The sequence below is a fragment of the Lissotriton vulgaris genome, chromosome 8, assembly GCF_964263255.1.
Source record: "Lissotriton vulgaris chromosome 8, aLisVul1.2, whole genome shotgun sequence".
Classification (NCBI taxonomy): domain Eukaryota; kingdom Metazoa; phylum Chordata; class Amphibia; order Caudata; family Salamandridae; genus Lissotriton; species Lissotriton vulgaris.
Window position 1 is genome coordinate 1,576,188,709 of NC_141696.1, and position 210,267 is coordinate 1,576,398,975.

The window sequence follows — 210,267 nt, forward strand, 5'->3', positions numbered from 1 at the left end:
TTAAGACCAGAATCAAACACAGAAGCACAATACACTATAAACATCCAACAACCAAACGTATCAACCGCTTTTAGAGAAGCCCAATGATCTGCAAAGGCTGAGCCTAAAAAAACTGCCTGATGATCCAAAATTGCAAAAAAGGTTGTTCCACAGGGACCAACGCTGGATATATGAACCAAAAACTGACCAAGTCTTAACGACGAAATCCCATGCACAGCACCGGATGAGTTGGTCTGCATGGCAGGAACCCTTAAACAACATTAGACATAACTTGATGAATGTGCTATGCTCCTGCGGCGGTTACATGAATCCGATTTCATTCTGCCGGTTTTTTTCTTTAAATAACCTTTTTTTTTTTACTTTTTTCCAAAATGCTTTTTTCATTTGTTGACATCCATGCATTAAATACCACCCATACAGCTATCTTATATCTTGCTAGATGTTTCCCCAAATAAACTCTTAAACATTATGTAAGTCTCTTTTATTACTAAGTAACGCATGGGATTTTTCCTGGCACAAAAGATTTCTTACATTTCACTCTTACTACAATATGATGTCGCCCAGAGATAGCTTCAACATCACACCTCCTATTGGTAAAACGTCTGCATATTCATATCTCTTCAGGTAAAGAGGATGCCCAGTTTAAGATCCTGGATACGTTGGACCGATTCACAAACGTAAATTACACTTTTGAGAACGTTTACTCTTCTGAGTAAGTATACAAGTTCTCGGTATTCACAAACTCAATGTAAATTACTACAAAACAAAAATGCTGTAGTAAATCCAGCACTACACGTGGTCAACTTCTCGTACTACAACAATCTCCCATAAAATGTAATGGAGGTAGGGACTTAAAATAAGATCCTACAGGAAATGTTAAATTAAAAAAATGAAATAGTTAAAAATATAAATAAATATAACTAAAGTTGAACAAAAAATCTAAAAAAGGCTACATATTAGTTCATTATAAAATATGTATAAACCTATTTTAATTAAAAAATATTAAATACTTAATAACATTTATTTAATAAACTATTTTGAATGTCTAAATATGACATGTATTGTTACATATTTAAATAAAACAATGTTATTAATTATTTTATTTAAAAAAAATATTAATTGTATATATTAACATTTTATATTTATTTATATTTTAAACTATTTTAAATATTTTAAGTTAACATTATTTCTTATGGGGTTTTAAGTTCCCTTCTCCATTATTATCTATGGGAGGGTGTTGCAGTACCAGTGGTTGGTCATGGGTTGTACTGGAATTGCTACATATGCCTAAATTACTTCAAAAGTGTAAGTTACTGCAAATGTGCAGTTTGTGAATACTCAGTGTATTCTTACTAAAAAGGTGCAAGTTACTTTTGTGAATCAGGCCCGTTATATGTTGTGGATATAACTGTTATATTAGCGGGACTGCCTAAAACGAAACAATCTGAAATGGAATTACCTTATTAGAACTTCAACAATATTTCTACCTTGTTTTCCACTTATTGTTTTTCTGCTGTGGTGTTTTATTTTGTTTAAAAATGTTTTAGCACACAGTATTGAACATGAGCAAATTTACTTTCTAAAGAAAGTGCCATGTCCTAAATCAGGTTTGTCGGTGATGAAATCTGTGTCGGCACTAATCGGAGTACAAAAGCGGACTGGGCACTGTGGACAAATCTTGATTCAATAGCATGGATGCCGTTAGGTAAAATGAAGTCTCTCTCCCAAATAGCAAGTGCACAAGCACATGCGAAGCCCACCTGGCTAAAGACAGTTATTTAATTATTTATAACTACGAGGCATAATCCGTTTTACATTCCCAAGTCGGCTATAAGGAAAGTCCTCCGTCCATGTCATCCTATGGCGGCCCGACCAAGTAAAGCCAAGATAAGCTGCATCTGACCTACAACTATGAGCGTCAGGCACGGTCAATCATGGCATGCAGTGTTGCTGAAGTTGCATTTTCGCATACCATGTGTGGGTGCAATCCAGTGCCCATTTCTCATGTGGGGATGATATGAAAATATATACAACTTGTTTATATTGATATGTTGTCTGTTTTGTCCATTTTTATTTTAACCCTCTGATTAGAGGAGCAAATATACTATGCAAGTACTTTCTCTTCTGCACCATTTGCATGTATTCACACCGGTACATTTTGGAATTGCTCACTACAAGAATCGTCGTTGTAGATTAGAGCACTAGAAATGGTCCTGGTGAATCTCCACTAACCCAACTGGCACCAGAGGCAACAAACATGTTGCACACTGCAGGACCATTAATATCCCAGAATACGAATAAGGAAACTGTTACTATTCATGTAAGCATCTGCTTGAGTCCTGTTGTGCTGTAGATTCACATGCTGAGCATACTCTCTCAATCTAGTGTTGGTAATGTGCAAGGGTATCAGCACCATTGTTAGAGTATTTTCCACTTGGCCGGTGAGGACAGAGAGCGTAGAGATACACAAGAGAGGGGCTATAAAGGATAGAAAAGTGAAAGGACATTTGCAACAACCAAGGCTTCCGGGGAGGAGGGTGGGCGCATGTGCATTTACAGTACTACACGAAACAGATGCTTACATAGTGAGCAACATTTTCCGTTTACAGCATGGTTGGCTGGAGATACACATGCTGTGCATAGATTGTAAATCAGTCCTCCCATAAGCTAGGGCTAGCCAGAGGATTGAAAAAGTGTACAGAGTACAGCTTTGCCAACATTAGATTGTTGGCGTGCAAGTACATCCACACAATAGTGTTCAGTGAAGGTGTGTGGTGTGGATCAGGTAACTCCTCTCCAGATATCAACTATAGGAATGCTTCCTAGGAAGGCCATAGAGACCTATTTTCACGTGTGGAGTGGGCCCAGAGAGGGCAAAGATCTTTTGCATAACATGTTTTAATACATTTACCTATCCACGTTCTATGCCCAACCTGGCAAAAGCCTGCCCTTTGTGCAGCTTTAAGAAGGCAGCAAAGAGCTGTTGAGTTTTGCAGAAGCGTTTGGTTTCATCCATAAAGTACATAAAGGTTTGCTTAACAACTTGAGTATGGAGAGCCCTTTCTACAACTAAATCAGGTTGCAGAAAGGAAACTGGCAGCTATATAGATTGGTTAACCCCTTCCCAGAATGTTCTGTGGTTTGGTACAAGAGGCATCCCAACAGGCCGGACGTTTTCGCAAAGAACCATGAAGTAATCTGCCACCCGACCTCAGGATGCTTAACCATGCGATGTGGCTCCTGAGGTCTTAGAATGTGGGTAATCTAAACCTTCCTCCAGAAAGCATGAACATTGTTAAGGAGGCACACTGGCCACTACCCACGCCTGATATGCAGCAAAGCTGAAACTAGTTGTCCTTGTTAGATTGGGCAGTCTCGGGTGGGCAGGGTGAGTACATCTGGCCCAGCCGGGACCTGCCTGCTCTAGTTAGGATTGGGGGCTATCCCCTTAGTAGTATCACCAAGCAGTCAGACTGAACCTCGAGGGTCAGTGTAAAGCATTTATGATCATATACTGTAATATCTTGCCACAATACAAACGGACACCACACCAGTGTTCTATGAAAATATAGTATCCTTTATATATTGATTTATCACAAGGCCCAATGACAGTACAATTCCACAATAAGTCAGTTTGGGTTGGGTTTGAGTAGCTAGGGCGGCTCGGATACTCACAGTCCAAGGGTAGGGGTGCGATTCTCGAGGTACGAGCCGCGACGAAGTCAGCAGGGCTTGTGATGGTAAAATGCTTTGCATACAGGGGGTACGATTCTCAAGGTACGAGCCGCGACGAAGTCAGCAGGGCTCGTGATGAGGAAAGGCTTGGCGCACAGGAGGTGCGTTTCTCAAGGTACAAGCCGCAACCAAGTCAGCAGGGCTCATGGTGGTGAAATGCTTTGCTCCCAGGCGGTGCGTTTCTTAAGGTACGAACCGCGACAAAGTCAGCAGGGCTTGTGATGGTGAAATGCTTTGCATACAGGGGGTACGATTCTCAAGGTACGAGCCGCAACGAAGTCAGCAGGGCTTGTGATGAGGAAAGGCTTGGCGCACAGGAGGTGCGTTTCTCAAGGTACGAGCCGCAACTAAGTCAGCAGGGCTCATGGTGGTGAAATGCTTTGCACCCAGGCGGTGCGTTTCTCAAGCTACGAGCCGCAACGAAGTCAGCAGGGCTTGTGATGGTGAAAGGCTTCGAGTACAGGAAGAACGATTCTCAAGGTACGAGCCACAACGAAGTCAGCAGGGCTCATGGTGGTGAAACGCTTTGCGCACAGGAGGTGCGTTTCTCAAGGTACGAGCCGCGACAAAGTCAGCAGGGCTCGTGATGGTGAAATGCTTTGAATACAGGCGGTACGTTTCTCAAGGTACGAGCCATGACGGCGTCAGCAGGGCTCGGGATGGTGAAATGCTTTGTGTACAGGAAGTACGATTCTCAAGGCACGGGCCGCAACAAAGTCAGCAGGGACCCTTATGATGAAATGCTTTGCGTACAGGAGGTACGATTCTTAAGGTCCGAGCCGCAACAAAGTCAGCAGGTCCCGGGATGGTGAGATGCTTTGCGTACATGAGGTACAAAACGTGAGCCGTGACCAAGTCAGCAGGGGTCTCGTGTCCAAAAAACGATCTGCACTCCAGTTCAAGGGTTTCCTAGTTGTATCCCAGAAGGTCTTTGAAGTCTTTGATCAGGTAGGGTGTTCCCCTCCAGCCAGGTTTCCATTTTGGGTCTTTTCGGCCAGATGGCACCCCCGTACTTTGAAGGAGGGATGCCGGGGTGTCAGACGCTCTGCGGGAAGTGGGGCCGGCATTGTTGCAAGCAGGACACTTGCCAGAGCTACCCCGCCTCTCTTATCTGGTGGCAGTCAGCTACCCCCAGGCTGTGGGAGACAGCCCAGACATTTAACTACACATCTGGGGCCCACTACGAGGTTAGGAATCTGGACATTTCTCTGCAGGTAATTTCTATGCTCCGGGTCTAACCTTCATTCCCCGACAAGAATGTCTCCTATACCCCTCATGTTAGGGACACTAATTTGGAGTTCCTACCATTTACTCTGGGTCATATACACTGTTCGTGGTTATACTTTGAAAGGGAGCACTTGCACAGTGGCCCTGGTTAGTAGGGGTGCAGTACTCAGCACATCTTAGTCCAGCACAAAAAAGGGGTCATACATAAAGAGGGCACAAAAGTGGATGGGGGACCCATGCCAAGGATGTCAGGTCTAACAGTCCTTTACTGCCGAGCAAGTCACAGTGACCCTTTAACAGCAACTGTCCAGGACCTTGTTTGTTCCCTCTTACACTTAAAAACCTCTGACCTAGCCTACACTTCCATTTGGTTCACTGAGATTCAGTGGTAGCCCACTTTCAAAACAGAGAACGTGCATCTCTTTTCAGGATCCGTGTCATCAAATTTTTAATAAAAGGTCTCAAGAGTTATTCTTCCACAGGTCCCCTCCGGCATGGAATTTAAACATTGTTCTCACCAGACTCATGGGCCCTCCTTTTGGGCCCCTCCATTTGTGTCTCCTTCAACTCCTCTCCTGGAAGGTGACCTTCCTTGTCACTTTCAGCTCTTAGATGTGTCAGTGAGCTCCAAGCTTTAACACTGGAATAACCTTTCTTTCAAGCTCACAGATATAGGGTTATCCTCTGTATGAACCCTCTGTTCATGCCAAAAGTTGTTTCATTCTTCCATATTAACCCCTTGCATGCTTATGACGAGCCCAGCTCGTCATGACACACAGTGGAGCTGTGCTCATGACGAGCTAAGCTTGTCATAACAGCCTCGGCCCGCCCACGCGAAATTGATTCCCCGCCTGTGCGGGAGAATCAGTGAGTGGGCGGAGTCGTGGCGAGCTCCGCTCTTCATGAGCACAGCTCCAATGTGCCTCATGACAAGCTGGGGTCGTCACTAGCACCGCGGTGCCGTGCGCGGTTCCCCACCTGCCACCCCCACCCCGCGCACCGCTATGGTTCTATGAAGTGAAGCCCCCCATGACCCACAGCATGAGACCATTGTTGTACTAAACATTCTTGCAACGGGGCATGTGTAACCTGGCAAGGGGACTATGGCAATGCAAAAGACCTTCATGCCGAGGAAGCGCATGACTATTCTGACCGTGATCTGGCTGAAAAAGAGCAAGCAATGCCGGTAAGGCTTGCACCCTTACAGGATTGGTATAGGATCTGCCCACCAAGTTGAGGACTGCCGCTAGATAGGGCTGTATATTAAGAGGTTGGAGGTAGGACTTGGTGGAATTGATGGTGAACCTTAGGTTGTGTAGGAGATGTATGGTGGCCCAAGTGTGTTGTGCTCTTGATCAGCCCCCGTCCAGGTAAGGGAACATGTGCTGCCCGTGCACCGCAGGGTTGTGGCCACCACAGCTAAGCACTGTGTAAACACTATGAAGATGGTAGTGACACTGAAGAGCAACACTTTGAACTGATAAAGCCTACCATTCGTCACAAACTAAAAGGTAGTGACGGTGAGCTGGGTGAATTGAAATGTGAAAGTAGGAATCTTTGAGGCGAGGGCAGTCATGAAGTTGCCTTGCTGCAGTAGTGGTATGACATCCTTTAGTGTGACCATGTGGAAATGCTCTGACAAGATGTACTCGTTTAGGGGCCTCAAGGACCCTTCAATTTTGGTAATTAGAAAACTGAGGAAGTGCACCTCTGTGCCTTGCAGGCGTAATTGCAATGTGGGGCTATGGCGCCCTTGAGGAGGAGGGAGTCTACCTGTTCCCGATGGAGGCGGTGGTGTTGCAGGGAGAAGATAGGTCTGTGGGGTGGTATGTTAAAAGCTTCTTCAATAATCTCCAAACATTAAGCACGGCATACGAGGTCAAGAACCCACTGGTCCGAGTTGATTTTCTGCCATTTTTGGAGAAACCCTTGGAGTTGACACCAGATAGGTGCTGTGTGATCAGGTAGAGGGGGCATGTCACTTTTTGGCAGGGGCAATTCCCTTCGGGGAACCACTCTTGCCTCTTCCTTTGGAACAATTTTCTCTGTAGTTGCCTCACAATAGCCCATTGTGAAGGGTTGTTGGGCCTGCTGGTGTTGGGAAGAGGTGGAAGCCTCAGTGGAGTAGCCTTCGCACCACTGTAGTAGAAAGGTTGCTTAATGGACCCACAGGGGAAGAGCGTTTGGAGGGTGCCCATGGCCTTGGTAGTCTCCTCAACTTTCTTGATCTTTTCCAACATCTGATGAACCTTCTGTCCAAACAGGTGTTCACCATCAATGGGCATGCTGGAGATGCTGTTGGACATCTGGCTTGAAGCCAGAAAACATGGAGCCAGGTATAACCATGGATTAGGACGCTTGAATTAATGCCATGTGCCAGTGTTGGCAGCATCAGGGGTACAGCATATGGTGATGTTTGAGATGAGATTAGCGTCAGAGATCAAATCTTGACCTCTTTTGCTGTACCCAACAGGGTGGTGTTTGAGGAGCTCTTCCTGGTCATCCTAGTGTGCCCCGCGTAGCTGGAAAGTAAGCAGATTGAATTAGTAATGCAGCAATGGGTGGCGGATCGAGCAGCAACGCATTTGCCAGCATCAATCTTTCTTTGTCTGGTGTTGGACAGGCCTCGTGGAAGGCCCGCTCCCTCCCCGCATGATAGGGCCCAGACACCGGCTCTCCCTGTATTCCCAGAAAGAACCATCCCGGCAACCCACCGAGGCAACCCGCAACCCGTCCCCAACGGGACGCCTGCTCCCGAACACCCCAGTATCGGCTGGCCCGGGCCTCCGTCAGCACCATTGCCCCGGCCGCCATCTTTGAACACTGCATCACGAGGCCACGTGGCCTCGGCTCGACCCCAACCCTGGGCCTGGCCAGGCCCCGACATCGAGGCACCACCATCCACCCAGGAGGTGAAGAGACCACTTGGCAGGTCAATGGGAGAAAGGAGTGTCGATGGCTCTCCCCCGCCAAGTGTCGATCGCCCCCGGCCTCCCCGGGCGCTGGCTCCACCTCCCTGCTGGGTGTCTGGACTCCCTCATCCCGGACCTCCCGACCTCCAAGCGCGAGGGTCCGGACATCAAAGGAGACCAGACCTATAACTGGGGCAGCTCCAGAGCAGGAAGGCAGTTGTATCCTGGAGTCGAGAGACACCTTGAAGAACTCATCCTTGACGGACTGCTGGCGCTGCCGCAGCCCTGCCTTGTGAACCATCTCTGAAGCCTGCTGGCGCTGCCGCGGCCCTCTGCAACGTGCACCTTCGTCTTGGCCTGCTGGCGCTGCCGCGGCCCCTCCTTGTGAACCATCGCTCTGGCCTGCTGGCGCTGCCGCGGCCCCTCTGCAACGTGAACCCTCATCCTAGCTTGCTGGCGCTGCCGCGGCCCTCCTCGTTGTAAAGCATTCATCCTGGCCTGCTGGCGCTGCCGCGGCCCTCCTTGCCGAGAACGATCATCCTAGCCTGCTGGCACTGCCGCGGCCCTCCTCGTTGTAAAGTATTCATCCTGGCCTGCTGGCGCTGCCGCGGCCCTCCTTGCCGAGAACTATCATCCTAGCCTGCTGGCGCTGCCGCGGCCCGACCTTGCAGACCCCTGAGCTCGAGGATTGTGAGCTCCTTCTTGCCGCCCCTGTACCGGACCGGTACCAAGACTGTCCCGCTACCCCTTACCCCACAGAGACTAGAATTGGGAGGATCCTCGTGTCCTGACCCCACTGTATCGTTGATAACCTTGCCTCAAGAACCTTATATAAAGTGTGTAGATCTCATCCTTGTGTGGTGTCCATTTGTGGGGGGGAAGTTAATTGTCTGTACGATCGCCGGAGACGGCCCTCACCGGAGGCCTCTTCCCCTGTACTCGGCCGACCCTCCAGGTCCCCGTCTAACATCTGGTGTCGGGGTGTCACCAGTGCCCTGAGCACTGGCACGTTTGGGGGTGGTGTGGACTACCAAGGAGTCGAGTGAGAGTTGGCCTGTAATGTAGACTGGGTCTGAAAGTAATGCTTTGTATTTTTAGTCCACCCAAGGGGTAACTACCCGGACTTTAACAGGCTCCTTGAAAATAGGAGCCGGTCTGAGCATCCCTTTTAACACTGGAAGGTACAGCAGGGAACACGGAGGATGAGAGGGTTGCCATCAGAAAATCCATCTTGATGGGTTCTTATGCATCTCCACCTTGTGGAAAGAGGCCGCTCTTCTGAAGACCTCGTGATACAAGGTAATATCATCTGATGGGGAGGAGCGGGCAGGCGGGATAGAGGTCCATGTCACTGTGAATATTTACATTGTAGTCATCTGAGGGCTTACCCTTGGGTTGCAGATCGTAAGGATCCTCTAGATACCCTTGGCTACGCCTCCCAAACTCAGAGTGTGGTGAACCCTGAGTAGAGTAAGGTAGGGGGTCAGCAGTTAAGGGGGGTGAGTGAAGAGGAGGGGGAAGAGAGGGAGGAGGGAGGAGGGGGAAGAGAGGGAGGAGGCGGCAAACTAGTTGCCTTGTTTCTGAGCTTGCAGTCATGCTGGCTCCTTGGTGGTGGCTGGGCAAGGATTCGCCAAGGTTGTGGGTGGATCCTAATGTGATACTGAAGGGGGTCAAGCTATTTTTGCAGCTGCTAAAGAATTGGATCAGCAGGCAAGGCAAGGAGGCAAGGCTCGACGAATGTTTCAATACCAGGGTGTGTCATCGACACCAGAAGAGGCTTAGATGCTGAAGGCTTTGGCTCCGAGGTTGCTTCAAGGAAGCTGTTGTGCCGTGGGGGTGGTCGGCGCCGAGTGACACTGCTTCAGGATCTTTGGCAACAAGCAGAGGCTGGGGGTGGGGTCCCATGCATGCACTTGGTGCCGACCAAGGCCGAGAGGCAGTGGTGGACGGAAAGCCTGCTGGTGGGCTCCGATGCTGTATGCCTGACCCCTCCCGCTCCTGAAAGGAGTGCTTAGAATGTGATCGGAACTAGGAATGCAGGGGCGACAGGTTAGTTCTCACAGCCTGATGGGGGAGAGGCAAGTCCTCGAATTCCAGGTCAGAACCAGAGCTGGATTCAGGAGAGGCCTCTTTCTCAGTAGTCAATAGTTTCGGGTGGGGCTCCCCCTCAAGGTCCTGGACTCCGAATATGTCCAGGGTGTCGTCACTGCTTCTCCACATTTCAAGGCATCAAGGCCAATGGTAACAGAGTTTTCTTTGAGCAGAAGGAGCAGCAGTCGTAACAGGAAGCCTCATTGTGCTCTGGAGAGAGAGAGAGACAGAGGTTACAGACCGGGTGGAGATTGGCCTGGGGATTTCTGGTAGGACACAGTACAGTAGCAGAACTGCATTCATTCCATCACAGGTGAGACATGCTTACCATGGAGAAAGCAGGAAGGCCCCTACCGGGTGTGTCAAAGTCTTTACAATCGCCAAACTGAATGAGTACATGAGCGTCAAGTCGATGCAAAAAAGGGAAACAAGACTATACCACGACCGATGGAGGGGAGAAATCGAGAATCCCCAAACAAATAACCATAGCTGTGTTGAACGGGAGCTCGTTAACACACGTCAAAACCCATCATCGGAAAGAAAAAAATATAACACTGGCGGCGATCCCCACACACATTCCCAGCAATAGGTGTAGTCAGTATGCACAAGTTACTACTTGTGTAACAATATATCTGTAAGTGACATTAGTTAGTGATAGGTTCCTTACCTTAGAATATCCCCAGGCGTCAGACTGGATCCGGAATTTTTTTTGCATAGCAATACCCCTGCGCGTCGGTAGGCGTCGTCTGCGGCTCCGCGTCCGTCGTCAGCGTCGTGAGCGCCAGAATGACGTCGGAGTGCTTAGACGCCGCCCATGCGCGTTGACGTCAGTTCCGATACACAGCTTTTCCGCGCCAGATACGCAGAGCCATGATAGAACCAACACTGGTGCCATGAAACTAGGGCCCTGAAAGGGGATGACCTTAACCCTAGATATCGGTTCGCAGAACAGGGAGGATGGGTGGGTCGGTAAGGAATCTATCACTTGAAATCCCTGAACTGGCTGCCTTTTGAAGCCAGAATACATCTGCAAATCGCCTGCATGACGCACAAGGCGGTACACCTGAACTCACCCGGCTACCTCACTCAGAAGTTGACCATTTCTGGCGGCTCTAGAAACACTAGAGGCACAAACAATCTTCCGCTGAAGCCTCGAAGATTCCGGAAGGAAAAAACTTATAAACGCTTCTTCTCAGGAATGGCACCCAGGATCTGGAACTCAATCCCTCCTAAAACGAGGCTCATCTCCTCCACCACACTTTTTAAGAAAGAAGTAAAAGCTATCCTCATGGCTAAATACACTTGAACTACTATTTCGGACTCTGCACCGATATGTACTACTTGTTCGATCCCTTTGCTTATTTGTATTACTTGTATTATCGACTTACAAGATTGTCTATGCTCCCACCTATTTGTACTGTTAGCTTTATTGACTTACCTGTTTGACTATGCTCCCTCATGTACCTACCCCACCCCACTCATTACCTACAACTACGCTACGCCTAATGGCCTGTTATTCACTCTCATGTTCGTACCCCTTCTTTGTAAAGCGCTCTGATATCTGCAAAGATCTTGTTCGCGCTATATAAAACTTTCAAAATAAATAAAATAAACTAATGTCTCTTACAGATATATCGTTACACAAGTAGTAACTTGTGCATCTGAAAGACACGTTAGTGATAGATTCCTTACCTTAGAATAGATACCCCAGCAATACTAACCCCGGAGGTGGGTCTGCGTGTGGTAAATATTTGATTTACCGTCTTAATTTCTATGCAGGTAAGTACTTAAACAAAAATAACTCAATCGGAAAGAAAGAGACAGAGTCCGTGGTGTTAGAGTTCTTAGGGGTTTTATTCCTTAAAAAGGAATGGTACCAGACCGGATATCGTATTCCTGCCACCACAGGGGTGCAGGAAGGGATAGAGCAATATTTTATTGACAATACATAGCTTATATACTTAAATCATATTATAGAAACCAATACAGTAGGCGTAACAGCTGAGAGAGAGAAGATAAGACACACACGTGGTTGTGATACGTAATTAGAAGGCGTGAACTAGGCGTGAACATAGAGGTGTGTGCTAGAAACGTCACAGGTAAGTGTCATAAGTGGGTGGCAACAAAAAGCAGAATCTTGCAATGTCAGCAGAAATCTGAGGCCTGGATGCGCACGCAGCTGCATGACGTGTGAATGACGTATGACTGGAGGGTGCAGGGGACTTGACATTTACACCAGCGGAAAGAGACAGAAGTCTGGCATGTCAGATCAACTTGTACCACTATCATATCTGATATCTGATGTTTAGGAACCATATTATCTAGAAGGGAAAGGTCTATGGGGTAGAAGCTATTCCATACTGACTGTGAGTGCGTGTATAAGCGTCTAAGTGTCTGCATGAGAAGCGTGGGGGCATGGGCCTTCCATGGTAACAGAGGCTATGAATTACTTGCACGGAGACAGTGAGGCCGGGCCCTTTGCTCTGCAGCTGGGGGGATGTTTACTTAAACTAGTAGGCAGGAATGCATTTTCGAGGAGCGGAACAGATAATTTGAAGGTTGTATACAGTCTTGGCAGGCAGCAGGCTGAGCTAAGCGCCGTGGGCCGCGCAGGGAGTAAGGCAGAGGTCACGGGTACAGAGGCAGCCCAGGCTGAGGCGTTCAGAGTCAGAGGACAGAAAAAGGCTCGATGGCAGAATTCGGGGCCTGCTTCGCCAGAGCTGAAAAACGTGTAAAGTACACCACAAAAAGACGTTGGCATAGCATACTTAGGAACTGAATATTCAACCCGTTCATGGCGGGTCTGAAAGAGGACATGTTAACGTTGGACGCAAATGTATTTGCGTCCAACGTTAACATGTCCACTTTAAACTCGTACATGGAGACGGTGGGGTACACGTTAGGGAACATTTCTTGACCATAAAATATATATTTCCTCATGCGAACCAATATCACACCAGAAAGTCCTGGAGGACGGAACGGCCAAAGAAGCCATCCCTCCGGACTTGACTGTCCAGGCAGTAGTGTCTTGCGAACGTGTGCAGCGAGGCCCACGTCGCTGCCTGGCAAATGTCCTGTAAGGGGACTCCTCGGCCCAGGGCAGTTGTTGTTGCCGTGGCACGAGTGGAATGAGCCCGCAAACCAGCAGGGGGCTCCTTTTTCGCCATGGAGTAACATGCCTGAATACACAAGATGATCCACAGCGAAATGGTCCTCTTGTGTACCGCCTTTCCCATCTTCGCGCCCACGTAACCAACAAAGAGTTGGTCATCCACCCGGAATTGGCGTGTGCGATCTAGGTAATAGGAGAGCGCACGTTTTGGATCCAGACGGTGGAGCCTCTCTTCCTCTTTCGAGGGATGCAGAGGCGGAAAGAAGGTGGGCAAAGTAATGGACTGCCCGATGTGGAAGGCCGTGAGAACCTTGGGCAGAAAGGAAGGTCGTGTACGCAACACCACCTTGTCAGGATGAACAGATAGGAAAGGTGGAGTAGAAGAAAGAGCCTGGAGCTCACTCACCCTCCTGGCAGAGGTGATGGCGACCAGGAAAGCAGTCTTCAAAGTGAGAAGACGGAGAGGACAGTTATGGAGCGGCTCAAAGGGAGCACACATCAGATAAGTGAGAACAAGATTCAAGTCCCACTGGGGCATCACAAAGGGAACATGTGTGTGATGCCCTTCAGAAATCTATTTACAATGGGGGACTTGAATAAAGAAGGCTGATCAGGGAGCCTTAAGAAGGCGGAAAGAGCAGAGAGTTACCCTTTAAGAGTGCCCAGAGCAGAGCCATGCTGGGCAAGAGATAGAAGGAAGAGGAGAACCTCGGAAAGAGGGGCAGAGAGTGGATCCACAGCCTTTGCTGTGCACCATGCCACAAATCTGTTACACCTGCAGGCGTATACCGACTTTGTGGAGGGACGTCTGGCTGCCAGAATGATATCACAGACTTCAGGAGGCAAGTCAAATGGCCTCAACTGTCGCCGCTCAATCTCCAAGCTTGTAGGTGGAGACTGGACAGGTTCGGGTGCAGCACCGTCCCCTGCTGCTGCGACAGAAGGTCCTCCCGAAGAGGCAGACGAATCGGGGGATCGACTGACATGCTGAGTAGCTCGGGATACCAGTATCTTCGTGCCCAGTCTGGAGCCACAAGGATAACTTGGGCCCGGTCGCGCCTGATCTTCTTCAGCACTCTGGGCAGAAGTGGTATAGGCGGAAAGGCGTACAACAGACCCCAACTCCACTCGCGACGAAAAGCGTCTCCGAGCGAGTGGCGCCTTGGAAATTCCAACGCGCAGAACTGATGACATTGCGCGTTCTCTTCTGTGGCGAATAGATCTAACCAAGGCTCTCCCCATTGCTGAAAGAGACCTTGCGCCACGTCCGAGTTCAGACGCCATTCGTGATCCATCATGCACCGACGGCTGAGTTCATCTGCCCTGGCATTCAGAGAGCCTGCCAGGTGTTGAACCACCAGGGTCACGCTCTGACGTTCCAGCCATTGCCATAGGCGCAGAGCCTCCTGGCATAGGGTCCACGACCCCACTCCGCCCTGTTTGTTGCAGTACCACATGGCGGTGGTGTTGTCGGTGAACACTTGTACTACACTCCCCCGAACAGAGGGGAGGAATGCCTTCAGTGCTAGATGAATCGCCCGCAGCTCCAACATGTTGATATGGAGCCGGGACTCCGCCGGAGACCAGAGGCCTCTGACCTCCGCCTCTCCCATATATCCCGCCAGCCCTGGAGGGACGCGTCCATCACAACTACGTGTTCCGGGTGGGGTAGGGAGAGGGATCTGCCACTGACCCAGTCGCGGTCCGTGAGCCACCACTGCAGTTGTTTTGCAGTGCCCTCCGAGATCAAGACATGATCGGACAGGTTGCCCTGATGCTGGGCCCACTGAAACTTCAGGTCCCACTGCAGAGCCCGCATCCGCCACCTGGCGTGATGCACCAGAAGGATGCAGGAGGCCATCAGCCCCAGAAGCCGCAGCGTCAACCTGACCGAGACTCTGGATCATGGCTAGAAGATGGGAATCAGAACCTGAATATCCCGAACCCGTTGTACGGGTGGGTAAACCCGAAACTGCGCTGAGTCGAGAACCGCTACGATGAAGAGGAGCTTCTGAGAGGGGCACAGGTGTGACTTCGGCACATTGATGGAGAACCCCAGCAAGTGCAGGAGGTCGGCCGTAGTCTGGAGGTGGGTGACGACTACCTGGGGCAAGCCCGCCTTCAACAACCAGTCGTCGAGGTAGGGGAAGACTGACACCCCCTGCCTGCGCAGATGAGCTGCGACCACCGCCATCACCTTCGTGAACACCCGTGGGGCGCTGGTAAGGCCGAAGGAGAGCACGGTAAACTGAAAGTGCTCTTGGCCTACCGTGAACCGCAGGTAACGCCGGTGGGCCGGCAGGACGGGGATGTGGAAATAAGCGTCCTGCAGGTCCAACTCTACCATCCAGTCTTCCGGGTCCAGGGCAGCCAGGACCTGAGCCAAAGTCAGCATCTTGAACTTCTCCTTCCGGAGGAAGCCGTTGACGTTCCGCAGGTCCAAGATCGGGCGTAGGCCCCCTTTGCCCTTCTTGGGCACCAGAAAGTAGTGGGAGTAACAACCACACCCTAATTCTGGCCCAGGAACGCGCTCGATGGCCCTCTTGGCCAAGAGGGCTGTGACTTCCTCTTGCAGAAGTTGCAAGTGATCCCCCGACACGCGGTGGCATTGCGGTGGCATGGATGGAGGGGTCGCCTCGAAGGGGAGGGAGTAGCCCCTTCGGACGATCTGCAGCACCCACCTGTCCGATGTGACTGTACGCCAGTGGGAGAGGTGATGGCGAACCCTGCCTCCCACAGACGTCACATGGGCCTGAAAACTCGGACTAGGAAGGTTTTGAGGCAGGTGCTGCTGAGGGAGGTGTGGACTGGCCTCGCCGTGGTCCCCAACCGCCACCAGGGCGGTTTCCACGTCCGCCGCCGCGCTGTTGGACATTCTGCGGCGTGTGGCTGGCAGTACGTGTGGGGGCGCCCCTATCGTGGCCACGAAAGGAGCGAAAGGCACCCGATTGCTGGCGTGGGGCCGTGAGGCCCAAGGACTTGGCCGTAGCCCTGGAGTCCTTGAAACGTTCCAGGGCATGGTCTGCCTTGTCGCCGAAGAGGCGACGGCCATCAAACGGCATGTCCAGGAGTGTGGCCTGGACATCGGCCAAGAAGTCGGCGGACCTCAACCAGGCGTGGCGTCGAACCGCCACTGTCGTTGCCATCGCCCTGCCCAGTGAGTCCATGGTATCCAGCCCACACCGGATAGAAAAGCGTGCTGCATCTCGGCCTTCCGCAAGGGCTTGGCCGAGTTTAGCCTGGACCTCCTCCGGGCATTGTGGCAGCACCTCCGCAACCGTGTCCCACAGAGTGTGTGTGTAGCAGCCCAAGAGACAGGCGGTATTCACAGACCGCAGCCCTAAGCTAACAGACGAGAAAAGCTTCTTCCCGAACTGTTCGTATCTCTTGGATTCCCTGTCGGGCGGGGCCGACGGGAATGCGGACTGGGAGTTTGAGGCCTGGATGACCAGACTCTCGGGGTGGGGTGGGTGGACAAAAAGCATGGGTCGCCCGGGGCCGGGCAGTAGCGTCTGTCCACGTTCCTATCCACAGGCGGACCTGTGGCGGGCTTGGACCAAGTGCCCACAAGAACGTCACACAAGGCCTCATTGAACGGCAGCAGGGGCTCACTGGAGCTTGACTGCAGTTTGAGGACCTCTGTGAGGAGGTTAGTCCTCACGGCCGTGACGGGGAGCTTAAGGTTTAAGGCCTTAGCTGCCTTCGTCAACACTACATTATATGTAGAGCCCACCTCCGAAGCCACAGTCGGAGGTGAGCTAAATCCAGTGTCTGGCGAAGTGTCAAGACCACTGGCCTCCCCAAGCTCATATGTCCAGTCCTGTTGAGACTGGCAATCTAGTGCCAGAGGGTCCTCGGACCCCTCCCAATCATCCTCGTCACCTGTGTCCTGTAAACCAGGATTAGCAGACAGGGCCTCCTCGTGGAGATAAAAATCCCCAAAGGCCGAAGGAATCGGCGCCCAGCGGCGCCTGAGTCGGACCGCAGGAAACATTGGGGGCGGCAACCACAGTGGGCGCCGGGGGCGACACCCGTGGGGATGGCGCCGGTGAGGTCGTAAGGTCGACCGGCGACGTCCCGGATCCGGAGACGGATCCGGCGAGGTCCTGCGGTGCCGAGACCGAAGTCGCCGGCGGCGCCGGGGCCGAAGCACCCGACGGCGTCGGGGCCGAAGCGCCCGACCCGTTAGAACCTCCAGACGGAACCGTTGGTCCCGAAGGCGCCACGGGAACCGACTGAGGAGGGAGGGCCCTCATGGCCATGAGGTACCGCTCGACCTCCTCCGGCGTCGCGCCGTGCCGTGCCCAGGGACCCGAAGGTGTGGGGCAGGCGGCGACGCTAGCGACTCCCGCGGAGCCGCGTGGGGGTGTCGCCCGAGCCCCCGGCCCAATCGTGCGAGCGTCGGGGTGGGTCGGAGGATCGATGACGTCGCTCCGACCTCTCATGCCTCTTACTTGATGGCTTGGAACCAGACGATCGGTGTCCACTCCCGGAGCTTCGATGACTCCGACCTCGCGATCTGTCCCTCGACCTCACGTGGGACCGGGACCTGGAGCGGCGCGGGGCCTACTGCCTCGGCTCGAGTCGCTTGCGGGACCGCTCCCGCCTAGCCTTCGACGTCAGGGCCCGGCAGTCGGAGCAGGTACGATCATCATGGTCAAGGCCTAAGCACTTCAGGCACCGGCGATGGGGGTCTGTGACCGACATGAGTCGGTCGCACTTCGAGCAAGGCTTGAACCCGGGCATCCCTGGCACCGATAGAGTCACAGACTCGACAAAAAAGAGTGATCAAAAAGACCAAAAAGTTCAGTCAAAAATTGACTGGGGGTAGAGCTTCTTCCGGATCTGCGCTACCTGGCGCGGAAAAAAGAAAAACTGACGTCAGCGCGCATGGGCGGCGTCTAAGTACTCCGACGACGTCATTCCGGCGCTCACGACGCTGACGACGGACGCGGAGCCGCAGACGACGCCTACCGACGCGCAGGGGTATTGCTATGCAAAAAAAATTCCGGATCCAGTCTGACGCCTGGGGATATTCTAAGGTAAAGAATCTATCACTAACGTGTCTCTTTCAGATACCTCCTGACTCGAGAAGACTTCGTTGAAGAAAAACAACTTGCACACTTCACAGCCCAACACTAGATGGCAGGAGTATGCACAGCACGTGTATCTACAGTCACAAGAGCCTCCAACAAATTGTTTTAGGTGGTCCATAATTAATTTTAGTCCGTTCATTATTCCAATCTACTGCATACCCTCTAACAAAGATTAGAGTAGGGCTTATATGTTTTAGTGAGACTAATATCAGACATTAAGATAAAAAGAGCTCTTCAAATAGCCCATTCACCAGGCCCGTTGAGTATTGTAGTACTCACCCAACTATGACAGAGTCCAATGATGAAGCATTTCACCTAGGTGGGTGAGGGATCATGCATACTGAAAAATATTTATAGTGACTTGGTGTGGGTCAAACTCTATCCCCAGCAGCTCCGGTGTGCCGTTCGCGGTGCCACAGTCTCTCTGTCTCCGTCTGGTGAAGTTCGCGCCTGGTGCCTGCTCCACCACCGATCCTGCCTGCCTGACGTCCTGCCCGGCACTACAGACCTTGCATAATTTAATTCTTTATTTTTCGCCATTCTCCCACCTCACTTAATATTAATTTATGCTTATTAAGCTTACCTGCCCGTTCCCGCCGCTGCTACCCCTGCAGCCCCTCCCCCCAAAACCCCCTCTCCCGCCTCCCAGCCTCTCGTCCCACCCCCCTCCCTTACTTAATGACGGTCGCACAGTGGATGCGCCTGAGGCAAGCTATCTGCACCCGTCCGTGACCAGCGCCAGAGACCCTGCTTCTCGACCCCCCCCCAACCGCTACAGCACAGCCGCTAAACGCTCAACCCCAGAAGACTCAGAGGCTGCTAACAGGCCACGCCAAACACGACCCACGGACAGTTCTCTTGCCTCCACTGCCGCCAAACCTTCACCACCACTCGGCCCGCAGCAACACTGACGCAAACACCAGCAACACCCTAAGATGCATCCTCTTCTAAGTGCGTCCGTGCACAAACACACCATAGAGCTCTGGAACCTACTCAACTCTCTCTCGCCCGACACAGCCTTCTTCACAAAGACCTGGACCAACGCCTCCTCCGCCCCGACATCAACACCGCCATCCCAGATGGATAAAAGATCCAGAGGAAGGACCGCCCAACCACCTGGGAAGGGGCCTCGCCATCGCCCATAAAAACAACATCCGCCTCACCACCTCCAGCGAAACCTTCCCCTCCGTCGAACACCTGCACTTCCAGATACAGACCAGCCCCTACTCCAAACTCAGCGGAACCCTCTTCTACAGACCCCCACCCTCCTTCACGGACACCATCAGCGACCTTATCGCACCACATGCCATCGCCTCAATAAACTACATTCTCATTGGAGACCCGAACTTCCACCTCGACAACCACACTGACCCCCAACTCCACAACCCTTCGCGACAACGTCGCCAACATCGGACTCAAACAACTCGTCAGCACACCCACCCACAGAGCAGGACACCCCCTCAATTCAGTCTTCGCAGCAGGAAACCGTGTTCACTTCAGCCACACAATACAACCCCCGTGGACTGACCACCACTGTCGACAAACCCAAGGCATCCCAACCAGCCCCACGCCCACCACGAAGGAACTGCAGCAAAATTAACAACGAGCAACTGAACTCCGCCCTCCCCCAAAGCATCAGACGCCAAATCGCTGCCAGGGAACTCCACACCTGAATCTCCAACTGCGCAGACGGGCTCGCCCCGTGACGCAACTCCGACAAACAGATCCCCAAGAAAGCCACCTGGTTTACCACGACCTCAAAAAAAGCAGATGCACCTGCAGATGCCTGGAGAAGAACTGGTGTAGTGGGGATGATCCTTACATACACACAGTGTTAATTTAGTATGAGATTATTAGAAGTTTAAACGCCATTTTACCTTTCTGCTGCCTTTTGCACACAGCTCACACTTTATTTGCTCGAAGCTAGGCTGCATATTTTCGCTTCACATAAGAATAACTTGTTTTTCTATATTGTAGACATATTTTGTAAGCTTAGTCTGTACAGTGAGTGCCGAGGCCTTCAAGGTTGTTTCCACACTGTGGCTGTTGTTCGAACTGATTAGCGCACGTTCTAGACATAACACATATGCAGCTGGGGCCACCTCAGATACTGGCGCCTTTAATAATGCATTGTGTAAGCATGAATGAAAACACTTGGAGAGCATTCGTATTCTGAGCGCTCATGCAGAATTTGATGTGATCCACTTCTGCTAAATACCAGAGGTATGGGACTGCCTATGTAATCCCAAAGAGAACTTCTTTAGTTATAAAATAACCTACTAGCAAGGGAGGGTGAAATATAGGTATAGATTTAACCTGTTTCCATTTAGCATGCTTTCTCCCTTTGTATTTTATGGAGTAGTAACTATGCTGACAATCTTATTTCTTATTATATGTCTGCTTGTATTAGCTAAGATGCTGCACTTGAGATCACAGCGTTAAAAATAAACATTTTAAACTTGCTCGTGTCTCCCTTTACTCCCTGTTCTGGACTGGTATGAGAGTATAACGAAAGAGTGTCTATGTTTCCCACTTTACCTGAGGTAACCAAAGTCGAATGTTCTGGGTTGTCTAATCATTGGTTACTTTGCTATAGGACGAAGAGCTAATGAGACACTGATGCTAGTAAAGTAGGGGATTCCAGGTACTAAGGTGAGTTTTTGGCACACCCTAATTCACTGAGGTCCTGGGTCTCTGTGCACAGTTCTGTGTCTGAGCAGAATCCCTGCAACACTGGAGAAACACCAGAACACCCAAAACCTACGCCACCTACAAGGATGCCATGACAGACTACCACAACCGAATTGGAACCACAAAGAGGACTTTCATCCACAACAAAATCGTTGCCAACTCCACCAATTCCAAGGAAATCTTCAGCGTCACCCAGGACTTCAGCAACCCCCACAGCCAAGCCACAGACATCTGCCCGTCACAAGACCTCTGCGATAAGCAATGAACCTACTTCCACCTCAGGATCAAAAACCTCTAAGACCATCCACAGGACGTCACAGCCGGCCCACCCCCAGACACACTAGCCAGTCCACCTCCTCCAGGAAGCCTATCACAATCTAAGACACCGCCTCGCCCATGAAAGGCATCCACTCACGGGCCCCCACCGACCCTTGCCCTCCACACATCTACCACTGTGCTGCCGCCTCCATCGCACCCAAACTACATCGCATCATCAACACCAGCTTCGAAACAGGTACCTTCCCAGCCAATTGGAAACGCGCAGAAGTCTGGCCCCAGCTCAAGCATCCCACAGCTGACCCTACTGACTTCAAGAACTACTGGCCCATCTCGCTCCTCCCCTTCGCCGCCAAAGTCACAGAGAAAACAGTCAAGAGGGAACTGACACTTCATCGAAGACCCGTCCCAGTCCATATTCCGAAGTAACCACCGCACCAAGACTGCCCTGCTCGCCACCACAGACAACATCCGCACCCTCCTGGACCAAGACCACTCAGCAACCCTCATCCTACTCAACCTATCAGCAACCTTCAACACAGTCTCCCACCGCACACTTGTCGCTAAACTACACGACGTCGGTACCATGGATGATCTTCAAATGCGTGCAGACATAGGTCAAGCAGCAGCTTTGATTCTGCTTGACCTGTCTGGCGCGTTTGATACGGTAAACCATGAGATCCTCCCGAGAAGATTGAGAGAGGCTGGGGTGTGTGGCAGTGCCCTGCGATGGTTCAGCTCCTTTTTGCAAGATAGAATGCAGGCGGTGTCCCTCCCCCCTTTTCAATCTGCATTCTCTCTGGTGCCACAAGGGGTCCCTCAGGGTTCGGCAGTTAGCCCGATCTTATTTATGGAAGCCACGAATATGCCAAAAACCCAGTTCAATAAAGTTAAAGAACTGGCCGGCGCTCACACTATAGCTGCAGCTCCCACATTAAACACTCAACAATGCCAGGCTTTAGCATGCTTTTTCACCGAACAAATTGATAAAATTATCCTAGACATTAATGCCAACAATAAAGAACCACCCCCATCCGCTGACTCAGAATTAACTCCCTCCTGTGCCAATATACTGGAATCCTGGCCTGCCTTTTCAGTAGATAAACTGAAAGTGATTCTTAAGACCATTAAATCCGGCTCTCCCAGGGACCCTATTCCAATCAAAATCATTAAGCAACTTGATGACAGTGCCTTGGAAATCATTGCTAACCTTCTGAACACCTCTCTTGACCTTGCCACTGTCCCAGCCCTATGGAAACATGCCATGGTTACGCCTCTTCTAAAAAAACCTACAGCAAACCCGGAAATCCTTGCCAACTACAGACCCATATCCCTGCTTCCTGCCTTCTCCAAATGTCTGGAGAGACATGTGCATTCAGTTCTATCCACTTTTGCAGAAGAAAATTCACTTCTGCACCCCTCACAGTCGGGTTTCATGGCCGGTTTCTCCACAGAAACCGCCCTGCTTGGAGTTACTGAACACATTCGAAAGCTTCTTGATCAAGGTCAGACTGTCGCGCTCGTGCTATTAGATCTGAGAGCGGCCTTCGACACCATTTCCCACAAAACTCTCATCAAGGAATTGCACAAAAATGGTGTACGCGGAAAGGCCCTTGAATGGATCCGGTCTTTCCTGGCGGAACGAACCTTCCAAATTACTTCTTCAAGAGCCTCTTCGGATACCCTGCTGACACCCCACGGAGTGCCTCAGGGATCTATTCTTAGTCCTTTATTTTTTAATTTATATCTTAGACCCCTGGCCGACCTTGTTGAACAATCTGGTCTCACCCTTATGACTTACGCCGACGACTCCCAAATAATTTTTTCCCTATCCGAATCCTGTCCAAACTCCCCTTCTCTACTCAAAGCAGGACTCCAAAACATCCTGAATTGGAGGACGAGAAACCAATTAAAACTTAACGGTGATAAGACAGAGATCTTGGTTCTGGGAAAGCATCGAGATTTGTGGAATCCCCTACACTGGCCTGATCAGATGGGCGGTCTTCCTACCCCGGTGACCCATGTTCGAAATCTGGGATTTATTCTGGACAACTCCCTGTCCATGAATCAACAGGCCAGTAAAGTTACTGGTCTATGCCTCACCATAATCAAATGGTTGAGGAAAATCCTCTGGATGCTGCCTCTTCCCACGCAAAAGACCGTAGTCAACGCCCTTATAACATCGCGGCTTGACTACGGCAATATTCTGTACCTGGGCGCCAACAAAACAGTAGTCGGCCGACTACAATTGGTCCAGAACGCAGCAGTCCCTCTATTGTGCAATATTCAAAAAAACGCCGGAGTCTCGAGTCACCGCCGGGAACTCCATTGGCTCAGGGTTGAAAACAGAATCCGCTTTAAAGCCCTGAACTATATGTTCAGAATTAAAGCAGGCACAGCACCTAAATATCTCCTAGCTCTAGCCCACCCCTACACCCCCAAGCGTAACCTTCGGTCGCAATCGGCGGCCAATTTTTGTGTGCCGAGATTCAAACTGGCAAGAGTAGGTGGCAGATCTATCGCCCATCTGGGACCATCCCTCTGGAACACACTCCCTCCCTTCATCCGAAAGGAGGAAAATTACGCCAGGTTTAGAAGGCATGTCAAGACCTGGCTATTTGAACAATAATTTTCAATAGCCATTTTCCTTCTCCTGTCATTCTACTAGCTGTGTCTAGGCGCCGGGAAACCCTTTTTGGGTAGCTGTTGCGCCCTACAAGTTGAAAAAATAAAAAATAAATAAAAAATAATAAAATAATTTAACCTTTACCTGAAACCCCTGGTTGCACTGATAAAGTCTTATAAGATCAATGCAGTCAACTACGCTGATGACACCCAACTTATTCTATCTTGGGAGGTTGAGAAGTCGATCCCTCTTGAGACACTTCATGATTGTCTGCGGGACACTGCCGGCTGGTTCCATAATAACTCCTTGCAGTTTAACGCTAGCAACACTGAGGTGCTTTTCTGTGCTGGAAAAAGGATTCACCGCCCTTTCGTGACAATTTCTGGCCTCCAGAAACATCTATAAAAGTTCAACCGGTTACTACTGTCCGTAATTTGGGCGTCATTTTGGACAGTAAGTTGAGCATGGAAGCTCAGGTAGCGAAAACGGTGTCCTGTTGCTGTGCCCTTATCAGGTCCTCCGTAAGATCTTACCGCTACTTCCCTCGGAGGCCCGGGCATCAGTGGCTAGGTGTACCATCTTGAGTAGACTCGATTATTGTAACGCCCTATTGCTTGAGTCGACAAGTCTGCTGATAGACAGACTTCAAAGAATTCAGTCCGCTGCTGCCAAGCTGGTCCTGGGATGGCCTAGAAGATCTTCTGCCTCAGCGGCGCTGGCTGAACTCCACTGGCTTAGTTTTATAAACAAAAGGAATCCATTAGGAAGTGGGAAGGAGGTGTCCCTACGGTGGTTGGGAACACACTAGTTGTTTTTGGGTACCCCTCACACACCAACAGGCCTTTTGGTGTCATTTTTCATCATTGGGGTCCTCGCACCCCTCTACGGGATGCGGCGTGCTGCGACCTACGGTTGCGTGGGAGCACTTACATTGGCTATGTGTGGTGTAGGTGAGGGAATTTATAAGTGAGTGCTGTGGTGGGGTTTGAAACTGAGTGAACTTTAAAAAGTGCCTGGCTCGTGGGGTAATAAAAAAACTTTAATTGGCCCCCGGGCAGGTACTAATAAAAAGGTGAGAGAGGAGGTTTTGGCGTAACCTATGTGCGCCACCTCCTAATAGTGTGTTAACATGTTTCGGTGTAAAAATACCTTCTTCAGGACTGGGATACACAAATCCCCACCTTACTCACGTTTTTCCACTTTTTCAGAATTTTTATATGCTAAAAAAGTGTAATTTACAAGTGCAGGTAATGTAATGTACCTACTGAACAACCGCTATTTAGCTGACCTGTAAGGAAAAGGACAAAACATTTTTTTCAGGTGATCCATTCCTTAAAAAACCATAGGCGTGTTTACCCGTGGATGCAGTCATAAAAAGGTGCGGTTCGAATTTCAAGACACGTTAGTGTCATTCTACACATGAAGAACGTGCCTGTAGTGAAAATATATATATAAAAAAAGGACAAATACTAGACAGACACACATGTAACATAAAACACTCTAATTTTTAGGCGAATCTTGGGTTGTAGTCAGCCCATGTGATACTTGCTGAGTCATAAACTTATTGTGGAAATGAGAAAATTCTGTGAAGCTCACAGTGGGCATAACATACTGTTTTGTTAGGAGTTTACTACTCCAGGAGACCGTATTAACGTAGGGGTTACTCGTGCTTCCTTGCTACCAGTGAAGGAGAAACACAAATACTGCTTTGCCCGGTACTTACATATTTGTAGGGGCGGTAAGATAGTTTCTTTTGGGTTGGTTTTACTCACAAGTCTATGAGGAGAATCCCTCTTCGCTGCCCCTTACGCCGGCTCCGTTGGTTGTGCCGTGGTGTTTGCAAAGGGCCCTTTTAAGCTATCGTTGACTCGCCCCTAATTGAATTATTGGCAAACTGGAGAACCGGGTATGCCCGTATTTGGTTTGCCGGTAATTGAATCTTTCTATCTGCTCCTATTCTCAACCGCGCATGCGCGATTGTTAGTTTAACACGGGAGGTGCATGCACATTGGTCTACGGGGCCCTGATGTTCACCGCGCATGCCCGGACTGGCTTGTGCTTGCACTGATCTTGTTCCGAGTTAGGTAGGGTTCGTGCCTGCAGTGACATAGATATTATTTTACGAAAAAGGGATTTTTTTTATAAAGAGGGATTTCATAAAAACCAGGATTTCATAAAAGAACCCGGGGTAGCCTGATTACGATTAGGTAGTAGTATATTTAGTCAGTCCAGAGGGAAAGGAGTAAAATATAGTGAGATTCAGTAGAATTAATGGAATTTTTAGATAATCCTTTAGTTTACCTCATTTACCCTATGAAGTGTACTGGGCTCAGTATATTTATGATTTTTATGCGGAAATTGTTTGTATGCAGAATTTGTTCGAACTCAGAAAATGGGAGTTTTTAATGGCTTTGAATTCAGGATGATACACACGAAAGTATTTCGTCCCCGTGGGTCGCTCAAGGATATAGTTGACCCCAGGGGATGCCATCGTTCAGGCCAGACATGTGGGTACCCAGGCGGAAAACCCAGCGTTGTTATTTATCAAATAGACCCTGTTCCATGGGTAATTGCTCAATTACCGTCCAGGTGATGTCATTAATACAATGTTCCATCTCTAGGAAATGAGCCGCCATCTTGGTGGTACTCTTTTTGCAGCGGATGTTACTCTTGTGCTCACTGAGTCGTGTTTTCACGGCTCTAGTAGTCATGCCAATGTACTCCAGGTGGCAAGGGCACACAATCATGTAGATAACGTTCTTGCTGTTGCAGTTCGTAAATTTTCGTTGATCCCATCTTGTGCCATTTGCGAAGGTCAGTTGCTTACTTTTTCTGGTTAGGTGGCAGCTTGCGCAGTTGCCACAAGGAAAATGTCCTTGTATTCCTTGTATTGAAAGTTGTTGCTGTTGCGGTGGTTTCGGGCGGGTGTGGACTAGTATGTCTTTAAGGTTCTTCCCACGTCTATGGGAAAAAATTGGTTTCTCAATCTCCAGTGATCCACACGTCAAAATGCGCCAAAGTTTATTCACTATTTTTGACACCTCATTAGAATGGGGGCTGTATGTTATAACGCATATTAGTCTTGTTTGTTTGGTAATTGGTCCGCTTCTGTCCTCCAGAAGGGCAGCTCTATTATTGTTCCTGGCCCTTTCATGGCTGCATTAATTATTCTGTCTGGGTAATGTCTTGCTAGTAGTTTGACTTTGAGATCCAGGGCCTGTGATTTATAGTTGTCCACTTGGGTGCAGTTTCTCCTAAGTCGGAGGAATCGCCCATATGGGAGGTTCATCCTAGATGGCGTGGATGGAAACTGTCGTATCTGAGTAGACAGTTCCTTGCTGTCGGTTTGAAATATGTAGTGGTTTCTAGTTTTCCATTTTGGTGGTATATGTTGAGATCCAAAAAAACAAGTTTTTCATTCGAAACGGAGTGTGTGAATTTGAGAAAGCGGTCTTGGGTATTGAGCCACTCCATGAAATGGATGGCCGTCTCGTGGTTCCCCTGCCAGATCACAAAGATATAGTCAATGTATCTTTTCCAGGTTAGTATGTGTTGTCTGTAGGGATTGTTGTGATTGAGAATTTTGTTGGTTTCCATGTGGTGTACATATAGTCCGGCTAGGCTCGGCGGAAATGTGCTCCCCATGCTTGTGCCATGGCTCTGTAGACAAATTGCCATCAAATTCAAAAAAGTTTTTGGATCAAAGCCAAAGCGATACCAAACTCCAAGGGAAGTAGTAATAGAGTGTATCGCCAGAGGGGGCTGTACAAGACTTCTTCGATTATTGCTAGTGTTTCGTCGTGTGGGAGGCTAGTATATAAGCTCTCGACATCTAGACTGAGCAGGAGTTGGTTCTCTGCATTGAAGGGGAGAACTTTTAGCATTTGCAAAACTGATTTTGTGTCCTTCAGATACGTATCTGTTGCTTGGATGAGAGTATTTACAACAAAGGGTGGTGAGGGACAGAGTCTCTGAATTAAGCAGAAAGCTCTCACCCAGTCAAGAGATCAGGGCTAGATCCAACACCGTTTTTTAGCTCACTGCACCATCCCAGTTTCAGAACCTGGCTGTATGCAAATTAGTCTGTTCCTGTCCCAGTGCATGATGGGAACAGGGCAAACCAAACTACAAAAGCCAATTCTTACACTGGGAAGGAAACAAGCTCCCGGGGACCGGTTTCTGGCATTACAGCCGTCTTCGGCCCGGTTTGCTTGAATCCTGATGGTGCAATGAGCAAGGGACTCACATCTGAGTATACCCTTCCACGCTTAGGGTGGACAAAAATATTTACAACAAGGGGTGGTGAGGGACAGAGTCTCTGAATTAAGCAGAAAGCTCTCACCCAGTCAAGAGATCAGGGCTAGATCCAACACCGTTTTTTAGCTCACTGCACCATCCCAGTTTCAGAACCTGGCTGTATGCAAATTAGTCTGTTCCTGTCCCAGTGCATGATGGGAACAGGGCAAACCAAACTACAAAAGCCAATTCTTACACTGGGAAGGAAACAAGCTCCCGGGGACCGGTTTCTGGCATTACAGCCGTCTTCGGCCCGGTTTGCTTGAATCCTGATGGTGCAATGAGCAAGGGACTCACATCTGAGTATACCCTTCCACGCTTAGGGTGGACAAAAATATTTACAACAAGGGGTGGTGAGGGACAGAGTCTCTGAATTAAGCAGAAAGCTCTCACCCAGTCAAGAGATCAGGGCTAGATCCAACACCGTTTTTTAGCTCACTGCACCATCCCAGTTTCAGAACCTGGCTGTATGCAAATTAGTCTGTTCCTGTCCCAGTGCATGATGGGAACAGGGCAAACCAAACTACAAAAGCCAATTCTTACACTGGGAAGGAAACAAGCTCCCGGGGACCGGTTTCTGGCATTACAGCCGTCTTCGGCCCGGTTTGCTTGAATCCTGATGGTGCAATGAGCAAGGGACTCACATTTTTGTAAATCGATTTTGGCCACTATAGGTGTGGCAGGGTATACTCAGACATGAGTCCCTTTCTCACTGCTCCATCAGGATTCAAGCAAGCCGGGCCGAAGAGGCTGAAATGCCAGAAACCGGTCCCCGGTAGCTTGTCTCCTTTCTGGTAAAGAATTGGCTTGGTAGTTTAGTCTGCCCTGTTCCCATGATGCACTGGGCCAGGGACAGACTGATTTGCATATAGCCAGGTTCTGAGCTGGGATGGGGCAGTGAGATAAATAACGGTGATGGATCAAGCCCTGATCTTTGGACTGGGTAAGAGTGGTCTGCTCAATTCAGACACTCTGTTCATCACCACCCCCCTTTTGTAAATCGATTTTGGCCACTATAGGTGTGGCAGGGTATACTCAGACATGAGTCCCTTTCTCACTGCTCCATCAGGATTCAAGCAAGCCGGGCCGAAGAGGCTGAAATGCCAGAAACCGGTCCCCGGTAGCTTGTCTCCTTTCTGGTAAAGAATTGGCTTGGTAGTTTAGTCTGCCCTGTTCCCATGATGCACTGGGCCAGGGACAGACTGATTTGCATATAGCCAGGTTCTGAGCTGGGATGGGGCAGTGAGATAAATAACGGTGATGGATCAAGCCCTGATCTTTGGACTGGGTAAGAGTGGTCTGCTCAATTCAGACACTCTGTTCATCACCACCCCCCTTTTGTAAATCGATTTTGGCCACTATAGGTGTGGCAGGGTATACTCAGACATGAGTCCCTTTCTCACTGCTCCATCAGGATTCAAGCAAGCCGGGCCGAAGAGGCTGAAATGCCAGAAACCGGTCCCCGGTAGCTTGTCTCCTTTCTGGTAAAGAATTGGCTTGGTAGTTTAGTCTGCCCTGTTCCCATGATGCACTGGGCCAGGGACAGACTGATTTGCATATAGCCAGGTTCTGAGCTGGGATGGGGCCGTGAGATAAATAACGGTGATGGATCAAGCCCTGATCTTTGGACTGGGTAAGAGTGGTCTGCTCAATTCAGACACTCTGTTCATCACCACCCCCCTTTTGTAAATCGATTTTGGCCACTATAGGTGTGGCAGGGTATACTCAGACATGAGTCCCTTTCTCACTGCTCCATCAGGATTCAAGCAAGCCGGGCCGAAGAGGCTGAAATGCCAGAAACCGGTCCCCGGTAGCTTGTCTCCTTTCTGGTAAAGAATTGGCTTGGTAGTTTAGTCTGCCCTGTTCCCATGATGCACTGGGCCAGGGACAGACTGATTTGCATATAGCCAGGTTCTGAGCTGGGATGGGGCAGTGAGATAAATAACGGTGATGGATCAAGCCCTGATCTTTGGACTGGGTAAGAGTGGTCTGCTCAATTCAGACACTCTGTTCATCACCACCCCCCTTTTGTAAATCGATTTTGGCCACTATAGGTGTGGCAGGGTATACTCAGACATGAGTCCCTTTCTCACTGCTCCATCAGGATTCAAGCAAGCCGGGCCGAAGAGGCTGAAATGCCAGAAACCGGTCCCCGGTAGCTTGTCTCCTTTCTGGTAAAGAATTGGCTTGGTAGTTTAGTCTGCCCTGTTCCCATGATGCACTGGGCCAGGGACAGACTGATTTGCATATAGCCAGGTTCTGAGCTGGGATGGGGCAGTGAGATAAATAACGGTGATGGATCAAGCCCTGATCTTTGGACTGGGTAAGAGTGGTCTGCTCAATTCAGACACTCTGTTCATCACCACCCCCCTTTTGTAAATCGAGCTTGGATGAGAGGGCGGAGAAAACCATCTGAAAACTTTGAGAGAGGTTCTAGGATGGAACCAATACCGGAGACGATAGGTCTCCCTGGTGGATTGTCCAGGTTTTTGTGCATCTTCGGGATACAGTAGAGGTATGGTGTTTGCGGGTTTTTCTGTATTAGGTACTCAGACTTTTTTTGGAGAGCCAATTGTGTGCCAAAGCTTCCTCTACCATCCCTCCAATGGTTATTCTCAGGGATTCGGTCGGGTCAACAGTCAATATCGTGTAGTTTCGTCTATCTGAAAACAATCTTAGGCATTCCTGGTTGTATGCTGCTGTTGTTTGTACAACCGTGGCTCCGCCTTTGTCAGCGGGTTTTATAGTGATATCACAGTTGTTGGTCAGTTCACGGATGGCTTCTTGTTCCATCTTGCTTGTGTTGTGAAAGACGGCCTGGTCAGACGAGTTTAAATTGTTAAGATCAGTCATTACTGCCTTCTCGAAGGCCAAAACCTCATGGGTAGTAAGGCATCTGGTGGTGTGAAGGTCGACTTCAGTCTCAATCCTGTGTCTGTCTCTGGGACACTCTCTTTATCCTTGAAGAAGACCTGTAACTTGATCTTTCTTAGAAATTCCTGCATTTCTGTGTGGAGTTTGAAGGAGTCCAATTTGTTAGTTGGGACGAAACTTAAGCCTTTATTTAGTACAGCCCTCTGGGTGGGCGTAAGTTCCCATGGTGTGATGTTCACCACTAGGTCCCCTTGCGGCTGGTTGGCGGGTTGCTCTGTAAGGCTCCTGTCATGCTCCTGGTGTTCACCCTGGGGTCTCCCTGGTTGGGGTCTTGCCACATCACTGTGTTGCCTTTTCTGTTCCGTCCTCTGCATGTTCCTTGGCGTGTTCCTAAAAAAGGCTGGTTGTTGTAGAAGTTCGGGTCGAACTCTGTGCCCCATGGCTGGTACATAGGTCCCGTTGGTCCTTGTCCATAGTTGAATGGTGTGAAAGGTGTTGGTCCTGCGAAATGTGGAAAGTATGGTTGAGGTTGGTATCCTCGCCATCCTAGTTGTCTTGGGTATTGTTGGCCCTGTCGTCTCTGATAGCCCCTCTGTCGTTGGGTGCTGTGGGTGCTTGATCCAGAGGAACCACTGTCTGAGCCATCACTATCATGGTCACTGTTCACATTCCCTGAGGTGTAATCATCCTTAGTATATGGATATGCTGTCTTGGGAGTGAAATGATCTTTATCCATGCCCAGTTTTTTAAATTTGCTTTGTTTCAGTGTGGCTTCAAAATCAGCCATTTGTTGGTTTAGTTCATCCAACCTCCTTTTGAGTTCTGCAGGTTTTATATAGGTTTTTAGTTGTACCTCAATTTTCTGTATGTCCAATTTCAATTCTTGTGTAATTCTTGTGGCGGTCTTTACTATGAGTACCAACCAATCCCATGTACAGTGCCATGAAATCAGTGACCATTCTTTTTTGAAAACTTTGTCATTCTGGAAGATGAAGGGCTCATTTTTGACCAAGAGACCCTGTGGTGCTATCTTGTTCCTCAGGTACTTGGTCATAAGTAGGCCATGTAATTGTTATTGTTATATGTACTTCTAAAGCGCGATACTCATCCGACAAGGATATCACGGCGCTAAAAATTGAGCAGTAAACCATGAGCAATTACCAGAGACTACTGTTTATTCTATTTTAGGGAATAATGCAGTTTTTAATTTTTTCCTGAAAGTGAGGTAACAATCCGTACATTGTAGATCGATAGGCAAATCATTCCAACACTTGGCGGCAAGGTGCGAGAAGGCACGTCCACCCATCCTGGATAGTTTTATTTGTGTGGCGACTGCTTTGGCTGTGGCTTGTGAACGTAAGTTCCGAACTGGTGCATAGAGCTTGATTCTATTCGGCAGAATGTTAGGACCAGTACTATGCAAAGTTTTGTGAGCAATGCAAAGCATTTTGAAAGATGCTCTTTGCCTCATAGGCAGCCAGTGTAACACTCTCAAGCAGTTTGTAGCAGAATCGTACTTTTTCTTATCGCAGACAGCTTTGGCTGCCGCATTCTGGACCAGCTGTAGTTTTGAAAATAGATAATCCGCCATACCAACAAACAGCGAGTTGCCGTAGTCCAGCCTACTAATTAGTAAAGACTGGACTAAAATCTGTCTACATTCCAACGGAATCCAGGGAAAGACACGTTTCAGCATTTTTAATATGGAAAATCCTTTGCCACATATTGTGGTAACATGATGCTTCATAGATAAAGTAGTGTAGCAGTTATGTAGCCTATTTTTGGCGTCCTCTTCACCATTCAGGGTTACCATCAGCTGAGTATCATCAGCGTAAGAGCAGATATTGATACCCCATTGTTTGCATATAGACGCCAATGAAGAAACATAAACATTGAACAATGTTGGGCTCAATGTTGCTCCCTGTGGTACCCCATATTTGATCTTCCGAGGAGTGGAGGTAAAGTTTCCTAAACAGATGGACTGGGATCTATTCGATAGAAAAGACTCCAGCCAGTTCAGGGTTTTACCTTGTATTCCTTTAGCAGCTAGCATATTTATTAGCAGTTTGTGGGAGACTGTATCAAACGCCGCTGATAAATCAAGAAGTATCAGGGCGACAGTTTTGCCTTTATCAATCTGCATTCGAATATCGTCCATCACAGCCAGGAGCGTTGTCTCAGTACTGTTATTCGATCTAAAACCAGTTTGAGAGACGTCCAGCAGGTTATTAATTTCCAGAAAACTTGACAACTGTTTAGTTACCAATCTTTCTAAAAACCTTTGATAGGTATGGAAGCTGTAAGATGGGAAGGTAATTGGCTGGATCGTTTATATCCGCGCCAGCTTTTTTTAGTAGTGGGATTACAGCTGCATTTTTCCAGACTTCTGGGAATTCAGCTTGATCCAAAGATAAATAAGAACTTTTGTAACTGTTGGACAAATTATGGGTGTAAGTTGGGAAAAGATATAGTGTGGACAAACATCCCATGGCGATCCTGATTTAATTTCTAACATAGCATTGCTAACTTCTTCTTCAGAAAAAGGGCCGAAAGTAGAGCAGCTGGCCTGCAGAGTAGAATCAACAGGATACTCTACATGATCCTGGCTATTGTTTACAAAGGAAGCATAGATTTTATCGATTTATTCACTAAAAAAATCACTAATTTTGGAGCAGTTTTCATGTGAGGGAGTCAAGTTTGAGGTGAGACTAGGAGGGTTACAGAGTTCTTTTACTATTTTAAAAAGCTCTTTAGAAGAGTTTTTATTATCTAGTATTTTTTGGGAAAAATAGTCTTTCTTTGCTTTACGTATAGCTGTGTTGTATGCTTTCAGCTGATGTTTATAAGTAGCTCTGTCTTCGGGCGTTTTACTTAATCTCCATTTGTGTTCCAGTGTAGTACATTTTCTTTTTCCAACTTTTAGGTCTAAGCCGTAGCATTTCTCTGAGGTTTTTCGTTTAGGTCGATCTATTGCACGGGACAGTGAACAATGATCCAACGCTTTCTCAATGTTGCCAAGCAAATGACGAATTTCTTCCTCACTGGAAATTCCAGGGCTAAAATTATTATCAAAATCTTTTTAAAATTTTTCCACAGAAATTTTTTTCCAGCATTTTGTAGAGTTTGTCGACTGAACGAAAGGTCTTTTATTCTTTATAGGTAGGTTCAAATTAAATTCGATCCTATAGTGATCCGTCCAAGTCAAAGGTATTATATTTGTAATAGTAATATTTGTTATATTAGTAAAGATAAGATCTAACATATGCCCCGCTCTATGTGTGGGGTATGCTATTTTCTGCGTCAATTGCATAATTTCCATATCGGTTTTAAGGCGTTTAGTTAGGGGATTGTCATGGAGATCAAAATGTACATTGACGTCGCCAAGGACTATAATGTTTTTATGTTTGAGACAAACGGGAAGAATTTGCTCCAGGAGTTGGGTGCTAAAATCAATTGTACTACTAGGAGGGTTATAAATGATAGCACCTCCAAGGATCACCTGAGTATTAATGCTGCCCTTATTTGTGTCTTCCTCAGGTTGATTAGTTCATCCCAGTCAACGACACTGGGTCCTGGTTCAGTGTTGCTAAGCCCTTCAAATGGGTTGAGGGCTGCCAGGATCTCGTAAACAACTTCCTCGCCGAACGAGAGTCTGTGTTCTGATTCCATCTTAGTGTGGTTGAGTGTGTATTCTATGTGTGTAATGTGTTAATAGTATGTGTCTTGGTTGGGATAGGGGAACTCCCGCAGTTGTACACTGCCTGTATACAAATGTTACCAAAAGGGGGGAGAGAGAATGATCTTGAATGGATTTGTTCTCCCCGAGTTAGTTTTATAAACAAAAGGAATCCATTAGGAAGTGGGAAGGAGGTGTCCCTACGGTGGTTGGGATCACACTAGTTGTTTTTGGGTACCCTTCACACACCAACAGGCCCCTTGGTGTCATGCTTCATCATTGGGGTCCTCGCATCCCTCTACGGGATGCGGAGTGCTGCGACCTACGGTTGCGTGGGAGCACTTACATTGGCTATGTGTGGTGTAGGTGAGGGAATTTATAAGTGAGTGCTGTGGTGGGGTTTGATAGTGAATGGAGGGGTTACTCGTGCTTCCTTGCTACCGGTGAAGGAGAAACACAAATACTGCTTTGCCCGGTGCTTACATATATATACATGTTGACACACACATAGGAGGTGGCGCACATAGGTTACGCCAAAACCTCCTCTCTCACCTTTTTTATTAGTACCAGCCCGGGGGCCAATTAAAGTTTTTTTGTTACCCCACGAGCCAGGCACTTTTTAAACTTCACTCACTATCAAACCCCACCACAGTACTCACTTATACATTCCCTCACCTACACCACACATAGCCAATGTAAGTGCTCCCACGCAACCGTAGGTCGCAGCACGCCGCATCCCGTAGAGGGGTGTGAGGACCCCAATGATGAAGCATGACACCAAGGGGCCTGTTGGTGTGCGAGGGGTACCCAAAAACAACTAGTGTGTTCCCAACCACCGTAGGGACACCTCCTTCCCACTTCCTAATGGATTCCTTTTGTTTATAAAACTAACTCAGGGAGAACGAATCCATTCAAGATAATTCTCTCTCTCCCCCCTTTTGTTAACATTTGAACTCCACTGCCTCCCTCTCAGGCAGAGGGAACTTTTTAAATCCCTCTGCCTTGTTTTTAAAGCCCTTCATGGGCTTGGTCCTAGGTCACTGCAAGCTAAATTTGTCTGGTACTCCCCTACCAGAGCACTCCGCTCAGCAACGGCACGTCTGGTGAGTACCCAGATTTAAGAAAGCCAGGGCAGGCGGTAGATCCTTTGGAGTAGCCGCTGCTAAACTCTGGAACAGTCTGCCCTAGGAGATTTGACAAACTGAGGAACTTCTCCCTTTTAGGAAACGTGTTAAAACCTGGTTGTTTCCCAAGGTTTAACCTGATGTTACCCCTGTCACTTCCCTCCGTCTACCACTCTCTGTGGAGCCTCAGCGCCAGGATGCCTGCAAGGTGATAGTGCGCTTTATAAATCTTCCAAATAAATAAATACATACAAGGAACAGCCCTAGACTGGATCCGATCAGAACTCACAGGAAGAAGCAAAAGAATCAGATGGTCACCCTTCATCTCCGAGCCCACGGACATCACCTGCAGAGTCCTACAGGGGTCATCACTAAACCCAAGCCTCTTCGACATCTATTTGGCCCCCCTCACCGCCATCCTCCGACAACACAGCCTCAACATCGTATTCTACGCTGACGACACCCAGCTCATCCTCTTCCTCACCAGAGACCCCACTACTGCAAAACTCAACTTCCGAAAAGGAATGCAGAACATCGCAGTCTGGATGACCAACTGCTGCCTAAAGTGCAACGCCGAAAAGACAGAAGTTCTCGTCCTCGGAACCAACTCTTCAGCATGGGACAACACCTGGTGGCCGAACGCCCTCGGAAGCCTACCAACCCCCTCAGACCACGGCAAAAACCTTGGCACGTACTAGACTCATCACTCACCATGAACTGACAGGTCAATGCCGTCACCTCCAGCTACTTCAAACCCCTCTGCAAGACCTTCAAATGGATACCCCCCCACCGAGTCAAGAAAGACGGTCACCCACGCACTCATCACCAGCAGACTGGACTATGGAAACGCACTCTATGTCGGCATAAGCAAATCCCTACTCCACAAACTCCAGACCATACAGAACACCGCCGCCAGACTCTTCCTCGGCATCCCCCGGCATGAACACATCAGCAAACACCTATGAAGTCTCCACTGGCTCCCCGTGGAGAAAAGTGTCCCTTCAAAATACTCATCCACGCCTACAAATTCCTACACAACATCAGACCTGAATAGCTCAACGACAGAATCAACTTCCACATACCCAAAAGAAACCTTTGATCTTCCAACCTGGCACTAGCTGAAACCCTGCACATTCAGAGCCAGGGAAGGCAGAAGATCCTTCTCTCACATTGCGGCCAAGACCTGGAACGAGCTACCAGAGTAAATCAGACGTGCACCCTCCCTGAGCACCTTCAGAAACACCCTCAAGGCCTGGCTCTTCGGCCAAGCTGATCTGCGTACCCCGGCCCCCCACCCCGTTGAGACCCTCACGGGTGAGTAGTGCGCTTACAAACCCCTGATCGATTGATTGGTAATTGACCATATTCAATCAAAGTTTGGTCGAGTAGGACTTCTGGAAAAACATACCCTATTGCTATTGAATTGTAGAAAGGATTATGTGCAATTAAGATGGACATGCAGAATCATAAAATTGGCCCACATGAATATAATTACTTCTTCACCACGTGGCATGAACAAGCCCACTTCAATGGCGATTCAGCTACAATTGTGTGTGTTCATATAAAAAATTAACAACTCTCAGGTGGTGGCATTGGTGCGGCAATGAGCGAAGAGTATTTTTGAAATTGTTTGTCTGACAACCTTATGTCAACGTAAAATGTGAATACAATGTTCGACAAAAAATAAAAGAATCACCAACTCCTTACAAATGTGGTGCAAGATATATGGCAAAAGCCTGGTTCTATGTGGAGTTCCAGGAGAGATATAAAGGTTTAGAAGGTAAGTCTTAGACAGGATGGGACTAGTGTCGTCCTACTGCCTTCCGTATTGATCAATCTACGTTTGCTAGAATAAAATTGAACATTTAGTTATTTAATGTACTTCCCTCCAAATCTACAAACAGAAAGCAAAACGTTACTCTGTGGACCCCAATTCTCTCCTGAGAAAGCGTGACATCCATCCCCACATACCTGCTTATAGAGAGGAATTGATCAAATAAATGCACACCTGCCCAATACTCTTGTACAGTAACGAGCCAATCAACATGTAGCCCCACCAGTCATTCATAGTTCCAATACTTCTGAAATAGCAGTTGAGATCAAGACCTGAAGGACCCAATCTGCTGATTGAATCAAAACAAAAGTAAACCAGAAAAAGCAGGAGGAAAAGAAAGACCGACAGAAAGAGGGGATCAATCTACCTCAAGCAAATGCCTTCTTGCTATGACTAGAAGTAATGACACCCATTTCTCCATCTTGAATTACAACTAGAATCTTGTAACTTCGAGAACTGACTGCTGAGCTGCATTTCAAGATACCAGAACCAATGAAGATGTGCCGCCCCAACAGCTCTCAAGATTTATTTTTCAGTCTACTTCCATTCCTAAAATGTCAAAAATATTCTGTTGTGAGCAGAAGAACCCGACCAGGTCCCCAACCCACGAGCACTACTGGAGCGAGGCAATTAGACTTCTACGAGGAGGAGTTGTCCCCTTGACTTATTAGTGCATCTGCGTCTCGTAGAAGAACAAATGGATCACATCTTCTGTTACAGATATTCACAAAACCCAGGTGCTCTTGACTCTAGCCATCATCAAAACTTTGTTACTTGAACAGTCCCGTCAGCAGGTGTCACAGGAGATGGACCTTTTCCTCCTCAGAGGCTGTAACAGGTTTATCGGCTGCATTTCTAGTTGATGCAAATTGTACCAACAATGGCAGTACTGGATTCATCATGGAACTATTTCTTCTCATCTGGATGAACTTAAGCAAAATGTAAGAGGTGTCTCTAAAGGTCAGTGGTGTGTGGGGAAAGAGATCGGGACTGCGGAAGACCATAATCTTCAAGCTTCCGTTCATGGAGCTGCATCCTGTTTATTAGTTCCACGTGCTGTATAAAAATAACCCTGGAGTCTACCACAAAATGCTGCCAAGCGTCCAGGATGAATCCTGGATTCTGCTCTGGACAGGGCACTGGGAGACTCTAATGTCATGTAATAGGTGGCACCAGCTCCAATGATTTGGTTTGCAGATGGTCCTCTTGTTAAGTTGCAGGGGGAGTCTGACATCAAGAAGCAGCCGTCGCCGGCTGCAATGTTTGGATTTGCTGATTGTCCACTTGCAGTGTTGCAGGATAAGTCGGACATCAAGACGCAGGCGTCGCCAGCTGCAATGTTGGATTTGCAGATTGTCCACTTGCTATGATGCAGGTTAAGTCTGATATCAAGACGCAGGCGTCGCCGGCTGCAATGGTTGGATTTGCTCTTTGGCTTGTTGTTGTGCACCCTTTGCTTCCTTCCGTTTCTTCTGCTGCTGCTCAAGGATACGCTCCTCCTTCTTCCTCAAGTAGTTGGCCATATTGTCATAAGATGCCTTGTAGAGGTTGCGGTAACAGCTTTCTGTGCCCTGGCATTCTGGGGAACAAGAGCAGAAAGATAGTCAAGAACAAAGGACTGCATTACAAACCAAAGTTACCCTAATTGTAAGGAAAAAGTACTCAAAAGTAATCCTTTGAATTCATAAATATTATAACACCCACAACTAAGTGTAAAATCCTAGAACTCATTTTCATCTTATAAAAGGATCTCAACGAAAGCGCGTGTTCAAGGGAACAACATTTTCTGTTTTTAAAAAAAACGCTAGAATGTCGAAATATGCACTAAGGCATATCTTGCTGAAAAGGCCCTTTTAATTCCTCCTCAGATAAAGGGTAAACAAGGTGCACAGGGGCATAAAACTTCAAGTAGCACAATTTTGTGAATATGCATTTGGGGAATCCAGGGGTTTCACTGCCCTAAAATGCCTTGCTGTGTCAGTCATCCTAACATCAGGTTCAGACTAACGATCCCATTCAACTATACATACAGAGTATCTAAGAGTCAAAGACTGGAAAAAGAAAGAAAAAGGGGAGGCTCAATTCATCAAAGACCCATGACAAAACATACTCCACCACAATCCTATATTTGTGGGAATAGCGCCTCACCTCACCTGGCTGCAGCTCAGGTAATGAGGAGCACCGCTCTCTCAGTCGTTGTCTCCCGGCGTTCCTCTCTGCTAACTGGGGAGGCCAACGATCCCATTCACCATTTCCAGCTGTCCTCCTAGCACAGGACGGTGGATTGTTTGCCATATAAATAAAAGGAAAAGGACATTCCACATGGTGGAAAGAATGGAGCTGGATGCAAGAGTGCTTTTGGGGGAAGAGTGTCTAGCCATATTTATAATGTTTGGGGTGAGATTAGGTTCAGAGGATGCAACTATCTTCCCCTCGCTGTAATTTCTTGCTTAGAGAGTACCCAGCTCATCACTCTCTCTCACACTCACACAGACACACACCTACCAACCCACATAAAGTCAGTCTCATCTCACATACACCTGGTCAGCTCCAGGTCAGAGGTTGAGACAGACAGACACAGATCCCAGCATTTTCTCCTCTTGCAGTGCCCAAGTTATCACTTCTAAGAGACTGGCAAAGCATCTGCCATGGAACGGGTTAGCTAGGTTTTATAGGCAGTCCTGCTCATCTCAAACCCTTAATTGGGAGGTCACTCATCTCATACACCTAGTCCTTGCTTGGGGTGTAGTACTGGAGACTCACTTCAGACATCTGGCCAACTCCGGGTCTACTCAGGGTTAGAAGACATAACATTCTTAAGTTTCTCACCTTCCATCAGGGTCCAGTTATCGCGTAAGTGGTTCGACAGTCTCTTCACGCCATCATCCAAGGACCGCTGAAGGGAAAAACAAGAAGTGAATACTTTGGTACAATGACCAGGATGAAGAATGTAGGGATGGGGCAGAAAGGATAGTGGGGCACAGTGTGCTCCGAGGTGAGAGGGAAAGAAACGAGAGGGACCTTGGGACTGGGGACAAAGTTCTGTAAGAGGGCTTAAGAAGCTCCACAGCTAAGCTTCTACAAGAAGCTAAGCTTCTTGTAGAGAGGCTACGCGGCGTCAAAGAGAACCAATTCATGGTTGCAAGTCCCATTTTTATGTGCAGGACTAGACTGCATACGTGTGTTTTTACACATAAGGTCCAGAGAAGCCAGTCTTGTGCTTCGCGATCATTGCTACCTCAGCCGAAATAGATATTGGACTAATCAGCTTTTCTGTTTCTTGCGTCTGTCGGCAGTGCTTCCGGACTGTCCAATGTATTCAATATTGTTTGTGTGCATATGACGCCGAGGGGTATGATGGATGGACACTCCAAGGCCGCAACTCTTAATCCCTGGACAATGCAAAGCAGGTAAATACATCTTCTGTCCCTCTATCTTATGTGTGTGTTTCTCATACATATGGGACGCACATGGGTGTTACATACCACTACATCTTGTGATCTTCTGTCCTATACAGTGACACAATTACAATATACTGGTCTTTTGAAATGGCAACCTTCACGTACAATACTTTTGATGTTTGATGGCTCTTTTTGCACCAAACATTTTAGACTTCTATGAGCTTTCCTGTGTGTCTAATTTCTTTCACAAATACATCACACAAAGAGGACACGGAATAAAGTCTTGAACCCTGCGGTAGCACTTCACAACCGCTGATGGGCGCCAGTGGCAGCTTAAAGTTTGTGCTGCAGAGATCAATGATTGCCCATCTGGGTAACTGCAGACACAGGGGCATATGCATGAGCTGCCAGAGCATCCCTGTGTCGCTCTGGTGATGCAAACTAAAACATCATATTTATGAGGTCACTTTGCGTGGCTTTGAATAGCCTCGTAGACATGGAGTAAGGCAACGCATTGCAAATCGCTTGCGCTTACTTACTCTGTGCTAGGTAGACATCCCAAGGGTACTGCTGTGAGTGTTCCCACAGAACACCCATGGATTTTGACGCTTCCTAAGATTTACAAAACCATGTGAACCCAGGAATGCGCAAAAACCTTACACTTCTCAGTGGAGGCGCAAAGACGAGAAATAACAAGGTTTCCTCGTTTCCACTGTATGGTGTTAATCTGATGTAGCTGTTAAATCCAACACAGGAAGCCAGTGAAAAGATCACCACAGGGCTCACAATTGGTAGACATGGTTTCTGAATTGGGGGTGACACAATCTGAACCTTTACAAAGACTGATAGAAGTGCTCCTAGAAGCCCACACGTAGACTGTACAGATAGCAGCATGGATCGTGGTGATCATAAACAAGGCAAATTGACACCGGAGATTTAGAATGCCGCTACAATGGTGACTTAGGCAAAAGGTGATCCGACATGTGAACAGATGGAGATGGTCCCACCCAGGACTGACTAGGAGGTCAGAGTGCTGTTGCCTGAAATGGATCCAGACAGACAGATCACCACTTGCAGCATGCCCTCACCTGCCAGGTCTCCTCCTTCAGTCGGTACAGCAGGATCACTTCCTCTTCACTTTCCTGCAGCATCCACAGGCCCGAAGACGCATCGAAGGCGATGTCCCACACTGTGTGCTCCAGACAGATCTCCTGCTGAAGCCGGAGCTGCCGGGATGACGCGTCAAATTGGAAGATGTGAACAGCAGGGACACTGAAAAAAGGAGAATGAAAGGGACTGGTGTGCGTGGCAGGTTTTTGGTTCCAGAAAACATACAAACAGCAGCAAGACATGGAAAACACCACAAAGGTACAGTCTCCGGGCGACCCCATGTCGGCAAGGACAATGCCTCAACTCAACGAGAAAAAATAGTTTTCAGTGTTTTGTTCAATGGGATTAAATGAAGCGAACCAGGGCTTCAGCTCCCACAATGCATTATGTGGTTTAACAAAAAAAACTACAGGACTTAAGCAATAGGTTATTAGCGACATGCAATCATCTGGAAACCTTGAAAGGATACAAAACCACTGTGCAGAATGACAATGCAACACATTCAGCCTTCTCGTATTACAAGGCCTACAAGGAAGCGTGCAAGAAAAGATGTACAAGCTGTAAACCATAGTGACTGCTGTACAGCTGTGTGCAGAGTCCTAGTACAAGAGGCGATCAGAGCACAGAACAGACTCGTGTCAAATCTAAAAGGCCAGTTGCATAAGCGGCATGCCTGAAGAGATCTCTTTAAGACATCTGCAGTGCGAGCTCGAAGAACAGCAAGCATTCAGGAGTAAAGGTTGTGTGGCACTTATAGGCGACCTTAATATTTGTTCTGGTGGCAGAGGTTAACCATGTTCACATCCATTGTTATAAGTTCTGTTCAGTTAGCACTCCTATGTGTGTAGCTCTATATTCTGTCAGCACTCTGGCATAGGTTTGTAGTTCTGCATTCTGTCAGCACTCTGGCATAGGTTTGTAGTTCTATATTCTGTCAGCACTCTGGCATTGGTTTGTAGTTCTAAATTCTGTCAGCACTCTGGCATAGCTTTGTAGTTCTATATTCTGTCAGCACTCTGGCATAGGTTTGTAGTTCTATATTCTGTCAGCACTCTGGCATGGGTTTGTAGTTCTATATTCTGTCAGCACTGGCATAGGTTTGTAGTTCTGCATTCTGTCAGCACTCTAGCATAGGTTTGTAGTTCTATATTCTGTCAGCACTCTGGCATTGGTTTGTAGTTCTATATTCTGTCAGCACTCTGGCATAGGTTTGTAGTTCTATATTCTGTAAGCACTCTGGTATTGGTTTGTAGTTATATATTCTGTCAGCACTCTGGTATTGGTTTGTAGTTCTATATTCTCAGCACTCTGGCATAGGTTTGTAGTTCTATATTACGTCAGCACTCTGGCATAGGTTTGTAGTTCTATATTGTCAGCACTCTGGCATAGGTTTGTAGTTCTATATTACGTCAGCACTCTGGTATTGGTTTGTAGTTCTATATTACGTCAGCACTCTGGCATAGGTTTGTAGTTCTATATTCAGTCAGCACTCTGGCATAGGTTTGTAGTTCTATATTACGTCAGCACTCTGGTATTGGTTTGTAGTTGTATATTCTGTCAGCACTCTGGTATTGATTTGTAGTTCTATATTACGTCAGCACTCTGGCATAGGTTTGAAGTTCTATATTCTGTCAGCACTCTGGCATAGGTTTGTAGTTCTATATTCTGTTAGCACTCTGGTATTGGTTTGCAGTTCTGTGTTCAGTCAGTAGTTCTATGTTACGTCAGCACTCTGGTATAGGTTTGTGGTTCTATATTTGGTCAGCACTATGGTATAGATTTGTTGTTCTATATTTAGTCAGCACTATGGTATAGATTTGTTGTTCTGTCTTCGGTCAGCACTCTGGCATAGGTTTGTAGTTCTGTATTCTGCGAGCACTCTTGTATATATTTGTAGTTCTGCATTCTGCCAGCACTCCGGTATAGGTTTGTAGTTCTGCATTCTGTCAGCACTCTGGTATAGGTTTGTAGTTCTATATTCTGCCAGCACTTTGGTATAGATGTGTAGTTCTGCATTCTGTCAGCACTCTGGTATAGGTTTGTAGTTCTATATTCTGTTAGCACTCTGGTATTGGTTTGCAGTTCTGTGTTCAGTCAGTAGTTCTATGCTACGTCAGCACTCTGGTATAGGTTTGTAGTTCTATATTTGGTCAGCACTATGGTATAGGGTTGCAGTTCTATATTTGGTCAGCACTCTGGTATAGGTTTGTAGTTCTATACTCTCTCAGCACTCTGGCATAGTTTGTAGTTTGTATTCTGTCAGCACTCTGGTATAGGGTTGCAGTTCTATATTTGGTCAGCACTCTGGTATAGGTTTTTAGTTCTATATTTGGTCAGCACTCTGGTATAGATTTGTTGTTCTGTCTTCGGTCAGCACTATGGTATAGGTTTGTAGTTCTGTATTCTGCGAGCACTCTTGTATATATTTGTAGTTCTGCATTCTGCCAGCACTCTGGTATAGGTATGTAGTTCTATATTCTGCCAGCACTCTGGCATAGGTTTGTAGTTTGTATTCTGTCAGCACTCTGATATAGGGTTGCAGTACTGTATTTGGTCAGCACTCTGGTATAGGTTTGTAGTTCTGTATTCTGTCAGCACTCTGGTATAGGTTTGTAGTTCTGCATTCGGTCAGCACTCTGGTATAGGTTTGTAGTTCTGTATTCTGTCGGCACTCTGGTATAGGGTTGCAGTTCTATATTTGGTCAGCACCTGGTATAGGTTTGTAGTTCTATATTCTCTCAGCACTCTGGCATAGGTTTGTAGTTCTGTATTCTGTCAGCACTCTGGTATAGGTTTGTAGTTCTACATTCTGTCAGCACTCTGGTATAGGTTTGTAGTTCTGTATTCTGTCGGCACTCTGGTATAGGGTTGCAGTTCTATATTTGGTCAGCACCTGGTATAGGTTTGTAGTTCTATATTCTCTCAGCACTCTTGCATAGGTTTGTAGTTCTGTATTCTGTTGGCACTCTGGTATAGGGTTGCAGTTCTATATTTGGTCAGCACTCTGGTATAGGTTTGTAGTTCTATTTTCTGCCAGTACGCTGGTATAGATTTGTTGGTCTGTCTTCGGTCGGCACTCTGGTATAGGTTTGTCGTTATGCATTCTGTCAGTACTCTGGTATAGATTTGTAGTTCTATTTAGGTCAGTACTCTGGTATAGATTTGTAGTTTTATATTCTGCCAGCACTCTGGTATAGATTTTTAGTTCTGCATTCTGTCAGCACTCTGCTATAGGTTTGTAGTTCTGTATTCTGTCAGCACTCTGCTATAGGTTTGTAGTTCTATTTTCTGCCAGCACGCTGGTATAGATTTGTTGTTCTGTCTTCGGTCGGCACTCTGGTATAGGATTGTCATTATGCATTCTGTCAGTACTCTGGTATAGATTTGTAGTTCTATTTAGGTCAGTGCTCTGGTATAGATTTGCAGTTTTATATTTTGCCAGCACTCTGCTATAGGTTTGTAGTTCTGTATTCTGTCAGCAGTCTTCTATAGGTTTGTAGTTCTGTATTGTCAGCACTCATGCATAGGTTTGTAGTTCTGATTTCTATTTTAGTTTGCCTGGGTCCTCTGGTCTACCTGCACTCTGGTGTGTAAGGTCTTCAATAAAGACTCCAAACTCCAGCAGTTTCAGTCTTTATTACAGGTGACATATTTGAGAAATTGAATTTGATGGTGGGAGTAATTTTGAAAACATCGCCACCAGCACATTTTTTTTATAACTAAAGCAAAGTTTGCACATTCCAACTAGGCCAACAAATACAGAAACACAAAGCACAGACAGTGGCTAAAAAAAGCAGGAGCTGATGGCGTGCAAAAAAATCAAGAGCATTCCTACAGTGGATGACTGATTTACAGAAAATGATCGTTATATCCAAATGTGAAAATCTGATTTTTAAAATGGAAAAATAAATAAGAACCATGTGGCTATACTCTTCTTTAACTGGAGGTAAATTATATGGCTGACAATACATCAGGAAGTAGCTCACTCTACTTTTTAAGACCATCCTTAATGGGAGTAAGTAAACTATATACCCCTTCCAGATGGACGTAAAAATCAGCATCTCCTTCTTTTAAAAGGCAGCACAGCTTTGTTCTTTCTATGGATTAGGATTAAACCATATGTCTATTTTTCTTTTTCATACAATTCTAAAATTAACATTGGTGGCCAAACTATTTTCTGGAAGTCTTGGAACAATTAAGGGCCTGCTTCAGTTGAATGTATTTTTAATGTCTGGGGTTTTAGGGGCTTTAACTCTCAGGCATCATGGTCTTTCCTCATAAGATTCTGTTAAATGTAAGTTGCCATGCTCTGCTCTTAAGAATGCAGTGTGTTGTGGTCTTGCATGGTTCCCAGTTCCCCCAGGTTCCCTCCTGCTCAGACAGTACGTGAGGTCATCAGAATGTGGAGTGTGTTTAGAGTTGAAGGGAAAGGGCTGTGCAGCAAGAATGCTGCACCTGGTGGGATCATGTAGAAACACCACCAAAGCTAATAAACCTACTTCTTTTACATTCAACCTACGAGTTTTCATCCTTGATTAGGACACTTTTGACGACTGAAGAAAGAGCCTGTGTGTGAAAGTGGAAAGAAATTGTAGCTGCAGAGAAACTACGAGGAAGACCAAAAGAAATTGAAGCTTGGAGAGAAGTGATACACCTGGGACATAGCCCCACCAGTGTTTTCCAATATCAGACAACCTGCAGTCCTGGGCGTTTGAACAGGCCAGTGTAAAATGTACTGCAGACTGAGAAGCGGCCTATTTTACGGATTTAAGCCTGGAAGAGTTGTCTAGCCTTCACGTGCTGACACAACTTTACACATGAGTGGGAGCACGTGGTGGGCACTTTATTAAGACTATTATTGGAAATTATGGATTTTATTGAGACTAATATTGGAAATAGAAGACCGTCCGACCTGCGTGAGGAGATGCTGCAAGTGTGCAAGACGTCTGACCCTGAAATGGACATGCGCACTTTAACAGGCAGTGAGCAACAGACGTAGAGGGCTGCCTATTTGACAAGGCCAAGAAACACTTACGAAGTGTGAACCGATGCATTTGCAGCGTTCAATTAAAGCAAACTGGTGGTGTATTTTGAGTTAACACCAGCATCAAATTGGAGTGAAATGGTTTTTGTACAGGTGATAAGCCGAGCTGGATTGGGTACCAGTCTAACTAATATTGTTTTAGATTGGATGGCAACAAGAGACATGCAGTGGAACAGTCATTGCAAACTTGGGTAACTTTTGTATCCTTTCCGTTATTTTTCTTTGTTTTTTGTTCAAATACAACGAGCTTATTGCACACTTGGTCCCAACAGACCTTCTGTGGCAGCTTTAGCAGGAGGGCTCGAGAGTTGAGACTACCCTATGCCTGCGGGCAGTACAATGCAAGGATCAAGCTCTCGGAGGACTCCATGGTGTGGCTGCAAAAGGAAGAGTAAGCGACTTTTCCCTGTGTAATGTTGGCTGAATGACCTCACATGGGTTTAATGTCCACACATCACAGCGTGCAAAATAGAGACGCCATCTTGGAGCAGGACACAGGGCATTGTATTGTATGTGCTTGTGTCGGCCCCACTCATCGGTTGTTGAGTAGTAGAATTGCATTTGTATTAATTTGTAAACAGCAGCGGAATAAAACAGGGGAACCTGAAGCCACAAGTATTGTATGGTCCCTTTTGAGATCAGCAAAACTGAATGGCCAGAGCGTTCGAAGTATAGTGAGCTGCACTAAGTGTTTGAAAAGTGTACAAATATTAAACATAGTAATGTGCACTAGTTCACATGAGTTATGGTGAGAACACAGGCAACAGAACGATGTTGGACGTCGCTCATTATAGAAGGACTGCCGTCCAGCAGAAGAGGAGAGATTGATTAAAAAAAATTGTTGGCACGAGGTTTGGGGCGACAGTTCACTCACTTTGCTAGAGGATTGAAAGTTTGGGTGAGCAATCGCTCACCGGTTGGGAAAGACGAGTTACCTGCCTTATGACCGCCTAATAACAATTAATTTTAATGCAGAGTTATTTTGAGATGCTACAATTATATAGTTACCCCTGCTCCTGGTTGGATGCGGTAGGGGGTGTTTGGCCCTGTTGTGATAGTGTACTGTGCATCCCTGGTACTTATGGGAGGTTATGAGTTGTTAAAGTGCAGTAGAGGTATGTGGTCCCTGGTTCTGCAGTATGGGTGTGATTAAGTTCCTGAATCGGTCATGTGTTATGTGAAGGAAAACATATCTGGGGATGATTGGGGGTTTGGAGACGCCCATTAATATTTTTACTGTTAGTAACCTACGCCATTAACCTAGTTGGTTAATGGCGTAGGTTACTGGCTTGTGTATTGCACCCTTAACTTAGTGTTGCCCTTCCTAAGAGGTTAGAGGGGGGTGGGAGGACAGGGTATAGCCTATGATGTTCACCCTTCCGAATGGGTTAAGGGTGTAGGGGCAGTGTGTACGCTCGGTTTTATGCTGTAGGGGATATGGTGTTACACTTCAATGCTGTGAAGGGTGGGATGAACCCTGGTCCTGTGTGAATGGTGTGTGGGGTCAAGTGGTAAAGATCTATTGCGTGCCTGCTTGTGATTGTGTGTGATGGAGAGGGGATTTGTGTTCACTGGGGTAGGGTGTTGTACACTGGAGCGAGGAGTTTGATTACTTAATGTATGATTAATGAAAATTTGGGCCGTCTGATTTACTATTCTATTTCATAGTATTGTATTTTTGTATTATTTGGCTAGGGGGAAGATGTGTTCTTGTCATGCACGCTTCCCCTTGCCCCCATGTCCCCTGCTGCTCGGGCCAGTACGTGAGGTCATCAGAACGTTGAGTGTTTAGAGTTGAGGGAGTGGGCTAGGCAGCAAGGATTCTGCTTCTAGTGGGGCACATCTATTTCCTACAACTAAGCTAATAAACAGACTTATTTTACACCTACGAGTATCCATCCTTGATTATAACACAGGTCCCTGCAGTGCGATGGCTTCTGGCATGACGGACTTCAAATCTACACTTTTATCTTTTCAGGATGGTGTAATTTAAACTTCTGAATTTAGCAAGTTCTTAGATGGATTAATATAAGATGCTTGATACATACGCAGACTTTCATGATTTGTCCCACATATGTAAGGATTAACTGCAATTTTTAGACAATGAAAGGATTTTGAGAAGTAACTTTCCACCTACGTAGGACGAAGACTTAAGATTAGCACGGCAAAGATTGCATTTAGACAATATTGCACCTCTTATTAATGGAAAATGGCGATGGTTGGACTTGGATTTATATGGGATGCCGGTATGACCACAACTGTTTAAAGTGATCACAGTTCTGTGAGTGAAGGTCTTTATTTGGGAACATTGCATTTGTGGAGCTTATGTTCCTACCTTTATTCCACCTTGCCCAGCTCACGGTAGCTTTGGACAGAGGCTCTCCAAACTACGGGCACAGGCCTACCCATCAACGGATATGTTTAACTTACATGCAATAATTCCTATCACTTTCTAAGTAAAAGGGTTACGGAATCTTATAAAGGCAGAAGTGACTAGTGGACATTTTTTAGTTTTTACGTGTTTGAAGACAAATTATTTAAGGGATATTTTCTTGTGTTTTATTTCCTTCCCATTACAAAATATTCATTTAAAAATATGTAATCAATTTAATTTTCACACATTTCATTGCGTTTTACTTTTTGATTCATTGTTAAATTTACTATTAAATTGATATTTTTTACAACTGTTGTAGATATGACAAGTTCTTTATTTTTTTTTTATTTTATTTTTTTTTTTTTGAAAACCTTTATTTATAAATGCACAATACACAGCGTCTGCCTACAACCCTGCGGGGCCGGCCACTATGACATAAACGGATGGTTGAAAAGGAAATTTGGAGACAGTACGTTGTTAACCACATCGCTGCTGCACATTTTCCCCTCCGGTGCTGAAGGTTTCAGATTTACATCGTTTCATGACGAGCTCAGCTCGTCATCAGCACAGCTCCACTGTGCCTCATGACGAGCTGAGCTCGTCATGAGCATGGAAAGGGTTAAAGCAATCTATCGAGTCCACATTGTTAAATGGAGCATAGCACCATATCAAATAGGATGAAAAAAAGGTTTAATTTTATGATTTTGTCGAAAAGAACAACCACACACAAACACATGGTATCATACTGGCAAGGGTCGCAGGAGGGGGGGAGGGGGGGAAAGAATACTAATAAATAAAGGAACGCATATGGCGAGGGGGGGGGCGAGCACGAGGGAGAAAGCAAAGGCTGTACTGGAAATTGGAAACGGAACGTCAATCATGGAGAAGAGGGGAGAGGAACCTCATAGTCAAGTGGGGGGGAGCAAATGTCTCCGCGGTACGAATTCCACTGAGCCCAGACCCTGGACCACTTCTTGGGATGCCCCCGTGCCTCATATACAGTTTTCTCTCGGAACATGCACCAGTCCATGTTCTCTTTCCAAGCACTGAGCAATGGTAGTCTAGGGGAGCCCCAGAGCTGCGCTATATCTCTCTTAGCGACCATGTTGCCTAACGTAACCCAAAGTGTCTGGGCAGCATTGCAGTCCGAAGGTTCCCACACATTGAGCAGGCAACGTCGTGCTTCGGGAAGGAGGGGGGTCCCGGTGACACGACCCATAACATCATGCACTCTAGACCAAAAGGCCGCAATCATCGGGCATTCCCACAGAACATGAAGGAAGGTACCATCCATACCACATCCACGCCTGCACCGTCCATCCGAAACCAAGCCCATTCGTACCAGACGCATTCCGGTTAAATACACACGGTGGAGGATCTTCAGCTGGACAAAACGAAGCCGAGCCGGGATAGCCACCTCCTTAGGGGAGGATACAGCTGACTGCCAGTCTTCGTCGTCGAGTTCGAGCCCGTCAGCCGTCCAGGAAGCACGAAGTTTCTCAAGTTGGTCAGCCCTGTTATTGACAAGCTTTTTATATATTAAGGAAATAGTACTATCGGGGACATGGCCGTCTAAAACACGATCCTCCAAAGGGGAGGACTGCGGGATATCGGTACCAGAGGGAAAGACGGAGGACAAGGCATGTCGAACCTGCATATACCGGAAGTGCTCCCTATCATCTAACCGGTATTCCAGTTTCAATACCTCGAAGGATTTCACAGCGCCCCGTGCCCACAGATCCTCCACCTTACTGATCCCAATCATGTCCCATTTCTCAAATCCTTTCGTCTTCCACAGATTACCCAACCGATCCGAGTCATACAGTGGCGTCATACGCGTCAGCTTACCACCCCAGCCCGTGGCCACAGTAGCATCTCTCCATGCCCGCACTGCACACTTCGTCGGGCCTGTAAGGAGTCGAAAGGGTGACTGAGTACAGAGCCCTATTAAAGTTGCCACCGGGCAGTAATAGTTTTTCCAAAGCAAAGGCGGGGGCAGGTTCCGAAGAGTACGTCGCATGGTTGATAGCGCTCAGGTGCGAGGCCCAGTAATAGCGTCTAATATCTGGCAACGCAATACCACCGTCGTACCATGAGAGGGTGAGCTTGGACAGGGCAATACGGGCACGACCATCCCAAATCAGTTGTCGCTGTAAACTCTCAACCTCACGGAAGTAGCGAGCAGGGACAGGATCGAAAAAATTCTGCAGGGCGTAAAGAAATCGGGGGAGCGACATTTTGAAGAGTGCCACTCGGCCCAATGGGGATAGGGGCAATTCACGCCACCGTCGCACGTCCTGCTTGAGTCTGCGGAGCGGAGCATACAAGTTCCGCTCATTGCGGACCGAAGAGACCGTAGAGACATAGATCCCCAAATATTTGAAGCCGTCAGTCGCTACCAATATGGGGAACCTGCGAGGCAGAGGTGGCAACGCCCCGGCTATAACGTAAACACAGGACTTGGTCCAGTTGATGACTGATCCAGAGTTCTTACCGAAGGACGTATGAACATCGAAGAGGACGTTAAGCGACTTTTGAGGGGAAGTAAGATAGAGAAGGATGTCATCAGCGTACAAGGAGACCCGATCTTCAAGATCTGGAGACCATCGGATCCCCTTGATAGAGGGTTCCAACCGAAGCCACGCAGCAAGGGGCTCAAGCGCCAATGCGAATAGAAGCGGGGAGAGCGGACAGCCCTGACGAGTGCCACGGCCTAATGGGAAGGGGTCAGAGCATCTACCATTTACAATTACTTGAGCCAATGGTCGTTCGTAAAGGAGCCTGACCCATGCGATGAAGTTAGGACCAAAGCCGAACTTAGCGAGAGCCGCCCAAAGGTAGGGCCATTCGATAGTGTCGAAGGCCATGGTGGCGTCCAAGGAGGCAACTACTGCCGGCTCGGCGAGAGTGTGAGCCCTCGCGAGAACACTGTGGAGCCTACGCAGGTTAAGGGCCGTGTTCCTATGCGGGATGAAACCGGATTGATCCGGATGGATCAAGTCGCATATCACCTTCAGCAACCGATTGGCCAGAACCTTGGCCAGGATTTTGGGTTCCGCGTTCAGCAGAGAGATGGGGCGGTAGGAGGTGCAGCGGTCACGAGGCTTGCCATCCTTATAAATGACCACTATGGTAGCTAGGCGCTGCTCGAGGGGGAGGCTTCCAGCTTCAACCGCCTCGAGAAACATGTTGCGCAGATGGGCGGCCATTTTGTCCGGACAAAGTTTGTAAAGTTCGATGGGCAACCCATTGGGGCCCATCGCCTTTCCCGAGCGTAACGATCGGATAGCAAGGGCAATCTCATTGACGGTAAAGGGGGCCTCCAGGACAAGACCATCTTCCTCCGAAACAGTAGGCAGGGCTATATCTCGCAGTAGCAGCCTGGAATCAGCCTCATCCCGATCACTAACCGGCGTATAAACCTTCCGGAAGTGATCCACAAAGCAATCCACAATTTCACCAGGGTCGGAGACACTCTCACCGGATTCGCGAACAATGACAGGCACAACACGACTCGCTCGTTCAGCCTTATCCAGCCATGCCAGGAGCTTGCTAGCTTTGTCACCCACATCATACAGTCGGCCTAGTTGGTTCGCTCGCATCAACTTAGCAGCATCAGTGACACAAGCCTTGTAATCAGCTTGTTTTAGTTCCAAAGTGTGCAACAATGCAGGCGTGTCATCCCCACCCAGCTCACTTTCAAGCGCAGTGATCTCAGTTTCAAGGGCCAGAACAGCCTCCCTCTTTACCCTACGCTCAGCAGCAATGAGTGATAAAGCGGAACCCCTGATAACGGTCTTGAAGGCCTCCCAAAGAACAGAGGGGGAGGTGACCGAGCCCACATTCTCATCAAAGTAACAATCAATTGCCCTTCACCAAATCTGAGCGGAGCCGGGGGCTTCGGAAATGCCAGGAAGGGACCGGGGGAATCCTGTTACCAAGTGGACCACCCACCGAAATCTTAATCATCAAGGGGGAATGGTCAGAGATACCCCGGGGAAGATGTCGTACCTCCCGGACAGTGGACAGAGTGGAGGCTAACATAAAAAAGTAATCTATACGAGAGAGGCTGCCATGCACACCAGAGTGAAAGGTATACTGCAGGAGTGGAGGGTGTAGTGAGCGCCAAACATCGACCAGGCCAAAAGTATCAGCCATCTCATTGAGCCACATCTGGGATGGCAGCAGGACTCTAGGGGGAAGCCGATCACAGTCACCAGACATCACAGAGTTGAAGTCCCCGCCCATGATTAACAATCCATCAGGAAGGCCAAGAAGAGTCCTGCCAAGATCGGCATAGGTGGTAGCCTGCAGTCCCGGGGGAATATAAACAGCAACCAGCACAATTTGTTTGCCCTCCCACCTAACGGAGACAGCAGCATACCGCCCGCGGTCGTCAAGTATAACTTCGTCAATAGCAAGAGCTAGGGAGGACTTCACCATGATACCCACTCCCCGGGACCCAGAGGTGAAACCAGCATGTGTGACCAGGCGGTAACCCCGGCGGTCGAGGGCCTTACAAGCATTACCGATTAAGTGGGTTTCCTGAAGGAACACAACATCAGGGGCATGGCGCCTCAAAAATTGTAACACAATGCCCCGCTTTATCCTGTCACCCAACCCGTTGACGTTCCAAGAAAGAACCCGCATTTCACCCCCCCCATCGCAGCAAAGGCAATCCACCCCAACCCCCCTCCACAACCCCAAGTTCGGAATGATTGCAATCAGTGAAATACCATGAAAAATGAAACACAACAAACAAGACGAAACACAACCAAGTCCCCAGGAACCAGCCCCCAAACAGAAACCCGTTACAACACCCCCCTCCCTGCACCCCTGCTGACTAAAAAGCCACCCCCAACTGCAGTGTGCCTCTCGCCCCATCTGATCTACACAAAGAACCCCCCGAGGAGGAAGGGAGAAATCACCCGTTCCCGCACCGCCCCGGGCATAAACATTGAACACACAGTTAAGTTACTCTGTACAGTACGTAGTCTCAATTCGGATCTCCGGGGGCCCATATTACTCCTGGGCCGTTGCACCACCCTCCGCACCACCAGGGCCACCGCTCTCAGAGTCATCTGTCGGCAACGAATCTAACCAGTCGGCAGCACGTTCCGGCTGATCAAAAAAGTAGGCACGTTCTCTGAACTCAATCCGCAGTCGGGCTGGAAACAACATGGCATACTTCAGTCCCCGGTCCCTCAGGCGAAGCTTCACTCCGAGAAACCCAGACCGTTGTTGTTGCACTTGGGGAGTGAAATCAGGATAGATGGAGATAGAGTTATTGTCATATTTCAACGGGCCGTGTTTACGGGCGGCCTGCAGGATAGCGTCTCTGTCTCGGTAGTGAAATAGCCTTGCAATGATAGGCCTCGGCGGGCCTCCTGGTTTCACTTGTCCTCCTGGGAAACGATAGGCACGCTCAACGGCAAAGAACTTACTGAGTCCAACCGGAGCAAGTTTAGCAATGATAAGTTCTTCGACCAATAGGTCGACCGAGGCAGCACCATCACTTTCCGGCACTCCAACTAGGCGTATGTTGTTCCGCCTGGCCCTGTTGTCGTAGTCCTCCATACGTTTAAGCAGCAGATCATGCGAGGAACGCAGATTCCCAATCTCAGACTGCGCCTCCGCCATGTCAGTCACCAGGCTCGACGCCTTCAGGTCTAGCGCCTTCACTCTCTCGTTCGTTTTGGCTAGATCGGCTCGAATAAGAGTAACATCCACAGCCACCGTGTCTATCTTGGACACGATGGCTTCGTATTGCTGACTCATATCGGCCTTAAGTCCAGAGATGGCAGCCAATAGGTCTTGGAGCGACACTTCAGAGGAAGACGACATGTCCGTTTGAGGTCCTTCAGCGCCCACGCTGGTGACACCGGGGGAGCCTCTCGGCTGGGTGTAGCGTTCGATCATATTAGACTGGATCGACCCCCCCCCCCCCGGGTTACAGTCTTCCTGCGCTTTTCGACCTCGGGTTTTGTCGCCATGTTGCAGTCGGTGATGGCCGAGAACCCAAAGGGGGCAGTGGGGCGGAGAAGAGTCCAGAAACTCCGAAGTGCAGTCCGGAGAGGGAATACCGCAGGCCTCCTTGCCAGCCCAAGGATGGAAAGTGTGCACTGTGAGGGCAGCAGGCGAAGACAGAGTAGGAGGAGACAGAGACAATGAGGCCGGAAACCGAAAGTGAAAGTGGTACACCACCGGTGGGCCAGATGCCAGGCAGCCGTTGTTGTTGCACTACAGCTCGGCCATAGTAGGCAGCCGAGACCCCGGTTGCGTCCGTGGGCAGGCCAGAGAGTTGAAGACGACAGAAAAATGGTCCCCGAGGTCCGATTTCGACCAAAAAAGAATTGCCAGCATCAGTGGGAGTAGCACTTCAAAAGCCCGTCGAAGTGATCAGGATAATTGCAGGATATATAAAGAAGGGCGGCGCGGGTCTCGGGAGCTCTCTGCTCACGCGACCATCTTGGATGCCCGCGTAGCTCCTCCCGTTGAAGTTCTTTATTTTTAATGCCTTATTTGCCGGCAGGCCAAGCTGCTAAAGGTCCGTAAAAAGTCACTATCGCTGCCACACAACCACGGGTCGCAATCACACAGCGACTTTTCATGAGTGAACTGACATGTCTTTAAAAAGTAGCAAGGCATAGCATTTGGACTCCTCAAATAGCACAGAGCCGGAACGAGGAGAAGCAACCCTTAGATTTGCTTCTTCCAAGATGACGATGTCTTGTATACGAAGCCTCAGCAGAGCCTCTTGTCCACCTTTGCAACACATGGGGACTTTTGGTCACAACGGGTCCAGCAGTGGTTGCTTAAGTGAAGGCCTCCCAAAGAACAGAGGGGGAGGTGACCGAGCCCACATTCTCATCAAAGTAACAATCAATTGCCTTCACCAAATCTGAGCGGAGCCGGGGGCTTCGGAAATGCCAGGAAGGGACCGGGGGAATCCTGTTACCAAGTGGACCACCCACCGAAATCTTAATCATCAAGGGGGAATGGTCAGAGATACCCCGGGGAAGATGTCGTACCTCCCGGACAGTGGACAGAGTGGAGGCTAACATAAAAAAGTAATCTATACGAGAGAGGCTGCCATGCACACCAGAGTGAAAGGTATACTGCAGGAGTGGAGGGTGTAGTGAGCGCCAAACATCGACCAGGCCAAAAGTATCAGCCATCTCATTGAGCCACATCTGGGATGGCAGCAGGACTCTAGGGGGAAGCCGATCACAGTCACCAGACATCACAGAGTTGAAGTCCCCGCCCATGATTAACAATCCATCAGGAAGGCCAAGAAGAGTCCTGCCAAGATCGGCATAGGTGGTAGCCTGCAGTCCCGGGGGAATATAAACAGCAACCAGCACAATTTGTTTGCCCTCCCACCTAACGGAGACAGCAGCATACCGCCCGCGGTCGTCAAGTATAACTTCGTCAATAGCAAGAGCTAGGGAGGACTTCACCATGATACCCACTCCCCGGGACCCAGAGGTGAAACCAGCATGTGTGACCAGGCGGTAACCCCGGCGGTCGAGGGCCTTACAAGCATTACCGATTAAGTGGGTTTCCTGAAGGAACACAACATCAGGGGCATGGCGCCTCAAAAATTGTAACACAATGCCCCGCTTTATCCTGTCACCCAACCCGTTGACGTTCCAAGAAAGAACCCGCATTTCACCCCCCCATCGCAGCAAAGGCAATCCACCCCAACTCCCCTCCACAACCCCAAGTTCGGAATGATTGCAATCAGTGAAATACCATGAAAAATGAAACACAACAAACAAGACGAAACACAACCAAGTCCCCAGGAACCAGCCCCCAAACAGAAACCCGTTACAACACCCCCCTCCCTGCACCCCTGCTGACTAAAAAGCCACCCCCAACTGCAGTGTGCCTGTCGCCCCATCTGATCTACACAAAGAACCCCCCGAGGAGGAAGGGAGAAATCACCCGTTCCCGCACCGCCCCGGGCATAAACATTGAACACACAGTTAAGTTACTCTGTACAGTACGTAGTCTCAATTCGGATCTCCGGGGGCCCATATTACTCCTGGGCAGTTGCACCACCCTCCGCACCACCAGGGCCACCGCTCTCAGAGTCATCTGTCGGCAACGAATCTAACCAGTCGGCAGCACGTTCCGGCTGATCAAAAAAGTAGGCACGTTCTCTGAACTCAATCCGCAGTCGGGCTGGAAACAACATGGCATACTTCAGTCCCCGGTCCCTCAGGCGAAGCTTCACTCCGAGAAACCCAGACCGTTGTCGTTGCACTTGGGGAGTGAAATCAGGATAGATGGAGATAGAGTTATTGTCATATTTCAACGGGCCGTGTTTACGGGCGGCCTGCAGGATAGCGTCTCTGTCTCGGTAGTGAAATAGCCTTGCAATGATAGGCCTCGGCGGGCCTCCTGGTTTCACTTGTCCTCCTGGGAAACGATAGGCACGCTCAACGGCAAAGAACTTACTGAGTCCAACCGGAGCAAGTTTAGCAATGATAAGTTCTTCGACCAATAGGTCGACCGAGGCAGCACCATCACTTTCCGGCACTCCAACTAGGCGTATGTTGTTCCGCCTGGCCCTGTTGTCGTAGTCCTCCATACGTTTAAGCAGCAGATCATGCGAGGAACGCAGATTCCCAATCTCAGACTGCGCCTCCGCCATGTCAGTCACCAGGCTCGACGCCTTCAGGTCTAGTGCCTTCACTCTCTCGTTCGTTTTGGCTAGATCGGCTCGAATAAGAGTAACATCCACAGCCACCGTGTCTATCTTGGACACGATGGCTTCGTATTGCTGACTCATATCGGCCTTAAGTCCAGAGATGGCAGCCAATAGGTCTTGGAGCGACACTTCAGAGGAAGACGACATGTCCGTTTGAGGTCCTTCAGCGCCCACGCTGGTGACACCGGGGGAGCCTCTCGGCTGGGTGTAGCGTTCGATCATATTAGACTGGATCGACCCCCCCCCGGGTTACAGTCTTCCTGCGCTTTTCGACCTCGGGTTTTGTCGCCATGTTGCAGTCGGTGATGGCCGAGAACCCAAAGGGGGCAGTGGGGCGGAGAAGAGTCCAGAAACTCCGAAGTGCAGTCCGGAGAGGGAATACCGCAGGCCTCCTTGCCAGCCCAAGGGTGGAAAGTGTGCACTGTGAGGGCAGCAGGCGAAGACAGAGTAGGAGGAGACAGAGACAATGAGGCCGGAAACCGAAAGTGAAAGTGGTACACCACCGGTGGGCCAGATGCCAGGCAGCCGTTGTTGTTGCACTACAGCTCGGCCATAGTAGGCAGCCGAGACCCCGGTTGCATCCGTGGGCAGGCCAGAGAGTTGAAGACGACAGAAAAATGGTCCCCGAGGTCCGATTTCGACCAAAAAAGAATTGCCAGCATCAGTGGGAGTAGCACTTCAAAAGCCCGTCGAAGTGATCAGGATAATTGCAGGATATATAAAGAAGGGCGGCGCGGGTCTCGGGAGCTCTCTGCTCACGCGACCATCTTGGATGCCCGCGTAGCTCCTCCCGTTGAAGTTCTTTATTTTTAATGCCTTATTTGCCGGCAGGCCAAGCTCCTAAAGGTCCGTAAAAAGTCACTATCGCTGCCACACAACCACGGGTCGCAATCACACAGCGACTTTTCATGAGTGAACTGACATGTCTTTAAAAAGTAGCAAGGCATAGCATTTGGACTCCTCAAATAGCACAGAGCCGGAACGAGGAGAAGCAACCCTTAGATTTGCTTCTTCCAAGATGACGATGTCTTGTATACGAAGCCTCAGCAGAGCCTCTTGTCCACCTTTGCAACACATGGGGACTTTTGGTAACAACGGGTCCAGCAGTGGTTGCTTAAGTGGTCAGTGGAACTAGAATCCAAATTTCTCTAGACAGATGGCCAGGAAGACTCGGTCCCCAATACCCTAGTGGCCCTGTAGGGAGAATGGTCTGACGTCGTCTGCGGGATCATAAACTGAAGGTCAAAGTACAGACAAAAAGTGGCTCAAGGTTTTTTGAGTCTGCAGCACATTGAAAATGAGAACGTTGTAACAAGTGTGGGTCGTGCGGATATAAATCCGGATCTTTGGGTTGTGATAAAGCTAGAGTCTGGGCCCCTGGAGTGACTCGGGTACCCCAACAGCAAGGTGAGGTTTCTAGACACCTTCACAGACCTGCGGCTATTTCTTTATGAATGACCTATAAAAAGAGGTACTCTTTTTTTTTTTTACAATGATATTTAAGACAGTAGTTATGTGAGCTGATTTTTCAGTATCTAAAATTTCTAAATACAGCTGGCCTGTTTTGCGACAGCACTATGCAACAGGCTTCAGTGCAAGATCGATAACTTGGCAAGTTGGGCATTTGCTGGCGGGGTGGGCACTAGAGTGCATTACTCATCAACTGAAGGAGTCCAGCCTACTGGGCACACCAACCACTGAGCACGGTGGGGCTGCACTTCCTCAATATCTGCATCTGGGGAAATGACCGGAGGCAAGGAGGACACATTCTTGAAGGTCTAAACAATGAATTGCAAAGAACAGAGGCGGGAGCAAGATGCTCTGCTTGCAAGCACTACAGACAGGGCCCGTGAATGTCAGCCATGGTGTATCAGAGCCACAAGATGCCTACATCTGAAGGCCTCTGATCTGTGGCATAAGCTAGAAGCGACAGAGCCGGTGGGAAACTACAAGCCCTTTTTGTCAGTCAAAATAATTTTTACTTTTTTTTTCAAAATAAGTAACATTTGAAAAGAATGGTAGTGTTGCCGAACGATGCCCTGTCCCCAGAGATGGACTTCAAGTATTGAAGCAGGAGAGTTCTTGAGCTGGCCTACATGTGGAGGGCAGGATTGTGCATTGGGTCTGGATTCAGATCACTGTAGGCGGAAACCTAGGAAAAGTCAAGGTTCATCGGTCCACTCCAGCACCGGGAGGACACCCTAAAAGAACAGAGGCAGGACGACAGACGCAGAGGTACACACCTCCATTGCTGTGTGGTAGATAGTGGGACAGAGCACCGCCCTGTGATGTACAGAGAGACTACAACTGCCTCACCGAGGGCATCCTCCACCTTTAAAAGGCTGAGATATACTTTGTTGTTCTACCTGAACCAGAGCTTGGAAATTAAAATGGCACTGACATGGACTCCACATGTACACCACAAAGTCTGTGGTGATGGACACTGACATTTGGTCTCTGAAAGGGGTACCGCATCGGGAGAGCCCCTCATGGCAACAACTCCTGCATTCACGCAGCCAAGCACCCATATCCATGCAGCCCTCTCTGTAGCCTCCATGTCAGTACCCACAGCACTTCTCCATCGACTCCCCATTCACGCGTTCTGTGCACAACCAGGTACCTTTCACCAGCAAAAGCTCTTTTCCAACTAAGTTTCTGCTGTCCGTAGCAAATCACTAGCTCCTAGACGGTCCTGCTTTGCGAGAGATTGATAGACCCAAGAAACCCCAGCAGGTATGTATGATATGCTTTTTAATAACAATAGTAATAATCATGTAGTCATATATAACTCATGCACGCGTATAACTTGGTCCTCCAAAACTGAACCTTGATAAATTCTCACTGCATTAATTCATGAATGTAGAAGAGTGTTCTATGTTTTGGAGTTTGAAGATCCCTCTTATATACCTCGAAAGGTCTGAAATGTAGTAATGAATGATACAAAACAAGAGTTAGGTAGAGCAGATACGAAGAGGCCACTCTGTCCAGTTATCTCTGGAGCGGAAGAAGTGTTGGACATGAGCAGGCGCTTCAGAGATCTGGCTTAGTGATTAGCAATCAGGTACATAACCTGTACCTGTCGGATGAGATTAACCCAGCATGGGTTGTGATGAACACTAACTCTGTTCTGGATAAAGGTAGAAGTTCTAGCGGTCCATACTTACCAGTCAAACAAGACTGCGATGTGCCTCCCATGGCTGCAGGCGGCTATTCTCGAAACAGCAAAACTCTGCCAGAAAAGAAAACAAGGAATATCACAACACTGTCGAGAGTTTGTTCTCATTACAGGCCCTGCATTTTTCAACTGATATTTACCTGGAATAATATCCTCATTGTGTGAAAGGAGCTATTTTCGTTAGTGCATATCTTCTAAACCACTTTAACTTCATGCCTTACAATTCAAAGTTTGGACTCAACCCTTAACCTGTGCGGTGCAGCTTGCCCCAGCGACTACCCAGTGCCACCTCAGTCAGTGTGCAAGAAGTGGCATCACATACCTTGTAGATACTCTCTGGTACCTCAAATACCAAGAGAATCTCTAGCAGGCCAAGCCTCAGATCCTTCCTGTACTGCAGTTCTCTGGCTCATGGAAGCAGGAGTAAGAATCGCCAAACACTGAGCAGACCTTGTAGATCTAAAGTACACAAACAGGGATGGATGGAATGCTTGAATTAAACTCAGCCACTAGAAATTACATGGGCTGCGTTCCAGTCCATTGTTATTTTGCGCACCATGCCACCTCCGTTTGGACCCAGCTATATGCTAATCAGTCTTGACCGTGCTCCAATGAGACTGGTCCAGCCCGAACTGCAGACCAGGTCCTCCCTGAACCAAACACAAGACCGGTTTTACCCTGGTTACGGGCTCATCAGCCAGATAAATCTTGGTTCCAATGACAGTATGCGCACGGGACCCATGTCTGGGTATATTTGCGGGGAGGGGTCAGGGAGAGGCAGTGAAACAGGAGGGAAAAAACTGCGAAAACAAACTGCAGCAAAATACAAGAACTGGGCAACAAAACCAGCTACAAGAAAGAAACACAGGAATTACAAGCAGTCAAAAGTCAGACTCAGCAGAAGACGACCAGCTATTCGGGGCAGGGACGGGTGCTGGGCCAGGCACTGCCTAGAACTCTCACCAAGCTAATAGCCGTAACTCAGACCTCTTTCTACCCTGCGCCCCACTCCAGGGGCACATTCACTTTACATCACCAAGACTAGTTCCTGTCCACTTTCTCCATCACCATCCCCAGTGCCAGCACTACGACCGCTTACCTTGTGTTCTCCGTTCCCATCTTGCAGACGGCAGCCAGAAAGGCTACAGCTCTGCACTTCTGTCCCTTTTTGGTATTCCCAAAGCTTGAGGGTTTGGTCCTGAGAAGAGAAAATGGACGACCAGTAAGATCATCATTGTTATAACACAAAGCAGAGGGGATAAAACAAACGCACCCAAAGACAGTGCTTCAAGGAGCTTCTTGTACATAACAGCAGGATCTCTGCACCAGAGCTGAAAGTCGCCTTTGCATTTTGCAGCGTTCATCCATCTCTCCATCATCAGGATGCTTTCTGCCTGGTGGCGCCAGAGGTAAACCTGGTGGAGAATGTTTGCTCATAACTCCCTGTGGTAGAGGGCAGGGCGGGGGGCTGAGGAGATGCACACTAGGCTACTAACCCCTAGTTTCTTCCAGCTTGAGGAGGAACGTCCAGTCTTCAAGCTGGGAGAGAAGCATCCAGAGTGTTTCAGCCAACCTTGCATGCCTTTCACCCGCTCTCCACTGCGCGCAGAAGCTGGGCGCACTTCCCATTACAACAGATCTCCCTGTCCTCAAAGCCATCATCCAAACCTTGTCAACGCGACCCCATCACTTACCTTTACCACAATGCTACTCGAAACCTCTCAAATGAGATATTAAGGGAAGACTAAGGTTTGGACCTAGAAGATCAGTACGGGTAGAGCACGGCCACAGTAAGGCTAGGTTTAAAGCTTGGCTAGCTGCGACAGTAAGGACGAGGCTTGGAGGAATGTTAAACTAGGGCTCAGTAGGGGTAAGAGTAAAGAAAGGTTTACATTTAGGGATTGGCTTAAAGCTAGCAGAGCCAGAGAAAGTCATTTGGAAGGAATGTGTCTGGGGCAAAGGTCAACTTCTTTCATGGTTTGAACAAACCAGGTGAAGGAGACAAGGCAGTGGTTGCAGAGGTAATTCTGATTCTCATTTCTAGGGGAACATGCAGGATGTAAGGAGTGACGGAGAAACCAGCCATGTGGGCACACTGGTGCATATTTAGAATGCTAGAGCACGTGCCGAATAGTGGTGGGCTTTCACAATTATGGCAGACTGTGTGTGCATGAGACTGTGGTTGAACACTTCTGTGGGAAATACACCTTTTTCGCTTGTCTGCCACAAAATGTATTTTATGGACTAGATTGCTGGTACTTTGACATTTGGAAAGTGAGAGGCTGTTAAAACAATTCTCACAGGGTGCTTTTATTCTCAAAACCTGCCCGAAAGAGCAGAAGAGGCATGTCTGACCTTTGTAGAAATCGCTGGAAAATTAAGTACAGGCTGTGCAGATGCGCAAGTGTCAAATCCCCTGGGCCAGTTTTGGCTCATTTAATCAAAATCAGCGACATATATCTTGATTCAAAATAAACATGTAGAATCCCAACTGGTATTATTGAAAGACAATTAGAAAGGATATGTCATAAACATTATCAGAAAGGAAATAAGGAGACTCTTTAGTTGTTTCAAATGTGCTCATGACATCATGTTTATCTAGAAAAGGGTGGGAAAGTGACAGTTCTAGCAGCACTGTAAATAAACAAATAATGCAACCCTAATTGTACTTGGTGCTCAAGATGTGCATGTGATGAACAATGTGGCGACGCAAGTGATAATGTGATCAGCATAAACGGCGCATGGCGACTAGTGCATAAATATATACAGCGAGTAATGGAAACAACGTGGCTCCAGTTGAATTGTGAGGTTTGGTTCCAATTTAGATTGGCCGTAGTTAGGATGAACCACATTGTGGGCTGTGTCTCTGATTGCGCTGAGTAGTCGACGGCGTTTTGATCCACATTAATCGAGATCTTCATCAGGACTGGGTTGATGTGCAAACAGTGCTGGAGGAGAAAAATTGTTCTGGTGATCCTGGGGAACGAGAGTGAAGTCGTCGATGCGACTATGCCAAGCCTGAGAGCCGGGTGTTTCAAGGCTGGCTACAGGGGTCCCGGCGTGCGGGATCTGGCAGCCGATCCAATCAGTAATTGGTTGTAGGAGAATCAATCTCACTAAGCGGGATTCAGTGGGTCTATGTCTGAACAAATCGATTTGTTCGGACACAGACCCGCTGACTCATGTTTGGTATTAAACATGTTGGAATCCTACCCCAACACCGATTCCAGTGCTGGATGCTGGATCCCATGTACTGGGGGCTCCCCTAGGGAGCTCCCTTGTTTTCCTGGGTACAGCCTTTTAGGGTCTACCAGCAATCTAGTGCTGCTGCTGACCTGACACGATTCTGCCCTCCTGCTGCAGAGCTTGAGCAGGGGAAGGTAGAATAGGTTTCCTGTCACAGGGAGGTGTGACTACCTCCCACACAGGGTTTAGTGTATTGGGACAGGGTGGGGGCGCTTGCCAGTGCTACTAGACTGATTTGAAGGTCACATTTGGTGCCCTCCTTGCATACTACAGTTGAAACCAGTTATGGGAGCCGTTGGCTCCTGCTCTGGCATGAAATTGGACAAAGGATGTGGGAGTATTCTCCCCTCTGTCCAGCCCCTCCTCTGGGAGGGACCCCTGAATCATTCCAATCCTTTCCTTTGGGTACTTAAGGGCTTAACTGTGGGTGGTTCCTCAGATTCGTCATGGGACAACATTCAGATCCGAAATCACATCAACTTCGATCGTTTGGGCATCTGGACTTTGCCTGGAACCCAAACTACACCAAGGAAGACTCCTGCTGCTTCTCGTCTCGCAGTTCTGCAAGTCATCTGCATCGTCTTGGTCTGTGCTTCTTCCAGGTTCCTCTCCGGGCCTGTGGGCATCAAAGACACCTGAAGGAATCTCCCTTGGAGTGAAGGAGTCACTCCCCTGCATTTGAAGGCACCACAAGTAAGTTGACCGGTCTGCTGCTCCTAATGTCCTCCGGACTTCGAAAGGCCCAGCAACACAGGTGATGGTTCTGCAACTCCCTCGGGCCTGCACGGTCTGATTTGCATATAGCCAGTGTCTGACCTAGGGTGGAGTGGAGTGCAAAAAAAAGGATGGATTTAGGCCCAGATCTTTGTACTGGGGTGAATGTAAGACATTGTTCTGCATTCTGTCTATCAACTGTGTTTTTTGCAATTTTCACCCCGAGTGGGCTGGGTATGCTCAGACGTGAGTCCCAGGCTCTCCACATCACTGGAGTCAAGCTATCCAGGCTGAAGAAGGCTGATAGCCAGAAACCGGTCCTTGGATGCTTGATTCCGGTCTAGGAAAGACATGGCTTGGTAGTTCGGGCTGGACTGTTCTCATGAGGCACAGGGTGAAGGATGATTTGCATATAGCCAGTGTCTGACCTAGGGTGGTGTGGAGTGCAGAAAAACGATGGATTTAGGCCCAGATCTTTGTACTGGGGTGAATGTAAGACATTGTTCTGCATTCGGTCCATCAAATGTGTATTTTGCACGGTCTGCTCAGCAGGTTTGAGGCCAGCATCCCTCATCTGACTCGTTGGAACAGCACCCCCTGTGCACTGCATTGAAACGCCGTTGCAAAGGCTTGTTGACTCTTCTCCAGAGATCTTTGGGCTCCAAGAAGCTCCCGCATCTCTTCCTGCCAAGATCTTCATCCTCACCGCATCTTTTGCACCATGGGCCTGCATCTTTAGTGAGCTGCTCGAGGTCCTCTTGCGACTGCGGTGCCTTCGGCCTGTGGGTCGCGGAGGGTCTTCTTTGGCTCCAGTGGGCTCTCCTGTTTGCTTCGGGCCTGCTCTGACTCTCCTGTACTTGGTGAGTCCCTTAGACCTTGCTGGTTCTAACACTGCACCTTCTACATGTTTCACGTCTGTTGCTGACTAGGCTTGTTGGTGCTCCCGCCAGACACTGACCCCCTGTTTCTCGACTTCCAACGTAGGACAGCTCGTGAAAGGCTCCTGGTCTTCCACAGCATCGCCTGGTCCTCACAGCGGCAGAGACATGGTCATTGTCAACTCTCCTGCATCTTCTGTCATCGGTGGTCATTGGTCTGCTGTGCTTCCTGGTCCTTCCAGAGTGGCATATTCGCTGGCCCCTGTGCTTGCAGGTACTTCTATTCAAGAAGATATATTTGGGTTCCACCGGACTCTTCCACCTTCGCCAGCAGCATCTTCACTCAAGTCCTCTTTTGTGGTCTACGGCTGTTTCCGATGTCACTTCACACCTATGCACCCGGCTTCCCTGGTATATATATATATTTTTTTAAGGTTTAACATAGCGCTGGCTAGACCCGAGGGTATCAGAGCGCTTTACAATGGTAGGGTAATGAAAAAAATTGCAATACAACATTTGTACAGAAAGGTAAAATGCAAGACAATTTGAGCAATCTACACAGTACGGTTAAAACATGGGAATGAGGATAAGGAATACCATTAGGCCATAGCAACTATTGAATAATTAAACTAGTATGGATGGTCAGGGATGAAAGGGGGGGGGTTGGGGAGTATAAAAGTAGGGGGGAACTAAGGAGGATGGGAAAGGTGAAAGCAGGTATCCTGGTACCTGGGGTATCCACAGTTGGGGTGACTCTCCAAACTTCCATCTTCCACTGGGTTTCTTGAGGGTCCACTGGGAAGGGTCCTTCTTCAAAACAGCAACTGTGACTTCCCCACTGACTTGCACTAAGTACGTGGCTGTGTTTCCACTCTGCACACAGCCTTTGTGGCATTCCTGGGTACTTACCATGGATGGTTTCTTGGGTCCCCAGCTCTTCTAAATTTTTTGAGTCAAGTCTACACTTTGGTCGCAGTTTGCATTCTACTTTATTAGTATGTGGTTTGGTCACCCCCTGGAGAACACTGTTTGTGCTACTTATCAGTTCTCCTTTTGAAATATTTAGTGTATTGTGTTCCGTGTAGGAGATATACCAATGTGTTAGTGAGTTTGTATAATATATTATTGTTATAACTACACTCTGTGGTTCTTTTTCCTTTAACATACACAATAGGATTAGTGCTGGTACAACAAGCTGATTAACACTCCTTTTGGACTAAGCCTGAAGGCTGCTCTCCACAGCTACCTCAGAGAGCTTTCTAAGGTTGTCTAAGAACACTAAAATCTCCATAAGGGTTCTCTGGATTAGTGCAAGGTGCTTCACTTAAATAAGTGTGCACCATATACTCAGCCAGTGTTCTACACCTATGGTTTGGTGCCGTAGGACGTGTCCCTCAAAGCTGAGTGTAACTCAACATTCTACACCAGCCGTAACTGCATTTCTCCGTAACATGTCGCAGCACTCGCGAGTCCATCAAGAATCAAAAATGCTTCCAACATTTTTGACTCGCAAAGACACTACACGGAGGACACCTGAACATCAAAATATTGAGCAGTCCACAATATGTGCTGAAAGATCTAAAGATCTTGATATTTACTCTCAATGGCACATTTTGAAAAATGGGCCTTACTTCAAGGGAGACACACTGGGGGAACGTTTTCAAAATATCTTTTTTTTAATATTAAGGAAAATGCCTCTGTCCAAAAATGCCCCTTTCAAACCAGGGCGCATAGCATATTTCCCTGCAAAAAGCGAATACACTTTAAAGGGTGTTTTTGCAAGATGTCCTGATGTGCTTACATTAGAACCTGCTGCTTAAACACAAATTCTCCTAAATACTTTTTTTAAACATCTCCGAATCAATACATCAGATTAGTTGAAGTGTTATCAGTTTAATCATTAGTGTTTTTGAATTTTAACTAAATTAGCTTATTAAATTTATGTTTTTGCTACTGTTCACACATCACAAGAATATTCTCGGAGGGAATGCTTGCTATTTGCCTAACTTGCAATCTCAGGATTCCTCTCAAACAAATGTTCACTTCCAGGTGCTAGACTGTTTTAACACCTCTCCCACCATTATTTCAAACTTTAACACCTTGGCTTCTAGGGAGATTTTTCTCCAGTGCTGATATTTCATAACTCCCATTATTCATGACGAGCTCAGCTCGTCATCAGCACGGCTTCACTGTGCCTCATGACGAGCTGAGCTCGTCATGAGCATCGAAGGGGTTAATTAATTTCCTCCGTGCATAATTTCCATTGATATCTGAATTTTTCTAAGCGCAAAGGGGATGGGTTTGTTTTGCTTAGTGAAGCTAGCTGCGAGTAGGTTTCTCTTAGCCAGCAGGATGTTACGTCATCTCCACAAGTGTGACCTGCTGTGTGACCACTGTACTTATCGTGGCGTGCTGTGGTCAAGGTTCTCTTCTGCAGGGTTTGTGCATTCATTTTAGCAAAGCAGGCAGCCTGATGGTTTGTGCAAGCAATGTTACTGTATTCAGAGGGATGGAAAGAGTGAAAGAGGGAGAAAGAGTGGTAAGAGGAAGAGAGAAAGAGAAGGAGAGCGAGTCGCTGGTCTATCACAACCGTATGCATTTTAGCATTCGCTCTATGAAACAGAGGCCCCTTTACTTCCTTCTGACTGAACAATACGATTGAGCTGCAGAAGAAAAATCCTTGTACTCACCCCAGAGGTTGACATCAGCAGATCTGGAGCAGATGGAAGCACAAGGACCTGTGTGACAAACCTAGAGAGAAAGCAAAAAAATACAATTTAAAGTCAGGATCGCGGAACCGGGCCATATTAGCGATGAGAAGACTGATGCAGGTTCAGAACAGGTATTCACAGAAACGGCACCATCTGCAAATCTTAACTAGCCTTCGGGCTTAGAGTACAGGCCTTGAAAATGAATATATTATTCTATCTATCAAGTGTTTACTTTCTGTGATCTCAGGCCTGCCAGCTGTATCTATCACCTTTTGCTGCATCCTTCCTTTTTTGACATTCAAGTGTGATTTCCCTAATGTTCTGGCATTTGGGGAGCACATCAACTTCGATGCAGCTGCTAAAGGCAAAGTGGTCACATGTTCCTGAAGCAGTGACTGCAGGAATGGCTGCCTGCCTCAGCTTCTTGGGCAAGATAAGGCTGATCAATAAAAGCAGCTCATGCACAACACTCATGGATCAGTGCGGACTTGTCAATCGGGTCCATACTTCTACAGCAGGGTGTAGGTACAACGCAGGCATCTTCCGATTGCACAGTCACTTAAGCAGTTGGTAAGTGCCCATGTGGGGAGCGGTTACTTGTGCTCCCTTAAGATATTAGGGAGATTTCCCTTCTGCCACGTCAGGATCTTTCTGGTTCTTCTTTCTGGTGAACAATTGAGTCCGGTTTGCAGGAGCTAGAAATGAAGGGGGCAATATCCAACAACCACATTTTGCCCATCGAGTTCGACAGCACCAGAGTGCGCTTGTTTTTTTTATGGTCCGTGCATGTTTCTCTTTTTACTATACACCTTTCTGCCTCTACACTCTCCCATTGAAGATGGTCTGTGCAGAAGTTATCCATTCGAGAGAGTGTGCCTAAGACCGCAACAGATTTCCGCCACCCATCCCATGTGTTTACAGTCTCCTTGGTAGTTACAGTGCAAGACAAGCTGTTTATTTTGAACTAAAGCAATCCTCCCTGTCCTTTCCAGTTCTATTAATAGACCTGGGAGTCACTGCCAAGTTAGCAGTGTGCTGAAAGCATCTGCAGGTCGCCGCTGTGTGTATTTGTAAAGTATGTGAGCTTATGATTTACAATGCTTTACGATGTAGGTCTGATGTTTGCGGGTGAGCTACTATCATTCGAGAGTCAGGTTTGTGTGAGCGCGCACATGCCTTACTAGTTTCTACGTCTGGGGTGGTGCCGTGCTGTAATTGGACATCTGTGAACTTTGGGTCGGGTTGCTCGGAGTTTGTGTAATATCTGCACGCTTTACATGACATTGTCTTTTAGGATAGAGCCCTAGCATGGCTCCAGAGCTGCTCTCTTCTCACCCCCTTAGATGAGGGTTCCGCAGGTCTTCATATTGTATCTCCTTATGTTCAATCTAGAAATGGATATTGGCTTAACTGTGAAATGTTTTGCTAACCACCACCATTTTGTGAACCTGCATCCATTTGTCACTTCAGAACAAATGAAACCACTGCAATACCGAAATGTGGACACATCTAGTGTGTATTTTGATGAAGCATCAGTTGCAAATGAAGGCGTATGCCTAGTCAAATAACAGATACATGAGCATGTTGCAGTTGCCCTCCGTCTTCAGTGTTTACATATGGTGCCTGCTAACAGTCCAGTCCTGAAGTTGTGCATTATGCTCATACTGTGGGGGCGAGTGAAATGATCGGCCTTCAGTCTCTGTATTCAGTTGCAATCACTGGGCATGCACAGCCAATGGGCACACCATCTGAGTGGGATTCATTGACAGGACTTTGCATCACTTCTGCACTCTGCATGTGCTGTATAATATCCGTGATGCATGCACATTAATATTGCATTACTGTAAACAAATGCGATGCACCCATGTATAGTTCTATGTTGAAAAACATCCCACCACAGGCTACCAGGCTGCTCTTTTTAATCCAGTGTATGCTTCGAAGTATGTACACTCAAGTTCTCGTTTTTCACCTTTTACTCAGTCTTAACCTCTTCTACTTGGTTTATTTGCACCTCTGAAAGGACTCCCGTCGTACCCCAAAAAACCTGAGAATCCAACCTCTAAGAAATGTCTTTCCACAATAGATTGTGGATTTGCCAACCCAATACTGGATCACTCCTGATTCAATCTATTTTCGTTGCTCTTTCAGTCATAATACTTCATGTTTTTTGTAAGAACACCATATTGGATACCGAAACCCTTAAAAAAAAAAAAAATATATATATATATATATATATATATATATATATATATATATATATATATATATATATATATATATATATATATATATATATATATATATTTTTAGGGCTCCCTGTTTTCCGTTTTGACTGATTTTTACAGATAAATACAGACAGAAAAACATTTTCTTGTCTGTATTTATTTTTAAATGTGGATAAAAACGGAAATTGGGTGCTTTTTGAGTGATTCTCAGTACACTTTGCCATGACTGCCAGGCCAATATTTGTGTGGATTTATAGTTAAGGGGGTTAAAAAAAATAAGGAATTTGAGTAAAGAAGCTTAAACAGCAGTAGAAATACACATAGCTGATACTGAAATGTGCCTATTGTCATATAAGTGCATTGATTTATCTTCTGCGGGTGTTCGCATCACTGAAACCTGGCAGGCATTGAAGCATGACTGCATATTTATTAGTTAAATAAATGCTGAAATATACCAGTGTCAGCGTTGTTTGCAAAAACCCATAATAAATATGGATAAATACAGACGGAAATGTCAAAAAAATAAATACCATAAAACAGGGAGCTCAATATACAATATAAGGATTTAGAATTGTTTTTCCATTCTGAAAATACGCACAGTTTGTGGGGTGTTTAAAAGGGAATGAGAATTTTTTGTTTTTAAAGAGCGCTCACATGGGCCCCAAGGAAAGACCTTGACAGGAAAGCAAACGGGTGCACCCAGTTGACAGATATCCAGTTTCAAGCGGGTCTTTACAACTTTCTGCAGATTGTGTTTGCAAGATAAACAAGCATTTGCAATGCAATAGGTCTCGCATTGTTATGTTAAAAATATTTATACCGCGCACGGTCACCAAACGGTTTCATGGCGCTCACAGACAATTGCGGGGAAACAGAACAGCAAGGTTACTCATAAGCTAATTGAAAGAGGTGGGTTTTAAGTAATTTGCGGAAGCAAGTATAACTGGGGCAGAGTCGGAGTGAAATCGGGAGGGAATTCCACAGTGAGGGGGCCAGAAAAGAGAAACATAAGCCTCCATGCTTTTTGCGTTTATACCTAGGGACAATTAGCAAGTTGTGGGAAGTGGACCGGAGATCTCTTCAGGGAATGTGACGCTTGAGGCTAGAAGTGATGAAAGCAGGGGCAAGATCGATGAGAGCCTTAAAAACAGTGCAGTCCAATTTAAACATGCAGCGAGAGGCCACTGGGAGCCAGTGCAATCTCCTCAACAGGGGCGAGACGTGTTGGTGTTTGGGCTGGTGGAAGACCAGTCTGGCCGCCTGATTTTGTACCAGCTGCAGCCGGTGGAGATGGTAAGCAGGTATCCCAACATAGAGGGAGTTAGCGTAGTCAATACGGGAGGTGACAAGAAACATGATGACAAGTATGAGTGCTTCAGTAGTAAGGAACCTGCAAATTTTGCAGATCCTGCGTAGATGAAAAAAGCAGGAAGATGTAACAGCATTAATTTGAGGCCTCAGACAGATCACTGTGAATAATTACGCCTAGGCTCTTCACCGAATTGACAGGGCAAGGCGGGGGTCCCAGGGAGGGGGGCCAGAAGCTGGGGTTTCAGGGGTTAGCTAACCCTCCTATCAACACTAACTCCGTCTTGTTGAGCTTCAGCTGACTATAATGCATCCACTCAGAGATGGCAAGCATGGTGGATTGGAAATTGGCACAGGAGGAGGGAGTGGGATCAACCGGGAAAATCAACTGTAAGTCGTCCGCATAATTAAAGATGGTAACCGGGGTGTGACGGAGGGAAGCTATAAGAGGTTGCATGTAAAGATTAAATAAAAGAGGCGACAGGGCAGAGCCCTGAGGGACTCCACAAGAAAGAGAGGAATAAGGGACAGAGAAAGTGGACAGATGAACTGACTGGGAGCGCTGGTGCAAAAAAGATCTGATCAATGTTAGAGCCTTGCCCTGAATACCCGCATTGTTGACACGGTCGATCAAGATAGCATGATCGACCGTGTCAAAGGCGGCCGACAAGTCTAGTAGGACAAGTGCCTGGGAAATGTTCTTATCGGCGCCTTGCCTCAGCACATCCATCACGGCCACGATAACAGCTTCGGTAGAGTGAGCTGGTTATCCAAAAAGGAAGAACCCTCAATGAATGCGCTGAGACAGCGAGTAACATAGGTCTCCAAAATTTTCCCCAGATAGGGGAGGAGGGAGATCGGCCGATAATTACTCAGAACAGAAGGATCGGCACCAGGCTTTTTTAGTATAGGAACTACAACCGCCTGTTTGAAAGAATCCGGAACTATGCCTGTGGCAAGCGAGTTGTTAAGAAGTGCCAGCGGGGGGTCAGGACAAGCCAGGAAGGCTGCTTTAAGGATTTGAGGGGGGACAGCAGTCATTAGGGGAACTCAAGCTCACCGTGTGTAGCAAGGAGATAAACTCCGTCGAGGAAATGGGAGGGAAGACATCCAAACGACAGGGGTTCATAGGGGGTAAAGAAGGAAGAATGGAGGAAGAAGGAAGAGGGATGTTTTTAATGGTGATAATTTTGTCGATGAAAAATGAGTTGAGGGAATCACAGAGGGCTTGTGTGGGTTGAGGTTGGACAGTAACACGGTCTGGCAAGGTGAGTTCCTCAACAATTGAAAAAATGTCCTTGGCCTTAGAGGCAGAATCCAGAATTTTCTGGGAGAAGTAAGAGATTTTGGCCAATAGGATACATTTTTTATACTGTTTTAATAGGTCAACATATGCAGTTTTTGATGCAGGGTCGTAGTTACGCCTCCAACAGCGCTCAGCTTGGCGGAGGGCAAGTTTGTCCAATTTCAGTTGGTCAGTGAACCACCGCTGAGCGTCATGAGTACGTTTGGTTTTAATAGTTCTTAACGGGGCCACTTTATCGCTAGCATATACCAGCCACAGTTCAAGGGCAATAGCCTGGGGAGACGTCGAGGTCAGGTCCCTGGGGGCTGTCATGGCTAGAATGGAATGGAATGGAATTCTGCGAGGTTAGCTCGTTTCCAGTTACGCGCGATAAACTTGGTAATAAGGGTAGGGTGGATAGGCGGCGTGAAATCGAGGGAAAAAGAAATAAAAAAGTGGTCAGACCAAGAGCAGGGATACACTGAAGGACAAGAAATGTCAAGGTTGGCCGTCCAAACTTGATCAAGGGATGGCCTTTGCTATGAGCGGCTACTGTAATATGCTGATTGCAATTCAGGCCGAGTAAGAGATCAGTGAATTCTTCAGAAAGACTGCTTTCATGAGGATCTGACGGCCAATAATTAAAATCGCCAATGATGAGAATTTTGGCGGAATATTATTATTTTTATTTTTTTTTTTAACGCAAGACTTTGACATTTTTGATAAGGAATATGCTACTTACCAGTATGTATCTGCTCTTGGCATGAAGGGCTGCTGACATTCATATCTGTGCATAGATAGCCTCCTAGTGTTGGGTCTGGATGATTGCACATTGTTGTCCTGGAAGAGTCTTCGAAGTATCACGAGATTGGTGGCTCCTCCCCTGGACTACAGTGCGCATGGGCATCCTCTCCATCCTCAGATTGTTTTTCGCCATTGAGGCAGAGATGGAGTGTAATACTGAAAGTGATGACCATGCCTGAAAATGATTCTGAGAGCTACAGCTGCGACAGGCACCGGGGAGGAGGGTGGGCGATATGAATGTCAAGAGCCCTTCATGCCAAGAACAGATGCATACTGGTAAGTAGCATATTCCGTTCAAGGCATGAGGGCTGCTGAATTCATATCTGTGCATAGAATAAATAGCAGTTACCCCCCTACCGGCGGGTGCCCGTGCCAGCTGCAGCAGTCTGAAAGAGTTCTGAGAACAGCCTGTCCTACAGCAGCTTGCTGTTTGGAGTGTACATCTACGCAGTAGTGTTTGGTAAATGTATGTATGGTGGTCCATGTGGCTGCTCTACATATATCCTCTAGAGGAATGTTACCCAGGAAAGCCATAGAAGCCCCTAACTTGCGTGTGGAATGCGCTCTAGGGGGAACTGTTAACGTGCGCTTAGCCTTTTGATAACCGATCTGGATGCATTTAACAATCCACCTGGCTATACCCGACTTGGAGATGGGGTTGCCTTTATGTTGTGGAGAGAAGGCAACGAATAGCTGTTTAGTCTTTTGTCCTGTCGATGTAATACAGGAGAGCCCTTTTGACATCTAAGGTGTGCAGTGCTCTGTCTGCCACGGAGTCAGGGTTAGGAAAGAAAACTAGCAGTTCTATGTTCTGGTTAAGGTGGAACTGCGAAACCACCTTTGGCATGAATTTAGGGTTGGTGCGAAGCACCACCCTATTTGCATGATTTTGCAGGTAGGGTTCCTGAATTGTAAGGGCTTGCAGCTCACTGACCCTCCGCAGCGATGTAATAGCTATTAGGAAAGCCACCTTCCAGGTAAGAAACTATTTCACAAAGGAATGGAGTGGCTCAAAGGGTGGCCCCATGAGTCTGGTGAGAACGATATTTAGGTTCCAGACTGGTGAAGGGGGGTGTCTGGGAGGGATTACTCTCTTAAGTCCTTCCAAAAAGGCTTTAATGGCAGGCACCCTGAAAACGGAAAGGTGCTGCCTGTTTTGATGGTAAGCGGCTATGGCCGCCAAATGGATCCTGATTGAACTGTATGCCAGGTTGCATTGGTACAGATGCAATAAGTAACATATGATGTTTTGCGTAGATGCGTCCAACGGATTAATGTCATTGTTGGAGCAGTAAATAACAAAACGCTTCCATTTGGCTGCATAGCAGGCCCTGGTAGTCGGTTGTCTAGCCTCCTTGATGATGTTCATGCACTCAGGAGGCAAGTTCAGGTACCCAAACTCTATGACCTCAGGAGCCAAATCGCAAGGTTCAACTGTTGGGGATCTGGGTGCTGAATGTCGCCATGGCTCTGAGTGAGGAGGCTGGGAGTGAGGCGCAGCCGCTGGTGAGGCACCACTGAAAGTTCCAGGAACGTGGTGTACCAAGCTTGCCGTGCCCACGTTGGAGCGACCAGGATGAGTGTCATGGAGTGCTGTCGTAGTTTGCGCGCCACCAGAGGTATGAGGGGGGCTGGCGGAAAAGCATACGCAAATCTGCCAGACCAGTTCATCCATATCGCATTGCCCAGAGACTGCGGGTGTGGGAACCTGGCGGCGAAGTTTGGGCATTTTGCGTTCTCGCTTGTGGCGAAGAGGTCGATGTCTGGATGACCCCACCGTTGGAAGTATGGATGGAGTACAGACGGGTGGATCTCCCACTCGTGCATCTGATGGCTGTGCCTGCTGAGCAGGTCCGCCATTTGGTTGTCGACACCCTGGAGATGCTCCGCCATGAGGAAGATGTTCCTCTGAATGGCCCACTTCCACATGCTCTGGGCTAGGTGAGACAGCTGCGGGGAGTGCGTGCCTCCCTGCTTCTGGATGTAATACATGGCGGTCATGTTGTCTGTCCGGACTAACACGACCTTGTTGCACAGGTGCAACTTGAATGCCTTCAGTGGCATGGAGATTGCCATCAGCTCCAACACATTGATATGCATTTTCTGCTGTTGTGTTGTCCATAGTCCCTGTACCGTGTAGTGGAGGACATGCGCTCCCCAACCCAGGAGAGATGCGTCCGTCGTTAGCACTATTTGTGGGACAGGCTCTTGGAACCGTCGTCCCCTGCAAAGGTTTTGTGGATTCCACCAATGCAGAGAGTTGTAAGCACGACCGGTCACCAACACTAGGTCTTTCAGATGGCCATGAGCCTGGTTCCACTGTCGGGCTAAGCATGTGCAGTCTCGCGTGCGGGACTATGAATATGCAGGAGGCCATCATACCGATCAGTTGCATGAACACCTGCGCTGGCAGGGATTGCTGAGGTTGGAACCTCCGAATGAGCAGCTGCATGCTGTTGACCCTGGCAGGGTTCGGCTGCGCTGTGGCCGACTGGGTGTTTAGTGTCGCGCCTAGGTACTGTTGCACATGGGCTGGCTGCAGGTGAGACTTCGCGTAGTTGAGGGAGAACCCCAAACTGTGAAGGAGGTGAATGGTCCGCGACATATCGCGGCCGCACTGTTCGGCCGACTTGGCCTGAACGAGCCAGTCGTCCAGGTAGGGATACACGTGAACACCGTGCCTGTGAAGGTGCGCTGCCGCAGTCGCCAAGCACTTGGTGAAGACCCAGGGAGCCGTAGTGACCCCGAACGGCAGAACCTTGAACTAGTAATGCGGATTGTTGATAGTGAACCCGAGATATTTTTTGTGACTTGGATGAATGGGAATGTGGAAATATGCCTCCTTGAGGTCCAGGGTGGCTAGGAAGTCGCCCTGACGGAGCAGCGGCAGGACCTGTTGTAAGGTTAGCATGTGAAAGTGCTCTGAAAGGATGTATTGGTTGAGGGGTCTGAGGTCTAGAATGGGCCGCAGGGATCCGTCCTTTTTTGGAATCAAGAAGTACAGAGAGTACACCCCTGTACCCCGCTCTTCTACAGGCACGAGTTCTATGGCTCCTTTTTGTAGCATGGAGAGTACTTCTTGCTGCAATAAGTGCGTGTGCTCTGCGGACATAAGACGGTTTCTTGGGGGTATGTTGGGGGGGTGGAGGTTAGTTCTAGACAATAGCCGTACCGGATAAGTTGTCTCACCCACCTGTCTGTTGTAATGTCTTCCCAGAGAGGCAGGAACTGCTGGAGTCTTCCCCCGACAGGTGTTAGATGGTCAGGGGGGCAGTGACAAGAAGTCACTGTTTGTTGGGAGCGGAGGACCTGGCGTTGTTATTGCCGCGTCCTCTCCCTTTGGCGCTGTTCCCACGGTATCCACCCCTGGTGTTTTTCGTGTAGGTAGACCGTGTTGCCTTTGGCGTATTGGGAGTGCTGTAGAGCCTGTCCTCTTGTAGCTCCCCTGTTACCGGAGCGACGAAAGGAAGAGCCCCGAAACTGCTGGGACTGTAGAGCCCCCATGGATTTCGCCGTCTGTGTGTCTTTTTTCATTTTTTCAAGTGTTGTGTCAACCTCCGGTTCAAACAGGTAGTCCGGGTTAACTGGCTGATTGTGAAGAGTAGTTTGGATCTCGGATTTAAACCCTGAGATGCGCAGCCATGCATGGCGTCGCAGCATCACGCTAGTATTAATTGCCCTTGCCGCTGTGTCTGCTGCGTCCAGAGCGCATTTGATTGACGCATTGGAGACTAATTTCCCCTCTTGTATAACCATTTCTGCACCTTCTCTGTACATATCAGGCATGTGCTGCATTAACTGTTCTAGTGTATCGTAGTGCGCCCTGTCGTATCTAGCCAACAGGGCCTGTATATTGGCTATTCTCCAAATATTAGCGGCTTGCGCTGCCACACGCTTTCCAGACGCTTCAAAGATTTTTGACTCTTTGTCTGGAGGGGAAGCGTCACCACTGGTTTGAGAGTTAGCCCTCTTGCGTGCATTAGCCACCACGAGGGAGTCCAAGGGGAGCTGGCCTTTGATATAGGTGGGGTCCACAGGGGCAGGCCTGTATTTTTTGTCGATCCGGGGGTTAATAACCCTGGCTTTGGTTGGCTCCTTGAAAATGTCCGTCGCATGCTTGAGGACCTCTTTAAGCATGGGTAGTGTTTTAGTGGAGCGTTCATATGTTGAGAAGGTGTCAAATAAGAAATCCTCATCCACTGGCTCGGCATGCATGTCGGTTAAGGGCTGCCCCCTCTATTAATGCATTAAATGCTGCGGTGTCCTCAGTTGGAGATGGTTTAACGTTGTAGGACTGTGAGTCGGGAACTATATGGGGGTCATCAGGGTCATCACCTTGATCCCCTGTCCCTGACCATTGATGCGAGTCATCCTGATCAGGGTCTGTGTGGTAAGAGTATGCCATTTGGCCATAGTATGTATTTAAGTCCTCCTCACTCTGAGTTGGAGAATGAGGCACATGTTGCGAATACTCCTGAACAGGCTCAAAAAGAACAGGAGAGGTAGATGAGACCATCTTCCTTTTGAGGGGAATCCTGTAACCTTCCAACCGATGTTCAGGCGCGACCTTCCGCTTGTGGACGGTAAGCCTGCCTGTCTCCGAGTCAATCATGAGTTTAGCCTGGTTGTCATATGAAGGCTTGTGATAGACGACCTGGTCGTGCGTGGACTTTGAGGACACCTTCGACGTCTTGGAAGCCTCTGCGGTGTCATGGCGTTCGAGATGCTTTGGGCGGGCCGTAGGCGGAAGTCCAAACTTTATTGGCGCCGAGCCCATAGGCTTCAAGTCTGAAACGGCTGATTCAGGCCTTTTCGACGCCTGTGTAGGCCGCTCGCTTGCCCGCGTCGAATCGAGCTCCCGGCGCGTTGGGCCCCCATCTTTGGGCGTTGCCAACACCTTCGGGGCATCCTTGGTTGTTGTTTCAACGCATTTTCCAAGCATAGTCTTGAGTCCAGACAGGTTTGTCTCGAGACTTTTCCTCGACGGAAGGTCTTTGCTCTTCTCGCCATGTTTGGACGTCGAGGTCGGCGCCGACGCCGAGCCCTTCGAGGCAACTTGCTTGCTGGTCGAGGCCTGCTTCGACGACCCAGTCTTGGAGCCGACGGCCTTCTTCGACGCCGAAGGATCGTCGACAGCCTTTGTTTGGACGTGCGTCGACGTCGAACCGACCACCATCTTGAGTAGTTTCGGTTTCGATTTCGTGGAATTGACCAATGGCTCCTTGGAAAGGGTCTTAGCCTGGCTTTGGCACGGGGCTGTAGACCGTGCAGAAGGATCTTGGCTAAGGCCTTTCGGCGATGCCTCGACCGGAGCCGGAGGGGGCGATATGCTAGTGATAGGCCCCGTAACTGCGGGCGGGCTCGGCTCTCCATTGGAGTCGTCATCGACGGCCCCAAGGGCCTCATCGTCGTCCCCTACCTAGACGACGTCTTGGTCGTGGACGTATTCTTCGGCCTGCTCGTCCACCTCGAAGTTGGAGTCCTGCTCCGACGCCGGTTCCGACATGTCTTCGGTAACATCTTCATCGTCTTCCTCCTCTTCAGGGACGACCTCTTAGTCTCCGGCATAGAAGATGTTCGCAGGTGCAGGGGCCGACTGTGGGCCGACTGCCTCGCCGCGCGTCGAAGTTTGATAGTTTTCTTCGAGCAGAACTTCAAGCAGGCGAAACATTTTGACTCGTCGTGGTCGGGGGACAAACTTGTATTGCACACTGGATGCACATCTAAGTTGGAGTATTTCGAAAGCCAAACGGGACACCGCTTGAACGGGGTCCGTTCCATCGTCGATGTAGTCTGGGCCTGTGTTGTCGAAATAAAGTTAGTCTTTCGACGTCGATCGAAGAACTCGAAAGGGACAGGCACCGAACGATACAATACCGACGCTGTGAAGGCCTTTTGGCCTTAGGAGTAAAGAGTACAAGTTTTGGAAACTGGAGTCGAGATGAGGACATCCGAACCCAATGGAGGAAAAAAACAATCTGAGGATGGAGAGGATGCCCATGCGCACTGTAGTCCAGGGGAGGAGCCACCTATCTCGTGATACTTCGAAGACTCTTCCAGGACAACAATGTGCAATCATTCGGACCCAACACTAGGCGGCGATCTATGCACAGATATGAATTCAGCAGCCCTCATGCCTCGAACATTACAATAGCATACCTACAACCCTGGGGCCGGCTACAACCAACACTGTTCAGCCAAGGCAAGGATTACACAGCTATTCAGCCGACAACCATCGGTCCGGCAGCAAATCTTCTAATATATATGACAATTTTATGCATTACTTTTGTATCCAAAATAAGTGTCATCTTGCTTTTGTATTTTATAATAACATAACTCAACTTTTGACTCAATAGCTAAACGAATGACATCATCTGCTTTCCACCATCTGTCTTGCCTTGCGGCAGTTACAGTTTCCTTCACAGTTATCCCACACACCCCCCTCCCCGACCCGGCTCTGTGCTATTAATCTGGTCTACCACCCGGCATTCCCTCCCCCTCCAACATCTTCATTAGTCCGTAACCCCAGGCACTTAATTGTCTTCCATCTCGTCCCCCGAACTATCAATATCCTCCTCCTCCAAAGGTTCACATAAATTGCCCCTGTAGGTGTTCCAAGGCAGCCATACATACAAGGTTGGTAACTCCGCCGCCCCCCACCTCTGTGCTATGTCTCTTTTGGCTGTCATTGTACCTATCGTGACCCATAGTCTACCTTGATGCGTTAGGTCATTCGGGCCCCATATATTCAGCAGGCACACACGTGGGTCGGCGCTATGGATACTTCTAGCGTTTGCGAAATAGTGCGCATCACCTGTTGCCAGTACCCTACCAGAGCTGGGCACTCCCAGAGTGTATGCATGAAAGTACCCTCTATTCCACAGCCCCTTAGACAGAGCGGGTGTGTCGCTCTGTGCAGTTTGAACAGTGTAGTTCTGGTGTAGTATATTCTATGTAGAATTTTTAGCTGTACCAGGCGGAACCTAGCTGAAATACTCGCCTCACGCGGAGACGCTAGCGCCACGTTCCAGTTCGAGTCATCCATGTCTCCTATCTCCGCCACCCATTTTTCCCGCAACTTTACTAGTGGGTCTGGCAAGTTATTCAGCAGTTTACGATATGTAAGGGATGTAGCGCCCTCCTGCATGAAGTCAGTGAGTAGGCGATCTTCAAGCAGCGAGGCTTCCGGGACTGTAGTATCCGCAGGGCTAGCCGCCATTAGAGCATGCCTAATTTGCACATATCCGTATGTTTTTGTAGGACCTAGGTTGTAGTGTAGCTAAAGGTGTGAGAACGGGACCACCCCCTCCCTAGTCCACATATCTCCTACCGTTGAAATTCCTATATTGTCCCATTGGGTGAATCCTTTGGTGTGGCGTAGGTGTCCCAGAGCCCTTGTGTCCCATAACGGTGTAAGTTTTGTTATGACTCCCCCCCACTTCAGTCTCGCCTGCGCCCTGTGCCACAATGTTACCGTTTGCCTGGTGGGTCCTATTAATTTAGCCGCTGTTCCTTTGTGGTATAACGGTGCCAGCAAACTGTGCGTGCCTAACTGGGCTCTGTCTGCAAGATAAGCCGGGTCGTCCTGTGGGGCATGCAACCATTGATTAATAATCTTGAGCTGTGCTGCCCAGTAATACAACTGCATATTTGGCAGGGTTATTCCACCATCGTACCAGCTTCTATTAAGCTTTACATGAGCTATACGAGCTGGGCGATCCCCACACAACAGGCCTGTCATCGTCCCGGTAAGTTTCCGGAAGTAACTTGGAGGTATTAGGGTGGGTGTGTTCTCGAGCACATAAAGGAAGCGCGGCAGCGCCATCATTTTAAATAATGCCGCTCTACCTAGCAGCGTCAGTGGAAGGGCTTTCCAGTGCTGTACATTGCTCCGCAGCCTGGTGAGCGGGGTTTGCAGATTCCTCTCCAAGAATTCAGTAGCATCCTGGGTGACATAGATTCCTAGATACTTAAATGAGGTAGTCGCCACCGTCAAGGGGCACGCATCAGGAAGAGTCAGCGGTGAGCTGTTTAGCCCATAGATGACAGACTTCGCCCAATTTATGGTGTACCCAGATGCACGCCCGTGTGTGTCACACACTTCCAACAAGTTTGGGACTCCTCTCACCGGGTCCGTCAGATAGATCAGCATGTCATCGGCGTACAGGGAAACTATCTTCCCAGGTATCGTTCCAGCGGATCCCTTTCAGCAGCGGGGTTTTCCTGATTGTCACGGCCAATGGCTCCAGAACCAGCGCGAATAGCAGTGGAGAGAGCGGGCATCCCTGCCTGGTCCCCCTCGCCGGTGGTATTTCACGGGAGATATGCCCATTCGCCACCACGCGGGCTACCGGGCTCGTGTAAAGTAACCTCACCCAGGAGATGAATTTAGAGCCGAATCCCATGTGGGCCAGCACCGCGAAGAGGTACTGCCACTCCACCATATCAAATGCCATTTTGGCATCTAGGGACAGTATAACCAACGGCTCCTTCAATAACAGTGCACACGCCAGTGCTACATGCACTCTACGGAGATTGAGCACCATGCTTTTGTGCGGCATAAAGCTCGATTTGTCTGGATGGATCAGGTGCTCCAGGTGGGGCATCAACCTATTCGCCAATACTTTCGCTAGTATTTTAGCCTCTGCGTTAAGAAGCGATATCGGTCGATAGGATGTGCAGTCACCAGGTGGTTTACCCGGTTTCGGGATTACCACAATAGTTGCCACTTGTTGATCGGGGGCAAGATTCCTACCTCCCGACTTTCCTCGTACATTGCCAACAAGGGCTCACACAAGGACTTTGACATTGTTTTGTACCATTTAATTGGTATCCCATTGGGCCCAAGGGCCTTGCCTGACCGTACTGCATTTATGGCCAACTGAATCTCCTCAGTCGTCAAGTCAGAATCCAGTTCTGTTGCTGCGTCCGTCGACAAAGTCAGCGTTTGCACGTCGCGGAGAGCTGCTATCGCCATGTCCTCTGTAACCTCTACAGTTGGGGAGTATACCCCTTGGAAATGATCGGCCAGTGTGTCTACAATGTCTTCCGGACGCGTGTGCATTACACCGTTCGCATCCGCTATCTGTAATATAGTCCTGTTACCCCCTTTTTTCTTGTCTAGCTAAGCCAGAAGCTTACTGGCCTTGTCCCCTATGTCATAGACCCTATGAGCGGTAGCTGCCACATCCGCCACCGTCTGGCGTCTTAGGTGGTCATCATGGAGCCGCTGACGCAGCTGAAGAGAATTTAGTGTGTCGTCTGATGGGTCTGCCATGTGGGCCGCGTTTGCTCTGCCGAGTTCCAGCTCGAGCTCCACTAATTCCATCCTTTGAGTGTGTTTGTGGCTTGTTATGCTAGAAATAGCCTGCCCCCTCAGGACTGTCTTGTAGGCCTCCCACAATATCGAGGGAGACTCAACCGAGGTACGGTTTTCTGCAAAGTAGTTCTGGGTTGCCTTTGTCAGGTCTTTGCCAACGGACGGCACCCTGAGATACCCTGGGTAGATCGGATACACTCTTCTACGAGTCTTTTCCTGACTGGATAAGGTTAACGTCAACGGCGAATGGTCTGAGATGCCTCTCGGTCTAATTTGTACCTCCTCTATCGTGAGACGGCCGGTGCCCAAGGCAAAGAAGTAGTCAATTCTGGACAAGCTATTATGTGTAGCTGAGTAATAGGTGTATTGCCGTTCATTTGGGTGCATGTGGCGCCAAATTTCAATCAACCCCTGTGCCTCCAAGAAGTTGCCAAATCGAGAAGTACCAAGTGTTTGCATTCGAAGTGGGAATCTATCCTGCGCACTATCAATAACTGCATTAAAGTCCCCTCCTATGATCAGATCGCCCTCCGGAAGCTCTAGTAAGAACTTTCCCAGGTCAGGCAAAGCTACGGCATGCAACGCCGGAGGAATGTACACCGATACTATATTTAACGGTTTACCCTCCCACTGTCCATGCACGGCTGCAAAGCGGCCCTGATCATCTACTTTGGTGGTCTGGGCTATGAACTGCGAGGACTTACGCAATAAAATACCTGCCCACCGTGATCCAGAGGTGAACTCCGAGTGTGCTATCATATAATATCCCCGCCTGTCCAGGGCCTGCCTAGCAGCGCCCGTAAGGTGTGTTTCCTGGATAAGGACTAGTGTCGGCCCCACTCTTCTGATACCCTGCAGTACTAGTCCCCGCTTGATCTTATCGCCCAGTCCCCTGACATTCCAGGACATGATGTGCAGCGGTGTCACCGGAGTCGTTGGATTGTTCCCGTTGAACGTGTCAGTTTGCAGTTGACTTGCCATTTAGGATTCGGCGTGGCCCATCCTTACTACGTGCAGACGGGACCTTCTGATGCCAGTGTAACCTACCTCTGTGCGGTGTGTTGCGTCTAGCCTGAAATTAGTGAGGGGCGTGTGGTGTGTCGACACTGCCATTATGTGTCTTCTTATGTCTGTGCGCCCCAGTCACGATAGCAGTTTGCCATGTCCTGTCGCCCGGAGTCAAAAAACCAAAACAATACAGTAGAACGAGTGCAACCCAAACCCCTCCTTCCCCCCTCCCTGCTATACGGACCTTGAACCGCCCGCCCCCCCCCTCCTCCAACTTAGCAGAGTGCTTAACCCCTACCCCACACTTAATGATACTTGCCCGCTGGGGTGAAGGACTCTCCGGAGACGACGGCCTCTCTCACTCTCTTCGGATGCCCTCAGCCCAGTGTCCAGAGGCAGTCCATCGGGCAGTCAGCTAAGACATTGTAATGTTCTGTGTGCACCAGGCGGCTACTGTTCCTCTTCACCATCTTCGGTCTCATTTCCTCTCACCGGCGAACGTTCCCCCATGTCGTGCCCTGACGTTTGAGAGTTCGGATAACTTCCCGCCCCCTGGTTCTTGTGTGTCCTGTGTGACCGACGTGGTTGATTGGCTGGCTTCCATCCGTCCAGCCAGTCCCGGGCAATCTCAGGAGTATCAAAAAAACCAAGTCTTGTTGTCCGCCACCACACGCAATCTGGCTGGGAACAGCATTGAGTACGGAATCTCTCGCGTCCGGAGTTCCCTTTTGACGTCCAAAAACGTTCTCCTGCGGCGAGCAACTTCAGCCGTATAGTCCGGAAAGAAGGCCAGCGGAGAGTTTTGGATTTTGATCGGTGGTGCTACTCGCGCCGTTTGCAGGATAGCATCTCGATCCCTGAAGTTGAACAGTCTGGCCAGGATCGGTCGCGGTGCTGCGCCAGGTTTCGGCCTTCCCCCTGGGACCCGATGAGCTCTTTCAGCGGAGAAGAAGGTGGACAGGCCCTTGGGTTTGAGTTCGTTCTTTATCAATTCCTCTACATAGAGGTCCATTGCTCTCGTGCCTTCAGATTCCGGAACCCCAAGGATCCTTACATTATTCCTCCTAGAGCATCCTTCCTGATCGTCCAGTCTGTCTCGCAGCACCTTATTCTCCGCCGACATCCTTTCCATCGCCGTTTGAAGCTCCGAGACGTCTTCCACCAGAGACTTCGTAACCACCTCCATGGAGCTCACCTTCTCGGACATTTTGTGATAGTCCGCCCTGATGAGGGTAATTTCGGTGGAGATCGTGCCTACCGTTGTTTGGACTTGCGTCAAGGCCTTCATCACATCCTCCAGCGTTGCTTTCTTCCCACCTGCGCCCTCTGTCGATTTACCAGCCGGTGACTTCCCGTCAGTTGAGGGAGAGACGCTCTTGTCACAGGCGAATTTATCGATCCGGGTTTGCGTGGTGCCACCATTCCCTCCCTTGCCCGCCAAGGTAGCCGTTTCTGCGCCCGGTTACAGGCTCTATATTGTGGAGCCACTTATAAGAGGAGCACCGGGTCACTACTGTGCTATTCTGGGGTGTTGCTCGGGGGCACTTTACAGCATAGACAGTCTTCCAGCGCTGACCATACCCTTAGTCCATATGAGGCTCTTGACCTAACTTGGCTCCTCTCTCCCAATGGTAACGGCGCAGATTACCTCCAGTCCAGCGTGAGACTCGGATGTCGCAGTCACTTAAACGCTGGCAGGCCGAGGTTGGCAGCCCACACACTCTGGTACTGTTTCTCCGCCGCCATGGAACCAACTGCCCACTTTGCGCCACTCCAGGGAGAGGTCTCCCAACACGCCCCCCCTACTGCTGAACGGGACCAGTTGGCTGCCAATAGTCACAGCTCAGCCATGCAGCCGCCACCCGGACTCTCCCACCCACTGGTTATGTCTACTGTGCGGACGTTATGCTGCTCATGTAGCACCTGCAACTGCTAGTCAAGGGGCGTGAGGGGAGATCGCCGTCAATGTTGAGTGCCCCGCTCTGCTGTCCTCAGTGCCCCCTCCTCGGTTTGACTCTCCAGGGCACCCAGGCAGCAATGCATGTGTCTATTCTCCGTTGTTCCGTAGCGTCGCTCCCCCTCTTCTGCAACTTTTTCCCGGGCCCCACCGAGATATCACAGGGGCATCAAGCGGCCGGTCGCGCCATAGCCGAATTCTTCACCTTTTCCTTCCGGTGATAAAAGCCCCCTCTGTTCTCTCCGTTTAGCCCAGAGACTGCGGTGTATCTACTCTCCCCGGGCCCTGCCGCTGCCCTCTGCCATTGCGAGCCACAACTCGTCGCCTCAATCCTGGGTGCTCTGCTCAGGCCACCCACAGATGCCCCACCTTACATTGCAGGCGCTGGGAGCCTCTCAGTCTCGGGGGTCCGTTGCGCTTCTTCAATATGGCGGCCCGTCTTCTTATGCGAGTCTCGCCTCCATTGATTGCAGCCCGGTTCTCCACAGGTGCCACGGCGCCACTTCTCGCCTCTCATTTGTACCCCCGCAGCCTCAATGCATTCCGGTCGCCCTCTCCGGCTTATTGCCGATTCAATGTCGCCCCTTCCCCTTCCGACCGGGCGCTTCCGGTGCAGGGTGCCCGACTCTTTGGCGCTTCCGGTCGGATATGTCCACAGGACAGCCCCTGATTTCGTGCTGCCGCATAGGCCGCCGGCCACAACTTCCCTCTCCGGTGCCAGATTTTGACCGGAGTCGCTGCCGTCTGTTCCGCCCGGTCCTGGGCTTTGGGTCCCTCCTGCAGAGACCGTGGTGTGGACGGATCAATGTACGGGTAGTCGGAGAGGCCGCGTTGTCAACGGAGCTTGCCTTTTAGGCTGCCGCCATGCTCGGCTGCAAGCCACGCCCCCCGGAATTAATAGTTAGCCGAGAAACAAAGTCGCCAAACTGCCGGGAGAAAAGGGGCATGTAGTCAGGAGGTCTATAGACAAGTACACAAATAAAAGAAGACCTAGGAGAAGCAAATTTCAAAGTGAGAATGTCAGTTTTAGGGAGAGTAAAAGTTTCAAGGGTAGTAAACTTATGCTGAGAGCGAATAATTGCTGCAACTCCCCCTCCTGCTCTCCAGACTGCCCTATCAGATTGTAAGATATAGTAGCCTGTGGGAATAGCAGCGAGGATGTCCGGGGCAGAGTCATCAGTTAACCAAGTCTCCGAAAGGAGAAGGATATCTACGTTATTATAATCCAACAGCTGAAATATCACAAGCTGATGCTTCACCAGCGAGCGAGTATTAAGGTAGACTATTGCCAGTATGTGTGGTACAGGGGGCCTAACGACTGGTGAAGTTGTAGAAGGATCACTGCAATTTGTGGAAGTACTCGAAACAAGTGTACCCAGAGAGGGGCCCGAGAAGTCAAAATACCACAGTCCCAGGCGGCACCATCAGCACGGGAATGGAGGGGCCCAGAGTGTTGAAGGGCATGGAGATCCGCGGAGGAATAAATAATCCGTTGGGCATAATGAATGGCCGCTGGCCGCAGCCGGCCGCGGACGGGCGCAGACGGGCTTAACTTAGGCACAACTTCGGCGCGAAGTCGGCGCGCCCGCTGCGCTTGTCCGCTGCGCTTCCGCCAAGTCTCCATCTTAAATACCCCAAGGAGAGGGAACAACTAGCATGCTAACCTGCGTGGAGAGTGGCAGGCAGGAAGTGGTGTGGGGCATGTTGCTCGCGAAGAGATCCTCCGCTCGATCGGCACATAGCCGCGGCGGACCGGGGTCAGGAGCAAGAAGAGCAGCAAGTAAGTAGCGTTTGAACAAGTTAAAAAAAGCATCTAGTGTCTTAAAATCACACCAAAGCAATAAACATAGTAAACATGAACACGGAGGAGGCTAGCACTATGTGGGCTTCAAGCAGCCTGAATCGCCGCAATTGTCACAGGGAGCACAGAGCCAACCCCTAGAAGTAACCTTGAGCTCCGCAACAACTAGCACGCTAACCTGCATGGAGAGTGTGGCAGGCAGGAAGTGGTGTGGGGGGCGTGTTGCTCGCGAAGAGACCCTCCGCTCGATCGGCACACAGCCGCGGCGGAACGGGGTCAGGAGCAAGAAGAGCAGCAAGTAAGTAGCGTTTGAACAAGTTAAAAATAGCATCAAGTGTCTTAAAATCACACCAAAGCAATAAACATAGTAAACATGAAGACGGAGGTGGCTAGCGCTATGTGGGCTTCAAGCAGCCTGAATCGCCGCAATTGTCACTTATATTTATTGCATTAATAAACTTTGAGCTATTGGCATTGCAAATGATTAGGGGGCACATGCATCAAGCTAATTACCGGTCGCAAATGGGCAGATTCTCAGAATCGGCCTATTCGCGACTGGTAAATAGCTTTTTGGGCTGCATCAACCCCAAAGCCATTTGCAAAATAGGTAATCGAAATTTTTGTGATTACCTATTTTGCGAATGCAGTTAGGGAATTGCAATTTGCGATTCCCTAAATGCAATGCAAGAAGCATTCTGAGAATGCAACTTTGCATTAAGGAATCGCATATTACCATCAACCTCAAGTTGATGGTAATTTGCAATTCCTTAGAAAAATGTTCAAAATTGCATTTTTCCAAGTGCCATGTGGCGCACACACATGCCCTTAGGACATGTGTGTGCACCACAGGGGCACTTTGGGGGTGCATCAGGGTGGCGTTTTGGGGCCCCCAGCCCACCCTAGCAATTTGTAATTCCCTTTTTGGTAATTGCAAATTGAGAATTTATTTATATATTTTATTTATTTATTTTGAAAGTTTTATATAGCGCGAACAGGATCTTTGCAGATATCAGAGCGCTTTACACGGCTGGGAATGCCAGCAAGAGATTGGGGTTACACATAGGTAGAACAACACATCAATAATACAAATATAACAGTTAAATGTGTGCATAGATAGTCAGTAGCATCGATAATACAGGTGAGATACATAGTCATAAAGTTCGAACAGCGATTTAAATGTGTGCGTAGATGGTAGTAGCAACAATAATTCAGGTGAAATACATAATCATACATGTTCATACATGCATAGAGTTCGAGCAAAGTAATACAGGTCGGAGTAGGGTCTTCCGAAAACCACGCTAATCGGTCAAGTGTATTTGGCCATAAAAATGGCTTTTACTTCTTTCTTAAAAAGAGTGAAGGAGGAGATGAGCCTGGTTTCAGGGGGGAGTGAGTTCCAGATCCTGGGTGCCATTCCTGAGAAAGAGCGTTTATATGTTTTTACCTTCCGGAATCTTCGAGGTTTTAGCAGAAGGTTGTCTGTGCCTCTAGTGATTCTAGAGCCGCCAGAGATTGACAGCTTCTGAGTGAGGTATCTGGGAGAGCTCAGGTGTAGAGCCTTGTGTGTCATGCAGGCGATTTTCAGATGTATTCTGGCTTCAAAAGGCAGCCAGTCCAGCATTTTCAGATCAGGTGTGATGTGTGAGTGTTTTTTTGATCCAGTGATGAGTCTGGCTGCAGCGTTTAGAGAGGCTCTTAGGGGTGCAGTGCTGGTTAACGGGAGACCGCAAAGGGGGGTGCTGCCGTATTCAATTCGAGGGATAACTAGAGCTTGTACTGCAGTTTGGAAGTCTTTGGCTGGCAGGAAGGGTTTAAGCTTCCTCAGTGTATTGATTTGGAAGTTCGCTCCCTTAGTAGCCTTGCTGATATGATGTTGCATGTTAAGGTTGGAGTCGAGGGTTATGCCTAAAGATTTCGCTGAGTTCACTATGATGGGTTGGACATTGAGTGCAGTTAACTGTTTAAGCCAGGTTTGCGTGATGGGGATCTTCGCCGGGGGTGAGATCAGCAGGAATTCTGTTTTCAGAGCATTGAGTTTGAGATGATTATCAGCAAGCCAGGCTTGGGTGCTTCTGATCGTAGAGTTCAGTAGTAAAATGTCGTTGGGGGATTGTAATTTGAGATATAGTTGGGTGTCATCTGCGTACATGTGAAAGAGTACATTGGATGCTTGGAGCAAGGTGGTGAAAGGTTCCATAACTAGGTTGAACAGGGTTGGTGATAGGGAAGATCCTTGTGGGACGCCTAACGATACAGGTATTGGAGAGGACATCCGGTTGTTACTCTTGAATTTCTGCGACCTGTTGTGTAAAAAGGAGGTGAACCACTTGAGAACAGTCCCAGAAAGACCCATTCTTGTGCTCAGAAGCTCGAGTAACTTCTCGTGTTTGACAGTGTCGAATGCTGAAGAGCATTCTGCCAGAATGTCTTCCCATTCATTTCTATGTGCCTGTAGGCCCATAGGAATGAATGTGAAGGTATTCCCTATTAGCAAATTGCAATTTGCGATTCGCTAATAGGGAATGTGTAGGAATTGCAATGTATTTAGCAATTACTACATGCATAGGGAATTGAGAGTCCTGAATAGCGATTCCTTAAAAACCGCTATTAAGGAATCGCAATTCCTTACATAGATGCATGTGCCTCAATGATTTTGGTAAAAATAAATATCCCAACAGTAGCATGCGTACTAAGAGATATTCCACAAAGGAAGGAAAGGGTGCAGTACTACAGGATTTTACTAGGTGTCCCTATGGAGCTGCAAAGGGGCACATAAGATACTGCACCCTTAATGCAATTCTAAAGAGAAATATTGCAGCTCGGCATACTATTCCAATTATTATTGGAAGTGAAATTTTTGTTAGCAAGAGTTTTAAAAATGCACCGTTGTTTAGCACTGAGACACTTATGGGTATTTGCGCACGCCTTATAAGTTGTTTTAACATAACATTTAAATTGTGCTCTTTTTTTAACGTAAGCTAGCAGAAATTTCACTTTTAATAAAAAAACAAATGAAAACGTATTCTCAGCTGCAATTTTTCTATTTATAATTGCATTAAGGGTGCAGTACCTTATGTGGGTAATTAAGGGGCCTTTACAACTCCACAGTGACACCTAGTAACAGCCTGTGGGATGGCACCCTTTTCTTGCTTAGTAGAATTTGTGTTTATTACTTACGCTACTGCTGGGAAATTTTTAACAAAGATAAAAAAACAGTAGCATTTGCAACACCAATAGCTCAAAGGTTTACTAATGCGAAAGCTATTGCATTACAAATGCTTGTTTAAATAGCAGTGGTGGAATTTGTCAAATGAAAGAAATAAGAATAATCCATTTGAAATCTCGATTTACAAAAAACTGTCAATAAATGTTTTGGCAATAGAAATGTTGTGCCCCTACCTTCCCCTTCTGTCTGAAGATACCCACAACCAGCGATGGAGGTTTCCTTGCTCAATAGATCTGTTGTAAATATCCGGAAGGATTGCTGTGCAGAGCCCAGCGACAGAGAGCTAACAATGCAAGTTCTCCATTGATGGACTGCATTGCCACCTTTGCCTTCAGCTGGATCTGAAAAGTGTCCGGCTACCTCCACAATTCAGCCCCAATGGTTATGGACATTAAACATAGGCTCCGAGAGTCGGGGTAAACAAGTAACCATCATACATATGCCCACATGTATTGATCATGTTCATTGTTGTCAACTTTGAACGATACCGCAAAGCTAAAAGGTCACATCCCAATTCTTGCACCGCAGAGTCAGACCGTGGGTATTAAAGGATCTAACCGGCTCAGTTAATTACCACTGTAATTCTATTTAAATGTGCTTTTTACGCTGGCACCAAATCATGACCATGACCTTGGATTTAACTGCATAGCGCCTCAAACCATTGGTGAGCGTGTGCTATATCAAGATCTGTGAACATAAGACGGCCACTGCTTCTATAAAACATCCCCTGGTCCTGGAGACTTGTCAGACAGACTCGAAGCAGCCTCAAATGCGTGCATCAATGGACTAGCCACCTGATCTTCGACTTTAGGATTAAACAATCTGCATGATTTGATGCACTCAAGAAAAGCATCCATGAAGAGACAAGAATGTTACAAGGGCACAACCCTTACACCAGCCATTGCTTCCGGTCAGCTTATGCAAGGTTGTGTTCTGGTCTTAGCTCTCAGCAGATGCATTGGCAAATAATGAAAAGCTACATGCAATTTACAATTATGACTATTGCAACAGTTAACCCACCAATGATGCAAAACATATAAACCCAACCCTTAATTGAATAATCCTCACATAAACCCGCGTGGATCCCAGAACAGGTCCAAGCGCCAGTTCTGAAGTCTGCACTTAGTAAGGAAAAGGATTTAGAATGGGAATGACTTCCCTTTTCATACCAGGATTATTGCAGCTCCAAGCCATGATTACCTTAACTACCCAATAGTAATGGAGTATCCCTAACTTACTCAGAATGCCCCAGGCAGAAAGACACAATGTTATGTGGAGCTCCGAGGAGGCTGACGCGGATCTTCTCGTCGCGGTCAGCAGTGATGATGTATTTGTCATCCGGGCTTATAGCCTGAAAAAAAGAAAATACTCTGCTTACTAAACATTAAAATGCATAGCCAATTACTCCTAGTTTTGATGCTCCCTGCCAAAACCCCCTTTGGAATGAATGAGGCGAGAGTGGTGGGATGGTTAAAAAGATTATCATGATTATAGATTCTGTGTCACTGAAGTTGGAACATAGATCTTCCCATTAGGCATAGGGACTCGGAGGCAGAACCAGGGCCAGAGGCTAACAGAACCAGACCCGAGGATACACTTATAATAATAATAATAATCCACATTTGTAAAGCGCGAACCATCACCCATTAGGGTCTCTAGGCGCTGTGGGCAGTCAGGAAGATTGAGCAAGCAATTGCCCAGAGTCACACGGTGCTGGGCTAATCTGCTGCCGGCCCCGGGGATCGAACTGTGATCCCCAGATTCCGAAGTCAGTCACCCTGACCGCGGCGCCACACCTCTCCTTACATGTTAAGACAATATAATCAGAAATTGAATCACAGTCCACGACATCTCATGCTCAGACCCAAACAAGGGTGTGGAATTTCTATCTCCCTACGCCTAGGACATGTTGTTTGGGGACAAGGAGCTCTAGATTTCATGCTTACTTTGTCCACTGGGCAAGTAGACCCAACACCTGCTGAGCAAACCACTTCGCTGCTAGTTTACAGTACCACAGTATGGATCATGGAGAGGTTGATTGGCTCTAAGGGAAAGATTTGAATCCACAGGAGTACGTTGTTTAAACTTGCATAAGTGATTAATTAATACTAAAGTCTTTCCTATTAGTACCAGCGCTCTAAGCAAATACGTGAGCCGCGAGCTCAGCTTGCAATATTGACAGGGTTCCAGTATAAAAGCCATGTACACATTTGCAAACTGTATCAATTGAAGCTATTTATAATACTTCTAGAATGCTTCCTAATTATAGTCAAACACATCTCCCCATGATTGGTGTTTCTTTCCTTTTAAAAAATAGCTGTACACAAACTCATTTTGCTAAACTATTATACAATTTTAAATACAATTTCTCTGAAGGATCATTTAGTACCTCGTGTTTGAATCATAACAATATAAACAAACCAGGACTAATGGTGAATCAGTGTAAAATCATGATACAAGACATTATGGACTACATAGAAAAATAAACGAGGGATCTGATCCCTAAAATAAAAGTCAGAAAAATGACCTATATATATATATATATATATATATATATATATATATATATATATATATTCCATTATTACATACAAGTTACAGAAATTCACTACCATTTACAGAAGTTACCCAAAACTGAACTCAAAGCAAACGTCTGTAAATAAAACAATCCAAAGCAAAACTCTGCTAAGTGATTGAAAATTCGCTTTTCCTGTACCCACCTTTCCCACCTTGGATTAAGCATTTCTCTTGCCTTTACCTCAAGTAAACTTCCAACCTTTTCCAGTGTGGAAACAGATAAAAGAGGCGTTGTATGATGCAATAGTTGGTCCAGATTATCTCATTTTCCAAATGCACAAGAACATTTAATGTGAGTTTTTGTTACTCAGTTCCAGGATATTCTGTATTAGAAGCTTGTGTGTAGCATACCTAATCGTAAAGATGTCATCAATATATCAAAACCAAATAATCAACCCATCTGTCCAAATTTAGCTTAAGGAATAAAGGGGTTATCGTAGCCGTGGGAACCAGGAAGACTCAGCGATGTACCACTCTTTTGAAGGTAGAAATCATCATTCCAACTGAACTAACTACAGCATGATGCAAAAAATATAAAAATTCTCCCCCAAAAAGTACCTAGCTTGGATGTGATGCACATTCAACAGCCTCCGTACATAGTGCGTGGTCAACAATGGTGTAAAATAACCACGTATAGAGCATTTCAAAAAGATTCACCATAGAAATCTTAATAAAACATCTGTAGTCTTTCAAATAGGATATCGTGCTTTCTACTATCGATCGGAAAACATTCATTCGAATACTTGACCAGGGGTTAACTAATTGAGCCACACCCAGAAACAGTGGGGCAAAACTGAGTATCAGTTCAATATTGATGAACTTCTGGCAAGATATAAAGTCTGGGTTGTTGAGGATGTTTTGACCGCAAAAACTGTTTTCTCTTGTCTGAAATCCAATCAAGTTGCTCTACTCTTTTCAATATCAAGTTCAGGGACTCTGGAAATTCCATCGTTGGATCGCCTTCCAAATTAATTTATATGTTGAGTCATTCACATATTTGTTCACTTGCCTTCTGCAATACTCTGACTGCATTATGAGCAGCCAACCTCTTGTCAGAAATCCGTAAATATTTTAGTTGTCCCCAGCCTTTTTGACTAAAGTGGTTACGGTTATCCCTTTTGTTAAAGTTCAATTTCTCTAGATTACAATTGACCAGTATTTCAAAACTGACCAGCGTTTGTAGGACATGAGTGGCGTGAACATGCTTCTGGGTTTAAATCCTTTGTACACACTCTTTGGGATCTGGCAAGATCATTTCTAAATTACTAAACGAATATTTCAAGCAAACTCATGAATTAGAAGAAGGAAACATCGCTCTCAAACTTGTTTGTTTTATATATGGGGACAAATGATACTCCCTTAGACAATACCTTCATTTGATGTTTAGTTATTTTGGTTGCGGAAATGTCTACATAACTCCCAAAATTCCATCCATTTTTTTTGTCCTTGTCCTCTCCTAGTTTTTTTCGTTTTTGTTTCTATAGAGTTTTATACAGCACAAACTAGACTCAAAGATATCCGGTTAAACAGAGCTTCACATAGCACCAGTTTCGTTACAGATGGACACATTCATTTTTTGATAGGCGCGGGGAGATGAAGTGATTTGCCCAGAATCACAGGATGTTGAGTGTCATTGCCGAGACTCGGACCCGGTTCCCCAGCTTCAAGGTCTACCGCTCTAACCATAAGACTACATCCTCTCCACAATTGCAAGACACACAGTCCGCAATGATAAAGCATACCACAAAGTTTTGTGTGCAAGGTCCAGTTTCCAGCCTCAAGGGTTATGTAAGCAGGTTTTGTAACTTGAATCTTTGATTCAATTAAAATAGAGGGGAGCTACCTTGGTTAGTTAATTTTTGCATCTAGAAGATGGTAAAGATCCCCAGTACTTTCGCCTCCTCCTATCCTTTTGTTGAAGTATCGCCTCTTTAAATGACACAATCACAATGCAGTACCCAGCAACAACTCATTTTCTTCTCCTATTACTCGCTGACTTTCAGCTGGAGTTCGACCAGGTATATTAATTTGCTGCTTTTTGGCTAGATTTGCGATACGGAAATACAATATATACACAGATCAATCAATCAAGCATTTGTAAAGCGCACTACTTATCAGTGAGAGTCTCAAGGCGCTAAGGGGTGGGGGGGGGGGGGGGGGGGTGCTGCTACTGTTCCAAAAGCCAGGTCTTGAGGAGTCTTCTGAAGGTCAGTAGGTCTTCAGTCTGCCATAGGCGGATGAGGAGGGTGTTCCATGTCTTGGCGGCAAGGTGGGAGAATGATCCGACGCCGGCTGTCACTCTTTGGATACGGGGGACAGTGGCGAGAGTGTGGTCAGCGGAGCAGAGCTGGCAGGTGGGAGTGTAGAATCGGAGTCGGCTTTTGAGGTACGTTGGTCCGGTGTTGTGGAGTGCTTTGTGTGCGTGGATGAGGAGCTTGAAGGTTATCCTCTTTGTTAGACCTGTCTGGCCCTTTGCGTAGTCCCTCCATTTTATTATTTATTTTGTCCCCTTTTTGCCCCTCATGCCTTTATTTATTTTTGTGTCCACTAGATTTTTATGGTGTTGGTCTGGGGGATAGGTGCTCTTTCGCCCTCATAGTTTTTCACCTCAGGCCTAGATGCCTTTCCTGACAGGAACTCCCTTGGAGTCACAAAATGGTGGCTACCAACTGTCACAACTGTCATACCTGGGACCTGTCCCATAGGATAGAGTAGGGCATTCCAGAACCTTCTGGTCCCTTCTGGACCTCTGAGGGTCAGCCTATATAAGGCGGGATGCTGGATCAGCCATTTTGTCTTGCAGTGTAGGCTGGCTGGAGTTAAGGCTGGAGTATAAGGCGGGGTAAGATCATCAGAGGGTTGACCTCCCATTGTAGGGACGCTCCTTACTGGTGCACCAACCTTCTCCCCTTATAGTTGTTGACCTGATCCTGCCTGTAGGAAATCCTGAAGACCCTGGGCGCCTTTTCTCTTCCGGTCCCAGAGGAAAGAGTGGGTGAGAGAGGACGCACAGGAGTGAAGCTCCTTCCACTGCCCAGTGAAGAAAAAGGGGTCCTGGTGCAGATTAAGAGTGAGAGTTTCCTGTCTGCCTTAGTCAGAATCCACAAGAACAGAGAGCATAGGAGGACTTATCAGACTTCCAACCGAGTTTCCCCCACCCCCTGTGGTTACCTCTGGTGTTAACTCGCCTCATCAGGGGAAGTGGGATCTTCCTGGTTGGGGCTTAAAATCAAGCGCCCGGCGCAGTGTTGCTGAGGGAAACTGTCCATGTGGTGAAGGCTGCCCCCATCTCTCTACTCCTGGTGGCTGAGGCGGCGAGATTGCGTGAGGAATCCCATCCCCTACTACTCGGCGCGGGGAACTGTCAGTGTGGGGAAGGCTGCCCCATCTCGCTGTGCCCGTCGGCTGAAGCAGAGGGTTCGTTTGGGGAGGTTTCGCCCCCAGGCACTGCGCAGGTCTGGCGGACTGAGTGCGGGTCCCGGGGCGTGGGCGGAACCCAAGGAGGAGGTTCCGGGCAGCTGAGGAGACTCCGATCTCGAAACACTACCCGCCCGCGCATGCCCAGTCACTCCGCTTCCCTCTCGGAAGGCGGAGATTTCACCGGTGAAGGAGGCGGCCGGGAGGTGAGCATCGGCTCCTCGCCGCTTGTGTGCCCTCTTTCTCTGCATCCGCTCTAACAAGGAGGAGCGGTCTGGTGCCGGAGAGGAGGGACCGCGACATCTGCCTGAGGAGACTGGTTCCTTTTGTCTTCCCCCCCAACGAACGGAGACACAGGCCCAGTGGGCCCAACACAAAAAGAAGTAAGGAGAGGTTGTGAGGGGGAAGTTGGAGGCCATAGATTCTCTTACCAAGGAGCAAAGACTTCCGGTTGGCCATACGAGGATTGGGCTAGCACTGGGCAATGCCCATCAAGTTTCTTGAAAGGATCTTCCGAGACCTAATATTGAATGCTGATTGTTCCCCTTCTGTGATTAAATATCTATATACCAACCCCCCTTTGAGACAGCTCTAGTGAAGAGCTTGCATAGAGTAAATGAAGTGAGTAAGGCTAGCCAATTCTTCTTGAGACAAAGGTGGAGAGGGGGTAAATGTATAAATCACTTCAGAGGAGTCAAGTCTAGTAAAGTTTGGAGGAGTGTAGACACTGCTCCCTGGAGACTAATGTAATGTGTTGTGAAGCTAGAAAGCTGATTAGTGAAATAATTTGGCAACTGTTGAAAGAGTAATAATTACCCTGCTTGATATATTGTATTGAACTGCGCTAACTAAAGTTTAATAATAGACCAAGAGCAAAGTATATTTTTTATAAAACAGCTCATATTTTTACACAAACCTTGGTGTAGTGTCATTTTTGAGTGATATTGCATTGAATTACTGCTGGGCGGTTTGCAACCTTTACACATGTGCCTCTGTTGATATTGCCTTACCCTAGGCCAGGCTACCCTAGGTGACCTGACAACATTAGGTTCCAACACTCTTGTAGACGGGGAGCGAGTGCAGGTCTTCCAGGTGGGGTGTGATGTGGCTGCGGCGAGGAATGTGGAGGATCAGGCGTGCGGAGTCGTTCTGGATGCGTTGGAGCCGTTTCAGGAGTTTGGTCGAGGCTCCTGAGTAGAGGGCATTTCCGTAGTCTAATCTGCTGCTGACGAGGGCCTGGGTGACCGTTCTTCTCGTTTCGGTGGGGATCCACTTGTAGATCCTGCAGAGCGTGTTGAAGCCGGACGACGAGATGGCGTTGACCTGCTTCGTCATGGAGAGGGTCGCGTCGAGGATGACCGCTAGGTTGCGTGCGTGGTCGGTCGGTGTTGGAGCTGTTCCTAGTGCAGTCGGCCCCAGGAGTCGTCACAGGCTGAGGGCGTGGATCCGTGGAGGAGGACCTCCTTCTTGTCAGAGTTCAGCTTCAGTCAGCTGCTTCTCATCCATTCGCCGACGGCCTTCATTCCTTCGTGGAGGTTGGTTTTGGCAGGAGGGAATCTTTGGTGAGGGAGAGGATCAGCTGGGTGTCATTGGCATAGGAGAGGATGTTGAGGTCGTGCGGTCGGGCGACGTGGGCGAGCAGTGCCATGTACATGTTTAACAGCGTTGGGCTGAGGGATGAGCCCTGGGGTACGCCGCAGGTGATCTTGGTGGCTTCGCAGCGGAAGGGGGGAGGCGGACGCTCGGTGTTCTGCCGGAGACGAAGGAGGTTGTCCAGTCCAGAGCCTTCTCTTGGATCCCAGCGTTGTGGAGGCGTGTTCGTAGTGTGCAGTGGCAGTCCGTGTCAAAGGTGGCTGACAGGTCCAGGAGGATAAGGGCCATGGTTGCTCAGTTGTCTAGCAAGCTCCTGATGTCGTCGGTGACGGCGAAGAGGGCAGTTTCGGTGCCGTGGTTGCTGCGGAATCCGGACTGGGACATACCGTTTGGGCATGGCTAATGAAGCAAGGGATTCCTCCATAGACATGGACGACACACTGGGTTTCTTTACCAATAGCTATCTCATAGTAGAAGTGCACGATCACTCAGTTCTGCATTTGTGGGCAGCAAGTAACAAGCGATACCAACAGGCAGCTCACACCGGCAGACCACTTGATTAAGCTTTGTCTTTCGATTTGCAAACCAGACCTCCAGTGTATGCGCTAAAGTTCTGCCAAGTTGCACAAGGAAAAACACAGAAAGGTCCCGAATCTGCAACGCTACCATAAATTTCAATTTCTGGTCTCTCACTTGTTGCTGGAATTATGGACAAGGAAGAAGAGTCCTTTCTGAAGAGTTGGCACTTCAACACCCACATTTTGTCTGTCAAACACAATTTGTTTTTTTGAGGTGCCTGCCAGTTCTTTATCTGAAATATTATTTTCTTCTGATGTTACTTTGGCGAGTTTTTTTTTTCTCTTCCACTGGACTACACTTCTATCCAGTTGTACAACTCAACCAATTTATAATCTATTATGTCTTTTGAATTTCATATTTTTTCAACGATCTCTCATGTATACACCTCAATTGTTTTATTGACATTAAGTGTGCTATTTCATTCTGTAGTCTGTACATTTCAGACATAATTTGTATAATTTTCTCCTCTAAATCTTGTGTCACTCGACGGCGCTGGCAGAGATACGGCAAACCAGCTGGGTGAGGCTTCAGGTCTACACCTTTAAACCTGCCGAGCATGACGCTCAATATGCAAAAACTAAGTCTGCCTGAATGAAAAACGACCTACCAAGGTAACAATACAGATAAAAGCAGCGAAGGAACATTTGAATTATTAAATGTAGATTTTCTCTCGCATCAAGGACTTAATATCCCATCATGCACCATAATGTTTGGAACTGTGTATACGCCCAAAAGAGGGCGGTGCAATAATGAAATAAAATTGTGATGCAAGCCTCAGATGATTCATTTGCAGCCCCAGAGGAAGAGGTTTTCACCTTGAAACGCGTTGGGCAATTGACACTAGTGAAGTAAGGAGGGAGGCTGCATGACACACGAGCGCCGTCGAGTGATCTCCCAAGATGCAAGGCCTTTGTTTCAAATATATATATCTATATACACACACACGCCAATGGTGTATTGATGAATCATTGCGCGACTAGGTTGTGTGAATATCTGTATCAGTCTGTCAGTTGGTGTCTAAAAGGCTGTATGGGTTGGTGAGTGGGTGTGTGAGTAGCTGTATGGGTGATTCATTGGTTGTCTGAGTACTTGTAAGGGTGTATGAGTGTGGGTGGAGGTGTGAGGGGGGTTTGTGACTGCCTGCATGGATGGATGAGTGAGTGGGTGGGTGAGTCCGTAGCTGTATAGGTTACCGAGTGCATCTGTGAGGGACTGTATGCATGACAGTTTGAGTATGTCAGTGTGTGTATGGCTGTGTCAGTGAGTGAATGGTTGTGTCAGTGATATATGGGTGAGTAACTGAATATGTGAAAATCAGTATAGGTGAGTGTTTGAGTATATGAGTGACTATCTGTAAGTGATTGTGGCTATATAGGTAAATAGATGTTAGTATATGCATGAATAAGTGAGTGGGTGTGTGTATAACTTTATACATGAGTAAGTGGCTGTGTGATTGACTCTATGGGTGAGTGAGTAGGTGTGTGTAGCCCTATGGGTGACTGTGCGAATGGCTATATGAGTGGAAATATCAGTAGCAGTATTAGTGAGTGAGTGAGTGAGTTGGTTTATGAGGTGCTGCATGAGTGACTGAGTAGATGTGTGTGTAGACCTATGAATCAGGGAGTGGCTAAGTACTGGTATGGGTGTATCAATGGTAGTGTGGAAGTTGGAGTGAGGGTATGAAAGGTTATATTGGGTACGTCAGATTCAGTGGATGATGTCATGAGTGATGTCATGAGCAGCACATTGTGGGGCGCGAGTTATAGCTAGCTCAGCTAACTATAGCTGCTGAATTTCTCAGAGTGAAACCTGAGCCCAACTATAATGTTTCTGTAACCTTTGGTTTGTTCAGTGAAGTTCTATGGTTTTTAGGTCGACCCTTGGCTGTGCGCATGTGTTGTATGGAAGACCTACTGTAATCACTCTACAGTGGGTAATCTTGTTTCTTGCCATTGGCTTAGTCCTGGGTTGCTCTTTTTTCCTAGCTCCTTACTAGCTGGTGTACCAGATACATCATTTCCGTTTAAGCAGAGGAGCACCGGCCAACTACAGTTTTCTTTTGCGGTGGGTTATCTATTCCTTTGTGGACTACCTTTTTTATATCCTGCTAGTAACTTACCAGGGTGCTCGCTTCACTGGCCACCACATGCATGACCAGGGTACACGCTTCACTGGCCACCACATGCATGAGTTTTAAAACATTAAGTGGCTTTAACACTTTTACTCAGTGATGAGAAAGCCCCTCTCCCTGAAGAACGGGGTTGTGGTCTCCGAAGATCTCTCAGCAACCCTGCTGTGTGGGACTTTTTGAAGATAATAGCATAGATAGTTGGGCCCCCAAGGACGTCCTTGGGGGCCAACTACCCTTCCTGTTACCTCCAGTAAGTCCCATGCAGCTGGATTGCCCCCTTTCTCCACCACTCTGCAAACACGGCTCCTGGCGCACTACTAGATGGGGGGTGAAGTACCCTTGGCCCTAGAGGGTCCTTGGGGCTAACTAGCTCTTCTGTTACCTCCAATAAGTCCCGCACAGCGGGGTGGGGGGGGGGGGGGGGTGGTTTGGCTAGGGAAAAGTCCACTTTAGTCCTGAGGCCCTCAGGAGAGAAAGGGATTAGCCGTGTGTAGATGCGTTCATTTACATCAGACACCAATCAGAAAGAGTACGACTCATGACAATACAGACGCCACCAAAGGAAACAGGAGCACACCAGGCATCACGCTTACCAAGTGCAGCAGCATGGAGAGGTGTCCAAGCTCCAGCCGGCCCTTTGCATGGGGATCCGTGATCAAGAAGGAATATACATCTCCTGATTTGTCTGCTACAAAAATGCGGTCCTCTCCTGCAGTCACTGTGAGAGCTGTGCACCTTCGCACCACAAACCTGCAGTGGGAAGAGAAACCAAAGGTTAAGGCTGCAGCGAGAAAGAACAAAGAAGTAGCCAAGGAAACATCTGGGTGGTCTATCTCAAAGTCAAGCAGCAGAGAGAAAAATGTAACTACCAATGGCCATGCCTGCTGTCCACGAGGATTAAAAGCACTGCATCAGAGTGCCATGGATTTCATATTATTATTCATTGAACTATGACCTCTGACAGCTACTGTGTGATAGATGAATGTGATGTGAGGTTTTCCATGTTTTTTCTTCATGAAACTTTAGCCCACAATGTTTGGGTGTTTGCATAAATGATATGTATAACATTACTAACATCAATTATTTAACTTGTGTCTCAAGCACCAGGTGAAGAAGCACACTGCCTTCTTGAGCAGTAGCTCAGCTGTTCCAGGGGCCTCTGTGCACCAGATTCCAATCCACGCTGTGGCTACATCGAGCTCCCATGATTGCTTTTACCTCATCTATTTACCTGCCACAGCGAAGAAACAAACAACACTGTCTGAATTTTCTAGTTATGATCATTGGAGAGTGAGAACTCAATTCTTCTTATCTTGTTCATTTTCCTGAATTTGTGCAGGCGACAATATGTAGCCTTCTGAGCAGTGACACTGTTTTAGAGTTGTGCGGCTTGTGCAGCACATCCAACCCTGTCTGAGCTTCTAGAGATTAGGTACCATCAGGAGACTTTCACTCAGAGGATCACAACTACCCAACTAGGATATACGCCTGCAATAACAGTCGGAAATTAGAGCGCACCAGGTTATTTAAGCTTTACTCACCTGGCAACCGTGGGTCTGCGGAGTAGTCATCGCTGCACTTTACCCTGAGTAAATGTGTTAACACTAGGATTCTCAGATAAACACCATTAGCAAAGTCTAGATGAGACAAGAAATGTGTTTACATCCATGAGCTTAAGTGAAAAGGAGAGACAATGGAACAGGCTTTTCAGTCTTTGCAGTTAAAAGAAAGAGCCTTATGTGACACTGGAAATCTGGGGTGCTTATTAAAACCAGAGTCTAAAAGATCCCAATGGTCACAAACTATTGAGGAGAGGACATTCACATTGAACTGAGCATGTAGCCAAAGATTAGAAGTCTACATGTCTGACTAATACCAAATGCCCAAGATTATACGAGAGCTTAACTTGAGGAAACAGTAGGTCACCAATCTTCTACCACCACCCTAACGCGCAATATATTGAGATTTCCAGAGGTTCACTCAAGACTTCAAGTGATGCAAAACAACGTATCCAGGAGTTTATCAAAGTCCGCTGTAGGATGCATATTTAACCGTCCTTCAAAAAGTCACATTCTGTTCCTGTAAAAACATATTTAGTCTGGAGGTTCCATCCATCAATAATTTAGGGATATAGATATATATCTACCAAAAAGAAATTATACGGGCACTACAGGAATTAGACTTTCGTCAATGTCAATGCTTCATTCCATCATCAATAACGCGTTTCGACCACCAAGATCTTGATCAAGACGTCGGTGGTGGAAGCACTTTGGTGATGGTGGAATAAAGCATTGATGAATTCATGTTCCCGCAGTGCTGTGTATAATTTCTTTTTGGTGGTAAATTGTTGCAGAACTTCGTTCCCCCCTCAACGCCTGCACCGGCAGTGGTGCGCGCTGTAATGAAGCCAATTGGTGTTAAATTCAAGAAGAGCTATCCAAGCTTTGAAGCGCACTTTCAACAAAATTTAATAGCAAAAGTACATCAATCGCAAACGCATTTTGGGCCTCACGCCCTTCTTCATAGGCTGCATATGTGAAAATGGCAAACAGGATGCACCAATTTATCCCCTCATTCAATTGAAATAGAAGAGGAAGATATTTGAGAACTCCCTTAAAATGTTTCCCAACTTTTCTTTAAAGAGAACTAACCATAATTTCAATGACAAACTGAGCCCCCCTCATTTTGTTCCTTTTTAAATTTAATGTTTTATGTTTTCAGTTTGATTCAATCAATATGGCTTCAAACGTGCCATTAATTGTCACAAGTAAAACTGTTAGCACTCTAGTTATTTAAAACAATCTGGGAGGCAGCAGCAGAACACAAGGAAATCAGCTGATAGTAAATCATGTACTGCCAAGAATGTCAGACTTCATTTTCATATGGCTGAAAAAGATAGTGTTAATTGACAGCAAATGTGCTCTAATTTTAGCTTCTGGAGCACCTTCCCTAAACTCAATGGGGAAATCATGAGAAAACGGTTCTCTCTCAAACATGATTCTTGAAATCCCAGCAGAAGGCTTTTCTACAGGCTAAAATCATATTGGAACACACCACAAATCCTAAAATGTGTATCGTAACATCAACAAATGATTTATATTATACCACAAATCTGTTATCACCGTTTAGAAGTTCTTTTTGTGACCCTCAAAACTTGCCATTCGCTACAATGCTTTTCAAAGGGGTGCTATCATGTATATGAGTCTCAAGATGGCTTCCAGCACTTCCTGGTTAAAGTGTTGGCAGCCAGTAGGGTTTCAGTAGGCTGTTGAACTCCCAGATATTCATTTTTTTAAACAAATATCTCAGAAACCATGCAATGGATTTACACAAAAAGCATGTTTTCTGGAGCAACATGTAGCTTTGACAAATTCTGTGCAATTCCATTAAGCGGTTCAGGTAGTAGTCATGTTCATAAAATGAAAAGTCCCCATAGACATAACATGGGAAAATGCTTTTTGGGAACCTGCGTTTTTTCTCAGCCCCCGATTGATGGATTACCCCAAAACTTTCATCACAGCAGTTGAACCAATAAGGGGACGTTTAACATTTCGTGAAGACTCATCAAGCTGCGCTAAAGTTACTGGCAAAACAAAAAAAATTCCTACAGAAATTTGGGTCCTAACTAGAACTACCTACTGGCGACCGCCAGAAGGGGATATATATCACATTAAGCAATACATGATTCTCAAATAGATAACTTCCTCTTTCCTTTTCACTAAATTGCCTTAGTAAGTTCTGATGTTTATTCTGTCATAATCTTAATTTTGAATATAAATGAGCAGAGGCACATATTCCTAAATGCACTATATACGCACTTAATATTCATTAGTCAAAAACTGTATAGCTTTAATTAAATTTTTTTTGTTTTTGTTTAAAAGGAAACAAAAAAACAATAATAATAATAATAATCTCACTCACTTAGGTCTACCTACCTGAATAGTTATCGGATAGACTTTTCTGTAGGGGATCAACTGGTGGGGCACTATCTACTGGGACTTTGTTCCGGTTAGATAATGCAAGGGTTCTTCACGGGGGCGGGGAGGCTCTCACCTTGAGTGGGTGAGTGCACAGGGGTGGCAAAAATATAAAATGTCCTCAATAACTAGTATAGAAGTTTTTGGAATGGTAACTCATGTTTTACATATCTCACATATCTTACATATAATTGCTGGACACAAGCATTTAACAGTATTACAAGTATCTCTTTCTGATATAACACTAATCAAGTTGTCTTATCGGTTAAGAGATGAGTAGTATAGGTCTCCTTTCCTGGAACGTCAATGGCCTGCGCACTAAGCCCCGAGCAAACAGAATTCTACAATATCTGAAAGACTCGGATGTGCAGGTCATGGTGTTGCAGGAAACCCATCTTATGCATACTGAAATGTCGGCAATAATTAAAAAGAATAGATGGATCGATTTTATGGTCTCTACCACACAAACATCCCACACAAGAGGGGTTGCAATTATTTTTAAAAAAGGAGCCAAAGCTAAGCTAATCTCACAGGTCGTAGACTCTTCTGGTAGATGGGCTATAGCGTCAGTTCTTATTGCTGGGATTTCAATTACAATAATAGGCTATTATGGTCCGAATCAGGACGACCCCGCGACATTGGAAACTATTTTTTTGCAGTTACTATCAATTTCTGGACCTATAATTTTAGCCGGCGACTTGAACATTGTCTTGGACCCCATCTTGGACAAGTCCCCTAATAATCGTTCCAGGGTTTTGTCTAAAACCAGATCCTTTCTATTAGATGCCATGAGACAGCAAGGGTTCGTTGACGTTTGGCGACAAAGGTCAAGAAACCAACAGGGGGTTTCTTACAGGAATTATAAATATCACCATAAGTCAAGGATTGACTATATTTTAATGACCCAAAGACTGGTCGATTCAGTTAAAACAATAGAATATCTCCGGTCACATCTCTCAGATCATTCTGCAGTTAAATTGGTGATGGGACTTGGTAGTAAAAAAAACCTTGACTATTTGGTCCTTTGATCGTTCCCTACTCACTAATGAGGAGGACATTTTGTTCCTAAAGACAGAGACACACAACTTCTTTCTATCTAACGATGGAACAGCCTCTGATAAAATTATCTGGGACTCATTTAAGGCAACATTGAGAGGGTTGGTTGTTGCCAAAGTCGCCTTTAGGAGAAAGAGATATAACAAAATGATTTCTTCTATAGAATCAGATATGGCTTGTGTTCAACAGGAAATCGACCTAAATAGTACATCTTCGAGGTCGATATTAGATCCCCTAAACAACAAATTGGCGACTTTGAGGGGTAGTCTGGCATCATCGTTGAGTTTGAGGGTCCAACAGAGATGGGAAGCCAGCAAGTTGGCCCGCTTCGAATATAGCGAAGGTGCTGGTAAACTGCTGGCTTGGAAGACCAAAGTAGATCAGGTCCGGAACAAAATTGCATCTATTAAAATAGGTAACACCAAGCTCTCCTCAGACGAGGATATCAGGAAGGCATTTAGGGAATTTTCCCGGTAATATATAAAGAAGACAAACTGATATTGGTTGAGTCTGCCAAGAGGTGGTTGAATAATATTACTCTACCTTCCCTCTCTCTTGAGCAATCCCAATACTTGGATAGCCCCATAACCGAGACTGAGGTGATATCTGCTATTAAGAAATCTAAGAAGGGGAAAGCGTCAGGACCCAATGGCCTTCCAGCTGAGTTATACAAGATCTTAGACTCAGAGATAGCTCCTTTCCTTACAAAGTTGTTCAATCGAATACTTTTAGAAGGAATGTCTCCCCCAGCATCTTGGGATAATGCCTCTATTACCCTCATTTTAAAACCAGGCAAACCTAAGGAAGAATGTGGGTCGTACGGGCCAATATCCATTCTGAATGTGGATTATAAAATCTTTACCACAGTTTTATCATCAAGATTGGCCGACACCGCATCATCTATCCTTCATTTAGATCAAAAGGGGTTCTTAAAGGGTAGATAATTGTATGAACTGACCTTTGATTTAATTGGTGCCATAGATATAGCAACATCCAATAGGCTCCCATTGGCGATGATAACACTGGACGCAACCAAGGCTTTCGACAGGGTAAATTGGGTGTACCTGTCGGAGGCCTTGGCCAAGTTTGGTGTGGGAGAAAGTTTTCGAAGGGCGATTAGCCTGTTGTATAGCAATCCTTCTGCATCTCTTCTCGTCAATGGAGATTTATCAAGCCCCTTTTCTATCACTAGGGGAACCCGACAGGGGTGCCCGCTCTCCCCCTTACTTTTTGATTTTTACATAGAGCTTTTTGCGCAGTACCTAAGGGAGGAGATCTCCATCAAACCATTTAACTATCAAGGCTGGTCGAGGAAGGTGGCACTATATGCCAACGATGTACTTATATTAACATCAGAGGCCGTTACGGTATTCCCGGCTATAGTGAAATTGGCTCACGCTTTTGGACAGGTGTCGGGGTATGAGATAAACGCAGCCAAAACGGAAATGCTTATCTGGAATGATGAAAATCCTCCCATGGAACTCCATCCTGGCACCTCAATGCGTTACTTCGGTTTAACAATTGTAAAAGATATAAGCAAAATAGTCCAAGTTAATTTGTCCACAGTACTTAAAGACTGCCGTAAGCTTCTCCAATCTTGGTCGTATCTCCCTCTCTCATTAATAGGTAGGGTCAATCTTATCAAAATGTCTATTCTGCCAAAAATATCTTTTTTTATTCAATACCATTCCCTTATACTTAGATCAAAATATTTTTGCCAGATTTCAATCAAATGTTTCATCTTTTATTTGGCACAACCATCTTCCACGTATCGCTTGGAAAAAACTAAGACTGCAACGTGAAAAGGGTGGGTTGGCGGCTCCAGATTTAAAATTCTATGCTTGGGCCTTTCAATTGTCCCACTCAAGGATGTTGTTGAAGAATCTCGACGCCTCGGGGGTGGGCATGATGTATGCAGCTATGTTGGAGGGGGAAAATATCAATCATTCTAGTTTTCTTTTTAAGGTTGGAAATCCTAAGTTTTTAAAAAAAATTAAACTGAAGACTCTACAGGGTCTTGCTCGAACATGGGCTGAAATCATGAAATCAATAAAAGTAAATTACTTTTGTGAAAAAACTCAGTTGTGGGACTTGCCTGAAAGTCCTGCCTGGCTTGATGACATCTTGGCAATTCCTCTGAGAGAGGCAGGCATGGAGGTTTGGGGTGACCTTTTCTATGAGGATGATCTATTATCAAGTCCTGCCTGGCTTGATGACATCTTGGCAATTCCTCTGAGAGAGGCAGGCATGGAGGTTTGGGGTGACCTTTTCTATGAGGATGATCTATTATCATGGGAACATTTTCAAGCCAAGGTTGGCCATAATTTTTCACGCTTCAAATATATCCAGATTTATAGTTGGACTGCAGCCTACAAAGCATCCATTGCCAATAAAAATAAGTTTAAACTTGGTGGACATAGCCCATTTATCTCTGACTTACTAAACAGAGGTCCAGAAAAAAAAGAAATATCTAGATGGGATAACTTTATTATGGAGGAGGCAGATGGATACTTTGTCTTGCCAGAGTCAGTATGGGGTTCTGTTCTGGTGGATCTGAATTTACAAATTCTTTGGAAGTCTTCTTTCGAGCTTCTGTGGAGCATTGTCAAGCCATCATGGCTTCGAAGAAATCACATCTTCACCCTTTATAGGGCGTATTACTCCCCCTCAAGACTTTCTAAATTTGTAGGAGGACAGCCAGTGTCCTGCGCAAAATGTGGCTTGATTGCTGCTTCGGATACTCATATGTTTTTGGATTGCCCGGAACTAACAGTATTTTGGCAGGATATCAGCAAGTGCCTTTCTGAGTCTTTAGGAAGACCGGTCGCAATGGATTTGCCCTTGATTATCTTTGGAGTCTTGGAAGGAGTACAACACCTACCCAGATGTTTAGTTTTTTATTCCATCTTGCTCGCAAGAAGAGAGATCTGCAGGAAATGGAAAGACTCCTCACCACCCACCTTTAGAGATTGGCAAAATTCTGTACTGCAGACCTGTCACAGATATGGCCCGAGCCGGTAATCGCAGAAAAAGGGCATTTTAGCACCTACTGACGTGGCCCCAGTGACGTATTCGGGGTTTCCCCCCCCCCCCCTCCTCCCCTTCACTACAATGTACTTCAACGGGGTGCTATCATGTATATTGGTGCCATTCACTACAATGCATTTCAATGGGGTGCTATCATGTATATGAGTCAAGATGGCTTCCAGCACTTCCTGGTTAAAGTGTTGGCAGCCAGTAGGGTTTCAGTAGGCTGTTGAACTCCCAGATATAAAAATGTTTTAACAAATATCTCTTGATTCAATCAATATGGCATCAAACGTGCCATTAATTGTCACAAGTAAAACTGTTAGCACTCTAGTTATTTAAAACAATCTGGGAGGCAGCAGCAGAACACAAGGAAATCAGCTGATAGTAAATCATGTACTGCCAAGAATGTCAGACTTCATTTTCATATGGCTGAAAAAGATAGTGTTAATTGACAGCAAATGTGCTCTAATTTTAGCTTCTGGAGCACCTTCCCTAAACTCAATGGGGAAATCATGAGAAAACGGTTCTCTCTCAAACATGATTCTTGAAATCCCAGCAGAAGGCTTTTCTACAGGCTAAAATCACATTGGAACACACCACAAATCCTAAAATGTGTATCGTAACATCAACAAATGATTTATATTATACCAAAAATCTGTTATCACCGTTTAGAAGTTCTTTTTGTGACCCTCAAAACTTGCCATTCACTACAATGCATTTCAATGGGGTGCTATCATGTATATGAGTCAAGATGGCTTCCAGCACTTCCTGGTTAAAGTGTTGGCAGCCAGTAGGGTTTCAGTAGGCTGTTGAACTCCCAGATATTCATTTTTTTTAACAAATATCTCAGAAACCATGCAATGGATTTACACAAAAAGCATGTTTTCTGGAACAACATGTAGCTTTGACAAATTCTGTGCAATTCCATTAAGCGGTTCAGGTAGTAGTCATGTTCATAAAATGAAAAGTCCCCATAGACATAACATGGGAAAATGCTTTTTGGGAACCTGCGTTTTTTCTCAGCCCCCGATTGATGGATTACCTCAAAACTTTCATCACAGTAGCTGAACCAATAAGGGGACGTTTAACATTTCGTGAAGACTCATCAAGCTGCGCCAAAGTTACTGGCAAAACAAAAAAAAATTCCTACAGAAATATATATATATATATATATATATATATATATATATATATATATATCTCACATTAAGCAATACATGATTCTCAAATACCTTGACCTGGTGAGAAAGTGCAAGTGAATGTGCCTCAAATCTGGGAGGTAGGAACAGGTGGAAGAAGCTTCTTCTATTAGGAGGCCAAATGACATGGCTGTCTTTGGAAATTTATTTAAAAAATGGGCAACCGTATGACTCTTAGGAAGCTTTTCAAGACCTATCTTTTCTAATCCTGTTCACGGGTCCTATGGTCTGTGCTTGAATGCCCAGGTGTCTGTTGTGTGCTTAAGAATTACTTTGGATTCTATTCTTGGGGATGTAATCCTTAGGCTGGCTTGCAGAATTAGACCAATTAGTTCCACAACCATATAACCAACACTGTTAGACCTGGTACCACCAGTCCACGTAGGGTATCCTGGCACTGAGTGACAAGACCTATCTCCAAAGCAAAAGTGTTATGCTTGCTTCACCTTTCACAGTACACCGCGCTCATCCACTAAAAATGACACCACACCTTATTATGAAAATATAGAATTCTTTATGTTCTTTTCAGTTTGATTCACGTTGCATTTACATCAACAACTCTTTAATTTTCATGCAAAGTATTTGTCACCATAACTATGCATCAGGACACAATTTTAACAAAACAAGGTACTCGTTCTTAATTTTCAGTTTAGAAATAGACCAATGACTTCACATACATTTCCTCCCAACTGTCTTGGTTCTTGTGTCATGAGCTAGAGAAGCATTTCATTCCCAGATCAATAACATCTCATTACAGCCCACAATTAGTAAACATATGTTGTGAGTTGTTGACTCTCTCTAGGATAAAGAAAAACTCAGCTAGTTCATTTCTTTACCTGGTAAATGGTTTCACTTACAGATCTTTTCTCCCCCTTTATGCGTTACAACATTAGAGAATTACAGACTTATTATCTCCTTAGTCGTATTACCTCTTCCTCATGGATAACCATTAATGCCTGTGTAGGATACACTCTCTCAGTTAGAATCACAGATACAAACTCTTAATTAACCACAGGCTCGATATGCAGTTCGTTGAAATTCCCCCAGAAGGTTGCTGCGTCATATACCTCCCCACCCCCTGACCTTCCTTACTTCTCCAAAGATGTCCCAGCTGAAGTCTGTGGGATTTTAGGGTCACTTCTATCACCTGTGGGAATCTCTAGGAAGCTTCGAGGGAGACAGGCTGATCTCTCCCAGCCAGTCGCTCTAACACACCAGCGTTTAACAGACCCCCAAAGCCGGTCCTGTATTTAGCAGAGGACCGAAGGGCCAACGAACTTGCTGGGAAAATATTTCCAATTAGGTCGGACTGACATACAGGAGGTAATTCGTAGTCAAGTCGCTCTGTCACTCGCGCCTCAGCTCCGGCGCTACTCCCTTTCCTCACCCCTTCCTTTGCCCGACTCCTCCCCTCCTGACCTTTCCGGTTCACGCCTTCTTTCTTCCCAGGGCTCCGCTCCGCCTCTCCCCGGCACCAAACCTCACAGACTTCAACGGGGCAGGGACCTCAATTAACTCGGCACTACAGCACTCGGAATGAAGTTCCTTGCGGTCCTGATACACTCCACTGCCCTCGGTAAGTCGCCGCTGGTTCTGTCACTGTTGCGCAGCGCCTCCCCCAATCCTGCCACTCCGGTTCTCACAGCTGCGGGGCAACTTCTCTGGAGGAGGGAAATCATGATAAAGGGGGCGGTCAAACACAGTGAGACCTCTGACGATTATAAAGCTTGTGGTAGAATGGGAAATAATACAGCCTCCCGATTCTGTATTCTAGAGGCCAGCGGGGATAACGTTACAGGGCCGCTCTCAGGGAATGCTTGGAGTGGGCACACCTCAGAGTCAGGGTCACACAACAGGCCAGCGCTGGACGTATTCAGCTCGCTCGGGTGGCGATATCAGCTATCTGCCTCACTCACCCCTACTGTCTGGTCCGTACACTGTAGTACCTGCCACTGTCCTCTGTTGGTAGGCCTGCTCAGTATTCTCCCAATTCCTCTTCAGCAAAAGTGAGCAGGGTCAGGTCAATGGATTGAGGGGCCGTATCACCAGGGGGGGGGGGGGGGGGGGGGGGGGCAGCAGCCTCAGAAGGAAGTCAGCCCCACACCTTGCATCAACCTCCTGACTCCACCACCTGGACTCCAACTCCTCTCTCTTCAGTTGACTCCAGCTTCTACAAAATGGTCGCCCAACATTCCACTATTGATAGCTTTGGGTCCAGTGGGACTAGAGGGGTCCAGAAGGTTCTAGATCCCTCACTTTAGTCTATGGCCCAGTCCCTGAGGTAAAAAAATGCGGCAGTTACCAGCCACCATTTTGTGTGTCGATGTATCCAGTATTTTGTGTGGACAGCTGGGCCTCAAAAATAAGAGGGGCAAGGTGGCACCTAACCCCCAAGGACAACACCAAAAATTCCAGTGGACATAAAAATAGAAAACTTAGGAGGCAGAAAGGAGACAAAAACAAATAAATAATAGGAGGGACCACCCAAAGGGCTGACAGGTCTAACAAACACCTTTAAAAATATTAAAGCCTGTATCTATACAAGATGTTCAAATGATAGGTGAATATTACAAAGAAGTCATCCACCAAGATTATCACAGATTCTCTCTGATGCCTACAACTCATCTTCACATTGTCGTGTCAGGTTATGAATAAAAAGTCAAATATCCATGCGGTCTCCTCAATTTCTCCTCTTAGTTCAGTATCCTTAACCCTTCTTCAGGATTAGCCAAAGATCAGACGTCCACTCATCTTATCAATGCCTGCGTCGGTGGGCAGAACCAAAAATATAGAATCACTTCTGGATTTTACAGAAGCTTCAGCATGCAAATCCCTATGCATACCCAAGCTCAGACCATAAACTGTACCCACACAGACCGTATGATTTTTCTACATGCAAAACTGCACTTTACAAAAGGCCTGATGGGTGGGTGTTATAAAGTTCTGTCGCTTTCAAACTGAATATAAATATGATTTCACAACAAATGACGCAAACCGAAGGTTTTGGGAATGGGGAAGAAAAAGCTAATCTAGGCTTCAAGCAAATAAGTTGCCCAGACGGTATTGGCTGAAAGCTACAGCCTTCCAGACAATTGCTCATTCTAAAGTAGTGTAAACACTTCCGTAAATTACAGATATACCCACAAGCATCCAGACCTGTCATGCAATGATTGCACTGGAAGTTAAAACAGAAGACTCACAAGAGAATAAGGAGAAGCCCACATTTCTGGACCAAGTCTGCCTTTCCTTTGGTGGAATCAACAAAAGATCAGAGAAACTAAATCCTTCAAATTCCAAACAATGAGACAGCACAGACAATTGATATGGCAATAGTGAATTAAGTCATACCGCTACAGGGGATAAAAACACCATAGGTAATCAGAATAGTTGGAAAGTAGAAGGGGAGTGGTTGCTTCCATCTAGAAACTTACTTCGCAAACATTTACCCAAAATGTATAATAAAAGGTCATTCAAAATGTTGTGATAAAGGAATTGTAGTGACAACCGCTTTGTCTTTCAAGAAGACATTAAAAATTTTGGGGTAACAGCTTGATGCTCAACTTCCCTTCTGGCAGAGCGGTCGTCATCTGGAATGCAGGTTTCCAGGTTAGCAACCATGTCACACTTGGGTTCTCATGGTTTGTACCCATTAGAGAGAGAGACAAAGGCAATATTTAAATCCCAGTGATCAGGCTTCTAATGGGGTGGTCAAGATGTAGAAAGCGGACTTAACCTGAAGGGAAATGTGCATCTGCATTCAGTAGAATAAACTCTTCTGAACCTGAACTATTATACTCCTTCTAAAAAGGAAGTGCCAAAGTTTAAACAATGTTAACCTCAAGCGCTGGAGATCATTGATGCTTTATCAAACTATAAGATGCTTGCACCAGTAACAAAACCAGTTTCTTCTCTATTGTGCTTAAAGTTTTGGAAAGCAAGGTCTACTATAGGCTAGGGTGGCGGATTCATTTTCAAAGACTTTATTCTCGCATTCTTTGTGGAGCACACAATGTATGTATTAGGTGTAGGAACCAACTTCTTCTGGGCATTTTATGTAGTGGCAGCAATCCTGGTAAGTACTGGTATTACGGGTTTGGCACTGGTTCTCAGACAAAAACCTGCTCCAATACAGTCGAAGCTTACACAGATTAGCCTGTTAAAATCTATAAAAAGTGGGGCTCAAACGACAAGTGCCCTCAGGGAAACAAAATGTCTATGACGACAAGGGCACACATTTAAAGTCACCCCGCTAGGTCAATGTGAACAGCACGGTTGTATGTCATGACAACGCGTAGTATTACCACGCGTGCCATTACAACGCGGGGATTACAACGAAAGTCGTTACGACTTTCGCTGGAGGGCGCTGGATAGTAGAACAGTTTAATTTCTATTCCAACTCCAGCCCACGTCGACAGTAGGGAAGGTGTTGGATAGAAATTTAAACTATTCCCTATCCTCCAGCGAAAGTCGTAACGACTTTCGTTGTAATCCCTGCGTTGTAATGGCAGTGCGGGGTAATCCCCGCGTTGTCATGACTGTTCCCCGAACAGCACAGTGCTTGCATCAATTTTAAAATATGTGGTGAAAATGGCTTCTGCACACAAGTACTCTTAGAAAGAGAAATGTGCTCTCATTAAAGAAAATTGGTGTGCAGGTCTACAAACCAGGAAACCATTATGTTCAAATAATTATTACTTTGAGAAATTGTTTGTTCACTACAAGCTATAGAGAACAAAAATGAATGGGTGGAAATGCTCGTGTGAACAGTTAAAAAACTGGGAATTTTTATGGGCGGTAATTTGGTGGACTGTCCTTAGCATTTCAGTGCCTTTACAGGGGAACTAACTCGTGCACATCTGTCCTTAAACACTAAAAACTCAGCCCAAAAATGCTAGGACATTTCTCCTCCGCATGGGAGCACAATCATCGGCAGGGATGTTTCTCATTTTCAAGTAGAGCTTGCGGCCTGGAAATCCATCAAGCACAAAACCTGTGTCTGGGTTTAATGCTCTCAGTATGCGGGGCTCACCAAGACCACAAAAAAAGGATTGAGAATTATGCACAGCTTTTGTAGTCCTAACATGACCCTTTACTACAGGAAAGACTTAGGTTTAGAGTATGCAAAAGTGGCCATTTTAAGAAATAGAAACCTAACATGAAAGTATTCCATACTTTAAAAATAATATTGAATTCCTGGAAATTTATAGTGTGGTGAAAGACAGGAGCAGTCTTCAGTTCTATGGGACCTTTGCTCTGGAATGGTGAAATGGGGGATGGGGAATAGGTAGGTGGGCCTAATCTTCAGACGAGTTTGCCAATTATGGGATATGGTCATGTCGTCTCAAATACTTACCATGTGTAGGAGAGTTCTTTTTCTTGTGCTTTTAAGATAAAGTTTAAAGATGCAATTTACTTTTAGTCATCAAATCCAGCCACTCACCAACTATTTGTCTCTGCTCACTCAGACACAGTAGTTTTCTAAAAGGCCAGTGTGTGTGCAATCACTACTACTAACTACACATTGCATTACTAGCTCCAGACGACGAGTCAGCAACTTCATCCTCCTAAACTGGGATGACCTTTTTCAAATTAAGACCAGCAACATTGTTCTCATCACCAGAGGCAATGCATGCTGGGGGATGAGCCCGCCATGTGGGTTTGCCAGCACCAGTCTGTACAAAGTATATATTAGTGGCTCTTACAATGCACATCCTAACAGGGGTGAGACAGGAGCATCACTGCTAGTAGACTTGACTGCTCTCCCAAGAGGCACGCATGAGGATTTGCGTTACAGTGTTAGTTAAAAAAAAAAAAAAAAAAAAAAAGAAGAAGAAGAGGACAGGTAGGGGGAAGAGTTGAGTGCTACACTCTTGAACCTTATGGGAAAAATCTAGAGAGAGGACAAAACAACCTTTCACGATAGGGACCTGTGAGGTTTTGAATAAGGGAACTGCTGAAAGTTTGCCAGGCTCACCTCCTGCGTATAACACATTTTACTCATTACATAGCACAAAATCACGAACTTCATTTACGCACTGTACCACAAAAATAATGGAGGCTGTGTTTTTTTAGGTCGAGGACCGTAGGCTGCGCTTGCGCAGTCTCCGGGAGGAGATTTAATGTTTTGGAGTATGGGGGCTTGAGCCCGCCTCTCTCCTCCATTGGCTGGCTTCCTAAACGGAGGCCAGCCATTGGAGGAGAGGGGAGTCACTCCAATAAAGCCCAGTCTCTTTAGGATTCGGGGGCGTGTTTTTTTGAGTTCATTCGACTGTGACGTCATCCGTCACTCAGAACACCAAAAACACGCCGCCGAATCCGAAATTTTCAGATGTTTGCGGCCGCCATTGTTGCCCGGCCGCCGCCGAGACTTCCAGTGAGTGCTCATTTTAATAAGTGTTTCCAGGAAGCGGGCACCCTGCGTCACCCATCCCAAATAGTATCTCTTGCCTCTGTACAGCAGACTCTTCTTTTCCTGCCCCGGTGTTCTTTGGTAGGAAGCTTTTCATGGAATGGCCTGCTTGCTGCTGGTAGCCGTGGCTTTGGTCTCAGCTGTGGAACCCAAACCGACTTGACTGTGTTTTTGTTCCCCCAGGAGCCCACAGGGAAGTGCGGTGGGAGTACAAGATGTATGCTGCGTGTGGCCGTGACAACAAGGTGAGCAACGCAGGAGGGAGAGGACGGAAGGCTGGAGGGTGCGAGAGGGCAAGCCAATGCCGATTAAGGTAAGTGTCATGCCGCGCCGCGCTGCGTCCAGGTTCGTCCCACGTGTCTCCAGAGGGGACTTGGAGTGGCTGCGGGGCGGAGCAGTCTAATAAAGACGGCTAAACTGGGTGAAGACCTGGCCTTAAACCCCACCGGGAGCCAATGTTTTCCTGCATGTTCCTCAGTGCAGCAACCTCTGCTATCCCTCATACACCCGTAAACCCCTGGCCCAGTTCATGTACACGGGGCCCTGCAAACCACCTGCTGTGAAACCTACCTTGCAGCATGCCAGGTGTACGGTCTAAAGTCTGCTTCCGGTGTACACGGCGTGCGTGGTGCCCTCTGATCCTTTGTGTTTGTAGGTGCATACCAACTGTCTTATTGCCCTCAAATCCTGTGGGCTCGTTCTATAATAACTCGATGTAATCTTACATCAGCCCTCAAGGCCCGCAGTGTAAGCTCAGCACCTGGAGCCTACGCTGCCCAAACCCTGCAGAGAACGAGACCTGCACCACACGCTCGCACAGTGAGGGAGCCCAGCCCCAATGAGCCTGGTGGATCTGGGCGTTTTCTTTGGTGCCCACGCTCATTAACCCAGTGTAGCCACTGTGCCGTAATCCTGGTAACTTTAATGCACGCAGAGCAGCCAATGATGTGTGAACCTGGTGGAATTCCAGATATTCTCCTTGAACATATGCCTGTGCAAGCAGTTAGTCAGGCGATATCATTGTTTCGCCTGAGGCTTTCTTCAGCACACCACGGCGAAGAAATCCTTAAGGAGGGTTTCTGTGAGAAAATGTAATCCTTCGCACACAGCCCCACCCCCAGAAGAAAGTAACATCTTAAATTGCTCAAATTTGAGGGGGAAGAACAGTACGGCAAAATGGGCCCCCTCAAAATCAAATGCCCCATAGAACTATCAACAGTAACTGACTGCCTTTTCTCTCTATTGCTTCTTTCTTTCTTTCCTTCTTTCTTTCTTTCCTCTTCACCCCTCCTACCCTTTGCGCGCATTGTTACGCCACCCTGCTCTCCAATCGGTCTTTCTTATTCTCTCTCTCACCTCTGTATGTCTCAGTTTTTCTCACTCAGTTCCCTCTGGCTTGTCACATCCTCTCTCTCACTCACACTCTTTTCTCTCGCTGTCGATTCCCTTGTCACCTCTATCTATCGGTACCTGCACCCATTCTCGGTCTAGTGCTCTCTCTTGCACACACTTGCAGACTCCGTGCCTTTCCAGGTATGAACAGATTTCTGTTTCTAAATGCCTCTCCCATTCTGACTTTGTCGAAATTCCACTGTCTCTGCAATTTGGTAGCCCCTTCAAGAATCCCGGAGCTGATCCCATCTCTCAGCACAGCAAGAAAACGCCACCTCTGTCCCCACTCTGAACCCTGTGTGTGGGGGGGGGCTCTGTGTGTGTGTAGGGGGTGGGGCTCTGTGTGTGTGGGGGGGGGTGTGTGTGTGTGTGGGGGGGCTCTGTGTGTGTGTGGGGGGGGGGCTCTGTGTGTGTGTGGGGGGGGGCTCTGTGTGTGTGTGGGGGGGGGGCTCTGTGTGTGTGTGGGGGGGGCTCTGTGTGTGTGTGGGGGGGGCTCTGTGTGTGTGTGGGGGGGGGCTGTGTGTGTGTGGGGGGGGCTCTGTGTGTGTGTGGGGGGGCTCTGTGTGTGTGGGGGGGGCTCTGTGTGTGGGGGGGGGCTCTGTGTGTGGGGGGGGGCTCTGTGTGTGGGGGGCTCTGTGTGTGGGGGGCTCTGTGTGTGGGGGGCTCTGTGTGTGGGGGGGCTCTGTGTGTGGGGGGCTCTGTGTGGGGGGGCTCTGTGTGGGGGGGCTCTGTGTGGGGGGGCTCTGTGTGGGGGGGCTCTGTGTGGGGGGGCTCTGTGTGGGGGGGGGGCTCTGTGTGGGGGGGGGGCTCTGTGTGGGGGGGCTCTGTGTGTGTGGTTCTGTGTGTGGCTCTGTGTGAACAGCTTTTTTTGTAGGTGGCTCTATGTGTGGGTGGCTCGGTCTGTGTGTGTGGGTGGCTTTGTGTGTGTGTAAATGCAATAGGTCATGCATTTGCGAGCGATTAAGCTATTGGCATTGTAAATGACAATGACATTTATTTAACGATTAAACTATTGGCAATGTAAATGACAATGCCATTTATTTATGATTTAAAAAAAAAGTCATGAGCAATGCCAATAGCTCTACCTTTAATAATGCCGGGACCATTGCATTGTATTTGCTTGTTTTAATGTTATCAGTGCATTTTCTGGACTTTAATCTCAAACTAAGGGATGATAGGCAATGTGTGGGCCTCTTATGATGTGTACAGTAGTAGGCCAACATAAAACACATGTTGTCTGTCCAGGAACAAAGGTCTTTAGCTTCACCTCCTTCCACAGAGTATCCTCACATCAACACCCTCACATCCAACTCAAGACTCACCGGACACTGAGACACTGCCAGACAGGATCAGTGCGGAAGAGGACCAGGCGCTTGTTGTCATCGGTCAAAGCGAAGTAGGAGCCGGAAGAGGAGAAAGCGGAGGCCAGAATTTTATCACTGCCCGCAGCCACAGCCGAAGCCTCCTCCCTTCAAAGAAAAACAGGAGCATAAAATGATTCTTCCTAAAGATCTGATCTACCGATCAGGACTACAATATACTGCATTTATTTAGGAAACACACTCACTACCCATCTGACTCGGTCAGATATCAATCATTCAGTGTCACTACCCCCATCTTCTCCCAGGTTTTGTAATGTCTTTATTGACCTACCGAACTGCATTGCTAACCACCAAGGACCTCATTTAACCATGTCAATCTGGTTTCTGAGTTCACAGTAATCAACTGGGAGAATGAGGATTCTCTGAACCCTCTCCTTTCCCCCACTCTACACCACACTTCTAGGGATAATGGTCTCATTCTTTGGCGTTTATCTCTGGTATGATGATACATAAATAGTCTTGTCCAATCTTCACCAAAATCTGAAATCTAAAAGGGCCATACTATCTCACTTGTATTTGACGATGGAGGGCCATTTTTCAGTTATCCTGCACTCTTCTAATAATGAAACAGTGTTTTTTCCTGCACATTCACACATCATCCCATCACCATATTATTTGACCCGGATACACTCATCCAAATCTACTGGCCCTAAACCTCAGTGTACACTTCAAACCGACTAGATGCGTGGAATTTTCTATTACTACTATAACCAATGCTGCCTGGTTCAAAGTAGTAAACATTTTCTGAATTTGCTGCTTCATCCCCCCATCCACCCTCCCCAAACACACAGCCAAAACACTGATCTCAGCATTTGCCCCAGGCAAGTTAGACTATGCACCAGCCTACTACCACACCTCCCCATCTTCTCATTCTTATTGTTCCAAATTTCACCATTGGAGCCCCCAATATTCTTCCCGGACACACGCCTACTTCTCAATACCATCAGCAATATGGCTGATGAGGACAAATTGAGCTACGTGAAAACTACTAGCTCTTGCCTTCAAAGCCTTAACGGTGTTTGACGGACGTGGCTGCTCCGACACTATACCCAATATTGTCCTCTCACTCCTAGACCTCCCTGTGTAGTGTCACTGCTCCATTCATTCACTCTACTCCTTAGCACCACTGGGACTGCCTCCAAGTGAACTGCGCTCACCTCTGCATTCACCACCTTTAGAACTGCCCTTGAAACTCACCTTTTAGTTTTAAAGAGCATTAGTAACTAATCTTCAGTCTTGACTAGGCACACCATCTCCCTTAACCCGTGTTAACATACAGTATGTGTATCACATGCCTGGCATCAAGTCCAGCACATTCTACAGGGTTACCATGTGAACTTCTTACGATCTTTTGTACGCTGCTCATGTCATTAAGTACAGTATTTCTTTTTGAAATGATCTTGCTGCTCATAATAAGCAACTAAAAAAAACACAAAGTATGGCCAACATTTCCAGACTTTACAAACACATTTCTAGCTGCTATTTCTCCTCCAAGAGACAGGTTACCCCTTCTTCCCTTTTATGATGACAGCACAAACTGAAATCTTACAGGATCACCCTGTGAATGATGGAAGGCTGCGCTGGTCCGGATTTGATTTACATCTTTTACATGCAGAAGTTTGTGCAGGAGCCCAGCCCAATGAGCTTTCAAGAATCAAATGTCATGAAATACACATGAAGCATCCATTTTACAGCAGACACAGCCACTCAACAGCGGAGATACGCAAGAGAAACCCACTTAGCTCAGCAGCGGAGATGCACATCAAACTTATCTCAACCTTATGCATTTATTTTTTAAGTCAAATTAAAGTACAAACAAGGACCCCAAAGGCGGCAGTACAGGAAAAATAAATTTTATAACAAAAAACGTATACAATAAACAGCATCACATATCTTACAGAAAAATATATGGGTAGCACGCACATCCACTGCAGCATAAAAACAAACATATTTTCCCAAGAACATCCGATTTCAAAGATAGTTTTTGTAATTTACATCCTCAAACAGCTCCTTCGCAAGTTACATCAAGAGGAGAAAAAAAGGGGCGGTAAGTAACACAATATTTCTTGAGACCAGAAAGATGGGGCAAGGACTTACTCTTCTAGCAGAAACATAATAAACTAGGCAGGCAAAGGACCGCAACATCCAAAGCGCCTGGCCTCAAGTACCTTGTGTGAAGCAGAGAAAGGTGGGAGCCTTGGACAGGCTCCCGGCTGCCTTATATCCCACCAGCTACTTACTCTTTATCATCCGGAAGTCTCTTCTCTGCAGTGCTGCAGTCGTACATGAAGAGCTCGTCACAGTTTCTGGAGAAAAACACACAAGACAATTCAGAGATCAAATGTGGCCAAATTCAATCCTCAGGAGAACCTACTTTCTAACTACTTTAATATCAACATTTGAGGCCCCATCTCCCTTTCCTGTATCACCTTACCTCCCCCTACCACTAGAAAAATGTACTTTGACACTTCATTATAGAAATAGAACTGTGAAATATTGGCACTGTTCCTCGTTAAAATATAGATTATGTGCTCCCATTAGAACGATAACTGCCAAGCTGAGCAGTACTGCTTTTGTGCCATTTTATATCTCGGTGCGGTGCTTATGAAGTGCCGGGACCCGAAGGTTTGCTGAGACAACCCACGGCCAGCACCAACGAATGTCAGAGGTCCCGAATGCTGAGGCTGCATAATCTAGATTCAAACTCATCCCTCTTCCATCCACCACTGCCAAGGAGCTCCTGGTCCTAGACCCAGGAACAACAACTACTGCACGTCCTCGCTGCAATCAAAGACCCTTACCCCACCCCTTCTCTTGCAACAAAGGACTGACAGACTGAATTAAAGCCCATGCTGCTCACACCCAGAAGATCACAGACAACCCGGCACAGCTCTCCTGCTCAGCACCCGCTCCCTCTGCAAACATGCCACGGAAATCTGAGCCACCATCTCAACTGATGATTCCTTCATCACTGAAACGTAACTCAACCCCTCCTCAAACCCCCGCAACGCTCGATGGCTACAAGATGAAACACAGAAACCGCATCAAACACGGTGAGGATATCGCCATACTTTTTAGGGAAACCATCCGTTAGACCATCACCAACGATGACCCCACACCTCATGGAACACCTCAATTTCCAACTACAGACCAACGCCAAGACGACAATTAGAAGCACCCTCATTCACAGGCCCGACTGACTTTCTGCAATGACATCTCAAACATCATCGCACCCCCTCAGCCATTGACTCCTACCACTAAGTTCTACTCTGCGTCCTCAAACTCCACCACCCTTCTGGAGAACCTGAATAACATTGGCCTCACACTGGTCACCAAGCATACGCACAAAGCCAGACACACACTCGCCTCCCTTTTCACCTCCAAATACATAACCAAGTTCAGCCAAATCACAGAACTCGCCTGGACCGAACATGCCATCCTTCACTTCACCAACTCCAACGCTCAGCACATCATCACCAAGCACCACAGCTCCCCCACTGCAGCTGGGGCAAGGTAACCAAGACGCAATGGACACAGGTCCTCAGCACCATCAAACCGAAACTTCATCCGACCTCAACCAGGCCATACAGAATTTCTTCGAATGGATCACCAAATGCGCCAACAGAGTTGAAACGTTGAAACTACCAAAAACCAACAAAACCTCAAAATAAGCCAGCTGGTACACCCCAGAGCTCAGAACCACCAAGCGCAACTGCTGCCAACTCGAGAAACAATGGAGCGTCATTAGGAACCCCTCCGTCAGAGCTGCTCACAAAGCTGCCCTTAGCAACTACTACCGGCAAATTAAGGAAGCCAAAAAAATCAGCTATCACGGCCCACATTGATACTATACTGCAAGTACGTTGAATGTGGGTCAGTGTTTAAACATCATCATGAAGGTATACAGAATTTAAAAGAGCAACAGTTCACCACAATGATATATCACATTTCATTTTTAATGAACAATTCTAGAAAATCAGTCGCAAAATTTTATCATTTCAAAATGAGTAAATAAATAAATCAAAACAGTTTTGAATAGATAAATGCCAAAGTTCATCGGTAACTCTTGTATGTCAAAGTTATCTATCTCCTAATCAAATTTGAAGGTGCTCACAGTGAAAATTAGAAAAAAGTGTTTTGGGTAGGGTAGGAGTGATCAGGTAAGTGTGGGGACTGGGCAAAGGTGATGTGACAGTAACACAATCACAAACTAATTTGACAAAAGACCTTTACAGTTTAATACGATCCATAGTTCCCTATGTCCCTTCACATATAGGTTAGGTTTCTCAATGTATCTGGATCCTATACTGTGAGGTAATAATGTGGTTGGTCTACGTTTCGACTCCGCTGGGTAAAAAGGGCTATTTTCGCCTCATTCTGGAGTCTTCATCAGGACAAAATAACATAGGAGCACCTAAAATTAAGAATATATGTACATTGTCATAATCAGACATTCTAAGGTGAACTAGTATATGTTGATGGGGTATCTAGTTATATGATACCTACTTCATGAGCGGCCACACCATGACCGTCTGGGCTGGACTTGGATACGTTCCTCCATTACTTGATTAATATGTGGGACTACATAGAAAAAGAGAGGGGAGGGGGTCCCTTGATTAGGTTCTAGGACATATCGTTGTTGTCTCATTAAGAACCTTGTTGGGGAGTTGCTGAAATCTTACTGAAGTTTGGTCTTGGAAACACCTGGGTATCAATGAATGAATGAATGAATGAATGAAAGTGAATTTATAACAGCGCGATTGCTGCCCTGAGGCGTCCAAGCGGCAATCCTCTGGTTATTCCATATGTCATTCAAGGTATCGAATTAAGTGGTAGACGTTATTAATCCGCCTCTCCGGGTCGCTGTAATAATCAGGCTCTGATGGTGGGTCTAGAAAGAGAAAGAGCGTGCATGGATTGCCACTCTACTACCTTATAAACCACAGTGTTTTTAAATACACATAACCCGTCCTGAGGGTTCTTAATTTTAGGTGCTCCAATGTCATTGTCCTGATGAAGACTCCAGAATGAGGCAAAAATGGCCCTTTTTACCCAGCGGAGTCGAAACGTAGACCAACCACATTATTACCTCACAGTATAGGATCCAGATACATTGAGAAACCTAACCTATATGTGAAGGGACATAGGGAACTATGGATCGTATTAGACTGTAAAGGTCTTCTGTCAAATTAGTTTGTGATTGTGTTACTGTCACATCATCTTTACCCAGTCCCCACACTTACCTTATCACTCCCACCCTATCCCAAAACACTTTTTTTCTCATTTTCACTGCGAGCACCTTCAAATTTGATTATGAGATAGATAACTTTGACATACAAGAGTTACCGATGAACTTTGGTATTTATCTATTCGAAACTGTTTTGATTTAGTGATTTACTCTTTTTGAAATGATAAAATTTTGCGACTGATTTTCTGGAATTGTTCATTAAAAATGAAATGTGATATATCATTGTGGTGAACTGTTGCTCTTTTAAATTCTGTATACATTCATGATGATGTTTAAACACTGACCCACATTCAACGTACTTACTTTTTGACCCAGGTCAGGTAGTTTTCAGGGTAAACCCTGTTGAAACTCAACACACATTGATACTGCGGCCAACCACACAAAGGAACTCTTCAAAACAGTCGAAGAATTCTCCAACCCATCAGCCACAGAGAACACCATCCACCCCTCCAAAAAACTCTGCCACACCCTCTCAGACTACTTCCACAGCAAGAGTGCCACAATCTACAACAACTTCGACCCCCAACCCACCACTCTCAACAAACTCAACCAACCTGCGCACACCAGCCGACTGATCACCACCTGTTCCCAGCTAACCACACCCATCATGTCCTCAATCACTCCAGGACGCCCATCGACCCTTGCCCCAGTCTCTTCAACCTCGGAACCAACCCTATCAGCACAGATCTCACCAGCAACATCAACACCACCATCTACACAGCAGCTTCCCCAGACATGCAGTGGTCAGATCCCTCCTAATGAAAGCCTCAGCCGACCCCAGCGATCTCAAAAGTTATCGACCAATTTTCCTGCTCTCCTTCCTGGCCAAAGTACCCGAGAAAGCAATCAACCAAAAACGCAGTAAATACCTGGAACCTAACCACCTACTTGACACCTGACAATCATGATTCTGTGCCATCTACAGCACTGAGACTGCACCGATCGCTGCCACAGACATCAGAACTTTCGACTGCTGTGAAACCGGGGCCCTGATCCTCCTTGACCTCTCTGTTGAATTAGACACCGTCTCCCACCACAACCTCACCAACAGATCATACAACAGTGGCATACAGCAAACCACCCTCAAGTAGATTGCCTCTTTCCTTACAGGACATACAGAGCATCCGGGTGCCTCCCTTTACCTCCAAACCCAAGAACATCATTTGCGGAATACCCCAAAAATCATCCCTCAGCCCCACCCTGCTCAGCACCAACATGACCCACCTCGCAGACGTCATTAGAGCCCACAACCTCAACAAAATCTCCTATGCAGACGACACCCAACTCATCTCCTCTCTCACTAAGAGCCCCTCCAAAACCAACTTCTGCAACGCCATGACCAATGTATCCAAATGGATGAGAGACAACTGCCTCAAACAACACCAGCCAGACAGTAGTACTGATCATTGGGAAGAACACATCCATCTGGAACTACAGCTGGTGGCCAGCAGAACTCGGACCAACACTCACACCAACAGAGCGTGCATGAAGCCTAGGCATAATCCAACAGCAAATTTACCATGAAACGTCAATTGTACACGGTTGCCTCCTCCTGCTTCAACTCCCTTTGCATGCTCCGTAGAATCTTCAGATGGATTCCAGTCAACACAAAAAAAAAAAGTCAGCCAGGCCCTCGTCACCAGCTGCATCGACTACTGCAACACCCTCTGCATCTCCACCCAACTCCTCAGAAGACCATACAGAATGTGGCTGCCAGACTCAACTTGAACCCCCCCAAACGGACCCACATCACCCCACACCTCAGAAGCCTCCACTGGCTCCCCATCCAGAAGAGATGCCACTTTAAGATCCTCAAGTACACCTACAAAGCTCTACATTACCAAGGTCGTTTGTACATCAACCATTGACTGAACTTCCACCTACCCACAAGACACCTGCGCTCTTCCACAGCTGCCTGTGCACGCACGCACGCACACACACACACACACACACACCCACCCCCGCAGCGGGGTCGCTCCTTTTCCATCATCGCCAACAGACCCTGGAACGGCCTGCCCCTCCACCTCCGAACAGCACCCTCCCTGGCGGACTTTAGAAGGAAACTTAAGACCTGGCTTTGAGTGAGAAATGGTGGCCTCAGCACCCAGATACCCCTAGGGGGACAGTGCTGCACTATACAAATGTTGATAGATTCTCTTACTCTTTCTTTCCCCCTTTTGTGTTTTTCCTCTCTCTTGCTCTGGGTCAAAGTCTGATGATGAAAAATAGGTGCTGATCCCCATATAAGAGTGTGGGTGTGACCCATATACAACCAATGGCTCGCATTAAACACTATGTATATGGCTTTTTTTCGCACAACCTAGCCAAAAGGCAACAGGAGCTCTGTACAGGGTCAATGAGTGATAGGCGAGGTAGCTGGGTTGTGGACGGTGAATGCATTTTTAAATGTTTTGCTCTTTAAAAGGGGTGTATTTTCAACTCTTTCCTAAATTGGAGCTGCGTTGAGGGCAGTCCTGATAAATATGAAAATGTTGTTCGAGATACATAGATGGAAAAGGCCTATTGCCATAGCGTACCAAGTGTGCCATGGAACCTAAGGCAAGACAGCTAGCTTGCCCCTTATTCCATTGCTGAGTAATAAAATACACAGCCACTTGTTTGAGTGTGATGCGTGCCAATGTATCTTGCGCACTGTTTGAAGTTATGCCTTGTGTTTTGTCCTCTTTTACACTTCTTAGTCTGCAGTCTGAGGATGTCCTGGCTGCAGGTGTGCTGTGATCTACCAGAGATGTTGAGCTTACCCGTGAGATTAAGGGAGGGGGGCGGGGCGAGTGCCGGTCATGATGGCTTTGTGAATGATGCAGCTGGTTTTGAAGATGGGGCAGTCTGGCAAGAGGAGATGATGTATATCCATCAGGAAGGGAGGTGATGTAATCATAATCATTTTGTCCCTTAAATGCAACGTGCTGCATTGTGTAGGATGCCCTTAAGGGGTGCCAGTGTGGAGTCTTGGAGGCCATGGAGAAGGGCATTACCACTATTTCGACGTGAGGGTACGAGGGGTGAACAGCAGCTCTGCGGTCACTTTTCTAGGAGAAATGGCTTCACTTTCTTTAGAAGAGAGAGAAGGTACCAGCCTATGTTCCCGGAGGGCATTAAAAGCAAGTGAGACATGCCTAAGGGTTCTAATGTTATCTTATTAAAGCCCACTTGTCATCCAGTGTTGCTGAGAAGTACTAGAAGAATCTTATTCTAGCACTGAAGCCCTGTTGAGGACCTCCTGTGTCAATATAGTATTGCAGACGTCTCAGCCTTCTTCCTAAAAAAGTGCAGCGACATTGCGGAGACGCGCTGTCCCACAAGTACAGCTACAGTTTTGCATCATCACCCTCCAAAAAACAAGTTAAAATGCTGGCTGTTCTCGCACCCAAATGAAATGGCCAGCTTTCAACCCCAGACAGGAACAAATCCTCGAAAAAGAGACCATCTCTAGACATACAGGAAGCATATGGACAGCTTCAGTCACACGAGTGAACTACAGAGACCTCAAACATCCATGGAAACAACTTCCATGTGTTATGGCTAGAAAGGAGTGCTGCAAACCTGCTCTTGAACAAGTAACAGTTGTTAATTTCTATCTCACAACAAAAACGACAAGGCATGGTGAACCATCAACTGTGGTCAGCTGTGAATAAGAGCTTCAACACGGAGCCCTAGAGCACTGGTCTCATCTGTGAGAGTTCAACAGGGGACAACTGGCTCATATGTAGGCCGACAAACAGAAACCTGTACAAGCATCAGTGGTGCAGACTGATCCATTATCAGGAGAAAGGTAGGAGAGGGGGGGTAGTAACATAGATTAAGGACTGAACATCCTTCAATAAAGGGTTCACAAGAACAGAGAAGCAGCCTATCAATGATCTAACACTCAGACTTCTGAATGTATTGAGTGAAAACACAAGGTTAATCAGCATTCATTGATACAAGGCAACTAATGTACATGAATGTAATCAGAAGGTGAATACCAAGCATCAGTTTAGGGAGATACCAGGGGAATCTCTTGATTCATGCTGTGGCGGTATCTTTTAGAGTAAGGGTTGGGGGAGTTTGTCTGCTAAATGTCCCTGGAAGAAATTACATAGAGAGCAACCAAGTCCCTGGAGGACAGTGGAAAAGGTCTCTTTTTTGCGTTCAATGAATCGATCAGACATTTACATGAGGTCGATTTTCACTTTGTGTCTTGTAACTTATGTATCGGTCACTGAACACCTAATCCCTGGCACTTAAGAACTAAAAAAAGCATCCAGGCAAGTCATCACTTTAGACACATTCCTCCTGTGTACAAATCTGTTGTTCAGCGCAGGTGGGCGTATTAGAAACAGAGCACTTTATAAGGGAGGCCTGTTCATGTATTCAAGACATGAGTGTTACAAACATTTAATTCCTGCAAGACACAGTTCTTTTAGAGGAGCGCAAGGGCATTCTACTCTTTAAAAATGTATATTCCTTACACACTGAATGCACAGAAGGCGCACAGCACTGGTGTATTTGAGGTTGATAAATGCTGTAAAACACATTCTATGAAGGGCCCAGAGGGTGGCCTTACGCCAACTTTCGATCAGCAATCAGTGATTAAAATCATCAACACAAACATAAGGACTACATGTCCCATAAGTCCAAAAAAAAAAAATCACACCAGGACATCAACACTGCACCCATTCACGAAGGAGAATATTGAATAAGTCTGCCCTAACTGATCATCTTCTTTACTAGCTGCTCAGCAGCCAAGATAAGTGATTTTGGATCTTGTGTGTAGTAACTTTGTGATTTTAACATTGGTTAAAGTGTTATTTTTATATTTCGAGTTTTGATTTTTTGCATTTTGCTAGTAGTGTTTTTATCTACTTCCCCGTCTGCAACAATTAATTCCACAATTATGACTCCCCGCCGTTCCTTATACAGTGTTACAGGCGAGTCCCTCTTCCTCCCTCAGTGCTAGTCAGTTGGATGCTCGGGATCCCTCTGAGTGATAAGGTAGTCCGGATAGCTTGCCCCGACCTCCGTCCCCAGTCTATCATGCCCTACGTGCCTTTTTCCTGCTCCATGGGCACCATTTTCTGACTGAACAGAGAAGGCTTTTAGAGAGATATTGAGTATGCACTCACTTAAAAAGTCCCGCTATTCAAGTTCCTGGTGTTGCATTCATTTCTCACCATAATTCAGAGGCGAAATGACAGGTTGATGCTTAATGCCATGGCTGCTTCTTAGAGCTAGCTGACCTAGTGGCTGCTAGCTTCCACACATCCCTCACTGAAAGGCCTCAAGGCCTCCAACCAATAAACAAAGGGAATGTTCGGTCTCCTGCCCCAGTTGGTCAGTTTAATCCTGACTATGGGGCCATTTGTCTGGTTGGCAACACCAATTGTGCCATCTATGTGGAGAGTTGGCACTTTGTCCAGATTCGAGTGGATCCTAAACTGGGCCACCTCATCTCCTTGTAAGGTAGACCAACTTTCCACATCTAGCATAGCTGCCACATTAGGAAACAAGGTGACGGCCAGCTTGGAATGGTAAAACCGTGATAAACTGTAGGAAGCTGGCTCTCTATATAGTGCACCAAAACGAGGTACACTGGGCGGAGAGTCCGGGAGTCTTACTGGTTTACAGGGGTTAAAATAATCCCAACTGCTCTTTGGTGGTGGTGTGGGTGGGCAGTTAAGGCTTATCAGAGGATGAGCCTAAGTGTTAAGCATTTTTTGCAGACACAGTCAGTAAGCAAGACACACACTCAATAAAGAAATCCGACACCAATTAAAAAAAATTCACAGGTTTTTATATGAATTTAGACACCAAGATCATCGTACGCCTACAAATCCCTCAACAACATCGGACCCAAATACCAAGTTTGTTTCCACGTACCCAAGAGGAATCTCCGGCCCGCTGACCTCGCCCTGGCAGAGGTACCCCGCATCCGCAGAACCAGGACCGGGGGAAAGCCTTCTCCTACATTGCCGCCAAATCCTGGAACGCGCTCCTGGTCAACATCAGACGCTCCCCAACCCCCCACACGTTCAGGAAGGACCTCAAGACCTGGCTCTTGGACTGACCCGGAGCTGCCTCCCCCTCCCCCCATCCCTCGCGCCTTGAGACCCTCAGAGGTGAGTAGCGCGCTCTATAAACCACTGATTGATTGATTAATTGTAATCAAGTACCTTCCGAGATAGTGATTTTTCAAGACTTAGAAAATGCACAGTATTCTATCTTTAAAGAGGTAATGTTATCCTATAGGAGGAAAAGCTATACTGCATTCTGTCACTTGGCAACGACTTACAGGACTGTTCTTCTGGACTTAAGGTAAGTACGGGGGCAAAGTCTAAGGTGGCACCAACAGGTCACCCAGTTGGCTCACAAAATGTCAGCCTGGGCTCCTACCACTCCGTCTCTAGGGAGCTAACCAAGGGGGTTCCACAGGGCTCATGCTTAAGTCCCACATTATTTAATCTGTATGTGGCCCCTTTAGCTGACATTGTGAGAATACATGGATTCACGCCAGTGTCGTATGCTGACAACACTCAGCTTCTGTTTCCATTTCAGACCCTTGCTCCCGCAATCAAACACTCTTTCGCGGAGGGAATGAGAGCAGTGTCCGACTGGATGGCCTCTAACTGCCTACAATGTAATGTGGGCAAGACAGAGGTCATGCTTTTCGGGAAGGCTCCTCTCCTCTGGTCTCCGGATTGGTGGCCACTCGACTCGGGACCTGTTCCCTCCCCAATCATGCAGTGAAGAATCTAGGTATACGATAGGACCAGGGACTGCTGCTTAAAGAGCATGCAAATCAGGTGACAGGGTCCTGTTTCCGGATTATAGGACTTCTGAGGCGTGTTTTTCCATTCCTGTCGGACATTTTCAGAAAGACCCTTGTCCAGGCCCTTGTAGTCAGCCAACTAGATTATTGTAATGGCCTCTTCTTATATGCTAACGAAGAGGTATTCAGCAGACTGCAAGTGGTCCAGAATACCGCGGCAAGATTAGTCTTACATGTCCCCCCTAGAACACCTTCTCGCCCCCTCCTGGATAGACTCCACTGGTTGCCCATTCGTCAACGGGTTAAGTTTAAGATCTGCTGTACCATACATAAAAGTCTATTTGGCTCTGGTCCTCAATATTTGGCTGAAAAATGTAACATCTACAACCCGGAACACCTTCTTCGCTCCAGCGGCCAACAATTGTTACAGATTCCTTCAGTTAGAAAGGCACGACAGGGTGGGCGAGGCCTATCTTATATGGGTCCAACCGTGTGGAACAAACTTCCTCCTGGCCTGAGACAAACCACTAACTATCTTAAATTTAGGAGAACACTTAAGACACACCTGCTCCTTACACAATAGTCACATATGCCTTCCTATAGCTCAGTCTTTTGTACGTTAGTTGAACCAAGCGCGGAGATACCCCTACGGGGGTCAAGTCTTGCGCTATACAAGCAACTAAATAAAATAAATAAAATGGGGCGTCCGGGTGCAGAGGTGCTTTTCGCCGTGGGGTGCCCCATTTAAGTCAATGGGTAACAGTACCTGTCCAATGAGGCTGCAAGATGGCACAGGGGGGCAACTCCGATAGAACCCTTAGGGGGGGGCTCCAGTCTTGAAGGTCTTGGGCACACATGGACACCATCAGTCCACTCAAACTCGGGCTTGGGGGCTTGTGTGCAGTGGTGCTTTGTCTGGCAGGGTTGCGCTGCTGAAGACTCTCATAGTTCTCAGTTCCTGCTGCAGAAAGAGGCTGCAGCAGGGACTGGAGGACCAGCATGGCCAAACCCAAGGGTGGGCTCAGCTCCTGAGGGTCTCAAGACCACATTGGCATTGTCGCATCCCTCGAACTCTGGCTGCGGGGGGGAACGGTCGCTGGGGTTCTTTGAGGTGTCGGGTCCCGGTTGGTCAGAGACACTATGTCTTGGTGACCTGGTGAGGAGGAGAAACAGGGCAGCTGGGCCAATCTCAGTGCTGGCCTGCTGGATCCAGATGTCACTCGCCGGTAGGTCTTGCTTTGTGCTGCTGGAGTTCGGACTGGACCACCAAGTCTTGGTTGCTGGAACTGCTCTGGTACCGGGGGTATTGGTGCTGGGCAGCCCCTGGAGGTTCTGGAGTATCAAAACTTGGCAAGGAGACGGATCTGACCTCCTGGAGCATGAGGGCATTTCTTCTATCACGCTGCTCCTTCAGTAAGACCGATGGCTAGCATCACAGTTGACCAGTAGATGATTTGCAGTGCCTGCAGATGCAGGGGAGCAGATTCTCTACTCTGGGGGAGATCTTTCCCAGTTGTTGAGGTGCTAGGCAGTCCTCCAAGGGTTTTGGGGAGAGTATCCAGAGTTTGGTGAAGATGATGTTAAAGTCCTTAGCCTATTCTGAAACAATCAGACATCACTTTGTTTTAGGGAAGGCGCACTTGCACCGAGGTTTGGTTAGCAGGCCTTGGTGCACTGTCCGAGTCGAAAACTAGCACCTAGTAGCTACAAAGGGGGCAAAAAGTGGAGGGACAACTGCAAAATAAAAATAAACCCTATAAAACAGTTTCCTACATAAACTATGGATAAAACTATCTCATGACCGTTGTCTGGTGCAGTGGCAGAGGCCACACACGATGTGACACACTGCAAATGAAATAAGAATTAAGCTAGCAACCTGTAACCACTGTTTGAGGAGCTGAATTATGCTACAAAAAATGTAAAAAAATAGAAAGAATTAAGAAACTTAAATGAACAAGAAAAACTAAAGTATGGCCCACCAGCTCTGGCACAGAAGCACCCAAATTTTGAAGCAGATGTACGCAGATGATAAGACAAATACCATCAATCACAGGGCAAGAAAGCCAACAACTGAAGTGGGCTGACCCATTGCCCCAGTCTGTCATGGGTGGATGGTATTAGAGTGTGAATCACACAAATACAGGCCAACAACAAAAGAGCCGACACAAAGCCCCTCTATGTATGCATGTATATATATTTATTTTTAATTCTTTTTTTGAATACCCAATCCTGGGCAAGTCAGGCTTTCCGACAGGATTCAAGCAACTCTTGTACCCCAAGGGTTTACTAAATGGTGTAATCAACACTAGATATACCATAATAAAACTACAAATATGTAAAGATTTCAGCTGTCAAACGATTATAACATCCCTCTTGAAAGGGTCTAATAGAATTTTCACAGTACAAATCTACACCGCCAGGATCTGTCTGAGTGGGTCTCAACAGCAAAACCCTTGCCTACTACAGTTATCTGTGAGATTCCATTAAAAAACACCTGCCGGCAGGCTTTGACATAGCGTAACCAACCACGCTTAAAAACCTATTGCATTTTAACACTTGCTTTTCACAAAAAGTCAGGCCTAGCTGCTTGGCCATTTAAAATAATCACATGAAACCTATGGATTTTGACATAATGTTCCCGAAAGAACCAATAGTGCTGATAGCCTATACAGATGGCTTGACGACATAACCAGCACAGGCCTACTGAAGTGTGCATAAACTGGCAACTATCATGCACAGTTATAGTATTACAGCTGTACGAACAATAATTAACCCTTCAAAAAGGCCTAAAATGGATTAAAACTGAAAATCGTTTACCCCCAAGGTTTGTCAGCATTGAACAAATCCCAAAAGCTTTGCCTACTATGGTGATTGCAAGGCTAAGGCCACAGGGGAGTATCAGTGAGGTTTTCATTATCGCTCAAAACGTATATCACAGCATTTCCCACGCTATTCCCGCTTTTTGCTGCAATCGCTGGATTTCTTATCGCCTTTGAGATAAGTTACAAATGGGGGTGGGGGTCGCACACTACTCACACACCGGCGGTGTCGCCCCTAAGGACTCTGGTCAATGTAGTAAAGTGTTCGCGATGCATCATCTTTCGATCTTCTGCTATCTTCGCCATCCCTGGACACGTGTTTCGGGGTATTACCCCTCATCAGCAGGGATAGGCCGTGTACTGGGGTTGCCGATGGCTGCCAATATCTGCCAGGTATAGTACCACTCAGGCGCGTAGGTGCGGGATCCCAGGCTCGTCAGCCCACTGCTCACGGGAGCTTTAAAGTTACAAATGGGGGTGGGGTCGCACACTACTCACACACCGGCGGTGTCGCCCCTAAGGACTCTGGTCAATGTAGTAAAGTGTTCGCGATGCATCATCTTTCGATCTTCTGCTATCTTCGCTGTCTTCGCCATCCCTGGACACATGTTTCGGGGTTTTACCCCTCATCAGCAGGGATAGGCCGTGTACTGGGGTCCCTGCTGATGAGGGGTAAATACCCCGAAACACGTGTCCAGGGATGGCGAAGAAAGTGAAGATAGCAGAGAATCGAAAGAAGATGCATCGCAGAACACTAACTACACAGACCACATTCCTTAGGGGCGATCCCGGTTGTGTGTGAGTAGTGTGCGACCCCACCCCCAATTGTGATGTTAAAGCTCCCTCGAGCAGTTGGCTGACGAGCCTGGGACCCCGCGCCTGAGTGGTACTAAACCTGGCAATATTTGGCAGCCACCGGCAACCTCAGAACATGGCCTATTCCCTGCTGATGAGGGGTAAATACCCCGAAACACGTGTCCAGGGATGGCGAAGATAGCAGAGAATCGAAAGAAGATGCATTGCGGAACACTAACTACACGGACCACAGTCCTTAGGGGCGATCCCGCTTGTGTGCGAGTAGTGTGCGACCCCACCCCCAATAGCCTTTGAGATGAGCGTTGATGATAACGCGCTAACTCAGCGATAAAAGCAAGCCATAGAAAAAAAACGCACCAAGTGCGTTCTGCAATATTTATCGCAGTTTGTTGATAATATGCCCCTATATGCTTGTCACTCTCACCATAAGCAGCAGTTATCATTGTCCAATCTAAAGGTCTTTAGTTCTTCATCACCCAGTCATTGCAGGGTTTATCTCAGCATTCTGGGACTTGTAGTTTTACTTTCCAGCCTGAGCCCTGCAGTCTCCTTTGCTCCGTGAAGGATTCGGACTACAGGTACCAGAATGCACTGGGCTCTTTTCGCTCCTCCCTGCGTGTGAGACATCTTGCCTGTGCCGGGGCTCCCTGGGGGAGTTGGGGTACCATGGGGGTGAGGAGGGCTCCACACTCTCGCTGCTCTGCTACCCTAACGGTCTTCCGGGTCACGCGCGGGCCCACTCACCTCTCCTCGTGCCCCACGCTCGCAGCCAGCAGCCTGGCGCCGGCAGTGACAGCCGCGCGCCCTCCGCACAGACACAGCGTCGCCATGCCGCAACCGCACGTTTCTAGCCCACTACAGGCGCGCGAGGATTTGAACGTCACCTCACTCTGGGCGCGCGGCCCATGCCGTCAACAACAAAACAGCTTGAAGCGTTAATGGGGCGGCCATTTTAAAGTCAGGCGAAGGCGACACAACTTCTTTGACAGCGTAAGGAAAAAGACGACTGCCGTGTGTTTATTTTCACCTGGTTTCATTTAGCTGTTTATGGAAAAAAACAGAGCTGCGTCAGTTTGTCTTCTCTTTTTAGTATGTCCGTTTTGCCTGACTTTTGGCATGGCCATCTTACCGCAGGTGGGCCTGAGGCGTAAGCTAGAACGCTGACCTGCATGTTTCCGGGTTAGGAGTGTCACGTGGCAGTAGGATAGATCACGTGCGCGTCCCCATCTCGTCACGTGGAGCCCCTGTCACGTGCTGCGTCCGGTACGCCCCTCGCGCCCTTGTTTCCGGAGCTGTCAGGGTCAGCTATGGCGGCGTCACTCCTGCGTCTGGGAGGCAAGGTGAGGGTGACAGGGGGTGTGCCCCACGGAGGGCACTGACAGGGATGAAAGGAAGAGAGGGTCTCTGGGGTGCAGGCAGTGGCATGAAAGGAGAGAGGGTTTCTGGGGTGCAGCCAGTGCCACGGATGAAAGGAGGAGAGGGTCTCTGGGGTGCAGGCACTGTCACGGATGAAAGGAGGAGAGGGTCCCTGGGGTGCAGCCAGTGCCACGGATGAAAGGAGGAGAGGGTCTCTGGGGTGCAGGCACTGCCACGGATGAAAGGAGGAGACCAGGAGGAGAAGGTCTATGGGGTGCAGGTAGTGCCACGGATGAAAGGAGGAGAGGGTCTCTGGGGTGCAGGCAGTGGCATGAAAGGAGAGAGGGTTTCTGGGGTGCAGCCAGTGCCACGAATGAAAGGAGGAGACCAGGAGGAGAAGGTCTATGGGGTGCAGGTAGTGCCACGGATGAAAGGAGGAGAGGGTCTCTGGGGTGCAGGCACTGCCACAGATGAAAGGAGGAGAGGGTCTCTGGGGTGCAGCCACTGCCACGGATGAAAGGAGGAGAGGGTCTCTGGGGTGCAGCCACTGTCACGGATGAAAGGAGGAGAGGGTCCCTGGGGTGCAGCCAGTGCAACGGATGAAAGGAGGAGAGGGTCTCTGGGGTGCAGCCAGTGCCACGGATGAAAGGAGGAGAGGGTCTCTGGGGTGCAGCCAGTGCCACGGATGAAAGGAGGAGAGGGTCTCTGGGGTGCAGGCACTGCCACAGATGAAAGGAGGAGAGGGTCTCTGGGGTGCAGCCACTGCCACGGATGAAAGGAGGAGAGGGTCTCTGGGGTGCAGCCACTGTCACGGATGAAAGGAGGAGAGGGTCCCTGGGGTGCAGCCAGTGCAACGGATGAAAGGAGGAGAGGGTCTCTGGGGTGCAGCCAGTGCCACGGATGAAAGGAGGAGAGGGTCTCTGGGGTGCAGGCACTGCCACGGATGAAAGGAGGAGACCAGGAGGAGAAGGTCTATGGGGTGCAGGTAGTGCCACGGATGAAAGGAGGAGAGGGTCTCTGGGGTGCAGGCACTGCCACAGATGAAAGGAGGAGAGGGTCTCTGGGGTGCAGCCACTGCCACGGATTAAAGGAGGAGAGGGTCTCTGGGGTGCAGCCACTGTCACGGATGAAAGGAGGAGAGGGTCCCTGGGGTGCAGCCAGTGCAACGGATGAAAGGAGGAGAGGGTCTCTGGGGTGCAGCCAGTGCCACGGATGAAAGGAGGAGAGGGTCTCTGGGGTGCAGGCACTGCCACGGATGAAAGGAGGAGAGGGTCTATGGGCTGCAGGCAGTGCCACAGATGAAAGGAGGAGAGGGTCTATTTGTTTCTGCTTATGAACACTTCAGTTTCCCCACTCAAACATTTTGTAATCAAAGGGCAACACCCAGGCTTCTCGAACAAAACTCTTCCCTAAAGCTTAATTTCCTACTTGAAAGTGTTTCAGACAAGATGCAAGCTGAAAGGTCGAGATTGGTAGTGTGATAAAACTGCGTATTAACCAAACAGTAGATGGTGTCTCGGCTACTGTGGAAGGCAATGTCTCTGAACGCTCTCTATCATTGTGTATGTCGCATCTTTCCTTGCCATCAGTCTATGTGCTTTTTAAATTTTAAGGCAAACTAAATTCTGGTGCTTTCAGATATTACTAATGCACATGGTTTAATTTAAAACCTGCAAAGTCCAACTCAGTTGCATAATCGATCTCAGCTGACTTTGCCCATGCTTAAGGAGAGACAAGTCATTCTGTATATATCGAATGCAGATGAAACAATAATGCTTTTTCCAAATTAATCCTACCCATTTGTGTTAAGCAGCTTATATCTGGGAATTTTTCACAGTTCATTGCAAGTAGCATATCTACATCTTTCTGAGCGTAATAACGTAGAATCGAAATTTGCCTAGCTTAGTAACGGTAAGTTTCAATTCTATTAAGGACACGGAGGCGAGGATTATGCTTTTCTCTCTTCGCTGTTTATTAACATAACATCGCACAGCAGCCAGAAAAGCATCAAAACTTGAAAAATTGTTTAGTATTCCCAACACAGGAATATCAGAAAACATCGTAATAACATTGTTTAATAACTACAAATCCCATGAGATCAACATTAGGCAGTCCTTTTTTAGTGTCCATAAATCCCAATATAAGGCGTCCAACCAACGAACTCCTCCTCTTTCTTCGTGGCGAGTCTGGCCAAAGTCTCAAGCATCTCGTTTCGCACCATCATTCCCTGGCGAAAAAAGAACAGCGTGAGCTAAGCCATACCCGCTAAGCATGAAGGCAAATCAACAAAGCAGAGCATCAAGTCAATCGATATGCAATCCAAGAAAACAGTAACCATACTGCAAATCGGAAAACGGATTACTTACTCCAGTACGGGCGGGATCTCCGCAGGAGGTATGTGTGGGATAATCCTCGCCTCCGTGTCCTTAATAGAATTGAAACTTACCGTTACTAAGCTAGGCAAATTTCGATTCTATGTCAGGCTTCAGATTATGCTTGTTTAAAGCTTGTCCACCACCAAACTAGCAATATCCACCACTGGCTTAAAATAGAACCTGTTGAAGGTGGAATCCGAAGACCAATCCGCAGCGCGCATGAGGTCTTCTAAACGTGCCCCAAGGGCAAATGCTTTAGAGGCCATGGCCCCTCTTGCTGAGTGAGCTCCGAACTGCCTCGTATCAATACCAGCTTCCTGCATCACCCAACGTACCCACCGGGCTATAGTGGGGGAAGAGACAGCCTTGTGCGGTTTGCGCAGCGCAATCAGTAACTGCCGTTCGCCCGGAGGGCGAAGTTCCGTTGTGACATCCTCATAGGTCTTCAAACACTGTACCACACACAACTTAGGGGCATCTGCAAATGCCGGATAGGAAATAGACCTCGTAGCCGATTTCGTGCGTCGGCCCACGGTAAAGGTCACCCCATCCGGGGAGAACGCTCTCGCAGTGACATCAAGGGCACGCACGTCAGACACCCTGCGACAAGACACTAAGCACAGGAGCATCGCCAGTTTAGCTGACAGTTCCTTTAAGGAAAGATATTTGTTAGGCTGCCAGGAAAGAAAAAGGTTCAACACCACGTTGACATCCCACAGGACGGAATACCGTGGCTCCGGCGGTAAAGCCAGACGCACTCCCCGAAGGAGCCTGCATACCAGGGGATGTTCCCCGACCGCCACTCCATCCAGCTGCACATGAGCCGCAGATATGGCAGAGCGTATCGTATTAATCGTCCGGTATGCTAAGCCGGCGGTAGAGAGTTCTGCAAGGAAATTCAGGATAGGAACGAGGCATGCGACCATGGGATCCAAATCCCGTCGAAGACACCAACGAACCCACCTGGTCCAAGCCGATCTATACCTCTTGGCAGTGCTGCCTGCCCAGGCCTTGGACAAAAAGTGCTGAGCTGAGTTCGAAAGGCCAGGGAGCGACCAACGTCGCCTGAAAGCCTCCATGCCATGAGGCGGAGAGAACCCTGGAGGAGATGGTGAGGGACCCCGTCTGGATTGAGGAGAAGACGAGGAAGCCGGGGGAGTAGGATTGGAGAATCCCAGGAAAGTTCCAGCAGAACTAGAAACCACACTTGCGACCTCCACACGGGCGTCACCATCACCACGTCCGCCATCTGACGGCGAATCTGGGCCGCTGCCCGTACTATCATGGAGAAAGGCGGGAAGGCAAACGGCCGTTCCTGACTCCAGTCTTGGAGGAACGCATCCGTCGCCTCCGCCGAGGGGTCCGGTCTCCAGCTGAAAAACCTCGGGAGCTGGAAGTCCAGACGGGACGCAAACAGGTCTATGGAAAACGGTCCCCAGCATGCCGCCAGCCAGCGGAACACTTGAACATCCAGCTTCCACAGGCTGGAGTCCCGAAGATATCTCGAGTGCCAATCTGCCACCTGATTGGCCCGACCCGGCAGGTATTCTGCCGTAACCGAGACTTGATGGGCAAGACAATAATCCCAAAAGTCTTTCGCCAGGTCCGCAAGGGCTCTTGATCGCGGACCCCCTAAGTGGTTCACATACCGAACCGCTGAGACGTTGTCCATCCGCAGAAGGACGCATGACTTCACAGAGTCCCTCGTCCAGCAACGGACGGCGAACGAACCTGCTAGAAGTTCCAAGCAGTTGATGTGAAGTCGCTGTTCGTCGGACGACCAAGCGCCGCCTGTGGAGAAATCCCCGCAGCGGGCGCCCCAGCCAGACCTGCTGGCGTCGGACTCGATCACCAAGTCCGGAACGGACCCGAAAATCGCGCGGGCGTTCCACGCCTCCATGTGGGCGAGCCACCAAGACATTTCCTCTTTGACCTCCACCGACAGGGGAATCAAGTGGTCGTAGGAGAGCCCTCTGCGCAAATGATGCGCTTTCAAACGCTGAAGCGCCCGATAGTGAAGAGGGCCTGGGAATATCGCCTGAATGGACGATGAGAGGAGGCCTACTACTCCGGCCACGTGCCGGAGGGAGGTGTGCGATTTTGAGATAGTTTGCCGAAGCACATGCTTGATTTTGGCCATCTTTCCGGACGGCAAACTGAGAGTCGATTTCACTGAGTCCACCACAAAGCCCAGGAACACCATCTGCTGGGCGGGGGTGAAAACCGACTTCTCCCTGTTGACAATAAACCCCAGACCTTGTAACAGGGAGACTGTCTGAGACAGATGAGCTGCCAACTTGCTCGGGTCCTGGCCCAACAGCAAGTTGTCGTCCAGATAGACGATCAGCCGAATCCCCTGACTCCGCAGGGTTTCGATGGCCGGGTGCAGAGTTTTTGTAAAGCACCAAGGGGCCGAGGAAAGACCGAACGGAAGGGCCTTGAACTCGAACACCATGTCTTTCCAGCAAAACTGAAGGAAACGACGATGCAGGGGGTAAATCGGAACCACCAGATACGCATCCTTGAGGTCCAGATGGACCATCCAGTCGTTCGGGAGCAAAACGTCCCTCAAAAGATGGATGCCCTCCATCTTGAAGTGGTTGTACACCACCCAGCCATTGAACTCCCTGAGGTTGATGACTGGACGTCTGCCCCCGTCCACCTTTTCCACGAGAAAAATATTGCTCAGGAAACCCCGGGGGTGGCGCGTTGTTCGACAAATAGCCCCCTTGCGCAGCAGCGCCGAGACTTCTTCGTCGATCAAGAGCGCGTCCGATTGAGAGAACGTTATGGGCCGAGGAGGCTCTACCTGGCGCGGCTGGTCGTAAAACTCTATGCGTAACCCCCGCACGGTCTGAAGGACCCATGCGTCCGCTGTAATAGCCTCCCACGCCTGGGGGAAACACGCCAACCTCCCCCCAATAACCACCTGATCCGCAGGGATAACACTCACCGTGTGAATTGTTGCCGCCGGAGTCGTTCCGGAAGTTTCCGCGTCCTCTGAAACGCTGACCTCGGGTGGGGTAAAAGTTGTTGTAATTCGCGGAGGAGTTGAAGCCCCCTCTGCCGGAGCCATGCCCCTTTCCGGGCTGTTGCTGACCACCACGGCCGGTCGTGAGGCCCCTACCACGACCAGCCCCCCGGGAAAAACGCTGGTGGAAGACCCGCTTGATGGTTGACTGGGCCTTATCCAGGGAGGTGAAGGTGGAAACAAACTTCCCCAGTTCTTTTATGAATGGCTCGCCAAAGAGCCCTCCTTGGGCAACAGCGCCAGCTTCCGACGAAGCCAAATCGCCCAACTTGGGATCCAGTTTTATCAGCAGCGACCGACGCCGTTCGGTCGAAAGGGCACAGTTGGCATTCCCCAGGAAGATAACAGCCCGCTGCGCCCAGCTGGACAGTACTTCCGGGCAAATGGCGCTGCCCGACACCTTGGCTTCCTCGGCCATATCGAGGATCTTGGTGAGGGGGCCAATGGTGTCCAAGAGCTTGTCCTGGCAGGAGCGCCAGGAACGGTCGATCCCCTTCCGGGGGTCCTTCACGAACTTCGCCATGAAGGTGGCCATTTTCTCATCGAGCTCCGGCGTCATGGCCATCTTCCCATCCAAAGTCGGGCGGGGACATTCACCCCTCAAACAGCTGCGCGCCTCCTTCTCCAAGGGCTTCCGGAGGCGGCCCGCTACAAATTGCGCCACCTTGTCACCAGGCGCCCAAGCGGCCGACCGCGGGTGCATGATTTCGTCCGGGTCCAGCATGCCTGAAGTGTCTTTGGGCAACTCCGTCGAATTGGACGCCGGTCGCCATGACCGCACGGAGTCGTCATCGTCGTCCGTATCCGCGGGGGAAACACCCCCCGGGGAGGCCGGGACAACGTCCGCCGGCGTTGAAGGGGTCTGAGGCGGAGGCGCCTCGGAGGCCGACCCGGATGCCTTAGCCAGGAAAGCGTCGCGTAGGCGCTCGAAGGCGTCCTTGTCCACACCTTGTGAACCACTGGGACCCGCGTCCCCACGTGGCTTTTTGGCCGCCGGAGGCCGGCAAGGATCGTTGGCGGGTGACCCCCCTAGGGCCGGTGCCAACTTGGCACATTCTTCGACAATGCGGGCTGCAAGTCTGTCCTCCATAGGCCCAACGATTTCCTGCACGCACCGGTAAATCGACTGGTCCACAGCCGCATAGAACTCGTCGTCTTGGAGGTACTGGTGTGACTCCTCCTCCTCGACATAGTACCCCTCAGCCATGGCGTCCACCACACAGTAGAGAATAAATTGGAAGCTGAGGGTTCCGATGGCGTACACAGACAGCCACGTGTGGGCCAACCAAAGGTTAGCAAGGGTTGTAGGCCGGTGGAACCGGGCAATCAAAGAGGCAGCACCAGCCTTCACAGCGCGCCGACCCTCTCTCCAGAGACCGGGTCTCACCGCCTCCCAGCGCGCTCGAGCGGGGAACACCCCAGCGGAAGCTGATGTAGGAAAAGGTGCTGAAAAATCGCCCGCAGGCTTCAACGTGGTTACAACCACCAGTACAGACCCCACCGGGGCGTTCAATCACAGGACAGTACAACCCAAGAGGGCGTCCGGGTTAGGCGGCAGCGGGGCACCTGCGATGTCGACTCCCCAGCGCGGCTCCAATCGGCGAGACGGAAGCTGCGCGTGGGCAGGCGAGACGCAATGGCGCCCTCTAGCGGTGAACTCAACACCGCGGAATACACGGGGACATCGCGTAAGGGGCGAAGGCGTCCCCGCGATGGAAGGGGCTCTGGAAGGGAAAAAAAACCCACAGACCCCCCAAAGCAACAGTCAATTCTAATAGAATATGAGAAAAAACACAAAATGTGCAAGAGAGAGAGAATAGCACTGAACTGGCTGCGAAGCAGCGAAGAAAGAGGAGGAGTTTGTTGGTTGGACGCCTTATATTGGGATTTATGGACACTAAAAAAGGACTGCCTAATGTGGATCTCATGGGATTTGTAGTTATTAAACAATGTTATTACGATGTTTTCTGATATTCCTGTGTTGGGAATACTAAACAATTTTTCAAGTTTTGATGCTTTTCTGGCTGCTGTGCGATGTTATGTTAATAAACAGCGAAGAGAGAAAAGCATAATCTGAAGCCTCCGGTCCTGACATAGAATCCAACAAGAAAGTTTTGAAATCCATATCTTCAGAAAGGAGAGAAAGATGTTCTTTAACTGCAGATCAGGTGTAATAATGTAACCATTGCTTGCCTAACTTTCCGACACTATTGGTGATAACCTGCCCTGAATATTGTGACTGCATGTATCGGGGGTCTGGTCTGACAGCTTTAAAACCCTTGGAGGAGTTTAAAGAACACATTCATTACAATCATTAATATCAACTGGCCACACTAACCACCCTCCTGAACCTGAAATTGAAGAATCAAATAAATCATTTTGCGCCATGCTATTGAGCTGTTCTTAGGTAAAATTTGCAAGATTTTGCCAATTGCCAAAACTTGCATTTGAGGGAAAGGTAGGGTCATTGCCTTAATTTTGGCCAAACATAGGCAGGTAGTTTGCTTCACAGTTTTGTTCAGAAAATCATTTGTCTAGGGATCAGACAAGCTCTAAATAAAGCAGCACAGCCCTGAACTTTCCAGTTTCATGTTCCCCAAACCGATTTCAAATCAATTTTTTCCTTCCAATAGTCATAGTCTTTTATGGCCAACTGGGAAATAAATGATTCTGAATAGATTAATTTTGATTGGGTCAGCATATTTGTTTTCGTTGCGGAAGGGGTACGTTTATAATAATAGTAAGAAACGGGGTCTAAAGGATTGGAGCCTGAAAAATATGCAAACATTTTAAAGTACGTTTTTGAACTACCCATGAGTGGAGCCAGGCAGTATTCCCACTGTGTGTAATTGAAAATGTACGTGGAATACTAGCTGTATGTAAATAGTGATAACAAAACATTTCACCATAATTAGCAGAATTTAAATATATATATTCAGTTTCAAATACTTTTATAAGATTCTAGTTCAGAAAGCATGCACTTGATAGTTTCTGCATTCCATTCATCCGAAAAGGAACCAGGAGTAATAATCTCGCCCTTAGCCTCCCTAAATACACAAGGTATCTGCAGAGTTTCTGTAGGACCAAAAATATCAAAGGGGACCTTATCCCAAACCATTTAATCAGAGCCAGGAAGTGCAGAAATGTTCACTAGGGACAGGTTTCGTCACACTTTACGTGAAGAAGAATTAGGCTTCAGTACCTCAGCTACCAGTTCTGCAGCAGAGCATTCTGGAAGGTAATGTCCATTTAAAAGCAAGAATTTAACTGTAACTAATCCAATCCAAAGGAATAAGAAAAATAGTGAAATTGAAATCCAAAGATAGGACCGTGGAGGAATTAATGAGTCTGTTTCAGCCAAAGAAGAAATGCACGTTTGCCATGCAGTCAGCCACAGTGCTACACGTTCCAGGACAATCCCAGCAGAAGTGCTCCTCTGCTCAATGTAATCGCGTTCTATATTCCTAGCCTTGTACTGAGTGTACAAGTAACATGATAATAAAGCTTACTAAGAAATAAACTGCATGTAAAATAACTTCTCTGCATAATAGTGTGTAAATGTAAATCATGTAAAAAGTCACCATTAGACACTGATGTAAAGCTAAAACGTGAAACTAAAATAGAGACTGAGCGCGGGGCCTCTTTGTTCCACGCAACATTCTGAATACTCCTGTCACCTTTGACACCAGAAATATTCTTGAATAAATTCCCCCTTTTTGCTGAGATTTGGGGACTCTGTCTATAGCTCCTTTCATGACGATAGTATGAAGTGAAGACTTCCTGGCTGTCAACTTCAGAGGGTCTTGTGGTATTGGTGTAAGAACGGTCCTTGTAGATGGAGAGGAGCGTATCCTAGAAGTAATTTTAGGCAAGAGTTCTGTATCCATATACTTGCTCATTGGATGGCATGACATCATCTTCATCAGCTGTGGAAGAGTTTATTGCTATTTACTACCTATATCCTAAGACTCCTACCTTGTGAATAAACCTGATCTTGTATCACCTTACTACTGGCTACCCTGCATCTTCATTTACTACAATTCCAATTTATCTGTGACAGAGTTTTTGGTTTTAGCTGAGGATAAAGCTTCCCATAAAACTGATTACGTTCTCCTCAAAATCTTCATGTAGATGCCTCCTGGATCTTTTCCTTTGTGGAGCTGGCGTTCTAGAAGCAGACCCAGAGGACTCGGAACTAGGGAGCTCAAGATATCTGGCCTTTTTAGCGTGTTTCCCCATTTTGCTAAGTTTATAAATCCAAAAATGATGGCAGAAAACCGAAGACACCAGTTACCGGTCATCATGCTCTTTAAATACAGAAACAAGTGTAATGATCCGGAAATAATGTAGTGGGCATGCATGGATAGCCGCATGCCCGACTTTTAAGACCGAAAATACGAGGAAAAACCTAAGTAAGATAAACTTACCATCTCTAAGATGTGAGAGGTCCCAGGAGCCCAGATTTCCCCCAGGGCCTACTGCGTCACACCCCCTTACTCACCTGTGCCCAACACAGGGGAGTCTAAGAGCAGTGATGGTGGGGTTACGAGTCCAGCAAAGTCCCTGTCCTCCTTCCTTGTCCCAGTCAAAGGCAAGAACAAAATAATAGAATGAATTGTAGGTAGGTATAATATTTATTGACCTCTACAGTGATGGGCGGGCTATTATAGCACCTACTCCCTCCTCCTAATTTTCCCCCTGTTTTGAGGTGGCCTACCCCCAATATTTGGTGACTGAGACTAGGACGTTTGGATAAAAAGGGTTTAGTGCCTTTATTTGTACAGAACAGGTTAAAAATGATGACCCACGTACATCAAACACAATTTCTACAAAATCCATGATCTGGCACCACAGGACCAAACCGTTTCCCAGAGAATATTTCCTTGAAACATGTCTGATGGAACCCCTCCTTATCGCCCGATTAGCAAGGTTTTCTGGCCCCATAAAAATAGGCAGCAACCTTAAAATAAAAGTAAACAATAGAGACCCTAGCGCATGCACTAGTTTCCTATGAGCCAACGTAACATTTAATCTTAAAGATTTGCACAGCATAATCTTAAAATGAACTCTGTGAATTTGAGAACATTTTCGCGTGTGATTACAGGTAGCTTTGAAGCAATGCCAGAGACAGTATGAATTCCATACCGGCACACTATTTGCATTTCTAATTCACCCCTTCCAACCAAAGCTGAGTTTACAAATGTCACATTGTGAAACCCTACACCTTTACAAAATATCTTGCTTAAAGCAATCGGAATTATTAAGTAGTATTAGTGTGAAAGAGTTCTGTGCATCAACATGTTACATAGTGCTATACTTTCTCCCCCTCCTTCCTCATGGTCTCCCAGTTTGTCCCCAAGTCTGTCAAGCAAAGTGGCGCATTTCTCCAGTTGCCCGTTGAAACCTGTATGGTCACACTTGCATCTCTGCTGTATGCTGCAACACAGCAGTATGTCGTACGGTTCCTACTAATTCAGTAAGACTGTGTGTTTGGGCAACATAAGCATCAAAACTATGGGGAATACGTCCACTCATACCATCAGAACATGTTGACCTGGTTCCTAGCTAGCTCATAGTGTGCCACCTGGACCCCAAACCCTCACAGGGTACCTGATAGTGGTTGCACCTCAGAACATTACGGCAGCCCCCGATATCATAAGGATGTGCTTTTTCACGTGGGACAAACACGAAAATGATAGCAACATATATCGAAGGAGATCGTGTATACCCGCATAGTGGCTTCGTTTATGAAGTACTGTATCAAGATTACAGACATTGTGCCATATATCGTCCACAATTTTTCATGCCTATAAGACATCGAATATAAAATATATATATATATATATTTTTAAAGTGGCCACGCCTATATACCCTCATACCCGGATAACTAACTTCGTGCCATATATTATTTCCATCTTTCTATGCCTATAACTACATATACAAAAAATCTTCTACAGTGGCAATTATGGACCATTCTAGGATGATCATGGATACCAACTTTTAAACATATCGTTGCCCCTAAAGTCCATCAATATATGGAGTTTTATTCCATCCTGTGCTGTCAATATAAACTATGGTTTCTTTTAAGAATACAGTCCACATCCACCAAATTTCAGAGCAATAGACGGTTACCTGATGAAGGCAGCAATGCTGAAACGCGCGTAATCTACATCTACCGCATTGCCTCCATCAACTCCACGTCTATCGTATATTATCTTTGGAATCAATTTATTTATGTGAATTTTGTTATTGGCATTCTGTGAGATGAACAAACTTTTTTTAAATAATGAAAAAATGATAATTTAAAACAATAACAAGTCGTATTGAATAATAAAATGAAATATATTTTTCCAGACTTATTAGTGTATATATATATATTGCTATTTATATTAGTGGTTACTTTCTACAGAGAGACTTAGAATAGGTTTTGTCAATTGTTTGATCTAAACTAGCTATAGACCTTTATTTAATGCACCACAGAACATGACAACCTTAATTCCCCCAAGGAAATCGTAGAAACCGATCTACCATTTCATTATTAAATCATGCATGCCCAAAGAGACTCACAAGAAATACACAAATTGGCATTTCAAACATTTATTGGACAGGGCTCGATAAATCTGAAAAATGGTACTAGTCCTGCAGGTCTAGTACCTTGAAAAAATCTCCTCGACCTAACAGTAACCTAATTGACCTCCGTCTCTGAAAGCGGAGCAAATGTGACAAGATAACAAGATTTAAAGGCATCTTTATTGCTCATTAGGTTAGTGAGCAATAAAAAGTCCTTTAAATCTTGTTATCTTGTTACATTTGCTCAGTTTTCAAAGACGGAGGACAAAAGTTAGTATATTTTCCTACTCGTCCTAAAAATAGCTCGACCTCAAAAAACGTACCTCTCAAATACGAGCGGTCGAGTGGATTTGTCGAGCCCTGTTGAAGCAATTTGATTCTTGTTTAAAATACATGCACTGCAATGATTAGTAGAAGAAGCAGAACATTGTAATCAGCATTACAAGACAAGTGAAAAAGATAAATCAACCATTTTAATTATTGAACTTATTATAGGAATACATATAGTTGTACTCCTACCTATTACTACATATCCTTAAGAGCATAGGGTGTATGCGGTTCTGCAAGATACCTTGGAGTGGCGTAACTTCCCATTTATCTGTGTGTGCATTTCATCCTGAAGCCAGTCTGGTGTAGAACAGGCCACCGTCCCTCGAAGGATAGTGGTGCAAATCAGCGGGGCTAAAATTCAGATGCGGGTGACCTTGACAATCCATGGAAATGCTCCTCTGCGGAGCCAGATTATAAAATAAAAACTGGACCCATTCTTCACAGTTCCTTAGTTCAGATCTGGCTGTTGTTGTTGACCAATTCCGAGTTGTATCCGAACAGACAATAATATGCAAAGGCAGTTACCGCAGTGTACTTGGTCCATGGATAAAATGTAACAGGGTAGAATAATGTGCCTACGAAGAAATTTATTTCTATGCAAAACACTTTGAGTACACTGTCGCATACTAGCACACAAGTAACATATGTTAAGACGTCGCCTAAAAAGATATCAACTTAAAACTTGACCATGTAAAAATCGGAGCATTTGTGCATGGGCCTTAATAACCTCACAACAAGTGCAAGTTTGGAGAGCCAGAAACACAACTTGTAAACACAACTAATGCAGTGGAAAGGTGTACCTGGATTGCGTGGCTGCAAAGTGGCCTCATTCCATGCATACCTCTTTTGGCCCACATGCTATGGGACTTACAGCTTTACCTACACAACCTTGAGTATAGGCTCCAACGATTCAGCATATGAAGTGCTGTTAGCTAATCCTTTACTGGCTGTCGGTGTCATTTTCACATGGCATGGAGCAGATTGGCAATAATGGTGGAAAAGAAGCGGAGCAACCAGTTAGCAAAGTAGCCTGAATGCTTTTGCACAATTCCTGTGTGTAAATACTCAGATACTTCAGACCAACAACTCCCTTCTGCGATTTTTCTCAATTTTGGGGCACGTTTTGCACATGTGTTGGTTAATTCAGCAATCTCTAATGAGCACAGTCCAATAGGAACCACCATCCCACGTCTCCTCCAGATAGAAATGCAAGCAACCACAGGGCAGTTGAATTAGTGAGTTATAGCTTAAGCCGTGTAGCAGAGTGAGCATGGGACCCAAGTCTGGGCCTGCCCCTCGCATTTGGGGCATCACATTGAGAAAAACATACATTTCAATGTTTTTTTCACTGCTTGCCAACTTTTTCTCCGGTGCCTCATTAACGAAAACCTCTGCTGCTTCTTCGACCAAGAGATCGCGCAGCTCCTGGTTCAACATCACATCCAATGTTGTCATTACCAAACTCCAGTCCACCACAAACATACAGTTTTCGATCAGTGTGGTATTTGTGGTGCCCAACGTATTAATTAATGGTAGGGTTTTCTTTTTTGAATTTATATTTTCTTCATTTCGTAAACATTGGCCACATCATATCAACAATGACCACGTTTCCACATGAAGATGTCCAGCACAACTCCACATCCATGCAACACATCGAATGTCCTTCCAATCTAAAGTTGTACCTCGTTACAGCAAGCCTCCGCTCTTGTTCCTCTCGTGAGTAGCTCAGGCGGGCTGGCCATCCGGGAGGTACACCATGCTTCGGGACGTCCTCAATGGTGGGTCGAGATCTTTCTCCTGTACGGTGTACCCAGTGTGCCCCAGGCTGAATGTCTTCAGGGTCCCTGTCATCAGTTTGCACCATGGTGAGCCGAATCTCCCCGGTCAATAAGCATTCCCAGGCATACCGAAACCACAGTTCTACAGAGGGACCACTAGGCTGAGTCCAGTAAATCCGTATTCTACATTTCACCAGCAGCAACACAAATGCCACACACTAATATGACAAAATTGTCTTCTTGTTCTTGACTGCCTGGTAAATCTCAACCCATTTCACTTCTTTACAAGTGCTCTCACTTTGTAATATTTTTGTTGCGTAAGTTTCCATTATTTCAGTAATTCTCTTTCTCATGTCCCAAACATGGGGAGACCCACTTCATGATTACATCGCTCTCTGTTTCCTTTCTGAGCCTCCACTAGTCCTCCTTTTAGTCCCATTTCGAGCAGTACAGCCGAAGTATAAAAAATTAACTAATTCTCTCATAGCTTCTTCCCATCTGGCACTTATTGGGTCTGTTCAATCTTACGAATTCCGAACAATTTGCTTGGTTAGAAACCGTGCCGGTAGATGTTCTTCACACACCTGAAAATGATCGGCCATCCTCACAGACCAACACATTCTTTTCTGCGCTTATAGCCCTACAGTGAAATCCACTGGGATTGGAAATGCAGTGCAGAGTATTCATGATGCCACGTGGGATAGAGTAGAAGAGGTATCGCGGAATGTAGTAGGAGCAATCTGTTCAGGAAACTCCCGACACCAAACCTTTCATAAAGGTATCAATTAGGTTTACAATTGATTATATCTTGCGAGGGGATGCCCTCGAAAGTGGTCCCTGGTCTGGGGGCCCTGGAATCGCTACCGAGGAGAAATTTGTACGCCACCCAGAAATGCTGTTCTAGAGGACCCCCCCCCTCCCTGTGAAGTTCCCTTTCAATTGTATATATTGATTATCCTGTGACCCCCCCTGATGTAGAATCTGCAACTTTGAACGAACCTCTGTAATGTGTCTCTTTGCTGGTGTTTTATTTCAATAAAAAGAATTGTATAAAAAGTTTACAATTGTATTACGAATGGCCAAAACGTGTGTAGTGTTGGGATATCCTAGGGATCCATCTGAATTGTATCTTTATTGTCAAAACCTTCATGTTTGTTTGACCTGTTCCAGTCAGTGCTTTAAAGTAGACTAGGGGACGTGAAGTACCTAAATACAATCCTAAAAAAGGAGGCAAGAGAACTCTGTGCTGAATGTTGGGGATATAGTGAGAGACAAGAGGGGGTGCACTGACTGATTCTGTGGGAGAGGTAGTGCAGATGCACTAAAAGACAATAAGGGTTGGGGTGAGTATTATAGGACATGGAGTTAGAGGAATTAAGGGATGGAGTGGTGAGTATTGGAGATGTAATGAGAACTCTGGGGAGTGCACTGAATAATGCAGTGAGCCATCCAGTTGAGTGCGGAGGAATGCCACAGGGTCACTCAGGGGTGTAGTAAGCTGATATTGGGGGATGCACATTTGGTGGGCAGGGGTTCGTGGAGAGCGCACTAAAGACCCTTTAGGACAGGGCTTCTAAAAGCCCGCAAGTTTTACCAAGGATTCAGTGTCTCACCGACTTGCAGTGTGTTTAGTTGATGGCAGGTGACTCTTATAATCCTGGAAATACCACAATGTAAATTTGCTTTTTTTTCAGATTCTCCAGCTGGATGCGTGGAGCTTTAGAGCTGTTCATCCCACCATCTCACTCTGTACAAAATCAGGACGCCCCAAGAAGGAGCCCACAAAAAGTAAGGACAACTGACTGTGGGGGAACTGTCTTGAAGGGTGGGAGTACTGGGAGAAAGCTGTTGAGATCACATTGGCAAAAATGTGAGTTTCACGAGCAAGGAAAATTCAGGTGCAATTTGCAGTATGGTCTTTTGCTTGCGTGCTAATACGAGTTGGAGTGTGTCATTGAGTTTATTCATTGAGTTACAGTGAATGACGCTAAGGGCTTTATAGTATGTAGCACTTCATCCTTGAGCGTTACATGTTTACGTGTAGCTCACAACTAAAAGGAATCTTAGGCTGCAAAAAGCAGAAGAGCACAGAGCACCACATTATCCAATGGAGGGAAACAAGATTTAAAGATTCAAGATACCGACAATGGCAATTCTCAGACCGAATTATCCATAATTTTACTGTCTACTTAAAAAGCACAAGTCAGATGGAAAGAGAGAATTGTCACTATGAATATGTACTATGATCTAATTTTACATTTTTCACAAATGTATCCAGATAAAATGGACTAGAATCATAAAATGCAGGTGGCCCACACACCCATTGGCTTAAACATAACCCTCTTATAGATGAGAGGCGATTGTTATCAGTTTTCTTCAGATTTAAAAGAAGCTGAGCAGCAACATCCGTCACGCTTTGGATCCTGTGGACATCTCAGGTGGACATGGGTAAATGTAGCAGTGCCGGCAACAACAAAATGGCACAATGCTTGGAGTCTCAAAGGCAAGGGTCTCCAGCCTTCCCTAATGGGAATTACTTGATGTCATTGAAGACCATCAAGAGCTACTGCCTAATATAGGGATTTGATAACACTGAGGCCCAAAACACTCAAGCACTGCCCCTAGAGTACTCCATTCCTGCTACAGAGAGTATGCAGTGTTAATGGCACAGGAGCTGTATCACAAAACGTTCATGTTTGGGGTCATTGAGGATCAATTTTGTCCCTTTGCTCTTGAGACAGCAAAGGGTGAACGAGAGAGGGAGAAAGGGAGGCAGAGAACGTGAGGAGAAAGGGAGGCAGAGAACGTGAGGAGAAAGGGAGGCAGAGAACATGAGGGAAAACATAGAGGAGGGAAGAGAAATACAGGAAAGAGCATAATGAGGAAATAGGCATGGAGGAAGAAAGAAAAATGAGAAAGCAGCAGAGAATGATGGACAGAAAGCAAAGAAAATAAACAAGAAAAAATGTGGAAAGATAAAAAATAAAGTGGCAAAAGAAAGGCAATTATGAAAGAACCAATTTAAGGAGAAAATAAGAGGACTGAAAAGATACAGTGAAAGGAATGAGTTAAGAGAAAGAATGACAAGTAAGAAGTTGAAATAAAATAGGCAAGAGAATGACAGACAAGAAAGAAGGCACACAAGAAAAACAAGAAAGAATGAAAGCAAGGAACGGAAAAAGTGAGAGAAATGAAGGTGAGGTATAAAAAAGAAAATCAACAAAGTAAAAACATAGAAAAAATGACAGTAGCCTAGGAAGACAGGAGAAAAAGTAGAAATACAAGAAAAAGAAAGAATAACGGGAGGAAAGATGAAGACAAAGAAGATAGGACTGAAATAAAGGAGGGAAAGAAGAGAAAAGACCAGAACAAGAAACCACAGAGCGAACAAAATAGGACAAAACAAAGGAACTTGAGAAGGAGAGAAATCAAGAAAGAGGGGAGGAAAGAAATACATGGAGAAAATGGAAGAAGAAAGAATTAACGAAAAAGGAATCCTTATTTAAAAAGGCAAGAGAAAGAAGAAGGAAAAAGCAGGAAAAGAGGAAAAAAAGAAGAATAATAAAGGAGAAAGGTAAAGTAGAGACAAGAAAGAAGAATACACAACAAAGGAGGGAAATAAAGAAGTAGGGAAAAAGTGTAAAAAGATAGGAAGAAAGAAGAAAAGCAAGGAAGAGGAGATACATCGAGAAAACGAAGGAAGACTCAAAAGCAAGGAAGAAAGAAGGAATGGCAAACAATAACAAGAAAGGTAAGTATTTTTTTTATGGAACTTAAGCCGCATCATCCTGCAGCGTCAGCTTTCGGGTCATGTAAATAGCTGCCTTATCTGATGGACATCTATATATTCTGAAGCCTCCTGACAGGCAATTATCATGTGCTATTCAGTGGCCTACGAGCTACTGGCAGATTGCCAAGTATATGTTGGAGAGCCCTGCTCCAAGGGAAGGTAGTAGAGGCAAAAGTCATTCGTGTATAATTAGAAGTTTTAGACGGTGCAAAAAAGCTACAAACCCATGGATATTTTATTTATGAAGTTTTATACTGTGAGAACGTAACCCAAGAGGGGATCAGAACGCTTTTCAAAAGGTCAAGAAGGAAGAAACAGTAAAACATATATAACCTAATTTAGAGCAAAACAGGATGGTTTGGACCCAAAATGAGGCAGGAGTCCACCAGAGTCCAGGCCACCCACTAAATCTAAATATACATGATCATAGAAGTCCAATACTTTACATTGGTATAGCAAATATGGCCTAATGTGGCAGGCTAATATAGAACGTGAGCCTTAAAGCAAAACTATGTCCATTAGTAGCACTATGACTTCTTTTTCAAATGAAATGGTTGAGGAGATCAGTCTGATTTCTGGGGTATGGCGGGTCCAGATTCTCGGGGCAATACCTAGAAGGCTCGATTTTTATAAGTTTTCTTTTTGTAGAACTTCTGTGGTTTCAGCAGTAAGGTGCTAGAGCTTCTAGAAGATCTACAGCCACCAGATAACTCAAGTGTTTCTGCGAGGTACCTTGGGGGGGTTGAAGTGTAGGGGTTTATGGGTCATACATGCAGTATTTAGCTCAACCCATGCCTCATAAGGGAGTCCATTTAGAACCTGTAATTCAGGAGTGATATGGTTGTATCTTTTACATCTTGTGATGAGCCTTGCAGCAGAGTTAAGACAAGCCCTCTGAGAAGCCACAGTTGATCTTAGTAGGGCGCAGAGGGTTGCACATCCATAGTCCAACCTGGAAATCACTAGGGCTTGAACAACTGATTTGAAGTCGTCGAGGGGGAGGAAGGGTTTTAAATTCCTTAGGATGTTCATTTGTACATTGGCTCCTTTATTGCTTGTACTGATTCTCTACTTTGTGTTCAAGTTCTTGTCAATGGTTATTCATAGAGATCTTGTGGAATTTATAATGTGCGGAAGGCAATTAAGAGCTGTTGGTTGCTTCATCCATTCTCAGATATCGGATGACTGTTTTGAGTGGAGCGAATAAGAGGAATTCCGTTTTTTAGCATTTAGTTTGAAGTGGTTGCGTGTCTGACAGTTTTAAGAAACCAGAAATTTTCAGGGGAAGAGATTTTCAAGTCCAATTGGGTGTCGTTGGCATACATGTGATAGTGGATGTTAGAGTGGTTCAGAGTTTGTTAGTGGCTCCATGAACAGGTTAAAGAGGGTGGGTGAGAGCGTTGAACCCTGTGGGACCCCTAGTGTGACAGGTGAAGAATTGGAAAAGGACTGATTAACCTTGATTCAATAGGGTCTGTTGTAGAGGAAGGTGGTGAACCAATGAAAGACGGACACAGATAGCCCCATCCTACGTTCCAGTAAGTCTAGGAGGGTTTCATGTTGGATCATGTCAAACGCTGACGATAGGTCAAGGAGAGTTAGCAGGCGGGATTCATTTTAATCAAAATGTACTTTTGAGCCGATTCAGTGCTATGTCCTTGTTGGAAGCCAAAGTGGAATTGGTCTAAAAGTTGAAATTATTCGATGTGATTGCTTAGTTGGATGTGGATACATTTCAGCCTGCCAATATGTCAGTTCTGGCGGTGCTGGCATGGGAAGACTTTAGTCCATAGGCTAGTGTGCCACAGGGGATTCTTTTCTCATCCACATGATGTCTATTTTCACAGGAATCAAAATCCAGTGACCATTTTTGAGAATGCTGGTAGACTTGGACCAACTAATGCCCAACATCCTTCTTAAGTCGGGGAGTACGTTTGGTGTCAGGTGTGTCCTTGAAATTGGTGCATGGGCAACATTTTTGCCAGGGTGTACGAATGGAACTAAAAAGGGGGTGAGATGGTGGAGTTGTTGAAAACATCCCCAGGAAACAGCTTTCCAAGATGATTAACTTGGAGGAAGTGAAAAGACTCAATCCAAACCAAAGCGGTTGTGTTCTCCCATTTCCGTCAGTAATACGGATGACTGTAGGTGCTGAAGTGCCTGTAACGCTCTGTTAAGATCAGGGCCCCAATACCATCTTCATTCTGCTCCATCCTACGGTAGACCATCAAAGGTAGAACAACCACTACAGCGCTGTGACCCAGCGCGAAACCAGCATGAAAATTGTCCTGTGCAGAGTATTTCTTCAGATGATTGTTGTTGCTGTACTTTTAAATGGCTGCACTTGCGGAGGGTTCAGGCGGCCTGAAGATGCTTAGTTAAAGGACTGGTCCTTGCCCCTGTAACACCACCTCGGATTTTAGATTTTGGAAGCATAATAACAAATTGCAAAAATTGATTAACAAAATTACAAGTCCTTGTACTTTGCGGATCCATTTCAGCAAAGGACCCTTGGTGAAACAAGAAGCTTTTCCTCGGTCACTGGTTTAAAACCACTATCTTCATAGATTAGTGCAAAGTTAATGAATGAAGGTCAGTATACTGCATCCCCATGAGCTGCTGCTACAGCTGGCAGCTGCAAAAAAGATCACTGGAAGAATCGTTCCTATTATTCTGTTTCAAATGCAAACTATGGTTCATATAATTCAGGCTTGGAAGGAGTAATGATTTTGGAGGTAAGTTTATCAACTACTTTAAGCATTTGCTGCGTGCCTGTTCTGCACAAAGGAAAAAAAACATTTCATTGTTTCTTCTCAAACATTAGTTAATTGGATAATAGATGGTAGTTGTTTTAGAAAAGAAACACCAAACCGACCTCTGTCTCCTGGTGCAGCAGTGTCCTGGAGTAGGTAGAAAGGATCTGTAGTGAATTACTGCATGTCTGTCCAAGAAGAGTGGATTGTTGGTGCCTTGCTTGCGTGTCCTCTATTTAGTACCGCGGAGTCTCCTGTGTACCTTGTCTTCTGTCATGGTTCTTGTGTGTTTTATCAGTGTCTTTAGTTCTATCTGTCTAGTTTTCTCTTTCCTGCTGGCCCCCCTACCTTCTTAGACTTTGACAGCTCAACATCTGAGTGCTGCCAGCGATACTAATGCAATCTTACCCTACACAAAATAAGGCATTTTAAATGACCTTTTCAGTGCCATGTTTAGTCCTGCTGTGCTTTCCTTCCAGCTTCTCTTGACCTTCTGTTCTTACATTGCCCAGTGTTGTCTGTGTTCTTTTGCATGCCCTGCACGGGGCCTCCAAATCCTCATACTTCTGCCGCTCCATGTCCCTTTACTGCTCACTGCACCCACTGCGCTGTCCACCTCAGGTCTCTTAGGTGACCGGTGCACTGCCACAGGGACGCGCTCTTGAAGCGCCGTCCTTTTCATGTATAGGCAGGCTTGCAGCTGTGCTGGTGAGGTGCCTGATCCAGATCACGCGCAGAAGGGCAGCGCATGTTCAAAGGGAAACTGTAAATACGAACTAACGGACTGAGAGACGCAACATCTGTATTGCAGCCCATTGCTCGCTGGAGCATACTGGTCCAGCCTCGCTTTCCTGGACTGCTTTGCTAACTGATGGAGCACGGTTTCAGAACTCACCATGTGATTTCAGTTCCTGATGGAGTTTGTCTGCCTGTATAATCTTGCCTTCAAGGCAGAATCACCTGGGAGACAGAAGGTGCCCCTCTACCCACAAACAGATCATGTGCTGTGTCAGAGGGCAGGGATGCATCTCACTACAATGCTGCATATGTCTTTAATACTGGTAGTTTGTTCTGATGCAAACAGCCCAATCACTATTGTTGGCAGTGTGGATACTCGCGTTGGTCCAACAGATGGCTGAACATATTTCCTTTCAGGCGTGGAGGGGCGGGGCTGTGAGCTGTTCGGGGACTTGTACCCCAATGAGCACTTTTCCTCACTTAAGGATACAAGGGTGGAATTTGCTTTGGGGCCTGCCCACTTTCTGAACTATGCCGGCATGGCAGAGTTGGTCAGGCAGACATGGGCCACCTTTCCTGCATCGCTGGTGGTGTTGAGCACTCTCGGGACCTTGCTGTCCTGTGGATCAGGTAGTCTTGTAATAACTTTGATATATAAAGCTTTAAGAGCAGATGCCGTGGGAGGCCAGTTGCGGTCCCGAAGGGCTTGGTAAGAGGATCTGGGGGCGCCCATGGAGGATGGGGACTGGACCCGAGTCTGCTTGCTTATTCAGTCTGTGTTGAGCAATGCCCGCTTTCAGCTGGTCACGCTTACTTGACTCCCTTGACTCTTCGGAAGATATCTCAGACTTTGTCTGATAACTGCCCCCGATGTGGATCTCGGGAGTCAACTTCCTGCATCTGGCCTGGGCTTGTTATGCAGTACTGAATTTTTGGGTCCGAGTGGTGAGTGAAGTCACTGGAGTTACTTTATTTCATGCCACTGTAACACGGCAATGCTGTTTATTGGGGGATATTGGTAGACCTAAAGGTCGCAAGATGGCATAAACTTGCAGATGGCGCTGCTTCTTGATCGGCGTAGGGTGGCATCACCAGGATGGGTCAGTGTGCCCCGGGGAGAGGATATTGGCATAAAGATAGGGCAGAATGGAGCTGGCAGAAGAGATTCGCCTGAAACTAAGCAAGAGGGATAAGGTGGGATACAATAAACGTGTGTGGCGGGACCTGGGTGGCAGGTACTTGGCCCCGGATACTGACCCAGGCAGTGATCGTGATGGTTCCAAACAGTAGCCCTTTGCTGGGGGAGGGTGGGGGCTCCGTGTAGGAGAGGGTAGGCTTCTGGTTGGCTATCACGTGCACCTGTTGTTCTCTCCTTGGATACCGAATGAGACTGACCGTTTATATTGTGGGCACTTTTCCGTCACGTACCTGCTGTGGTTATGGTTGTTACCGCTGCAATTCTGTTTTATATAAAAATAAAAGATTTAAAAAAAAAAAAAAGAGAATTCTCAGGTTGTCCTGGTAAATTCTACCCTAAGCCTGCATGTTTAGATTCAAACAGTGATTTCTTGTGAATAGACTTCCATGTTGCTGCCTTGTAAATGTCAGGAATTGGTATATTTCTAAACTGGGCTGTAGGAGCGGCCTTTCTTGTGGTAGATTGAGCCTTTGGTCTCACTGGAAGGGCTTTTGTTCGCTAATTGCTAAAATAAAGTGATACAGGCTACTATCCATCTAGCAGGACATTGTGTGGGCGTGGACCCTGTTTGATTTGGCCATAATTAACAGAAAGTTGTTCATTCTGCTGTAGTGTGTGAATTGGAAAAGAAAATGGGCAGAGCAGCAGTTTGATTCCTGTGAAAATCATGGACAACTTTTGGGAGGAACTAAATGTGTTTTCATCACCACTCTATTAGTGTAGAAATAGTGCATGTTTTTTTGGCTGTAAAACCACCCAACTCGCTGTCCAAGGGGGGTGACTGCAACTAGGAAACCTAGTCTACGATAAAGCCTTGTGTATTGACGCAAACAGAGAGCATGGTATTTAAAAAATAAAATTTGCTTTGAAGATTTTTTGTAGGCCGGATGATATTCTAGTAAATTGAGTTTTGCTTTGGGCAAAACGAAGCTTGTAAGGTAAAATAACTTCCTCCTGACAGATAAATAGATTGTGTCCATTTGTTTCCAATAGATAAACATTTGTCTTCTCTGAAGATCTCGATACAAACCGGAGGAAGATTTAAATAATCCTACTCTCTGACTTCAGGACCCACACTGCCAAAATCAGTGATGCCAAAGTCTGGTGTTGAATTTGTCCCTTGTCAACAGATCTATTTGGCTTGCATAATGGTCTTCTGTGCTTCTGTGAACATCCAGGGTAGGACCAGGTACCACCACGGTCTTCGGCATGTCTGATGCTGTTAATAGAATCTTTGCATGCAATCTCTGCCATTTCAGTATTGCTGACCGCGGAAAAGCGTAAAGAAATGGTCTTGACCAACTGTTCAGAAGTGCTTTGCCTAGAGTCTCTGGCTTTCTTAGCCTGGATGTGAAGTCTCATTATGTTCTGCGCCATTGTAAAGAGGTCCCACCCGTGAGACTTTTCGTAATATCGACTGGGAAAATCTGCTTGCTGATTCATTATCCCTGAAATGTGTACTGCTCTTTAGCATTTCTTTCCTGGCCAGGGCCCAGTGCTTCCCTGGAAAACAGTCTTGATCTACCTACTTGCCTGTTCAGGTAATGCCTGGTGGTGGTTTGAATCTGGATTGTTGACTTCTTCTTTTGGAACAGAAGAAAAGCCTTATGTACTTTGTGGACCACTCTCAGTTCCAGATAATTTGTGGAAAGCGGATTCTTTGGCTGTCTACTGCCCTTTAACTGATCGTTCTAGATGGCCTCTCCATCCCAAAAGGGCAGCAGCCATCACTGACCTGCCACAGCAGCTCCCTTTAAAAGGGAACTCCTTTGAGTAAATTCTGTGTCTTGCCGCACCATTCCAGAGTTTATCTTGATGAAGTGGTTAAGATCGTTTGTTCCTCACAATTGTTTTTCTGACATCATTGGTCCTCGCGGCATGGCTGCAGGAGTCCCATGTGCCACCTTGTGTTCGGGACAGTATAAATACAGAATGCCCTAGAGCAGGGGTCTCCAAACCGGTCCTGGAGGGCCGGATCCATGCCAGATTTTTTTAAATTACTACATGATTCTCAATGGGGATATCCAAAATATCTGGCATGGATCCGGCCCTCCAGGACCGGTTTGGAGACCCCTGCCCTAGAGCCTAGAAGGGAGGTGATTTGTCTAGCTTTTTGAGATGTTCCCCTGCAGATTGCTGAATAGATGGCACACTTTCCTCTGAAGAATACACTTTTTTCTATGGGGTTTATCTTTCCCCTCAAATAAGATGTTCTTTGGACAGGTGTTAAGATTAATTTTTTTATGGTTGCTCTGAAGACCCAGACTTTATAGTTACTCGAGTTTTTACAAAATTCTTCTTCACCTTTTTTTGACGGCAATGTTTCAGTAACCAGTGGTTTGGGTAGCGATGGATATGAAATCCTTTTCTAAGAAGGTATGGTGCTACTGCTGCCATACACTTTGAGAACGCCAAAGAATAAGGAGCTGACTTTAGGCAGAATGGCTGGACTATAGATGGATAGAGATTGTTCTCTACAACCAATCTGTGAAATGCTCTGTGACGCTTCGCTACTTAGATGTGACCATTCACATGCTACACATGTGTTGCACTGATCTATTCATTGTACCCCAGACGTGGTTCTGAAATAAGGCGAGCATCCAGAATTACTCTTGATAGACTTGTTTCATAAGTGTTGGTCTTAAATGGTCTGTATCCCTCTTTTAAACCTATTTCTTTTCTCAACCAGGAAGTACGTGGAGTAAACTCCTAGACCTTTATGAGGAGATGGAATTGGCTCAATCGCACGTTTTCTTAGGAGGTTCGATGTTTCCTTCACTAGGATGGATATCTTATGCTTCGATGTTAATTCTGGAAGAACTGGTCGAATAGCCTTTACATTTAGAAAGTATACATGAAATACAGTATGTCGCACCCGTTTGTCTTTTATGATTGAAATCCACACTGCCAGATGCAAATATACCACTCCTCCCGTAGGTGACTCAATTTTAACTGTCTATTGCCAGAGGAATGCCTGGAATTGGAAAGAGTATTCAATGAAGACTTGGACTTAGACCTTCTTTGGTAAGGGCATCTTGTCTTCAAAGATACTGCTGTTGGGGTTGAAAAGTGTAGTGAGTTGATTGAACCCTGTGTTGGGAATGCGTTTTGACTTGTATTGCCGCTTGAAACCTGTCTTTTTTCCTTTCTTTAAGCCACACACCCATGAGTGTCTGTCTCATTTTTCATCTTCAGCATGTCTTCCTCTAAATGTTGTCCAAGCAAGGCAGACCCTGGAAATGGGATGCTCATTATTTTCAATTATGCGTCCGGTTTTAATGTGGTAAACCAGGAGGATCTAAGGTGGGTATCTCTGGCCCGTAAAGCTTATTACCATCATCTTGGGTTTGTTTTATTCCTGGGGGCCAGGCCTAGACACCAGGAGCATTTTCATGAGGACTCCTGGCCTCTTCATAGGTGCATTTTGTGGGGAGCTGGATTTTCTGGCTCCTTGCACCTAATCGGTCTTCTGCCCTGCCTCTTACCTACTGGTTAGGACATCTTGCATAGCCCCTCTGCAACCAACAGAATATCCTGCATGCCGACTACCAAGCCCCAGAGCTTTCTGAGGGCACTGGGGGGGGTTGAAGGGGCAGTGGTCAGTGGAGTCTTGCTCCTTTACCCCAAGTCGTTCATTGTGAGTGAGCTAGGAATGTGATCCATCAGACTCGTGGGACTCTTCGCTCCAGCCAGCATGGTTTACCGAAACCATTTGGGTATTTCCAGATTCTTTTCACTACTCTGCCGGATTTCCTTCGGTGTCCACTCTAGACTCTTCTTTTTTCGTCCCACTGTCACACTTCCCTGTTTTTAGGTCTCGCCTATCGATGCGCATGCGCATCGAGCAAGCGAGACTATGGGGGCTTATCCACTCTTTGTCCAACTTGCAAGGAATCGTGGCGATTCCTTGCAGTGCCCGTGACTTTTAAGCTCAATGCGCATGCGCATTGAGCTTAAAAGCGCGTGCACATGCCCCCAGCCGCCTGCCTTGCCTACTCTCCCGCCCCCTCACTTCTTGATTGCACGGCCGCTAGGCCGTGCCTCCCCTACTCCTCCTCCTACTCTCCTCCCCTCGCCGTCTGTTCCCGCACTCCTCCCACACCCCCGCTCCGCCCCCTCCCCTGCCTGCCGCGTCGCATTTGTCGAAACTGGTGAGTCTATGTCTGTGACAGGAGGAGCCACGTCGTCTGTGTGTCTTTGTACCCACAGGTGTCCAGAAGTTTGGCCATGTTGTTTTTATGTCCTCGGAACCAAGGCCTGCTTCGATTCAGAGATGCTCGATCCCAAGTGTTTCTTCGGAGCCAATGCGGGGTTAAAGTTTGTTTGGTAGCTTTCGGTGCCGATGTACTTGTTGGTGCTGACTTGTGCTGGAGCCATCCTCCTGATGTGGCCTTGTCGCCGGATCGAGCACATTCTTGTCCCTTTTCAGCTCCAAGGAATGCTTGTGTTGTCGACCTGAGCCTGAGGGCTGTGACGTACCGTGGCACGGTGGGGAAAGTGTTTGCAAGATTTTCTTGGCACGTGAGTGAGCGCAACACTTCAAAGTCAGTCACATCAGCAGATGTTACGGGCACCCGGAGCTCACAGCCACTCTCTCTGCCCGCCCGCTCTCCACTCCATCAGGCAGCCAGCTTCAGGAGAGCAATCTGCGGGGTGCCGCCATTTTGTATAGGGTAAAGGCTCAGGCGCCAGCATCTAAAAGTTATATTTAAACAGCCCCCTCTCGCAGCAATTGTGTACTTGCAATGTGTAGATCTGGCGCTCGAGGCAGCGCGGTCCGCCAGCCCCAGGCACCTTTGCGTGCTTTGGTTCGTTCTCCGCAGTTTCCCACAGCTGCGGCCTTCAGTCTCGCTTTCCGCCTCTGGCTCGATTTTAGCAGCGAGATAATGGTGCTCGGCTGCGGCTGGTTCAGTGTCTCCCAATCGGGTCCCACCTTCCTCCGGATCTCGCCCAGCGGGACACTTTTCGCTCCGTTGTTTTTCGTTCGTGTGGCCACCAAAGCTTACCCCACCGTGTAGAGTGAACAGCACGCCAGTTACAGCTTGTATTGCAGGATAAATTAAGAGGATTAATCCCCCGGTCGGCGGAGCTCGCTCACATGGCGGCCATCTCGCAGCTCGGCTAGCCACGCCCCCCCAATGAATCACCGAACTTAGTGGAGAAAAAGTGAATCACCCTCACACCCTCAACCCTTCACCCTCAACCTCTCACTCACACTCACTCACCCTCAACACCTCAGCCTCACCCTCACCCTCACTCACCCTCAACCCCTCACCCTCACTCACCCTCACCCTCACTCACCCTCAACTCCTCACCCTCCCTCACTCACCCTCACCCTCACTCACCCTCACCCTCACTCACCCTCACCCACACTCACCCTCCCTCAACCCCTCACCCTCACTCACCCTCAACCCCTCACCCTCACCCTCAAACCTTCACCCTCAACCCCTCACTCACCCTCACTCTCACTCACCCTTACTCAGCCTCAACTACTCTCACTCACCCTCAACCCCTCACCCTAACTCACCCTCACTCACCCTCAACACCTCACTCACCCTCACTCACCCTCACTCACCCTCAACACCTCACCCTCAACCTCAACCCCTCACCCTCACTCACCCTCACCCTCACTCACCCTCACTCTCACTCACCCTCAACCCCTCACCCTCACTCACCCTCACTCACCCTCAACCCCTCACCCTCACTCACCCTCACCCACCCTCACCCTCACCCTCCCTCAACCCCTCACCCTCACACAGTGCAATAGGTCTCAGACCATTTCAGTTAGAGCTTTAAGAAATGTTTATGGCTTTTTTTTATTTGTAATTCTTTAGCATTGGCTACAGGAAACAAAAATGCTAAACATTTACAAAAAAAAACCATAAACAATTCTAAAAGCACTAACTCTAATGGTGCGAGACCTATTGCATTTCCAATGCTTGTTTCCTTCTGCCAGTGCTCCCTTTGCTCTAGTATTTCTTCTAGCTGCCATTATCCTATGGTCCCTTTTTGGACCTCACTTTGTCTGGTGGTGCTTCTCACATGCTGCTTTTGTGCTCTACATTTTTCCCCAACAAGACCATTTCCTGTGTTATGTTTTCTCTGTTGATGCGGTTTGCAATTCTTCGTTCTGTGACACTACTTTTTTCTCCAGTATTTTTTACTAGCTTTACTTTGTGGTGTTTGTTTCTCCTTATTCTGCGCCTATTCCATTTCTGCAAACACTGCTTTTTTTTCCTATGATTCTTTTCTGGATAAATATTTCTTCCAGTTTTTTCACTTGTTTCTTGACCGCTCTCTTTGAGTGTTTGAGTGTTTTTGACTATTACACAGAGATGCATAATAATGCAACCACTAGCCTTTACCTTTAGTATTATCTTCTGATTTCACTCCGGTGATCAAATAAGATCGAGAGTGCGTACATGGAATGACTACAGTAATGTCACTTTGTCCCGTTTTTTTAGATGTAGTAGCTGCAGAGAAGAAGAAGGTCCAGGTGGACAAACACACCGTTAAATCTGCTAAACAATCCTCTCCTAGTTCTCATCCATCAGCTGGTGCTGCAGGTGAGACTATAGCAGGAATTAAGTCCAGGGTGGCAGGCCAAGGTGTTGCTCAATTCCCGCCCAGGAAGACATTGGTAGAGTTTCCTCTGAGAGCTCCGTTCTCTGCCGTTGAAGGTGCAGTAAGTGCTGCTGTAGATAAATCACACGAGAAGAAAAACGCAGAAGAGAAGCCATCCTCCTCCATCACTTCCTACTCCAGTAGTTCTGAATCTGATTCAAGCTCTAGTTCTGATTCTGAGGGAGAGCAGGATGCGGCAGAAGTCCCAGTGAAGACCAAAGTTAAAATCCCTGTGCAAGGACCCACCCATACAGAGATGCGTGATGTAAGCAAGGATGCTGGTGAGGAGGGCAAAGTTCCAACTGCAAAGAAGAAGAAAGCCACACATGCCGTACCCGACCTGACAGTACTTCCCGCTCGGCAACCCAGAGATTTTCATAGAAGCCCAAAAGGTGACGGTCATCCATCCATCTCCCCTTTAACCAAATTAGATCAATCGCAGGGCGCAATTTCAAAACCAACTATCGAACTGAGACACACAAAACCTGTCACCAAGCTAGGCTCCTCATCAGGAGTGCCGGCAGCAGCTGCACCGGTCCCAGGACCAACAAAAACAAAAGTGGTCAAAAAAGGAACTAGAGTTGTTGGTAATCTGGAGCGTCCCACTGCAAAAGGGCTTCCCCTGGAGAACCATGAAGAGGTTCTGAAAGGCCACGCAGCAGTGGTTGGAACTGAAGCTGTAACTGAAAAGCCCATTTGGGACCGCTCCATGCAAAGTGCCTCACTTGATACTAAGGAGTCGATTATTTCCCAAGACTGTGCTAATCAGAGAGACGAGACGGTAACCCCGCCACGAACAGAGTCCAGCTCTGTGCCTGGAGTAACCTTTGAGACTGTAAAGCCAAGAGCTTTGTCAGAAATAGCAGATGAAATTCTGGATTCAAGAACTGCACCTGATGATAAAGCTGCTGAAATTCAGGAGGCAAGCACCATACCCGATAAAGCTGCTGAAATTCAGGAGGCAAGCACCATACCCGATAAAGCTGCTGAAATTCAGGAGGCAAGCACCATACCCGATAAAGCTGCGGAAATTCAGGAAGCAAGCACCATACCCGATAAAGCTGCTGAAATTCAGAAGGCAAGCACCATACCCTATACAGCTGCTGAGGTTTTGGAGACACAATTGACCTCTGATAAAGCTACAGATATGTCGGAGCCAAGCACTACTGTTAGTCAGGTTGATGAGACTTTGAATTCAAATTCGACACCCAGCAAAGACCCTGGAGAACAAGGCCCTTCGTCGGATGCCATCACGGAAACTGAGGAGCTGAGAACTCAACTGGGTACCGCTATATTTGTGCTATTTATTTGGTTTTGTACCTTTTTTAGCTTGAATCCTTTCCATTTGTATTTAATTTCAACTTTTGCTGTCTGCATATATCTCTGTGCTGTGCTTTCTCATCCACCACAACTTAACGTTAGTGCTTTCTAACTAGCAGCTAGCCAGGTTTTAACACTAACTGTCACAATATGTCTGAAGTCCAGTGAATTAAGGGAGCGAGCTCCATGGCTTCCTTCTACTTTGACACTTTCATTAGCCTGTCTACACCCGTCAGAAGACAATCAATCAATCTTTTTATAAATCGCACTACTTACCCGTGAGGGTCTCAAGGCGCTGAGGGGAGGGATGTGCTGCTACTGCTCGAAGAACCAGGTCTTGAGGAGTCTTCTGAAGGTGAGCCTTGGATCTGCCGTAGGTGGTAGGGAGGGTGTTCCAGGTCTTGGCCGCGAGGCAGGAGAAGGATCTGCCGCCGGAGGTAGTTTGTTGGATGCGTGGGACCGCGGCGAGGCTTGTGGAGCGGAGCGGAGCTGGCGGGTGGGGGTGTAGAAGCTGAGTCAGCCGTTGAGGTAGGCTGGTCCAGCGTTGTGGAGTGCTTTGTGTGCGTGGGTGAGTAGCTTGAAGGTGATCCTTTTATCGACGGGGACCCAGTGTAGGTCTCTCAGGTGAGGGGTGATGTGGCTGTGGCGAGGGACGTTGAGGATCAGTCTTGCGGAGGCGTTTTGAATGCGTTGCATTTGTCGTAGGTGCTTGGCCGGGATGCCTGCGTAGAATGCGTTGCCGTAGTCTAGTCTGCTGCTGACGAGGGCCTGGGTCACCGTTCTTCTTGTTTCGGTGGGGATCCACTTGTAGCTCCTGCATAGAATGCGGAGGGTGTTGTAGCAGGAGGAGGAGAAGGTGTTGACCTGCTTTGACATGGATAGGGAGGAGTCGAGGATGAATCCCAGGTTGCATGCGTGGTCGGTGGGTGTCGGTGCTGTTCGCAGAGTGGTCGGCCACCAGGAGCCGTCCCAGGCTGAGGGGGTGGTTACGAGGATGAGGACCTCCGTCTTGTCCGAGTTCAGCTTCAGTCGGCTGTTCCTCATCCATTCGGCGACGGCCTTCATTCCTGCGTGGAGGTTGGTTTTGGCGGTGTGCGGGTGTTTTTGGTGAGGGAGATGATCAGCAGGGTGTCGTCGGCGTAGGAGATGATGTTGAGGTCATGCTGGAGGGCGACTTCTGCGAGGGGGGCCATGTAGATGTTGAATAGCGTTGGGCTGAGGGATGATACCTGGGGTACGCCGCAGATGATGTCGATGGCTTCGGAGCGGAAGTAGGGAAGGTGGGCGCTCTTGGTTCTGCCGGAGAGGAAGGATGTAGTCCAGTCCATGGCCTTCTCTTGGATTCCGGCTTCTTGGAGGCGTGTCTTTAGTGTGCGGTGGCAGACCGTGTCGAAGGCGGCTGACCGGTCCAGGAGGATGAGGGCTGATGTTTCGCTGTTGTGAAGTTGGATTCTGATGTCGTTTGTGGTGGCGATGAGGGCTGTTTCTGTGCTGTGGTTTCTTCGAAATCCGGACTGGGATGGGTCTAGGATGTTGTTGTCCTCGATGTAGCTGGTCAGTTGCGTGTTGATGACTTTCTCAATGACCTTCGCCGGGAACGGGAGCAGGAGATGGGCTGGAAGTTCTTGAGGTGATTGGGGTCCGCCTTGGGTTTCTTGAGAAGGGCGTTGATCTTCGCATGCTTCCATATTTCCGGAAATGTGGCTGTCTCAGGGGAGATGTTGATTACTTTCCGTAGTTGGGGTGCGATGGCTGCGTCTGCTTTGTTGAATATGTGGTGTGGGCAGGGGTCAGACGGTGAGCCTGAGTGGATGGAGTTCATGATCTTGCGTGTTTCGTCATCGTTGATGTTGGTCCAGGTGGTCAGGCGGTTGGTACGGGTGGGGTTCGCATGGGGGGTGGATTCTGGCGTTGTCGGGGCGATCAAGATGTTGAAGCTGTCGTGTATGTCTGCGATCTTGCGATGGAAGAAGGTGGCCAGTGAGTCGTACAGTTCTTGTGAGGGCGGTATGTCTTTGGTGATGGCGCTGGGGTTGGAGAGTTCTTTCACGATGCTGAAGAGTTCTTTGCTGTCGTGAGCGTTGTTGTTCAGGCGGGTTTTGAAGGACGATCTCTTGGCTGATCTGAGATGTGGTTGTTGTCTGGGGTTGGCGTTCTTGAGGGCTGCGTGGCTGTCCGGTGTTCGTTTGTCGAGCCATTTCTTCTCCAGTTTCCGGCATGTTCTTTTGGAGGTCTGGAGCTTTTCGGTAAACCAGGTGCTTGCTTGCTGGTGCGGCTGTTGGAGGGTTTCTTGAGCTGAGCGAGGGTGTTGGCGCATTCGTCTATCCATTGTCTGAAGTTGCGGGCGGCGGTGTCTGGGTCGGTGGGTGGTTTCTGGGCTAGGGTAGTGGTTAGCTGGTCTTCGGTGACTTTGCAGCGGCGTGGCAGCTGTTGGGTGCGGTGGTGCGTGGTGGGTTTTTTGTAGGTGAAGTGGACGCAGCGGTGGTCGGTCCAGTGCAGTTCGGTGATGTGGTTGAAGGAGACGTGGGTACTTGTGGAGAAGATGGGATCAAGCGTGTGGCCGGCGGTGTGGGTGGGTGCTGTGACGAGTCGTTTGAGGCAGAGGTTGTCGAACAGGGTGGCAGTGTTGGCGTCGTTGTTGTTCTCGAGGTGGAAGTTCAGATCCCGAGGAGGATGTAGTCCGTGGAATAGAGTGCGTGGGTGCTGGCGAGGTCGGCGATGGAGTCGCTGAACTGTGGGCGGCGTCCGACCTAGAGGCATCCCACGCGGTGTGTGGAATGCTGAGTCCCAGCCCCTGGCTCTGCACTGCTTGAGCGGCCATTTTTGTTGAGTGCTTGGACACCTGCATCATAGAATTCTTGTGAATTGGTTCCTGATCCGGACCTCAAGCCAAATTCTCTAAATATTTCTCTTACCACCTCCACGGCTCCCACTCAGCAGTCACCTTCCTAAGATGTGGAGGCAGAATGTTTCAGGGTTCTAATGCATGCTTCTTGTTAATCAAGCAAAATGTCATGATTTCAGGTTGGGTGTGTTTATATTTACTCTAGGCTAAACTTTAATTTGCCGTGTGCTGTGCTTGGTGACTGCTCTTAACCAACTTGATCAGCATCCAAGAGGATCTCTCTGTGAGGAGACTCGTTGGTGAGCCCTCTTAACTAGGTTGATCTAGCTCACCTTTGTTACGCAAGATCTTTTTTGTCTCTCCAGCATTCTGAGTGTGTGGCGCTACTCTTCCCTCTTCCACATTTAACCTTTACATGTTAAAAATAAAAAAGCCATCTACTGTGTAGGGACTTGTGGGCCTCTTAGCTAGGCTAAGCCCCTTGTATTTCCTACTGCTGGGTCTTCTTTTTAGTCAGTCCTGACTGATGGATGACCCTGTACTCAATCAGCACATATGAGGAGTGGATCCTCAAATCTACTCTGAACCTGCCCTGTTCTCAAACATGCCCCTCTAACAGGACCTCCAAACCTCTGGTGAAATATGGCAACACTGGGTTCAGTGCCATTCCCCCACCATATAGATGTTTGCCGCAAAAGTCTGACCCTCCTGTCTTGCTGCAAGTCTGGTCTTGCAGTATGAGCCTGTTCTATATTTACATTGTGTGCAGTACCTTGTTGTTTCGTCACTGGGTCTGTAAAATCATCTCAAATGAATGGAGGTTTTTTGGACATTGACAATAGGTATTGTCGGTATGTCCACTACAACGCCTCGCAACATATCAAACCAAGCCGGATTTAATTTTCCACCTTTTATGTTTGGAAGTATAGGTGTAACAATGGCCAAAAATAGTGAAAGATCATTTATTAACAAATCTGTAAATGACAGATCAGAGAACTTAACCAAAGGGAAGGGCTTCCGCTAAATGTGCAAAATAACGCCCCAAAACTGAGAAGAGAAAATTCTCTTCTTGAGTCCCCTCACTCACCAAGGGTTGCCCCAGGTGACATGCTTCATCATTGGGGCCATCCCAGACAGCTACTGTCTGGGGCGCGCTGCAACTTGCGGAACTACTTAGGAGCACATTTTGTGAAAAAATGTGTAGTGCAGTGTTTGGGGGAGTGGTGATGGTGACCAGTTTGATCGCGTCCAGTTGATTTCCAACAAATACACTTTTATTCCAAAGTCTTTAGTGAACAGTTTCTATGTTGCAGCCGGCCGCATCGCCCAGACTCAGTCCAGGCTTTTGATGGACCTTCGATATCTTCCATCCGATCGGTACAGTCTACTGGGGGTTTGAGTGTCCGTTCACGGTCATGTAGTACCGTTCCTGTAAGGCCCCTCAGTGGTGCATTGTCAAGTCTAAATCCCCATTCAACAGATAAGGGCATTAATGGTAGGAGAACATTAAATGCCGTCTAAAACAATTAAATTGAGAAGCACAGAAAACATGCAAATGAAACAAGCCCAGAAAAAGGCCCAGGAGTATACAAGCAGCATGTGTGAGATGAGCGGCAGTTCAGTGCAGACCACATTGTAGGCAGCTGTACACCATCCAAAAGATATTAGGAAATGCTAGCACTGTACGGCCAGCAGCATTCCACAACGAAATAAAAACAAGTAGTTAATGCCATATCTTTTTGTTGTACACACCTTACAAGATGTAGAGCTGCAGAGGCTCTGGCCCCACCAGCAAGTGAGGCACATTCAGTCCCCTGGACAGCACCTCTTCAGTCTGGAGCATGTGAGGTTATTCACATGCCAAGGCCAAAATATATTTTCAGACCATTGGGTATTGCAGGTGGTTCATTTAATTTCTTGATCTAATCCGGAAGCCACAAGCCAGTGCCAGTTTTCACCAAGATCATATCCTTCTTCTGCAGGAGGACGAGTCACTGATGTGCAAAGGGGATATCGAAGAGGTGCCCTAACACACAAAACATAGTGCTTTAAATTTCAAACCGTGATGACTTATGGCAGCCAGGTCTGGCCATCCTCCCACATGAAGAACAATACAATTCAAGATGTCATTTTGCTCCTAGAAGAAGGCAAATTATCCTCCTCATCTGAATTTTGTAGCAACAAGTGACTGGATATTCATTTTCACATCTTGAAGCATGAAGGGCACCTTTACTTGGTGGTGGATGGCATTAATTGCTAGTGTCTTCTTTTACCATTGGAATAAGGTCTGCACAATGAGTAGTAAACACACAAATGTTTTTCAGTGTTGGCAGCATGACTAAGGTGTCATGTCATAACATGTCATACATAGTTGGTGACACCAAATTAGTTTCAGCAAAAGTAGCACAAACAGGGTCATTCAGTGATTGTGCCTGTTCGGCCTCACGCGTGATATTCAGATGCTGTCTCGGGCCCCACGCTTCATCTTCAGATGCTGTCTTGGGCCCCACGCTTCATCTTCAGATGCTGTCTTGGGCCCCACGCTTCATCTTCAGATGCTGTCTTGGGCCCCACGCTTCATCTTCGGATGCTGTCTTGGGCCCCACGCTTCATCTTCGGATGCTGTCTCTGGCCCCACGCTTCATCTTCAGATGCTGTCTTGGGCCCCACGCCACTCAAGCAGTTTCTGGGAACGAATATCAATAACTCCAACAGTGGAGACACTTCTGCTGCTTGAGCACACAATCCACTTTATCTGACACATTGGTCTCCGGCAGTAAGAAGTGTAATGATGGCATCCTACATTCACTTGGTAACCTCCTCCATGCATGCCTACATATGACATTACTTCAGGTGTGGTTGAGAAGTAAATGTGTTTAGGCTCTGTAGGATTGAATGGATTAAGACATTGTATCACAAACTGTGCAGCCCATCTTACAGTGGTAAACACTTCAATCTCTGTGTGTAACCAGACACTCTGGAGGCCCAATCCTCAAGTGATCCTAGCAATACACTTCTCCTCGGGAAGGATACATCCAAGAGATCCTGGTCTCAGGGGTGGCCCAGTGAACATCAGTGTTCTTAAGCTGCCAAACATTGCTCTGACACTGAAGGCTTTAGAACCGCACACATGGGGGAGGCAGAGAAAATCCTCATGGACAGCACCATCTCAATGTTACATCTCACTCAACCAGGAGAGAGGTTATCAGTGGATCTCTCAAGTGAGTCGCACACTATTTGGTACTGGACGGTCATGAACAGAGTGCACTTGGCAGCCAAAAGTTACTGGAGACACAGTGCTAATGGAGAAAGTCGGATAGCATTCCCGAATGGGAAGCAGATTCAGCAGTGGTCTTTATTTCAACACGTTGGGCCTAAAGTACACCACAACGTAAACAGAAATGGAAGAATTTCATAGTTGTATCTACAACAATACCCTCTACATCAGATGGTGCAGGACCATACATAAGAATATGTACCTGCATACTAGTGTGGCTACACAGGGCCCTAGGAAATCTGCATTGCAGTGGCTCATCCAAACGTTGGACAGATCGGGACAGTTTTAACCTCAAAGTCTGTGAGGCCGTGCATCCCTAGAGTTAAGTTTCAAATCAGCATTTCAACAGACAGTCAAAAAGAAAGGACTGACTCTAAATGGGAGTTTGAGATTAAAATGTAGAAAAAACATGAAGGTTTATTACAGATAAAAAAGGTACATCACAGGAAATAGTAAATGCAAATGGAGCAGTAAACACATTGAATTAGATAGAAATAATATGAAGACCATCAAGTGAAGACTAATCTAATAATGGGAAAAAGTCAGGACAATGCTAAGTCTCCCTCATGGTAAAGGTTACTGAATAGGTCATGTGTGGTGTGAGACACCATGTTAATGTTAAATGCAATGCAATGGTGTGTACGATTTCCCCCCCCCCCCCACCCCCCCATTGTAAACATGTACCCTGGTGAAATGCTGCATTTGTGTTTTGCATTTAAAATTGATGCCAAGGCTGTGCGTTGTGCCACCTGACTGTAGGAGGTTAGCAGTCTAGTTGTTAGGTACCCAGCCACCCCTAGCTTTTGGAGGGAAGCCTGGCACCCAGGGTGCTCTACTCCTCCCCCTGAGCCAGTTAGAACTAGTTCGCCTGTCTGAGGTGGGTTAGCGGTCTAGTTGTCTGGTACCCAGCAATCCCAGCATTTGGAAGGACCCTCTAGAAGCTTCCAGTCTTTCTGGTATAGGGAGAGCAGTAGAGATGTGATGAGCAGAGACAGAGCTGGGACAGGAATGTAAGGGGACCTGCTGTCAGGGGATACCGCCACTTGGGCTTGTGTGCTGGGCCCTGCACCCATCTAGGACCCCCCTACTGTCCCTAGGGCTTGTGAAGCCCCACTTCAGGAGTTCAGGCTGCTGTGTAGTAGGAGGGCCACGCTGCAGTGGGGATGGTGAAAGCCTACCACCCTGTTTTGATGATGCCCCCACTACCTGCTGACCTGGCCCAGTAGTGCCTACTGCTCTGTCCCCCGGGCCCCTGAAGGAGGGCCCCCCTAGGTCCCTTGAACTGCCGGGACCTTGCACCACGCCAGCTCTGCGCAAAGAAGCTCAGAGAAGGGAAGGAGCATCTTGGACCCCACCACCCAGGAGGTGAGGAGTGTTACCCTGGGGTTTGCTGCTGGGACTGTCAGCCCCCCTTTCGCTGTGCGCCTGGAAGTGTTGGACCTGGAGGAGGCGCTGCGTGCTATAATCCTGTAAGTGCTGTGCTGCAGAAGCCCTGGGTAGTCCTAAATTGCCTCAACTGTACTGCCTGCTGTGTGTGCCTGCAAAGCGCCGCTTCAATCAAGCGCTGGACTGTTAGAAGCACTGCCTGGCCCTGGAAAAGTGCTGCCTGCTAAGCGCTGTGATCTAGAAGCGCTGTGCTGAGGAGGAGCGCTGCGCAGCTGGAACAGGCTGCTTTCGTGTTCCTAAGCGCTACCACGCCAGATTCTGTCGCCTCTCCGCCTTGTAAATAGGGCAGGAGCCTACCCTGCCTCCGCTCGGGGAGCAGTGTCTGCGGCTGTCTGGTGGGGCCGGAGGGAGGCCTCGAGGCACATTGTCGGTGCCTGCCTCCCATCCTACTGCACAGGAAACCCGTAAGGAGCCCAGTGAGTGGGGCCTCCACTGGCCGTGGGTTGGGGGTGCGAGTCGGGGCACGGCCGGTGCCCGCCCCCCTGCGCCCACCTATTCCCTCGTGGGGAGCGAGCTGTTTTGGGGCCGACTTAGTGAGCCCTGGAGGGGGCCCATTGGGACGCACTGCTGGGGGCCCCTTGCGATCCGCCCCTCGCTCCACGTGCCACCGGATAGTGGAAGTGCCCTGTTTGGGGGCCGAAGTAACTTTAGAGCCCCAGAAGAGGGACTCCCCTGCTTTACATGCTGGTGAGACTACTAACCTGGGCAGTTTATTTTCCTCGATATCCCCCTGGTATACTTTGCTCTGGTGCCAGATGGCGCCCCCTTGTGATTACTGCTTTGTTGTGTTTTACCTTTGCAGGTTGGAGATAATACAACACTTATTCTTTTTCCAACCAGAAGCGGTGTCGTGTCTCTTTTGTGGTGTGCCTGGTGTGTCATCTGTGAGTACTGCGTGGACGCTTTACACATGTCCTCTGAAGTTTGGCCTGCCCGCTCTGCTTCATGCTACCCCCTGTAGAATTGGTAACCCCATTTCTAACATTGTTGGCGAGCGGTGGGATAGGACTTGTGTTTGCGCATTACCACAGCGGCCACAGGTTACATTGCAAATAGAGCACTGAGAAGTAATCACAGTTTTTTGGGGATTACTGTTTGGCTGATTATTGTGGTTTCTTTATCATTATTGCTTCCTCCTGAACAGTGTTTTGGGAATTGTATCCCCTTGTTGTACTGTGGGTGGTGTGTCCCGGGTGTACCTTGTCAGGATGGGGTTGGTTTATAATGAGGGCGACCTCATGGAGTACACAGAGCAGGAAGTTTTATATTTTTGCAAGGAGAGAGGGATACCCCCAGCAGGCAACATTAAAAGGAAGTTGTTCCTCGACGAAGCTCTTAAGAGGGGGGAACCCTTGGAGTTACCCTGGGGAGACCTGTCTGATTACCCCTCCGCGTATTTGAAGGGTGGATTTGGTAGAGACCAGAGGGAGGGCTCCCAGTCCATAACCCCGGAGGATGGTTACTCTGATGATGAGGAGGAAGAAGGTTATAGGGCAGAGACGCCAGTAGCTGAGGAAGACACCATAGATAGGGAGTCTCGCACTGGGTCCAGTACCGGGGGCACTTCCCCATTCCTTTCCCGGTCCCCAGAAGAGTGGGTAGACAGAAGGGAAGAAAGGGAGCATCGACTGGTGCTGGCAAAGCTCAGGCATGCCAAGGAGTTAGCGCAGCTGAGGGTGGAAGAGCAGAGGCTAGAGACGGAAATGGTCGTAGCGCAAGAGGGGATGGCGGAGAGTCTAGCTCAGGTGGGTAGGTTGTCCCCTGAGAGTGGTTTCTGTGGTCTGGATTCACCGGTGAGGGTGGGATCCAGTGGTGGCAGCGAGAGTGGTTCCAGTGCAAGGAAAGTCCCACTTCCAGAGCCCAGGAGATGGTGCCTGATTCCCAGGAATAGGGGGACGGGTTAGTGTTCAGGGGCAGGGGAAAGCTGTTCCACCAGTCCTGGAAGGAGTTTGCGGAGGAGTGTTGGACTGCATTGGAGGGTTGGTAGGTGGATCGCGCAGTGGATGATGGGGAAGGGTTGTTCCTGGTAGTCATCAAGGAGCGCCTGCTACGCAGTTGTTTTCCCCAGTTGCGTCACCACCTGTTGCAGTGTAGGTTCTCAGACCCCAGGGAACTTGCACGGGAGGCAGACCTCTGGGTAAGTGCCAAAGAGTCTCAGAGGGCATTGGGGAGTGATCCTAAAGGGAGTGGTGCAGGGATCTTCTGACCCAGCGAGGCGGGAGAGGTGAGGAGTAGCCCAGCTAGATCCCAGGATAGTGAGAGGGTTGTAGGGCCTCACATCCTATCTACAGAAAGGAGTGCGACGGGGAGGTGTCCTGAGGTGCCCCAACCGCAGTCACAGGGCCTAGAGAGTTCTATAAGGGAACCCCAGGTTGGGAGCCTAGGCTGTCCTGATGTGCCTTCCAGTGAAGGGGATCCCCTTGTGTCAGGAGAACCCGGAGTATCTGTAATCGGAGCTCCAGAGGTTCGGAGGCTGACCAGTCGCAGGGTTTATATCCTGGACTGGGGGTCTAGGTTCAGGGGTTGCTTGACCTGGAGGGTGGGGTACCTGTAATTAAGGTCCCTACCATTTTGACTCCCAGGAGTACTTCTCCGGGTAGGAGGGTGCGGAACTCTGGGAGAGGGTGCAGAGGGAGGAAGGGCTCTCCTCTGTCACCGGCTCAGCCACAGGGCGCAGATCCTGGGTTGGGTGGCCAGGGACAGGGGTTGCCTGCCCTGGTGGGTGGGGCGACTGTAAACAGTGTCCCCCCGGAATTGACTCTCAGGGGTACTACTCCAGTTAGGAGGGTGCGGAACTCTGGGAGAGGTGAAGGGGGAGGGAGGACTTGCCGCTGTCACCAGTTCAACCTAAGGGTTTAGACTCTAGGTTGGGGAGAGATTGGTGTTCTGAGGGTGTCCCGCATAGGAGGAGAGGGCGGAACCCCAGAAGGAGAGGTAGGGGGAGGAGAGCCTCGACCCGGAGTGCTGGTCAGTCTGAGGGTTCAGACCCCAGGTGGGAGGACCAGTGGCAGTTCGGTAGGAGGAGAGTGGTCAAAGGGTACTACGGGCCTGAGGCTAAACCCTCCCACTCTGTGAGAGAACGAGGGCCAGAGACTTCTGGATGGCCTAGAGGCCAGTCCTGGCCACATCCCACTAGAGAACACCAGTGGGGTGGTTTGGTTGGTAAAGGGAGGGTTGCGAGTGTGAACCATCGGGTTCCAGAATGGCGAAGAACCTGCAGATGCTCCTGCAGTTGCGGGCCTGCGTCCACCTTTTTCCGTCCCAAGCAGGGAAGCCCATCAAGGCAATGATTGGTCTACCCTGGCTTTTGCCTGGGGGGGGTGAGTTGTGTTGGACTTGGCCCCTTTTCCCAAAATGTTTCGCTTTCCGCCCCCCTAATGTAGGATGTCTCCCCCATGGTAAAGGTTACTGAATATGCCATGTGTGGTGTGAGACGCCATGTTAATGTTAAATGCAATGCAATGGTGTGTACTTTTATTTCCCCCCCCCCATTGTAAACATGTACCCTGGTGAAATGCTGCATTTGTGTTTTGCATTTAAAATGGCTGCCAAGGCTGTGCGTTGTGCCACCTGACTGCAGGAGGTTAGCAGTCTAGTTGTTGGGTACCCAGCCACCCCTAGCTTTTAGAGGGAAGCCTGGCACCCAGGGTGCTCTACTCCTCCCCCTGAGCCAGTTAGAACTAGTTTGCCTGTCTGAGGTGGGTTAGGGGTCTAGTTGTCTGGTACCCAGCAATCCCAGCATTTGAAGGGACCTCCTAGAAGCTTCCAGTCTTTCTGGTATAGGGAGAGCAGTAGAGATGTGATGAGCAGAGACAGAGCTGGTATAGGAATGTGAGGAGACCTGCTGCAAGGGGATACCGCCACTTGGGCCTGTGTGCTGGGCCCTGCACCCATCTAGGACCCCCCTACTGTCCCCAGAGCTTGTGAAGCCCCACTTCAGGAGTTCAGGCTACCGTGTGAGAGGAGGGCCACGCTGCAGTGGGGATGGTGAAAGCCTACCCCCCTGCTTTGATGATGCCCCCACTACCTGCTGACCTGGTCCAGTAGTGCCTACTGCTCTGTCCCCAGGGCCCCTAAAGAAAGAGGGCCCCCCCTAGGTCCCTGGAGCTGCCGGAACATTTCACCACGCCAGCGCTGCGCAAAGAAGCGCCAAGAAGGGAAGGAGCATCTTGGACCCCACCACCCAGGAGGTGAGGAGTGTTACCCTGGGGTTTTCTGCTGGGACTGTCCGCCCCCCTTTTGCTGTGCGCCTGGAAGTGTTGGACCTGGAGGAGGTGCTGCGTGCCAAAGCACTATAATCCTGGAAGCGCTGTGCTGCAGAAGCGCCCTGGGTAGTCCTAAATTGCCTGAACTGTACTGCCTGCTGTGTGTGTCTGCAAAGCGCCGCTTCAATCAAGCGCTGGACTGTTAGAAGCGCTGCCTGGCCCTGGAAAAGCGCTGCCTGCTAAGCGCTGTGATCTAGAAGCGCTGTATGAGGAGCTGTGCTGAGGAGGAGTGCTGCGCAGCTGAAGAGACTGCTTTTGTGTTCCTAAGCGCTACAGCGCCAGATTCTGTCGCCTCTCCGCCTTGTAAATAGGGCAGGAGCCTACCCCCCCTCATCTCGGGGAGCAATGTCTGCGGCTGTCTGGTGGGGCCGTAGGGAGGCCTTGAGGCACATTGTTGGTGCCTGCCTCCCATCCTACTGCACAGGAAACCTGTAAGGAGCCCAGTGAGTGGGGCCTCCACTGGCCGTGGGTTGGGGGTGCGAGTCGGGGCACGGCCGGTGCCCGCCCCCCTGCGCCCACCTATTCCCTCGTGGGGAGCGAGCTGTTTTGGGGCCGACTTAGTGAGCCCTTGAGGGGGCCTATTGGGACGCACTGCTGGGGGACCCTTGCGATCCGCCCCTCGCTCCACGTGCCACCGGATAGTGGAAGTGCCCTGTTTGGGGGCCGTAGTAACTTTAGAGCCCCAGAAGAGGGACTCCCCTGCTTTACATGCTGGCGAGACTGCTAACCTGGGCAGTTTATTTTCCTCGATATCCCCCTGGTATACTTTGCTCTGGCGCCAGTTGGCGCCACCTTGTGATTACTGCTTTGTTGTGTTTTACCTTTGCAGGTTGGAGATAATACAACACTTATTCTTTTTCCAACCGGAAGTGGTGTTGTGTCTCTTTTGTGGTGTGCCTGGTGTGTCGTCTGTGTGTACTCTGCTTCATGCTACCCCCTGTAGAATTGGTAACCCCATTTCTAACAGCCACCATAACCCTCCTGTTCTAAAACATACCCTGGTGACTCATAGCTTCTCGCCCCAGAAGTAAAGTTCCAGATATAGTTCCACTGGCACATGGTATTCAGAAAGCCCTTTAAACACTTTTCCACCATATTACTTGTATAGAACTATGCAGTGGTTTTCAGGGAACTTTATTTAGTACCGACGCTGGAGGTGTTGTTTTCTTGTTGGTGTAATGTGTGAAGCAGTGTGTCTTACAAGAGTTGTGCCTCCTTTTCTGGCTTTCTTTCTTGACAGCATCGACATGAAAGGAAGGTGCTGGGCCAGATCATGTGGGTAACAGAGAACTGTTAGTGCGTCTCAACTATCATCTCCTACATACAGGAGTTTCCACTAAGGCCAGGTGGAAGTAAGAACGTAGCCCATTGGAAATTTGTAGAAAAAAGTTATTGCTTCCACTTCCAAATGTGATATCAAGCACAGTTTTTTTGTGAAAGGTAGCCCACTCAGAACAAACGTAAAACCCAGACCTACTTCCTTCAACCCAGACCTGCTTCCTTCAGCCCAAACCTACTGCCTTCAGCCCAGACCAACTTCCTTCAGCCAAGACCAAACTTCCTTCAGCCCAGGCCCAACTTCCTTCAGCCCAGGCCCAACTTCCTTCAGCCCAGACCCAACTTCCTTCAGCCCAGACCCAACTTCCTTCAGCCCAGACCACCTTCCTTCAGCCCAGACCACCTTCCTTCAGCCCAGACCACCTTCCTTCAGCCCAGACCACCTTCCTTCAGCCCAGACCAACTTCCTTCAGCCCAGACCAACTTCCTTCAGCCCAGACCAACTGCCTTCATCCCAGACCACCTTCCTTCAGTCTAGACCAATTTCCTTCAAACAAGACCACCTGCCTGCAGCCCAGACAACTTCCTTCAACCCAGACAACTTCCTTCAACCCAGACAACTTCCTTCAGCCCAGACAACTTCCTTCAGCCCAGACAACTTCCTTCAGCCCAGACCTACTTCGTTCAGCCCAGTCCTTCAACCCGGACAACTTCGTTCAGCCCAGACCTACTTCGTTCGTTCAGCCCAGACCTACTTCGTTCGTTCAGCCCAGACCTACTTCGTTCGTTCAGCCCAGACCTACTTCGTTCGTTCAGCCCAGACCTACTTCGTTCGTTCAGCCCAGACCTACTTCGTTCGTTCAGCCCAGACCTACTTCGTTCAGCCCAGACCTACTTCGTTCAGCCCAGTCCTTCAACCCGGACAACTTTGTTAAACCCAGACAACTTCGTTCAGCCCAGACCTACTTCGTTTGTTCAGCCCAGACCTACTTTGTTTGTTCAGCCCAGACCTACTTCGTTCGTTCAGCCCAGACCTACTTTGTTCAGCCCAGACCACCTGCCTTCAGCCCAGACCACCTGCCTTCAGCCCAGACCACCTGCCTTCAGCCCAGACCACCTGCCTTCAGCCCAGACCACCTGCCTTCAGCCCAGACCACCTGCCTTCAGCCCAGACCACCTTCCTGCAGCCCAGACTAACTTCCTGCAGCCCAGACTAACTTCCTGCAGCCCAGACTAACTTCCTGCAGCCCAGACCACCTTCCTGCAGCCCAGACCACCTTCCTGCAGCCCAGACCACCTTCCTGCAGCCCAGACCAACTTCCTGCAGCCCAGACCATCTTCCTGCAGCCCAGACCATCTTCCTTCAGTCCAGACCACCTGCCTGCAGCCCAGACACCTTCCTTCAAACCAGACCACCTGCCTGCAGCCCAGACCAACTTCCTTCAGCCCAGACCAACTTCCTTCAGCCCAGACCAACTTCCTTCAGCCCAGACCAACTGCCTTCAGTCTCGACCAACTTCCTTCAAACCAGACCACCTGCCTGCATCCCAGACCACCTGTCTGCAGCCCAGACATCTTTATTTGATGTGTTTTCCAAGAATGTTGGAAAATGGGGCCACATGGTGCAGTCTAGAGCTGTAGGTTTCAGAAGCAGATCTGAAGTGGTACTCTAGGTAATATTACAGTAATCCCCATTGTGTTTTTCCTTGCAACAAATACATTGATTTTGCTGTAAACACCCGTTGCCGGTCTGCGGATGCTTAATGTAGACTTCCTCTCCTGTGAAATGTGCAGAGGCCCTTTTATGAACATTCCCTTTTGTGGAGTGAAGGCCAGTCATTTATGGGTTATTTTACTTGGCCACTTTAATTTTATTTCTCAACTGTTTTTCTGTTCAATTTTATATTTGATGTAAGTGACGTTCCAAGGGTGCTTTAATGTACAAAATGGTTAATTTTTTTAACAGTTTGTGTCAACAGCCGTGGTGTATGGAATAATGTACCCATAACTCTACTCTACGTTACAAACCTATTGCACGTCGCTGAGCAGTTCCATGACCATATGGAAGCAGAAGGCCAAAGCCCGACAAACTTTATAAGGATACGGATTTTCAAGATTATGTGCTAAATCCTTATATTGTACTCTGAAGAGTTATTCAAGTAATCAGTGCCTGAAAGCACGCCTATAGCCAGCCGACTCACCTGAAGTCTATGGTCTGATTTAATATGGTCACTGCCACCCCCAGTCCAAAAGCAAAACCAGGCTGCAAGAATAAGAACTTATGTGCTTTACATAGTTGTGCAGACAGAGGGTTGGCTAAAATGTACAGTGAAATTGCAATACAAAAAATCGCAGGGCATATCATACAATAATTTGGAAATGCTTCCATCATTGGCCCCAGATTGTGGTGGTTACGCAGACACTCGCTTACTATATATGTCAGTTTATCCAACATGGAACAGACATCCGTCCTTCACACCGTTCATCGAGGGCTGACCACCAGTCTTTGGCAAGGCAGCTCTTGGCAGGCAGAAAGGCTGGGCAAATAAGAGAATGCATTCCCTTCGGGCAGAAGGCCTCCTCCTCCACAATGCCTACTAATGAAGTTGGCAGGACAGTTCTGCAATGGACCCTGCATTCAAACCTCGGGTCAGTAACGCTTCATAATAGCGCATCTCTGATAACATGGAAGAAGTCTTGAGTGTATGTATGTCACAAGAGAAAACTGGGGGCGCTGCTCATGGCCACATTTCGAAGATGGCCAACTAATAAAATGTAATCGGGTGCTGTTTCACTGATACGGCTATGTCTCGGGACGTCATCTTAGTTTCATGCCATTTGTCCTCATCTAAGGGACTCGGGCCCACTTCCCAATGAGACCTCAACTCCGTGAGTTGATCTGGAATGGCCAGAACCAGGGTGTAATACACCTGGATACCTTTTTGTCCATCTCCAGTTTGGCTTCAACAGGACTGAATGAACTCCGGGGAGGGAGCAGTATCTGACCTGTGTGCCTGAAGCACTTGTGACATCTGGAGATGCAATGGAATTGGGATTTATGTTTGCACAATTCTCCAATTGTGGACAGAAAAGATGTTATGACCCCAGATAGCTCCAATTTTGATATACCTGTGTGAACCCATTGCCTAAAGCCAGGGCACCCGCCATATGTGCCAACCAAGACCGGCACAGTGAAGGTTCTGTTGGCCAAACCCATGCTGGTTACGTTCAACATACCCAGCTGCCCAAGTGATTCTTATCCACTGGTGCCTTTGAGCTTGGTTTCAAAACTGTACTTTTCCTGGCCCCTTAAGTTCCCTACTATAAACCACACTTATGCTTGGCTCCGATCCGCTGTGCCCGAAGAGCTCCTCCCTTTCCTAAATAAAATGATCTCCGGTCTGTTGGCGGGTCCCCGTATGATGAGCTGTTCCCCTGGAAGAACTTCCAACCACCCTGTGATATATACCTTACTTTGGTGTCTGCTCCCAGGAGCCTGCTCTCTTGCCTCGGTCACACCAGGGCCTCTTGCAATGGCATCCTCTGGACAGATGTGCCTGGCTTCTCTATTTGATACCTCAATGTATTAAGTTCAACATATCTAGAAATGACTAGCTACCATTTGTGTGTGTGCTTGAAGGAAATGGGAGTCTAGGAAGCGCAGATGAGTACCTTTGTGAGATATGAACGCCTGGAGAGGCCTGCTTTGTCCCTCCAGTACAGCTTGTTGAGCATCTCCAACAAGAATAGAATTAGTAGAGCATCCACTCTCCGGACAGTTCTCGGTTATTTCTCCACTCTGACTTCAAGCAAAACTCTAACAGCTTTTCTTTCATGCTTCTTTTTTCTTTTGTTTTTAGTCTTGTGTTTTGATTTGTTCAGCTGTTTTGTTTGAAGACTGCTCTCTCTTGCTAAGTAGGTTTTTATGGCTGTTTTGTGATGGTTGTTTCTCTCGCTTCGGTTCTCTTTATGCAGCCTTTGCTCTCTACTTTGCTGGGTGTAGGTGTTCTACCTGTTGGGGCTCTTTGCCGTCTCTAGTTCGAGGTTAAAGAGTGCTTTCATATTAGTATGTATTTAGCATGGTTCACCTAATTTTCTCTTCTCCTGGTAATAGTTCTTGCAAGTGCTAGTTAACCCTACAATTTAACCAAAACGTCCTGGTTACTGCACAGTCGGCAGTCGTTTTGTAAATTGCAGGCCTGGCCTCCTGAGAGTAGGAAGGGGTGTTGTTTCTTGTGGCCAGAAAAGTCATATCATGCTGGCTGTCTAACCAAGGCGAGCCATTCAAAGCATAGCAGGATTCCTGCATAGTTTCTCAGATCTTGGATGGGTGATGGGCGTGCATCGAGGGAAAGTTGCATTCGTAGACCTTTATCTGTGCGGATCCAGAGAAACTCGCGACTACTAATGCAGACCTTTCTGCCACCGACCATCAGCGTCTTAGGAAGCTTACACGAGCGAGCCCAGAGTGAAAAGGCTTTAAATAAATATTGTGGATGAGCGGCCACGTTCCCTGTGGATTGAAATAAGGGATGGGACTTGATGTTTCAAAGGCTGATCAGCTAAACATGAATTTGAATAATGATGCATTGGAGGTTCTGTTCAGTTTAAGGTTATCAGAGCACGATTCCTTGATTGTTTCATAATGCAGTTAATGTTTTACAAATCGGTGTGTTAGTAGGGATTTTTAAGGTGGTAAACAGCAAGTGGTGGTTAATCCAGACAAACATGTGATTCAACGTTACCATTTCAATGTCTGTGTGGCTTTGTAGAATAAGGTCCTGTGAGTACAGGCCCCTGATGCACTTGTTTTTTAGGTTCAGACCCCTCCTCTCTTACGCAGACTTGAAGACTGGTTCTCTGAGGTTTATCTTAAGGTTCTGTTTGGAGCACTCCTTCACCTCCAGATGTGGAACTTTGCGTAGAGGTCTTTCCAGACTGGTGTGTCCTATGGAGCTGGACTTGAGATTACTTCCTGTTGGCTAGAGTGGAACGCAAGACTTTGGCCTTTACATGTCTTTCTGTTTTATTAAATGTAATTAATGACTGAGCAATAGAAGATCCACATGAACTGAATGGTCTCGCTTGAATAATTGTGTGACAAACAAATTTTCAGATGTGACTTTAGTATACAACACTGATGGCAGCGCCCTTGGTTCTTGAAAAACCTGTGTACATCATACTGAGATTAGAATAGCTACGTGTTCACCTGTTTGTGATGTATGGTAGAGTGGGGTCTGAATGAAGAAGCCAAAGGCATTGAAAAGGAGCCATAACTGACTGGGGACAGCGGTGTTTCCCATCATGCTTTCATTCCGTTTGGTTTGATACTTTTTCAGAAGAGAATAATGATAATATTAGTCTCTTGATAAAATCATATTTTATGTAACGGCGAACAGTTCAGATCATACAGTCCTTTAAGGATGGAGAAATATATATTCCAGTGTAAGACTATTCTTGGCACTCGTGTCAGTGCCTTCAAGCAGGAGGGCCGGGTGGAGGAAGATTGTGGAAAGGTCTGTCAAGTATTTGAGCAGAAGTAGTGGTGGTACCTGTGTGGACCTAGGATCTGGTCAAGAATGGGGGGGTGTTTGCGCACAGCAGGGTATGAGGCAGGTCTCAAGTTGTATATTCAGTGTCTATGGTAGGAGGCAGATTGAGAACCAGGTCTTCAATGTGTATAGATTCTTTGAGCAGAACCTAGTGCGTGGGTGGGAGTGAAAATAGGAGCTGGAGTAAGCAAATGACATTTCAATGCCTATCCATTCTTTGAGCAGGGGGCAAAGCTTAAAATTCGAGTTTCTAGAATTAGTTTGTGTCTGTTCTCAACACAGACAAGTCTATGGACAGCGTAGGCTAGCATTTGAGTGTTACCTGGAGGGCACAAACTGAGCCTACTCGATGTTTGTTGCCGTCCGTGATGCCCTTTGTTTTTTGTTCACAGGTGCCGAAGCTGCTGAGGGTGGCCAAGAGGAAGTGTTTGATAATTCCACCTACAGAAATCTGCAGCACCACTCCTTCACCCCCTTCACGTTCATAGACATCGACGTGGAGCTCGCCAAGTTTCGCCTTCCTCAGCCATCCTCCGGCAGACCTTCACCACGACACTAAACGTGGTGGGTATGGTGCCCTGGGATGCTGTACTTGTTGCCCCTTGATGCTGACGACGAGTGCTGCGAAGAACACTATGACCGCTTAGCTGCCATCCCTTTAGGTTGTAAATAAACAAGTTTCCAATACATTCAATTCTCACGTGTTTGTATCCAAATGCTGAAGTATGCTAGAACTGTCCTGTGCTCTTCCAAATAAGAATTTTCTGATGTCATTATTTGCAGACGTTTTAGTAGCTGCTGTGATGCAAACAAAGATTTAAATAGGAGCAAAACAAACCAAAACACTTTACTTGGAGATGTGTAAGTATTTGCAGAAACTCGATTTCCAAACATTGTGCACTATATAGCTTTATCAGTAGAACCACATGTCCGTGGTGAATGTTGAGGCCATTTCAATGGAAAATCTGCTGATTGCAAATAAGTATCCTCCCGCTTCATGCGTCTGGTATTTATTAAAAGGGATCGTTTTTACACACCATTTGAGAAACATTCCTGCCCCCGCTCTGATGGCAATTCGATTAATGAACTAAGGGGCAAATTGGGTGCCATGTGTGTCCTATATATGCCTGGATTTGTATTAAATATGGAGCTAAAGTTTAGTCTAGTAACTAGACCACAATAGTTCTGTACAGCAGACATGCTAAACTTGCTTATTTGAAGCTGCTCCTGTATGTAATAAAGACGAAAATAGCAGCTCCGTGAATTAAAATATTTTAAATCCGTTTACGGTTCAAGAGCTCAAGAGCATTACATTCGAGTAAATTATTCAAGTCACTAGACTTGCGGGTCCAGTAATATTTTTATGATTTTTCAAGGCCTGCCTCCAGAAAGAACCAGTACACCTTTCAGGGAGTCGCTTTATGCTCAGATCCCACCAGAGTGGCAGGTGCCAGTCAAACTATCTTCTGCACTGTGTCTGTCTCAAAGGTACCTTTTAAATCAGTACATTCCTGGATCACCTGGATTTCTAGGGAGGCTGGAGACCCCTACTGTTCTGAGACCTAGCAATCATCTAGGCAAAGGCAATGTTGCAAGGCCGGGCAGGGTTATAATAAATTCACTAAGGACGTTCGAAACAACACATCTACAACCCTTGTGATAAGTTGAACAATATAGGGTACCCAATATGTTGTCTGAAAACTTTGGCAAATCCATAAAGATTTTAATGTGGCCTCAACCTCCAGTATCCAGGAGGAAGCTTGCTTGGAGTTCCCCTCTTCCACAGCCATCAGGTGCTAGCTTCCAACTGCTCATAAATTCTATTTTAGGACAAGAGGCTCCGAGTATGCTTCCTTTCCTTTACTGCAGAAAATACAGCAGCCACTGAAACTTTTTACATATACAAGCCTCGAAATATCTGCGCGTCCACTCCCAATTGCAAGTAAAATGTTATCAGGTTGAGCTATTTTAGCACCCAGTAGTCCCATCTAGCGAGTAGACTTAGGCTGGAAAGGAACAAGTGTTCTGTTCATTCAGAAAGTGAATGAGCAATAAAGAAGCCACTAAATCTTGTTTTTATCTGACACATTTGTTATCTGTTCAAGGAAAGAGGTCAAATGGCCGTTTGTATTTTAACTAATTGCTGCTTGGAAAATGAGGTATATTTTTGTCTCTCTTACTAGAGTTATAGTTTTTGTCAAGTGAGCTGTCTGAAGATGTCAGTTATGTTTCTCTAACACAACATTTAAAGAAATAGCCTGTAAATGAATGTTACAAATAGTTCAAAATCTATCCGGAATTACAAAAGCACATTTTTTGTAATCAAGAAGTGTGATGGAAACAAAGATTTAAATATGAGCAAAACAAACAAGAACAATTTACTTGGTGATGTACAAATGGCACATATTAACAGAAACTCTGTTTCCAAACATTATTGTTTGTTTGTATCATTTTATTAGTAAAGCCGCGTCCGTGGGAACGTTTGTGGCCATTTCAATGGAAAATCCACCAATTACAAATGACAGTGCGCTACCACTTTATGCTTTAGTTATGTATTTATTAAAAGTGATAGTTTGCATACATGATTTCAGATACCTTCCTGCCCCCTCTCTGATGAAAATGCTGTTAATGAACTTGGCGGTAAGTCGGGGGTCATGTGCATCCTATACATGGCAAGATTTGTAATATATATGGAAAAAAAGATTAGTCTATGAATTCAAACGAGTTTTTTGCACAGCAGACCTCCTGAAGGCGCACATTTGAAGGCGCTCTCATATGTGATAATGAAGAAAATGGCAGCTCAATTAATTGCATTATTTGCCCACAATCACATAATTTGAAACCAGTTTATAGGTCAAGAGCATTAAACACAGGTAAAGTACATTTTTAATGATTTTTCGAGGCCTGATATAACATTTACTACATATCCCTTGATACTTTGCTCTTTAACCACCAATCATGGCCCAGTAGCCCATAGAAGTCTTGAGAGCCTCTTTCTTTGTTTCTCTGCAGTCTAGATAAGTGACTCTCTGTTTATGGTCATGCACTTGTATATATGTTTTGTGTTTTTCATATCTCAATAACAGGGTTTGGTTGTTGCAAGCCTTGGCTTATTGCATACCCTTGCTTGTTTGTCCCCCCACACCCGCCCCCTCCACAGGGTAGTCGCGAGTGTCCGCTCTCTGCCCTCACAATTGGGATAGGGTATGCGCATTCTCTGGCTGGGTGCTTCACTCTGTGAGGGTTCTCTCATATTTTCCCCTTTCTAGAAAGCCCGTTCGGAACTTGACGCAGCTCCATCTGGCCGCTTTGATTGCTCAGTGTCCCCCTAATTGGGCTACTTTTGGGCTTTATTTGGGCTGCTCACAGACCTCTCTCAACGACTCCTCGCCGACGAGTTCCTCCAATGCTCAGCACCCCAATGATTTTTTTTAAAACCTTCATAACACGTTCTGGTCATTTGCTCAGGCTGTAATAATAGAGCATCTGCCCTAATCTTGAGCGGAGTGCATGCTCCATTTCCATTTACATTGAGGCTCTCCCTGACGCTCCCTATGTTTCTGTACATGTGGACTGCAATATTTTCTGACTACAGCAATTGCTAAAGAGACTGACTACAACACTTTCCTTCTGCACTTGGAGTTGGCTCCCCCACTATTATCAGTTGGGATAGACTTGGCTATAAACCTTCATATTTTCCTGATAAGGTGGGTGCCTTTTTAGGAGGAATACGTTGAACAGGACGCATGGGTTTGTGAGCTGTGCCGTACAGGAGGATCAGGACACATGGTTTTGTGAGCTGTGCCGTGTTGAACAGGACACATGGTTTTGTGAGCGGTGCCGTGTGCAACATGACGCATGGGTTTGTGAGTGGTGCCATGTTAAACGGGACACATTGTTTTGTGAATGGTGCTGTGTTAAACAGGACACGTCATTTTGTGAGCTGTGCCATGTTGTACAGGCTGATCAGGACACATGGGTTTGTGAGCGGTGCCGTGTTGAACAGGACACATGGGTTTGTGAGCAGTGCCGTGTTGAACAGGGCACATGGTTTTGTGAGCTGTCGTGTTGGTCAGGACGCATGGGTTTGTGAGCTGTGCCTTGTTGACTGTGCCGCATGATAACCTCGGCTGCTACCACTACTCTGGAAACACACAGCAGGGGTTGATGTCTTCTCTTCTGCCCCACATTATGCAGTGTCCTTTGAGAGGAATATTTTATTTGTACTGCTTGGCCTGAATATTCGCAACCAACCAAGACGGATGTTATTGTGATAAGTGTCGACCTACCAGCACTGGCAGTAAAAACAAGCATTTGCAATGCAATAGGTCGCACGTTATTTTTTGTTTTAGTTAAAACTATTGGTCTTGTAATGGAAATGTTTTTCACATGTGTGCGCCAGTGCAGTTATCAGATGTTCAAAACTGGGATTGATTGAGTTATATAGGTCAGTGGGAATAGCGCAACGTATTCATCAGAAAGCGACCAAAAACGCGGACATGTTGAACTGTAGTTTATACAAATGGAGTAGTGTACCAAAACATGAGCAGGAGAGCGCAGCTTGAAAAGGCTGTAGGCTTTCAAGAGTCCCAGAAGAGGAAGATGCAGACGGTATGGATTAGAGGGGAGGGTGAACTTTCAAGGTCCCCATAAGAGAAGGACGTAGACGGCATGGATTAGAGGGAAGGGTGGGCTTTCAAGGTCCCCATAAGAGAAGGACGTAGACAGCATGGATTAGAGGGAAGGGTGGGCTTTCAAGGTCCCCATAAGAGAAGGACGTAGACGGCATGGATTAGAGGCGAGGGTGGGCTTTCAAGGTCCACAGAAGAGAAGGACGTAGACGGCATGGATTAGAGGGGAGGGTTGGCTTTGAAGGGTCCCAGAAGAGGAGGATGCAGACGGTATGGATTAAAAGTGAGGGTGAGCTTTCAAGGTCCCCAGAAGAGGACGCAGACGGCATGGATTAGAGGTGTGGGTGGGCTTTCAAGAGTCCCAGAAGAGGAACATGCAGACGGTATGGATTAGAGGCGAGGGTGAACTTTCAAGGTCCCCAGAAGAGAAGGACGTAGACGGCATGGATTAGAGGGGAGGGTTGGCTTTGAAGGGTCCCAGAAGAGGAGGATGCAGACGGTATGGATTAAAAGTGAGGGTGAGCTTTCAAGGTCCCCAGAAGAGGACGCAGACGGCATGGATTAGAGGTGTGGGCGGGCTTTCAAGAGTCCTAGAAGAGGAACATGCAGACGGTATGGATTAGAGGCGAGGGTGAACTTTCAAGGTCCCCAGAAGAGAAGGACGTAGACGGCATGGATTAGAGGGGAGGGTGGGCTTTGAAGGGTCCCAGAAGAGGAGGACGCAGACGGTATGGATTAAAAGTGAGGGTGAGCTTTCAAGGTCCCCAGAAGAGGACGCAGACGGCATGGATTAGAGGTGTGGGTGGGCTTTCAAGAGTCCCAGAAGAGGAACATGCAGACGGTATGGATTAGAGGCGAGGGTGAACTTTCAAGGTCCCCAGAAGAGAAGGACGTAGACAGCATGGATTAGAGGGGAGGGTTGGCTTTGAAGGGTCCCAGAAGAGGAGGATGCAGACGGTATGGATTAAAAGTGAGGGTGAGCTTTCAAGGTCCCCAGAAGAGGACGCAGACGGCATGGATTAGAGGTGTGGGTGGGCTTTCAAGAGTCCCAGAAGAGGAACATGCAGACGGTATGGATTAGAGGCGAGGGTGAACTTTCAAGGTCCCCAGAAGAGAAGGACGTAGATGGCATGGATTAGAGGGGAGGGTTGGCTTTGAAGGGTCCCAGAAGAGGAGGATGCAGACGGTATGGATTAAAAGTGAGGGTGAGCTTTCAAGGTCCCCAGAAGAGGACGCAGACGGCATGGATTAGAGGTGTGGGTGGGCTTTCAAGAGTCCCAGAAGAGGAACATGCAGACAGTATGGATTAGAGGCGAGGGTGAACTTTCAAGGTCCCCAGAAGAGAAGGACGTAGACGGCATGGATTAGAGGGGAGGGTTGGCTTTGAAGGGTCCCAGAAGAGGAGGATGCAGACGGTATGGATTAAAAGTGAGGGTGAGCTTTCAAGGTCCCCAGAAGAGGACGCAGACGGCATGGATTAGAGGTGTGGGTGGGCTTTCAAGAGTCCCAGAAGAGGAACATGCAGACGGTATGGATTAGAGGCGAGGGTGAACTTTCAAGGTATCCAGAAGAGAAGGACGTAGACGGCATGGATTAGAGGGGAGGGTTGGCTTTGAAGGGTCCCAGAAGAGGAGGATGCAGACGGTATGGATTAAAAGTGAGGGTGAGCTTTCAAGGTCCCCAGAAGAGGACACAGACGGCATGGATTAGAGGTGTGGGTGGGCTTTCAAGAGTCCCAGAAGAGGAACATGCAGACGGTATGGATTAGAGGCGAGGGTGAACTTTCAAGGTCCCCAGAAGAGAAGGACGTAGATGGCATGGATTAGAGGGGAGGGTGGGCTTTGAAGGGTCCCAGAAGAGGAGGATGCAGACGGTATGGATTAAAAGTGAGGGTGGGCTTTCAAGGTCCCCAGAAGAGGAGGACACAGACGGCATGGATTAGAGGCGAGGGTGGGCTTTCAAGGTCCCCAGAAGAGGACGCAGACGGCATGGATTAGAGGTGTGGGTGGGCTTTCAAGAGTCCCAGAAGAGGAACATGCAGACGGTATTGATTAGAGGCGAGGGTGAACTTTCAAGGTCCCCAGAAGAGAAGGACGTAGACGGCATTGATTAGAGGGGAGGGTGGGCTTTGAAGGGTCCCAGAAGAGGACGCAGACGGTATGGATTAAAAGTGAGGGTGAGCTTTCAAGGTCCCCAGAAGAGGAGGACGTAGACGGCATGGATTAGAGGCGAGGGTGAGCTTTGAAGGGTCCCAGAAGAGGAGGATGCAGACGGTATGGATTAAAAGTGAGGGTGGGCTTTCAAGGTCCCCAGAAGAGGAGGACGCAGACGGTGTGGATTAGAGGCAAGGGTGAGCTTTCAAGGGTCCCAGAAGAGGAGGACGCAGGCGGTATGGATTAAAAGTGAGGGTGAGCTTTCAAGGGTCCCAGAAGAGGACGCCGCAGACGGTATGGATTAAAAGTGAGGGTGGGCTTTCAAGGTCCCCAGAAGAGGACGTAGACGGTATGGATTAGAGGGGAGGGTGGGCTTTGAAGGGTCCCAGAAGAGGAGGACGTAGACGGCATGGATTAGAGGCGAGGGTGAGCTTTGAAGGGTCCCAGAAGAGGAGGATGCAGACGGTATGGATTAGAGGCGAGGGTGAACTTTCAAGGTCCCCAGAAGAGAAGGACGTAGACGGCATGGATTAGAGGGGAGGGTGGGCTTTGAAGGGTCCCAGAAGAGGAGGACGCAGACGGTATGGATTAAAAGTGAGGGTGAGCTTTCAAGGTCCCCAGAAGAGGACGCAGACGGCATGGATTAGAGGTGTGGGTGGGCTTTCAAGAGTCCCAGAAGAGGAACATGCAGACGGTATGGATTAGAGGCGAGGGTGAACTTTCAAGGTCCCCAGAAGAGGACGTAGACAGCATGGATTAGAGGGGAGGGTTGGCTTTGAAGGGTCCCAGAAGAGGAGGATGCAGACGGTATGGATTAAAAGTGAGGGTGAGCTTTCAAGGTCCCCAGAAGAGGACGCAGACGGCATGGATTAGAGGTGTGGGTGGGCTTTCAAGAGTCCCAGAAGAGGAACATGCAGACGGTATGGATTAGAGGCGAGGGTGAACTTTCAAGGTCCCCAGAAGAGAAGGACGTAGATGGCATGGATTAGAGGGGAGGGTTGGCTTTGAAGGGTCCCAGAAGAGGAGGATGCAGACGGTATGGATTAGAGGTGTGGGTGGGCTTTCAAGAGTCCCAGAAGAGGAACATGCAGACGGTATGGATTAGAGGCGAGGGTGAACTTTCAAGGTCCCCAGAAGAGAAGGACGTAGACGGCATGGATTAGAGGGGAGGGTGGGCTTTGAAGGGTCCCAGAAGAGGAGGACGCAGACGGTATGGATTAAAAGTGAGGGTGAGCTTTCAAGGTCCCCAGAAGAGGACGCAGACGGCATGGATTAGAGGTGTGGGTGGGCTTTCAAGAGTCCCAGAAGAGGAACATGCAGACAGTATGGATTAGAGGCGAGGGTGAACTTTCAAGGTCCCCAGAAGAGGACGTAGACAGCATGGATTAGAGGGGAGGGTTGGCTTTGAAGGGTCCCAGAAGAGGAGGATGCAGACGGTATGGATTAAAAGTGAGGGTGAGCTTTCAAGGTCCCCAGAAGAGGACGCAGACGGCATGGATTAGAGGTGTGGGTGGGCTTTCAAGAGTCCCAGAAGAGGAACATGCAGACGGTATGGATTAGAGGCGAGGGTGAACTTTCAAGGTATCCAGAAGAGAAGGACGTAGACGGCATGGATTAGAGGGGAGGGTTGGCTTTGAAGGGTCCCAGAAGAGGAGGATGCAGACGGTATGGATTAAAAGTGAGGGTGAGCTTTCAAGGTCCCCAGAAGAGGACGCAGACGGCATGGATTAGAGGTGTGGGTGGGCTTTCAAGGGTCCCAGAAGAGGAGGATGCAGACGGTATGGATTAGAGGTGACGGTGGGCTTTCAAGGGTCCCAGAAGAGGACGCAGACGGCAAGGATTAGAGGTGTGGGTGGGCTTTCAAGGTCCCCAGAAGAGGAGGATGCAGACAGTATGGAGTAGAGGTGAGGGTGAGCTTTCAAGGGTCCCAGAAGAGGACGACGCAGACGGTATGGATTAGAGGTGAGGGTGGGATTTCAAGGGTCCCAGAAGAGGACGCAGACTGCAACGATTATAGGCAAGGGTGTTCTTTCAAGGTCCCCAGAATAGGAGGATGCAGAAGGTATGGATTAGAGGCGAGGGAGGGCTTTCAAGGGTCCCCGAAGAGGACGACACAGATGTATGGATTAAAGGCGAGGGTGGGTTGAAGGGTCCCAGAAGCGAAGGACGCAGAAAGCCATCACAGACCCTTCCATAGGGTGACCAGACGTCCCGGTTTTCCCCGGACGGTCCTTGTTTTTTGAAAAGTGTTCCGACACTTTTCTCCAACTTAATGAAGTGTCCGGGTTAAACATAAAAATTTCCCTATTTTTTATTGGTGTTTCGGTTGAGCATGTGCATGCATGCTAAGGCATGACATCACTTAGGTGAGCGTTGTAGCAGGAAGGGAAATCCTTTGAAGAGAGACACTTTCTCTCAGGATTTCCCTTCTCTTTGTACAACGCAGCGCACCTACATCATCGTGGAAGCCTTTGCCTCAACAGCTGATTAAAACCACCTGTGACCAGCTCGACCCTGCTTTTACTGCCTGCAGCAAGATTCATCCAGCGATCAGTGTGACCCTGCTCTACCTTTAAGCGAGGGACTACAACAGAATCCAGCAGCAGCGTAAAGGGAAACTAACCTTTGTGACGCTTCCCCAGCCCTACCAGCACCGTTGGGACCCTGCCTCTGCATCAGAGCTGCCTCAGCCAGGATCCTTCTGAAGCCACACAAGACTTGCTCTCCCAGCCTGCAAGCCGGCAACGTGAGTATTTTAATGGCTGTTTTTAGGTCTCTACTATTCTATCCCGCAGGGATAAGTAGACGAGAGTATAGAAAGCAAAACAAGCTCTTGAACCATTGCGGACTTAGTACAGTTCATGTGAACACAATCACGCGCATTTTCCCCACGGGCATTTTTTTTAAGAGCTTTCATTGGCTCTTCACTTTGTCCACGCTGCATTCAGCTGCCCAGGCCTCCCACCCCCTCCCTTTCCAGCGTGCGCCTCTTGCTCATCACACCCCCTCCCTCTCCAGCACGCCAACATGCAACCCACAGCCTCTCTCCCATTGCACATTCTCCCCACAGACATATTTTTCAAGAGCTTTCATTGGCTCTTCACTTTGTGCAGGCTGCATTCAGCTGCCCAGTCATCCCACCCTTCTGCCTCTCCAGCGCGCGCGTCTCGCTCATCACACCCCCACCCCCCACACAGCAATGCCGAGAAGCTTGTTTCCTTTAGTAACATATTGTTTGCTACCGCTTGTATTTTGTTTGCTCTTGATACTTGCACAATTGTCACTATTGCCTCATGTAACGTAACGTTTGCTTTTGTAACATGCTCACTTGTAATTTTTGCTTCATGTATCACTACTGTTCCTATTGTGAAGCTCCCTGACACCTTCGGGTTAAGTCCGCGCTATATAAAAACGCCTCCCTCGCTCTTCTGCCGCCGCCATTGCCTTGGGCTCTTGCGCTCCTTTCTCCCTCTCTCCCGCGCGCTCGCCACCGCTCTGAGCCAACCAAAGAGCGGGTACAACAGCTCGTGCACCAACTGAGAACAGCGCGCAAGCTCAAAAGCGAAACTGGATAACTACGCACGCGCGTGAACTCCCAAACGCAAATCGTACCTGCGCATATGTCACTATCATATTTTGTGCGCTCTCGCTGTCATCGGAGTCGTGGGTACAGTCTCGCAATGAAGCTCGCAACTTTCTTTTCTCTGATTGCAGGCTCTTTGTGTGGTCTGCGCATTTGTGCTGGTGAAGTGTTTTCCCGTTTCTCATCCTACACGCCCTTCCAGCGCCTCTACTTCCCGAACTACGGACGCCAGATTTTTCGTCACAAGTAGAAGTGTTAAGTGTTTAATATTTTGCACACTGTTGTGGCATTATGGTGTATATCAGCTACTGAAGTATAGCATTACATGCCAATCTACGTTGGTTTCATTGTTGTGGAAGGAAAATTCCAATCTTTTAGGGAAGTCATGTTGACAACATTTAGCTGTGTGCTAGGCTTTTGTGATAAAACTATCACAAAGCACACATGCATAGTTAAATGTACTTTCTCTATGGACCTTGGGTGAACCTTCAAAAGCCATAGGTCGATTCCAGTATCATTAACATTTTCTTCCGCCCTCCGCTACATCCAACATGGAGCGCAAGGAAGCCCACTTAAGCCATGTGCTCTCTTGCTGAGTCAGTGTTTTGCCTAAACACATGTAAACAACTGCGTGAAACGGTGTTCCCTTCATCGCCAGGGCTGCTGCTTGAGTCCTTTTATTTTACATTTTCTTACAGGTTTCCTTTAATTTGCTTATTTCTCCTTATAGTTAGTTATTTTTGTCTCATTTGTCAGCATCTACTACTGGGTGCACATCCCCTCCACCCCTTAAATGTCTATATTGACATTTGGGTATAAACAACGATACTGCTGCATGCTGCAGACTACCACACAACTCGCACTGCTGCACGCCACACACTGCCGCATGCCACACACTGCCGCACGCCACACACTGCCGCACGCCACACACTGCCGCATGCCACACACTGCTGCACGCCACACACTGCTGCACGCCACACAACACCACCACATCACTCGAGGACACCACCACATCACTCGGGGACACCACCACATCACTCGGGGACACCACCACATCACTCGGGGACGCCACCACATCACTCGGGGACACCACCACATCACTCGAGGACACCACCACATCACTCGAGGACACCACCACATCACTCGGGGACACCAGCACATCACTCGGGGACACCAGCACATCACTCGAGGCCACCACCACATCACTCGGGGACACCACCACATCACTCTGGTCATCAGTCAGGGGGCACCACTACATCACTCAACTCCACCCTGCAACTCCAACTCCACCCTCCAACCCCAACTCCACCCTCCACCCCCAACTCCACCCTCCAACCCCAACTCCACCCTCCAACCCCAACTCCACCCTCCAACCCCAACTCCACCCTCCAACCCCAACCACACCCTCCAACTCCACCCTCCAACTCCCAACTCCACCCTCCAACTCCGCCCTCACTCTATCGCCCTCACTCACTCAATCTATCTATCTATCTATCTATGTATCCCCCCTCATTCTATCTATCTATGTATCTCCCTCACTGTATCTATCTATGTGTGTATCGCCCTCACTCTATCTATGTATCGGTCTCACTCTATCTATCGCCGTTTGTCTGTCTATCTCCCTCACTCTGTCTATCTATGTATCGCCCTCACTCTATCTATGTATCGCATCACCACAGCATCACTCAGGGGCACCACAACATCACTATGCGCTACCACAGCATCAATCTGTGCAATCATTCAACAACTGCTTCAAATATGTTCTCTCAATGTTTCAAGCTTTATTACAAACTAGCAGCCCGTCCCGACGTTGTCCGGGAGCAAGAGGCTGCTTCAGGGCCCCCGCCCGCCCCGCAGAAGAGTTGTCTGTGCAAGTCCTGGCCCTGTTCAACTGATTAGGCCCACTTGTGTTATTTTTTTAATTAGTATGTATTGTTTTCCGCGTTTTATGTTGTCCGCAAGATGTGAGGAAAGTGTTGTCACCTGTTTAATGTTTTTTTTTTCTTTCGAAGGCTCTTTCCGTGTGTTCGTTTTTGTATCACTTCAAATAAGTTTCCCTTTCATTTTGTCAATTGTGTGGTGAAGTCCTGGCAGTGCTCGAGTGATTATGGGCAGTTGTTATTTTCGTTATTCGTATGTCTTATTGTAAACGTTTTATCTTGTCCGCAAGATGTGAGGAAAGTATCGTGAATGCGCAGTCGATTGCGTTTCTCTGTTCTGTATTAGTTCAAGCTAGTTCAAAAGTTTATTATGATTTGGCTCTCATTGAGGGCCACATAAATAACATACATATTAACAATGCAATTATAAACACAAGCTACATACAGCAACAGGAATAACCACTAGTTATCTGCAAATAATGCAATCATCAGCATCTCCCGGAAACATATTAATATATATCTAAAAATTCTTTAAAATATTTAAAAATTCTAGAACAGAACATTTCGTTAGGGGGGCAATAAAGTGCATGGCAGAACATTTTTACATTCACAATTCCCAATTGTAAACAAATTGGTTTTATCCATTTTTTGCGCATAAGGTGCAATACCGGACAAATAAACAGTACATGGTTAAGATCTTGAACAGCATTATTACATAGATTGCATAGAGGAGAAACTCCATACCATTTTGCTAGGAGTGTATTAAGTGGAAGCAAATTATGACCAAAAAAAGGTACCATACCCTTCGGACACCATGAGGAATGTTCCAAATTAAGTATTGTTGGGCTAGTTTTGGTGTATAGGTTAGGACCAGGGCTTCCCTTTCTTTATACTTCTGTTGGGCGAGTATATCCAGCTTATAACAAAGTTCCCAGGACATACTTTTTAACTTTAACTTTAACTCTAGTGGAGAGAGCAAAAATAACGTGCTTTCATCCAGTTCAAGCAGCGAAACCGCTTTTCTAAAAACTTTTACTAGCTGCGAGAACTCATTAAAGTTGCCCAATAATTCCTTTTTTAAGATTTCTCGTAAGGTGCCTGGTTTACCTCTGGCCAAGCAGGCTACCCATCTTACGAGGGCAGCCAACCCCTGAGCCCAGCAACTTCGCAGTCCGAATTCCAGCCTGCATGAAGATGTAGAGCAGGCTGAATTAAATGAGGAAATTTTCCTTAATACCTTTCCCTCCATTTTTTGCATAAAATCCCATTGTTTCAGATCCACTAATTCCATTCCATAAAGGAGGGTAGCAGGAATTTTCGCTTGTTTCTCTGTTAAGAAATGTCGGCTTTTTTTGTTCGTGTTTACCCCCCTGTGACGTCGTTGGTCAGTGGCCAATGGTTAAAGCCTTTTTTTCGGGTAAGCCGAAGTCGTGTGTGTGTTTTCTTTAGTGCGTTGCGATTGGTGTAGTATGCGATTAATCCTGCCCCCTGTGTGGCTTCATTTGACACTCCTCGTCGATGGAAGACCCGCCCGGTTTTTAATGCGAAGGCGTCAATGTTGTATGGGTAACTGCAACAAATGTGTGTATATTTCTTATAGCGGGCACCTCTGCTGTTTTTGTATATTGGTGTTACCGCGCTGTATGTGTGAATTTAAATTCATTGAAAGCGCATTTCCGCTGTATGTGTTGGGATTTGCAAATGTTTGTTAGAAATTCATTGAAATTCATTGAATGTCTGCATATTGTGCGTTCTAAATTCAGTGAAAGCGCATCTCCACTCTGTGTGCATATGTAAGTGTGTTGTGAAGTTGCTTTGCCTATGTTTGTTATTTGCACTTGGCACGGCCCTGTAAACGCCTACATTTGTTGTTTGAGACGCCCACAGCCACGACCGCGCCCCCAAGGGACTACTTTACCACTTTTGGCGTTCTTGCTTTTTAATGTATATGGTGTACATATCTATAGCCTATGTCCTTCTGCCACATCTCCCCTTTCAAATGGTGTATTGGGTGCAGTAATTGGTGCAATACTTTTGTAGTTTACCTGGCTCAAAGGTTTGTGTTCTCTCTTTATAATAGTAGTATAGATGTCATAAAAAGATGTTAATATTTCACTTCTGTTCTTGGATTTTCTTCATAATAAAATTCAATGGACATAATCTTCACAAAAGTTATTTACAAAAGTTTAAGCTATTGCCATTATGAATTACAATAACTTTTTTTAAAGTATTAATTATTACAAAAATTACAAGCCATTGTTATTTGTAATATCAATACATTTAAGCCATGTAAATACAACACATATTGCGTTACAAATGCTATAGGTGTCACATTTGCGAAAGTTAAAACTATTGGCATTGTAAATGACAAAGCTATTAATTTCGCTATTAATTTCGCTATTTTCAAAACCAACATATAAATAAAAAATGTGTCATTTACAAGACCAATAGCTCAAACTTTCCTAATGCGAGACCTATTGCATTGCAAATGCTTGTTTTATTTCCATGTCCTGCAGAAGGTGGTATTTTGAGTAAAATGGTGGATAACGGTTAAATATGTGTCAAGATGGATCTCCTGACTAACCTCCTCCCTGAAGTCGAACAAGGAAACCGCTACCTTTCTGAGTTGAGATCCTTATTCAAGACCCTGGTTTCCGGATTCTTCAGTTACTGCCAGCAGGTATCTTGAGGCAACCTCATGCCCTACCTAGGTTTGTTTGCAATTCCAAAAATTGCATGATGATAATTATGGTGTTGAGAGAACTAGTCTGTACGGCCTTGTACAACATGACGTCGCGGTGGATTATAACACGGGATGGGTTTACGTTCATGCTGCGCATTGTATTCATGTTCAGGTTAACAACGTGGATACGGGCAACGAGCAGCATCCCTGTGGAAGGAGGGTTCTAGTGGTAGATGATTGTTGAGGTTTGCTAAGACAGATCAGCGGCTACAACCAGGTCAAAAGCACCTGGGTATTAATTGATTAAAATGTTCTTGATTTTCTGGTCCTGTTTGACAATTCTGCATATCTGGAAATACAGCTCCAGGTCACTCACTCGGTATAGAATGAAACACTATGACCGTAGTTCAGGTGAAGGAGCCGGGAACAGATCGATAGTACTGGAGAAATGGAGAGGGTCTGGCTGCGGTGGGAGTCTGCAACATCAAATCAAGGAACGTATAAAGCGCTTGGCTACTCCCAGAGTGCCCCGGCGCTATAGGTTTGTTAACCGCTGCTCCCACTAGGAAGGGGGGAATGGTCTCAAAAGCCAGGTTTTCGGGCTGCACTTGAAAGAGCTTTCATTCTTAGTTGCACAAAGATACAGGGCAAGAGTATTCCACCTATCAGCCGTTAGCGCAGAAAGTGAGGTGCCTTCCATTTCTTTCTTCTCTTCTTAGGCACTACTTCCAGTGCACACATAGCACATTTCAGAAGATGGCCCACTGAACAACAGCAACACCTTTACTTTCAGCCAGACCCAAAATAACCACCATGCTTGACGTGATCTTTCAAAACATCGATTGTGGAGTGATGCCAAACAGAGATCATATGTGTATTTTGTAGTGTGTGAAGTAGAATATTATTTTCTCACACCCATGTCAGCTCAAACCCCGAGATTTTGTAGAAAGAGCTCGCAGCCATTTCTGTTCATTCTAAAACTGAATTAAAAGTTGATATTATAGTCAGCGTTTTCGACCTTGGGCAAGGCAAAACAAAAGTGAGGACCAATTTTCTTACCAATATTAAGGCCTTGTAAATTCGATCACTTTATTGAGTGAGGCACTGAGATCATGTAGTTTTGCCTGAAACACACCTAAGGGAAAGGCTTTTGATTATTTGCTTTACTTGTCAAATCATGGGAAATAACCCACTCTGGGTGGATTTCAGTAGAGGTGCGCACATGACGTGAACATTTTAGAAGAGTCAAACTTAGTCCACTCCAGGCATGTTTCAGTGAAAGGGAATTCTCCACAAAAAGAAATGTGGAGGGGTATGTTCCAGAGCAAGGGATAGATGGAGTGAGGAATACATTTTCATGTGTGACTTTTCATGGCTAGGAAGTAAACCAGCATTGGCATAGCCAATAGTTCTTGCCTTTAGGACCTTATAAGTGTTTAGCCATGCAACAGTTGATGTTGTTGCACCAAGGATGTTCTACTGCATAACTAAATACTTCTAAGGTCCCAAAGGCGAGACCTATTGGCTATGCCAATGCTTGTTTTTCAAGGCGCTTTTTGAAGCTTCCAGGCACATGGGGATGAGCCCCCTAACGACAAGAGCCTACAGGCCAGGGTACTAATTTTTCTTCTCACCAATACGTGGGCCACCCTAATTTTCTATTCGCCTTTTCAGTAAATTTCCACTACACTGATCAGGATGTCCACAGAATGTATTTGATGGCCCCTTTCAGCAAAACCTCAAACATAGAAACTATAAAGACCACTATAGTTTGAGGTAGAGCAAAGTAGAAGGATTACTTCTGCCAAACTGGTGTGCCCATAGTTGAAAAATACACTATGTGCTGGTTTGTTTGTGTGAAGCCACCTCTTCTCTAACTGCAACAAAGCAACTACTTCTAGGATCTGTGTGAGTGCACCAGGGAAGATGATTGCTGCATAAGGAACTATGTACTCACAGGTGCCAAGGACCCTAAGCTGGTGGATAAACACAAACATGATATTCACTATCATGCGTTGTCTGAACAAGCATTGGGAAAGCCAATATGTCTTGCTTCCATTTTGGGTTCTGACTAAGATATTAACAAAAAGCCTCCTTCAGTAAAAAAGCAAAACAAACCATTAAAAAAACATAAAAATATTGCTTACTGCAAAAATAAGCATTATAACCTAAAAACGAGTCTATGACCAAAAATCCGATGTGTGATCTTTCATTTTACTTTTGAGATGTTAATTTGTCACTCGTGCACTGTAATGAAAGTAAGCCATAAGGTTAAAACAATACCCTAAACAAAACGGGGTGATCTAGAAACATTCTTCTGTGCAGAGCCAAAGCCCCTCTGCATATATTGATATAAATAGTTTTTCGTAACAGTTGTGTTGTCAAGCCAAAACAGAGCAAAGGCTCACAAGATCTGTATATTATCAATATTATTTAAACTATATATTAAAGTAGTTTTTTTACATGAACAATAACGCTTTGGGGCACCTTGCAGGGTTAAGGACTCCTAACAGTCTGCCACCTCTTAAGCCCACACTTGAAAGGTGTTTGACATGCTATTGGGGTTACATCTTTAATTCTTGAAAACTATAAATGTATTCCTTCATGTTTAAGGTCTAGGTTGTGTCAGGAGGACCCTGAACTGCAGCGGGATCGCTGTTGGGGCTGTGGGCAGTACAGGGGGTGGCAGAAGTCATTTCCAGCTCCAATGTGCAGCGGAGGTCTGATTGTCTTAAATTAATGTAGTAATAGGGTTATTTTAGGCAACGGCTGGGAAGGGATTATCCGTGATTTATTTTGTTGTCTGATAGACTAAAAGCCATACTGGATTTTTTTTTTTTTTTTTTTTTTTTGAGACGTTTTTTAATGTTCAAAGGTACAGTACATATAGCAAAGCCTACAACCCCGCGGGCCGGCTGCAAATGAACGGTGAATCGTGGGGGTGTGGGCCATCATAAAAGGGCATGTCCTTGCGTCCCTTGTGTCCCCGGTGTGCTAGGACATGAAGAAGATAGTCACATTTTCTTAAGTCAAGAAAGGAAAAGTCCATAAATGACGTCTTATTTTTCATTTTTTTCTAGAACTGAGCCATGAAATCGGCAAGCTAAACAAAACAGTTCGTATCGGTATGTCCCTATGTTCCTATCGCGACTTCCCCACTCGAAGTCCGTCCCACTTGCACGGTGTTGGTAGGAGCCACCCCTGAACGGTGTGTTGTTTGCCGATGCTGTTACAGTGCAACTGGAGGTCAGAGGTGTGCGTGCGCAAGTGTGCCTGAACTTGGAGTGGGACAGCCCCTGTGGGCCATGGTGTGTCATCGGTCGCCGGCCTTGTTAGTGGAGCATGTGGCATTCAGGTGGAGGAGCCTCGCTGTCGGTGTGGCTATCGGCGTCTACGCCTGCAGTCGCCATCTGTAATGCCGTCAGCGGTTTCTGCCCACTTCAACACGAGGGGTCAGAGAGGCCACCGTCCGTGAGCAGGGGTCCGATACTGCAAACTAGTAAACACATACGAGATAGTGGGTGGGGGGGGGGGGGGGGTGGAGTGTGCTTGCGGGGGCGATGTCAGCTACTTTGTGCTTGGGGCGCGCTGCTGGACAATGGCCGCTGATGGGCGCCCGCGAGGGCGTTGGGTCGTGTCCGAGGTCTACGCGCTGGCTGTTTCTTGTCTGTGTCAGGGGGGGGGGGGGCGCTTGCGGTGATTCCTGCGATACAGCATTAGCCTCTGTGACTCACCTCCGGTTTCACCCAGTCTACGTGAGCCCTCTGACAGTGCCCTCTCCCTTCAGGGACCCCAGGATGCCATCCCAGAGCTGTGCTATCGGGAACTGCCGCAGGCCCGCTATTTCTTCCCGGTGGAGCGCCGTGCCTTCCGCCCCGGCCCAGTTTGTAAAGGATGCGAACCAGTGTTTTGGGGTAGGCGGTTCCCGCCGTTTCCAGTGTCGCGTAATCAGCCGTTTGGCCGTGACGAGGCCCAGATCCCAGAATCGTGCCTGTATTTTGTTCAGCTTGGTTCTTTTATAGAGTCCGAGAATGCACGCCTCCCACGTGTCCGGCAGGCCCGGGCCCGTGCTGTGATTCAGGAGTGAGGTCACCTCCCCCCAGTACGTGGTCAGGGTTGGGCAGTGCCAAAGCATGTGCAGGATATCTGCGCCTAACAGGTCACATCTGGGACAAACGGCAGTGTCGATCGCGAAGTATCTGTTTATTCTATCTGGCGTTAGGTATGCCTGGTGCAATATGTACAGTTGGATGATACGGAAGCGGGAATTGCGGGGGATGTTCACGGGGCTAGCTAGTACTAGGTTCCACTCCTTATCCGTCCAATCCCTCCCACGGTGCGCCGCCCATTTAGCCCTAATCTGCTGTGTGGGTTTTTGCGTGTGGATGAGAAGCGCCTGCGCTAACCAATGCGTGATGTGCGAGCCTCTGCCCATTACATGTAGATATTGGACCAGGTGGTGCATCGGCGGCTCATCCTGGATGTCACCCCAGGAGTCAGTGTATGCCCGCAGTACCGACGCATGGAGTAGGAACTGCCCAGCCGGGAGTCCCGTGGTGTCAGATAACTCCGCAAATGAGAGCAGGGCCCCGTCAACATACAGGTCACCCATGGTCTCTACTCCAGCTGTGACCCAGTGGTCCAGATGGCGCGGCGTAACCATCCCGCTCCTCCTGGGGGTGCCCAGCAGGGGGAGGGCAGGAGCATATGGCCTGGTATTTTGCGTCAGCTTCAGGCTGCGGAGAAAACATTTGCGGGCCACGGCCACATGCATGGGCAGGGGGCGGGGTCCCTTGGTCAATGGGTGAAACAGGGCGCAGGTCTGGGGATGCGTCCACTGGTAGTCCGCAGTGGCCGTATCGTCCAGATGTGCATCGCTGAGCCAGTACGTCACCCATTGGAGCTGTGCGGCCAGGTATTACAGCTCCATGTTGGGGACAGCCAGTCCTCCCTCCGCGGTCGGGGAGTACAGTTTAGCCAGCGCCACTCGAGGTCGCCCCGTGTTCCAGATCAAGCCACGAAGCATTGATTCCAGATCGCGGAATATCCGCGTGGGGACATACGTGGGGATATTCGCGAAGTGATATAGCAGCCTAGGGAGCGCCATCATTTTAGTAAGAGCTATGCGGCTGGGCACGTTCAGCGGAAGGGTTTTCCAGAAGGACATCTGAGCTCGCAGAGAAGAAATGGCGCGCACCAGGTTGCCCTCCAGTAAGTCCTAAAAGCCATACTGGATGAGTGATGTTTTGGGGATTAGGAACACATCTCCCTGTAACAGAGTTGCGTTTATCTACACGGGGGACTAGTTAAGCACCAATGTTTTCAGAGGTAAAACCACAGAGCCCAGCAGTTATTTACATCAACCACTTTCATATTTGTTCTCATTTTAAACACTTGAAGATGAAAGCCAGCAAGCTCCTCTGGGGATCAGTCAAAAACTCAAAGAATTTTTTATGTAAATAGATTGCGTAAGTTATATGCAATGTGATACAAACTTTACAACGAGAAACAATACAAAAGAGTGTAATGATAAAAACTGCCAGAATGCACTGAGGTCTTATTGGGGACCTACATGTGCATACTAACGTGATTTAATGTGAAGGGCTGGGGCACCAGAATACGCTCTGCCCTCACTGTGGTACAACGCTTGATGCTGTAAATATTGAAGAGACCCTCTCTGAGCACAGCCAGGCTTCGATTCCAACACCTCCCGGGTATTTGAAGGCTCTCTGCGTCATTTTCATTGCCACCAGGGGCGGCCTTAGGCATGTGCAAGCTGTGCACCTGCACAGGGCCACCAAACCCCAGGGGCCACCACGCCAATATATATCCTTAATATAATTATTCCCTGAGGATGGATACATATTTGCGTGGCGGCCCCTAGCAGGGATTTGGCGGCCTCCGGCTCTGTTCCACTTCCATACACCCTGACCCCCCCTCTTCACTGGCAACCGCGCTCCGCCCCGCCCGGACCCCCTCTTCCGGGGCCCCCTACCTATGCTTCCTGCCCAGGGCCACCATGAGCCTAGAGCCGCCCCTGTTGCCACGCTGGTATATCAAAAGCAGTTAGAGAGCCCAGTTGTTGACTGGCTGAGAGAATGTGCTTTCAAGATAAGACATTGACTAGGGACTCCCTGTAGATAGAAAGGAATAGTTCCTTTTCTTTTTCTGATTGTGGGTTTCCCCTCCTTTCTTTTCTTACCTTTAGAGCGTGACCTCCCTTATCCTGAGCTTGGTCCAGGTGAGGTGAGGTATTTTCCTCTGTCAAGAAGGGTGAGTAAGGAACTTTGATGGTCCTTATTATAAATAGATCTATATTGTTGAATATCCAATGTATTTATACCACTTTACATTCTTTTTTTTAGGTGATTGATACACCAGCTGACATGGAGGAATAGAAATAAATATCCTTTAAGATGTCACTGTATTTAATTTCTTTATAAATTTTGATTGTGGTTTGCACTCGCAGTAGCAAAAAGTTTTTTCAAGAACAGAGGCCCTGAAGAAAGCCAAGGGAGTAACCTCCCGTTTGGCAGAAACATGTCTGCCACTAAGCAGTCATTTGTTTATACTGCGTTTTTGCGCTGTTCTGGTTTTTAAACAGAAAGAGGCTTACAGCCATTAAAGTTACCTTACTGTTCGTTCTCTATTCCATTTTAACTTCCCTTTCTTTACACTTTCACTCTTTGCACTGCACTTGGTCCCATTTGGGGATCCCACGCATGGTCAACAAGCGATTGTGGGCTTGACCCCAGTCCTACCAGGCGGATCTGGCAGTAGTCTCAATGATCTAAAGACACCCCAGTCCAATCCTGTGGATGACCAGATGAGAAAATAAGATCACTAACAAGATTTTGATGGTAATCCATCTCTGGATCTTGGGTCTCACCTACTTTTGCTGGTGGTTACATGCGTTGGACTATTAACTTTATAAAAGACCATTTCGTTATTCTAATTAGTACTTTGATGACTTTGATTTTTAGGGTTTTTGAGTACATGCTTGTCTCTTTTGTTGTTTAGACCCCCAGGTTTCTGTGTATTTTCATTATGTGTATTAGGGGATGACAACCTGGGCAGGTCTCAAAATTCCCTTAGACCCTCCAACCCCCGTTAATGTTTTCATATCAAAAGCAGCACCATAGTAATCTATTTTTGAGGACTGAATTAGGAGGATAATAATATTTTCCCTGTTTTATCAATCTCGCGCAGCCATTGTGGTAAACTGCGGTGACATCACTCCATGTGACGTCATGACGTAGTCAAAAGGAGCACGATTTCACTTCGGCTCCAACTTGTATTTTGTGAATGGTGCTCCTCTGACCCTTGAAAGGGGCGCGCTCTATTTATGACCACAATCAATTCATATTGTCACCTTTGTTTTTAAGAAACATTAAAAATGACCCATTTCTAATGAAATGGCAGTGAAATAATGCCCGTTTTCACTGCAAGTCGCGCATTTGGAGTTTTCGAGCGATGAGAAGTGAAGTGTGAATTAGAACAGTGGCGAAGATCAGAGCATTGGAGGGGACGCGGTCTCTGTTATTTCGCATATTCTGTCGAGTGGGACTGGCTGCAAATCTGAGCATATTTTCCATGTTGAGCTATACTTATAGACCCAATGGCGTATGGAGAAAAAAACTGCAGAAAAGGCAACGCATTGGGTGGAAAGAGTTAAGGCATGCACCGGCCAATAAAAAAAGCGAGAGAAAGTGAGAAAGAGAGAGAGAGAAGAGGTGATATGAGGGAGAACGCGAGAGGAAAGAGAGCGCGCGCGAGAGAATTTATTCTCCTGTGCAATTAGATTAACTTTTATTTTTCAATTTGCTTTTTAATGCATGCATTACTAAATGAATAATCTGTATGGCCAAATTATCCTGATTAGGGTAAATAGTAAACCGGCCCAGGGGATTATGGGGGGGTGGGGGGGTATGCTAGTCGAAGGGATGTGTCTGTAAGAATGTCCTGACGCATGATGGTGTCTGGCGAGCCAGGAAATGGATTGTCATCGGATTCCAAATGATGGTGCAAGGGGAGGTCCTGCGAAGCATTGTCTTTGAATTGTAAAGGGGGTTTCATAGAGTGGTCTTGTACCTTTGTATAGGGTGTTTTTCTTTTAAAGGCTTGGGTATGATTGCAGCTTTTCATGTACAAGCGAGGCTTCAGTGCGGCTGCTTTCAGAGTGAGGTGGTTTGGGCCTTTGCTTTGATCCCCGCAGTTAGGCAGACATAAGCCTTCTGATCTTCAGAGTTGGTCCAGTTGGCAACAATCAGCAATGCCTCTCTGGTGGGACTGTGTAGTACAGGGAGGGGAGGGCGCAGGATGGAGGAACACTCTAGACATTGAGCTGACGGCAGTGAGTTTACTGGAGGCCAGAAAGCTTTAGTGTTGGTTTGCAGTGGTGTCCTAATGTGAGAGCTAGAGAGGAAACTAACAGACTGCAACTTCACAGATTTGGCTCACTTAAATCAACAACTCCCCATTCAGTATCTAAGCAGAAAAAACCCTGTGGTGCAGTCTTCGTGGGAGCTGCTGAAACTGTACATGT

The 210,267-nt window shown here is 47.5% G+C and overlaps 2 protein-coding genes across 2 annotated transcripts; one reads left to right on the top strand and one right to left on the bottom strand.

Moving 5' to 3' along the window:
* Window positions 1-38,063: 38,063 nt before the first annotated feature.
* On the bottom strand, window positions 38,064-137,187 carry WDR4 (WDR4 tRNA N7-guanosine methyltransferase non-catalytic subunit). The gene is made up of 11 exons (XM_086935870.1): window positions 137,011-137,187; window positions 122,855-122,920; window positions 120,555-120,701; window positions 102,763-102,919; window positions 93,111-93,223; window positions 68,919-68,979; window positions 62,490-62,588; window positions 61,380-61,444; window positions 42,060-42,243; window positions 40,400-40,466; window positions 38,064-39,149 (listed from the first exon to the last, which is right to left on the bottom strand). The coding sequence occupies exons 1-11, from the start codon at window positions 137,094-137,096 to the stop codon at window positions 38,959-38,961; spliced, it is 1,236 nt and encodes a 411-aa protein (XP_086791996.1). The 5' UTR covers window positions 137,097-137,187; the 3' UTR covers window positions 38,064-38,958.
* A 315-nt stretch (window positions 137,188-137,502) lies between these two features.
* NDUFV3 (NADH:ubiquinone oxidoreductase subunit V3) lies at window positions 137,503-187,481 on the top strand. The gene is made up of 4 exons (XM_086935871.1): window positions 137,503-137,606; window positions 153,401-153,494; window positions 166,650-168,092; window positions 187,185-187,481. The coding sequence occupies exons 1-4, from the start codon at window positions 137,574-137,576 to the stop codon at window positions 187,349-187,351; spliced, it is 1,737 nt and encodes a 578-aa protein (XP_086791997.1). The 5' UTR covers window positions 137,503-137,573; the 3' UTR covers window positions 187,352-187,481.
* Window positions 187,482-210,267: the final 22,786 nt, after the last annotated feature.

Coding starts and splice junctions, on each gene's coding strand:
- NDUFV3 (XM_086935871.1), top strand. CDS start 137,574: ATGGCGGCGTCACTCCTGCGTCTGGGAGGCAAG. Junction 153,495..166,649: donor CAAGAAGGAGCCCACAAAAA/GTAAGGACAACT, acceptor CCGTTTTTTTAG/ATGTAGTAGCTGCAGAGAAG. Junction 168,093..187,184: donor GGAGCTGAGAACTCAACTGG/GTACCGCTATAT, acceptor TTTTGTTCACAG/GTGCCGAAGCTGCTGAGGGT.
- WDR4 (XM_086935870.1), bottom strand. CDS start 137,096: ATGGCGACGCTGTGTCTGTGCGGAGGGCGCGCGGCTGTCACTGCCGGC. Junction 122,921..137,010: donor AGCGTGGGGCACGAGGAGAG/GTGAGTGGGCCC, acceptor GTTTTTCTCCAG/AAACTGTGACGAGCTCTTCA. Junction 68,980..93,110: donor TTCTGCCTGGGGCATTCTGA/GTAAGTTAGGGA, acceptor CTTTCTCTCTAG/GTTTGTCACACAGGTCCTTG.